The sequence below is a fragment of the Tamandua tetradactyla genome, chromosome 3, assembly GCF_023851605.1.
Source record: "Tamandua tetradactyla isolate mTamTet1 chromosome 3, mTamTet1.pri, whole genome shotgun sequence".
Lineage (NCBI taxonomy): Eukaryota > Metazoa > Chordata > Mammalia > Pilosa > Myrmecophagidae > Tamandua > Tamandua tetradactyla.
The window spans coordinates 126,941,026-127,199,875 of NC_135329.1; the positions used below are offsets into that span (position 1 = coordinate 126,941,026).

The 258,850-nt window shown below is 37.2% G+C and overlaps 1 long non-coding RNA gene, 1 other non-coding gene and 1 pseudogene across 5 annotated transcripts; 1 reads left to right on the plus strand and 2 right to left on the minus strand.

Moving 5' to 3' along the window:
• Positions 1–53,647: 53,647 nt before the first annotated feature.
• LOC143676341 (uncharacterized) lies at positions 53,648–190,491 on the minus strand. Of its 4 annotated transcripts, XR_013172019.1 has the most exons (6): positions 190,228–190,491; positions 188,598–188,963; positions 185,375–185,460; positions 171,516–171,598; positions 170,211–170,262; positions 154,275–154,546 (listed from the first exon to the last, which is right to left on the minus strand). It is a non-coding gene; the product is annotated as an uncharacterized LOC143676341 (long non-coding RNA). The 4 variants fall into 4 exon arrangements; XR_013172020.1 differs by lacking the exons at positions 154,275–154,546; positions 170,211–170,262; positions 171,516–171,598 and adding exons at positions 53,648–54,238; positions 138,925–138,975; XR_013172017.1 differs by lacking the exon at positions 171,516–171,598.
• LOC143676340 (DNA-directed RNA polymerases I, II, and III subunit RPABC1 pseudogene) lies at positions 115,407–116,042 on the plus strand (annotated as a pseudogene).
• Positions 190,492–213,408: 22,917 nt separating the features above from the next.
• LOC143678437 (U6 spliceosomal RNA) lies at positions 213,409–213,515 on the minus strand. The gene has a single exon (XR_013173247.1). It is a non-coding gene; the product is annotated as a U6 spliceosomal RNA (small nuclear RNA).
• Positions 213,516–258,850: the final 45,335 nt, after the last annotated feature.

Genomic DNA, 258,850 nt, shown 5'->3' on the forward strand with positions numbered 1-258,850 from the left:
ACACAAATGTTGAGTGTAGAGTTCAAAAAAATTGTATATACCTTAGGTAGCCCTTCTAGATCAAGATGTAGAAAATTTCCATCACCCCAGGAGGTTTTCTCATGTCCCTAAACTATCAATATCCACTAATCAGAGGTAATCAATATGCTGATTTCCATCACCAAAGATTAAATTGCCCACCTTTGAATTTCATTTAAGTAGAATAGCAAGTACCTTCCATTTGTGTCTGGCTTCTTGCACTTTAATATCTGTGAGATTCATCCATGCTGTTACGTGTTACCAGGTGCATCCTTTTTTTTTTTATTTGTTAATGGTAGGCTGGGACTACTATGGATTCATTCAAAAGTACTTTAACTTTTGTACTTCAAATCTCCTTAAAAACCTAGAGCTGACAGTTGGTAACAGTCTTTTTTAAGGGCTTGAATACCATTTTTGTGGAATGCATCGGGATAGTGTTGAGCTTGACAGTTGCCTTAATTCAATTGAAAAAGTTGGTCACAGTATACATTAGATGAGCATCTTGAGTCAAGCTTGAATATGCAGTCAACCCGAACAAAACGATCTCAGTCACAGAGGACCAGATTTCTTAATTAGTTCTCAGTGGTAAGAACATTTTATGTTTCCAAAAGTCAAGTACGAATTCTACAAGTGCCACAATTCAAGAAGACTTCATCAGAATGAATTAAACCTGGCCTCCCACTGTCATCTGCAGCTTCTGAAGCCATACTCATTTATTTCTCACTGTTAGTGTTCTTAGAAGCACAATATGCTATCACAAAAAAAAGTAATGGCTAACTTTTTAGTGTTATTATTGCATTAGGTAATACAGTACAGCCCCCTATGCTTGACCTTTGGCATTTATCAAAGTTGTCTCTCCTGATTTGTCTTTTTCTCTATCCTCCCTCTTCCTGCTTTTATCAAAAGTTGCATATTCAGTATATAATTCCATCTTGGTACATTTTATTCCATCAATCTTTTGCATATCAATTTTTAAAAAGCAGAAATAAAATGAGGATGAATTTTTTGCTTTTATTTGTTTGGTTCAGTTTCTTCTGGTGTAGGATAAATTATTTGTAGCTCAGAGAGTTTATTTATAAATGTTAGGAACAGAATGTGGTGATACAATTTGTTGACACATTAAAAAAATTACTATTGCCGTTAATAATGATTGCAAGCCTTTTTTCCCAAGGCTCAAACAAACACACATCTTCTGAAACTTCACTGGAGAGATAATAATTGCCTGGAGACCCAGACTTAGGGACCAAATCTTCCCATCCTCCATCATATCTGTGGGAACTTTCCTTCCCAGGTGTACTTCATCCCAATCTCATATTGGTGAATTGGAAAATATATCAATTGTTGTAGCTGGTTAACATTATAGCAGAAGGATCTCCTATGCTTGATAAATGAAGATGCACAATTAATCATAGGAAATTTAGTAAGTATTAAAAAATTCTTATTTTATATCTATCTGAAGATTTAAAATAGTTTAGTACCTAATTTTCAGATAATTGGAATTTAGTTTCCAGGTTTTAGTTTTATAATTTAATTGAATTGTACAGGTGGTTGCCATTTTTCTGCATTGAAAATATCCACTCCTCTGAAACTGATAGATCAAATGACCCAAATAGGTTGATTTCCTCCTTCTTCAGTATTAAAAACCAATTACTCCTGTAGAGGGTTTGGAACCCAGCATAAATATATATTTAGAGAGAAATGAGAATTTCTAATTATATTTTTGTTAGCATTGATGTGGAGATAAATTCAGACAACACGTTGGAACCTACTGGAAAATAGTTAATATTGTTATCTTGCGATCTATCGCAAAACATCTTTGAAAAAACAAAATCTCTTAAGATTGCTTAGACTACTCCCTTCAAGCCAGGTAGAAATGTGAATGAAAGAGCTGGGCAGCTCTTCCTAATTTAATGGGTAGCAGACCAAAATGATTATAGGCATCCATTAAAAATTATACTTAGTATCTGGAAAAGAAATTAGCATGTCAAAATAAAGCTGCATATTTCCCTTCTGGTTTAATCTCAGCTTTCTCTCCTTGCCATCTGTTTTGTAAATGTGACTATGTTTGATATCGTTCACTTCTAAGTCTTCACGACATGTCCGATTCCCTACTCTGTAACTGCAGCCCTTCCCAGCAAATCAGGCCTTCTGCCCCTGAGAAACAGGTAATCAAGCCAGAGGAAAACTGGTGGACTGATAGTCAAAGTTGAATAATTTGAACATCAAAAACTATAGTAATTGTAATAAAAAAAAAACCCCAAAACTATAGTAATTGTAATCAATTGATATAGAATGAATATATAAAAATCTATGTCTCTATAATAATGCTAACAAAAACCCCAAATAACAAAATCACCTTATTGTCACTAATGGAGATAACGTTAACATCCACTTTTTACCCTGAAACATGGTAATTTAAGGGAAAGATTCAAGCATGTATCTTACCTTTCCTGTAGAAACCACATTTCAAGGTAACCAGATCAAGTCCCAGTTGATGAGAGAATGTTCTTCATAAAGAATGCAAGCTAACAAGTTTAGAAAGAATGATATGCATCAGCACCAATAAAAGCAGGACATTAATAATTGTTAAAACCTAGAATATATTAGAGTATGGATATATGGTGTTCTCTCACCCTTCCATAGGCTGGAATTTTTTTCACGATTAAAAAAGAAAATTGCCTTCAGGCCAACAAGCAGAAAAAAGTACAAAAACAAGCTAATTTAGGTTAGAGACATACTTTAAAAATATATGCTCTCCATATTCAGAAACTACAATTGAAATTACCAGCACCATTAAGGAAAGTTTCCTCTGGGGAATGAGCAGGGATGAAGGCTTAGGCAAAAACATTTTTCCCTCAATTCAAAAAATCAAGGAAACACCTATTCCCAATTGCAATCACTTCAATAACTGTGTGTCAGCAAGGAAGGACAAATGCGCGTTTACAGGCATTTATCTATAGGTAGCAAACACAACATAACCCATAGTGATGAAAGGTTTCTCTTAATGATATTTTAAAGACTGGTATCCATTTTATAATACTAGGAGGCCAAAACCGAGCCCTGCGTTCTTCAACCTCTACTTAGCTATTTGTACTCATCTAAGCACATAGGTCCCTATTATTTCAGGGATGATGGATATAGCCAGAGGTCTAGGGCCTTGCAAAGCGTTTGGATGAAGGTGGCTGTAATTCAGCATTGTTTATCAACAGCCCAAATTTTCAACTTGTACAGCCTTTTCTTTATGAAAAGAGTGGTTGTTTCAGTTTGTAAGCTGCCGGAATGCAATACACCAGAAAAAGAACGCTTTAAAAAAGAGAATTCATTAAGTTGCAAGTTTACAGTTCTAAGGCTGTGAAAATGTCCAAATTAAGGCTTCCAGAGAAACATAACTTCACTCCAAAGAAAGAGCCAATGAAGTTCGGGGTTTCTCTCTCAGCTGGGTGGGCACATGGCGACCCTCTGCTAGCTTTCTCTCCTCATTTTATAAGACTTCCCCCGGGGTCGTTCTCCTTCTGTATCTCCAAAGGGTCTCTGGCTGTGTGGGCTCTGTTCTCTAGCTTTTTTCCAAAATGGTTCCCTCTTAAAGGGCTCCAGTAAGCAACCCCACCTTGAATGGGTGGAGACACATCTCCATGGAAACCATCTAATCAAAAGTTTCCACCCACAAGTGGGGGGGGGGGTCACATCTCCATGGAAACAAAAAAGATCCCATCCAGCAGTACTGAAGGAGGATTAAAGGACATGGCTTTTTTTAAGATACATAATAGCTTTTTTGGGGTAATAAAGTATCAGAAGAAAAGAGGGCAAATATATATATACACATGCACACACACACATTTTTTTTTTCTTAAAGACCTACTGCAAATGAAAAAGATAACAGTTTTTTAAAAATTACTCCTTAATTCTTACATAATCAGTATTGTTTAGTGAGTCCAAGATTTATGCATAATCCTAGATTAGGTACACTAATCAATGACAAAGTGTAGTCTTAAAATTTAATAATAATTTCAAATAATTTTGACCTTTTGTGCTAGCATTTTCTGAATATTTTAACCTCTACCTTCTAGAATGCAACATTATGACTGACTTGATTTTTTATTCCTCCCAAATCTTCTTTTTCCCCTGAATCATTTAATAAATAATCTGGGTCTTCTCTATTGATATGTGTTATTTTCTTGATCATATATCGCATACACATCAGTGACTGATGCCTTACTATTTATTTTCTTCCATTGATTGGTCTCTTATTGTAGTATTTTGATTATTTAAACTTTATAACGTTTTAATGTTTAGTAAAGAAAGTAATTGCTTTATCTTTGTTTATTCACCCAGATGAAAAGTAAAATCATTTTGATAATTTATCTAAAAAACATATTGGGATTTTAAGAGTTTGTTTCCATTAAATATGTTCATTGATTTGGGGACTGAAAAATACAGAAAATTTAAAATCCTGTTTAAATCAATTTACATATTTATCAGTAAGCATATCTCCATATACTTATCCTCATGTACTTATCTAAGTGCATATGTATATATTTTTGTATGTTTAGTTGAAAACATATGTAGACATATGTTTAGATATTTATATGTTTATATGACATTTATTTGTCGAGGCTAAAATCCAAGCTAAATGTCTTCCTCAGGGAAAGGGAATGAGGAAAATATTCATAAAATATCCATTTATTCCACACACATTTGACTATTTGCTTAGTTAAGAATTTGTTCCATAATTGAACCAAATGGTGATTATTAGTAAGTGAAATTTGCATTTGGATAACAGGCAAATTTGAATTTCACAAATGTTGTAGTTGCAGTAATACAGAGCTTTGGATTTGAAGAAAATTTGGTCTGAAACCATGCGTTGGACTATGTGACTTTAGCAGAATAAATAAACTTACTGTCAAGAAACATCTCTAAGCCCCAGGTTCCTCACCATAAAATGGGGTTAATTCTCATCTCTTAGAGTTATGCAGCTACATTAAATATGAGATGATATATGTAGAAAATGACCCCAGTGTGTTATTGTACCAAAAAATGTCAACTATTATTCCAATCTGGAGTATAAGCAACAACCAAAATTTCAATGTAAGTCATAGACCTTCTCCTAAAAAGTTTTAGTAAAATACAAACTGAATAAAACCGAATTTGTTTAACTTCTTTCTGACGTCAAATATTTACTAAAAATTGTCAGGTTCTCTCTTTTGTTTGTGCTCCATCTGTTGTCTTTGCCTAATTCCTCCTGCAGCCCCTTACCTCTTTGCTCAAATTCAAGCTCTTGTCTTCTCCTGGGCTTATATTTTCCTTTCAACCAATCAAATCTTGCCTATCTAGAAGACAAAAGCATTAAGCACCATAAAGTGGGTGAAGTGTGGGTGATGTCAGTCATACATTTATTGCTCCATTCTGACTTTTTTGCCCTCATTTCCTTTTTTTGTTTCATTTCACAAAATTCTGAAACCAAAATTCACTTGAAATTGTATCCTTAGTGTCTGCTGAATTTTTTAAGTTTTTTTTTTTATTGTGAGATATAGCATATATACAAAAAGGCAACAAATTTCCAAGTACATTTTAACAAGTAGATATAGAACAGATTTTAAAGTTTGGTATGGCTTACAGTTCCATGATTTTTTTGTTTTTTCTTCTAGCTGCTCTAAGACAGAAATATCAGTAACATGAAACAGCAGTCATACTCATTTGTTAAATCCTATCTTTTCTGTTATACTTCTCTTTGAATAACATATATACTAAAAGCAATAAATTTCAAAGTACATTGCAACAAATTAGTTGCAGAACAGATTTCAGAGTTTGGTATGGATTACGATTCTACAATTTTAAGTTTTTATTTCTAGCTGTTCGAAAGTACTGGAGACTAAAAGAAATATCAGTATAATGATTCAGCATGCATACTCAATTGTTAAATCCAACATTCTCTGATAACTCCACCATCACCTTTGATCTTTCTCCCACTCTTTAGGGGTGTTTGGGCTATGCCCATTCTTACTTTTTCACGCTAATCCAATTTCTTTTTAATACTGGGAAGTATTCCATGGTATGGATATACTGCAGTTTGTTTGACTATTTACCCACGGAAGGGCATTTGAGTAGTTCTCAGATTTTGGGTATTACACTAAGGCTGCTAGGAATGTTTGTGTACAAGTTACTGCATGATAATGTCTTCATTTCTCTGGAATAAATACCCCAGAATGTAATTGCTGGGTCATATGGAAGCCCACTTCTAGTTTTTTTTTTTTTTTTTAACATTTTTTTAATTGTATAGTATAACATATATACAAAGCAAAGAAATGAAGAAGCAATAGTATTCAAAGCACTCTTCAACAAGTGGTTACAGGATAGATCCCAGAGTTTGTCATGGGCTACCATACGATCCTCTCAGATTTTTCCTTCAAGTTGCTCCAGAATATAGGAAATTAGAGGGCTTAAAATTTTTTTTATCATCACAAACAACTTTTATTCCTTCTTTTTTTGTGAACAATAACATATATACAAAAAAGCTATAAATTTCTAAGCACAGCACCACAATTAGTTGTAGAACATATTTCAGACTTTGATATGGGTTACAATTTCACAATTTTAGGTTTTTACTTCTAGCTGCTCTAAAATATTGGAGACTAAAAGAGATATCAACTTAATGATTCAGCATTTGTATTAAATTATTAAGTCCTATCTTCTATGTATAATTCCACCATCACCTTTATCTTTTCATCCCTCTTTTTAGGAGTGTTTGTGCTATGGAAATTCTAAATTTTTGATATTGAAAGAGTTTGTCACCAATATGGGGTAGGGAGATGGAAGTATCTGATGTTCTGGAGAGGCTGGGCTAGGTTTCAGGACTTACCTGAACCAGGGATCCATCTGGAGGTTGTAGGTTTCTGGCAAATTACTCTAGTACCTGGAACTCTTGTGGAATCTTTTAAATTGCTCTAGGTGTTCTTAAGGATTGGCTGAAATGGTCCTGGTTGGGGGTTGGCAGGTTATGATAGGTAGTAAGGTCTACCTGAAGCTTGTGTAAGAGCAACCTCCAGAGTAGCCTCTCAACTCTATTTGAACTCTCTCTGCCATTGATAATTTATTAATTGCACTTTTCCCCCTTTTTGTCAGAATGTAATTGTTGATCCCATGGTGCCAGGTCTGGATTCACCCCTGGGAGTCATCTCCTATATCACCAGGGAGACTTTCACCCCAGGATGTCATGTCCCATGTAGGGGGGAGGGCAATGATTTCACTTGCAGAGTTGGGCTTATGGAGACTGAGGCCGTGTCTGAGCAACCACAGAGGTCCTCCAGAAGTAACTGTTAGGCATGTCTATAGGTAGTCTAAGTTTCTATGCTACCTACATAAGCTTCACAAGAGTAAGCCTCATGATTGAGGGCATGGCGCATTGATTTGGGTGTCCCTAAAGTTTGACACAGTATCAGCAGATTCCCTGATGGAAGGTTTAATAGTTCCGTATTCTTTCTCCCCTCCCTCAAGGGTCTTTGCCAATACTTTTTGATTATTTGTTTAATATAATCTAGGAGTTTTCAGGCATTACAATAATACAGGATTAAAGGACCTCTTTCTTATTCTATGCTTCCTGTGTTTCAATTGCTCAAATGAGCTAAACATGTAGGTTGAATTAGATTAAGCACAACAGAAAATTCAGTTCCATATCATATAAATCTTTCTTCCATTGATCTCAAAGAGTATGTGTGGTTCTAAAATATAGACACTGTCTTCCTTACCCCTATGTACTGAATTACTTTAACCCCAACCTGTTCGGCTTCATTCTTATTTCAAAATGTCAGGTTATAAGCATATAAAACAGCCTCTCAAAATCCAGAAATAATAATCACCACTACGGACTTAATGTGTCTGCTCTAAAAGCTTGCAATCTAGGCCCCTGTTTTCTTATATGCATTTTCAAAAGGTGACCATACCATTGTTGTTTTTTTGTTTCTGGCTTATTTTGTTTCACCAAATGTCCCACATGTTCATTCATGTTGTCGCATGTCTCACGACATTGTTCCTTTTTATAGCAGCACAGCCTTCGTTCATAAGTATACACTATCATTCGCGATTCTACTTCTCCATCAGTGCATCCTTCAGCCACCTGCATTCATCAGGCATCATGTAGAAGGCCCAAAGTCCTCAGTCCATCAACATTCTCGATTTTAGATAATTTCATTGTTCCCGAAAGACAGAAACCAATAAACACATCCTCACCAAATAGGAAATCTAAACCTCCTCTTAACTCTTGTCCCTCACTCCATTATTTACCTCTGCTGTTGTGTGTGTGTGTGTGTGTGTGTGTGTGTGTGTGTGGTCCGAGAATCAAACCCAGGTCTCCCGCATAAGAGGCAAGCGTTCTACCATTGAACCACCCGTGTGTCCTGATGGCTTATTTTTGAACATAGCTCATAGCATGCAATAGCAGTTTTTCCCCTGTATCCTGTTGGTTACAACTTGCATGGAAAATCTTTATCCATCCTTTCACTTTCAATCTATTTGTATCCTTGTGTCTAAGATGAGTCTCTTATAAGCAGCATATAGCTGGATTATGTTTCTTAATCTGTTCTGCCAATCTGTATCTTTTAATTGGTAAATTCAGTCCGTTAATATTCATAGTTATTACTGAAAAGGCATTTCTTGATTCCACCATCTTATCTTTTTTATTTTATTTGTCAGAGCTATATTTTCTTTTCCCTCTTTCTCTTTTCATTCTTTAAATTACCCTTAGTAGTACTCTTCAATTCTGTGCCCTCCTCTAGACCTACTTCTCCTGTCTTTTTTTTTCTGCCAGCAGAGCTCCTTTTAGTATTTCTTGTAGGTGGTCTCTTGTTGACAAATTCTTTCAGGATTTCTTTGTCTGGGAAAGCTTTAATCTCTCCTTCAATGTTGAAGGACAATTTGGCAGGGTACAGAATTCTTGGCTGGAAGGTTTTCTTTTCCAGGATCTTGAATATATCTTGCCTCCAGGGTGCTAGTCAAGTAGTCTGAACTCAGTCTTATTTGGTTTCCCTTGTATGTAGTAGATTGTTTTTCTCTTGCCACTTTCTGAATTTTCTGCTTCTCTTCAATGTTTGACAGACTGCTTAGTATGTGCATTGGGGAAGGCCTATTTGGATTTATTCCGTTTGGCGTTCTTTGGCTTCTTTGACTTGTATATTTATGTTCTCTTTGAGGGTTGGGAAGTTTTCCCCATTATATCCTCAACTACTCTTCCTAGCCCTTTACTCCTTTCTTCTCCTTCTGGGACACCAATGATTCCGTATTTGTATGCTTTGCTTTCTCTATCATTTCCCTGAGTTCCCACTGAATGTTCTTCATCTTTTTTGTCATTTGCTTTTTGAGTCTTCGAAGTCAATTATCTTGTCCCTCTATGTCACTTATTCTTTCTTCTGTTTCTTCAAATCTGGTGTTGTGTGCCTTTAGTATGCTTTTTATTTGCTCAACAGAGTCTTTAATCACTGTGATTTCTACTATTTTTCTATTTATTCTTTCAAATTCTTCTTTGTGCTCTTCTACTGTCTTCTTGATCTCCTTTATGTCATTTGCTATTCCACTTATTTTATTAAATAGAGGTGTAGGAACATCTTTGATGTCCAATGTCTGTGTCCCATTTGGTGTTTTAATTTGGTCATTAGTCAGGGATATATCTGTCTGCATGGTGATATGCTTAGTGATCTTCTGCTGTTTTTGTGGTATGTAAATATCTTGATTGATTTACTTTGGGAATTGATTTCTTTTCTGTAATCTGAGGCCTTGTGTTTGCAGGATGGTTGTACAACAGGGAGCAGGGCATGGGGTGGAACACTCAGTACGGTGATTTATTGCAGGGCAGGTACAGACGCAGGTTGGGGAGGTTATACTGATGCTTGTGAACATGGGTGCCCAGTGGCCAGGGAGGATGTAGCTGTGCAGGTGCACCATCTGGGGGGCATAACCCTGGTGTGCAATGGTCTAAGGCATGGGGCCCTTTATGTGCATGTGTAGACCTGTAGCAGCAGGTTGGCATTATGCCTTCAGGGATTGGGGGCAGATGTGACCCAGCTGCACAGGTCAGCACTTTCTCAGAGTTGGGAAGTGGCTGAGAGCCGTGTGCATGGGCGGTCCTAGGACTGCTGTAAAGTGTGGTTCCAGAGCTGAATGATGTGATTGGAGGCCCATGTGCATGTATGGGCCTGGGAGTGCCCTAAACAGATGCGCTGGGCTCAAGGATGGGGGGGTGAGGCTGTGAGACACTATGGGTGGGGGGCTGGGATAGCCTAGGCATGGAGATTAGTGCCAGCAACCTTTATGCTCTGGCAATAGCCTGCAGGGAACAGGGAGGGGGAGGTAGTGTTTGGGAGGGGTGCAGGAGAGGTGGGTTGGGCTGCACCTGGGGGCAGGGTGTGGGGCAGGTACGTGCACTGGGGACTGGTGGGGTGGGGGCGCCTGGAGCATGGGGAATGGGAGCCGGTGATGGGGTTCAGGTGTGTGGAGTATGGGGTGAGTCACCAGTCATGGGGCTGTGCTGGTGAGGGTAGTGTGCCCAGGGAAGGTGGCCTGGCTTACTTCCTAGTCCTGTGTTCCTGTCCATGCACTCCCATGGGCTCTACAGCTTGGTGCCAGGCTCCAGCCTTCTGCCTCTCAGTTCTTCAGAGTCTGCAACCAACCACTGAATTTTGTAAAGTCAACCTAATGCATATATGACAGTTATATATGAAATAGCCTACTGAAAAAAAATAATTTATTAATTAAAAAATGTTGAGACTACTATGTACCAGGCATGTGACCCGTGAAATAGCAGATTTATGAAACAAGGTTCCATTTATGTATCTATTCAGGAAATAATGCATATGCTCTTGTAAACACCATTTCTTTATTACAGTTACCATGATAATAATATATGGACTAGACTTGAGTTCTTGTCCATGAATATAATACTTACGTAATTCATACATCTAGAAGAATCAACATTCATTTTCCTTTCTGATTGATATTAGAGAACCCTGGTTCAGACAGTGATTTTAGTTTATGATATCTACATTAAAAGAATTCTCATTAGTGAATGTTTAAAGAAGAAATGATATGGATTCACCCTGATTAGTTTTCCTACCAATGAAAACAGTAGACTGCATTTTAACACATCACATGACCTCATTCAGGATTCCAGAGTCAAAATTTTAATTTGAATATTTATTCAATGTCATAAAATATATTGTACTTAATTATTTTGCATACTTAAAATGTATTCTTCAATTTTAAAAATATATAAATCAATGTTTTAATATATATTCTTCATTGTAGAATGAAAATAAAGAGTTAGTTTAATTTTTAAAGGTACATTTCTGAATTTTCAGTTCCTTAAATGAAATTCATCAAAACTGCACCATTTTCTACAAACTGGCAGATATGTTTAAGTGTCATAAAACTGAGACTTCTTACAATTCTTTTATTGAGCAATGGTCCTTAAGTGGTGACATCCCATTTTCAAAAGTATCTTCCCCCAAATACAGCAATTTTTGAAAGAGAAATGAGATTGTCTTTTTAAATAACATAACCCTGTGCAATTATTTTCTCTCTCTTTTTTTGACCCTTTTTATTTCCTGAGGGTTTTAAGACCTCCCATTTAAAGCCTATTATTCTGCAGGGGCTGCTTTTCCCCCTCCCCCCACCGTCACCTTGCTGTTGTCTCTGCCCTGTTATTGTCTGACTTTTCACTTCGCTTGGTACTGTGCTGTACTTAAGATATAAGCAGAGCATGTGTGAGTGTATGATGTACATACAATGGTGAGAGAGGACAAGAAATTTTAAATATATTAAATAGCAAATGTTTTTGCTTTTACACTGTCACAATCTAAAAGAATCTTCCTTACTCATTTTCAACTGTACAGATTGCCATGAAGATGACTTTTTAAATGATTAGATTATCTCAGAAGTGATTATTAATGAATGGTTATTTCATACCCACAAAGTGCATGGCCTTGGGTGAATAGTGTAGAAAGTTCATAGCAATGCAGAGAAAAGATGTTGCTTGGAGAGCATGTTCAATCTAATACCAATACATACGTTTAGTCAAGAAGGTAAGCTCTGGTTGAGAAGGCTCAATAGAGGAATTGTTTAACTTTTTTTTTTTTGGTGTGGGCAGGCACCAGGAATTGAACCCGGCTCTCTGGCATGGCAGGTGAGAACTCTGTCACTGAACCACCGTGGCCCACCCTCAATAGAGGAATTAACTCAATGTTTTAAAGTACTAGTCTTCAAATCATGGTATTCAAAAACTTTCCAAGATGCACTTGGATATAAATAATTTCAAGGGACTCCATTTTCAGTTCTTAATATTCTGTATGGTTTCTTTCCCAAAAGAAGTTACCAGTGGTCTGGGTTGCCCTGGCCCACCTCCCCATTCCCTTTTCCCATTCCCAAAAGAATGGTTCACCACTTATCCATTTGGAATTTTACAATGGTGCACTGCCATTCGTGCAAAATTCCTGAGAACAAACATTGGGCAATTGGATAATTCCTTTAAACGTGGCATCATAAGCAGCCCACATTCATTTCTTAAGAAATGGACTTCCAATAAAATTTTACCTCTTAGAATTAGTGTCTATCAAAATTTACAATGTTTTTTTCAGGTTTTGATCAACGGTTTACCAATAATAAATGTAATTGCACCTAAACTCAGAAGGAATATTTTAACTGCATGCGTTACATGCATGATAATTATATTGCTATTTAGCTCAAGCGTTATGGTCTCAAGAAATTTTTTAAAGTCTAAATCTATATACATATTGTTACAGAGAACTATGATAGGGTGATCGATAAAAGACTTTCAAGCATAAAATTGTATTACCCTAGGGTAACATTCTATAGGAGAAATGGAATGAAAATATTATTTGGAGAACAAAAAGGTACAATATAAATTTCCAGCTGTAAAGGAAAGTTTATTTTTTAATGGATGATCATGGGTCTCAAATTGTTATGATATTATATTTTAATAAAAACATTAAAAAGAGTTATAATATTTTACTTAAAATTATCAATATTGGGCTGGTCACAGTGGCTCAGTGTGCAGAGTTCTCACCTGCCATGCGGGAGACCCGGGTTCGATTCCTGGTGCCTGCACATGCAAAAAAAAAGTAAGCAGTATTTACAATACACTAGAAATGGCATCTTTTATATTTAATCATAAAAATATAAATACAAAATGATCAAGCACGTGAATAATTAAAATTTAAAAAATAAAGACCTAAATACTTGAAGACCTCTTTCTAAAGGATAGTTTGTGATTTCTTCTAATAGTAGCAAACATCTGGCTTTAATAACATACTGCAGTAACCACATGATAAATCGAAAGAATGTTCCTATCATGGAATTTCCCTGTGGGTCCACAGCTGACCTAAGCCTGTATTAAAGGACCTGAGAGAATAATCCATCAATGGGTTTGGGGATATGGGTTAGTTTTCTACTTTTAGTAATTTCAGCAGCATGTAATAAACTGCTCTCTTTCTAAATACAGGTTTATTTGACTGGCTTTTGCTAGTTATGGGTTGCTAGTTTCCTGTTGCCACTTTTAGTTTTCCTGTGACAGCCCAGCTTAATTTATCAATCACAACAACGTCACTTTTGGGGGTCAAATGGGAAGGTGCTGTGGACAAGGCTGAAAGCAGGGTGTTACTGGAGTCAGGTCATGAACTAGAAAATTTAACTTTCCAAATCTTTCTATTGAAAAAAAGTCATTATCAATCTTCTGCTCAAAACCCTGTGTCAATTTGTAGGAATAAATAAAAGATCAAATTATAGATGTTAGATGATAAGAAAATGAAAATACATGACATGTCTAAACAATACCAGGTGTACATGTATGTTTATAGTTATACATCTATTTCCCTCTTAGTTATCTTGGACAAAGGATGTACTTGATAATACTTCAAAAGAAGAACTAATATTTCATACTATTATGCAAAATGTTTTAAGATACACGGATAATTCTTGAGGATTAATAACACTCCTTAAAAAATTTATGGGGAAAAATTTGCCTCAACATGAGCCAAACAGAGGCAAAAGTCTGTGTTAATTTCCTACAAAATGGAATACTCAGAAGTACTCCCCAAAAGAGACGACTCTGGAGCGTGCAGCAATTTACTTTACTTTTTCTGAATCTAGAATTGCCAGCAAACGAAAACATGCACTTTGTGAAATATGGAGATGAAATTTTCAATTGTTATATGTATCAGAAGAAACAAAAGAGTTCTTATGATTAATCAAATATAATATATCGATGTGCAAATAAAACTGTTTAATAATGAACAGAGAGAAACAAGTGCTAGAGAAAGCATGAAGAAAGAGATGTGCCTATTCACTGTCGGTAGGGAAGCTGGGAGGCCCAGCCCCTCCGGAGGGCAGGGTGGTGGTTCCACAGGGGACTAGGGGTGGGGTTGCCTTATGATGCTGCAACCTCGTTGCTCGATATATACCTGGAGGAACCAAGTGGGGACACGACATTTGCACAGTGATGTTCATGATTCACAATGCATGGAGGTGGCCTAAGGGTACAACAACTGAGGGAAGGAAGGGGGAACTGTGGGGTATACATACAACAATCTACTGAGTGGATACAAGACGGAATGAAACTGTGAGACATGCAACTAGGTGTATGAACCTTAAGGACTGTATGTTGAATGAAATGCCAGGAACAAAAAGGCAGATATTATTATGTCTCACTTATATGGATTAACAATAATAGACAAACTCAGAAAACTGAAGTTGAGAGTATGGGTTATCAGATTGGTGCATATTGTAAAGGGTCCTAGGTTGTAAGTTCTTAAGCGGTCACAAATATTCAGGAATTGTAATTTTTATTTCTGAATTCTGAGCTACTGAGCTACTTGTGTATAACCTGGTCATTCCCAGAAATTTTGGGTATTTACATGACACCTGAGACTCAGAGCTAAAGCCCTGAAGCTATGAAAGTCAACAACACCCCTTACAGGAACTGTTTAAAAAGTTGCAAAAGTGATCAGACTTCAACTAGAGATATGAATGAAGCTGATCTGGATAGGACTTAGGTAAATCAGAATACAGGGTAAACAATGGTATCGTCCATATTTTAAGACTTTGACTTCTGTGTGAGACCAAAGGGAGAAATGTTTATTTGGTGCAAAATTTATATTTTGGGTCACACATTACCTGATTTAACTTGTATGGTCAGTTTAGGTGAACACATAAGTACATGGAATCTTGAATAGGGCATGAGATACTGTTGGTTTGTCCAGGTTAGTGTGATGCCCCAATATATCCCAGAGTAATTTGGGCAGTGAATAAAAAAGTACTCACAAAATCTCCTCGGGGGACTGGGGAGAAGGGAGGAAATATTCAACTTCCCCATTTGGGGAATTCCTGATGTTCTTGCAAGCAATGAGGATAACCAAATCAATAGGCTGAGCCCTTGATCTTGGGGTTTGCCCCTACGAAACTTATTCCTGCAAAGGAGAAGCTAAGCCTACTTATAATTATACCTAAGAGTCACTCCCAGAGAACCTCTCTTGTTGCTCAGATGTGGCCTCTCTTTCTAAAACAACTTGGCAGGTAAACTCACTGCCCTCCCCACTATGTGGGACATGACTCCCAGGGGTGTAAATCTCCCTGGCAAAATGGGATATTAACTCCTGGGATGAGCTGGGACTGAGCACCATGAGAAAGCCTTTTTGACCAAAAGGGGAAAGAGAAAATAAGACAAAATAAAATTTCAGTTTCTGAGAGACTTCAAACAGAGTTGAGAGGTTATACTGGAAGTTATTCTTATACATCATATACCTATCCCTTTTTAGTTTATGGTGTATTAGAGTGGCTGATGGGAAGTACCTGAAACTTGAGTTGTGTTCCATAGCCTTTAATCTTGAAGATGATTGTACAATGATATAGCTTTTATAATATGACTATATGTGAAAACCTTGTGTCTGATGCTCCTTTTATCCAGGTTATAGAGAGATGAGTAAAAACATAAGGATGACAAATAGATAATAGGGGTGATAAGGGGTAAAGTAAATTGGGTAGATTGAAATACTACTGTTCAATGAGAGGGTAAGGGGTATGGGATGCATGAGTTTTTTTTTCTTTCTTATTTCTTTTTCTGTAGTAAAGCAAATGCTCTAAAAATGATCATGATGACGAATACACAACTATGTGATGATATAGTGAGCCATTGATTGTACACCATGTATAGACTTTATGTGTGTGAAGATATTCAAACAAAAATGTTTAACAAACAAAAACCCTGCCTCTCCTCCCGCCACTGTGGATCACTGACTTTCATTTCCCAACCGGCCGCCATTGGGAAGAATCTTTTTCTGTCGATAAGTTTCCTAATAAAATTCTTGCCTCAGTCTAAATAGACCCGTATAGTATTATATATATACGTGGATCATGCTAAAATAGATCATGCTAGCTGCAAGGTGGAAAATGGACTAGAAGGGCCACAGAAGGAACAACAAAACCATCAGGAAGAGAGCTGCAGCACAGGCAGGGTAGACTGGGTGGTGACAAGGGAAAGCTAGAGGAGTGGAAATATTCACACACTATTTACAGGGAAATAAAATTGAAGAAATAGATGCTGAATACTAAAAGGGGTGTGAGGAGGAGAGACACATCTTGTTATTTTTGGATTCTGACTAGTATTTTATAAAGGAATACAAGAGCCTTAATTTTTTTTTTCTTTTTAGATAGCCTAGACATTAAATTGCTAGGCGCATTTTTTTTTGCCTGGGCAGGCACTGGGAATCGAACCTGAGTCTCCGGCATGGAAGCCTAGAACTCTGCCCGTTGAGCCACCGTGGCCCACCTTAGGTGCATTCTTGAGTAAAGATAAACTCAGGGGACTCTCTGAATTTTTGCAGACCATGTCACCTCCCCCTCAATTGGTGGTTTTACAGTAGATCTCTAAAAGACACTACATGTAACTGCCAAGTGAAAAAGAAAGCAAGTTGCTATGCTGTTTCTGTAGTATGATCCTATTTAAGTCCTAAAGCTCTATGTGTGTATACAAGCATGTATACAGTATGTAATTGCATAGAGAATTTCTTAAAGAAGACTCCAAATTGTCAACAGAGGCTACTAATGGGGATGAGAGAAGGATGGGTGTTATTGAAGAAGGACTAACTTTTTATCCTTTACACCTCTGTCTTATAATTTTTAACAATGAAAACACGATTATATAATTATTAACATATTAGAAGAGAGATAAATAGTGTTGTAAAATTGCCTAATTATTTTTGGTGGACAAAATATGATGTCTTGCATAGGTAGAGAGAAAAAGTGCCCAGGCAGGTTTTAGGAGCACTAAAGGGGCAGAAGTGTGCAAATGATCCTATCCTTCCTTGTCACCAGCAACCTGCTGTAGTGTATAAAGGACAGGATTCAGGCAGCAGCCATAGATTCTAAGTTTTTATTCTTTTGCTTAATATTGTGGGATCTTGGGCCTGGTGATTTGCATCTCAGGTCCTCAGTTTCCTTATCTGTTAACATTTGGAGATTAGGCGAATCGGGCATGGCAAGTATTAGCATGTGGCCCTATTCTCCAAACTGTCACCCTTGGTAGGTATTTCTCATCCATCATGGCCTCTTTCTAAAGAGTCTAGATCCACGGCCATTGAGGGTTGGCATTTGTTGTTGCAGGTTATGTGGCGAGGCATCACAGAGTATTTGAAAGGCCTTGGAGACAGACAGATCTGGGTTAAATCTCAGCACTACCACTTACTGAGCTGTGCAGCCTCAAGCAAATGAATTGACCTCCCTGTGCTTTAGTTCCTTCATTTGTAAAATGGTGATACTGAATACCTCCACCTCTATCTTTATTCCGGCCCCCAGTACCCGCAAGATTACTGTAAGGAAATGTAGGAGAAGCACCTAGCCCATAGTGGGCATACAAGAAATTTTAGCTATTACTATTTCCTCTAAGGCTTTTACATATCCAGTATTTTATGGTTTTAATATGAGAATAAATAGAATGTTTACACTAATTTGCATAGGATTCTATGTCTAGTTTTTTGTTTGTTTACCCTGTTAGCATGGCTTCCCCTCAGTTCCCAAAACAGAAGATGTGAACATTGTCTAAAATCCACTTGACCACCCTGGTTCGGTCAGCAAAGATAGACCAGAGTAAGCAAAGAATCAGGCTCACCGCCAATACATAAAGCCTGGGCACAGGCCTTGCCTCCTTGCCTGTGCCCCCAGCCTCAGGCGTGATTCTGGATTTTCGTGAACCGAATGAGTCACCGCGGAGTATATCACAGCATGTAGGTTTCAGCGGGGTGAATAGAGAAGCTGTTCAAGTGTCTGCACCTCGGCTCCCCACCCCCATGTTGGTAACCCTGCAAATACGACCGGGTGGTTTGTATGATGTAATTTGATTTGTTAGAGTGTGAGTGGTTTATAACCATCATTTGCGAGTAAATTACTTAGCCGTATTCTTCTTTATGACTGGCTGAAGAAACTTACTTGACGGTATAATATAATTTATTCCTGTGAATAAGTGAGTGACCTTCACATCTCAGTCCTTCTCCTGTGAGTTACGAGCCTTTTCTCACTTAGGGAAATGGCCTGTGCTTTACCACAGCCCACCATTTTCTACATTCTCTTCCACTAATTGTGTACATAAATAAGCAGCCTTCTAAGAGGCGGGTGAAAATTATATTAACATACTAAATATCGAAATAATTGTTGCTTGGTATGAAACAAAGCATCTTTCTTCTAAAGGTCTGCAAGCAACGTTCAATGTTATTTTTTTTGTTTCCTGCAGTGATAGTCTTCTTGGCTAGATTAAATCAAGCGGTATTCTCCCCATTTTATAGATGGGAAAACCAAGCCTCAAAAAAATTAAGTTGGCAGCCAGGTGCCCAGCGGTGAAAAGGCAGGTCATAAAACATGTAGTGGGAAAGGAAGTGGCTACAGAGCTGTGTGGAATACTTTGCCATATTGGATTTTAAGAGGGGGTTTGTGTCGTCCTGCTTTGCTTATGAACAATAAAAACTAATATTGCATTTTCAACAATGTTCCAGCTATTGTTCTAAGTACTCGACACAAATGAGCTCATTCAATCCGCGTGACAATCCTTTGAGATGGGTATCATTATGAAAATCCTCATTTTACTTATGAGGCCAGAGAAAGTAAAGGAACTTGCCCAGGGTGACACGGGACAGCACAAAGTGGGGGAGTCAGGACATGAGCTGTGTTTACTTGACTCTTCACTGAAGGGAGCTGAAGAGAGTTCAGAGTTCATCCAATGTAATATTTTTCAAGATGTGATCACTGTACCATTCTCTATCACTAGTCCTTGTTAAAAACCGTAAATGGCAAATCCATAGATTTTTTTTTCGGGGAATTGCCTTGATAATTTGCCATATTAGCAAGGTTCCAGGTGGCTCTTACACACACTAAATTTCCAGAACCTTTGAATTGTTTTTACACTGGTCTATGGGCAACACAAGTGCTTCTGTGATGGGACTGAGCAGCTGTAGGATGGGCTGGGACTGATGGTGGGTTATGGGGGAAGGCAGATCTCCACTGGGAGGGTCACCTCTGCTTCCATCTTCAATCCCTCTGCTTTCCTCCCTTTTCTCCTTGGAGCTTTCCAATAATATTAGAAATTGCAGATTAAAAAAAGAAAAAAAGAGTGTAAAACCCAGTTTACTGCAAGCCCCTGTTGTTACAGGTGTGTAGACTGGAGCTTAGAGATACGGGGATGATTTTCTCAGGGTAATCCAGTTTCATGGGAGTCTGGGGATTTGAATCCTTGTCTTCCTCAATTTGGGGACAAACACTATTAACACTAATTGCTAAATCTCCATAGAAAGCTCTTAAAAATCAAGGTGAGAAATGTGAATAGGTATGTTTACTAAGTTCCCCAGAAAGGCCTGGTGCAACCAGGATGTAAGAGGTCGAAGGCAGTTAGTGTGTGTATGAAAAGGAGTGGGGTAGGTACAGTTTGCTAGAAACCACAAAGGTCCTCTGGAGCCCCAAGGGGATATTCAACTGTTTAGTCTTCCAGGTTGCTGTGAAAAATATCACACAATGGGTTAATTTAACAACAGGAATTTTATTTGGCTTATGGTTTAGGGGGCTAGAAGTCTAATATCGAGAGGCGTCAGCCAGGCCATCCTTTCTCCCCGAAGTCTGGAGCCTTCTGACACCGCTTTGCCATGATCTTGGGTTCTCTGGCTTGCTCGTCTGCCTCCTGTCACCTGGAAAGCTGCCCTTCCTTGTGTCTACGCTTCTGATTTCCACTGTCCTCTAGCTTCTCTCTGGGGCTTTCTCTGACTTCCTGAATTAGAATTTGTTTTGTGTATAAAGGACTGCAGTAATGAAGTGAAGACCACACCTATGTAGGGTTTTAGAAGATCCTTTTCACAAATGAGTCCACGCCTTAACTGATAACACATTTTAAAAGGATACTTACTATTTACAAATGGGTTTATACCCACAGGAACTCAGATAAAGATTAACAACGTCTTTTGCTTGGGTACATAATTCAATCTACCACAACACCTTTCTGGCTTTTAAAGAAAAAAGAGGATTTGGGGAAAAGAAGGATAAAAAGTCAATAGGCAAAGAATATTGAAAATGTAAAGTTGAATTAAAATCAATGTGTGACAAAGAAAAATAAAGCATTATTTTAAAACATCAAATTAGAGGAACTTCTCGGAGGAAATTCAGACCAATAGAGGAAAGAAGCAAATCAAATATAATTGATGGGTAAGAATGATAGACAGTCACTCTCTAGGGAAGAAATCTCACTGTTACTAGAACACAGTCCTGCTATATCAGCTGTTAACTCTGACTTCATCGTCTGGGTGCCTTAGCAGGGGTAAATCTACCTGATGAGCTAGTTGGGAATTGCACTGCCTTTCTAGAATCTCTGCGTCCTGGAGAAAATCTGCTCAGATTCATTCAATCAATCGACCACACCTCACTTCACAGAAAAATACATAAGGGATCAGCAATGAGCATGGGGTTTGGATTTCTGTGGACACAATATTTGACATTTCTTGAAGTAGAAGGATTTTTTTGGCCATTTATTCTGCCATATGAGGATCACGGTTCTAAAGGGAATGATGTGTTACAGGGATAATTGACCATCTAGATATTGTTGAGAAGAGCATGTTTTTTTGTTTTTTTGTTTTTTTGGCTATAGCTTAAATTTCCAGACTAATAGGCTCTTGAGAAAGTATAAAGTATTTCTCAAAAAGAATAAAGTAAAAAAAAAAAAGATTTAAAATAAAATAGAACATTGTCCAGATGGAACCGCAAAACATGACACAAAAGGGAGTCACATACGTGAATGGCCTTTATAAAATTGTAAAATATCGTGCAGAGTCTTCCATACAAAGAAGAATAGTGCAAATGGCATCCAGCAATTCTTAAAGAGAAAAGGTGCTACATAGAATTCAAAATAGAATAGGGTATCGGTAGGCCAATGCTAGAAAACAAAATGAACTTAGACTTGTAACTCAAAGTGATAAAGATAATTTTGTCATTAAGACTTGGTTGAACAATGGCTGGAATACAGCAAAGGAATTTTCTAACCATGTTTGGAATCTATAAATCCAGAGAAGCATGACAAAGTGCCAGTGTGTGAAATTAAAGGAAAAGAAGTAGTATTCACATGATTTTTAAAAACCTATTGGAATTGTTTCAATTAGCAGAGGGAGAAGCTAAGCTTACTTATATTTATGCCTAAGAGTCACCCCCCGAGAACTAAAAAGGGGTTTTAGATTATGTTTGCAGCTAAAAGACTTAGAAAGTATAGTCTATAATTTAATCTTAAATTAACAAATGACAAAAATGAAGTAAAACTTCTCAACTCAGACTTTACTTTTATCTTCTGAGTTATGGCAAAGGACCTTTGATGAGAAAATGGAGAAAAGAGAGACTGAAGCATAAGGAAAGGGAAAAGATGGTAAAGGCATTGCAAGTATTTAAAATAAGCTGTGGCCTAGATCACTGGTGCTCCAGAATCACCTGAAGAGATTTTAAAAACACAGGCCCATTTGCAGAGCGTCTAATTTAATTGCTTTGAGGTTAGAACCCAATCAGGGGCTTTTAAGAAAACCTCCCCAGATTATTCCAATGTACAGTCATCTTTGAGAACCATTGCCCTGATTAAATTAATTTTCACCAGAACTCACAAAGAACTTACAGGTGTTACAGGTGGAGGTTAGAAGAGTCATCAGAGACTGGAGATGTGATTTTTTTAAATGCAGAAAATGTGGACACTGGAAACTAAAGAACAGCAAGCCTGATACTCTTCCTTAAAATATACTTGGGGAAAAAATGTTCTGTGCACTTATAAAAGCAAACAATGATTACTTAGAGTCAGCATGGCCTCACTAAGGGCAAATCATGAGAAACCCAGCAGGTGTGTGTGTGTGTGTGGGTGTGTGCGTGTGTGGGTATGTGTACGTGCATGCACGCACATGCTATTAAATGGGCAAACCATCAGAAAGCCAATGCCTTGATTTTAGCAAGCATTTGACAAAGTGCTTGAAAGTACTTTTGTGCAGTGGTTTTCCTCATGCTACTTGCAGAGGTTTAGGTGCCCATTGAGACACCTTTGGAGATTTCAAAATCTGTTGCTGCAGGGTAGAAGGCAAAGCAGGCAGGTCCCAGGCCCCTTGCCTCACCCTCAACTTCAACCAGAGCGACTCTGCTTCTATTTTTGTTTTATTTTGAAGGATTTTATTTGGAAAAAATGTATTGCTAAAATCAGTTTGAAACCTGCTATTTTAAATGACAAGATGCAGACCCTGAAGTCAGGTGTTATAATGTTCATTCGTAAGACAGATATGACCATAGAGGGGTGTCAAATTAAAAGGAAATCTTCATAACCCTATCCTTTCATTAAAAACTCTGGCAAACCATGTGATCAACAATTCCATCCTGACAAAAAGGGGGAAAAGAAGCATAACTAAAGAAGTATCAGTGGCAGAGAGAGTTCAAGTAGAGTCAAGAGGCTACTCTGGAGGTTGCTCTTTCCAAGCTTCAGGTAGACCTTGCTACCTGTCATAACCTGCCAACCCCTAACCAGGACCATTCCAGCCAATCCTAAAGAAAACCTAGGGCAATATATAAGATTCCACAAGGGTTCCATGCACTAGAGTGACTTTCCAGAAACCTACTCAGGTCCCTGCTCCAGATAAGTCCTGAACCTAGCCCTGCTTCTCCAGAACATCAGATAGTTTCATCTCCCTACCCCGTGTTAGTGACGAACCCTTCCAATATGAAAAAAGTTAGACTGGCCATAGCCCAAACACCCCCAAAGAGAGGGATGGAAAGATCAAAGGTGATGATGGAGTTGTACAGTGAAGATAGGATTTAGTAAATGAATATGAATGCTGAATCATTAAATTGATATCTCTTTTAGTCTCCAGTATCTTAGAGCAGCTAGAAGTAAAAACCTAAAGTTGTGGAGTTGTAACCCATGTTAAAATCTGAAATATGTTCTACCACTAATTGTGGTGCTGTGCTTTAAAATTTATTGCTTTTATGTATATATGTTATTGTTCAGAAGAAAAGAAGGAGAAAAGTCTATTGTGATGATAAAAAAATATTTAAGTCTTCTAGCCTTCTATATTCAGGAGCAGCTAGAAGGAAAAATCTGAGAGGATCATACAGTAGCCCATGACAAACTCTGGGATCTTTCCTGTAACTACTTGTTGAAGGGTGCTTTGGAAACTATTACTTTTTTATTTCTTTGCTTTGTATATATGTTATACTATGCAATTAAAAAGTTAAAAACAGAAACAAAAACTCTGGCAAACCAGTATATCCCAAAATAATTGGGGTAGAGAATAAAAAAGTATTTGCAAAGTCACCTGATGGGATTGGGGAGAAAGGAGGAAATTGTAAACTTCCCCACCTGGGGAGTTCCTGATATTCTCGTCAGTATTGGGGACAGACAATTTAATAGGCCGAGCCTTAATCTTGCAGTTCAACCGTTTGAAAATTATTCTTACAAAGGAAAAGCTAAGCCTACTTATAATTACATCTAAGAGTCACCCTCAGAGAACCTCTTTTGTTGCTCAGATGTAGTCTTGCTCTCTAAACCAACTCTGCAGGTAAACTCAATATCCTACCCCACTACATGGGACATGATTCCCAGGGGAGTAAACCTCCCTGGCAATGTAGTACATTACTTCCTGGGATGAGCTGGGACCTGGCATTATGGGATTGAAAAAGCCTTCTTGACCAAAAGGGGGAAGAGAGAAATGAGACAAAATAAACTTTCAGTGGTTGAGAGATTTCAAACAGTCAAGACGGTATCCTGGACATTATTCTTATGCATTATATAGATATCCCTTTTTGGTTTATGGTGTATTGGAGTGTCTAGTGGGAAGTATCTGAAACTGTTGACTGTATTCTAGTAGCCTTAATTCTTGAAGATGACTGTATAACTATGTAGCTTTTACAATGTGAATGTGTGATTATGAAAACGTTGTTGCTGATACTCCCTTTATCCAGGGTATGGAAAGATGAATTTAAAAAAATAAGGACAATAAATAAATAAATAAATAATGGGGCGGGGTAAGGGGTGAAAAAAATTGGATACATTACAATACCAGTGGTCGATGGAAGGGCAGGGTAAGGGGTATGGGATCTAAAGTTTTTTTCTTTTGTCTTTTCATTTATTTTTGTGGAGTGATGCAAATGTTCTAAAAATGATCATGGTGATAAATACACAACTATGTGATGATATTGTGAGCCACTGATTGTATACTTTGGACGGACTGTATGGTGTGTGTAAATATCTCAATAAAAATATTTAAAAAGTTAAAACAAATCATAAAATCTGCCATACAAAAGAAGAGGAGATAATCTTCAACCCCCACCTCATTACTGACATTAGCCATGGCTGGACTAGCTCTGACATTCTCATCACCTTTGCTGCACCAAAACTAAAAGGCAATGGTTGGACCTTTGAGGTTATCAGCTTTCCTTCCATTCTGAAGTTTTAAGACACCTATAATGATATAAGGGGGGGAAAGGGAAATCAAACCCAGCTCTGCCTCTTTAAAGTCTCTGAACTATAGTACTTCAAATTTGTTTGTTTAAAGAATAATAATACCTAAGGCAGCCATTCTTCTCTTCTTTGTTGACAGAACCATGATTCTGTTCAAATTTTGGGCAGAGAGCTCCTGATCTCAGGGGGTGTCAAATTCCCAGTTGTAGTGTGTTAGGCAGGATAATGCCCTCCCAAAGATGTCCACGCCCCGATCCCCAGAACTGTGAATACGTTCCCTTCCATGACAGAAGGCACTTTGCAGATATGATTAAGGTTATAAGGCCATAGATGGGGAGATGATCCTGGATTATCTGAGTGGACCCAGTCTAATCACATGAGCCCTTAAAAGCAGAGATCTTTTCCCAATGGGAACCAGAGGTATGTGATGGAATAAGGGGTTGGAGAAATTTAAAGCATGAAAGGGACTTAACCTGCCATTGCTGGCTTTCAGCTGGAGGAAGGGGGTCAAGAGCCAAGGAACGTGGATGGCTTCCAGAAGCTGGCAATAGCCTTCTGCTGACAGCTTGCAAGGCAAGGAGAACCTTCATCCTATAGCCCCAAGGAACTAAATTCTGCCAACAAACCTAAGTAAGCAAGAAAATGGATTCTCCCCAGAGTCTCCAGAAAAGAACATCTTGATTTAGCCTGAGTTGGACTTTAGCCCAAGAGAGACCTAAGTTTGACTTCTGATCTACAGAACTGTGAGATAATAAATTTGTTTTTATTTTAAAACGAACAAACAAAACTCTGGCAAAAACATTAAAGGCAGGTTTACAAAGTTGTGTTTGGAAAGGCAAGTTGTTTGGGTTAAATTGTGTCCCTCCAAAAAAAGAAATGGTGAATTCTTAACCCAATACCCGGAATGTGATCTTTTTTGGAAACAAGTTCTTTGCAGATATAATTATTTAAGATGAGGTCATTGTGGAATATGGTGGGCCCTCAATCCAATATAACTTGTGTCTTTATAGAGAAGGATACACAGAGATGGAGAAACATCAGAGAGAAGGCCATTTGAACACAGAAACAGAGATTGGAGTTATTCAGGTTCTTGTCAAGAAATGCCAGTGATTGCCAGTCACCAACAGTAGCTAGAAAAAGCAAGGAAGAATACTTTCCTAGAGCTACTGGAGAGAATGTGGCCTTTCCAATGCCTTCTTTTTTCTTTAAATGCAATTTTAGTTGAGATATATTCACATACCATATAATTATCCAAAGTGTACAAATCAGTGGTTCACTGTATCGTTATATACTTGTGCATTCATCACCACAATCAATTTTTGAACATTTTTATCATTCCCCAAAAAATAAGAATAAAAATAAAAAGACATCCCCCCCAAAACATCCCATACTCCCTACCCCTATCCCCGTATAATTTACTTATTTATTGTCTTTATTTTCTTACTCAGCTGTCTGTACACTGGATAAAGGGAGTGTTAGTCACAAGGTTTTCACAACCACATGGTCACATCATAAAAGCTATATAGTTAGACGATTGTCTTCAAGAATCAAGGCTACTGGATTACAGTTCAACAATTTCAGTTATCTCCTACTAGCTATTCTAATACACTAAAAGCAAAAGAGGGATATCCATATACTACATAAGAATAACCTCTAGAACGACCTCTCAACTCTATTTGAAATCTCTCAACCATAGAAACTTCATTTTGTTCCATTTCTCTGCCCCCTTTTGGCCAAGAAGTCTTTTTCAATCCCATGATGCCAGGGCCAGGCTCAACCCCAGGAGTCATGTCCCATGATGCCAGGGAGAGTTATACTCCTCGGAGTCATGTCCTACATATCAGGAAGGGCAGTGAGTTCACCTGAAGAGTTGGCTTAGAGAGAGACCTGCCCATGTCTTGACCTCTGACTTCTAACCTCTGAACTGTCGTGTTAGTCAGGGTTCTCTAGAGAAACAGAACCAACAGGAGAGATCTATAAATATGAGATTTATAAAGGCGTCTAATGCAACCATGGGAATGGAGCAGTCCAAAATCCATAGGGCAAACTGTGACGCTGATAGCTCTGATGAAAAATGAACTCTACAGGAGTGGCTCACTGGCTGAAGAAGCAATGAAAGAGTCTCTTTTCTCCTTTAAAAGCTTTCAACTGATTGTGGGAGATATGTCTTAGTTGATTGCAGATGTAAACAGCCACAGATGCCATCAACTGACTGATGATTTAACACACCAGACTTCTGGTTTATTAACCAGCCATGAAATATCCTTGCAGCAATGGTCAGGGCTGTGCTTGCCTGACCAGATGATGGGTATAATCACTTAGCCAAGCTAACACCAGAACCTAATCATCACAACTGTGAAAGAATACATTAGTGTTGTTTTAAGCCAACTGATTTGTAGTTATCTGTTATGGCTTTCCTAGGCAACTAACAATGGATAATCTAGATTTCCAAATCAAGAATAAAATAACCTCACCAGATGTGAATGATAGGCCTAAATGAAGAGAGTTTTTTTTAAGAAAAAATGTATAAGGTTCTGATGCCAAAGAAAAAAAGATTTACATAAACACAGGACTTCATAGCTATTTGTATGTAAAACTCCTGAAGCTTTAAATGATCATAACCTAAAATGAATCAGAAGAGAGAAGTGGTTGTTAAAAAGTGAACACAATATTTTTCCAGGTTGCAACAGACAGGATGATAATGTCCACAATAATATTAATCAACAACAGGCCATGACTGAGAATCCAACTCTTTCAAATTCCTTCTGCTAGTTCAGGGAGGCCCCTAGGGACACCTTGCATCTGCTTACAAAGTTGGTCTATCAGCTGTTATTTAGAAGCTACAAGAATTCACATTCCACAGGGTTGTTGTCCAGATTAAGGAGGTTAGAGGTGAGGTTGTATTGAAGCGTTTAGTAAACAGTAAAGCTCTGTACAAAATAATAATAATAATAAGGTATAGAATGGGCTCTCCATTGTACCATAGATATTGGGTGTCCTATCCAGATGTCTCTGACCCCACAGTACCAACCCCTTCTTCCCCTAGCCCCTGAGAATTACCCCTAGAGAAGAGAGACCCATCCAAGGTCATGTCTCCTTTTGGGGGGGCAGCTCACATCCAATGACTGATCTGTGAGGGAAGGTTAGGAGAAGAGTATAAATGTTTGAACTCTTCTCTCTGACTTGGAAAAATTTTAAGGGGTTGACCGAGCTCTAGATCTCCCCCATGGGGTTGGCTGAAGCCATTGTTGTGACTGCACTCTAGCCCAACTTCTCTCTCCTCCATCCCATCCTATTTGCTTCCTTTCGCCCTTGGTATCCTTCCCAAGAACATTCCCTAATATATTTTCCTGATGCTGGTCTTTGCTTCAAGTTTGCTTCCTGAGGGACACAGTAACGTTTCCAATCAGACAAAGGAAGTGCTAGCTTCTCAGAGGCGATTTCCCTTTTTTCCATCTTTAAGAATTTAGTGTATATAGAAGCAAGAGAATGCAATAATTCACATAAGCATTTATTTAAAAATGTATACTGTATACACTTCTTGACAAATAGAAGATTTGATCTCGAGGGCAAGTTTCTTACTGAATTGGGAAGAAAAGACACAGTGAAAAATCTCAAATGGCAGTAGAAGGCTGCCTTGTGTTAAAAGTTCCCCACGGTGAGTGTTGTAAATGCTCAGAGGAGGCAGGACTAGTGTGGCCTGGAAATTTTTTGCCACTTTTGAAACATAAAATTTTGGGATTTGGACATGCTCTCAGAACTTTTCTGTTTCTAGATTCCCATAAGAAGGTGAAGAAATAGAAAAACCAGCTGAATTTACCCCCAAATCACAAGGGTGAAGTAATAGCTGGGACTTGAAGTATAGCTAAAATTTGGATAACAGAGAGGTTACACCAAATTTTCATGGTCTTCGGAATAATTCCAGATCCTGGGCTGTCTGTACTCTGCAGTGGTCTGATCTTCATTTTGTCACAAGGTGTCATTTGTGAACAATTACTGACTCAGTGTACAACACTGTGCATGTAGATCCGCTGGGGTCTGTGCATGTTTGAATGAATCTGAGTATCCCAGGAATGTGGTCTGAGGACCCTGGCCCTGCATTTATCTACTATCACTGTCAAGGCTGAGGCTTCCTTGCACATGAACCTGCCACCTGTCCCTCAGTTTCCAGTTCCTTGAGTTCTGATAAAGACACTCAGAAGCAAGAGCTACAAATCACCTCTTCACATGATCATGATGTTATTTGAAATGTTTCAATATAGCTCTCCTATTCTGCAGTCCTCCCTTCCTTTGGTATGGTGTGATTTAAATATCTCCAATAGCTCTGTGATATGGTTTCCAACACTAGTATTTCAGGCTGACTTTTCATAAGAAGCTTAGAAAGTGATTCATAATTATAATGGCTGTTCCCTTTTGGCTGAGATTCTGAGATATCAGACAAAGGCCATGGAGGGGATCTGTATATCTCCATATTGACCAAGAGCCCTGGCCAATAATGAGAAATAATTGGTAAGGCAGCCATGATATTCAGCAGGGGTCTGAAAGACATTCAACCAAACTTCAGTGATACTAGGCTAGGAACATTTAGAACTTTTTATAAGAGCTGTTACTTTGCCAGCCATTGATATATACTAGCTTCAGGTGACCAAGGCTAACTCTTAGTGAGGCTAACTCTTAGTAACTTTGGTTTCTTAAGTTACTGGAATGTAATATACTAGAAATGGAACAGATCTTATAAAAATAATTTATTATGTAGTAAATTTATAGTTCTAAGATCATAGAAATGTCCAAACTAAGACATCCAGAGAAAGATACCTTAACTCCAAAGAAAGGCCAATGTCTGTCCCTTTGAAAGGCATGTGGCTGGTGTCTGCTGGTCCTTGTTTCTGGTTACTTTGCTTCCAACTTCTGGTTTTGTCTCTAAGCATCTGTGGGCCTTCGCTTAGCTCCTCTGGGACACAAGTCTGGGTTCTGTCTTGCTTAGCATCTCCTGGGAAGGCACATTGCCATGTGTGCTGGGCTCTGCCAGTGTCTAGGCATCTGCTCTCTCTGTTGGTGCTCCAAGCATCTCCAAACATCTATGTCTCTGTCGGCTCTGAAGGAACTGTTCTCCAAGTGTCTGCATCTGAGGTTTCTCCAAAATGTTTCCCCTACTAAAGGCCTCTAGTAAACTAATCAAGATCAACCTTGAATGGGCGGAGTCACATCTCCATCTAATCAAAAGGCCACACACACAACTGGGTATAGCACATCTTTATAGAAACAATCAAGGTCTCCCACCCTAAACAACAGGTCCAGTCTACAGATTGGATCAGGATTAAAATGTGGCTTTTCTGGAGTACATACTAGTTTCAAACAGGCACTGATGTTATGCAATTTCTTTAATTTAAAAAATCATGAGTAATCATTTATTAGTTTATTCATCACCTTATTTTGATGTCATAATTTAAAAAAGTAGAACAGCAATCCCACAAAGATTAGAAACTAGAGAAAAAAACTATCCATAGCCCTACTATTATAACAAATGTAAATTTTATATATTCCCTTCTAAACTTGTGACATATTCATTTGTACAACAATAGAGACATGCTATTATTTCTATTATTTAATCACTTAATATATTACATACATTTTCTTTAACTTTCTGAGTGACTTTGCCTTAATTAACTTAACTACTCATTCATAATAATATATTTATTCTATTTTCAAGTCGTTTATGTGTTTTTACTCTTTGCAGTTATAAAGCTGTAGTGAACATCCTCATTATACACCTCTACCACATACTGCATTATTTCTTCAGAAATAATTTCTAGAAGTAGAATTACTGCTTTAAAAAGTGTGAAAATTGTTCTGATTCTTGAAACACATGGACTCTGAAAGAGATGGACCGATTTACAATTCCATTGAATATTACTTTACTGGTGAAAACATCTCATTTTTGTTATTTGCAGTCCCCATTAATCACAGGGAGAACTGATCACTAATAAAAATTATTTTTTTATATTAGGTTCTGTCATCTGCTGAAATTACAAGTTAGGATATGGTGAATAATTTAACAGTGTGATTGATAGGCTGCAGGGAAGGGTTCTAGCGGCTCTGTGCAGTGCGGTCCTGGTGCCCTCTGACTAGAGGCAGCAGCTGCACCAACTTTGGAAGAGATGATACCAGCTCTGGTGAGGAATGACGGGCCTGTCATCCTACCGCCTGCCTTGGCTCGGAGTGTGGAGATGCTGAGGTGATGTCTGTGCTTCCTGAGAGTAACTTCTATTGCAGTAGCTATGGGAAGCCCAGCAGCTGGGAGAGGCTGGACCACTGTAGACGCAACTTATGAGCAGGGAGACCTTGCTATTCACCGGAAGCCAGCAGCTGACATGCTACACTCACAGATGGGCTGAGTGTGGGACCTTTTAATGAAGATGAGTTAAAACATTTCAGAAAGGCATGAACCAGAAACATGTGTCTATTACCATAAATAATGTGTCGCTTTTGTTTTATTATCACCAGGCCAGCTCTGCTTTGTGGATTAAGAGGGAAACATCTATAACAGTTTTCCATTGAACGTGACAATATTTTCTTTTTGCCTCAATTCAGATATTCTAATTACATTATATGGAAATCATTCCATCCTCAATAATACAACAAAATAAGGATTGTGTATTTTTCCAAGGGATTTTTCAGCACGTATTAAAATAATATAGTTTAATATATACACATATTTTCCTATGCTGAATTAGAATAATAAACATGTCAGTTTAAAAATATTTATCAAGGGGTGCGAGGGGGTTCAGTGGTAGAATGCTCACCTTTCATGCAGGCGACCTGGGTTCGATTCCTGGACCATGCACCTAAAAAAAAAAATATATATATATATATATATATATATATATATTTATCAAGAATTTATCAAGAAGACAGTAGTAAAGAATAAAGCATTTGTACTATCTGGTCACCAAAAATTACCATGTTGATGACTCCATCAATTAGGGGTTCACTTCCTTTTGTTTTATAGAGATGCTCTTGCCACATGACTCTTCACTTATTTTGTCCTGTGTTTTCTTTTCACATATTTAAATATGCATCATTCAAATAAAGTTCTCAATTCTCCATTTTGCTTATATAGAAGTCATGTTATTCTTAAAATTTGTTTTTTGTGGGTTTTGTTTTTATTCAAGTTGCTTGAGTTACTGCTTAGGAATACTCATCAGAGAATTCTTAATTTTCATAGCATGCTTATAAAGCCTGGCTGGTCCTTCTTGTTTCAATAACTGCCATTCTTATTAAAATTACTAAGTGGAGCCTAGTGACTAGAAGACTCAGATATCAAAGTGATTACAGAAAGGAAATTTCAGCATAAAATGGGTTCTGTTTTAACACATATATTTCTCTATTACTTTTTAAGTTGCGTACTTAAATTTCTAATGACCCATGGAGAGCAGAGTCTCTCCAAGAAGTTTGAAGCACCTCCAGACCTTCTTTGGCAGTTAGTATTAGAAACAATTTGAGATTGACTCCAAATACTTAGCTCTCGCTTGTATAGTACAGGCCTACCCAAAGTAAGGGTCACAAAGGGCCCCTTAACTCAAATGTTAAAATTTACCTTTTGAAACTCAGAATTTTCCCTTACAAGACATTGAAAACATCCATGTATCTCTTTACCTATACCACCTGGTATTAGAATCCCTAAGAGCAAATTCAGCTTAGTATTTTAATGTAGATCATGTATCATACTTGGAGCATGAATATTACTTCTTATGAATTAGTAATTAAAATTTTCTTCTAAAATGTATATTATTGTGACTTTTAATATTATTCTTTCTGAAAAGAGAAAAAATGTAAATCAGGAGAGGAGCAGTTACAATGCAACATTCAGCTGGTGGCTGGGAGAGGAATGAAGAGGGAAATGAAAAAAGTGTTCCAAGACTTCTATCCTCTAGATTTAATTAAAAGCTGCTCTTTTTGTTTGCCTTTTTGGCATGGCTGCAGATTAATATATTTTTTTCATTTTTCTATAAAATTAAAAATGTCCATTGTTGCTTTTTAGTGGATGGAGAAAATTTAAATCAGTCTCTGAAATAACCCTTCAAACCAATAATGTCGTGTTGAAAAAATTAAAAAAAAAAAAAAACCTAAAGCACCCAGAGATAAAAATTCCTAAAAGGCTTTTCATTTGACTTTTTCCACTTGTTGAGAATGATATTTCTAGTGACATATGATTGATGCTTTCAATCCAGCCATTTATTAGCAGTATAGGCTTGGATCAAGTGTCTTAGCACAACAGTTTTTTTATTAGCGCTTACAGTTAAAAATGCTGGTTTTCTCAATCTTGTTCTTTAGTCCATCTCTGTCTACCAAATAGGAACCCCATGGCACTTTTATTCAGTAAAACATTGCGTGTGTTTTTGCTGTTGTTGAACTCCTACTATTGGACACACATTGCCATAAGGATCAAGAAAATAATAATTCATAAAACAAAGGACCTGCCCTAGAGGAGCTCAAATCTAGTGGCAAAATTGCCAGGAAACGAAATAATATTTCCATGATGTTTCAGATTGGTGGAGTTATACTAACTGTAATGGTTTGAAGCTCATACACTCCAGAGAAGATTGTGTTCTTTTAGTCCATTCCTGTGGGTGTAGATATACTGGGGGTGGGACTTTTGATTAGGTTATTTCAATTACGGGGTGTCCCAGTGTGGCTCTTAATCCTTTTACTAGAGTCCTTTATGGAGGATAAAAGCTAGAGGTAAGGCACAGAAAAAAGTCCCAGACAAGCTGAGAGAAGTCAAACAGAAAACAGAGAAGCCGCTGAAGCCAAAAGCTGAAAGCAGCGAAAAATGGGAGAAAAGGAAGAGACCAGCAGACTTTGCCATGTGCCTGACCATGTGACAGACAAGTTGAGGAAGAGAGAAGGTATCTCCTGTTGATGCCTTGATTTGGACATTTTTCATGGCCTCAGAACTGTAAACTTGGAAGTGAGTAAATCCCCATTGTAAAAGCCAATCCATTTCTGGTATATTGCATTTCATCAGTTTTAGTAGACTAAAATGTTAACTAAAGGGATTTTGTTAATAAAAATATATTAGCAGAAACAGTAACAGTTTGAATCACATATCCAGAAGGACTTATAGAGAAAATCTAGTTCAAATCCTTGATTTTCAAATAAGGACATTAGAAGCTCAGACCTCACAGACAGCGCATAGCTGCACTGGTAGAGGATTTAAATGCTCATATCTTCTTCTTTTTTTTTTTTTTTAATAACAAGAGGTAGCTGAATACTTCAGCTATTTCTAGGCATTCTGAATTGTAAAGCAAACACCCTCATGTGTTCACCCATGGGTCTGATTTAAAGTCTTCCATCAAGGAACATGCATTCTCTTCTGTTTGGGTATAGGGCTGCCCTTTAAGAAAATTAGTCTTGTTTATCAAGATTATAACTGCCTGCAATGAAATTTTTAGTTTAGTTTGTTTTTACCTAAGCCAGAGTATCATCCTATAATCTTGTCTCTCTTTAAACAAGGCTCTAAATATTTCTGGATCTCATGTCATTTGAACTTTGGCAATAGTTTGAGCTCTCCAAATGAAAGGTGCTAATATAAACCTCCAAAATACACACATTTCTATGACTAGTAATTACATTCCCACACTTAGGAGGACGGATTTATTACTTTATGAAAAATAACCTTTTGAGTAGGGGGAAAACTAAGCAGACTATATATTGCAACAGGTTATATTTGAAAAGTATATTTATATACCCATATTTTGAAACTTGGAAATATCTTTATCATAAAAACCATTCTCAGAAATGGAAGTTGGGTCCCAGCTAGCTACCTTCAACATGTTTAACCCACGTGTAAGTAAATTTTGAACTCAGGAACCCCACAATTTGGTTAGTTAAAATTTTGATAGCAGGAATGTTTGTTTTGTGGAAGAAAGATGGATGCACTGTGGAAAATTAATTACTTCAGAAACTTCTAGAAAGAGAGTGGATTTAAAGCTCTGTTTTAAAATAAGGTTTTGTATTTAACTCTCCTATCACTTCCCCCACAAACTCCAACCCGACCCAAGTCAAACTAGCCAAAATAAAACCACACACAGTTCCCCGCGGAACCCCAGTACTTTCTGTTGCTCTTCACTTCCAGAAACATCTGTGTCCTCATTGAAGGCATATCCCTGCTTTCCTTCTAAATCAAAACACCCAGAATCTCAGTGCAGTTTCGGGTAGCTAGAGGCTAGGGGGAAAGCAACCTTCTCCAACTAAACCCTATTAAGATATAAAATATGCACAATTTTTTTATCCTATCAAAATAGTTGAATTTTAAAAACAGGATTGTGTGTCCTAAAGGAGGCTATAATGGCGAGCGTTTGTATATGTGTGTATCTTCAGTGATGTGACTGTGTGTAGTGGATATGGGTGATACGATTTTTAAGCAGAGAACTATCAGGTGGGCATATCAACTCACCATGAACAGGCCTTCCCTAAAAGTTTCTCACACATTAATTTTGCACACCAATTGTTAAAGGCTCTGAGTGAAGAATCCAGTGTAACTCTGGTTGGAGCAGCTCTTTAATACATTCCTGTTTTTCTCAGCCTTCTCTTCTTCTGATTTGAAATCCTCATATTTTCTAAGAAAATCAAACCTTTTCTGCAGTAGCTCCTAAGGCAGTGACAGGAAATTCTCAGAGAGGGGCAAGGAGAACAGGTGATGGCTGCTATTTCATTAACCGGGCCAACTTCAGTACAGGCAGAAGGATGAACATTTCAATGTGTAAATTGGAGTGTAGGGAGATGGGTTATTTTAGATAGCAACAAAACATCAAGTAGATCTTCCAGGATTGCTAGTGATAGTCAACAGCAGCTGAGCCACTCAAAGGTTCTCACTAGCTCTGTGGCCATTGCTTGGAAACGTCAGCAGTGTGAAGAAATGCTGCAGTGTGAAGAAATGATGGTAGGGGAGACATCCCATGTCCACGTGCTCTTTCTGTCCTTTATCACTTGTGTTGATTGTTGCCAGGTGCTTGTGGCCCTGAGTTAGGTGGCTGCTTGGGGGCCACTTAGAATTTGTCCTTCTCTTGAAGAAACTAGGCTTGGAAAATAGTTCTCTGATCATTTATGTGTGGGAGATGAGATTAAGTCACTGAAAAATCACGATTTTTTTGTAATCTTCTTGACTCATGTTCTAGTTAAAGGACAAGAACAACAAAAATAGTATAAAGGGTGAAGGAATTCTTGGTGTGGTCCTGACTCTTAAAATGAATATATATATATATATATAATGGATTCAGCAAATGATTCATTAAGCTGATAATAATTAGTCTTCCATATTTTGCCTTTTGCCACTGTCTTCATAAACGTTCTGTCACGAAGAAACAAGTAACAAAACACTCCACCTTTGCATTCTGAAACATAAGATTTCTACCTAATTTGAAATTTCTGCCAATAATTTCACCAGAAGGATGTGCCAAATAAGTGAATATTTTTAGTCCTATGAGCTAAACAGCAGATACGTATCTGTGGTTCAAGATAAACCAATCTGTCAGCTACATATTTTAATATAACGAATATAGTTTCCTCTTAATACATAGTATTAGACCTTTTTTGAAGCTCAGATGAATTTATCAGTAAAATCTGTTTCCCCCACCCCACCCCTCTGGTGGACAGTTAACTAGTTCGTTTAAAATGGTGTTAACCTTTGCAACTGGTAACTGGGTATTGTGTTGGAGAATGCCAGCTTCTGTAGACATGCTCTTGACAGCCAGTTTACAATAGCCTGCCGTTTTGACCCTGGTTTCTGGCTCTTATCACATGTATCGTGGTTCTTGTCAAAGGAATGCATTTTCAAAGGGAGCCATTCATAATTCCAAAATAATATTAATCCCTTGTCCTCATCGTTGTCATTCCCTCTCTGATGAGGAAAGATGATTCCTTAATTTGGTGCAATATCATTCTAAGATCCTAAATTATGTTGACATGCAAAATAGATATTGTATTCTATTGTCATTTGACACTTTTTTTTTAACATTTGTTTGACAAAATGGGTCATTGATTAAATACTATGATTCAGTTATCTTTTTAAAATAATAAAATAAAGTAGGCTCTCTCACAGCAAGTTTGTTTAATAAGAATCATTTAAATTGCAAAAGAGCTGCCCTCAAGCAGCTCCTGGCAGTTCACTCTATTTTAATGAGAGCACAAGACAATGTTAAGGAAAAGTAGGACACATTTTGGAAGGGTTTCAACGGAATCATAGAAATATCAAATGCAAAATAAAACATGGTGTCAATCAGATTGTCAATCAGTCTTTTTCTTCAAAACCATCTACAGTGTTTTAATTCATTTAAAAGTGCTCTTAAAGCTCTCTGTCATTGAGACATGACATCTTTGGTCTCAAGAAGCTTATAGTTTGGTGTTCTGTTTAACCACAGTATTTGTGTATGTGTGTGTTTTCAGCTCAACACGTATGATAGGAAAGTGAGAAATTTGTACCTTGAAGTTGATTTTATTATTTATTCGGGATTATTGACTGGTGGCTCGACCTGAGCTTTGTGAGGCATAGAATCACCTATAACACAGCTCTGCGCGTTTAAGTTTGGGGTCAGTGCTTCAGTGTGGACATTTCCTTTCACACTCAGTTTGTGTAAAGCACTTTTGAATGCAGCTGTTTGTATAGGACTCATCCCTGTTTGCAGCGCTACATCTCAGAGTTCACACCTGCTTACACCTGCCTAGCCCCAATGGGGGCAGGTGGCTGAGGTTAAGAATTCCAGCTATGCAGTCAGTTCACCTGGGCTCAAGCCCCAAATCTTTAGCAGTCCAGATGTATAGCGATAAGCAGATCACTTAACCTTCCTATGTTTCTGTTCCCTCATCTGCAAAATGGAAGTAATAGTTTGATACAGCCCCCTCCATCATACTGTAAGTTAAGTCTAAAAAATGAAATCAGTATAATGCAAGGGCCTGTGTTTGTGAGATTAATGGAATGAGAATGAGGGCTGGTGCAGGAAGAGTTCCTGGAGACTGGCAGGATGGGACCTGGTTTTCTTTGGGCTTATCATTCTAGGTCCCTGCACGTCTGTCCTCTCATTTGCTCATGTAGAGAAAACAGACAGAAGTGTGCACTGGTTCCCGTAGGATGTAGGAGGCTGTTTGCAGCCAGTTAACAGCATCTCAGAGAAGCAGAAACATGGTTTACCACCGGCCTCCAGGTTGTCTTTTGTGTCCTCAAGCATGGCTGCATGAAACAGACTGAATCAGGGGTAACCAAGAGTGGAGATTTTCTTTTTACGCATCATTGACTATTTCACTCTCTTCTCAATCTGTCTTTTCAGGAAGAAAGTATAGTTTCTGGTGCTTTAATTATTAGGTCTGTTAGAATAATCTAGCCTTTTTCAACGCGCAGCATTCTAAAACATTTCTTACTCGTTATATTAGATTCTTTATTATTTAAAGGGCTTTCCTCAAAGATCAAGTCTATTGTAGCCAGGTTCTATATTGAAATCATCCCAAAGTAAAACTAAATCCTCAAAATGCTGAGAGTAATAAAAAAAATGACAACAATACTAATAATGATCACAATAATATAAAAACTACAATTGGTGTAATGCCTATAATATGCCTGGAAATTAACATATTTATTATTTTATTTGATATCCCTACCTATCACCTTTATTATTATATTTTTGCAAATAAACTGAGTTTCAAAGAGTTGCACTCACATTTAAATTTGCACAAGTATGTTTGACCCCAAAGCTCATGTTCCTCCTATTACACTGTGCTTGATGATGGCCTAGTCACAAACTTTAATTTTTCTGCTTCTTCCTATGAGATTGATGTTAAGATATCCTAGCAACCATCTCTAAAGAAATTAATATTATTTATTTGTTTACCTGCTTTCAAGGCTTCTAGATTTGGACCAAGTAGTCTCATGCCCAGAGATACTGTTTTTCCTCATATGATTTTAGAAACACATTTGTAGACTACTGCAGATTTTATTGATTTGCTCTGGTGGGATGCAAGATTCTGATATGATGGCTGCAATGCCACAGAACAAACAGTTCGAGTCAAAATAAGGTAGCAGTTTGCCATGTTTGAACATGTTTTTGTCAAACCAGGAACTTTGCGGGGATCATGCCCGGTAAGAATATGTCCCATTTTTAGAATCATCAGAACTAATCCATGAGAAATCTTTCTTTCCTTTTTTAATGCAAATAAAACTCTTTCTTGGGAGACACTTTTTGCAAACATTCCTAATCAGGCTGGAGCTTTCCTTCCCCACTTGTTTCCTGCCTGTGCTGCTGAATCTCTGTGAAAAATAAGAGCAGATGAGAGGACACAATGACATCTGCCTTCCTGCTCGTGGTTAAATAAGTGATGCTTCTGTGGGATGCAGTTGTACTGATATTGGAAGGAAGGGGGATCCATTTTTCATTATTGAAAATAGCTTTTATTTCTTCATTGAAAGTGACAATTGTGCGTCATAGGAAAGTGGGAGCTTGCAATGAAGAAAGTGTCAGGGTAAATTTAGCTTTTTGTCTTTCTTCCAATCTCAGTTCGGATGTTGTTTTTCAGATGAGAACTGTTCAACCCTCAGGACCTGGGAGATCTTGAAGGGGGTGGGAAACGGCACAGGTGCACTGGGCAGTGAACAATCAGATACAATTCCATCAATGGCTGGTTTTGTCCAGCGTTGCAGGAGGGCCTCTTATCCCCTTCCTCCCCTGCCTCCTATTTCTTTCTTCCATCATGCTGGGTAATAAATAATAAGATCAAGGGACTGGACACCAAGATTCTGGCCTCAGTTCAACCTGATAAATTACTGCTCTAACTGTACTATTTCTTGCCATTTGCTGTTTTTTTTTAACACTTTTTTCTTTTTTAGCCATGATTATGCATAGAAAACAAAAATATAATCTATTCAGGGTTTAACAGAATACACACACAGCGACTTGAATTTTTGACATTTGGGCAGGAAATTTAGCGACAAATTCTTAGGACTTTGAAGCAAAGAACAAGCACTTAATCATCTGTAAGTTATTGAGTTGTGGAAAGTTTAGTGCAGGTAAATATCTTCTACATATATGTATTTCTATAATCTGAACTTCCTTTTAGTTTTCCTTAGTCTTTCTTAGGGAGGTGGTGTGCTGACTGCAGAAAGAGAGAATGATACGTGTCTGTGTAAGTAACACTGGGGTTGAAGATGTACATATGGTTGAATAATGGATTGCTGGCTAATCATTAGCAAATCCCAAGCTTTTACACAACTTGGTATCTCATAAAATTCACAGGCTTGTTGCAGACTTGGAAAAAATGGGAACACTATAGTTCACATCAATGGCAACCCTAGAGAAGGTTTACTATTAATTATTTTAGCAATTATTTTTGTGTATGTATTCTACAGAAATTATTGCAATGCTCAGTTTCTAAAGAAAAAGTAGATTGCTTTAATAAATACCAGAACCTCTTCTAGTGAACAGCAATCTTCCCTTTTAAAAAATGCATCTTGGGTGCATGGGTGGTTCAGTGGTACAATGCTCACCTTCCATGCAGGAGACCTAGGCTCCATTACTGGACCATGCACCAAAAAAAAAAACCAAAACCAAAAACTTTGTATCTAATTTAAATATGGCATGCTATAATTCATCTTTATAAGTTGGAAATGGATAAAAATGGATCATTTGAATAAAAATAATTATTTGTATCCTGAATAAAAATCTTTCAGAGATTTAATAATGATTTTCATTTGAAGAGTGTTTTCATTCAATGTGTATACCCAATGATCTGCTAAAGTAGATAAGATGTCTAATTTTTCCCTTACGAAGCCTACAGTCTGGGGAAGTTAAGTGATTACGGTGATAAAGTTAGTCCGAGTTAAAATACAAGTCCAGGACTCTAGCTACTTCCTTCCATTCTCAGCTCCACCCCCTCAAAATGAACAAAGGGAAATTTACCTTTGAATAATGACCTTACAATTAACTTTACTTGCAATATCTCATTCAAAATTAACTCATTGAGACAAATATTATTACCTCCATTTAACAGATAAAGGAAAACAAGCTCAGAAATTAATCTTCCAGGCTACACTGGCTAGGCAAGTGTTGCTAGGCAAGTGTCAAGGATTTTTCTGATTCCCAGTTTTGGAAAAGCTGGAATGGAGCTTTGCCAGCTTGTACAAAAGGAGATTGCTTTGCCCCTTTTTCTCTTGTGATCATACACTATACAGCCTGGGCAAAAAAGCAACAAGCTCCAAAGCTCACTGAACTTTAATAGAAATATCTTCCAGGGCTTTATAAAGGCAACTTTGAGTGATCTAATGAAAATGGTATTTGACGACATTTTTCTAGGGTACAATCATATCCCTGACACTCTTAGTTATTTTTAATAAAATCAGAGGGCTTAATATTAAAGTGCAGCTCAGTGCAAGCAAATCTATGAGGGCCTAAGCTAATGTGATCCAAAAAAGCTGGTGTTCTTCGATCTGAGTCAGTATTTGAGTACCCAAGAAGAAGAGTGTAGGATAGGATGTGCCTAAGACAATCTTATCTTAATTTCATGTGTCTTAGATAAGCTTAGATAAGAACTGGACTTTATGCTCTCTGACTATTGAGAACTGAATGGCACAAGTAAGATATGGTAAAGAAAGAGCCAGAACACAAAAATCATCATCCAATGAAAGCAGCTCTAGGCAGAGAGACTATCCAGTTTATATACTGTGGCCCGCAGCCATAGCTCCAGTGATAGGATCAGCTTTCCAAGTCACTCATCCTTGGCTCTTGTTTGGCTGTGTCTCTGGCACCTCTGCCATGCAGCTCCACTAGCTTCTTGGCCCTTGCTGCCCCTCCCAGCACTGCCTCTTGGATCACAGACTGAACCAAGAGCCAATTCCTATTTTTCCAGTATCTATTCCCCTGTGAACCTGGCTGACCTCAATCTTGCCAAGCTTTGTAAAAGGCCAGGCTGAGCAAAACTGAGGCCTGGTGGTGATCTGATATATCATCTTGGCCATGGATTGACACCGTATGCTGTAGAAATAAAAGAAATTGTTGAATTCCATTGTGCTGTCTGGAAAGATGAGAATGCCAGGATCTTTGAGTGGTGGTGGTGGAGGGGGGGCGGGATCTAGGCAGGGTGGGCATGGCTGACCCAGATCTCAAGTCTGCATTCACGATCTCCTAGCTCAGAAAGCTGTTAATGAAGCCAAGCAAGGCTATTGGCCTTTTGCCCCTTGGAATTCACAGTGACATAAATTCATAGAACTTTAGGGCATCTTAGGGATAATCCTAGCTAAAATTTACAGATAGCCTCATGAGTCAGATATGCCCTGCAGATGGGCATTGTAGCCTTTAAAAAACAAAATAGAACCAAGCTTGAATTTATGACTTGTATGAAAAATTCAGAAGGCTTCATATTCAAATCTGGATTTCCAGGCTCTTTTTAGAATTAAATGTGCCACATAGGGACTTACATATGCCACCAAGAGCTGGACCTGAGTGGCTTTGGCCTGTTTAGACCTCTACCTACTATCTCCCCAACCTGCAGTCTGTCTCCCAGGGCTGCCATAACAAAATACCACAGGCTGGGTGGTGTAAAACAATGGAAATACATTGTCTCACAGATCTGTAAGCTAGAAGTCTAAAATCAAGCTATAACAGGGCCATGCTCCATCAGAAACCCATTGGGTGGAATCCTTTCTTGCCTCTTCTAGCTTCTGGTGTTTGCTGGTAATCCTTAGTATTTCTTGGCCTGTAGAGGCATCTCTCCTGTCTTCACAGGCCTGCTCCCCTGTGTGTCTCTGTCTTCACATGGTGCTATTTTTTCTGACAGCAATAATGTTGAATTAGGGCCTCATTTTAATTTAACTAATTCCATCTGCAATGGTGCTTTTTCCAAAAAATCACATTCTAAGGGCATGGGGGTTAGGATTGCATCATATCTGTTTGGGTGACATGATTTAAATCATAGCAGGGTTCAAGTATCAGTTGCTGTTTATCATACTGCCTCTGATATCACTCAAGCCTTCTCTCACATCACCAGCCCAGCTCCTGAAACCACCGAATATGAGACACCTGAAGGAAACCGATGTGCACATTTTACCACTGAAGAATCTAGGGTTTATAGATGTTTTCCCAACCTCTTTAATCAGGATTAAACCCCAATGGCCCAGCTTGAAATTTAGAAATATTTCTTCCTTTCCCAACATATCTTACTCTTCACATTTTTATAGTATAAATAATGACTGCCATATATTAAGCATCTACTTATTACATGAAACACATACATTTATATGTCTGATTTTCTTCATAGATAATTGGTCACGTGTAAAAAGTTTCAAGAACCTTGATATGTGCATTGCTTTCCTTATAATACCATTCTTTAAAATCATATCTTTTTTTTCACAGACATTAAAAATACAGTCCAAGGGGATTCATAAAAGTCTATTATGTATTTTGACCTAATGTGTTTTGATGAGATAAAGTCTTATCTATCTATAAAGTCCATATGACATTAAAACAAATTGAACATTTCATTTAAAACATGTAATCTCACAAAAAACCCTGGAAATTAATGGCTTGACATCATTTACACTCCATACATAGTATGTTACATTTATGGATCACTTTGCCCGCATTGCTCAACTGTCTAATTGTCTATGCCTGACCTGAGCAGTAGCCCTTAATGTGTGTTAGCCAAAGATAATCTGGAGCATGATACAAGAGCCATAAAATTCAAAATATAGAGGCAGGGCGTGGGATCCATATTAGATTCCCAAGAGAGGCTTTGAAAGTGGGCACAGGAAGTTGACCGTATGAGCAGAGGGAGACTGAGTAGAGTTAGAATGACTCAAGTCCATTCCTCTTCTCTCTCTCTTTCACATACACACATACATACGTGAAATTAGAGTTAAAGTGCAGACTCTCTTAAATATATGAAGCAAGAGAAGTTCATCGTGGACCATACATCATTACCCATTTCTGTATTTTTCTTTCTCTGTTAGGTAAAGGCAGCTCCAAGCTCCATCTAAAATGGCCCCATGGGAAACAGAAAACATTTTAATCCCTCTTTCACTAATCATCAACTTTTATATTTTTCTGCTCTATTTTTTTTAAAGAATAATTTTAAATAGAAAAGTTAAGGAATAAAGGGTAAAGAAAATTATTATTGGGGGGAAAGCCTGCAAAATTATCTGAATTGTGTATTCTGTTGCCGGTAAATTCTGAATCCTGCTGCAGACTTCCCGGAGCATATTGGCTTTGGGTTTCTGGGGGAAGGTGCTCTGGATCTCTTTTAAAAAGTACACATGCTGCTCCATGTGGTGTGGCAGCTGCTAAGGTAATGATGCATTTTTAGTGAAAAAAATACCATAAATAAACATACCAAAAAAATCATACAAAACCCTTTCCAATTTAGCACAAAATTTGGCAGCAAATTAAGAATATATATAAAAAAAAACATAACTGATAAGATAATGCACTAGTCCAGCCATTTCCAAATCTGATTTCTACCTACATATTTATATAACACATATCATCATTATATTTACCTTTCCAATATGCCCAAGAATTTAATTCATGATTTCCAATGTTAATTTATTCCAAGGGTGTAGAGGACTCAGATTAAACGCCTTTGCCACTACATAATCGACTAATTATATGTTTAATTACTGTTTTTGTTTCATTAAATTCATTGAAGACTTCACTTTCTTTCTGAGTGGTAACTACCAGACATTATTGGAAAATAAAAATGTTTTTCTCTTTTCTTGGGATTATTAGCTATTTCTAAAGTATGTAGTAAAATGACTGTAGCGGTTCACATCTGTGGAGGAGTGTGAATCTCTGCACAATTCTTCTTTACTTAAAATAACGCAATAGAGGTTAATAATTCAGTTATAGAAGAGTTCAAAGTCAGATTAACTAAATATTAATGGAGAAAACAAGCATTAATTAGATGAATATAATCATTGAAAAGATCTCACAACTCACTGGGCCCACAATAATTATCATATAACACATACCAGTGTGTGGGAGAATTCAACAAAATCAACTTAGCAGGTGACATTATCAAAGTGAATGATCATGTCTCTTTAAAATAATTGAGTACACTCAATAACTGTATATCATTCAATTATTTTTAACAGAACTTCAGGAAGTAGGCAATTGGGTTGATTCAAAATTGTGTGATTTACACAAAATATAAGAAGGTCACTTAAAACTTTGACTAGAAATTATTTCCAAATCGTGTTTGTCATCTTTGTGAACCTGTTTGAGTAAGTATATTGGCAACTCACCAGCTTTGGGAATTATTAGGAATATTTGTTAAAAGGAAGGATGGAAGGATGGAAGGATGTTTAGTGGATGGATGGGTGGATAAATGGGACAATGGAGGAATGGATGGATGGATGGAAGGATGGATGAGTAGGTAAGAATGAGCAAGCAACATGGGTTGGAGAGTTAGGGTAAGAAAATTCTGACAAATTCTATTTGATTCCTTTCTTATTAATTTCTCTGCCTCCTATCTATCTATTTATCTATCTATCAATCTATCTATCTCTGCGTCTCTTTCTATCATCTATCCATTTATAGCTATCTTTGTATGTATCTATCTTTCTTCTTCTTCTTCATCAATATCATCATCCTCCTCCTCAACATCTATCTATCAATCCAACTTCTTTAATCTTCCCCGTCTCACCTTCCCACTAGCTATGAGGTATGCTAGATATGAACTCTGCCCGCAAATATACACACAATAATATTTCCTGTATGCGCAAGATCATGAATTATATACTGATACAACACCCAGTCGGCTGGATAACATGTATTAGGTACTCCAACATTTTCAGAGAAATCTAACAATGAATTTATCCAGAATTTTACAACAAAGAAATTTGGGAAAAGTTATATCAGCATACATGGAAGATCTTTGTTTAATGATTTACATAATGATTTAATATTGTGTTTACTTTGAATTAAACTTGCAGGTACAACATAATCTTTTTCAATGCATAGGGCTTCTGAAGAGCTTAATGTAATCTTAATTTGTGTTTGTATTTCTGGTGCATCTCAAAATATCCCATTCTAGACGACACTGACTACATAGTAAAATATTTCCATTTTTTTCTGATAACAAACCTCTCATCAGGTGGGATGGCTCCTTGGTCAGACTTTTTAAAAAAAATGTAGTAGGTATATGAGTTTACATGTGCATGCATGCACAGAGGACAAAATAGTTTTTGCAGAAAGTTCTAAAATAATTCTCTGTAATTTTGCAGGTTTGTCTGTCTCAAATGTGGCTGTGGTTATAATGAATTGGTTAAAGTGAAATAAAACCATCTCATGAATAATAATGAATAATATATAAAAAATTAATAAATTCTATCTTTAACTCTGGACTACCTGGGATGCCACAGAAACACAATTTTTATTCTGCCAATGTGATGCAGAAAACTCAAACCAAAAAACTTTTATCATAACATGTTTCAGTATAGATCTTTCTGCTTTACTTTTTCTGACTCCAGTGTGGAAGCCCCCCAGTGCCTAGGTCTTATACCTCTAAAGAATTCAATTAGTCTGAGGTGGAACCCTAACACTGGGGTTTGTTAAAATCTCCCCAGGTGATTTTTATGGGTGGCCAGGGTTGAAAACCACTGCCTTGGAATTTGAGCCTCACCCTTGAGGTCAATTGCTCTGTGAGCTGAATTCAATATTGAACACTGGCATGTATGATTCAAGCCTTAGGGTTCATCTTTCCCATATTTCTCCATCCCTCCCCATTCTCCAGTTATTTAATCTATTTGTTATGATTCAAACTTTAAACTGGAGATGATCATTAATCATAGATATAATCTAGTGACAGCAGGGTCATGTCCCACTAACTAAGTACACCTTGTTTGCTTCAAAATGCTAATCGCTTTTCTGCAACATTAATGAGGGACAACTGATATTGAGCCTAACACTCATGAATGGTCTAGTTGCTGTTTTATTGAAGTAAGGTACCTCATTAGGTTATGGCAAATACAACAATGTGTGATTACGAAAATCCGAGAATCATATATTTATAAATCTTTGGCATTAAGGAACAGGGAGATGTAATGATTTTCAAGATTTTCTGGAAAAAGGGATTACAATGATAGAAGCTTGTACCTGGTGACTTCCCTACAACATGAGATCTCTTTCTCAGAAGGGGTCTAATATTTTGTCTTCCTTTGCTTTCAGCAGTGAGGTTGACAAAAAAAGGAGATCTTTCTTTTTTTTTTTTCTCTGAGCCTCTGTTGCTTCTTCTGTCCATTCATTTATTCACCTAATATTACTTATTTAATTTAAAAGCAAAAGGCTTCAACTTCTCAAAGCAAATGACGAGCGTGTAATTTGTATTTAATGTCATCATGCTTAAAGATGGCTTTTCTGAATGACCATTAGAACAGTTTACAATTTATGAAAGTTAATTTTATTAGAGTATATTTAATGCAAAATTATGAATTTGTTTTGGCATAGGTTGTAGGACTTAAAGGAACCCAGAGTATCTTTTAATCCTTTTCCCCACTTGACCCTGTTGTCTCTATTGGTATCTATTCCCTTACAGAAATGATCTTTAACTATTTATAGAGATTTAGGATAACAATGATGAGTTCTTTAGTACATTCCAATTCCATGAACCATGATTGCCTGTAAGAAGACAGTACAAAATATGTTGATTTGGGTCCATCTCAGAGACCAATTGATAAATAATAAATGACAAAAAAAATCCATTTTAAAGTAGCTGAAAGAGTCAGGTCATAATTTACTGAAATATTTCCTATTCCTCAACTGAGATGAATTTGGATTATCTTCACTGCAGGAAGTAACTTTAAAATGGCATCCGTTCATTAGTTGGTATGCATGGCCACGTGTGTGGAATGAGTTAATTACATAGATTATGAACTTTTGAGTATAAGAAACTCCACCCTAGAAATCATTGTCTCCTCAAAGCCAAGTATGGAACCCAGTACCTGATCGTAGATTTAGTAGTTTATTAAATTATGTATAATGGAGTTATCGAAATCATGGACATTTGAAGGCCTTTTAGAATAGCACAATGTGATATTTGCTTTCATACCCTTTGCCTCAAGTGAGAGAAAATGCTCTACAGTTCTAATTAAACTCAAAATCTCCAAAAGGAAATATATTTTTAAAAATTAAGATTACAATCTTTGAATGTTTGAAGAATCTAGGAAGGAGATAAATATATACATTCAGTATGTTGAGTCATATAAGAAATGATGGTCTGGAATATGTAACAGTGTATATGGACTATGGAATTCTGAATTTTCCTCCATTTTTCTGAGTTGATCAATTATATAGGAAAATTTTTAACAGCAAGTGAAAGAGATGGAGTCAAATATACAAGGAGAAGGAGAAGGCTTTCTGAAGTGTACTGAATGACGACTGTGTCTAACTGAAAGGCCCTGTTTCAAATAAGACAAGACCATCTTTTGAGCTCCACAGGATGCCACTGTCAGCTGCAATTGAAAAACTGTTTGAAACCAGTGGCTCAATCTGGTGTTTTTAAACTCTGGTTTGAATGCAGCTATTTATTTCTGAGTGTGTTTCATCATATTCACCAAAGACTAGACCTTGCGGGGGCAGTTCTCACTATCTTTTTTGATAGATTTGAAAATGGCATGGATGTGTAATAGAAAAATCAGAGTTTGGGTTTTGACATCAATGACGTGGGTTTACATGTGTGCACACAATGCACCAGGAAAAAAAAAGCCTAACAAGAGAGACATCGTACTCAAGATGTTCAGATGGGAGAAAGTCCTCTGAGTTATGAAAAATTTGAGGCATATAAGAATGCTCTTTCATGTTTCAAAGCGACTTGGAGTCTGCCACCAATCATCTCTTATGTTGACATGGAGTTTTTAAAAAGAAGCTCATCATGAAACGGTCTGCTTTTAATTCTGTGGTAGATATGACAATAGCAAACACATAAGAACAAGCTGAGTGACAATTTTATGGAATTGTGGAGTTTGCCCTCTACACCTATAATCTTGCTTGATCATTGAGATATCCTTTCTTTAATGCACAGTTATGAGAAAAGATATTGCAAATGTTGTATTTATTTATGTTTCGTATCTAGCCCCTGATGTATTTTAATTTTGTCCTAATGAATTCTAGACTTTCTGAATCCACCAGAATGTAAATTATTTAGAAAGCATATAATAGGCAAGATTCCCACTGTAAATTATTTTGATATCTTTCTCTAATAAGGCAGTATATGGTTCCTGCTGCAGTTCATTAATTCATTCTTATACAGAGTCATGCCTGAACTAGGATATTTATATACTTAGAAGAATAAGGCACAGACCTTGTTCTTGATGAAGTGTTAGATAAATCTAATGTTTAGTTCTTTTATCTTTTATATATGTTTTAGTTTACTATTGCTGCCACAACAAATTACCACTAAGTTACTAGCTTAAAACATCATCCATTTATTATCTCACAGTTCTATAATTCAGAAATCTGGCTCAGCTGGTTCTCTGTTCCAGGTCACACAGTCTGAAATCAAAATGTTGATAAGGTCTGGACTCCTGCTGGGGCTATAAGATTTCTGGGCTTGTTCAGGTGGTTGGCAGAATTCTATTCCCCGCGGTTGTGAATATGGACTGAGGTTCCCATCTCCTAATTAGTTATTGGCCAGGGGCTGTTCTTGGCCTCTAGAGGCTGCTTGCATTCCTTTCTAGAGGATTGCTCCCTTCCTCCAAACTTGAAAGTCAGCAACTATGGGGTTGAGAACTTCTCAGGCTTTGAATCGCTCCGACTTCCCTTCAAGCTCATCTCTCTTGGCCTTTCTCTTTGCCACAGAGCACTAAGACTGCCTCTTCTGTCCTCTTCTCCTGCTTTTAAGGGCTCATGTGATTATATCGGGCCCACCCAGTTAATCCTACATAATCTCCCTATTTTAAGGTCAGCTGATCAATAACTTGAATTCCATCTGTGAAATACCTTCCCAGCCAGACCTAGATTAGCATTTGATTGAATGAATAACCAGGGAATGGGAATCTTGGAGGGATGTCTTTAGAATTCTGCCTACCATAATATGGTCACACAAAAACCCAAGAATTTATTTTCTATAAGCAAGCCCTTTATAGAAACTATTCCAGTACCTTATTCCATTACAATATAATGTTGTGAAATGTCTTTCATCTTGGCTTGAAAACTTCCATTGTTATCTCATCTCCCTACAAATAAAAGGCAAGGTCTTCATATTCACAATGGCAACAAACTGCTGCATGAGCTGACCCAACACTGCCTTCCACCTCTCCTCCTGTCTCTCCTTCCCCTGGACCTCCCAGACCAAGCCAGCCTCTGAGGTCTTCCAGGGTAGCAAGTAGCCCCCCACCTCCCAGCTTGCATTTCTATGAACTCTGCCTGGAGCCACTCCTCTGTAAAGTCTTCATGGCTTTCTCCCTACCCAACTTCAAGTTATTATTTAAATATTCCCTTCTCAGCGATGTCTTTCTTCACCACACTTTCACAATTTTAACCACTACTTACCCCATACACTTCCTATCCTTCTTCTCTGATTTCTTTTCACCTAGCAATTATCATAAATATCACATATTTGTTTATCATACAGCATTTTTTCCAAAACATAAATCAAAGCATGTTTCAAATACTACTCATCAATGCCATCACACTAAACTAAGTTTTCTTCATTTTTAGCATGACATTCAAGACCTTGCCAACCTGAGCCCAAATTAAGTTTTTAAACTCATATTCCATCTTTCTCCCTAAAGCAAAGAACAATGTATCATTCCTGAGCAGACAGTACCATTTTAAATCTCTGATTTTGCTCAGGCTTCCCCTTTTCCTGGGCTTTTTTTCACATACCTCCTGTCCTTCTCTGATCACCCTCCCTCTCTAGCACAATACAATGTCTAAGACCCAGATTCAATATCCTTTCCTTGGTGAACCATCCTTGACTTCCCCAAATAGGTTGAATTGCTTCCTTTCCCAAGGCATTAAATCACTTTATTTATAACTTTTCAAAACTTCCACAATATTATGGTAGTGTATATTGCCTACTTACTACCAAATCTTTGAATTCTTTGAGGAGAGTGACTGTCTCTTTTTCTTATTTTAGCACTTCATGTATGAAGTAGAATTCCTGGCATATAAAAATTTGACAAATATATGATGAAAGAAAAGGAATAGAGAGCAAATTTATAGAAACTGAACTAGAGTAAATACAGTAAAATATTGGAATGACCATAGAAGAGTGTAAACTAAGAAAGCTAGTCCTTGGTATTTCCTATGAAAGAATTTACCTTCCTGTTCTAAATATCCACATCCTGACACATTCCATGAAATTAAATGATCATGTACCATAGTATAAAAAAAAATCCTTTCATTTATTATTATCTTCATCAGCATCATCAATTTTTCAAGAGAGAGATCTCTGCTCTGAAACTATAGACACTTATTCAGGCAACAGATAATAACTTTGCATTCTTTAGAAAACTACATAAAAATTTTAAGCAAATAGAGTAGTTTTCTTATAGAATACGAGAACTGTCATACAAGCTAGAGTCAAATGGAATCATATTCAGCCATCAAATATTGCTTAGGAAAGGGCATTTAATATTAGTATATGGCAGATCTCAAATTAATGGTGAAGTAGTTAAAATGCATTTTGTTAGTCGTGTCCAGTGTATGTGAGTGCTGCAGGTCTACAGTGTGGTCAGTGTGGACTCTGTATTTGCACGAGTTCCCTTAAATGATTTGGACGCAGATGGCCTAAGGGCCACATTTGGGAGACACTGATCTAGCCCCAAATCCTCACTTTATAAATGAGATAACTGAATTAAACAGAAGCGATAGTTAATATGTGGAGCTCAGCTTCCCAAACTCGCATCTTACTACATTTCCAAGAGGCCTTCCTGCCACATTTTAACCTTTTCAGAAACCTCTTGCTATTGCTGCTCATTTTTCTTCATGGTCTTATTTTTGGGTTCAATTTGATCTCCTGCTAGTGAAATAAGGAAGAAGAAGGCTAGGAAATGAAGATCCTCATATTTACCTCTATTCTTTCTCATTTCTTCTTCTATTGCTTAGAGATGAATTCTTCTGGGTAGCCACCCCGAAGATCCACAATATTTACAGGCTAAACTGTGCAAGTGTTTAAGTTTATTTGCCTCTGTAGTCAGTCTGCATGCACATAAACTTTTCACATTACATAACATCCATATTTTCCCTCATGATTACAGAGAGTACCATCAACTCACTTTCATATCAGCACAGTGCAGATACACAATACAATGGGTTTACTTAACAACTGAATAGGTAAATTAAACAATGATAGAAGGGTAGATAAAGAGAGAAACAAAACTTGCACTTTCCTTCAGCCTTTGTCAGTTGATGACAGCTCAGCTGATAGTTCTTCTGACAATAAGGGGAGTCCTCATAAATGGGGATCCTTCTTTTCCTATCAGAATATCATAAGTGGTGATTTGACACAGCTTTGCTTGCTGGGGATAGTTAGGGTGTAAGAAGTTCTAACCCTGTCACCACTGCTTGCTTTAGGCATCATTCTCTCTTCTGTACGTTCATGATGAAGTAAGTCTCATCACCGTCTCTTGAGCTGAGTCCACTGAGCTCATTTTATTATAATGAGGGTAAGTCTTAAGAAGTCATTGTCCCTAAGGGGTAAGGGGCATGGTATGCTATGAGTTTTTCTTTTTAGTTCTTATTTCTTTTTCTGGAATGATGCAAATGTTCTAAAAAATGATCATGGTGATGAATACACAATTATGTGATGATATTGTGAGCCACTGGATGTACATCATGTATGGAATGCGTGTGTGGGAAGATATACCAATAAAACACTTTTTAAAAAAAGAAGTAAAAGGCATCTGCCACGGTCAGGTTCATGTGTCAGTAGTGATACCTGTTCGTCTGGTTGGGCAAGTGCTGGCCTGTCTTTTACTATGAGGAGATTTCATAAAATTAAATTACGATCTTGTCAGTTGCATCCACAGCTAATTCCATTTGTAATCAACCAAAGGGAGTGTCTTCTGCAATGAATGATGCTCAATCTAATCACTGGAAGTCTTTCAAAGAGGATTCAGAAGAGACAGGCTTTCTGCCTGCTTCAGCCAGCGAGCCTCTCCTATGGAGTTCGTCCAGACCCTCCACCAGAATCTTCAGTTTCACAGCCTGCCCTACAGATTTTGAAGTCTACATTCCCACAGTTACATGAGACACTGTCATAAATTTTATATTTACAAGTATTTCCTGTTGATTCTGTTTCTTTAGAGAACCCTAACTAATACAGCATCCAAACTGGACAGAAATGAAACTTTCTCTATTTGCAGATGACATGATCCTGTATAAAGAAAATGTTGAAAAATCTAAATGTTTTTCTTTGAATTTTGCTTTAAAAAACACAACAACTTCACAATAGAATACACATATGTCTTGCCAAGTTAATAGGTAGTGGTCCAGTTCTTTAAATAGCCACTAGCCACATAAAATTCTGTAGAACGGTTGGACCACATTTTATTCAATGCCCAACTGATGGACACTCAGATTGTTTTCATGTCTTTTGCCTCTACAAATAGTGAAGCAATAAATAACTATAAAAGTACTTTTATTTATTGGTGCTTTTATTTCCAAAGGATATTTTCCAAAGAGTAAAATTAAGCAATTGATACGTGCACTTTTCATTTTAATCCATATTGATGGATTTATTCCCAAAATGTCTGTGGCAATTCATAGTCTCACAAATACAACAAGAAAGTTGTATACTTTGGAAAAGCTCCCTAAGCGAATCTGATTTAGGTTATGAGCCCACATGGTCCCCAGGGCTCCCAAAGGAGTGTTGAGAGAGAACTGGCAGTGGATGAATGATGGGCTCCTTGGGGAAGTGAAGAAACGGTTCTTATCAGCCCGGCTGTCTGTCAGTGTGGGGCAAACCCTTCTTTCCCAGGGGAGCTTCCTCCGTGGCCCCTATATAAAATGTCATTGTCACTGTCAGATGGAGCAAGGGAGGATCTGAGCTTTGGAAGCTCCTAAGGACCCAGGAAGACTTCTGGGGGGTGAGTGCTTTCCCTGTTGTGGTGGAGCTGACTCTTGGTCAGTGTTCAGTCTTCTCAGACATGTCCGGCTGTGGCTGACAGGTTCTGAATGATGCTTTCAGGTTACATGGGTGTAAGTAAGTAGGGAGAGCATTTCAGAGGTCTGTGAAAGCTCTTCTTGGCTGGGGATGACAAAGAAAAAAAGAAGTCATTGTCCTGACCAACAAATTTCACTAAGTTTCTCTTTCTTATTCTCAAGTTAATAACTATGGCACTGATTTATTTTATACATATGATTTTGCTAATTAAAGTTGATTACTTCAAATCTATAGAAGAATATTTAAAAGAGATAAAAACAATCATTTGTCCATCTAGCTTTAAATAAAATCTTGACATTTTGCCGATATTTATTTCCAGCTTGCTTTTAATGAAATAAAACATTACAGATACAGCAGAAGCTCATAACCTACTCCAATCCCTTTCCTCTCTGTATCTTCCTAGAGATAACCAATTCCCCAAACTTGGTATTTATTATTTCCATTCGTGCTTTTATTCTATTATTACATATATACGTATCATAGATAATCACTTTGCATGTTTTCAAACTTAATTCTCAACATATAATTCTGCTTTTTAAAAATGAATTGTTCCAAGAATTTGTTTACATTGATGCATACAGCTTAAGTTATTCATTTTAAATACTATGTAAGATTTCATTGTATGTATTGCATTATATGTCTATTCTCTGCTTTAATTACTTCCATATTTTCAATATTACCATCTATATTGTAATGAATATTTTTGAACATGTCTCATTGTGTGCATGTGTCAGTTTCTCTCAGACGTATTTCAGCAGGTGCAGCTGCTCTGTTGAATGGTATGCATGGAGTCTAACTAGCTAGATCTTGCCAAAGAAAATGTTAATATTTTCCTACATTTTCTTCTAAATGTTTTATAGCACCCCTTGCTCCTTCCCTTCAATTCTGTGATATACTTGGAGTTTATTCTTTGGGTGTGGGCTGAGATAAGGATATATTTCTGTTTCTTTTTTCTTTTGAATAACCAGTTGTCCCATTATCCTTCTGTAAATGGATAATTTCCCTGCTGCTATTTAATACCACTTTTATCATATGTCAAATTTTCATAAATGTGTGTAAGTTTCTGAGCTATTTTCTTCCATTGACCTATTTTTCTTCCCATAAGCCATTAAATCACCGTACTAATTATTCCTGCTTTACAAAGGTCTTGAAATAATGCCGAGCAAGTTTTTCCTCTTGGTGTTCTTTAAAATTGTCTTAAATATCTTTGGCTATTTATCTTATGGATTTTGGTGTCAGCTTGTGAACTTGAATAAAAAATCCTTCTGGATTTTGAATATAATTACATTATATTCATTGGTTAATATGTGGTGAAATGATATATTTATGATATTGTCTTCATATCCATGAACATGGTCTATTTCTCCAGTTATTCAAAGTACAAAGCAATAAAGTTTTCTATATTTCATCATGAAGGCCTTACTCATTTTTTTGTTACATTTGTCCCTTGATACCTTAAAATTTTGTGCTACTAAAAGTTGTCTTTCTTCTTACATTTTTCAAATTATATAAAATTTTACTACTAAATGTGAAGTTCCTTTCTGTTTAAAGTTTGCCAAAATTCATTTTTATGAATGAAACATTAAGTTTAGTAGATAATTTTTGCATATCTACTGAGATGATCTGTGTTCTCCTTCCCTTTAATCAATCAACAAAGTGTGTTATATTCATAAATTTTATAAAGTTGAACCATTTTTAAAGTTCCTAATAGTAAATACACTTGCTTCTGATGCATCTATCTGATGTGTTTTCCTGCGTATGTTGTAAAATTTGCAGAAATTTTGTTTACAATGTTTTGCATCTTGGCTCATAAATGAGATTTGTCTATAATTTTCTTTCTTTTACTATGTTCATTGAATTTGGTACCAAGGCTATATTAGTCTGAGCTCAGTTTAGGAAATAGAAACAACTTTAGAAATTGTTAAATGGAAGGGATTTAAATACACAAATTAGTTCTTAAATTTTTTTTGTAGGGACTGGAGGGATGGAATTCAAAGGGCCAAAGATAGTCTATAAATTTCGAGAATATTTTAGAATATTACAATCCAGAGATTTATGATGTTGCTACTTCAGACATCATTTTCTCTTAACACAACAAAGCCGTTGTCTAGACATTTGAACGTGACATATGTCTGGTCTGTCTGGTAATACCAAGAGTCATGGAAGAGGGCCACCACCTCACATTTACCTTTCACATTTTGTATCATATTGATGGAACTGATTTAATCAAGATTTCTCACTGCAATGGAATCTGAAAAATGTAGGTTTCATTTTCCATGTGTCACAGGAAGGTACATGGGGCAATGAACCATACTTATTTCAGTCTATTCCTTTGGCTAATAAGAAGCCATATATACCTTTATAACTACATGAACTTCCAAAAAAAAAAAAAAAAAAAAAAAGCTTCAGCCACAGCAAGATTCTCAAACCTAAGAAAATGCAATTATCCCTCTTTTATAAATAAAATTGGTTTCCCTAGTCACCCAAAGGGAGTGCATCCATAAGTATGTGGATTCTTCTAGTTCAATTGCTTCGTATCTTGATATCCTGTGACCCAAAGACCAAATTATGAAGATAACTGTCACCTACCTACCTTAGATAAAATGGTATGGTAAAAGGAGAGTGGAAGGGAAACTTTAAATACATTACAAATATATTTATAAGAAAGAAATTATTGCCATCCTCATTCTGCACTAGTCACAAGGCCATAGTTAGCATTTTAAACTTTATTCTTCTACTTTCTTGTGTTTTCTTTGTCCTTGGTCAGCACCTCAGCTACAGTCCTTCACCTGATACTGTTATTTAGCTATTCACCTTGGAAGGGTGTAATGGACGTTTAGTGGTTTTACCAGTATTGGGGGACTGTGAACATCCATTAATTTTCCTACTGGCTATGCAAGTATTAGAAGACATCTTGGAGAACCCCTGAGTTTGTGACATATTGCTTCCTTCTCTATTATACAGCTACTACCAGATTTCTCTTTCATAATTAGAATCAGTCTTCCCATCTGTGTTGGTTTTAAAACACATCTGCAAATTCTTTGATATTCCTCCCTACAACTGATGGAATCTAATTCCTCACTCTTTGAATATGGGCCAGACTTAGTGACATACTTTTATGAGTAGAATGGAGTAGAAGTGCCATATTGATCAAAAAATGTGATACAGTTTCCATGTGAATCCCAACCCTCAGTCTTTGAGCCACACTAACTGATGCTGAATAGAGCAAAGACAGATATCCCAACTGAGGGCTTTCCAAATTGCAGATTTGTGAGCAAAATTAATGCTGTTGTTTTGCATTACTAAAGTTTGGGTTGGTTTGTTACTCAGCAACAGAGGTCATGTCTTGGTACTTGTAGTAGCTTGCTGCCATAACAAAAGCCTAAACTATGTGGCAGTGGTTTGGGAACTGCTTTGGGGCAGAATCTGGAAGGACCATGAGGATGATGTTAGTGAAAACTTAAAGTACCTTTAAGAGTCTGTTAATGGAAGACTGATGGCCCATGAGAAGTCTGTTGGTAAGGGCTTAAAAGAAAGTGTTCTAGTTTGCTATCTGCCCCAATGCGATATACCAGAAACAGAACAGCTTTTAAGACGGGGAATTTATTAAGTTGCAAGTTTACAGTTCTAAGGCCATGAAAATGTTCCAATTAAAGCAAGTCCATAAAAATGTCCAAATTAAGGCACCAACAAGAGGTTACCTTTGCTCAAGAAAGGCTGATGAAGTTCAGGGTTTCTCTCTCAACTGCCAAGGTACATGGTAAACATGGCGACATCTGCTAACTTTCTCTTCAGGCTTCTTGTTTCAAGAAGCTTCCCCAGGGTTGTTTCCTTCTTCATCTCCAAAGGTCTCTGGACCTTTGCATGGGCTCTCGTGGTTCTTATGGCTCTCTTGCTGTCTCTAAAATGTTTCCTTTTTTGAAGGATTCCAGTAAACTAATCAAGACCTGCCTGGAATCGGTGGAGTCACATCTCCCTCTAACCATAGGTTAATACTCACAATTGGGTGCATCACATCTGTGTGGAGATAATCTAATCAACTTTCCAGTCTATAGTGCTGAATAGGGATTAAAAGAAATAGCTGCCTCCACAAGATGGATCTGGATTAAAACATGACTTTTTGAGGGTACATAATCCTTTCAAATTGGCACAAAAAAGTAGGGAAGATATTGTTATAAGCTGGAAGACAGGAAGCTCTGCTAGGTGGGGATGGAAAGTTTAGCAAGACTGTTATCTTTAGTAAGACAGAGAACAGAAAATATTGTCAAATGAACTGGATGTTCTAGCTTTGAACATAGTGTTGAAGGTGTTGCCTGGCTTTATATATTTGCCCATAGTAAAATGTTAGACAAGAGATAAGTTGAAGAAAGAAATGTTAAGTATAAAAGATCTGGAATTTGCTGTGTTTGGAAAATAAGAAAACAACAACAAAATGCTTTTTCACTCCCAGTCTCTCCAGTTGGCAAACAATGCTAAACTTAAAACATAACTTTTTTGCAGCTATGAAATCCAGAGTGCTACCAGGAAATTATTGCCTAAAGATGAAGCCGAGGGCATGAGTGTAAAATCCTTTGTGAACACTTCAGAAAAATTTAAGTTTGATAGCATGCCTCACACATCCTTTCCATTAAAAAGAGTGGTTCTAAGAATCTTAAAGGTGCTATCTCATAGCAGCCTCATACCAAGCCCAATTTTGAGAAATTCTTATCTCAATAAGATTTATGAGTTTGACTTTTATCTAGTGGAGTGAATCCAAAAAGAGTCAAGGAAAGTCACAAAGATTTTAAGGAAAATTTTATGATAGAAACACCATCAGCTTGAATGAAAAGAGACAGAAACAATACAAAATGAAAAGAGCCCTTTCAACCACTGAACCACCTGGGCAGGTAGGGAAATCTACTTAGCTACAGACTGACAGTTTCTTATGGAAAATGGAAGGATGAACCAAGATTTCAGAAGACAGAGCCAAGAGCCATGGAGTATCATTCCCAGGTAGTGGAATTGAGTCCTAATAAAGGTTATGGAAATTTGTGCCCAGCTGGATTTCAGAATTGCCATGGACTAGAGACACCTGTATACTCTCATTTCCCTACTTTTTGAAATGGAAGGTTTATAGCAGCCATTCTTTTTATTGTATATTAGATGTGTGGAGGGAAGATAACTTGACTCCTCAGTTTATGGGCCTTCAAACCAAGATAACTGTCTTGAGGAGTTATACTTAAAGAACCACAAGCAAAGACCTTCATCAGTGCCTGTATCTAGATGATTTAGATGATGCAATCCTGGACCTTATGTCCGAACCTGATGTCATAATAGCTGAGAATTTGTGTTGTAAGTGGTGAACCTTGAAAAAGGGTAAATGTATTTTGCATATGGGAGGACATAAATAATTTGTCAACAGAAGGCAGAAATTGGTATTGCTTTATGTCAGGTTCTTTGATAATTCTTCCATCAAATGGAAGAATCTAACTCCCTTTCTCTTGAATTTGGGCCAGCCTTAGTAACTTGCATTTAAAAAAAGAATGTGGCAGAAGTGACCCTGTTTGACTTCCAAGGTGGGTTAGACACGATGATACAGTTTTCATGTGGTCTTCTCTCTAGGGATTCTTGATTCCCTGGGAACCCAGCAGCCACGCTGTAAGAAAGCCGGGCAGCACCGTGGGCACATATAGGTGCTCCAGTCCCAGAGCCGGCTGAACTACCAGACAACAGCCAGTAACAACCAGTAGACAAGTACCTGTTTGAGGAGCCAGATGATCACAGCTTCCAGCCTTTAAGGCACCCCATAGCTGCTCTGAGTGGAGCAGAGATATTCCCATGGAGTCAGCCTAAGTTGAATATTTGTAAGAAAATTAAATTAAATTAAATGTTATTATTTCTTGAAATCACTGATCTTGGAGTGCTTCATAATATGGTAATACATAGCTAGAGCACCAACAAATGCATTTCTGCTCTTTGCCAGTTGATTTCTTTCATGAGGAGCCTCAGTTCCTCATGAGCTCATTGAGCCTCAGTTCAATGTAACAGTTATTGTGCTCTCTTGTAGAAACATTCCTTCATTATACGATTTCTAAACTTACATGAACAAAAGTGTAGAGTTGGGAAATAAATTGTTTTGTAGTATCCCATTTGTTGTAATCATGATGAATGTTATTCCTACTTTTATTCTATGGTTGCTGGGATTATACATACAAGAAATGGCATCATTTATTTAATGGTACAGGGCATGAACTGCGTCTTGTAGAATTATGAGAATTCAGGTTGTAGAGTTAAGGTTGCCAGAGTTAGCAAAAAAAAAAAAATACTCAGTTAATTTTTAATTTTACGTAATCAAATAAATAAATAAAATGAAAACTTTTAAAAGTATAACTATGTCCCATGCAATACCTGCTACACTCTTGTATTAAAAATTCATTTTTTGAAATTAAAATTTAACTATGTTTCCTGTAGTTTATCTGAGAATCCTGTGTAGAATAAGTACCCAACTTCAAAAATGTTGTTCTAACATTTTGCAAGTGGATGGATGGAGGTGAGCTCAGAAGCATTGTGAGAAGTCGAAGCACACCCCTATTTGGGTATGTCTATTCCTGGGAAGGTAAATGGCTTCCTTTTAATGATGTATAGAGTCTAACATGATAAACCTGCCTCTATATTGGCTGCTCCCTTTAGGCTTCCATTAGGGGCTTAAGATGGAAACAAAAGCACAAGGAGGTTGGCAGCAGAGGTGACTCAGATTCAGGACATCAGCTCATGCTGCACTGCTTCTTCTCGTTCACATTAATCCTTTTGGGTGGTTTCCTATAAAATGTTCACTGAGAAAGAAAAAAAATAGCTTAGTTTGAAGATGGCACTGGCCAGATATGAACTACTGCAGCCTTGTAGTCCTATACAGAGTTGCCCTCAATGATAGAGAGGATAGGAAAGATTGTGAAGTCCAGACTAAAAAGTGGTATTTCTAGTTACTTTCTTTTTCTGGAGAAAGAAGTGGACTATCAGATGTACACTAAGTGGACAGTGACTAACAAATTGTCTAAAAGCTCAAGGACTTCAAAGGAACAAGACAGATGATAAGGAGAATTATGAACAAGGATGTGTGAGGAAGAGAATGCTGATATCTCTATGAGGGAGAAGAAGAAACTTGTTTTATGAATGTTAACCTCTTTCTTATGACCTCAGTTCTTGCTTAAGCAAGGGTGCATAAAGTAGCAATACTGTAGAGATAAGTGGTCATGCATCTTGTGTTAGTTAGAGTAGGGTAGGCAGTGGCCACAAACAGATCCCCAAATTTACAGTGTTCCAAATATGATAAAAGTTTGTCTCATTTATCACCAACAAGGTATATTTTTCTGGTAGGTAGGTGGCTCAGTCCCATAAAAGGCTTCCATGTTTACTGGAATGTATGCTAACTTTGTCTAGTGAATATGTAAAAGAATATGGTCAGGGCAGTCTATTTAAACAGCAACAGAATGCTGGAGTAACCAAGCAAACAGAGATAGAGAATCAACGATTGACTCAAGTCTTGCAGAATTGTTATTCAGTAAGAGTTACTCTTGGAAAATTATATCTGGCTTGTTTGGGAGCATTTAATCTTTTCAAATGTCCCACCAATGATTGTACTAGGTGCTGGTTTGAAAGGATGTATGTCCCCTAGAAAAGCCATGTTTTAATCAAAATCCCTTTTCATAAAGGCAGAATAATCCCTATTCAATACTGTATATTTGAATCTGTAATCAGATCATCTCCCCGGAGATGTGATTAAATCAAGAGTGGTTGTTAAACTGGATTAGGTGATGACATGTCTCCACCCATTTGGGTGGGTCTTGATAAGTTTCTAGAGTCCTGTGAAAGAGGAAACACTTTGGAGAATAGAGATTTGGAGAGAGCAGAGAATGCTGCAGCACCATGAAGCAGAGAGTCCACGAGCCAGCAACTTTTGGAGATGAAGAAGGAAAATACCTCCCAGGGAGCTTCATGAAACCGGAAGCCAAGAGTGAAAGCCAGCAGACGACTCCTTGTTCGCCATGTGCCCTTCCAGCTGAGAGAGAAGCCCTGACTATGTTTGCCGTGTGCCTTCTCACTTGAGAGAGAAACCCTGAACCTCATTGGCCTTCTTGAACCTAGGTCTTTTTCCCTGGATGCCTTAGATTGGACATTTCTATAGACTTGCTTAATTGGGACATTTTCTAGGCTTTAAAACTGTAAAAACTAGCAACTTATTAACTTCTCCTTTTTAAAAGCCATTCTGTTTCTGGAATATTGCATTCCAGCCACTAGCAAACTAGAGCACATTGTTTAAAAATGTATCTAGAACAGTTGAGAGGTTGGTAACCACTGGTGTCAGTGTAATCGGTTTACCTGAGCAGCTTACCTGCTAAACAGTGCCATCCCCTAGGAGCACAGCGACCATTTTATTTGTCTTTGATTCCCCATTCCTTGGATAATGCCTAATAAAACGAGGGCTCAATGAAATTAAGTGAATTAACCTTAAAGGAATTATCTATTCCTTTTGAAGAATGTAAATAGAGGCAGTGGCAAATCTTTAAATTGAGGAGGTTAGAACTAATATTGAAGAGAGGATTCTGAAGCCTTGACTTCTATATTCTCAATACCTGCCACAGAAGCAGTTCTGCATTTTTTCCTTAGTTCAGTCTGGTCAGGGCATAGGAGACTTTGTTTCCTGATGAATATTTAGTTCATAATAGGAAATCACTCTGTCTCTGGGTGGGGTATGTGAAGAGAATGATGGAAAACAGAAAAGAAGTAAGTCTATTTGGTGCAATCATCTTTTTATAAGCTGCAGAAAGAGTGTTTTAAACCACCCTATATCTGAAACTGCTAAAAAAAATAAAAAGAAAAAAAGAGCTTGCTATATGCATTAGGCAAATTCAATTTGCACATAAATTAGAAACTTGAGTAGCAACAAGACAAAGTGTGATGAAGGAAAGCTACTCTATCAGCAGGTTTACAATCTAGACAGTTCGGTATCTTGACTGATTTATAAATAATGAAACCTCAATCTGTTCTTAAATTATACTTTATGAATAGTTTAGAATTTTTAGAGCACACATCATAGGTCAGAAATAAAGTCCAATGAACTAAAGGAGAATGTACCAGCACAAAAGCAGTCTGACTTCATAAAAATTTCTTCTGTGTGCTGATTAAAATACTGCTAATTTTAGAGACTTTTTTTTTGTTTCAGGTTAGTGGTCTGTTATGAACTATGTATGGTACTTTTAGAAATCTTTTGTTTTGTGAATTTCATATGATGCAATCAATATTTTCTTGGCCTTTGTTTATTTGACAGAATTTCAGACATATGTGTCTTATCTTTTTGAAAAACCGTTTGCAATTTCTTCTTTGGCATTATTTGTGAAAAAGATCCTGTATACAGTGAGCTTAAAAAAATCCTCATCATTTATGAATGAAATAATAATTTTCTGAATAAGTGAAAAAGCACACAAAAAAGCCACAACCGCCAAAATATAATATCTAGAATTCTTATCGGGAGGGTAGGATGGGCATCAAACTATAGCAGGGCAAAGTGACTTGTCTATAGTCCCAAAAGAGTAGTGAATGGCAGGAATCACATTTTATTTCTCAGTGGAGTGTCTTCCATTGAGAAAAGTGTGACATTTTATACTGAAGAAAATATTAGAAGAGACTTGCAATAATTTATGCCAGGCAAGATAGAGAGAATCTCAGTTTGGCAAGGGGTGCAAGTTGCCTACCAAAATCTGTTTCCTCTTTTTCCTGGATGCACAGCCTGACCACATTTCCCAGACTGTGTTGCAGTCTGGCATGGACATGTGACTTCATTCTTGCTAATGGAATATGAGGGGTATTTCCAGGTAAGGTCCATAAAATCTCCCACGTGGGCTCCTTACTGTTCTTTCCCCTTCTGTCTGCCTAGTGCAAATGATAATAAGAACCTATGAGACAGGGGAGCTACAACGATGTCAAGATTATTGTAAGTGAATTATCATGGGTAGGACAGCTTGTCTATTTTGAACTGTTAAGGAATCAGAAATTAATTTATACTGTTTTTGCACACATAGCACAAAAATTTATAGCATACTTGTAGCGTATATACATATATATATTGCATATAGCACAGGACTATGCATATATATATATATATACACACACATATACCCAATAGAAATTTACTTCTATTTGTTTCATTAGTCTAGTGTAACATATCTGGTATATATATAAAGCATTTATCTGGTTATATATTATAAAATAAATAATTATAACAAAATAAATTATATCTTAATTTTCTGAGAGATAGGGAGTAAAAATAATCGAAGGGACTTACAGTCTGCCTTGTATCATGTGCTTGCTTAAAGGTGATCGTTGAGGGTTTCACTGGGGATTCCTTACTAAATGTTTAACAAAGACAAATTTTAACTTTGGTCAGAAAGATAATAAAGTTTAGGGCATTGGGAGATTTTTGAAATGTTCTGAGACACAGTGTGACTTAGTAGGGACGGTATCTAGAATTCTCAGTTCCTAGTCTCCTTTTTTGTTTATTGGGTTTTCAGGTATTGAAAGCTTTGGCTCTGGACTTCAGACTGTAGTATAAAGACCCATTCTAAAAGCAGCAAGGAAAACAGTTTCTCTTTTGTAGAAAACTCTTACACATCTCCATTTGTATGCAATGTTTTTGTTTTCGTGTATTTTTCGTTGCTGTCACTGATATGCTAATGATATGCTATTGCTATTTGGAATGCATTCAGCCACACACCACTGATTTCATTTTTGTGCAGAGAAGCAAAAACCTGAGACTTTAGCAATGATTACAATCTTCTGCTCAGTGAAAAAAGGCCAGAGGCATGGATTTAGACGCTTGTATATAAAAAAAAAGGATGGTGATAATCTTATTAACCTTGAGTTTTCCGTTTCCTTTGATTCTCTGCATTGCAAAGTGAGAATTCTAGCAGGTGGTGGCCAAATTTTAATTTTGTTGTTCATTTACTCCAAATCCAGTGCTCTTTTAAGAGGTGAAAGGTGGAAACAGATACTGTAGAACAAATCAGAAACTGAAATTTCAATTTTTAAAAAATTAGTATGCTATTAACCAAAGTGGGAATTATTGTTTCTCTCTCAATACTTGTTAAAGAATGCATGGCCATATGATGAAACATACGTGTGTGTGCATGTGCGTTTGTACCTATTTTTCATTATTGATCATTGAATTTTCTTAAAGAATCCTAAAAAAAATCCCATGATTTGGAAGAATAAGAAACTATAGATATCTATGTTGTTTCAGTAATAATTAGTCTTGAAGAAGCTAGTGGAAAATATTTTTATGTCAATTAAAGAAACATTAAATGTGAAACATTTATTGTGAAACATTTACATGCTCAAAATATACTGTCCTAGGCAGGACTTTACTCCCTGCTTTCAAAGTTTAGAAATTTTCCTTTGACAAGTCAGAAGCGAACATTCTATTGTCTACCTATTTTATAGCTATTGGGGAAAAATTACCATTTTCTTGGGCAATTTTTTACTTTTCTCCTAAGCTAAAGAACAAGTTTCCTTCTATAGGCAAGCTGCACAGACTGTTCTGGACTTAGAAATTTGCATTCAAATTCCTAGCTTCAACAGGTACAGCTCTGTGTTGGGCAAGTTCTATTCAGGCAAGTCACTTAACTTCACTTTGCCTCAGGTTCCTCATCTGAAAATTGGGATGATAAGTGAAACTAATATATATAAATCCTGTAGCAAGTGCTGGATATGTGTTAAAGTAATTAAAAAATGGCAGTGCTTGAAGGAAGGAGGGATATATATATATTTTTTTTGCATGGGAAGCACCGGGAATCAAGCCCAGGTCTCCGGCATGGCAGGCGAGAAATCTACCACGGAGCCACCATTGCACTGCCCAGGAAGGAGGGATATTATTTACAAATAACTTTAAAGCATTTTGCAAATAACTGAAAGAAATCAACTATTTTTTTAGTGCAAATTGCACAATTAGTGAGACCAGATTGCATTTTCAATATATATAATTTCAGTTCTACTCACAGACTTCCCTTGAATCTAGGGCTCTAGCTTACATTTTCCAGAGTTGGAAACTGATTTCAGAGGGTTTGAGAGGTTTACCCTAGATCGCTGAATGAGTAAATGGCAGGGATTGAGATTTTGATGCAAATTTTTAAGATTCTAAAACCCATGCTTTTCTCACAACACCTCATGGCCTTTCCTAAAATTACGTTGCTAAGCAATGGGAAAGGTTATCATGAGTGAAAACTACTCACATGTATAGTGTGCTGGTTTGAAAATATTATGTACCCCAGAAAAGCCATGTTTTAATCCTGATCCAATCTTGTGAGAGTTGCCCTTTCTTTGAATCTTAATTCAATACTGTAGGTTGGAAACTTTTGATCAGATTATCTCCACAGAAATATGGCTCCACCCACTCCAGGTGGGTTTTGATTGGTTTACTAGAGTCTTGAAAAGGGGAAACATTTTGGAGAAACAACAGAAATGACATAGAGGGCTGACACAGATGCCGACACTTGAAGAACAGAGACACAGATGTTTGGAGATGCTTGGAGCCCAGCAGACATTGCATGAGGTTAAGCAAGCCAGAGCCTAGAAAGAGCCAAGGGAAGCCAAGAGATGAAAGCCAGCCCTGGAGAAGCAAAGTGAGGAGCCCCACGGGAACAGAGGTTGAAGGTATCAGAGCCCAGGAGCATGGGACCAGCAAATATCAGCCACATGTCTTCTCAACTGACAGAGCTGTTCCTGATCCATTAGCTTTCCTTCAAATAAAGGTATTTTTTCCATGGAGGCCTTATTTTGGACATTTTTATAGGCTTAAAACTGTAGCTTTTAATTTATTAAATTCCCCTTTTTAAAAGCCATTCCAGTTCTGATATATTGCATTCTGGCAGCTTGCAAACTCTCTGGTACCAGAGAAGTGGGGTGCTGCAGTTTGCAAATACCAAACATGTTGGAACAGCTATTTAAATGGATAAGGGATAGATTCTGGAAGAATTGGGAGGAGTTTAGTAGGGAAGGTCTGTATTGCTTTGAAGAGACAGTTACTAGAAATGTGGACTCTAAAGATACCTCTGATGAAGCTTTAGACAGAAATGATGAATGTGTCATTCCAAACGGAAGGAAGGCATTCTTTGTGGCTGAAAGGCAAAATTTGAGAGTAATGAACTTGGATATTTAGCAAGAAGAAATTTCCAAACTAAATGTGGGAAATGCAGTCTGACTGTTCCTCGTAGTTTAAAATAAAATGCTAGAGGAAAGAAATAAGTTGGAAACTATATTCTGACATACAGAGAAAACAGAAATTGATGTTCTGGAAAATTCTGGCTTCCAGAAATTGAGACCCAGTGACTTACAAGTGTGAGGATTTATCCAAACAGGGAAGTAGTCAGCCATTACAGGACAAGCGAGGATTTGAGATGGTGTTATCCAAAAAGGATCTGTGGAAAATCCTATTGTCTGATGATAGGATCCCAGCATACCACATAGAAAACAAAGTGTGTGTGAGATCTGTATAAATGGGACCACTGCCAGTCTGAACTAAAAGGGAAAGAAAAGGGACAAATTGAAGGGAAAATGGTGTCAGAAGCAGAACCATGGAAGCTAAGGTCTGGGGCCAGGAAACTTTGGGCCAGGAGAATGGACCCACTCATACACGTGGAGAGGGTGAGTTTGCACTGAAGCAGAGGGTGGGCCCTTGGTTTTGTTGTTCAGGAAGAGTTGTGTCACCTCAGGCATTGGAGAGGGTGCCAGGCCTTGAGGGGAGCCTGGCTGCCACCCCATTGTTCTGGAGGGGTTGAGAATATGACCCCAGAGATGGCAGAGAGCCCAGGTGCTGCTCCAAAGCTTGGAGAGGATGGAGTCTAGAAAAAGGTGGTCTCTCCAACGTTCCCCAAGATTGCAACCACCCAGTGTTTGGAGAGAGCGAAGCCACTGTGTAGGCCCTTGGAAAGGGTGGGACTGCCACTTTTTAAAGGCCTGAGGATAAATGACTTTCAGACTTTGAAAACTAATGGAGTTTTCCCTGTAGGTTTTCAGAACTGTCTGGGTCCAGTGACCCCTGTGTTCCTTCCAATTTCTCCCTATGACTGTCGCTCTTTTGTATCTTGGCAGCAGTAACTTGTTCTACTTTACAGACTTTACAGGTCTGTGAAGAAATGTTTTGCCTTAGAAGAAACTTTTTGCTTTAGAGCAGACCAAGCCTATAACAGACTTTGATGAGATTTTATACTAGTTTTAGCTTTGTATTATTACTGAAATGGTTTAAGGTTTTTGTGATACTGTGATGGAGTAAATGTATTTTGTATATGGAAAAAACATGTCTTTTTTGGGGTTCAGAGGGTAGAGTGTACTGGTTTGAAAATATTCTGTACCTCAGAAAAGCCATGTTTTAATCCTGAGCCAATCTTGTCGGAGCAGTCCTTTCTTTTAATTCTGATTAAACACTGTAGGCTGGAAATTTTTGATTAGAGTATCTCCACAGAGATGTGACCCCACCCATTCCAGATGTGTTTCGATTAGTTTACTAGAGTCTTTAAAAGAGGAGACATTTTTTCTTTTCTTTTTTATACATATTTTTCTTTTTTGTGAGAAATAACACGTATACAAAAAAGCAATAAATTTCAAACATCGCAACAATTATTTGTAGAACAGATTTCAGAGTTCGGTATGGGTTACAATTCCACAATTTTAGATTTTTACTTCTAGCTGTTCGAAGACATTGGAGACTAAAAGAAATATCAATATGGCGATTTAGCAGTCATACTCATTTGTTAAACCCTACCTTCTCTGTATAACTCCACCATCACCATTTATCTTTTTTCTACTCTTTGGGGGCACTTGGGTTATTTGGGCTATGCTCATGCTAACTTTTTCATGTTGGAAGGGACTATCACTAACATGGGATAGGGGGATGGAACAAGTTGATATTCTGGAAAGGCTGGCCCCTCTGCATTTCAAGAGTTATCTGGTCCAGGGACCCATCTAGAGGTTGTAGGTTTCTTGAAAGTTACCCTAGTGCATGGAACCTTTGTAGAATCTTATTTAATGCTCAAAGGGGAGACATTTTTGAGAAATGACAGAGCTTACAGAGAGAGCAGACACACATGCCAACACTTGGAGACATAGATTTTTGGTGATACTTGGAGCCCAGCAGACATCATCATGAGATTTTAAGCAAGTCAGAACCTGGAGACGGCCAAGAGAAGCCAAGAAGTAAAAGTCAGTGGAGATGCAAAGTGAGCAGCCCCCAGTGAACCAGAGGCTGAAAAGCAACAGAACCCAGGAGCAAGGGACCAGCAAGGGATCAACATGACTTCCCAGCTGACAGAGGTGTTCTAGACCCATCGACCTTTCTTGAATTAAGGTATTTTTCCCTGGAAGCCATAGCTTGGACATTTTTATAGGTTTAGAACTTGTAAACTTCTAATTTATTAAATTCCCCTTTTTAAAAGCTGTTCCAGTTCTGGTGTGCCACATTCTGGCAGCTTACAAATGAACACAAATAGCTTTTGGAAAAATCTAAATATTAATGAACCACAAATTCAAGGTCAGTTTCTATTTTAAGGACCATTGCTGGGTATGCTCCCAGGCAAACAGAGTTGAGGAGCTAAGATTGCTGGAAAGGTGTGTGCACTTCCCAACCTGGACTACTGTGTTGAGTGCTCCTGAGCAAAGTTTTCTTTTGTTCTTTGACATGACATCTACTCTGGTATAGACAGCATGAGCCACTATTTACAACTGAGCCACTATTTACAACTTCTGTTTGCACTGAAGGACCTGGCTGCACAGTGACTGGGATACAAATGAACTACCTACATTTTATGTGTGTATTGGGGCCTAAGTCTTAGAGTGGAAAGATGGGCAGCAACAGATGGGGGACTACTGCTGGGAATTTGCCTTGTGCGGAATGGTATCTTTTGGGTGACACATGGCCTACTTTATCCACAAGATTAGGTAGTCTTATTTCCTTCTCATCCCTCCCCTTTCCCTACATTCAAATGATACCTTTCCTAAACACAAAGGCTCCCACCATTTATTACTGATAAAAATTTGTTTCCTCCTTCTATGGAAAAAGGGAATTTCAGCATTGAATAGAGAGGGTGAATTATGATTTAAGAGAAGATTTTTTGGTTGAGAAAAGCACAAGCACTCAATTAAGATACGGTGGTCATTGAATGGGGCATGGTGTTTTAGTTTCTTTACTACTAGAGAGTGTGCTAATATTAAAAGTTTTGCTGAATATTTAATAGGAGAGCAAGTTAGTACTTACTCTGCATATTCATTGAAATTCAGAAAAATAAAGGCAAGCGTCTCTAACAATTGTCTATAAGGGATGATTGGATACTTTCTAAAGGATATTTGGGAATCCTTAATCTGTGAAAGTGGCTCTTATGTTTCACAAGGCACCTCTCACTAGTTGTTTACTTCAAATTAGAGATTTCTTAAAGTTCTTTGTGAAATTGGACAGGTGTAGGTTGAAACAAATGGCATTTAGCAATTTGACTGTAGAACATATTTTCTAAGTCTTAAAAATGATGGCAAGTGTGTATTTATGATGTTTTAGAGCAGTGCTATCCAACTGAGCTTTTTAAGATGAAGGAAATATGCTCTATCTACGTGAGCCAATATGGTAGTCACTAGTCATTAGCCACGTGTTTAAAATGTCCTTAAAATGTGGCTAATGTGACAGAGCAACTGAATTTTTAATTTTATGTGCTTTTAATGAAGTTTATATTTAAATTTGTAGTTGGTGGCAACCAAATTGGACAGTGCAGCTTTAGAGAGACTGAGGTCATGTGTCTTTAAACTGGGAGATGTTTTACCTTGCAGCTAGCACCACTTACATTGTAGCTTTCCTTTTAGGCTGAGACTTCTTAATAATTCCAAAGTAGAAAAAGAAAGTGTTCTTTGTTTAAATATAGCCATTTAAGAAAATTGTTGCTACCAGTTCCTAGCTGATTTAAATACTTTAACCTATCATTCATTTCTTTTCAGGGATAAATTTGTTTTCAGATTTCTATCCAATGATGGGGAGTCATGCCTCAGAGGTCTGACAGGTTTCACATGAGAGCATGTTGACATATTTATTGGCTACCAATGGGTATAATAAAATCTGCAAAATGAACAAAGGACAAGGTAGTTCGTGCAGCATGTAGTCCCATTATTTTGCAATATAAAAATCCCTCATCTTACTGCAGATCAAAAAGCATTTCACAAATTCCCCAAACAAACATAAATAAGAGAAGAAACATAAAACTACATAACTCCATGAAATAATGTGCAGCAGCAGTAGGAAATGTAATGGTGCAGCATTAAGTCATTAGGTTGAACAGAATCGGTGCATGAAGAAGTCAAAAGTTACAAGAAACCAATTACCTGCCTCTATTTATAATTCTCATCCAACCCTTCAGTGAGAGAACTGTTTGTCCAAGAAGCAGCAAACTGCACATGTCCTAGATATGATGGAAACACCAAAAGCTGCATGGGAGAGTGTGCTAGTTGGTCCTCCTGCTTTGAGAAAATTCCTTTTCTCATAAGGGGTTTGGACCTTAATCACTGTTGACCATATGAGGTGAACCGAGTATAAAAAAAAAATCAAGGGAAATAAATTTCTTTGGAATTCAGCAATCCATAGACAGGTTTGGATTTAAATCCAGTGAAGAGCTAAACAACAGCAACAAAATACACATATCACATACACACACACACACACATTCTTAAAAAATGTGAAGTGAAAACTAGGCAGTGCTCAGAAAAGCAGTTTTTTAGACTTCTCTAAGTGATAATTGATGCTAACTTTATAATCAAAAGAATAATGGGAACAATTGTTTCTTATATTTTGCAAGAAGTTTATTTCTTGATTCCCCCAATTAGACTTTCCCTGAAATCTTTTTTGAAAGCACACGGACAAATCATAAGTAGAACTCAAGAGAGCATGATATTTGCAATATAAAAATGGAAAAAAAATCTGAGTAATTTAATCAGCTGTTTTTGCTTAAAAGATTTAGAAAATCACCCATATTGTTTTCATTCACATGAAATGAGCACACAGCATACCACACAAATAACAAAAGTTATGACCGAACAGCGTTAGAACTGTAGGCAGCTGTGTCTTAATGTGGGTATTTGTATTTGTATTTGTTTCCCTGCAGTTTTTATTTCATAGTTTTCCTTGACAAAAATCCTTTACTGGAGTGTAATTTTGTCTAACTTTTTATCAACAAAGAGAGTGCAGAAAATTAACTAGAGGCAATCTTCTTGTGATGTCCAAACTTGACCTCTTATTTCTGCTGTAAGATACAGGCAGTAAGACTAGAAAGTTCTCCCTCCAAAATTCTTAAGTAGGAACCTAAGGTTCTAATATGAAAACAAACAACTAACCATCTTAAGTTCTTCATTCCCAAAGTAAAAAAAAAAGGAAAATTATTTGATCACCAACTTTATTCCTATCCTACCATATTGGTTATTCTAATTTAAATCTAGAAAAGAGAATTTTTAAAATACTCTATAGAAGTTGCTCCACACTGAAGACGCACATTATTGTAATTGTTTTCAGGAAAAACTTAATCAGGATTCTCTTTTAAAAATTGTTTTTCATTATAGCATGGTGAAAATTACAGACTTTCTAAAAAACGTGTTATTGGTTTAACCATGCTACATTAAAAACATTATAAATTAATATGTAAAACAGTGCAGCAGATGAATATATATTTATACACATCTATTCATACAGAACTATGTTGATTTTCTTCTGAATTTAGATGGCAAACTTCATTTAAAGCCTTAAAGAAATTTCTAATAAAAACATTCGAGGATTTTATTCATATATATTTAATCCTCACTGAGTTTGTGCTATGAACAAGTTACCTGCTTCTAGTACCTCCTTCTAGGGAAGTCAGAAACAGAAAACAAACCAGCAAACACATTGTCTGAATAAGACAATTTCAGATTGTCAGTAAGTTTCATGTTAGAAAGAATGTAGGGGGTTTGGGATAGAGAGAGACAAGGGGAGTTTAAATAATCGGATTGGCTGGGCAGAGGTTGTCTTCCTGAAGAGAGAGCATTTGAGAGGAGATGAGAAGGAAGAGAAAGACGTGGCCATGCGAAGATTTGGGGACAGGTTACTCATCTCCAAAGGAGAATGAATACGAGAACGAAGCTCTAGGCACCAAAGACCTTGGCTCGTTCAACATAAACAAGGACATTGTAGCTGGAGTGGAGAAAGGAAGAAAGAATGGTAGGAGCTGAGACCAGAGTTGTGAGATCAGTTTATACAGGGCTTTGTAGAATGTGGTGAGGAATTTGTGTTTTAAGTGTAATCAGAAGCCACTGGAGTGTTTTATGCCTTCCAGTGAACTGAAATGTTATGGGTTTTATGATAAGATAATTTTGACCATGGAATGGAGAACGGATGCAGGAGAGAAAAGAAGGTGGTGTGGCAATCCAGGGGAGAGCTGATGGTGGTTTGGATGGGGCTAGGCTTCTACTTTGGGTCCATAGATCTTCCAAAGTGGCAGACTGTCCAAATAATATTTAGCAAAAAACAAGGAATAGAAAAAGCAAGGGGCACATGTGATTTATTGGACATAGCAGTTCTATATTAAATGAACTTCATGATTTTCCTTTGAATTAAACTTTTGGATACTCCAGTCTGAAGGTATTTTAGAAAAAATGATCAAATTTGTTTTTTATGGGAAGATAAAAACCAGAAACTGCGTTTAGAACAAATTTAGAGGACTACTGCACTACTCCGTGAATGAAAGAGTTATGTTTTATGCCTAGAATGACTGAAAAAAATTTTTATACAGGAAATTGATTTAATTGAAGCTATTGTTAGGCACAGCAAATATGTTTGGTTCATGCGACAGTTCCCAGGAATTTATAAATGGGTTCAGAATGTTGTTCAGGCACCAGAAAATAAACCTTCAAGCTATTTACTACCTCTATGATATATAAAGTTTGCAGTTTTGATTTTGTGTGATTATGTTCAGCAATGGTGACCTTTAGAGGCAACAATATTGAAGTGTAATGAGGAGATGTTTGATCACTGGTATACAATGAAGAGTTGGTGCTACTTCCCCATTTCTTCCTGGAATTCGTGAAATTCAACTGACAGGCTTTAACCTTTAGACTGCTGAAGTTATAAAATGTATAGGGATTTAGGCTGTTTATATAACACGTTGGATATATGAAATTCTTAGACACTGTAGCTTCTTTTATCATCTGGTAAAATGATTTTGTATGTTTAATATCAGTCACTGGTAACCATGACAGGCTGCGCTCGGGTATATGACAAAGTTGATGAAGTGTAGGTTAATGAAAGTAGGAGTGGGGACTGTGGAATCAAAGAAATGGAGAGTGGGCATTCTCCCCAGATCAGGACTTTTCAAAACAGATGGTTAAGCTTCTCTTCTTCTATTGCCTTCCTATCCAGACTGGCATAGAAACTGATGACAGATAATTCATGGATCCTGCTTGCTAAAAATTTGATTGGACTCAATAATGTTCTCCATAAAGGAAAGGTAAGGGGGAGGTGCTAAGCAGATCAGAGTGTGATTACCAGATAGAATCCCTTTTGAAGTGTAATCGGTGGTGGGGACAGTGAAGAGGAGGAAAGAAAACCTGCGAGAACAGAGACTCAGGGGCACATGACATCAATACTGTCTGAATTAATTCATAATAGCATAAACAGGGTTTCTAAAAGAAATTATTCCTACCTCTTGTTTGGAAAGCATTTTACTAAATCGCTAATTTCTTGGCTGATGCTACAAATACCAACAGACAGTGCGATCAGCCTTTCCTAAACAGCTTTAAGATTTTGGTTCTTCAGTTAGCAATTCATAGGGTACCGAACAAGTATGCCCCGTTTTTAAGTAAGTTTATGGTATAAGCACATTTGTTAGTGATAGGTACTTACTTTTAGGGGGAAAAGAAATTATCGTAGGTATTGGTTTAACAACACATATAAAAAAGAAACAAATTATTAGAAATTTAAACACAGGACCTATGTTATTCACAGGAATAAGAAATTTCTACTAGAATCTAGGAACTCTTTCCCTTTACACTAATTGCACAATTAATGTTTATAAATTAATCAATAATCTTAAAATAGTCAAAGAAGTGATATTTTGTTCTCCATATCTTAAATACGTAGGGTGTTTCCTATGGAAAATCAGTTCATTGTATGCTTAGAAGCACTAGAGTGAAACGATGCTTCAAAACCTCTTTCGGTTGAGTGGGGAAATGTTTCCAAAGGAGGTGAAATTTGAGGTGTGATTGGAAGAAGGATTGGTGAGATGTAGGACAAGGAGGGAGATTTAGATCAGTGCTTTTCATTCTTTTGTCATTTTTTAAAAAATATAGTTTTTTAGGGTTCCATATTAAAAAAAAACAAACAAACTACTAACCTCCCAAACTTAAGCTATACTTTCCAAGTGTTTTCTGTAGGATCTTATGACATCGAAGTTACCTTGTAACAGCCAAGAGTAATCTCTGATCAATACTTAGACTCTAAATGCTCCCTGAAAGCAGGTACTCTTGTCTTCTCCTACGAGAGTTGAGAATCAACTGACAAGAAAAAGCCTCAAAAATTCATCTTGCACAATCATCCTACGACTCCAGGCAGCAATGTCTTCCACTCATCAGAAAAATGGTTCTTTATCCTAAAAGGGTGGTTATATAATAGTTCTGCTTGGTTGTTCTTTCCCCCCTAGGATAATGCACATACACAAAAATCACGTGAGGTTTCCATTCTCTGTCTCCAATCACAGTTCTATGGGGTACGATTGTTTGGATTAGTGGTTTTCAGACTGAGCTGTGAGGACAGATCCATCAAATTCTCCAGAGGTGTTAACAGGTGTGGTGAGGGCCTAGGTTCCTCACAGCCTGCTTTAGCCAGAGAACTTCCATTTCACATCATTTCGTTTGACTGAAGATCTCTGGAGTTAAAATAAAAATTGGAAGTTGTTGACATATTAGAAATATCCACTTGGTTCAGTTTGGAGGCTGAGGAGTCCATGTAGAGGTATCTTGGCACAGACTATTCTCTATGGCTTGACTTTTTAGATTTGGGATGCTTTAAAATTTCAAATGTTACATAAAATATTAAAGCTTTTTTTAAGTTCAGAGGACTTAAAAAAAGCAGGGTTGGATCCAGGTTTTGGGGGGCTGGTTCATATACAATTTGGAAGGCCCTCTTAAGAAATATAATACAAAATTATGAATATAAAATTGCCAGAGCTATTCCTGGAGCCTTAGAAGGAGCTCATTTAGCTGAGGGGTTCTAAATCTTCATTTGCTTCACAGTAAAGCCTCTTGTGAATAAGACATGTGGAAAAAGGAATGTTAATATGAATCCAAGCCTTTTAAAATGCATTGCATTTATGACAGTTCTAGGAAAGCAGAACAACTGTGCAGAAGCAATCAGATTTAGCTTTTTTCTTAAATCTGAAGATTAGAGGAGGAAATTTTCTAAAGATGAAATGTAGTTTAAAATGACCACTAGTTTTAAGGTCATAGCTACTTCCCAAGGTATTGCATGAAAGATGTGGGGGAAATGTCAAAATCACATCATTATTCATCAGAACAAGAGCAGATGTAAGGGCTTCTGTGTGCTATGATGATGCCACCTGGTCTGTCTCAAGGTCTGATACTGTTAGACCTCATGGAAGTAAGGACAGGGCAAAAAAGCACTGCAGCATTCTGAAACCAACTCTGTGACATTCTGATGTGAGAAAATTTCCAAATTCAGTATCCTCGGAGTTTTTGATTACTGAGCCTTCTCTAAAATAGCTAGAAATTATTTTACTATTCAAACTTTTTTGTTATCTAAAGGAGCTATAAGTTAGAAGTGATAAGAGTGACATCACAACTCTTTTAGAGTTAGGGATGGTTTATTTTATTCATAATCAAAAGTAATCCTTTATTTTTTAAATTAATATTTTTTGAGTACTTTGTACCAAACTCTTTGCAAACATTATTACATTCAATCCTCATATTAGTCACTGAGCAAAGTACTTTTATTGTCCCCATTTTCAGGTGAGGAAACTGAGGGATTGAGGGATTAACTATTTTCCCAATGTCACTGGCTTGTGTGTGGCGGTACAGGGATTTGCACTCAGGCTTTCTGACTTCAGCAACTGTATTCTCAACCACTGTGCTATATTGCTAGCACGGCAATATTGCTAGATACTATCACCTTGATTTTCACAAAATAGCTAGCCTTCATATTAATTACATCTTGATCAATTGTGTAAGAATGACAATTTGTACACCAACTTCTCTTCCCCACTCCAGCTCACCTGAAGGCTGCTTTCAACTCCCGTCCAACCCTCCCTTCCAGGAGAGGGGGGGCAGGACCACGTGCCTTCTCCAAATCAATTTAGCTCTCTATATCCTTTCTTGTATGGAGCAGGAGGAAATATGGAGCCCTCAAGGATTCTCTTTCCATCTATTTTCCTTTATCTTTCACTCCTCACAGTTCAGATAGCTCCACTTCAGGCAACGTTTCTGATATATATTCACACTATATATTCACACTCTAACCCATTTTCTCCTCCTTGTGCTCTTTCGTGTCTGTTTCGCTCTTCTTTAGAAAAATATCTTATGTTCATTTTTCCTGTAAACCACAAAGCAAATGAAACAGAATAAAACCTGTGTCCTAGTTTGCCAGGGCTGCTATGACAAGTACCATGCAATGGGTTGGCTTAAACAGTAAGTATGTATTGTTGCATGGCTTTAGATACCAGAAGTCTTAAATTATGGCCATGTTTTCTCCTATATGTCTGTAGCTTTCTAATGATGGATTGCCACAATGCTTGGGGTTCCCCAGCTTGCACTCCTCCTCCCTGCATGGTGATATTTCTCTCTCTCCTTGTGCCTGCTCTGCCCATTGCCGCTGACTTCTTCCTTTTTCCTGTGGCTATTCTCTGGCTCTGTCCAATTTTTTTCTCTGTATTTGGGAAACATTTTCCTTAACTAAAAATGCTCTTCAACCATATGATTTTTAGTAGCTCTTTAGCCTTTAAACATCTGCTTAAAATGAGCATTTACAACATCCTGCTTTGAGCTCCAGGTTTATTTTCCCCAGTGCAATTTGGTGTGTGTGTGTGTGTGTGTGTGTGTGTGTGTGTGTGTGTGTGTTAGAAACCATACAAGAGGGTACCTCATACTACTTGGAGTGTGGCTTAAACTGCCAATACTTTATAATTGTTTGTGCGTTGGATGTTGATTAAATGAACGAGGACAATCCCAGAGAAAGAACATGGGAATATTAACCCTTATGATTAGTAAATGGTCACAACCACCCTTTTAATAATCAAAGTTCTTAGAAAAGTTACCTCCAGAACTGTCCCCTCATCTGCCCTGCTCTTCTCTCTGGCATAAATGCTTTGGTCACAATATTATGCTAATGCTTTCCCTCATAGTTTTCCCAGTTTAGGATATTTATAGAGTCAAAATGGCACAGGGTAAAGCCAGGATATAGGCAATGTCTCCTGACAAAGAATGGAAAATTTCCATATTGATTTGTTTAAGTATTTTCTTTCTTTTTTTATATCAATGTTGGCCTATTTTATACCAGTAGAGATAAACACTAGTTATACAATGACTGGGGACAAGAACTGAGACCTCATCCACTTTAAGCTTTGATGTAAGCTAATTTACAACTATATTGCTTAATGCCTGCTTTTAACAGCTAGTACATTAGAAAAAAAGGTTACCTGAGTGTACAAGGCTAAATTAAGTATTGTGATGTGGGCCTTAATATTGCTGATACTTTTTTGCTGGTGAGAGCTATTTTGTGTCACACAGCTGAGGTTTTGCATCTTAGTTTTGTATTATTTTAAGAAAGAAAAAAGTTATTTCCATTGTGACAGTTTGTCTGATTTTTACTGAAACACCTATTTCAACTGTAGTGATCTTAAATGAGACAAACTTCTGAGTATAGAAACTTTAAATTAGTGTCATACAATACTGTGCAGGCAACTTTATCATTTATATTTTTAAAACATTTAAAAACTTATAAACTACACAAATCAGTAACTTTTATTTTTAGGATTTACATACACTGCCATATTTGGTATATATTGTTTTCGCAAATTTGAAGTCACAAATTACTCAAAATATTAAGACATCTTTATTTTGTGTAGCAAAATACAATTGGTACATTTTTAATTAATTCAGCTCTGGTTGAACGATTTCACTCAAATTCCTAACATTTGTCTTCAAACTCAGATGCATTTAAGAAAACAGAAGTAAAATAGGATGCAAAACGAAATGAGATGGAAATCAAGATGAATCTATTTCAAACTGCCTTAATAGGGTACTTGATATTATAATTTCCTAGTGCCTTCCACTTGACATCAGTTTTTACTAGATTAGGAAACAAAAATTGAAGATACATTTATGTTTGTCATTGTGACTCATTTATTGCACTCATTCAATGAATACTTGCATATATCCATTAAGCACTGGATACGATATTAATTTCTGGGGATTTATAACTGAGAACTAAACAGTTCTTGTCATCACAGAACTTACAATCAAGAGATGGGGATAGATGTTACTGATACCACTAAAAGGGGGAAAGAAAAAGAATTTTAAACAGTTATCATCTGGTTTGGACTACCCATCCCATCCGGAGAGAAAACAATAGGCTTAGATGTTTTGGAAGAACATTTTTAATTTTATTATTATTTTCTTCCTACCTCAAGCAAATTCTCATGGATGATAAGAAAATGGACCAGTGGAACTCTGTCTCAAGTGTTCCAGTCTTTGATGTATGGATTTGTCTGTCTCTGGCTAAGCATTCTATTTGTTTACTGTTTGCTTTTGCATTTCATAACCTGTAGCATCAAATTTAGGAAATAAAAATGGCTTAGACATTATTTATTCCACCTCTTTTATTTTTATAAGTGTACGAGGTTTAGTTAGGAGGTATAATCTGCCTAGGTCATTTGGTTTTGATTAAGACTAGCGGCAGTCAGGGTTGAACCAGTTAAGTTGAAGTACAACCACGCATGCGACCATTGGACCTATTTGGTATTTCTGGGTTCACGGTTCTGATATTCCTGCTTGAGGCTGTAGGCAATTCTGACTTTCTCCTCTTTTGGATCATTATTGCTTCCTTGTCTACTTCTTGCTTGTCCTCCTTTTGCTGAAATATAGAGACTAGCTTTTTCTTGATTTGGTAGCCATCTGATATTAAAGCTTGTTCAAGCAGGCACCTCATCCCCTTAGCTTATTTGCATCCTGAAATCTTATTAGTTGAAAAAAAAAAAGATGCCAGAACTTTTTTTTTTTTAAGTCTAAATATACGCACTACATTCAGCACTATTCATAGTTAGCTAGTTAGGGAAAATAATCTTCAATCGATTGAAAAATGGGTAATCATTTTCCTAGGACATTAATTTGTAGAAAGTGAGATATTTTTCTTACATGTGTATGTATATATCTGTAAAAATGTACATACACATATATTTATATCAATGATATGTTTTTGGATTTTCTGTAGTGTTTGATTGTTATATTAAAAAGATAAATTTAATGATGACATAATAGTCATCTTATGCAAATTCTTCTAAATCATATTTAGATTTTTTTTTTAAGATGACATTGTATGAATAAGTTGCTGCCCCGCATCAGGAAAGTCAAAGTGAGGCCTAAAGGAAAGAGAATACTTATATTTTTTTCCATGGAAAAAATGTATTAATTATGGCTTCTGTCAGCCAATGACTGTATTGGCCTTTGCAGTTGACTTCTATTATCCTTTGAAAATCTCCATGTTTGATTAAGGAGAACAAAAAGCAATATGCTCCAGTTCAGCAGTGGATTAACTGCTCTGGTTGTTCTTTTTTATTTTATAAACAAATTCATCTTAATAATGCATTAAGTTATTCTAATTTTAGAGAATACTGCCAAACTTCACGCTATCATTTATATATTAGATGGCCCTTCTAGTATTAGACGGGTGAGAATTGCTTTTGGATCCTGGTATTACCGCTATAAAAATCGGGAAAAAAGCCAAAATCTTCAGTTTCTACTTTCCACTTTATCCCCACCCAAGATATTACCTTAAATTATTCTATATAAAAAAAGGTCTTTAAATGCAAAGAAGGAAATCATATCAGAGGTTTCAACTATCGATCTCTGCTTATGTGATTCTTAACAAAACTTTCATGTTAAGATTGGTGAAACATGACAAAATCACTGTCTGAAGTTACAAACAACATATTAATCAAGGCAGCCCACTGTGGATTAATAACCTCAATGACAGACACTTCTTGCAATCAAGGGTCCTGTGATGATCATCTAATCAAACAGTACTGATTCTTTCACCCCATCACTTTGGTTGAGTTTAACAGAGAAGAGGACTCATCCATAACCAGACGGATCCAGCAACACTTTGAAAATCAAAGGCGAGTGTACAACAAAGTGGTTCTAACTTGGAGTTGTGGCATCAAGAAGCAGAAAATAAAAAAAAATATTCAACACTAATTTTCATAGAGCTGAGCAGTCTCTTGGTCCCAGATTTCCTTGGGCTTAGAAAACAATAATGACAAGATGAAGGAGTCCAGCATATTGGAGCCTGAAACCTGACTTTCCCTCCATGCGAAGGTGTGGGTATTAATTTGGTTAATTTCTAATGATCATCCGTAATAACTTACAAAAGAGTTTGAATAATGAAACAATGTAAAAAGAGATTTGGTTCCAAAAATAAGCCTTTCTAAGACAGAAAATGTCTTAAAAACCTGCAGTATTTAGAGCCTTAATTAGTATACTGGGTCATTATGACATCTAGCTCGTTTCATTACCCTCCTAATGTATTATTAGTTGGCAGTTAAATACTGTCTGCTGGGACCTAAGAGTTTTTCCTCTTGTCTTTCTGGTCATACTTATTGCCCGGGCCGACAGCTTACCTGTAGTGAGGAAGAAATGGAACACCAATTAGAAAGCTTTCAGCCCAGCACCCATGGAAAAGCCAAAAGCTGATAAAGGTCAGCATGAAATTTGAATGACAGGGCTAAAGTCTTTTACTCATAATTTTGTGTTTGCAATAGAATTCAGAGCAATTCACAGCCTTAAAGGCCTTAAGTGAGAACAGCAATTAATTGTAATGAATAATCTGACAAATCTGGTTGACATATGGCTGCTAATGCCCTCCTTTCTAGTGGGAGCAGTGGAGGGATTAGATTAACTCAAATGAAATCTGGGACCGCCATGCCATCTGCATGTTCAGTAGGAAATGGTACACGTTAAATGGTGAGTGGGTAGATATCTGTCTTGTACTCATCTCTCTCTGAGCCCTTGGCAGATCTGGGAATAGCAGTTTTATTACTGCACCAGCTGCCTGTCAATAGAGTAATACGGGAAAGGCATAGCATACAACCTAGAAAGCTAATATACCAAGAAGCTGTTAAAAATTAACTAGATACAATTAACATGGGTTTCTAAATTTCTCTGTTTATACAATGCATATTTTTATTTTGAGTTTTGGTTCCTCCTGTTGAATATTCACCAATTAAACAATATTATTTCCATTTGTACTATTTATATGTGTCACTTGGAGAAACAAGATGCTGGGAGAGACTGAATTTCATGTACTCTTAGAAGTGAATAAGCTTAGTTTCACTTTTCCATCATATTGAGGGTCAGGTAGAGAAGGATTAAATGAAATCCAGATAATCCCTAAACTTCATTCAGAAAGTCTGTCCACCTCTTCCTTCCCTCAAATCCTTTTTATTTTTATTTTTATTTTTTCTTTAACTCCAAAGCTAATAAAGAGTGACTTGGAGTGAATTTCTCTTTCCCTTCTTTGGCTTCCGTGCTTCCTCTCATGAAGGAGGCAATAATCAGAGATGTGGCTGAAAGCAAAGAAGAGCTAATAATAACTGTGATTGATTTCTGCAAAGTCAAGTGTTACCGGTTTCTGTTGGGAGAAGTCCACATTGAACACTCCTGTCCTTCTACCACCTATTTTATTTCATTTTTTTGCATGGGCAGGCACCGGGAATCGAACCCAGGTCTCCGGCATGGTAGGCGAGAACTCTGCCTGCTGAGCCACTGTGGCCCACCCTTTCTACCACCTTCTAATGTGTTCCATCACAAAGCCAAATTCCTTCTTGATCTTTGCTGCCTGGCTGAGTGGTGTTGACTTTATGGTTTACATGAAAACCTTGTATTACATTCCAAGGCTAGACTGTTATTTGCAGACAACCTATGCAAACTTTCCATTTGGGGTGTGAGTTAAATCCCTCCCCAACTCGCTCACTTCCACTTAGGCCCCAGTTGCCACTGCCAGTTTATTAGTCACTGGAGAATAGAGATTTTGAAACCTCATTCCACGTTTCTCTTTATAGGCTTTTCACTTGATCAAGTTAAATCTATACAAACCTGGTGTGCTCAAAAAGAAAACAAAGGAAAAGTCTCTACCAAAGTCTCTTGTCACTCACTTTCTTAGTGGTGTCCATGGAATACAATATTTTCTTTTCTCTTGGAACTGCCCATCCATCCCTGTTTTAGAGGGAGTAAAACCACAGCCCAGGACTATTGGGTAGCTCACTTTTAATCTCCCAAAAGTCAGGTCTGTATGCAGTCATCTTGTCTACGTTGAGCAATGTGCTGTGCTTCTAATCAAGGATAAAACAAAGAAAGACTGCATGTTCCTGTAGGCAATTGTGGAGAGAAGCCAGAACTCCAAAAGAAGCGAATCCCCTCCTCTAAACATCAGCCTCGATGGCCCGTCTTTAATGTGTTCTCATCCTGTGGTTATGCATGGGAAGCAGTGGGCTCAAAAAATGGAGCAATCACTGCCCCCATTTTTTAGGAAGACTTAATTTTGACCCAATGCTGCAATGTATTAACTGTGTGGCCTCAGGAAAGGCCGGCAGTCACCTCCTCTGTTCAGCTATGAGATACTGGTTTAAGGACAGATATTTTTGCTTCCTCCTGAATGTGAACTGGGTAGCATGTAACTGTCTCCAACTAATATGGGGGATGCCATTTCTCCTTAACTATGGAACCTGATTGTCATCTCTGATTCATTTTGATGTTTCAGAAATCTTAAAAAAGTTTAAAATGCTGTCTCTAGTAATGATATGTACTAAAAATCAGCCCAAGAGCTTAATGACTTATTTGTCATAGTTAAAAACCTACACTTATAGGGTTGTAAATGAATCTCCTACCTTTAGACAGTCCTTTCATTTCCCTCTGAGCAAGACACTACCAAGCAAGGCAGAGACAAAGGATGCTACTTCACACTCTATGTAAGCCAGAAGGTTTTCAGCTTTTTTTTTTTGTAACACCATCCAATGTTTTAAATGTGTACTAAATGTGAGTTTTTAATACACTAATTGTACGATGCACCCCTAATTTTTTCTGCTCACAAGAGTAATACAGTAATTCAGTTTCCCTAACAGCTGAATTGCGCTATATGCTTATGCAAATATTAAGGTAGATAACAAAGTACCACACTTAAAAAAGTAAGACATAGAATACCATATGAAATTTTCACTCTGGGCACATTCTGAGATTTTTTAAAAAGCAGTTGTTACTAACTGCTAATTATGTAGGTTATGATTGAAAGTTCAACTCTTCCCCTTACTTTAAAATGAACTATTTAGGGTAAGCCTAAAATCTTGATAATTTTCTTCTCATCGAGGAAATTTTGGTATAGAATTTGAAATGTACAGACACACTTCATGAGTAATGTTCAGGGATGCCATTTAAAATATTTAATAACTGATTTGGCCTGGGCGTAGAGGGATTGAAACAGACACCATCAGGAAGCAACTGGTATGGGTGGAGATACTTATTGACTGAATATTAATGATGCATTATGTAAAAATAACAATTGTTCAAACTAGTGGTTACATCTGTGGTTTCTTTCAGTTTCTAGATTTTGAGACCTTTGATCTTTGTGGTTCTCAAAATGTGGTGCCGAACCAGCAACTTTAGCATCACCTGCAAACTTATCAGAAATGCAAATTTTCAGGACTGCCCCAGACTCACTGATTCAGAAACTGGCCAGTGCAGCCAGCAATCTGTATTTAACAGTCCTCCCAGGTAATTCTGATTCATGCCGAAGTTTGAGAACCACTGCTTTGGATGATAATTCTTCCATTCCCTGCTTCAATATACAAAAGTTCTTACTGACAGAGCATTCTCTTAGATTAGAAAGAGAAGAAAGAAAGAAAGGGAGACCAGCAAACAAAAGAATAAGGGAAGGGAAAGCATGAGAGGATAAGGAAAGAAAAGTTGACCATCAAAGAATTGTTACAATGTTAACAATTGCCTCAACCCTCTATTTGCTAGCTGGGAAGCCATACTTTACCCATCCTTACTTTAAAATTCACCTGTCCAGAAGGCAAGCAATGGGTTTTTAAGGTCCTTCTCAGGCAGATTCGCGCGCGCGTCTGTGTGCGCGTGTGTGTGTGTGTGTGTGTGTGTGTGTGTATTAATCTTTGCTTAATTCCCCTGTTCGGGATTCCGTTTATTTTCTTGGTTTCTCTCCTGAGCAACTGTTGAGATCAGCTGATTGCCACTTTCTGTGTTAGGCCTTCTCCCCTTCCCGCATGTTCAGGAGCTGCTCAGCTTGAGCAAGAATGGACTTCATCATTCCTCCTGGATTTAGAGTCTCCACTAACCCCTTATTCTTTCTGCCCATCCAGGAGATATTTCTTCTACCACTTTTGGAAAGGAGTTTCCCAAACAGTCTGCCCTTGTTTTCAGAAGGAACCTCTGTGATTTGCCATTTAATTGCTCATCTGACTCCCAGAGACCACTTAACAACAAATAAAAAGGAATTACTATAACTGAAAGCTGTGATTATGTCTCCCCTTAGTCCTCCACAGCCAAAACCTGGCCCTGAACAGGCACTCAATAATTCCTTGTTAAATTGAATTGAATTATTTAGTCTAAATAATCTTTCCTCACAGGCCATTTTCTTCACATCTCTCCTTCCCTAAACTTACCATTTATATTTTTTATTTGAAGGGAGGTTGTGCCACGATTCTTATACGATAGCAATCTATCTCTCTATTATGCTGCATTTAGAAAAATCTGCTAAATTGATGACTCATCATCAAACTCTTATTAGCTGCGCCTCCTTGAAATTATTTAATACCTCTCTGTCCCATACAGTTCGATTTTCACTAGTTTTGGGCTGTGGAAGTTTTCCCAAGAAACTTTCTTGTATTGGATTTGGACACTTTCTCAAGGTGTTAAAGTTATGCCCCTCTCCATTTGGTGCCATCTGCCAATTTCATGAGCCCACCCACTCTTCTTTTTAATAAAGATATTAAAGTAGTTGGCTCATATGATTTACTCCATTGAGCCATATTGATGATTCATTGACAACCATTGCCCGGGCACAGCCTTCCATGTATGTCAGTACTGGCCTCAAAGCTGTAGAATCAGGATCATACTTTCAAGTTAATTTTGTGTACAATGTGACCAAGCTTACTAATTTATGCAACTACTTCATAGTATCAAGTGTGTCTGACAAAATCAATGGAGACAGTACAGTTCGCTATCTTCTACTGTTCGGTATGCTGTTGTATTGCTCTCTTCTGGGGGTTAATCTTGGCCTTTCCATTTGTAGCTGCACATTGATAGAAATTTAGACCTTTCCCTATTTCTGTGCATATTAAGATACAGAATTCCTTTCTCAATTTCAGTGACTCTCAAGCCATGAGTTTTCAAAGATAGGACCTTATGTTAAATTTCTTTCTGCTTTTTTTTTTTTTTTTTTGCATGGGCAGGCACCAGGAATCGAACCCAGGTCTCCGGTATGGCAGGTGAGAACTCTGCTTGCTGAGCCACTGTGACCCGCCCTCTGTCTGTTTTTTAATAGTTCTGATACAGGCTAATAGAGCATACCTATTTAATGCATGTAGCTATTTTAATAGCCTAGTTTCTCTCTTACCTCTCAATTTCCTGTCTTGCTTTTCTGAACATTGTATTTATAAAGATGAGGTGAAAGAAGCTTTATAGTCTTTTTTTTTCTCTCTCTCTCTTTTTTTTTTTTTTGGTGCTGTCTATTATCAACCTCTTCTACCCATTTAATAAAGGAGTCACATTTTCTTTCAACTCTCCATTCACTTTTTGAAACCTCCAACTTCACTTGACCCTTTAATAAAGTCCTAGCAAAAGTATATAGAAGTTTGAAAGGCAAGCAGTTCCTGAAGCATCCTAATACATTTCTATTTTGCAGCACAATGAATACTGACAGTATAATAGAGACTTAAAAACAAAGGTAAAGCAAACTATGAATGCTGTAAGAATTTTTAATTTCACTAAACTCAGCAGGTATAAGGAAGCGTTTTCTTACACATTAGGCCTATCAAGTCATTATAAAATTGAAGAACTAAAGAATGCTACTTAAAAAATCTAATTTTAAAGATAAAATACCATTTCAGAAATCTGTTCCTTATAAATAGCTACATATTTAAGTAATATGCTTTAGACTAGTAAGGTTTCTAAAAAAATTCTGACTGCATACTTATGAAGTTATTATTTTTTTTCTTGAATGGCTATAGTAAATTTACTAGATTAAAGAATTACATCCTTTTATTTTAATAACTGTCACCTGGGTTAAGAATTATGCTTAGTTTAAAAAATGCAAACAATACTACTACTTCTAAATTAATTTTGTTAATGAAGCAACTACATAAATTTAGCACATTTTTTTTTATTAATTGCTCACACTGAAAAGGGCTAAATTCAGAATAGCTCTCTGTTTCAAAGACCTAATTGCCAAGGACCTAGCCTTAATATTAACTAGGATAATTATTATGCAAAGCATACCCACCCAGAATGTTTGCATAGCTATCACAAGCGCTTTCATAAATGATGCTTTAATTAGTCTTAATTAGAATTTGTTTAAGTCAGCAGGGAATGCAGGGCCTGTGAAATGATGTATGTAATAAGCATCAGGCTCACTTTTTACTTGGGGAATAGAGCTGACAAAATCACATCACGTTAAATTGATTCAGTCAGAATTAAAATTCTTATGGTATTAATTAAATGGGGGATCTCATTAGCAGGCTGCAGGGTGACGGAACAACTCTTTGCCGACCAGATGTGAGGGAAGCAGCACTGAAGGAGAATACCATTAGACCCAAAAGTCATCTTAGATACAGATTTGATGCCATTCAGCCTGGCCTAAAGTTATCCAATGATATATAATATTAAGATACCAGAAATTCAGAAAAAAAATATTTTGTAGGTCAAATGACTTCTTCAAGCCTTTACACCTCAGTGTTAAAAATTCTTTAGTATATGTAAACATATTTTTATTTGACAAACCAACTCAATAAACTTGGGAAGCACCAAATAATTAAAATAGATAAATACGGAGCATATGATTCAAAAGTATTTTTTTCCTTTATGTTCATGAAATTCTTTGGGAAATTATATCTAAGGTTTTTTTTTCTTTCATTTTTTAGTTATCTAATTTCTTCTCATTGATTCAATGATAGCCATTAAAACAAAACTTCTCTTTAGTCAAGTATATAATAGGGCATCTTTTAATGCATTCACAAAGCCCCTGGTGATTTTTTTCCTTTCTGCTGTATGACGATGAAAGCAAGCACACTTTCTTTATTATTTAGAAAACGGCTCTGAGTTTGCAAGTCTGGTCATGGATGGATGATATTTTCTGCCAATCAGCATATGTTTTGTGAATGCAAGGGGGCACATGCTGCGACTATGTACATGTTTGGTCAATATTAACAATTTAAGGCTTTGGCTGTATTCCTTCCAACACTTAAAAAATGAATATTTTTCTTATAAATGGTAAATGAGTAGAAAAATACTGAGGCCAAACTTCCTATTAAAACACATAGCACTATGTTATTGAGCAAGAGCTCATGCCCAAAGCACACAGAAGTCAATGCCATGATTTTGGGATTTCAAGAAAAGAAGCTTGCTTTCATGCAAGTTGATTGGGGTGGCAGCAAGACTCCTGGCTCAAATCTGCACCCACCTTCCACCTCAGCCTAAAGAGGTCAGGGTTTTTATGGGAAGTCACTTGGTTAATATAAGTTAACAACTACGATATCGAGTAAAGGATTAGAAATAAGCTTAAAGTAACCATTCCAATAACAACTAAAACCACTGTAGTTTGCAGTGGCAGTTAGCTGATATTTAACTATAGAGGAAGTAAATTTCATAAAAAAAATGAGTTTTTTTTAAAAACATGTAACTAGTTCTTTAAAAAAAATCAAAAACTAAAGTGAATAGCTGGTGAAATTTAAAATTTGCTGCCACACAATTTGTCATGCATGCATAAATAAATAAATAATAAACATCCTATATCTGCTGTAGGTTACCATCTGTTTGGGAAAATGGTTTTGCTTTCCTTTCCTTTTGAAAATGGATAGTTGATTTCTTCCATATTTGAAATGGTGGGAAAGATCATTATTTATAAATACCTAGGAGAAGTATGGGTACGTGGGTAAATTATTTCTCAGGAAGAAATCCATCCTCATCTCAACATTGGTTTCCTCTCCCCAGTAATTTTATATTCATGAAAGTAATTTCAGATTGTGTCATTTCCTCTTTCATTTAGACTTTTATCCCAACAACGAGCTATCAGGATTTAAAGCAACAATAGGAGTTGGTAAAAAACAGTTTAATACTGTCTCACTCTACTTTGAAATGTTTTGATTGACTGACTATTCCACTGCTTAAGACAGTTGCCGGGAGTTAAGTAAGAGATAACAAGAGTGACCAGCCATTCAAATCCTGAGAACATTTTAAAAAATCAAAACACACTATACTGGTGCCTTTTTAGGAGAGTGTAACACATGAAAATACACTTCCGCAGCCATCCTCCTTTTTTTTTTTTCTTTTTCTTTTCTTCAATTTATTTATTTACTTATTTGCATGGGCAGGCACCGGGAATCGAACCCAGGTCTCTGGCATGGCAGGCAAGAACTCTGCCTGCTGAGACACCAGGGCCCATCCCATCCCCCATTTTTAAAACCTCATTCTTGAATTGGTTTAAGGAGAACAAAAATTGATTGGACATTGGGCCATTTCCTTAAGAATACAATGAAAGAAATGCAAGCTCGTTCTGAGTTGATCCTTTTAGCAAAGATGTTGTTACATAAAATACACATTACTGAGTGAAGTTCTTTAACGTTTTCAAACACAAAGTCAAGTGGCTTGTTCTTCAAACGTATTATGTAGCATATGCTAGATAAACCAACAACTGTACTGGTGATAGGGCATTTTGCATATCAGTAACTCAGTAAACACACATAATAAATCTGATGCACAAATGATCAGCCTTGAAATCAATTCTGTGTTGGATCATAAGAATTTATATGAGGTCCTCTTTGTATTCTTCTATGGATTTATTTTGGACTCTTTTTTTCTTAAAGATAGTCAGCAATAATCCTAGTTTGGAGCTGCCATCAGTCATGAGTTAGAAAAAAGCAAACCAAAACAAAAGAGCGCAAATTCTATTTAGGAAACTGGTGTGGCTATTTTTGCCCTTGGGGGGGAACAAAAACATATTTATTTTATAACTATGCCTGGAGCCAATTCCTGTGTTCCTTGCCTTCAGCAACAGACAAACCTCTGCTGAGGCTTTTTACAGCCTAAAGGAATATAGTAAAAAGGTTACATAAACTCTCAGAAAAATAAATTAATAACCCCAAGCCTTCTAAATGTACCTAAGAGAGACAGGGTATGTGGAATGCAATGGTTTTGATTTAGGTAAGGCTTGCTGTCCAATATTCAATTCCATTTGTAAAATTAATAGCTCCTCCAATAGAATGGATCTAAACTTAGAAACCTCTCCTTATTACCTCATGACAATATCCTGAAGGGCAAGGGATTTAGATTCTGAAAGGCATACATTTGCATACCAGTTCTTCCACTTACTAACTCAGAGATATTTGGGAGATCACTAAAATGCTATCTTATGTGAAGAATGAATGTACTATTCCCTGAACTATACTCCAAGAGGGCAGGGACTAAATACGTCTAGCCTTGCCAGGGCCCAAAACCGAATGTTGCTCAATAAATATTTGTTGAATGAACAAGAGAATAAATCACCTTACCTAACTTTTGTAATCATCAAATAAAAATAGTTTTAAATTTAGCAGCTATCAGATCATTTCTAAGAGCAGTTTGTAATGAGAGTAGAGAAACCCAAAGTATTCAAACAGTAACAAAGAATATTTGCAGGAAGTGAACCAAAAATGGGTCTCAGAATGGATCCAGAGGTCTGGAGAGAAGCGTTGCTTGCTGTGTAATTTTGCTTAACTTGCCTCGAGACAGCATCTGTGTTTACAGCTACTGTAACAGCTACTGTTACAATAGGAAGAAACAAATGACAATTTGGGATATTGAGAAATATGTCTTGTTCATGGGGTATCTATTGGGAGAATTTAATTCATTCAAACATTTTCTTCAATCTGTCTTTGATATAAATTTAATATTTTAAGATGACATGGCTAAATTCCCTTTCCACATTAAGTTAAATTGCAAGATCAAATAAAGACCAGACAAAATGATTTTTAGAAAGCAGGGAGGGAAAGAAAAACCATGCATGTATGATTTTTGAAATTATGGCATTTAAGGATGGGAAGAGGCATTTTGGCTCAGTGGATTCATGCTAAACCAGAGATAAGGAAATCATCGGGGTGACTCTAGATAAGTCCCTTATCAAGAAGCCACCACTTCCACTCTTGTTAAATAGTTAGACCACATGTTATCCCTGAACACCCAGGGATATTATAGCAGTAATATAGAGATACTTGCAATGGCAGATGACTTATTATGTTAAGGGCCAAATAAGAAGGCCAAGAACATAAGTGATCTATGTAAGAGCCTAACCATGTTTCATTACTGTTTACCAGAAGAGGTACTTTTTAATCACTTGATACCCCAGACTCCACCAGCTGTTATGTTCTGTGCCAGTAACATCTCATTCGAATGTCTTAGGTGCTTTGCATTCTTTCATTCCCTTCAAACTGCCCCTTTAACATGCAATTCTTTCATAGAGTGTTATGCACATAGCATCTTTGTATGACCTGGAAATTGCATGCACAATAGTGGTTGTAATAAAGAGTCTGATTCTATTTTTGATGTTTGTTGATAACTTTCAAACTCCACCACTTCCTCTTCGTCTTCTGTCCCACATCTGGGCAAATTGATAAGAAAGCCCGGGGGTTTCCTGCTTCAGCCCTGGGTGCAAGTACAAATCTCTCAAGCCAGGCTACCCATGTGCATGGGAACCTCCAGCCCACCCAGTCACCACTATAAAATCCAAGTCGGTCTCCTTTCCCTGCTCTTATGCCATTTTTTACCAGACTTGGGAGTCAGCTCTGTTTACCCCAGATATTCCCATCCCGTGAATAATAAGCCTTTTTTACACCTCCTTGGTGTGCATGTGGCTTCATCAACTTGGACATCCAAACCAAGAATTGGTGCAGGGCGTGTCCATCCCACCTCTGCGGGTAACACAATACCAATTAAATATGTGACCTTGCAGCAGACAGAGGCTCACACTAAAAAGGGAGGATAAGGATCTGTTTGTTTGTTTGTTTTAACACAATGTGCTTTTCGCCTGTGATTTCTTTTAGACCCTGGATGCCCTGTGGACCAACAGCTCTGTAATAGACCCAAAAGAACTGGATATTGATATGATTAAGAATATCAACAGCAGGGACAGAGGTTAGGTTGAAAACTTGAAGGGCTATCAAGTCCCATTTCTTCAGGGCACAAGTTGATCTCCAGCTGGGATCAGAAATTTTCCCCAGTGGTGTAGCACTGCCTAATTAGCTGCATTAGGGAAGACTTCAGCCTTTCTCTGTGCGCTGGGCGCAGTTGGAGACAGGAAACTCACCTACTTCACTAGTAAGGCTGTAACACTTAATTAATTAATGGTTGCAGCATATTTATGATCTTGGGATAAAAGGGCTATCGAGAGTGAAAGTATTACAATATTCTTCTTATTGCTATTGGGAAACATGAGCCAGTTTGGCAAATTAGTGAATCCAAATCGAAATACATTTTTTCCAAAGAATGATGGATTATGAATACCTTCAGAGTTTCCTTTCTTTCAATTAATTCTAAAAACTTGGACCAGCTTTAACAGTTGAGGTGGAGAGGAAAATGGAGTAAGATTCTTAATCCGGTAATGAAAATTCCACTGTCCATATGGTTGAGGGCTGAAAGTGTGCCTGAAGGAATTGGGAGACAGGACTAGCTGATGAACTCAGAAAAACCTCTTTTGGGAGTTCCCACGAAGTAGATGTAATGGATAGGAGCAAAGAGCCCAAAGGAACGACTGAAAAAACAAAGACAAACAGAGGTAGAGCCAATCCAAACTCTGGATTTTATAACAAAGGCAGAAAGAGGAGTTAAATCAGTAGGAAACATTGACGAGAGAAATGGTAACTGAGAAGTGAGGCTTTAAGGGATGATTTTGATTACTGAATCATTTTATAGACATTCCTTTTTGCTTTCTTGTATGTTGGAGTAGAGAGAGGGAAACTCCTGAAATCTCTGAATTGTAATCCAGCCACCTTGATCTCTGGTAATGGTTGTACAGCCCTTATCTTCTGCCCTGGTGATTGTAAACCTTGTGACTAACTGTCATTTGTACCCAGTTATCCAGTTTTTCAATTTTAGAGTATTGTAATTGCAAAAAGACAGCCCCTAATGTTTATAATGAAGGGTCTTGGGTCAGCCCAGAACTAACCCACCCCAAATCTAAAGTTATCTCTATGACTGAGATGGGATCTAACCAAAGTGAGCCCACTGGACGTGTGCTGTGGCTTAGACGTTAACCTACAAGTCACCGATACCTCATTCCACCATTTTCTTTCATACATTCTGTGACTAAGCATGTAATCAGTCTGTGCATGCCAGTAATCACATCACCTTTAACTACATCATCTGAGGCCACTGTGCTCATTATCCTAAACACTGCCCATCTTTTCTTTAATAAAACTACCTGAATTATCATAGTTCAGGGAGACAGATTTTGGGCTGGTAGGCCATCTGCTCTCCTACTACATGCCTAATAATAAACTCTTTCTCTCTTTGAAACCCCAGTGTCTCAGGAATTGGTTGTTGAGCACATTGGGCAAAGGAATCCAGGGCCTTTGTCGGGTAGTAAAATCAGGAAGTGTTCTGGCATATGGAGGTATTAGTAAGATGACAATGGTAATAAATTTACATAGAATGATGTGTTAGCTTTGAATTTAAGGAGAAAAAACAGTATTAAATTTTTTTTTCTCCTCTTGTGTCCTCATCAAAATGTCTCTGTTACGAGAGCCAAACCCCAAATCTTAACTACTCTATGATTGCTCCATAAATGCAGAAAAAGAATGTTTTCAACTATTTTCTATTCACTCTCCTCTTCCTTCTCACTGGGAGTATAGTATGGAAAACATATTTTATACTGGGCTATTTCACTGGATTTTAAACTCTCTCATACTAGAAAAAACCTTGGCAGGCAAAAGGGCCCTGGAAGTGTTGATCGTCAATATAGAGCACAATTGATAAAGACTCAGCAGAAGAAGGCTGTAGAGAAAATGATAGGTACGGAAAGGGAAGCCATTTTCTAAAGTGCCAAAGCAATTACCACTTGCACTTTGACCTTCTCAATTTTAGTAAGTAGTGGTAAGCAAGGAAATGCCTGAACAAAAGCTTTGCTGTAAGAAGACTTAGGGTGGATAGGGAGTTCAGCTGGAGGATAACCAATGACCAAGATGCTTTGGGGATATCAGGGAACAGGATATTCTGTCATAGATGGTTTTATAATGCTCATTGTCACTTAGCAGTTCAGGGAGCAGTTAAAGCCTATGCAAGACAATGGGATTAATTCAAAGAGAGAGAGACAAAGAGAGAGCGAGACAGAGAGAGAGAGAGAGGTTTCTTGCTCTTTTTTGCATTTCTGAGCCTCTCATTTCATCGGAAAATGAAAAAGGTGATGTAATAATCTTGGCTCATCCAGTACTTTATGTACACAGGAAGAGTCCCAAGCATAGGGATCCTATTATCAAGCAGATTATTGACTCCTAAAAGCACTGTCCATTTCTGCCCCATAGATTTGATTTAGAACACTCTCATATTTATGTTTGCACTTGTCTTAGACTTCGTGTTTGTCTACATATTGTTCATTTTGAGAAAAGTATAAAACATTTGTATATGTAACATATTATGTATTTATGAGTATATCATGGATATGCATACACATATGTCTCTCTGGCCCAGTTAAAATTCAGGAAATGGTTCCCACATCTTGAACAAAGTATGTATGTTGGAGGTCATTTTTGAAGTTTAGCATTGAGCAGACTTTGTACAGTGAGAATTTTCTATGTTGGGAAAAGAGAGCAAGAAACTGCAGCAAAATAAGCAACCAATCTACAATTACATGGGGAATCCCATAAATTCCTTTCAAACTGATTAGCTAACCTGACCTTCTTATTTTTCATACTCACTGTTTGGAAATACTTGGCATCAACTACTACTTTATCAGTACTCAATATGACTGTCAAAACATGTAAAGGAAAGACAAAAATCCAAGGGTATAAGACAAGAAGGTTAGACGTAGCACAGGCTATGGCCTATATTTAATTCACATTCTTGTTTGTGCTTCAAACCATTAAACACCCCCCAAAATTGGGTTTACATCACCAGCATCTGAGAACTCAATGGTCCCGTCCTTCATGGGGTTATATAGGTACTACTACAAGGACAAAATCATGTACTCCCAGAGAGTTGCTCAAATGTGCTCATGAATTGCCCATTTGTATTTTCCTGCTTCAGCTTCCTCAGTGATGTCTGCAACACTTAAAAATATTCTCACCTCTTCAGTGGCTGCCAGAGCCATCCATGTGATTACTCCACCTTTGGATGGTACGATTACTCCTTCTGCCTGGAGTGCAGGAGCTGCAGAGCAATTTGCAGAACAGTTGGGGAGAAGACACACTTCTAATTTGTGTCACTCAGTGTCATATCAGCCCCAGATGCTGCATTACTTGGATTCCAAGTATCACAAAACCAGTTTCAAAAAGATCTCCTTAAACTTCTGGTTTGAATTGCCTTCTATGGAGAGGTAAAGGGGTGGGGGTAATTATGGGACCATATGGGAATGAACTCAATGCCATTGCCTTTTCATTTCATCTTTTTTACATGTCCTAGCTGCTCTTACCTTTTTGATTCAAAATCAAATGACATAAAAACACATTGCCTAAAAAAGGTGAGGTGATGTCTCAACTTCTATTTTCCCTCTTCTGTGCTTTACATCACCTGTCTTTGTGCTATCATGATATGTTAAAGGAATTCAAAATTGTGAAAACTTTCTATAGCCTTAGGGTAGTCAGGCCTGGAAAGGAGTGACAGATAGCCTTTGACCTTTGCTGAAAAAGGGGACAGCCTAGTGGCTTTCCAGGTAAGAGTGAATGCTGGGATGTCACCCATATCCCTGCTTCAGTACCCAGGAACTCATGTCTTTGGCTGCGAGGAGTGTTGGTTGTTAGCATTCACAAATTTGTCCTTTTTCAGGAACTGCCCAGGGACTGGTGTCACCCAAGGTTAGTAAGCCCTTCAAAGGGGAAACCATACTCAATGTCTGGTCAGTGTGTAGGTACAAAGATGTGTCTACTTAAATCAATGTGAGACAACTCTTCAGGGCCATCTGAGCTCCAGAGGCCCCCGTGGGATTGACCTAGGTCTCGGTTGCAAGTACATTATGGTTCAACACCTCTTGTGGCCCAAACCTGCTTCCATGTCTTCCTTACAGGTGATCACGAGAATATTTTCCATCACATTTTCTCCCTGCAAATCTCAGCCTCACAATCTGTTTCAAAGAAATCCACCCACAAGAAGTAAGGAATAAAATAAGGTTTTTCAGGGACAATAACTATATCAGGTTGGCTTGAGTAGAAATTTAGTTGGGATGGTGGTTTGGGACATTAAGTTTGGATAACAGGCTTGTAGATAGATTGGGGAGGCCCTGAAATATCAGGCTATAGTGTTAGATTTTATCTACAGACCAAGATGAGCAAGTATTTGGCACATGAACTACCAGTAACTTCTCCATCTGCACCTGGGGTAGATAGATATTAGCAGTCAATAACTCCTCCCTTTCCCACAGAATCTCAGCCTGGTCTTAGAATTCTTCTCCAAATTGAGAATCAGCGTTATCTAAGAATTTCAAGGTCTACAACCATCCCAGACACATATTTTTAGGAACAACTCAATAGCATTCTAATTTTAAATAAGGACTCCTTAAACATTAAGAGTCAAGACATATTTGTTAATCAAGACTATTTATTCAATAATCATTCAATGTACCAATGATTAGGTTATCCTGAGGTAGAAACTACAAGCACATGGAACTGACTACTGAATATATCAACTGTTAGAGATAGAGATTGCTTTTTCAGGACCACCTCTTTTGAGAACGGATCAACATAGGCTGCCTTTTTGCCAGGCTACTAGTTTCTATAACCTCATTCGGTAGCATCATCATACATATAAGATAAAGTTCTTTTTTAATGTACCAAATGATGGTAAATGGTTAGATATAAAATAGCACATTCTCAGTTTTGACTCTTTTCCAATTTCACTGCGACGTTAAATCTGACACTTTAGCATCACAGATGTGAGTGAGGTCTTATTAAACCTGTCTTCTGCTTGATCAGTGAGGGCTTGTGCTTTGACTCACAGCATCACGTGTTACTTGAACAGAGTGACCCCCATCAGGGCTATTGAGGATCGTCCCAAGTGATGTTGCATTCCATGTCATTATTAGTTGTAGTTCCTCTTCTCCCTCTCAAAAGGGTTATAGTCAATCTATCCTTAGATAACTTTGCATTAATGTTTCTGATACAAATTGGGTTTCAACCACAGAAATGGTACAAAAGTATTTACAATTGCATTCAAATTTCCAGGTCCTACGAAGGATTATGTGCTTCATGAATTTTCATCTCTTACTGACATGGAACTGTAGCTGGAGGAGAAGGAGTAAGCCATGAAAGGATCAGCAGCGTCAGTTTCCTCAGAATACTTTTCATGATTTCATCCCTGTTGCTTCATATTGGGGATGTGACCCAAAATGCAAAAGACTACTGGGTAGACCATCAAGAAAAGTCATTACTAAAAAGAAAGCATGGAAAGAACAATACTCTTCCTTAACAGAGAAGGGTCAAAAGTTGTGGATGCATGGGCGGGCCGCGGTGGCTCAGCGGGCAAAGTGCTTGCCTGCTATGCCGGAGGACTTCGGTTCGATTCCCGGCCCCAGCCCATGTAACAAAAACGGAGAAACAGAATACAATAAAACAAGAAAATGTTTAAAAGATGTTTCCCTTTCTTCCTTCCTTCCTTCCTTCTCTCTGTCTTTCCTTTAAAAAAAAAAAAAAAAAAAAAAAAAAGTTGTGGATGCAGATATATGCATATGAGAGAGAGAGAGGGAATAAAAGCAGATAGGAGGTAAACTGTTTTCCCAGACAATGCTGAGCAATTTTTTATCTTCGAGTCATCATTTCATTTAGAACTTTATTTTCAGTTTTTAAAAATATTGTTAGGAACATCCATGACTTCCTAGAATATCAAATAACCCATTATTTTAAATGTAAGCATTTTCAATAACTTGGTTATTTTAACCACAACCAAGAAACTAAAAGTGAGCTTAGACATAGTGCAGAGAGATATTACAATTTGTTAACTAATCCACTTCATTTGCCTTTTTAATGGGCACCATTTTGATAACTATGATGATCTGATTTAAGTCTTGAAAAAGGAGAACAAGCAATAAAGAAGGGAATATTACTATTGGCAGATAACAGTTGCAGCAACAAAGTTGTCAGTAGGCGACTCAAAATGCATCGCGTTTTGGGGCCCTTTTAGTGTAGAGTCAAAGGACTCAACATGCTAGGCCTGGGGGCAGCTTTGCATGACGGCAGCCAGCAGTAAGTGCTAGCCATAATAATACTGATGAAGAGGCAAAGAAAGGCTCAGTTATATCACACTGACTCTGTTTAAAAAGGCAAGGGTTTTAAGATGTTTCAGGTAAATGTAAAAATATTAACAAAGTAAATAAAGCAATTTGGTACCCCCAAACACGAATACTTACTATCTAGAGAACTCACTGTTGGGTATTGAATTATGGACCTCAGAAAGGCATGCTCTTAATCTATATCCATTCCTGTGGATATAGATTAAGACCTTTTGATGAGGTTATTGTAGTTATGGTGTGGCTAACTAAATCAGGATGGGTGTTAATCCTATTACGGAAGCCTTATAGAGAAGGCCACAAGAGAGAGAAGGGGACAGTCAGAAGCTGGAAGTCAACAGAACCCTGAAGAAAAAGGAGAGGACATCAACATGTGACAGAAGAGCCAAAGATCCAAGGATCAGCAGTAGCCAGCCCCAGAACAAAGCATCGCCTTGCTGTCACCTTGATTTTGGACTTCTAGTCTCAAAACCGAGAGCCAATAAATTTTCATTGTTTAAGCCAACCCACCGTATGATATTTGTTTCAGCAGCTAGGAAACAAAGACACTCATTAAAACAGAAAGATATAATCTACAAGAATCCTAGATAGCTGAGGCAATATTGTCCAGAAATGGATACTAAAATCAAAGAAAAATACATGCATTTTCCATAATAATAGAATGATATTAAAATTAGCAAGATACCCGCGTGCACAGAGGCACAGACGCATCCCACAAACATAGCAGCCACTAGCCAGAGAAGAGAATCTATGCCTTTTAAATTTGATTTTAGGAGTGCTTACAAGAGCTCAACATTTGTAGACCTTTTGATGAGGTTATTGTAGTTATGGTGTGGAGTTAGAGTACTACACTCAAAAAAAAAAATCTTCTTCTCCAAAATATTCATAAGTAAAGGGCTCATCTTTTTCTAAAGTTATGAAAGCTAGCTGTGGTTAACGTATAGACTCTATTACATTGTACTTTTGAATGAAAAACAATGTGCTGTGACTCTCCTAAAGAAACTAAGTCTGCTAGCTTGCATTTAAGCTTTTTCCTTGAGAAAAATGATAATACTATGTTGTTTTTTTTAAAAAAAACTGTAAAGGTCAAAATGCTTTATAAAGTAATATTTTATGAAAATAGAAAATAACGATAATAATGGTATTTATATAATTGTACACTTTAAGGGAGATATAGGGACAATCGTAAAATAAATGAGCAGGAAGAATCTTTTTTCTCCCTAAATATGCAAAATATCACAGGGAATGCTTGGGACTCTGTACAGTTTTCTTCATGCAAATGTTTATTTGGCTTGTGAGCCTTGTAACTTCTTCTACTTGTCTTTGCTTATTCCCTATTACCACTTTTCATTTGTTACTCCCTTATATTTCTTCCCAGAACAGTAATATGACGAAGAACTACTTTTTGTCTTTGAAAACACTGGCAGCAATAAAAAAGATGGGGATAAACTCTAGGCAATTCATACAGCAGATATTTTAAGACCGCAGAAATTAAGTACTTTTTTTGTATAAGAATAGATTTTGTAGAGTCCAAACCTCCTAAAACATTCGCCATTTCTGCTGCCTAATGCATTTATTCATGGCCTCTATACATTCTCTTCTATAACCTCTTCCTTCATGTCTCCATTTTAATATTATTGCTTATGTGAAAATTGCTAGATAAATTATTCAATTTTTTTCTATTATCCAGTATATCTGCAATAAAACTGATAACCTATCTCTGTAAATACATTTATAATAATTTAAGTTAGTCTTCTCTGCTTATTGTCTGCCTGCCTGCTTTTCTTTATCTAGCTCTTTTCACCCCATTCTCAAGTTCTTTGCTAGGATGGACTTGAAACACTTTGTTTCTGTTTGCTGTATAATGAAGACAAGCTGTTAAATAGATGCAAATGCTAATTCTGTAGTTACTTTTCATTTCATATGAAATTTCACTAGTATTGTTAAGAATGGAACGTTAATTACTCCTAATCAAAAGTCCACAGAACTTAATCATTGACTACAAATAATTTATGTTAAAGGATGATACTATGGATTACCCATAAATGAACTCAGCAGGCAAGTTCAGCCTTAGGCCAAAACCCAGGTGGATATTCATGACCTCTGGTCGCTAATAAATGAATAGATATAATCCATGTGGTTGGACAATTTTTCTCCCAGCATTTATTCATTCATGCAACAAATATTTTTGAACACCTGTGGGCTAGGCTCTGGAGATTAAACAGTGATATAATAATCCCTGCCCTCAAACAGTTTACAATTGACTAAGGGAAATGGACAAATAAAAACAGAAAGAATGAGTGGTCTGCACAGGTGGTTTAGGTAGATAACATAAGGGGCAGTTAACTCAATCTTAGCAAGGTTTGTGGACCAAGGATGCTAAGGAGAAACTCTAAAGTCAAGATTTACGCATACCTTCCTTTATCTCTTCTCCTCACTCTTCAGCAGAGCTTACATGTCTTTTTGTTGTTGTTGTTGTTTGTTATTTTGGAAAAGTCAAGGCAGAGGCTCACCTGGCAGCTGGCAAGAGCTACTTGTTAGCATCTCTTCCAACTCCGTATTCAGTGACGTCATGATAGTTAGTAGCTTGAAATGGACTATGATGAGAGTATTTACACCATGAGAAGTGGCAAATGCTATAAAGCAGGGCTTCAAAAAGTTTTCCTTAGACAGCTGATCGTTAAACATTTCCCAGCACACCACTTGGCCAAGGAATATAGTATTCCTTGATTCTACTGGAGGAAATTTTAGTGGAGGATAATGAGACAGGGTAGTTTTTCCAATATCTGTAAGGCACTGTTACTAATAAGTAGAAATTAGAACTATAAAAAAGACAGTTCACCTGCCCTTTTAGTATTGACAACATAATAGGGAAAATAAGACAAGTCATAAATCACAGTATCTCAAGACCAAGTCAGCTTAACAAGTGCAAGGGAAGAGAGCAAGGCTAGAAAGATTGCTCTTAATATATATTTCCATGGTTGGCCTATGTATTGTTGAATCATGAAAATAGATTTCTAGATTGGCAGCTTCCACAAAATGGGTTAGGCTGATTCTATCTGATTCTATCATTCCAAACACTTTGAAAAACTTCTAGACGCCATTGATAATTCTTCATCTTGACTAAAAGCACAAAAGTGAAGATTTATCCATAGAATTTTGGACGTTAGTCCGATTTCTCTATAACTGACCCTGAATATTTGTTATGGTATCTTCATCTTCTATTATTATGTACTGATACAATGGATAGGATTTCTCTTACAACTTTTCTTAGATTTAACTAATCAATAAAGAGGAAAATCACAGATTTGAAAACAGATTGAAGTTGGGCGTCATAAGACATGATTTATAGGAAGATAAGGTTGAAATGTTTTTGGAAAGACAAAAACACTTACAAAAGATATGTCTCATTGGTCATGAAATTATTCACTGCCTGTCAGTTTCTATGAACTCTTTATTTAAAACCAATGTCGAAAAGGTGACCCTTCAACACAGAGCTCTTTCTCCACTTACAGTCTACTTCTGGTGTTCCAGGAGCCCCACTGGAAGACCTTGCTAATAGGCACCAATGTTGACAGAAGCGGGAATCATTTCTGAAATATAATGCAGGCATTTATGGGGATTAAAGGTCCTGGAAAATGAAAGCCACCTATACAGGGTCTAAATCCATAAGAACCATAAATTACCCATGTAAAGAGCCAAACTACGGATTCATTCACGTAGTGATGCTTGATTAGAAAAGGGAAGAAGACAAAGTGAGCAGAGTTTTTTTCATAGGATTATAACATTTTCTGTGACTGTTGTACTAAACCGAAGTTGGCCCTAGAAATACACATGGATGCCTGGCATAGATACAGGTATGAAGAGCAGAGGAACCTTGTTCTAATCTCAGCTCAACCACTAATTTGCCAAGATGTCGTGCAAATCACCTGTCCATTCTGCACCAGGTTTTCCTGTTTTTGAAGGTATTAGGTTAGAAACACTGTTTTCGAACTGTGCTCTAAGGAGCCCCGAGCGAAAGTCCGGGGCTGGGCAGAGGTCGGAGAGGCGAAGCAGAGATACGACCGACCTGGCAGCCGGGGAGGTAAGGTTTATTAGCAGAGGGACAGAACGGAGAGTTGATTCAAGAAATCAACTCCCGCCCGCCTTGATTTGGGTAGGAATTTTAAAGGGAGTTGGGGGTAGAGTTAGGCAGGTTTCTCTTAGGTGGGTCCTTGGGAGTTTGGTGGCTTTTCATTGGCGAAAACACTGCTTTAGTTCTGCAAGGTTGTAACTGCCGGAGGGTGGATATTGAGCAAGGGAGCTTATCACAAAAATGCAACTGTGAAGGTTGAGTAAGGGAGTTCATCACAAGGAAGCGGGTGCTGGAGGTTGAGAAATGTTAGTTTGAAAAGTTCCCAGAGGAGTGCCGAAAAGTCGGTCCTTGCTTGTTCCTCTGGCTCAGCTCTCACCCCGAGCAATCCATCAAAAGGTAGCAGGGGTAGAACGGAAAAGATGGCAATACCAGCATTCAGGGATCCAGGCTACCGCCTCCTGCAAGCTCACACTTCATTTCATCAGAGCAATACCACTTTGATCAATTTAAAGATTGCATATTTACCAGTTTTACACCTTGCTATAAGTGAAGTTGTTTGAAAAAAGGATCACTGGTTAAAAGTTGAAGACCACTAAACTGGTTCAGCCTTAAACATTGGAGACCCCCCCTTTTTTTTTTTACTGTTTCCGCATCACAAATTTACTAGTTTACTGAGTGATACCTCATGTACTATTCAAAATTAACTCATGTGGATTACAACATGAAACTCTGAGGAAATACAAAGAATAAGAGCTGAATGTTCAGTAGAGTTGGGGTCCTTTAAAGGCTTTGAATGTTACAAATTAATAAAGGAAATAGAGGATCTCCCATTGTTTAAGGCATCAACTTCAATTCCTTTTCTTGTCTGAAGCAGTTAATCAAGGAATTTTATACTAGAAAGGACCTCAAAGAGCCTGTCATTTTATAGGAGAGCCAGCAGAGTGTTAGTCAGAGTTGCTCACAGAAAGAATCAATTCCATGGCCAGGATTCTTTCCTCTGAATCCTGAGGTTTTGTCAAAGAACAAATAAACAATTTACCTGAGTCAACCATCTGGAAATTCTGTATCTCTTCTCTCTCCTTCTTTCCTCTCTCCCTCCCCCCCCCACCTCTTTCTTTTTCTTTCTCTAAATAATTTGGAATCTCAATCAAGGAACCCAGTGCTCTATTAGCAATTAGAAAATAGTTACATTAGAGAATCTGGCACATGCCTCATGAAATTCACTGATTAGATGGGGAGCTGATGACTTGACGATATAGTTCCAGGTGCTATGGGAAAAATATTCAAAGGTGGTGTTGAAGAGAGAGTTGAGGCATTAAAATCAGAGAAGCAATTACAGATGGTCATGGAGGAAGTGACACTAGAGTGGGCTTTTTTTTTCTTTAAAAATGCCAAAAGCCACTGCATAGTGATAATATAGCACCAAGAAATATGAAACATTTTGGGGAGAAATGGAATAATAGTGGTAGAGTGTAACACATCTCTGTCTGGAAGATCAAGTACATAAAAAATGTAGGGTATATTGAGTTTAGCAGCCTCTAGTTGCTTATTCTTCTTGTGTGTCATAGAAATAGAGCCCCTTGATTGTCAGAAGCGATAATGTGTCCAGACTTTTAAATAAACTAAACTTTTAGCATTCTTTGAAAATGAGGGAGGGTCAAAGAGAGGAAAATATAAGTTGCTGGGTTGGGCTTCCAGGAAAGTTCTGCAAAGGTAGCTTACTCACAGGCAAGGCTAGTGCCCTTTTCTCTTATCCCTTTTCCTTTTCCTTTTTTTAAAAATTTATTTATTAATTAAAAAATTAAGAAACAAAATAAAACATCAACATACATAATCAGTAATTCACAATATCATCACTTAGTTGCATATTCATCATTTCTTAGAACATTTGCATTAATTCAGAAAAAGAAATAAAAAGACAACAGAAAAAGAAATAAAACGAACACAGGAAAGAAAAGGAAAAAAAAAAAAGATTATACCTACCATACCCCTTACCCCTCTCTTTCATCGATCACTAGCATTTCAAACTAAATTTATTTTAGCATTTGTTCCCCCTATTATTTATTTTTATTCCATATGTTCTACTCCTTTGTTGACAAGGTAGATAAAAGGAGCATCAGACACAAGGTTTTCACAATCACACAGTCACATTGTGACAGCTGTATCGTTATTCAATCATCCTCAAGAAACATGGCTACTGGAACACAGCTCTACATTTTCAGGCATTTCCCTCCAGCCTCTCCATTACATCTTGAATAACAAGAGGATATCTACTTGATACATAAGAATAATCTCTCGACTCTGTTTGGAATCTCTCAGCCATTGACACTTTGTCTCATTTCCCTCTTCCCCCTTTTGGTCAAGAAGGTTTTCTCAATCCCTTGATGCTCAGTTCATTCTAGGGTTTTTCTCAATCCCTTGATGCTGAGTCTCAGCTCATTCCAAGATCTCTGTCCCACGTTGCCAGGAAGGTCCACACCACTTCCTGGGAGTCATGTCCCACATAGAGAGGGGTAGGGTGGTGAGACTGCTTGTTGTGTGGGCTGGAGAGAGAGGCCACATCTGAGCAACAAAAGAGGCTCTCTTGGGGGTGACTCTTAGGCCTAAATTTTAAGTAGACTTGACCTATCCTTTGTGGGGTTAAGTTTCATATGAACAAACCCCAAGACTGGGAGCTCAGCTTATAGCTTTGGTTGTCTGCAGTGCTTGTGAGAATATCAAGAATTCAACTTGGGGAAGTTGAGTTTCTCCCCGTTCTCACCATTCCCCAAAGGGGGCTTTGCAAATACTTTTTCACTCACTGATCAAATCACTCTGGGATTCCTCAGGGACTAGATTCATCACGTTCATCTCACTAGAGTGGGCTTTGAGAAATAAATAGGAATTGTAGGGACTGTATGTGTGTGGGGAGGAAGAGTATTCCAGGCGGAGGAAAAAAGGCACAAATATCTAAAACAGGAAGTATTTTGGATCTGCAAGAATTTCTGTAAGACTGTATGGAAGGATGGGTATCAGAAAGAGGTATTGAGAGACGAGAACCATAGGAAGAAAAAAGATTGTTTAGGACAAAGTTTAGAAGAATGAATTTTACCCTAAATGTGTTATGAAGCCACTGTCAGCTATTAATAATCAAGGGCTTGTCATCATCTGGCCTGCATCATAGAAAATAACTCTGGCAGGATGGTGGGGAGGGGCTGGCAGGGGCCAATCCAGGGATGGTAGACCATAAGGATGTGCTTCCAGTAATATAGGAGAAAGGGATGAGGGTGATAATGGGTGGTAGGGAGAATTGACATTAGCTGATAAATCTATGACAAATCAATTAGCAATTAACCCTGAAGAGTCTAAGAAACTTTGTCTGAAGTGTCTAAGAAAATATACAGTAGGATGTCCTGGTCTTTCCAGGGATCTGCCTACAACTGACAAAGGTCAAAATGCTACTGTAATTCCACAGTGTGGTACACTGAATTATGTACTCCAGAAAAAAAAAAAAAAAAACCATGTTCATGATCTTATTCCACTCTGGTGGGTGTGAACCCATTATAAATAGGACCTTATGAAGATATTTTTAATTAACGTAGGTCCCAATGGAATGAAGTTGGGCCATAATCCTATTACTAGAAGCTTTATGAAGAGAACCATGTGGAGGGCAGGGGTCTGGAAATCAATGGAACCTGGAAGAGAAAGCAGACTCCCCAGGGTGCATTGCCATGTGACAGAAAAGCCAAGGACCTAAGGATCACTACTAACTAGCCCCAGAACACTCCATCTTTAGGGCGAAAGAATCACTTTGCTGATGTCTTGATTTTGGACTTCTCCTATCCTCAAAACCAAGGACGAATAAATCCCTGCTATTTGAGCCAACCCACTGTATGGTATTTGTATTAGCAACTGGGAAACTAAGACACTCATCTAGCAAATGTATCACATTACATTGGTTTTTCAACTCTCATAGGTTGGCCATTCAGCAAATGTTTCCAGGAGAATTAAATGTAGTTATTGTGTTTGGTTTGTTTGGTTTTTGGACAGGTAAATAGATAGATTGTCATCCTTTGACCTTGAGTTTCCTATCTTTGGAAATTGGGTACATTTTTCATTCTTTTTGGAGCCCAAAAGTTATTATATAAATTCAAGGAAATACACTAGTTTCTGCAAAACTCCCTAGAAAAAGATAAAAATCAGTTCAGGCAAATGATTCAGGTCCATCAGATCAATTGATTTTAACAAATGTATTCTTTGTTTAAAATCAGCTCCACATTCTGCAGTGAAATGTATCATGAAACATGGGTGTAGGGGAGTCTATACAGACATGGGAATCTGTGTTATAAATGCTAGAAACAGAAAAAGTTTATTTTGTTAAAATTTATGGTTATAGCTATTGTAGACAGAAATAGATTGCCAAACAAACATATTGTTCTAGTTTGCTAGCTGCTGAATGCAATATACCAGAAACAGAACAGTTTTTTTTTTTGTTTTTTGTTTTTTTGCGTGGGCAGGCACCAGGAATCAATCCTGGGTCTCTGGCCAAAACAGCTTTTAACAGGAGAGAATTTATTAAGTTGCAAGTTTACAGTTCTAAGGCCATGAAAATGTCCCAATTAAAGCAAGTATATAAACATATACAAATTAAGGCGTTTTCCTTCATCTCCAAAGGTCTCTGGCAGCGTGGGCTCTTGTGGATCTGTGGCTCTCTCACTCTCGCCAAAATGTTTCCTATTTTAAAGGGTTTGAGTAGAGTAATCAAGATCCACCTGGAATGGGTGGAGTCACAACGCAATGGAAGCCATCCAATCAAAAGTTACCACCCACAATTGGGTGGGTCACATTTCCATGGGAGCAAACAAAAAGCTCCCAGCCAGCTATAGGGAATGAGGATTACAGGCCGTGGCTTTTCTGGGGTCCGCCACAGATTCAAACTTGCACACATGTCTTTCCTTTTTATTCTATTTTATTTTAATTTACTGAGAAGACTCTGAATTACTGGTCCAGCGATTCTCAAAGTGTGGTGTCAAGATCAGCAGCATCAGCCTCAGCCGTTAACTCATCAAAAATGTAAATTCTCAGCTTCCACCCCAGATTCACTGAAAGAGAAACTGCGGGGTGGGATAAGGTGGGGCGAAAATCTGGGTTTTAATAAGCCGCTAGGAGGTTCGGATGCACACGAAAATTTGAGAACTGCTGTGCTGGGCTATTACAGTGGTTAAGAGCATGGACTCTGAAATCAGAATGCCAAATTCTGGCTCTGCCACTAAATAGATGAGAGCTCTTACAAGTTACTGAACTTCCTGAGCTTCAGTTTCCTCATTTGCAAAATTGGGATAATCTATTTCCTCCCTCATAATTAGAGACTCAACCAGATAATGCATTCATCCATTCATTGATGAATTCAACACTCAGTCGTTGGGCACCTGCCTCATTCCATGCACTATTTCAGGCACTGGAGGTGAATAAATGGTGAACAAAAGAGACAAGGTACTTGCTCTTGTTGAGCCTACTTGTTCTAGCACATTATGAGTTGTGGGTACCCAAGCTGTCTGATGTAGAGGAAGCACTGAATAAATGTTAGTTGTAATGATTATCAGTTAATTTGTTCTCTGAATCAGAATTCAAAAGCAATGCCATTTTCGATTTTTCTCAGTTCAGCTTTTAGAAACATCGTTACAGGCTAGTTTAGATCTGGCTGGAACACCATTTCCAAAAACAACAACAAAAACCTGGCTCTTAAAACAGAAAAAAGCTAGAGAACATAATTTATGAAAATGAAACTGCCACAAGGCTCTAAGACCAACAATTCACCCTAATGAAAATGGAGATCAACTCAAGGGCTGCCATTTGGGCAATTCAAAAATAGTATCAGGGAAATAAGTAAGTAAATAAATAAATAAAATAGTATCAGGTTTGTAAAGGACCCACAAGACCCAAAAGTTTCTATCCTATTGCGTTCCAAGCACATTTAAGTAAAATGGACTGTTCCATTATTAAATGATGCTTGAAAGCTCTCTGTGTTTCATAAAGGGGAGCAATCCACTGGGTGTCCAGAAAAAGCTGCTACAACTTTCTTAACAGCCTCTCTCATCTGACTGTGGAGTCCTAGTCATTTAAATAAAAAAGGGCAGAGAAAACGCTCAGAGGCAGTTTGATCTAACTCAACCTTTTCAAATGACTACACTAATTTTAAACATATGAATTTAACTGTATGTTTGCCCCTCTATAAACAGGGCGAACAAACAGTATATCATTTTTACACTTGAACTGTATTATGATTTTAATGCAGCCTCAGGTGAGGTGAGGTCAGAAGATACAATTAAATGGATCTGGTACCAGCTGGAGATTAGGCTCTCTTTAACCATGCTTGGGTGATTTATCCATCAACAACTCATGTACTGCTCCATAAAAATTGATATCTGTTTAAAAATAGGTATTAAAATACAGTGTACTTTTAAAATTAGAGACTAAAATATTGTGTAGTTGCCAGCAGGTAGTTTATTTAATATTCATGTGCAATATGAAACAGAAAGATTCCTGTTCGTGGAATAAAAATCTATTAGAATAAATATGCTCTTGTTGCTGATGTGTACAGAGCATCCGAGCTTGGTCAAGCCCTTGGAAACAAATGCACAAACAAACTTTTAAATCATTTACAAAGCCCCAGCTTGTGGAATGGGGATATATAATTACCTCACTTGTTAAATAACTCTATCCTGTTTCTCAAGGATTTATTTCAATGCTGTTCTTTTGTGGAAGGCTGTTTAAAAACAAAAACAAGAAAAAAGGAAACAGAAATGCCAGGCAAACAGTTTTATTAAGGGCAATACAAAAATCTTCAGGCTTGGGATATATTTCACCATGGACTCTGATTTCAATCTTGAGGTTGAATCTGGGTCCTAATAGACATAAATTCAAATATTTGGATTTTCAGTGTCTCACACCAGCTTGGAGCTCTAAGTAAAGGGCAATCATTTGTCTACTGATATGCATATCAAAAAATTAAACAAATGAGCATTTAAAAGTAATGTTTGATTAACCATTCACTGAAAGAAAAGTAATTCTGCCTGTCTAATCCAGTAATTTATATAGTTTAGTGATTTGCTTGTCAATAATGAACAAATTGCCCTAATATATTACTGTAATGCTTCATTTTCATTAAGACATCTGCCAACTTTTCAAAAATCCTTTTCCATTTGGGACTTGACTTATAATTGTAGAGTCCCTTGGGGGAGTTTCAATATTATTCTAATCAATTTTATCCACAATATACAATATGGATGATTACATCGCAATGTAATTTCCAAAGTTACCTTCTCACATTAGTCATTTACAAAGAGAGGAGACGCTGCCGATGTCTCCAGAATATATTTTAGAATAGAAACTCACTGCAGCAATGCAGCAAAGAATATTTTTCATTTGAATGCATCACAACATGAATATGTATATGTACAGATATGCTTATATAATTTACAACCACACTTCAAAGCTTTATGGTCTATAACATTTATATGTTATTTTTATGCAATAAGATGATAATGGATTTTACAACTACAGGATTGAAAGTTGGAAAGTCCTCCAAGATGATCTTTCTGTGTGTGGACTACCATGTTAATGCCAAAGGCTTCTTTCTTTTTTATTTTGAAGAGAAGTGGATAGTAGTTCCGGAGAAAACTTGAAAATAAGTGATCCTCGTCTCACTCCAAACTGAAAAGAAGCTCCAGAAACTTCATTTAACTAGACACGCTCTGGTTTTTCAGTTCAGTTTTTCTTCTGATGTGTGTGTCATCGCTGTCAGAAAGGAATCACCTTTTCCCACATTTCTAGTTTCCGCAGGAGTGATTTATCCTAAGCACTCTCTGGATCTCTTTGCACCTCTTAACTCACCTTCCATCCCTGGGGAGACTGACTAGCTTGTACTTGTGGGAAGTGTAACCCCACAAGTTTGGCTCAGATCAACCCTTCTCCCTTTCAAAACTGAGGAACAATATGTTCTTCCCCATTTTGTAAATGAGTCTTAGCTAGAAACTTTCCTCTGCTGGAGAAGGCCTGTTCCAGTCTGGTAGTAACCTGCTTAATTCTGTGGTTCCTTATTAGCAAGCCCGTTGTCTTAATAGTCACTACATATTCCAATCTGGCCTCCATCCCTAACAAATGCAGAACGTTGGCTTCCATCTTCTTTACTCTTTGATTTGTAAACTTATCCTGGGTGGAGTGGGGAGAGTGATGTTAGTTATTGAGAGACTCCTCCAAGGCCCCCCAAATCATCAACACCAATGCCATTGCCATGGTCATCTAACCTATCTTTAAGGAGTTTAAAGCCTACTCTTTACATACCAATCATGTACTTTTAATTTGGCAGTGAATGTTCAGGAGCGTTGAAAGGAAGTACAAACTTTAAACATATAGAAAGAAAAGGAAATCAAAATAACAAATAATAAACCTGATTACAGGCAAATCAGTGGCAACATTGAAAAAGTTTAGTGCCTCAGATTTTCTACTTTTTTACCAAGATTTTCTGCTTTCATTTCTTTTTTTAAAGTACTAGCAGAAAGTAGTAAAAATGAACATCAATTCTCAGGAGTCTATATCCTAGGCTCTTTGCTATTTTTAATATATTTATAATTGATTTAACTGGCTCCATTTTCATTTTAAAGTTATTTTTCACTTTTTATTTTACTATGAGGTTGCATAAATTAAAATGGACAAAACTGGTTCCTTCCCAATCAAAACAGGTACTACTCATCATTAAATTTAATAAAATTGCCATTAACAAATATTTATTAAGTGCTTACCATGTAGAAGATAATTTTCTAGAACATATGTGCTTTGGTTTCCTAGGTTCCATGAAATGGGTTGGCTTAAGCAATGGGAGTTTATTAGCTTACAGTTTGAAGCTGAGAAAATGTCCTTATCAAGGCATTATCACAGCAATGCTTTTTTTCTGAAGTTTGGCTGCCAGCAATCCTGGGCTCCTCTGTCACATGGCAAGACACATGGCAGCATCTGCCAGTCTTTCCCTTCTCTTCCAGCTTACATTGATTTCAACTTCTTGCTTTTGTGGCTTTCTCTCTCTCTGTATTTGTTCCATTTGTAAAAGAATCCAGGAATAAGATTAAGACCCATCCTGAATGAGGAGGGTCATACCTTAACTGAAGAGCATCATCAAAAGGTCCTACTTAAGATGGATTCACACCCACAGGAATGGACTAAATTTAAGTATGTTTTTTTTTTTCTGGGGTACATACAACTTCAAATCACCACACTTCAACCTCTGGATCCCATAAAGATATGGTCTTTCCACATACAAAATGTATTCATTCCATTACAATATCCCAAAAGCTTTGTGTAATTTCAGAAATAATGCTTAGTACAAAGTCTAATCAGAATCACTTATGGATATGGTCTACCCTGGGACACAATTGGTCTACCCTGGGGCACAAGTCCCTTCCATCTTTGGATCCGTGAAACTTAGAGAACAAGTTATCTGCTTTCAATATACAAAGGAGGGACAGGCAGAGGATGAATGTTCCCATTCCAGAAAGGACAAATTGGAATGAAAACAAGGGTCATGTATCCCAAGCAAATCCAAAATCCAGCAAGGCAAATTTCATTAGATTTCAAGGTCTAAGAGTCAGCTATGGAATGAGATTTTATCCTCTGGGCTTATGAAGTAGCAGCCCCACCCCTTCTAAGTGCTTGCACAGTGGCTGTTCTTTCCCTAACTCTGGGCTGAAGGTTCCACCATCTTCAGGCATTCAAGCATTGGGATGGCAGCAAGGCTGTAGGCTCTATGCTTGTCAAGAATCAGGGTGATGGCTAGACTCCCTAGAATCCCCCAGGCATCAGGGAAAAACGGAGGTAGTAGCACTCTTCCTGAACAATATGGTAGAATGCCTGCCCTCTCTAACTTCCAACGAACACTCAATCTTTCATCACATATGGGTGAAGCCCACATTCTTATCCTGAGAAGATGTCTTCAGTCCAGACCTCAGCTTCTATGATGGTGCCCTTAAAATTATTTTCCTTCAATCTTTCCCTTGTAATCCAGGCTGTAGTGATTCTATTCATATAGATCTCTCTCTCACACATACACACACAAAACTTGTCATTTTTGCATGTGCTACATAAGACTCCAAATCATTAGACAGCAGGATTTTCCACACTGTGGATAACTGCATCTCTAATCTTGACTTGCACTGAAATGTCTATCTGCTTCTATGTTCAGTTAAATCCTCACATGGAGCAATATTCTCTGGTGACTCACTTTTTGGAAGCTCAGAACTTTCCAAACCATCAATTTCTGGTTTCTCTGTCCCAGGAGTTCAGTTCTCAGCTTATCCCTTTCACATCTTACTATTTGATGCATGGAAAAACCAGGTTGCACTTTCCATAGTTAGATGGAAATCTTCTCACGTAAATATCCAAGCTCATCATTTTCAAATTCCACCTTCCATCTGACATCAGAAATCAATTTTGCCAAGTTCTCTGCCACTTGATCACCTTTATTTCAGTTTCTAATAGCATAATCGTCATTTTCTTCTAAGGTCTTATCAGAGGTATCTTTAGCATTTTTGCGTTCTACAAACCATCTCTTGGAAGCAATCTAGGTTCTTTAAATAAAGCTCCCCACAATTCTTCCAGCCTCTACCCAATATTCAATTCGAAAGCCATTTCCACATTTTTGGTGTTTGCAATGACAGCACCCTGCTCTCCTGGTACCAAATTCTATTTTTGTTTCAACCACCACATACAATATGTGAAGAAAATTTTAACACTACCTAGGGATGTATAAGAAGGCTTAAACAATTAGAAAATGTTTTGCTGGTTTGAAAAGGTTTATGTACCCTAGAAAAGCCATGTTTAATCTTAATCAACCTTGTGGGAGCAATGGTTTCTTCTAATCCCTATTCAGTGCTATAGGATGGAGACTTGTTTAGGTTATCTCCATGGAGATGTGATGGAGATCAATTGTGGGTATTAAACTTGATTAGATGGAGACATGTCTCCTCCACCTATTCTAAGTGGGTCTTGATTAGTTTACTGGTATCCTATAATAGAAGAAGTATTTTGGAGAAAACTTCAGAATGCTGTAGAACCATGAAGCAGAGAATTCATCAGCCAGCAACTTTTGGAGATGAAGAAGGAAAATGCCACCTAGGGAAACAAGAAGCCAGAAGAGAAAGCTAGCAGACTTCATCATGTACTCTTCCAGCTGAGAGAGAAACCCTGAATGTCATCGGCCTTCTTGAACCCAGGTATCTTTCCCTGGGTGCCTTAGATTGGACATTTCTATAGACTCATTTTAATTGGGACATTTTCTTAGCCTTAGAACTGTAAAATAGCAACTTATAAATTTCCCCTTTTAGAAGCCATTCTATCTCTAGTATATTGCATTCCAGCAGCTAGCAAATTGAGCAGACGTATATTGTGTTTAGCTGAGAAGGTTCAATATGTTAAAGCTTTCAATTCTACTTAAATTAAGTTAGTCCTTATCAAAATCACCCTGATCAAAATATTTGCAAGATTTTTTAAAAGTTAAACTTGAAAAATTGGTTGATTTAAATTAGTCTATAATTTAATATAAAATAACATTTTATTTTATATGAAGTTTAAAAATATTATTATAAAATTAAGGATACTCAGAATGAGAGGGAAAGGTATTCCAAACTGAGACGATAGGCAGGCCAAGTCTTGGGCAATAATTTATATAGGTTGCTGAGGGGATGACAAGTAGACTTATTTGATTAGAACCCAAAGATCAGATAGGACAGAGGAGGAAGATTAGGTTATAAAGAGAGAGTGGAACCAGCCTGGGAAGGGGTTTTGTTCTAAGCTAAATATGGGACTTTCTTCTAAAGGAAAATAATTTAATGGCTTTGAGCCAAGGAATTACATTTGAAAACAGCTATTTTAGATCAGTCTAGCAATGTGTACATGTTGGATTGGAAGGGGAAGAGACTCTAGGCAGGGATCATAGTTAGAAGGCTATTGAAATAATTTATGCAAGAAACATTAAGGGTCTAGAATAAAATCACAAATGGAAGGACTTTAAAATCATGTAATGCAGTGGTTTTCAAGCCTTTTTTTTTTTTTAACTGTGAGCCATAGTAAGCAATATATCTTACATACACAACATTTTAAGTTTAAAAAAACAATATTTATGACAGTGTGTCTGAGGGACAGTGGGAGGCAATGCAGCCATGGAGAATGGGGATGAGACATACAGGTTCTGAAAGACCCACAAAACCATCAAATAGCTTTTCCAGAATGATGGCTATTTGGAAAATAGTGACCCAGGATGAACTGGCCCAGACACTGGAGAAGTTTAAAGTCCAGCTTGGGGACAAGCCAAATGAAGGGCAGCCATGGTACATGGAACTCACTGTGCAGGTGGCCCACAACAATGACTCCATTGACCAGAAGTTTGTCTTCTTCTCCTAGTAGAAGAAGGACAGGATCAAGACCATCAAGGTGCACTGCCATTGGATGGAGGAGGAGAGGACCACCTGGGCCCTCATCATGGTGCACGAGGGGATGATGCCCTCTGCCAAGCAGTATCTGGTTGACATACCCCACAAGTACATCCTGGAGCAGTTCCTGCAGCAGGAGCTTCTCATCAATGTCATGGAGCACAAGCTGATCCTGAAGCACACCATCATTACCAAGGAGGAAGTGATAGAGCTGCTGGCATCCTATAAACTCTGCAAGAACCAGCTGTCCAAGATCCAGGTGGGAGATCTGTGGTGTGCTACTTTGTGATATAGCTAGTGCAGGTGATAAAGATTATCTGGCCCAACAAGATGACAGGCAAGTACATCACCTACCAGATTGTTTAGTAGCAGGTGGCTTGACAGTGAGCACAGTCCGGGAAAAGAAGCAGGCTCCATGCTTCATGCAAACTCAGTTAAGATACAGGGCACCCTGTACTTCCCATTTGCCTCAGACTGATCTTGACAGGAAGGCTAAACTCTGAAGGAGACCATTAACCAAAGCACAGCTAATTTGCAATGACAATGAAAGGTGCTTTTTGCTTTGGTTTGATTTAATTAGCTCCTGGCATTCAAGAAAATCTCCATCATTAGTAGGTGGACACAAACTTGAGGAACAGACACCTCAGGGACTAAATACTAGAGTTAACACTTTAAAATATTAAAATGTATAGAGTACAATAAAAGATTACAAGAGGGGGAATAAAGGAGATGATAGCCCATCCAAAGAAACAATCAAGACGACCAGACTTTGAACATGCCAGGCATAGACTTAAAAAAAAAAGATCCTCAACATGCTCAAAGATAAAAATATGGAGAAAGAACTAAAGGATATGAGGAAAAGAGTGAATGAAGAATATGAGTCAGTTGGTCAGCTGAACTAGTGACCAGTAAGAAGTAGCAACTAGTCTAGCATTTGCATTTCAGAGGATGGGAGATAAATCCAACAAAAATACAGGGTCTTCTACCTCAGTGAAATTTCTAGGTGTCCAGTGGTGTGGGGCATGTTGAGATATCCCTTCTAAGGTGAAGGATAAGCTGTTGCATCTGACCCCTCCTACAACCAAAAAAGAGGCACAATGCATGGTTGGCCTCTTCAGATTTTGGAGACAAAATACTCCCCATTTGAATGTGCTACTCTGGCCCATTTACCGAGTGACCAGAAAACCTGCTAGTTTTGAGTGGGGACCAGAACAAGAGAAGGCTCTGTTACAGGTCCAGGCTGCTGTGTAAGCTGCTCTGCCACTTGGGCCATATACCCCAGTAGATCCAATGGTGCTGGAAGTGTCAGTGGCAAATAGGAATGCTGTCTGGAGCCTTTGGCAGGCGCCTATAGGAAGATCACAATGCACACCCTTAGGATTTTGGAGCAAAGCCTTACCATACATTGCAGATAACTACTCTCCTTTTGAGAAACAACTTTTAAACTGCTACTGGGCCTTAGTAGAGACTGAACGCTTAACCTTGGGCCACCAAGTTACCATGAGACTTGAGTTGCCTACCATGAGCTGGGTGTTGTCTGATCCACCAAGCCATAAAGTTGGGTGAGCACAGCAACACACCATAATAAAATGGAAATGGTATATACGAGATAGGGCCAGAGCAGGTACTGAAGACACATGAGGAAGTAGCCCATATGACTATGTCCCACACTCTAGCCTCATTACCTTTTCTTTACCAGACTAGAACTAGGGCCTCTTGGGGAGTCCCTTATAGTCAGTTGACTGAGGAAGAGAAAACTCAGGCCTGGTTTACAGATGGTTCTGCATTATATGCAGGAACCAGCTGGAAGTGGATAACTGCAGCATTACAACCTCATTCTGGGATGTCTTTAAAGACAGTGGTGAGGGGAAATCCTCCCGGTGGGCAGAACTTCAAGCAGTACACCTGGTTGTTCATTTTGTGTGGAAGGAAAACTGGCCAGAGGTGCATTTGTATACTGACTCCTGGGCTGTTGCTAATGGTTTGGCTGGATGATCAGGGACTCAGAAGGAGCATGATTGGAAAATTGGTGACAAAGAGATTGTAGAAGAGGTGTGTGGATAGACTATTCTGAGTGGACAAAGAATTAGAAAATATTTGTTTCCCATGTGAATGTGCACCTGAGGGTGACTTCAGCAGAGGAAAGTTTTAATAATCAAGTGGATAACATGACCTGTCCTGTGGTGCAAGTCATCCTCTTTCCTCAACCACTCTTGCCATTGCCCAATGGGCTTATGAACAAAGTGGTCATGGTGATAGGGATGGAGGTTATGCATGGGTTCAGCAACATGGACTTCTACTCACCAAGGCCTACCTGGCTATGGTCACTGCTGAATGCTCAATATGCCAGCAGCAGAGAACATCCACACTCAGTCCTGGATTTGGCATCATTCTCTGAGGTGATCAGCCTGCTACCTGATGGCAGGTTGATTACAGTGGACCACTTCAATCATGGAAAGGGCAGCGATTTGTTCTAATTGGAATAGACACATATTCCAGGTATGGGTTTCTGCTTCTGCAAAAACTGCCATACATGGACTTACAGAATGCCTTATCCACCATCTTGGTACTCCATGCAGCATTGCTTCTCATCAAGGAACCCACTTCATAGCAAGTCGAAGTGTGGGAATGGGCACTTGCTCATGGAATTCTGTGGTCTTACAATGTTCTCCATTATCCAGAAGCAGCTGAGTTGACAGAATGGTGTGATGGCCTTTTGAAGACCCAATTATAGTGCCAACCAGGTGGTAATTCTTTGCAGGGCTGGGAAAATGTTCTCCAGGAGGGTGTGTGTACTCTGAATCAGCATCCACTCTATGGTGCTGTTTCTCTTGTAGCCAGGATTCATGGGTTCAGGAATCAAGGGGTGGAAATGGGAGGACACCACTCATCATCACCCCTAGTGATCCACTAGGATAATTTTTGCTTCCTGTCCCTGAAACCTTAAGCTCTGCTGATCTACAGGTCTTAGTTCCAAAAGGAGGAGTATTTGCTCCAGGATACACAACAGTGATTCCATTGAACTGGAAATTAAGACCACCATCTGGCCACTTTGGGCTTCTCATGCCACTGAATCAACAGGAACATAAGGGAATTATTGTTCTGTCTGTGGTGACTGATCCTGACTATCAAGGGGAAATAAGACTGCAACTACAAAATGGAGGAAAAGAAGAGTTTTCCTGGAATACAGGAAATCCCCTAGGGCATCTCTTAGTGCTACCATGCCCTGTGATTAAAGTCAATAGAAAACTGCAACAACCCAATCCAGGCAGGGCTACCAATAGCCCAGAGAATTCAGGAATGAAGGTCTGGATCACCTTATCTTGCAAAGAACCATGCCAGCTGAAGTTCTTGCTGAGGGTAAAGGGAATATGGAATGGGTAGAAGAAGAAGGTTGTGATAAATATGAACTATGACCATGTGATTGGTTATAGAAATGAAGACTGTGATTGTATAAATATTTCCTCCCTGTTTTGTTATGAGTATGTTTGTGATGGTACATAAGCAAATATCTTATTTTTCTGTTATCATATGACATAAATTGTATTGTTCATGTTATAGTATTTAAGTCATAGGATATGAAATTCAAGTGTGAATAGGACTTGCACCCTATTCTAGAGAGATGTGCATTTTCAGTTGTACACAAGACAGTTGAGTATTGTTAGGTGAAACATATGTTTGTTATTGTGTTCTGCATGGAAATTAAGTGTTTCAAGATGATGTGTATAACTGCCAAATTGACAACAGGTGGTGATGGTTAGGTTTGAGTGTCAACTTGGCCAAACGACTGTGCCCAGTTGTCTGATGAGATAAGTGCTGGCCTGACCTTTGCTGCAAGGAAATTTCCTGGCCGGTTGATTAACTTGTCAATCGATTGCATCTGTGACTGATTACATCCGAAGCTTCCCACAATGAGATTATTCAATCATTTGAAGTTGTTTTTTTTTTTTTTTTTTAAGGAAGAAGAGTGACTGTCTCACTGCTTCTTCAATGAGTGAGCCTCTCCTGTGGAGTTCATCCAGACCCTTCAATGGAGTCACCACCCTCAGAGATTGCCCTCCAGATTTTGGGCTCTTCCATTTCCATGGTCTTGTGAGATACCTTTATATATCTCATGTTTACAGATCTCTCCTATCAGTCTGTTTCCCCAGAGAACCCTGACTAATACAGTGAGAATCTCTTTGAAGTTCTTGTAGGAACCAAATAAAATATGGAGTTGATGAACACAGGAACTAAAATGAAATATTTCCTAGATGGTTTCAACAGCAGATTGGAGCTGGTAGAAGAAAGAATCAGTGAACTCAAAGATGAGAGCATTGAAATTAGTCAAGCTGAGGAGCAGAAAGAAAAAAGAATAAAAAACAATCAACAGCACTTAAGAGAAATATAGGACTCCATCAAGTGTAACAATATATGAATTGTTGAGACCCAGAAGAAGAAAGAGAGAAAGGGGTAGAAGGAATATTCAAAGAAAAATTTCCAAACTTAATGAAAGATATGAATGTGCACATTCAAAAAGCCAAACAAACCCAAGACAGGATAAACTCACAGAGAACCATACCCAGACACACAGTAGTCAGATTGTTAATGCAAACGGCAAAGAGAATTCTCAAAGTTGCAAGAGAAAAGTAATGAATTAAGTACAAGGAATCCCAAAAAGATTTAAGTGTTGAATTCTCATCAGAAATCACAGTGCAAGAAGGGATTTGGACTAAATATTTAAAATGCAGAAAGGAAATAATTGCTAACCAATAATTTTACATCTGGCAAGGCTTTGTTTAAAAAATGAGAAAGAGGTTAAGACATACCCAGGTAAAGAAAAGCTAAGGGAGTTCATCACCACTAGACCCACCTTACAAGAAATTCTAAAGGGAGTTCTTCAGAGTGAAAGGAAAGAATATGAGACAGAAGTTCAGAGAAGTACAAAAAATACAGATCTTCAGTGAAGGTAACCAAATGAGTAATTATAAGTGCCAGTACTGTTGTATTGTATTATTTGGTATGTAACCCCATTTCTTCTTACAGGTGCTACATAAAATGCAAATGCATAAAAAGTCATTATCAATCTATGGTTTTGGGCATACAGTGGTCAAAGACATACTTTGTAACAAGTACCCAAAATAGGTGAGCAGACTGAGGAGTACAGGAAAAGTGTTTGTATGCTATTGAAAGCAAGTTGATATTAAATCAAATATGATTGCCATAGAAAAAATCAATATTTATCCTTACTATTTAAGATGACATTTGACATTTTTAACTTCACCTATTTAACTTGTAGAAAATGCTGGTAAGGAACACATTATAGTTGGTGCAAGGCTTTCTAACAGGTCGTGACCTAGTGTTTATAAAACACAGACCTGGTACATCCCCTTCACATTTCTGAAGACAAACTAAGATACAAAGAAACCATAAGATTTGTTCAGGGTCTCACTGCTAGTCCTAGGAGGCCAGCCCTGTGAAGTTCTAATATACTATACCACTGTTATGATGGAAATGCAGTAGAAATTAATTACTGGTAACAGACAAGAGAGTGATTTTTGAGGAAGAATGAACAGGACAAAGTAACTGACCCTGAATAATCAGTCATTTGAGGCTTTGTTCCTGGATAATCTGCTAAATATATTTGCTATAGATTACAGGCATTTAAAAAAGGAACTATCTTGCAAGAATCCTAATGAGTTCATACTGAGGTTAAGAGGGCAGAGATATAGTAAAATTCCCCAAAATAGACAGTAAGAGCTGAAAGAGTAAGTATACAAATGAAAAAACATGTAAAGCCACAGTGGTCAAAACAGCATGGCACTGACACAAAGATAGAAGTACTGACCAATGAGAGTGCAGAAATAGATCACTAAATCTATGGTCAACTGATCTTCAACAAGGCCCCTAAATCCCTGAATTGGGACAAAATAGTCTTTTCAATAAATGGGAATGGGAAAACTGGATATCAATAGCTAGAAGAGTGAAAGAGGACCCTTCCCTTACACCCTCAAGTGGATCAAATTAACTCAAAGTGGATCAAGCACCTAAATATAGAACTAGTATCATAAAGCTCCTAGAAGAAAATATAGGGAAGCATCTTCAAGACCTAGGATGTAGCTTCCTAAACTTTACACCCAAAGCACAAGCAACAAAAGAAAAAAATAAATAAGTGGGACTGCCTCAAAATCAAATGCTTTTGTGCCTCAAAAGACTTTGTCAAAAAGAAGAGGCAGCCAACTCAACAGGAGAAAATATTTGGAAATCACATATCAGAGAAAGGTTTGGTATCCCATATACATAAAGCAATCATACAACTTAATAACAAAAAAACAAATGACCCAATTATAAAATGGGCTATAGATATGACTCAGCATTTTTATGAAGAGTAAATACAGATGGCTCAAAAACTCATGAAGAGATGCTCATTTTCAATGGCTATAAGGGCAGATCAAGACTACAATGAGATACGACTTCATACCTATAAGAATGGCTGCTAATAAATGAACAGGAAACCACAAATGTTGGAGAGGATGTGGAGAAACTGGGACACTTATGCACTGCTGGCAGGAATGTATAATGAATAGTACGTCAGCTTGGCGGTTCCTTAGGAAACTAAATACTGAGTTGCCCTATGACCCAGCAATAGCACTACTCATATATACCCAGAAGAGCTGAAAGCAGTGACACAAACATGTATTTGCACACCGATGTTCACAGCAGCATTATTCACAATTGCCAAAAGATGGAAACAATCAAAGTGCCCATCAACAGACAAATGTATTAACAATATATAGTATATCCATATGATGGAATATTTTGCAGCAGTAAGACAAAATGACATCCTGAAATGCGTGACAAGATGGGTGAGCCTTGAGGACATAGTGCTGAGTGAAATAAGCCAGTCACAAAGGAGAGATACTACATGATTCCACTTTTTTTATTAATTAAAGAAAAAAAAGAAATTAACACAACATTTAGAAATCATTCCATTCTACATATGCAATCAGTAATTCTTTTTTTTTATTAATTAACGGAAAAAAAGAAATTAACCCAACATTTAGAAATCATACCATTCTACATATGCAATCAGTAATTCTTAACATCATCACATAGATGCATGATCATCGTTTCTTAGTATATTTGCATCGGTTTAGAAGAACTAGCAACACAACCGAAAAAGATATAGAATGTTAACATAGAGAAAAAAATAAAAGTAATAGTAGTAAAAACAAAACAAAACAAAACAAAAACCTATAGCTCAGATGCAGCTTCATTCAGTGTTTTAACATGATTACTTTACAATTAGGTATTATTGTGCTGTTCATTTTTGAGTTTTTGTAACTAGTCCTGTTGCACAGTCTGTATCCCTTCAGCTCCAATTACCCATTATCTTACCCTGTTTCTAACTCCTGATGGTCTCTGTTACCAATGACATATTCCAAGTTTATTCTCGAATGTCTATTCACATCATTGGGACCATACAGTATTTGTCTTTTAGTTTTTGGCTACACTCACACACCATAATGTTCTCTAGGTCCATCCATGTTATTACATGCTTCATAAGTTTATCCTGTCTTAAAGCTGCATAATATTCCACTGTATGTATATACCACAGTTTGTTTAGCCACTCGTCTGTTATGGACATTTGGTTGTTTCCATCTCTTTGCAATTGTAAATAACGCTGCTATAAACATTGGTGTGCAAATGTCCGTTTGTGTCTTTGCCTTTAATTCCTTTGAGTAGATTCCCAGCAATGGTATTGCTGGGTCGTATGGCAATTCTATATTCAGCTTTTTGAGGAACCTCCAAACTGCCTTCCACAGTGGTTGCACCATTTGACATTCCCACCAACGGTGGATAAGTGTGCCTCTTTCTCCGCATCCTCTCCAGCACTTGTCATTTTCTGTTTTCTTGATAATGGCCATTCTGGTGGGTGTGAGATGATATCTCATTGTGGTTTTGATTTGCATTTCTCTAATGGCCAGGGACATTGAGCGTCTCTTCATGTGCTTTTTGGCCATTTGTATTTCCTCTTCTGAGAGGTGTCTGTTCAAGTCTTTTTCCCATTTTGTAATTGGGTTGGCTGTCTTTTTGTTGTTGAGTTGAACAATCTCTTTATAAATTCTGGATACTAGACCTTTATCTGATATGTTGTTTCCAAATATTGCCTCCCATTGTGTAGGCTGTCTTTCTACTTTCTTGATGAAGTTCTTTGATGCACAAAAGTGTTTAATTTTGAGGAGCTCCCATTTATTTATTTCTTTCTTCAGTGCTCTTGCTTTAGGTTTAAGGTCCATAAAACCGCCTCCAATTGTAAGATTCATAAGATATCTCCCTACATTTTCCTCTAACTGTTTTATGGTCTTAGACCTAATGTTTAGATCTTTGATCCATTTTGAGTTAACTTTTGTATAGGGTGTGAGATATGGGTCCTCTTTCATTCTTTTGCATATGGATATCCAATTCTCTAGGCACCATTTATTGAAGAGACTGTTCTGTCCCAGGTGAGTTGGCTTGACTGCCTTATCAAAGATCAAATGTCCATAGATGAGAGGGTCTATATCTGAGCACTCTATTTGATTCCATTGGTCGATATATCTATCTTTATGCCAATACCATGCTGTTTTGACCACTGGGGCTTCATAATATGCCTTAAAGTCAGGCAGTGTGAGACCTCCAGCTTTGTTTTTTTCCTCAAGATACTTTTAGCATTCGGGGCACCCTGCCCTTCCAGATAAATTTGCTTATTGGTTTTTCTATTTCTGAAAAATAAGTTGTTGGGATTTTGATTGGTATTGCATTGAATCTGTAAATCAATTCAGGTAGGACTGACATCTTAACTATATTTAGTCTTCCAGTCCATGAACACGGTATGCCCTTCCATCTATTTAGGTCTTCTGTGATTTCTTTTAACAGTTTTTTGTAGTTTTCTTTGTATAGGTTTTTTGTCTCTTTAGTTAAATTTATTCCTAGATATTTTATTCTTTTAGTTGCAATTGTAAATGGGATTCGTTTCTTGATTTCCCCCTCAGCTTGTTCATTGCTAGTGTATAGAAATGCTACAGATTTTTGAATGTTGATCTTGTAACCTGCTACTTTGCTGTACTCATTTATTAGCTCTAGTAGTTTTGTTGTGGATTTTTCCGGGTTTTCGACGTATAGTATCATATCGTCTGCAAACAGTGGTAGTTTTACTTCTTCCTTTCCAATTTTGATGCCTTGTATTTCTTTTTCTTGTCTAATTGCTCTGGCTAGAACCTCCAACACGATGTTGAATAATAGTGGTGATAATGGACATCCTTGTCTTGTTCCTGATCTTACGGGGAAAGTTTTCAATTTTTCCCCATTGAGGATGATATTAGCTGTGGGTTTTTCATATATTCCCTCTATCATTTTAAGGAAGTTCCCTAGTATTCCTATCTTTTGAAATGTTTTCAACAGGAAAGGATGTTGAATCTTGTCAAATGCCTTCTCTGCATCAATTGAGATGATCATGTGATTTTTCTGCTTTGATTTGTTGATATGGTGTATTACATTAATTGATTTTCTTATGTTGAAGCATCCTTGCATACCTGGGATGAATCCTACTTGGTCATGATGTATAATTCTTTTAATGTGTTGTTGGATTCGATTTGCTAGAATTTTGTTGAGGATTTTTTGCATCTATATTCATTAGAGAGATTGGTTTGTAGTTTTCTTTTTTTGTAATATCTTTGCCTGGTTTTGGTATGAGGGTGATGTTGGCTTCATAGAATGAATTAGGTAGCTTTCCCTCCACTTCGATTTTTTGAAGAGTTTGAGGAGAGTTGGTACTAATTCTTTCTGGAATGTTTGATAGAATTCACATGTGAAGCCGTCTGGTCCTGGACTTTTCTTTTTAGGAAGCTTTTGAATGACTGATTCAATTTCTTTACTTGTGATTGGTTTGTTGAGGTCATCTATGTCTTCTTGAGTCAAAGTTGGTTGTTCATGTCTTTCCAGGAACCCATCCATTTCATCTAAGTTGTTGTATTTATTAGCATAAAGTTGTTCATAGTATCCTGTTATTACCTACTTTATTTCTGTGAGGTCAGTGGTTATGTCTCCTCTTCCATTTCTGATCTTATTTATTTGCATCCTCTCTCTTCTTCTTTTTGTCAATCTTGCTAAGGGCCCATCAATCGCATTGATTTTCTCATAGAACCAACTTCTGGTCTTATTGATTTTCTCTATTGTTTTCATGTTTTCAATTTCATTTATTTCTGCTCTAATCTTTGTTATTTCTTTCCTTTTGCTTCCTTTGGGGTTAGTCTGCTGTTCTTTCTCCAGTTCTTCCAAGTGTACAGTTAATTCCTGAATTTTTGCCTTTTCTTCTTTTCTGATATAGGCATTTAGGGCAATAAATTTCCCTCTTAGCACTGCCTTTGCTGCGTCCCATAGGTTTTGATATGTTGTGTTTTTGTTTTCATTCGCCTCGAGATATTTACTAATTTCTCTTGCAATTTCTTCCTTGACCCACTCGTTGTTTAAGAGTGTGTTGTTGAGCCTCCACGTATTTTTGAATTTTCTGGCACTCCGCCTATTATTGATTTCCAACTTCATTCCTTTATGATCCGAGAACGTGTTGTGTATGATTTAAATCTTTTTAAATTTGTTAAGACTTGCTTTGTGACCCAGCATATGGTCTATCTTTGAGAATGATCCATGAGCACTTGAGAAAAAGGTGTATCCTGCTGTTGTGGGATGTAATGTCCTATAAATGTCTGTTAAGTCTAGCTCATTTATAGTAATATTCAGATTCTCTATTTCTTTATTGATCCTCTGTCTAGATGTTCTGTCCATTGATGAGAGTGGTGAATTGAAGTCACCAACTATTATGGTATATGTGTCTATTTCCCTTTTCAGTGTTTGCAGTGTATTCCTCACGTATTTTGGGGCATTCTGGTTTGGTGCATAAATATTTATGATTGTTATGTCTTCTTATTTAATTGTTCCTTTTATTAGTATATAGTGTCCTTCTTTGTCTCTTTTAACTGTTTTACATTTGAAGTCTAATTTGTTGGATGTTAGTATAGCTACTCCTGCTCTTTTCTGGCTGTTATTTGTATGAAATATCTTTTCCAAACCTTTCACTTTCAACCTATGTTTATCTTTGGGTCTAAGATGTGTGTCCTGTAGACAGCATATAGAAGGATCCTGTTTTTTAATCCATTCTGCCAGTCTATGTCTTTTGATTGGGGAATTCAGTCCATTAACATTTAGTGTTATTACTGTTTAGATAATATTTTCCTCTAACATTTTGCCTTTTGTATTATATATATCATATCTGATTTTCCTTCTTTCTACACTCTTCTCCATACCTCTCTCTTCTGTCTTTTCGTATCTGACTCTAGTGCTCCCTTTAGTATTTCTTGCAGAGCTGGTCTCTTGGTCACAAATTCTCTTAGTGACTTTTTGTCTATAAATGTTTTAATTTCTCCCTCATTTTTGAAGGACAATTTTGCTGGATATAGGAGTCTTGGTTGGCAGTTTTTCTCTTTTAGTAATTTAAATATATTCTCCCACTCTCTTCTAGCTTCCATGGTTTCTGCTGAGAAATCTACACATAGTCTTATTGGGTTTCCCTTGTATGTGATGGATTGCTTTTTTCTTGCTGCTTTCAAGATCCTCTCTTTCTCTTTGGCCTCTGACATTCTAACTAGTAAGTGTCTTGGAGAACGCCTATTTGGGTCTGATCTCTTTGGGGTGTGCTGCACTTCTTGGATCTGTAATTTTAGGTCTTTCATAAGAGTTGGGAAATTTTCAGTGATAATTTCTTCCATTAGTTTTTCTCCTCCTTTTCCCTTCTCTTCTCCTTCCGGGACACCCACAACATGTATATTTGTGTGCTTCATACTGTCATTCAGTTCCCTGATCCCCTGTTCAAATTTTTCCATTCTTTTCCCTATAGTTTGTGTTTCTTTTTGGAATTCAGATGTTCCATCCTCCAATTCACTAATTCTAGCTTCTGTCTCTTTAAATCTACCATTGTAGGTATCCATTGTTTTTTCCATCTTTTCTACTTTGTCCTTCACTCCCATAAGTTCTGTGATTTGTTTTTTCAGTTTTTCTATTTCTTCTTTTTTTTCAGCCCATGTCTTCTTCATGTCCTCCCTCAATTTATTGATTTGGTTTTTGAAGAGGTTTTCCATTTCTGTTTGTATATTCAGCATTAGTTGTCTCAGCTCCTGTATCTCATTTGAACTATTGGTTTGTTCCTTTGACTGGGCCATATCTTCAATTTTCCGAGCGTGATCCGTTATCTTCTGCTGGCATCTGGGCATTTAATCAGATTTCCCTGGGTGTGGGACCCAGTAGGTTGAAAGATTTTCTGTGAAATCTCTGGGCTGTTTTTCTTATCCTGCCCAGTAGGTGATGCTCGTGGCACTCGTCTGTCTGCGGGTCCCACCAGTAAAAGATGCTGTGGCTCCTTTAACTTTGGAAAACTCTCGCTGTAGGGGAGGGTTGCCAGCTGAAGCAGCTTGGGGGAGTGCCAATCTGAATCTCTCAGCCGGCCCGGGAATCCGTGTGTGGGGAGGGTCACCAGCCTCCGCGGCTTGGGGATGCGCCTGTCCAAATTTCCCAGCCGGCCCTGGGCGCCAAGCATGGTGGGGGGGGGTGCCAACCTCTGCAGCTTGGGGGAGCGCCTGTCCAAATTTCCCAGCCAGCCTGGGGTGCCAAGCATGGCAGGGAGGGCACCGGCCGCTGCGGCTTGGGGGAGTGCCTATCCACCGTTCCCAGCCAGACTGGGAAGCCATGTGTTTGGATAGGACCCCGGTCGCCGGTCTCCACGGCTTGGGGGATCTCTGATCCAATTCTCCCAGCTGGTTCAGAGGGCCGCGCGTGGTGGGGGTGTTCCAGCCGCCACGGCTTGAGGGGATCGCCTGTCCAATTCTCCCAGCCGGCCCGGGAAGGAGGGAGGGAGGGACTCCAGTCGCCTGCTGCCCTGGCCCAGGGAAGTGCGTACCCCTCAGTAATCTCACCGCAGCGGGTTCTCCCAGCCAGTCAGCCTTTCTAGAATGGGGTACGCTGTCTTTTTGGTCTCTGTCGTGGCTCTGGGAGCTGTTCTGTACCGTTTCTACTTCCCTAGTAGCTATTCTGGAGGAGGAACTAAGACTCGCGCGTCTTACTAAGCTGCCATCTTCTCCGGAAGTCCTGATTCCACTTTTATGATCATGGTGAAGGTAAAATCAAGGCTTATAATACAGAATATAGGGGACCTAGAGATGGCAGCTAGAGATGGGTGAACAGTTAGCGAATGAGTTTGAACTTAATTGTAAGGGAATAGATAGAAGTAAAGGTGGCTTGCTCATGGGTCTATAAGTAATATTACCCTATTGAAGGTGAACATGATTGAAAGGGTTGTATAGACCCATGTGTCCCATTGATTAACACTACAAATGCAAAAAAGTTTTTTCATGAACTACTGCAAAGGCATGAATCTTGTACAAAGAGTGTATAATTTCAGGGTACAGGGGTGTAACTGCTATTGCATGCTATGGGCTACGTTCAACAGGAAAACATCAACAGTACCACAGCAATACCAGGAGCAAGTAATGGGGGATAAGTATAGGGATAAGTAATATCAGACAAGAGTTAAGGGGAAGTTTGGACTTTCTATTTGGTGAGTGTGTGTTTATTGGTTATCTTTCTCTTGGGAACAAAGAAATTATCTAAAATTCAGAGTGTTGATGGACTGTTGACTTGGGATGTTATACACGAGGCCAAAAAGATAGAAGTGGCTGAAAAATGCACTGACTGAGAAGTAGACCTGCATATGTATACATATGATCTAATATTGTGCTGTTACCAAAAGGAACTAAGTTGTGAGGCATGCAATGTTGTGAATGAATTTGTGAGACATTTGGTGAGGCAAAATAAGCCAGAAACAAAAAAACAGATTTTGTATGGTCTATTTAGAAAGTACTTATAAGAAAACTGGGGCCTAGATTGTAAGCTCTTATAGCAGTCACATTTAGTCTGGAGTGTTAACTGTATTTCTGGATTTTGAGAGGTTGTTATACATATGTTAAACCTGGTATTTAGAGATAAGAATGAAACTGATCAGGTCAGGATTAAGGTAATTCATAATACAGGGCTAAGGAAGACATTGTCTGTATTTTAGAATTCCATCTGCTCTTTGAGACCAAAGGAAGAAAGGTTTATTTCATCTAGAACCTAAATTTTCTGTAGCACTTAATACAACTCAACCTGCCTGGATAGATCTATTAAACAATTCAAACACAGGGATCCCAGAACAAGAATGAAGGCTTTTAATCCTGTATAACTTAATATAATGCCTAGATACAACCCAGAGTATATTAATTAAATAATCAAAAGCCTTGGCAAAGTCCCTTGAGGGATGGGAGAAAAAATATGGAACTATTAAACTTTACCACTGAGGAAACCCCTGATACTGTGTCAAATATTAGGGACACCTAAATCAATAGGCCAAGCCCTTGATCTTGAGGCTTGCTCTTGTGAAGCTTATGTATATAGTGGAAAAGCTTAGCCTACCTGTAGGTATGCCTAAGAGTCACTTCTGGAGGAACTCTTTTGTTGCTCAGATGTGGCCCCTCTCTCTCAAAGCCCAACTCTGCAAATGAAATAATTGCTCTCCCCCCTTACATGGGACATGATATCTAGGGGTGAAAGTCTCCATGGTGGCATGGGAGATGACTCCCAGTCTGTGGCACCCTGGGATACACAATGACATCCTGACCAAAAGGTGGAAAAGAAGCATAACAAACAAAGTATCAGTGGCTGAGAGAGTTCAAATAGTGTCAAGAGACTACTCTGGAGGTCACTCTTAATGCAAGCTTCAGTTAGATATTGTTACCTATCATAGTTTACTGTGCCACTCTGAATCTTTTGTGTACCCCAGAAAAGCCTTGCCCTTTAATTCTCATTCACTATTTCTGGGTAGGATCTTTTTGATTGTTTCCATGGAGATGTGAACCCAATTGTGGGTGGTAAATTTTGATTAGATGGTTGCCATGGAGCTAAGTCTACATGCATTCAAGGTGGGGTTGCTTACTGGAGCCCTTTAAGAGAGAACCATTTTGGAAAAATCCTTAGAGCCACCAGAACCGACAAAGTCAACAGAATAGATAGAGCCCTGGTGAAGCCATTGAAGAATCCTGGAGAGACAGCTAGCAGATGTGATTGTGTGCCTTTCCAGCTGAAAGAGAAATCCTGAACATCATCAGCTTTCTTGAACCAAGGTATGTTTCCCTGGATGCCTTTGTTTAGACATTTTTATAGCCTTGCCTTAATTTGGACATTTTCATGGTCTTAGAATTGTAAACTTGCAACTTGATAAATTCTCGTTTTTAAAAGTCATTCCATTTCTGGTATATCACATTCCGGCAAGTTTTATGGACTAGTCCACTTGCCAAACCCCAACCAAAACCATTCCTGCCAATCCTAAAGAACACCTAGGGTGTTATATAAGATTCTACAAAGGTTCCACACACTAGGGTAACTTTTCAGAAACTCACAACCTCCGCATAGGTCCCTAGACCAGATAAGTCCTGAAATGCAGGGCCAGCTTCTCCAGAATATCAACTAGTTCCATCCTCTTATCCTGTATTATCGACAGCCCCTTCCAACATGAAAAATTTAGAATGGGCATAGCCCAAATACCCCTAGAGAGGAGGAGAAGGATCAAAGGTGATGGTGGAGTTATACAGAGAAGGTAGGGTGACTGCTGTATCATATTGATATTTTTTTAGTCTCCTGTTTCTGGGAGCAGCTAGTTGTAAAAACCTAAAAATGTGGAATTGTAACCTATACCAAACTCTGAAATCTGTTCTACAGCTAATTGTGATATGCTTTGAAATTTATTGCTTTTTTGTATATATGTTATTTTTCACAAGAAAGAAAAAAAAGTAGATTGTGATGATAAATGCACAGCTATATGATGAAAAAAATTAAAAATTACCCCCCACCAAAAAAACCCCCATCTATTTGGAAATGATTCAAGGTCTTCCACCTAATAAATGTGTATTGAATACCTTTCCTATTCATGTCCCTATTATAGGTGCTGGGGATTCAAAGATAAGGTAAACCAAGTCCCTGTGCATGAGATGCTCTTACTAAAATTTTGGCAAGAGTAATGTACTTGCTTGGAAGAAAACCTGTCTTGTTGCTAAAACTTTAGTAATATTCATTTTCAAAACCTTTACAGTTTTTCATCTACTACAGTTTGATCTAATACTTTACACTGGACTTTATATCAACTCGCATTTTTTTTCTCCAGTAATAATGCACTTGTATGTACATGTGTGCTTGTATGTGTATATTTGCAGTTTCTTTCCTTCTCACATAAACCAGTTTTCTCCAAGGTGGTGAGTTGCCTCTTACCGGAGTACCTCTGAAAAGAAACAGCTCTGTCAGAGGATTGAGCAGCTGGGAGGATAGCACCTCTGTTATTTTCGTACTGATACATTTTAGTACAAATGGCTAAAATGCAATCTGAAAATAGTCACACATGGCAGACAAACTCCACAAACCTGGCTAGCATTTAGACTGTTATATTTATGGGCTGAGTTCTTTCTAGGGGCTTCCCTGCCTTTAATGCTAACGATGGTGACTTTCACTGACCATTTGAAGGGGGAAAAAGGGTGCCAAATCCAAGGCCCAGGCCTTGCAGACATTGATAAAAATTTACAGCAGAACCTGAAGAGAGGCCAGAATCCTTAATACCAGATCCATTCAGGCTGTTTTCCTTCTTATCCTTAGACTTTTATCCTTAGGGAAAGTAAAACAGAGAGAAACGGGCCATCATGGAATCAGAAATTATTTCATTAGCAGTGGTTATATGTAATTTGTGTTCTGGGTTTTATTCTATGTTCAGAGATTTTTGTTATCTTGAACTTTTTAAGCCTATGTGACCTTGGAAACTATAAAGTAATTTACTGATTCTGTTATCAACTTTCCTTATCAATCTTCCAGTCCCTTGGAGAAATTTTCTAGCCATTGGTATTTTCAACTAGGAGATGCTTATTTGTGCTTCTTCTCAGATCATTCCATGGGTCACTCTTGCTAACGATCATCTTGGCGTCATATTAAGGTTGCATTAAGTGTCTTTAACTAATGACTTAAGTATACCCTTGGCTACCCAGCATACTTAAAAAGGGCATCCCAAATAATCTGTAAGCATGAGACGGAGGGTAAAAAAGGAAGAAGGAGAGAGGTAGGAGGGAAAGGAAAAGTAACAGTTCAGGAAAACAGGATATTTTGAAGGTACTATTTTGATAAGATTGTATCATAAACATTTTGCATGTGTTGGTAATGAGCAGCAAATATTTAAATCCTCCACCATACCTGAGAGTTACTTCATCTTGGAAAAATTGAAACACACTCAAGAATGAGATTAGAGATGGATTAGATGGTTCTAATGAGGTTCAGCTATATCGCGAAGAGATCTGCTGTAAAAATACTTCATTTAAATTTTTGGTGTTTTTCTATTAAAGAAGTTTTAGGTTTACAGAAAAATCATGCATAAAATATAGAGCTCCCATTTAACATGTATTAATAACACTTTGCATTGGTGTAGTATTTGTTATAATTCATAAAATAACATTTTAATAATTGTACTATTAACTATAATCCATTGTTTATAATAATGTTCACTGTGCTATATAGCCTTATGTGAGTTTTTTTCTGGGGGGGTGCATAATCTTGGAATTGAACCTGGGTCTCCTGCATGAAAGGCGAGCATTCTACCACCAAACCAGCACTTAGTATAGGCCTATGTTTTTTTAAAAAATTGTGTTCTATAACATACATGCAACCTAAACTTTCTCTTTTTAACCCCATTCAAATATATAATTCAGTGCTGTTAATTACATTCATAATGTTTTGCTGCTATCACTACTATATATTACCAAAAACTTCATGATCAACAGAAATAAAAACTTTACAATTTAAGCATTAACTCCCCATTCCTTACCCCCACTCATTCCCTATTTACTGGTAGTCTAGATTCTGACACTATGAATTTATTTATTCTAATTATTTCATATCAGTGAGAGCACATAGTATTTGTCCATTTGTGTCAGGCTTATTTCACTCAGCATAATGTTCTTCAAGGTTCTTCCATATGGTTGAATGTGTTAGAATTTCATTCAAAACATGGCTGAATAACATTCCATTGTCCAACGTTTATAGTGGTGTCATTCAAAATTGCCAAAAGATGGAAGTAACCCAAATGCCCATCAAACAATGAATGGATAGATCACATATGCATAGTTTTGTTTTTTGGGGGGTTCATGGTCAGGGAATTGAACCCATGTCTCCCCATGCAAGGTGAGTGTTCTACCACTGAATGACCTGTGCACCCCACATCTAGATTTTTAATACAAGTTTTACTGAGTTTTTAAATGCTGCATCAAAATGCTGTACATCAAAAAGACTAAATCTAAATCTGTTTCAGAATACATTTTGAGACAAAATGGTCAACTTCAAGAAACTTGCAATGTAATGTGCTATGGTTCTCAGATGGGGCAATTTTTCTCCCCAGGGGATATTTGGCAATATCTGGAGACATTTTTGATGGTTGCTATTGGGGCGGAAGATGGTTGCTACTGGCATCTAGTGGGTGAGATCAGAGATGTTATTAGACATACTACAATGCACAGGAGAACCACTGTACTCTCACAACAAGGAATATCTGGTACAAAATGTCAATAAGTGAGCAATCCTGAGCTAAAGTCATAAAGGCTAGAGGGCTAAGAAAGTGGCTGATGTTTCTGAGAAAGTATAAGTATAAAAACAGAAGAAAGAGCAGCACAGATAGATTTATAAATCTTTATCTTAAAGACTTCTTTTGTGCTCCTTTTAGATGTCTGTATACAATAAACAATTCATCTTATCTCAGCAAGTCCCCTATTAAATTCCCATCTATCACCTGGTCCTGATCCTGCCCTAGTGAGCCTACATCTGGGAATTTATCTTGTGGAAATAATCTAAAGGAAAGACACATCATATGCATGTTCTTTGCAAGATTATTTATAACCTTAATTCTAACCCTACTGCAAGGTAAATTGATTTGGAGGTCATAATGAAGCACTCAAGAGAAAATGTAGCATCTGCAAACAGAACTGAAATTCAGAAGAGATGTCTAAGCAGGTGATATAAATTTGGAGTATTAATGTTGACCTCAGATTCCACATATTTCTTTCTCTGAAAGAAATTTAATCTTCAATTTCTTACCTCTCTGGCTGGCAGGAAATTCAACCTCAGTTATTGTTGAGGGTTCGCAATCCCCCTTCACACTTCAATTTGGTTATAAAAGAACACTGAGCTTACTTGGTGCTGGAAAAGTGGGGTGTATCTTCAGTGTTGCTTCTTTTGTTTTGTGATATTGTTCTTTGAGCCCCAGTGCACACAACACAGATGCACTCCAAGAGGACCTCCCAGCTGTCACCCTTCTGTCCATGCTGGTCTGAGCAGGTGGTGCTGCCTGGAACCAAAGACTGGGCTGAGCCATCCCTGCCTGCTTTGGGGTGCTCCTAATTGCTTCTGGCTCACTACTGCCCTGTCTGCTTTGCTTTTTCAAAAACATCTCTCCATTGTGAACCTGAAATACCAAATCTCCTTTATTCCTCATTTTTCTCAAGTCCAAAAAAGACACTTAGAAGCTGAGTAAAACTCATTGCTGGAGTGGAAGTAAAGAAAGGAGAAATTCGGAATCATTAGTTTTTCTCTTAAAAGCTCTTTTGTATTAATAGGGAACACATTTTAATTAAAGGTTTGGGAGAATAGTTGAGAACCATAAGGAAGAATAGTTAGAGCATACAGGGCAATGGGTCAGGGTACTGTTTTAGTTTCCTGGGTGCTAACGCAACTGCCATGCAATGAGTTGACTTAGACAATGGGAATGTATTGGCTCACAGTTCTGAGGCTAGGATAAGTCCAAAATCAAGGTGTCATCAAGGCAATGCTTTCTCCAAGAAGACTGCAGCATTCAGGCGCTGGCTGCAGGCCATCCCTGGTCCTTAACTTTTCTGTCACATGTCAAAGCATATGGTGGCCTCTCCTGGCTTTTTTCTTCTCTTCCAGATTCCACTGACTTTCAGCTTCTAGCTGCTTCCTGTAACTTTCTCCCTCTCTGCGACTTTCCGTGTAAGGACTGCATTTGTAGGATTAGGGTCCATCCTGATTCAGCTGTGCCACACTTTAACTCAAGTAACTTCATCAAAAGGTCCTTTTTACGATAATTCACACCTGCAGGAATGGATTAAATTTAAGTATGTTTTCTAGGGTACATAGCCCCAAGACACCACAGCCTGCATTCTGGACCCTCAAAAAGCATGTTCTTCCTACTTGCAAAATACATTAATTTTATCACAATATCCCAAAAGTTATGTTAGTAACAATGCTAAGCACAAAGTCCAATCAAAATTGGTTATGGGTGTGGTCTAGGGTACAATTCCCTACTGTGAAAGTATCAAACCTGGAAAACACTTTATCTGCTTCCAATATACAATGGAGAGTAAAGCATAGGATAAACATTCCCATTCCAGAATGGAGAAATTGGATGGAAAACAAGGGTCATGGGTCCCAAACAAATCCCAAACCCAGCAGGGCAAATTTCATTAGATTTCAAGGCCTTCAAGTCATCCAAGTATTGATATTTTGTTCTCCAGGCCTGATGGAGTGGCAGCTTCTCCCCTTCCAAGTGCTTGTGCAGTGGCCATGCTCTCCCCAACATTGGCATTGAGATCTTCAAACATGGAGGTTGCAGCCAGTCTGCCCACGAATGCCAGGACATAGGCTCCACCCTCTCCAGGCATCAGGAAGGTGACCAAACTCTTACAAATGCTGGAACATAGACCCTGCCCTCTCTAAGCATAGGGGTAGGGGTCAGGCTCTCTGCGAACACTGGGACATGGAATTTACCATTTCTGAGTATTGGGATGGAATCACCCCCCTGAACAATGGGGCACAAGGCCCACCCCCTCCAAGTGCTAGCGTAGATGGCCTGCCCCCTCCAAATGCAGGGGTGAACCCGCCCTTTCCACTTGTATCAGGGGGACTGCTCTCTTGTCCTAAAGAGATCTCTTTGGTCTAGACCTTGGCTTCCATCGTTCCTTTCTTGAAGTTATTCTTCCATCCATCTATCCCTTTTCTGTCCTCTTCAGTCCAGGCTGGCAATGGTTTTAATCATACAAGTTTGGCAAAAATATTGTCAACTTTCCATGCAGTTCACAGGGGTCTAAATCATTCAACAATGAAACTTTCCACAGATCCTTCCTTCATCACTGCATTTCCAGCCCTGAATTGCACTGAAATGACTGACATGAGCACATGTTCAGTTAAACCCTCACATGGAGAACTGTCCTCTGGGGACTCATTCCTGAAAGTTCAAGGAAGTCCCTGTTAGAGTCACTTCTGGTCCTAGGCTTGGAGAACACTATTTGGATAGGTCCAAAATATTCCAAACCATTCCTTTGTGCTTCAGAGTTCAGTCCTCAGCTTATACTTATCCTCTTTTATTTAACAGTAAGCTGCAAGGAGAAATCCTTCCTCACAGCTTGGAAATCATCTCAGCTAAATATCCAAGTTCTTCACTTACAAGTTCCACTTTCTATCCAACATCAGAATATAATTTTTCCAAGTGCTCTGGTACTTTATAATAAAGACTGCCTTACCTCCAGTTTCCCATAACACATTCATCATTTCCTTCTAAGGTTCATTTTAAGTTCCTTTAACATCCATACTTCTACCAACAGTCTCTTCAAGGCAATCTAGACTTTTATTATCAAGCACCTCACCAGTCTTCTAGACTCTACACATTATCCAATTCCAAAGCCATTTCTACAATTTTTGTAATTTGCTATAGCAGCACCTTATTTCACTGGTACCAAAACTGTTTTTGTCTCCTTTTTGCTGAAGCAAATGCCCCATAATGGCTTACAGTATTAGGACTCAGATAAATCCAGGATCAAGTGGTCATCAAGGCAGTGCTTTCTCCCAGAGGACCATTTTGGGGCTGGTTGCTGGTCATTTTTTAATCCTTGGTTTTTCTGTCATGTGGCAATTCACATGGTGGTCTCTTCTGACTTTTTACTTCTCTGTTCTAACTTCCAGCATCTGGCTGTTCCCTGTGGCTTTCTTACTCTGTGACCTTCCCCAGAAGTCTTGCAGTAATAGGATTAAGACCCATCCTGATTCAGCTGGGCCACACCTTAATTTATGTACCTTTTCAAAAGTTCCCATTTATGAAGTTCATACCCACAGGAATGGATTAAATTTAAGGACATGTTTTGCTGAGGTACATAGTTTCAAGTTGCCACAGATACTTCATGTCTATTATATCTTAATTGAAGAGAAACCAATGAAGAGATAGAAAATTATAAAAGGAAAGATGGGATATTTCAGGAAGGATGAGGTATTGGTTATAATTAGGTCTTTCTAGAAATTCCAGAAAGGTGGAGCATGACAAAGTTTGATAAACTATTTGTGTTTGATCATGAAGAGCTCACCCAAGACTGAACTCTGCAAGAGGGCAATATCTGGAGCATAATAAAAGTTAGGTGAGTATACATAGGATTAATAAGATGTATAAAAATGAGGGCAGTCAGATCAGTTTGTCTTAGAATCTGGCAATAGAAAGGAGTTAAGATGCAGAATCTGTCTATAAGAGACAATACAGTATAAGAGCAAGATTGTCAGATAATGAGATCTATACATAAATTTATAAACAAAATAGGAAGAGTCACTGGATGAGGAGAGTTTGAAGACATGGCAGAGATGGGATAATTGAAGAAGGGAGACACTGAACAGAAATAAGTAAGATTTAGTGCACAGGTGGAGTGGATAATCTTTGAAAGGAGGAGGGTCAAGTCTTGGAAATGAAAGAGGAGAGGTATCTATAGATATTATGAAATGAAGCAGTTGGGATGGGAGGAAGATTCTCCTCTAAACATCTCTAACACTCTAGAAATGAATAAACAGATATTGTTAGAGAAGGCTAGCTGGCTTGGAGAACTGATTCTGAGGCTGATGATTTGCAGAGATATTTTTCCCCAGTGAAAGTTTCATATAGTTCATTAAAATAAAATAACAATGAAGTAAGCCTAGCTCTGTGTTAGATTTTTGTTTATATGCAAATTCCAGGACACGCTAACAAAAATGCATTAAAAAAATAAATTATGATCACATTCAGAAGTACAACTCATGTATCAAGTTGGACTGACATAATTATTTTCATTTCTAATAAGGGCCTTTATTTACTTACAGTGTTGCTCCCCAGGCATTCTATTTTTCTTTCAAACATGTAAGACCATTGCTATAAAAACAAAGGAAATCACATTGAATCAAAAGTCATTGAAGGTTGTATACTGTGTGACTACATCTCAATAAAATTGTATAAAAAGTGATTCCACCCAAAAACAATGAAAAAAAAAAGTCATTGAAGGTATTAGTTGGAAACTCAACAGGGCTACATAGAATCTTAATCTCAAAAAAGCTGTAAAATTTGACTCCATCATAATAACCACAAGAGGCAGATCAATATGACTGAGTTAAGGTCTATTCTATAAATCATAACATGGTGAGTGAATTAGGAACAAGGTAAGCTGTAGCCAAAATGGTGAACAGTTAGACACAAATACTCCTCTCTGGTATTAGGTTGCAATAAAGTTCAGCTTGGGGCTACAGTATTGGATAATTAGATACTGCATAGAGTGGGTGGGTAATGATACCTCCAATGACATGTCTCACCCAGGCATGGGATCTTGGGTTTTGAGCACAGTTCTTACTCCTTGAGTAAAATAACAACAAAATTGGAAAATATAAAATACAAACATAAACTGAAATCTTAGATCTGACTATTAAATGTAAAGTGTGCTAAGTGGCATTATGCATATCTGTTATAAGGACTGTCCCCATTTTTGGTGATTTTTTAATTGCATAAGATGTGGGATTCTCAACAAACATTTATTAAGTATCAATTACATACAAAGTACTACTTAAGAACTGTAGTAATTCAAAGATGAGAGAAACTGGTCTCTCACTTCCAAATGCTTGGATTCTTGTGTGTGGGATCGTGTATATATTTTGAAAAATTGTGTCTAATGGGGTATATTTGTTTTAATGTGCTGTCAGATTCAGTTTGCTAGTATTTTGTTGAATATTTTTGCTTCGATGTTCATAAGGTATATTTATTTGTAATTTTCTATTCCTATAGTATCTTTATCTAAGATGATTCTGGCCTTACAGAATGAGTTAGGATGTGTTATCATCAATTTTTTGGAAGAGTGTGAGCAGGATTGGTGCTAATTCTTGGAAGGGTTGGCAAAATCCACAAGTGAAGCCGTCTCAGCCTGAGCTCTTCTTTATTGTGAGGTTTTTGATTACTGATTCAATCTTTTGTTATTGGTCTGTTGAGATCTATTTCTTCTTGAGTCAGAGTAGGAATTTGGTCATCTGATCTAGGTTATCTAATTTTTTGACATACAGTTGTTCATAATATCCTCTTATAATCCTTTTTTGGGGGGTATGGGCACATGGTATGGGAATAGAACCCATTTTATAATCCTTTTTATTTCTGTGGAGTCAATAGTCATGTCTCCACTTCATTTCTGAGTTTAGTTGTATCCTCTCTTTTGTTTCTTGTGCATCTAGTTAAAGTTTTGTCAAGTTTATTGATCTTTTCAAAGAACCAACTTTTAGATATGTTGATTCTCTCTATTGTTGTTCTAATTTGCTAGCTGCCTGAATGCAACACACCAGACATGGATTGGCTTTCAATAAAAGGCGATTTATTTATTTAATGTATAGTTCTTCAGAGGAAAGGCAGCTAACTTTCAACTGAAGTTCTTTCTTATGTGGAAAGGTACAGGGCAATCTCTGCTGGACTTCTCTCCAGGCCTCTGGGTTCTAACAACTTTCCTGGGGTGATTCCTTTCCACATTTCCAAATCCCAGTGCTGAGCTGTGAGTGCTGAGATGAGGTATGCTGAGCTGCTGCTTGGGCTGTGCTATGTTAAGCTCTCTCATTTAAGCACCAGCCAATTAAATCAAACATCATCCATTGCAGCAGGCATGCCTCTTAGCTGACTGCCGGTGTAATCAGCAACAGATGATGTTCACATGCCATTGGCTTATGTCCACAGCAATAGAACTAGATACCTTCACCTAGCCAAGTTGACACCTGAATCTAACTACACAATTGTTTTTGTAATTATCTATTTCATTTATTTTTGTTCTAATCTTTGTTTTTTTTCCTTCTGCTAGCTTTGGATTTAATTTGTTCTTTTTCTAGATCCTCTATTTGTGAGGTTAGGTCTCTGATTTGAGATCTTTAGCTTTTTTAATGTAAGCATTTAGAGCTACACATTTTCCTCTCGGCACTGCCCTTTCTGCATACCATAAACTTTGGTATGTTGTGTTTTTGTTGCATTTGTTTCAGGATATTTATTCTTTGACCTATTTGTTGCTTAAGAGTGTGTTAATTGATTTCCACATATTTGTATATTTTCCAGCTATCCCTCTGTTGTTGATTTCTAGATCAACAACAGAGGGATTTCTGTATGCATACATACATTGCATGATTTTAATATTTCTGAAGCAAACAAACCAACGCACAAAATACCCTTTCACTGTCTTTGCAAATTGGCTCTGCTTTGGCTGGTGCTCTCTTTCAGAGTTTAGTCCTATTATCCAGAAGATTGGCCTGAAGTTAATGTGAAGTGCAGAGTTCTTTCTAGAGCCTTTTTGGAGCCTGTATCTTACACTGGTTCTTCAAGGACAAGCCAGAGATGAATTTCCTGATTCAATCTTTCATGCTTTTATCAGATACATTGGAACTAACATACAAGCATACAAGTATGCACATGGGGTTAATGTTTCCTCTTTAAGCATGCAAGCATGCACATAGGGTTACTCTGTTTCCTCTTTAAGAGGACCAAGGACCCACAATGAAATGCAGGTGGGCTTAACACTGTGCAGAGGAGAGGCTGGGGGACAGGCTCCATGAGCTTCTCCTACATTTTTTTTTAAACTCTATTTTCTTGATTTGGCAGTTGCCCAATTACTGCACCCCTTTATCTGTTTTCTGACATTTTTAGGAAGATTGTTCTGCCAGTTCTTGCTAGTTGTTCAAAGATTCTGTGGGGAAACGGCACCCTGGAGCATCTTTCACTGCCATCTTGCTATGTAGTAGACATATAAAACAGAGTTTTCCATGGATACTAGCCATTTTTCATTTCCTTGTAGAGAAGAATCATTTATGCTTTGAGGTGGAGAAGCAATAGATCCGATTATAGGATGCAAAGTAGGTAAATTTGACTGAAACACATTGCTTTAAGGGGGGAAATATGGAAATTCAGTAATAAGCGAAATCTCAAGAGATAGAGAGTCTAGAGTCAGATCATGGAAGACTCTCAATACTGTACTAAAGAATTTGCACTCAGTTGGGTGCACGACAGGATAAAAAAACTTTTGTAGAGGAAAATGTGTTGAAGAAAACAAGGGTATGGGAAGATTAGTCTGCAAATGGGGACAATTCGAACTGGAAAGAGTAGTCTTTGGGGGAAGTAGGTCAGAATAATTTATTGCTAGAAAGCACATGCTCTGGTTTGTTCACAGCCCAGGTACACAATAAATAGTTGTTGAATTAATGAATGGACACATGACTCTCTTATCAGGGCAATCTATAGTTACCAATTTTAAGTTTTAAACAGACTCCTTAATTAGGAATTTTACGATTTATTTTGCAATGTTTTCTATTTAGAATGCCTTGGGAAATTTCAAGTCTGTTTATGATTGCTGATGTCAGTGAGAAGAAAAACAGCTAATGTACAATTCATCATTTAGACCTTAGCCTACCCCATGGGTGGGACTAAAGAACCTTAGTTTATAGGTGGTATGCATGCTGATAAGGGAAAGAATGGCAGGTCCCAAAGATCAGTTGTGGTTTTCTGTTATCATCAGGCTCAAAAAAATAGTGTATATCAAGATAATTCAGTATACTGGGTTGCTATGGAAATAGTAGGGAAAATGGTAGGATTTTGTTTTGGGTAGAGAAAGTAACCTTTTTGAGGGTGTTTCATTTTCATGTGCTTAAAGTTTGTTCCCTCAGTAACCTCACAGCTTCTTTCTAGATGGAGTCATTGTATCTTCCTTGCTCTGTACAAAATATATAGTCCGAACTAAGTGTGTGGAACACTCAATAAATATGTTGTTTCTCATTGATGTATGAAGTACTAAAGCACTCCATGTATAAAATTCAAAATCGTTGCCATCACATTGCTTTTTATAGGTGAAAGGACAATAGTTATTTCATTATTTTGCATATTTGTGCAAATAAAATTCAGCTTCAGAACATAATAAAAAGAGCTAATATTTGTTGAGTTTTACCTTGTGCCTGGCCCTGGTCTAAGTTGCTTATATAGATAAGACTAACACATTTATTCCTCACATCAGCAATTTAGTTGTGCTATTATATCACAGAGGAAGGAACTCGGGTAAAGAAAGGTTAAGTAAATTGTTTTAAGACAACTACTAAAAATGGTGAGGAGGGATTTGAGCACAGGTAGGCTTATTCTAGTGCCCATACTCTAAACCAGTGGTGGGCAAATTTTCTATAAAAGGCCAGATAGTAAATAGTTGAGGCTTTGCATGCCATATGGTCTCTGTCACAACTATTTATTTCTCCATTTTAACGCAAAGTGGCCGTAGGCAGTATGTAAATGACTAAGCATGGCTGTTTTTGAATAAAACTTTATTTATATGGGCACCAGAATTTAAATTTCATATTTTTGTGTCATATTTTAGTATTCTTCTTTTAAATCTTTTATTTTCCTTACAATTTAAAATTGTAAATTCTTTTCTTTACAGTTTAAAATTGTAAAATTCATTTTTAGTTTGTGGGCTGTGTTGGTTTGAAAGGATGTATGGACCCTGGAAAAGCTATGTTTTAATCAAAATCCCATTTTGTAATGGCAGAATAATCCCTATTCAATACTGTATGTTTGAATCTGTAATTAGATCATCTCCCTGGAGATGCATCCCAATCAAGAGTGGTTGTTAAGCTGGATTAGGGGAGATGTGTCTCCACCCATTTGGGTGGGTCTTGATTAATTTCTGAAGTCCTATGAAAGAGGAAACATTTTGGAGAATGTGAGATTTGGAGAGAGCAGAGAATGCTGCAGCACCATGAAGCAGAGAGTCCACCAGCCAGCGACCTTTGGAGATGAAGAAGGAAAACACCTCCTAGGGACCTTCATGAAACAGGAAGCCAGGAGAGAAAGCTAGCAGATAATGCCATATTCGCCATGTGCCCTTCCAACGGAAAGAGAAGCCCTGACTGTGTTTGCCATGTGCCTTCTCACTTTAGAGAGAAACCCTGAACTTCATCGGCCTTCTTGAACCAAGGTATCTTTCCCTGAATGGATGCCTTAGATTGGACATTTCTATAGACTTATTGTAATTGAGACATTTTCTCAGCCTTAGAACTGTAAACTAGCAGCTTATTAAATATCCCATTTAAAAGCCATTCTGTTTCTGGTATATCGCATTCCAGCAGCTAGCAACCTAGGATATGGGCCAAACAGAAAAGTGGAGGCGAGCAGAGCTTTGGCCCATGGTCTGTAGTTTGCCAACCCAGCCCTTCTGAACCTAGGTGCTCACTATACAGCCACTGAGATGGGATATAAAACCTAAGGATCTACTTAGATTTCACTATTCATGAAAGGCATTGGGTTCTTTTATTTTTTCTTCTGAATTAGAAAAGAACATGAAGCACTGCTAAAGAAACAATTTTGGACAGACTTAAAAATATTTTATTGAAATCAATAGCAACTACCTCCCAAAACATGTTCCTGAGGTTGCCTGTAAGGCATTCTATGCCTCTTACCTATTTCCTATGATAAGACTGTTTCTCAGGTAAATGGCCCCTTCCCAGGGTTTAGGAAAACAGAAATCTTAGAAGAGAGGTGCCAACTTTTTTGAATTTTTAAAAACATTTTTGTTGTGAAATATAACACACATACAAAAAAGCTATAAATTTTGAAGTACAGTGTAACAAATAGTCATAGAACCGATTTCAGAGCTTGGTATGGATTACAGTTCTACAATTCCAGGTTTTTCCTTCTAGCTATTCCAAGACACTGAAGACTGAAAGAAATATCAATATGATTCAGCAACCATGCTCATTTGTTAAATCCTATCCTCTCTGTTATAACTCCTCCTTATCCCTTGATCTTTCTTCCAACCTTTAGGAGTATTTGGGCTATTTCCATTCAAATGTTTCCATGTTTGAAAGGGGTGTTGATAATATGGGGTGGGGGATGGAACTAATTTATGTACTTGGAGAGGTTGACTGCTCTGGGTTTCAGGACTTAGTTGGCCTAGGAAACTGTCTGCAGGTTATAGGATTTTGGAAAGTTATCTTAGTATGTGAAACTTTTGTAGAATCTCAGATAAAGCCCTAGGTATTCTTTAGGGTTGAGAAATGGTTTTGATTGGGGTTTGGCAAACCCTGGTAATTAGCAATATCTAACTGAAGCGAGGATAAGAGTAACTTCCAAAACAGCCTCTCAACTCTATTTAAACTCTATTAGTCACTGATACTTTATTTTGTTACATTTCTTTTCCCTCTTTTGGTCAGTGTAGTAGTTAGATTCTGTTGTCAACTTGGCCAGGTGAAGGTACCTAGTTATATTGCTGTGAACGTGAGCCAATGGCATGTGAACCTCATCTGTTGCTGATTACACCTGCAGTCAGATAAAAGGCGTGCCTGCTGCAATGAATGATGTTTGATTTAATTGGATGGTGCTTAAATGAGAGAGTTCAACATAGCACAGCCCAAGCAGCAGCTCAGCATACCTCATATCAGCACTCGCAGCTAGCCTAGTCATTTGGAGATATGGAAAGGAATCACCCCAGGGAAAGTTGTTGGAACCCAGAGGCCTGGAGAGAAGTCCAGCAGAGATAGCCCTGCTATCTCTCCCACATAATAAAGAACCTCAGTTGAAAGTTAGCTGCCTTTCCTCTGAAGAACTATACGTCGACAAAATAAAATCCCTTTTATTGAAAGCCAATCCATCTCTGGTGAGTTGCATTCCAACAGCTAGCAAACTACAACAGATCGGAGAGTGGGGTGCTGCCACAGTTTGCAAATGCCAGATATGTTGGAATGGTTTTTTGGAAGGCTAAGAGGAAGATTTTGGAGGAACTGTGAAGAGAATGATGGAGAAGTTATGGAGTGCTTGAAGAAACTGTTGGTGTAAATGAAACCACTGCCAATCTGGACAAAGGGGGACACAAAGGGATAAATTGGAGTTTGCAGAGTGAGAACCATGGAAGCTCAGGTCTGAAGTCAAGAAATCTCGGCCAGGAGAGTGGACCCATCCATATACATGGAGAGGGTGAGTTTGCGCTGAGGGCAGAGGATGAGTCTCACCTCATTGCAGTGGAAGAGTTGTGCCACCTCAGGCCTTAGAGAAGGTACAGCATGATCCTTGGGGACTGGGGAGAGCCTGGCTGCCACCACATGGAGGGGTTGAGTGTGTGCCCCAGAAATGGCAGAGCCTAGGTATGGCCCTGATACCTGGAGAGAGTGGGGCCAAGAAAAATGTGGTCTCCTCAGTGTTTCCCAAGGTTTATTTGGAAAGAGGCAGGCCACTGCATGGGCCCTTGGAAAGGGTGGGACTGCCACTTTCTAAAGCTGACAGATAAATGACTTTCAGACTTTGAAATCTGGTGGAGTTTGCCCTGCAGGATTTCAGAACTGTTGGGGTCTTGCAACCCTTGTGTTCCTTCCATTTTCTCCCTATGGAAATGAAAAGCTGTATCCTGTGAATGTCCTCCTTTTCATATTGGCACCAGATAACTTGTTTTGAGAGTCACAGGTGCATGGCCAGAAGGGAATTTTTTTTTTTTTAATATTGTTTAAGGTGATGCATGTAGTTGCCAAGTTGGCAAGGGGTGAGCATGTGGTAGTTAGATTCAGTTGTCAACTTGGCCAGGTTCTGTTGCTGTGGACATAAGCCATGTGAACCTCATCTGTTGCTGATTACACCTGCAGTCAGCTAAGAGGCATGTCTGCTGCCATGAATGATGTTTGATTTAATTGGCTGGTGCTTAAATGAGAGAGTTCAACATAGCACAGCCCAACCAGCAGCTCAGCATACCTCATCTCAGCACTCACAGCTCAGCCCAGGCCTTTGGAGATGCAGAAAGGAATCACCCTGGGGAAAGTTGTTAGAACTCAGAGGCCTGGAGAGAAGGCCAGCAGAGATCACCCTGTGCCTTTCCATGTAAGAAAGAACCTTGGTTGAAAGTTAGCTGCCTTTCCTCTGAAGAACTATATGTCAACTAAATAAATCCCCTTTTATTGAAAGCCAATCCATCTCTCGTGTGTTGCATTCCAGCAGCTAGCAAACTAGGTCAGGAATGCATTGTTGATCCTACAGTGCCAGAGCCAGGCTCATCCCTGGGATTCATATCCCACATTGCCAGGGAGACTTCCACCCCTGGATGTCATGTCCCATGTAGTGGGGAGGGGAACGATTTTATTTGCAGAGTTGGGTTTAGAGAGAGAGAGACTGAGGCCACATCTGAGCAACAAAAGAGGTCCTCCAGAAGAAACTCTTAGGCATAACTATAGCTAGACTTAGTGTCTCAACTACAGAAAAAGCCTTCATAAGAGCAAGCCTCAAAATTAAGGGTGTGGCTTATTGATTCGGGAGTCCCTAATGTTTGAGCCAATATTAGGAGTTTCCCCAGTGGTAAAGCTTACTAGTTCCATATTTTTTCTCCCATCCCTTAAAGGAAATTGCCAATACTTTTAAATTATCTTCTCAGCATATTCTGGGATGGATCTGGGTGTTACATTAAACTATACAGAATTACAAGCCCTCATTCCCATTCTGGAATCCCAGTGTCTGGGTTATTTAAATGATCTATCCAGACCGGTTGGATTAGATTATGAGCTACAGAAAATCTAGGCTCTGCACAACCTAAACCACTCTTCTTTTGGTCTCCTTGGGTAGGTGAAGTTCTAAAACACAATGTCCTCCTTACCCCTGTATCTGATTTACCTTAGTCCCAACACAGTTGGTTTTGTTCTCTCTACTGAAGCCTGATCACTTTTTCAGTTTCTTTAACAATTGTTATATGTGGCTCCAACTCTGAGTCTTAGGTGTCACACAGGTAGCCAAATGCGCTGGTTTGAAAGGATGCATGTCCCCTAGAAAAGCCATGTTTTAATCAAAATCCCATTTCGTAATGGCAGAATAATCCCTATTCAATACTGTATGTTTGAATCTGTAATTAGATCATCTCCCTGGAGATGTAACCCAATCAAGACTGGCTGTTAAACTGGATTAGGGGAGGCGTGTCTCCACCCATTTGGGTGGGTCTTGATTGGTTTACTGGAGTCCTATAAAAGAGGAAACATTTTGAAGAATGAAAGAGATTCAGAGAGAGCAGAGCAGAGCGACATAGCCATGAGAGGTACAGTCTGCCAGCCAGCGACCTTTGGAGATGAAGAAGGAAAATGCCTCCCGGGGAGCTTCATGAAACAGGAAGCCAGGAGAAGAAGCTAGCAGATGATGCTGTGTTTGCCACGCGCCCTTCCTGATGAGAGAGAAACCCTGAACTTCATCAGCCTTCTTGAACCAAAGTATCTTTCCCTGGATGCCTTCGATTGGACATTTCTATAGACTTGTTTTAATTGGGGCATTTTCTCAGCCTTAGAACTGTAAACTAGCAACGTATTAAATTTCCCTTTTTAAAACCCATTCTGTTTCTGGTATATTGCATTCTGGCAGCTAGCAAACTAGAACAGCAAAGTTCTAGGTAGATAGCAGATTATACATATATAGCACAGTCTCTCAAAATCTAGAAATAACATTTACAGCTTCAGACTAAATGTGACTGCTATCAGATCTTACAATCTAGGCCCTGAATTTCTTATAATTATTTTCTAAAAGAGACCATACAATATTTGTTTGTTTGTTTCCAGCTTATTTTGTACCACATAACATTCCCAAGGTTCATTCATCTCCTTGCATGCCTCACAACTTCATTCCTTTCTGTAGCTGCACAATATTCCATTATATATATATACCACAGTTCACCCTTCTACTTCTTAGTCAATGTATCCTTCAGCCACCTCCATCCATTGGGCATCATGGATAATGTCCACAGTCAACAATCCATGTCTCACATTATCCTCACTTAATCGTACAATTAGAAACACTCAATTTTAGACAATTTTCATTGCTCCCAAGAGAAAAAGAACTGATAAACACACCCTCACCAAATAGAAAATGCAAACCTCCCCTTAACTCTTGTTCTTTCCCCCTAATTATTTACCCCTGGTATTGCTGTGGGAGGGGTACCAACATTTTAGGCAAATGATCTAGACCAGGGGTTGGCAAACAATGTCCTGTGGGCCAAATCAGGCCTGATCCCAGTTTTTGTACAGTCTTCAGGTGCTACACCCATAGACTAGCATGAAAGCTGCAGAGGCCAGTGGCAGGACGTGTAACTTTTCTGCCCTAGTTACACCTGGCTGCTGCCCAGTGCACTGGCTACCACATACACAAATGGGTATTCTGCTGCTGGTAACTGTTGGGGACCAAATGGTACAATCTCAGCCCAGGAGTTAGTCAATCAGTCAGTCTCTTCTCCAGCCAGCTCTGGATCTAGGTGTCTCTGGAGCAGAGAGTGAAGCTGAATGAGGTAGTCACGCCCCCCCACGTACTGGTCAGGCCCCACCCCATCTTCACCTTGAGAATGTCTTCATTATAGCAGCTGTCACAAAGCAGCTGTGTCCACCCCAGGCAAAAAGGGCACAGCTGGGCAGGAGTTTTCTTTCTGTATTCTATTTTACATTATACTACATTATATTTAATTACAGCTTTGATTTTGCCTCTTGGCCCACAAAACCTAAAATGTATACTAATGGCCATTAAAAAAAATTTCCAACCCCTGATCTAGATCAAGGTAGAGACTACAGAAACTAAGAGGAATCAAAATGCGAAGTTGTTTTCAATGAAAAGAGGTAAGATTTGGCAGCAGGTTAGCCAATTCAGAATTTCACTTGATGGAAAGAAAACTGAAGCTTAAGTAAAATATGTGTTTAGAAAGTAGTGAGACTAATAATTTTTCTTAGTAATCATGTGTGAGAATACATGGTTGTCTTTCAAAAGACAATCATGCAATAATTTGAATAAGAGATCTCCTAAAAAGATCATTTATTTCCACATCAGAGCTTTCATAAGAAGCTTTCCATGAAATTTAACAATATTGTCATTTCTCCAAAACATTTTGGCACTATTCTTTCGGAATTGCCATCTGAATTTGCAAGTTGCAAGAGATAATCTCAGAGAAGGAATTTTATGTAAAATTTTAGAATAGGAAGGAAATTTGAGATCATCCTCTATGTTTTATAGGCACACACCTCCTTTTACCAAAAAGATAAGTTCATAGTTGGTTGCCCTTTGTATTAGTAATATTTACCTAAGTTTTGACTCTTTTCTAAATTATTCATGATCCAAGGATAAAAGACATGTTTCCATAAATGGTAGTAAATAATAATTAAATAATAAATCACTTGCTCTGAAAGCTATTTTATAAAGAGAAAATTGTGAAAGTTCTGAGTGAAAAAAAATTATTTCTAGGACTCTAGGACTTTTCAATAGATTGCTTTGCTAGAGAAATTCTAGTGAATTTTATGAAAAAAAGTCATGTTACTTTATGATCAAGCAAAGGACGTAGCGTTCTTTAATATGAAAAATAACTTTTGAAGTTTAATAACTTTCAATCACAAAATCATAAAAATCTATGTCTTAATTCACATTTTCTTGAATGTTCCACATCGCCCTATAAAATACAGATTTAAAATAAACTCATCACTATAAATGCTTTGTCTGAATTATAAGCCAAACTGATCTTTTAGACAAAGGAGGGAATGCCGTTATGGTCACGCTATTATTTTAGCAATAATTCTTCTCACAAAAAGATAAGGATATTATTTTTATTCTACTACTAGGATGGTAGCTAGGTCTTTTTTTTTTTTTTTAATTTCAGAGATGTGCCACAGAGAGCAACCAAATATAACAACTCCCTTTCACAACCATGTGGAAGCAACTTGCTTCCTGCCATTTCTCTTTCTTGTGATATTCTGAAGTGAAAATGAAATACAGATACTATCAAACTGTGGCTATGACAGATGAAAAAAAAAAGATACTTATGTTTTACTGAAGTGCATTTGTTTTCCTCCTCCATTCTGCAGGAAGCATCACAAACCCACAGAGTCTCTGAGAGATGGATTTTACTGAGAGGCGGAATGCTAACTTTGCTCAAAGATGTGTAAATGCCACGTGTCCAGATGGTCCTTTTGCCTATTCATAGGGAGCGGCTCAGAAACACACATGTATCTTTCTGTGGTCAGTCATGACAGATTTGTTCTAAATAAGCCACACTGTTTTGCAAGATGGCAGGGAACTGTCAGGCTGTATTTTAAGCACAAATGTTTCTGCCAGACAGACACAGCACATACCATGTGCTTCGGGAACACACACACACGGCGTTGAGCTGAGGACAGAATATGGACCTCCGTGTTGTCATTTTGCAGCTCAGATCTCAGCTCATGCTGCAGTTCCTACATGGACCTTCAATCTACATGAGGATTTCATGGCAATCATCACATATGCAGATAGACATAGATAACTAGATAGACAGACAGACAGACAGATACTACCTTTTTATCCTTGACAATGTAGGTCCCTTTGCCAAGCCTGCTTCTGCATATTTTCTCTCAAGAGTCTGTTGTTTTGGGGAGATCTAGACTCTTATCTAACTTATTTTTTACTATAGTCCTTTGTTTTTCTTCCAATTAGAGTCATTTTTCTGTCAGGAAAATTTTAATAACAGTAAAATCTAATAAGCAATTATATATACATGATGTTTTGTATGTTATCAGATAGACTACATCATCTTTGGACATTTACAATCTAAGGTAGATATCCTAAGAAAAAACCTTAAATTAATGGAGATTCATTTGAAAAATGTAGAACATTAATGTTTCACAAAAACAGCCTTGCAGAGGTTAACTGCAACTTTGGGTAGAGAACAATACTTGTCTAAATGAGTTGGTGACCAAATTGGGAAAATTCTTGGGAGTCCTGGTTGTGGGACTGGTGAGTCCCATCAGATTTGTCCTGACAGGCATCCTGAAGTCGTTTAGCAAGCTGAACACATCTTATGGGAAGAGATGACTAGATATGAGGGACGAATAGAAGTCACGGTTTGGATTGGGCAGAGGATAAAAGCATGTTGCTCAATGTAGCTATTTGAATAAAATACCATTACTCAATTAATTAATTATTTACATCTCATTTCTTTCCAAACAGAAATAGCAGGACCTGGCAAAAATACATATTTTGAACTTGGTAAGCAATAAGTGAGGAAGAGAAATTAGAATAGAAGAGAAGAAATCAAAATCGGACATGAAGTTTAGTTGCACTCAAAATATCTGCTGTAAGACCTTTCCCAGAGCAGCTTGCAAATTTGGTTTTGTGCTTCTTAAAAGACAAGTAAAATAAGCTCAGCTGCAAGTTTCAGTGACTCCAAGATAAAAGAAACTGATTTCTTTGTTTAATTTCAGCTATTTCTGATATAACATCCCAAAAGAAATTTCTCCCCTAGCTCTCATAAGGAGGAAATAGGATGCAAAAACAAGTTCTGTTAGATTTGTCTAGAGGAGTGGATCAACATACAAGTTTCATACAATTCCCATAAATATTATTTGTACAACAGAGTTTTGATTATTTTTTAAAAAGTCTGCGGTACAGATATTCTACTTAGAGTATGGACATATTTAAATGCATTAGGGCAGCAGACAACATTAGGGGTAGGGTTTAACCCTTCTATGAATTTAGGTGATAATAACCAAAACACTTTACACATACTTGAATAAAATACCATCTACTGCCATGACCAAGTTCTCCACTAGCAAATAACATCACATAGACAAATAGCCACTTGGGACTTCAGTATTGAAAACAACTTTAACATGTTTTGACTGTTTCAAAGAAAATATGCTACATGACCAATGAAACCATTTTTATTATGTCAATGCAATCAGCACTGTGGAATAGAAAAACCAGGAATCGAAATTTGGCAATGTTTGGGTATACAGGACGGAATTAAAATATGACATCTTAATAAATTATTTTAAAACCAATCAGGAAATCCAACAGTATATTTGCAGCCTGTAATGCTAATATCAAACCAGGCCTAAGGCATTTCCTGGGGGATTAATGACCAGAGGGAATTAATGGCCCTTGGCTTCACCTCAGGCCATCCACTTTCCCATCCAGTCATTAATCTTAAGAAATGTCCGGGGCCTCAATCATTACAGCTTAATTGAGATGTCATGAAAAGGGTTAAAGAAGTTTTGACTATTTTACTACATGAATACAAGCAGCAAAATGCATTTAGAATCCCTGTTTAAAAGACATGTAATTGCCTCAGATTCTTTATATTATCATAACTCTTCAAAATTGATTGGTTTTAGGTTTATGGAAAAATATGCAAATTTGCAGAGGATATGACACACTTTTCTCATTGTGGGAATAAAAGTAGTTCACAGAGAATTCATTTGATTGAGTTTGATTACTGAAAAAAATCTAATTATTTTATATACACATACAGACTTTTCTGAAGATTCGTATTGTAGGAAAGAAGTATTTGGCATGTGTGATTGTTTTGTCAGTTCACACATCCTGTGAACAATGTCTGTTTGGGGGTCCATCATTTCTAGGAAGCACTGCTATCAGGAACTACTTTTTTCAAAGTGAACCAAATGAAATAAAGGACACCTCTTTTTTACTTAGGATAAATATACAATTAGCCTTTGTGAAGTGGGGGAATAGACCAGAGACTTCTGCCTCAGCAATTTAGAAACCTAGTTCCTAAACAAAGTCTCTAATCAACTTACAAGAATGTTCCATTTATATAAGAATTTGCTGATACCAGACAAAAAGAAGACAGCTGGAGAGTGGACCCATGGTGAGAGTCGCCAATCAGAATAAAAGAAAAATTAGAAAGACTCCTAATACAGAACCAAAAGATAAGCCAACTATACCTCCTGATGTAGAAAAAGAACAAATGCACTAGAAATGAATCTCAAATAAACCCAATTGTACTCCTGGTAACTCCGATCTTGGCTGCCTGCCAATCAGGGAGGCCTATTTTTAACTCCAATCATTAGTGACCATGTTGTACATAGTTTGCTCACCAGTTTGCAAACTTTTTCATATCTTCTCATTTTGATTCTCTTCTCAGGATTCTGGAAAATATACCCATTTTGCCAGGACAAGGTATGAGTGAACAAAGGATTGACAGGGGATTTCAGTATTGCTCTCAACTAATCTGTTTCTGGGATTGTTCCTCAATCAGTTGCTCATTCACTTTTAGAGTAGCTGCATTTCCACCATCTGGAAATGCTTCAGAACTTTAAATATGAATGTTCTTTTTCATGTAACCTTAAACTGCTAATTTAAGCTGAAAACTAAGGACAATGAGATGTTATATATCCTATGTTCTGAAGAAAGCTGACTACAGTGGCTTAGGCCTCCCTTGGGTTTTATTATTAAGAAGGCAATGGACTAATTTTGTTATCTCCATCCAACATTCAGCACCTCAACTTCATCTCAGCCTATTAAAAATAACTGAAAGACTCAACAGAGGAAGAGGCAAGGAGTGGTGTAGGTCATCAGCTAAGAAAAGAGGAGAGTCCAGGAGAATCAACATCCTGAAGCTAATTGCAAGGCTGGTCTCTATATTCCCTGGTCAGAAATCTGCTTGGTTGGTGGACTTGTTGATCTACCTTGAGCCTACCTGCAAAGGAGAAAAGAGAACCCATGAGAAATGGCAGGGCAGGGAGAATAGTTGACTGAGATGTAAGAATGCAGCAGTTTTCTTTTGTGTTAAGGGGGCTTGGAGGGAGATAGGCCAGGCCATCAAGCCCAGGCCACCAAGGAGGTTCACAAAGGTTGTGGACTGTTGGTGGCACATATACCACCCACCTGCCTGTAGCCAAGCTGACCAAATAGGAGGGGAAAGCTTTGAATTTGATAGGATATTGGCATTTTAGGCTGGTCTAGACCACACTTTCCATAAATATAAATCACAAAAACGCGTAAGATCTTCCTTGAATCCCTAACCACTGTAGAAGAGAAATTGGGCAATTTCATGCTCTTATCCTTGAGTTGAGAAAGTTCAATAGATAGGTTACTCACGTAATAGATCAAGGTATGCCTTAGGACTTTGTGTCCTGAGGCTTGTCACTCTATGAGGAACTCATTGGGTCATTAGTCCTTGTATTAATAGAACAGTTAGATTCTGATATCAGGCATATACAGTTTATTTAAAGAGTCAGTCTGGTATCCTTACTTTAGAAGATTCACCAGTAATGTTTAATCCTTGGCACAATTATTATTATGCAAAAGATCCAGGAGCATAATTAATTTAGCCTTAACAAATAAAATTAATGGGGTAGTCTTATTTTTTAGTTGCTCAGGTCAAGACATTAGAGTTATTTTTGACATTATTTTCTTCTCTCATTCCCCATGTCCAATAGTTCAATAAATCTTGTAATTCTATAAACCAACTACCTTTTTCTTTACTCCCTTTTCTTTCATCCTGGTCCAAACTATTGGTATTTCTCCCCTGGATTACTGCTTTCACTCTTGAACATCTACAATTTACTTCCATCCAGCAACCAAAGAAACCCCGAAAAACTAAATTTGATGATGTCTCTTCTCTTGTCAGAGCCCTCCAATGCCCTAACACTCAGAGTGAAAAGACGAGGTGCTTGTAATAGCCTTCAGGGTTTTACAAGGTTTGTGCACTCCTCTCCTCTCTCTCTGACATGATCTTCTACTCTCTGTCCTTACCCAAATTCTTTTTATTTCGAGAACAATAACACCTAGTATATGAAGTCACTTATTCTAAGTACTTTCCCCATGTCTTATAGCTGGTAAGTGGAGGAGGACAGCTTTTATCTCAAGAAGACTGAATTAAGAGAGCCTCCACCTACTGAATCCGTATACCATATGTTGCCGAGAATATATTGATCAAGATTTGTGTCTAAATAGACAGTGTTTGCCAGGGTTTAAAACAGGTCTTTAGAGTAGGACAGAGTAATTCAAATCCTGGTTCCTTCTCCTCTTAGAGTGTGTGACCTTGGCAAATTATTTAATTGCCTGGGCTTCAATTTCCATATCTGAGGAAAGAGGATAATAACTTCCTTATAGGATTATTGCAAGAGTTAAACAATGGTTTTATATATATCCGTATATCATATCTAGCACCGTGCCAGTCAAAGAGTACATGCACAAAACATTGTAAATTATTGTTATACTTATGTATTCCCAAAGAAAATTAATTTTTAAATTTTCAAGCCTTTGCAATGCTTCAGATATAGACATTTGAGAATCAATATTAAAATAGCCCATGCTTGCAGACAATTGAATATGTCTACCACATTGTCAAACTGAAGGTCAGGAGAGAGTGGCTATTTTATTTGTCATTCTTCAAAGGATGTCCAGGACTAAAGCCTCCTCATTTTACTTATTTCTGAAATTTCTTTTAAAATAATCATTTACATTCAAGCTTATATGCTGAAATTTTTATCTTGATGCAAATGAAAGGTGACAAATTATAATCTGGAATAGCAAAGTTTATAATGGAAACAGTAATTGAACCTTAACTAGGACATTACAAACATAAAGCTGTTTTTTTTTAAGAGGAAAAAGTAGTTTGTGTGGCTTCACAGGAGGCCAAAATGGATGTGTGTCTGAAAGACACAATGATAACTAAACATTTGAAATGTTAAATGGGAACTAGCTTTTCCATTATAAAGCATAATTTTCAAATGATTAAACGATGATTTTTAGGCAAAGCCTCTTTGATTTCATGTAACTTAAATACTGGCATTTTCTTCCAGCCATATTTACTGTCCTAGCTAGTCAAAAATCTAGTTTCTGATTCTTAGGTCCTTTATCTACCTTCAAATGTTTCTAAGCCTTGATTTGAACTCATGTACTCAGTAAGCACTTGTGAATTAATTGATTGGCCATTTATTATTGATATAGCATTGCTCATAGATATTAGTGTCGGTGTATAAATGTCTAATTATACACTCTATAACACTGTTCTAAGCATATTACATTTATCAACATATAGTAACTCATTTAATCTGCATGAAAACTCTGATGGGGAGACAGTTGTGAAGATGAAGAAATTCATTATAGGGAAAGTGGGTGACATGGGTATGTCACATAACTAATGTGGGGCTAAATTCAGACAATCTGGGGTCAGAGACCATGTGTCTAGCCATTTACATCATGATAGCGAAAGCAGCCCAGATATATTGTTTTGGCCAAATATTAGAATTGCTATTTATCTTGGCAAACATATCACCTAACCATCTATTAATATTGCTAATGCCTGGTGTTGTTAAACATATGAATCATCGTGTTCCTTTCAGTTCTTTACTGTGTTCCAACACAGGCACCTCTGCCCCCACCCCAGCTCCACTCCCCAACACTTTCCCCAAGCCTCTATGGCAGGCAAACTGCCTTTTCATTTTATCACAGGACTTGATGAAACTTTTCTATTATAATCTTTTGATTCAGTCACTGTTTTTTTTATTTTTTTGAAAACATTGCATCTAGAATTATAACTTTATTCGGTTATCAAATTGTATTTACTAAACGTCAATATTGTTGATAACAATACTTCCTGAAAGACTTGAGAGCCCATTTGCTTAAAAGGTAGCAATAGTATGTAGTATTTCTACAGCATTATTCTTGGAGAGCTCTGTAACCCAGGTCACTGATCCTCAAAATATCCCTGCTTGGTATGACCTTCAGTAGTGGTCATATCAAGTAGTAGCTTCTGTAAAATAGAGATAATGAGTCATAGAGAGTAAAAGTCCCTTTCTTACAGTTAGTTTTGTACTTAAACTATTCACTGCATTATGAAGCTATTAGAAAATATATCATCATGAGGGACAGAAAATGTCCGTTGATATTTTAGAAAGTTAAATTATTGTCAACTTTGTAAAACATCTGCAAAAGTGACTACCTTTGGGCAAAAAAATTCAGATGCCCAGAGATGGTGCCAAGTGTAGATCGTGAGAAGACCACAGCGTCTGCTGTGACTTGGAGAGGGACCTCAGTGTCAGAAGTGTTTTGACTTACATCCTCCATTTATTTAGGGATAACAATGTCTGATTGTTTGGCTTGAGGCTTGTTGATAAAGGTAAAGGTAACTTTACAGTGCCACACAATTAAATGTCATCCTCACTGATGTATACTCTTCTGCATCTTTTTCATGGTTTCTATTACATTTATCCTTGATAAGTGCTAATGTATTAGATTAATAAAACTTCCTTAGAAATGACCCCAGTTAACACAGCATATCAGATGACAAAATAGCTCGTCGAAAAGTGAAAAATCCTACCCCCAAAAAACTGTTATTTTTAGATGACCACAAACAACTGGTTATGTCGGTTATTTGATAACATTCTTCCAAAAATTAAATGAAAATATAAATACAGTGAAATATTTGCCCAGTTCAACTTGGGTTTAGACTATTTCAATTAAGAACATACACAGTTTATATCCTAGTTTTAATGAGTTCTCTAGTTCTATCTATTTATTTGGTTTACGGTGTAAAGATGAACAGTTGGGTTCAGTTTGGTGGGTGCATCAGTATTTGCAGCTCTAGTTTTTGCCTTTATTTTCCACCCTGTTCACTGGAATTGATTAGACTACACTTGTTAGCATTTGTCTTAATTTCTCCTTTTTTTTTTCATTTCTTGTATTTTAGGATATAATTTTTGGCTTATTTTTTTCAGCCTACACATGAAAAGTTTTAAGAGAGGCTAAAAGATTTTTTAAGGCATTACTGTGGAAAGTCAATGCTCTTTTTTTTTTTTTCTCCCTTTCTATTTTACTCAGTTGCAGATCAGCTGAAGAAGCAGATGTTTGGTGTCAGTGGTTTTTAAAAAAGCAATTCTCACTTAAAAGAGTAAAAGAGTGTTTTATTTTAAAAGATAAAATGGAACAAGATATTTAACCCTTGCTAACATTTCTCAACTATGAATTCTTTTTATTTATAAAAATCTTATCAAAATCTACTGCTTTGAATATTTTTTCCTTCTTATTTAACCAAGGAATAATTTAGTTGGAAAGGACATAAAACTGCTTAATTGTGACAGAGAGGCTAACTGGCCTTGTTTTAGCCCTCTGTTTCTGTTGTCCAAAGCAAGTCCTCCTGATTTCTTTCTTTAAATCTGTAATCCTATGATTTCATTAAAATTATTTAAGTGCACAAGCACATTCTGATTTATTTTGGTTTATTATTATTATTTATAAAAGTAAATGAAAAACCACATAGATAAATAGCATACTTCAAACAGAATATATGCCTAAATCTTAGCTCATTATTTAATATCAAAATTTGAAATTCTTTTAAAATTAGGGACAGCAATCTCAACCAAACTATTTGATAGATCCTTTAAAAATGAAATAATCAGAAAAAAGAGAAATAGATATACATTTTAAAAGGCACAGTAACTCTTTTGTTTCTTCTTTCTCAAGACTGTATATTGACAGTATCACCATGGCATATGCAGGAATCCTTGTGATGGCAAAATCATGGACTTAATGATCTCTCCCATCCACGTAGCAAAACCTAGTGGCTTGAAATGTACTAGTCTAACTTAAACACCATACACCATCTATACATGAATTCAGATTCTTCCTATAGATACCCTCAAACTCCCAAATCTGCAGCAGAACATGGTAATTTTCAATAGAAAAAAAATCACACTGGTCAATGTGCTTGAGTTGATACCTCTGTCTTGGAAAACAGTCTCAAAGCAAGACAAAAATTGTAAACCATATTTCTTTTTAGATGTTTAAATGCAAGTGCGGGAGATAAAACATTTCTATGGAAAGGCATTAGTGTTGGATGTAATCATCTCTAATCCTTTTTACATGAACACTGGCATAGGTATGCTAATTACACAGCTGATTTGAATATTTGGGACTATCAAGATGCTTTCTCCCTCTTTGTGTAATGAGAAGCCTATCACAATCTTGTCTTCCTAACTTTGAGGGAAATTCAAGGAGTGTTGAAATCCCTTTCCTCTTATAAATTATTTTATTTCAAAATACAGCTATCATCAGAATGACAACGTCAGTCAGCTAATATATCAATAAGGATTTCTACTAAATTAGCTACATCAAAAATTAACAAAGTCTCCTTCACTCAAATACAAATGAGATTTTACAATTATCTATATCACTTCTGGTGGTGAGTCCACAGAAGTTAGCCTCTGCAGAAAATTGCTTTTTTTCTCAATCAACGTACAGCTTCTTTGTGTATACATAAGAAGGAGATATTGTTGCGACAAATGTCAAAATTATTTGTGGTCTAAGACTGGCAGTCTGTGTTACACTTCCAACAACAATTTAACACTAAAATTTCAACTTAATAAATGAAATTATCAATAGTTTATGGATGATATAATGATAATATTTCCTTTTTTATTTAAGTAAAAAGAAAACCTACAGAAGAGATACAATTTGGGCTGCTGATGTTAACAAACATTTATCAGTCTTACAAAATATCTGGCACTAGAATTTTCTAAAGAAGGAATAATGAAAGAAATCCTATCTATTTATTGAGTGTTTATCTGGGTAATGTGCTGCTCTAAGGATTTGCAGAAATTAAACTGAAAACACAGAGTTTTTAGAGGACTATTGTTGCCCAAGAGTTTAGAGAGACTTCCTGTCCAGAGGAAATCTCCGCACCCAACTTTAATTTCTTTTCTTATATGTAATTTTTTTTCTGAGTATAAAAGTAACATGCATAAGTGTTACAGGAACGTGACGTATGCAACTTACTCTCAAATGTTAAGATAACAGATAGCTGTTGCTGCTGCTGATATAGGTAGGTAAACAGATAGATAGATGATTAGATAGATAGATAGATAGATACAGATAGATAGGAAGAATTGTATAATAAATGTCCCCAAATGCTAAAAGTTGGTCAGCTGGGTATCTTAGTGAGGGGTGTGATTGCTAGGTTCTGGTGTCAACTTGGTCGGGTGATAGTGCCCAGTTGTCTGGTCGGGCAGTCACTGGTCTAGCCATTATTACAAGGAAATTTCATGGCTGGTTGATAAACCAGAAGGCTGGTTTATTAAATCGCCAGTCAGTTGATTGCATCTGTGGCTGACCACATATATGATCAACTAAGGAACAAGATAATCCAATCAGCTGGATTTGACCTAATTGGTTGAAGACTTTTAAGGGGCAAGAGAATTTTCACTGTTCTTAATCCAGTGAGACTCCCCTGAGGAGTTCAGTGAGACTCTTCATTAGAGTTGCCAACCTCGCAGCCTGCCCTATGTGTTTTAGACTCTTTTGTTCCCACAGTTGTGTGAGATACTTTTATAAATCATATATTTACAAGTATCTTCTGTTGGTTCCATTTCTCTAGAGAACCTTGGCTAATACACCTGGTATATTGGAGCTGTATGTATTGTTTTTGTATTATTTTTGAAACTTTTATGTACATTTGATGTTATTTCAGTATCAAAAGTTAAAAAAAGTAAATAAAAAATATTCTTATTAGCAAATTTGTAAAATTCAAGGAAGTCCAAAGAGGATATATTTACTCATAATATCACCCCTCCAATTTAAATACTTTTCTCAGTCTGGGAGATGCATTATCCTCTTCCTTCATCCTTTTACTTTCCCTCTTCTCCTTCCTTCCTTCTACCTTTCCTGCTTTTCTTCTTCCTTCCTTTATCTGCATATTTTGCTGTACTTTTTTATTTACACAAATAGTACACTGAAACATTTTCTAGCATATATTTTTAACATATTTTTAAATGTTGCATAAAGTCCACCAAGTAACCATTTTACTGCATTCTGGGTTCAAGAACCACCTTTTCAGTAGCCTTTGCAATATGTGATCCTGTGGTAATTTAACCGTGATAGAAACTATTCTGGAGGAAGAAATGTAAGAGAATTAGGTTGTCAGAGGCTGCTTGTTAGACCGTGGGAATTAGACTTTCTCAGCTGAGGTGGTGTTTCACTTTGCTAAAGCTACCAGAAAGCAATATACCAAAAATGGATTGGCTTTTATAAAGTGGATTTATTAAGTTACAAGTTACAATTCTAAGGCTGTGAAAATGTCCACATTGAGGCACCAAGAAGAGGGTACCTTCTCTCAAGAAAGGCTGATCAGGTCCAGGATTTCTCTGTCACTTGGGAAGGCACACGGTGATGCCTGCTGTCCTTTTCTTCTGGCTTTTGGGTTCAAACAGCAATGTCAGCTCCTTCTGCATCTCAGACATCTACATCTTGGTTTCATCTCTCTGCCCTCTATGTCAGCTCTGAGGTTGCTCTAATTTTTTCTGCCTTTTAATTTCTACCTACAGGGCACCAGTAAAAGGATTAGAAGCCACCTTGAATGGGCAGGGTCACATCTCTATCTAATCAATAGGTCTTCCCCCCTCAAGATTGCATTAAGTTTAGAAGAAAATGGCTTCTCTGGGGTACATAATAATCTCAAACCACAGGTGGATACCATAGTTATCTCCCAGAGATGAATAAAATGACTTTGGGATTTGTATCTCCTTTTTTGGAAAGGGTTTGAGGATGTCATTGAGTATACAAAGGATATTATTGAGTGGAAAAATAAAGTGGTTTCTGTCATTATAATGGTAGTCAAGTTAGTGCAGAGGAGTGTATATAGATGCTGAGGAGCCAAAGTCTGGACCTTCATGTTTATTGCACTGTCACTCTCGGCTTCAAACCCACCCTTCTGTACTCGGCTGTTTTTTTGACACTGCGGCTGGTACTCTTGAAACCATATTTATAATTTGCCAGATGGTCCCCCTTCGGCTCTGCCAATAAGAGGCACTAGAGAAAATCTAAAAGGCTGGATGAGGAAAAAGGGACTTGTTCCTTCATGTTTTTTCCAACTTTTCCAGGCACAACTGATTCCAGCAGTAGTAATTGATTGCAGTTTGCAGTTTTACCACATTATTATAGCCAACCTCAGTTCATCCCTCTCAGAAAACCCAGCACCAATCTGTCCATGCTTCATCCGAAGAGGACTGAGTCCCAGCTCTGTACAATTTTTCCTGTAAGCTCTTGAGCACCCAGTAAGTACTAGTTAAGTGGTGCTTCCTCCTCAGAGATCTGAGTCCAAGTTTCACGGGCCCTCTTCCAAGCCCCTGCATTAGTTTAACTGCAGGAAATGTCCCCCTTTGCCATTTTAATTATTTAATACCAGTTAACAATTTTTTGTTTAAATTACTTCTTTTACATTATTTGGTGTAGTTTCTGTCTCCTCAAAGGACACTGACCCACAGAGTGGCAGTTGAAAATGAAGGAATGTATGCTACCACTCACATTATCTTCATTGAAGAAGAGATGGGGATTAAGAATGCAGTGCTAGAGAACAAGGAAAGACTTGCCTGTGAGGATAATCTGAGAAACTGTTGCATAACCCAGAAAAACCAAGTTCTTTAATCCTCGTTCAATATTGTTGGGTGGGATATATATATATATATATTTTTATTAATTAAAAAAAGAATTAACAAAACAATTACAAATCATTCCAATCTACATGTACAATCAGTAATTCTTAATAACATCACATAGTTGCATATTCATCATTTCTTAGTACATTTGCATTGATTTAGAAAAAGAAATAAAAAGACAACAGAATAAGAATTAAAACAATAATAGAAAAGAAAAAAAAAACAAAAACAAAAACAAAAAAACTATACCTCACATGCAGCTTCATTCAGTGTTTTAACATAATTGCATTACAATTGGGTAGTATTGTGCTGTCCATTTCTGAGTTTTTATATCCAGTCCCGTTGTACAGTCTGTATCCCTTCAGCTCCAATTATCCCTTCTCTCTTTTTTTTTTTAATTAACGGAAAAAAAGAAATTAACCCAACATTTAGAGATCATACCATTCTACATATGCAATCATTAATTCTTAACATCATCACATAGATGCATGATCATCATTTCTTAGTACATATGCATTGGTTTAGAAGAACTAGCAACATAACCGAAAAAGATATAGAATGTTAATATAGAGAAAAAAATAAAAGTAATAATAGTAAAATCAAAACAAAACAAAACAAAACAAAACAAAAACCTATAGCTCAGATGCAGCTTCATTCAGTGTTTTAACATGATTACTTTACAATTAGGTATTATTGTGCTGTCCATTTTTGAGTTTTTGTATCTAGTCCTGTTACACCGTCTGTATCCCTTCAACTCCAATTGCCCATTACCTTACCCTGTTTCTACCTCCTGCTGGACTCTGTTATCAAGGACATATTCCAAATTTATTCTCGAATGTCTGTTCACATCAGTGGGACCATACAGTATTTGTCCTTTAGTTTTTGGCTAGACTCACTCAGCATAATGTTCTCTAGGTCCATCCATGTTATTACATGCTTCATAAGTTTATCCTGTCTTAAAGCTGCATAGTATTCCATCGTATGTATATACCACAGTTTGTTTAGCCACTCTTCTGTTGATGGAGATTTCGGCTGTTTCCATCTCTTTGCAATTGTAAATAACGCTGCTATAAACATTGGTGTGCAAATGCCCGTTTGTGTCTTTGCCCTTAAGTCCTTTGAGTATATTCCCAGCAATGGTATTGCTGGGTCGTATGGCAATTCTATATTCAGCTTTTTGAGGAACCGCTAAACTGCCTTCCACAGTGGTTGCACCATTTGACATTCCCATTTGTTGGGTGGGATATTTTGTTTAAGTTCTTTCCATGGAGATTTGTGACTCACTCAAATGTGAGGGGGACCTTTTGACTAGGTGGTTTCCATGGAGATGTGACTCCACCCATTCAAGGTGGGAGCTTATTGGAGTACTGTAAGAGGAAGCCATTTTAGAAAAAAGCATCAGAGTTGACTGAGCCAACAGAGCCAACACAAGACCCAGGCATTTGGAGATGCAGAAAGAAAAAGCCCCCAGGGAATTAATTCTGAAACAAGAAGCCAGGAGAAAGCTTGCAGACTTTGCTGTGTACCTTCCTAGCTGAATATCATCTGCCCTTTCTTGAGTCAAAGTATCTTTCCCTGGATGCCTTAGCTTGGACATTTTTATAGCCTTAGAACTGTAAACTTGCAACAGAATAAATTCCCTTTTTAAAAGCCATTCCATTTCTGGTATATTGCATTTTGGCAGCTCTAACAAACTAATAAAGAGAGACAAGAACTGAACGTAATAGCAACAGTTGAGAAAGAGAAATGCAAGTATGCATCAATGGAACCATGAAGCAAAATGTTTGAGAGGGGTAAAAATAAAATTATTTTCTGGAACTCTGGAGTTTTGATGACTTACATTTCAGTGAAGGTGGAGTCCTTCAGATTGGAGGTTAAGCTTTAGAAACTCTTACTGGTGTATAGCCCTATGTTGAGAACATCAGATGGTCCATTAAAATGAAGACTGTGGCAGTAAGAAAAGCAATATTCATGTGAGGTCAGTCCACTTGTGGGGGCTTGGTGGTTGGGACTAAGGTTGTTCAGTATGTTCTTTAGTTGTAAGTTCATTGCAGATTTTATTTGTGTTTCAATTGTATGGCAGTAAAATGAACTGAGATTCTCATCCCATACAAATGTGTAGTATGTTTTCACTGAAAAATAGTATCTATTTGATGTCATACATCTCCAAATAATAAGGAGAACAAAATAAGGCTATGGTTTTAATTAATAAAACCAAATAGAATTTCAAAGTTAGTGATTTAGACTTTTCTGTAATACAGTGAAGCACACTTTGGCAGAATTGAATAACACTTCACCCCTGTATGGCAACATTCCCAGCTGCAGACTGGGAATAATCATTTCACATTTTTGACAAATCATAGCTAAGCCCCACCAATGAAAGTATGTATTAAAGTGCAAAGTAGACTAATTGCCATTATCAGAACTGCTAATGATGTACTTTGCTGTATAATAAAGAAGTAATATAAACAAGAATATAATTTTAATTGACATTGCAAGCAGTGTGATTAAAATTATAATAATTTTCACATAACCTATAATTTTTATGGATGATGTTCCTTTGGAAATGGTTTCATTTTGGAGACTCATATTTCCTTGCTTTGATTGAAGACCCGACCTCTGCAATCAAATCCTTAAGCAGTTTAGCATTTTTAATTCTATAACTTTTAAAATACATTTTTCTAATCAACTAATATGTGCCCAAATTTTCATATATGTTATTTCCATGAACTGTCACAACAATAGGGCAAGAGAATAATTGTTCGTTATGTTTTTTATTTTCCTAAAGATAGACATTGGACTTAACCTGATTGTTACTCAAAAGTTCATGCTCTTTCTACTGTATGCACTGCTTCCCTCTGATATCACAGCGTCCATTTTTGTCTTGGAGAATACAGGTAAAGATGGGAAAATGTGAAAATGATACAGTACAGATGAGGTTACTCAGGCCCCAGAGAATCCATTACTTTACAAGGTGTCTGAGATTGTCTCAGAACTGAATCTAGATCCTAGGTTTGCTCATTCCCAGTTTGGTTCTTGTATCATAATGTCGAACAGCTGGATCTGAACTTACTTCAATGTGTTCATGATTTCTAATGCCAATGTCACCTAGATACAGTTTCTGAACCCTTTGATGCTGTCTTATTGTACCCCAGACACACTGACATGGTGGCTAAAAAACATAGCGTTTTAACTTGGGATTCTAGACACACTCGAACTGATAAAGATGAGGAAACCTCAAATTCTGGGGATGAGGAGGAGTGTCTGATGGTAAGCGCCACTGGATTGTGCAAATAATCATTTCTAGGTTTCATTTAGTTTGTGACTCCCTATATCAGGATGGGAGAGAATTGAATTCTTCTGAATTAAATAATGGGAAGGATATTTTAAAAATTGTTTGTTGCTACCAGAGTGGTTGTGGTGATGGTTCTAAGAGAGGAAAAGAGAAGTAGGTAGTGAATAGCTGAGTAACAGAGCAGAGTAGCCAAAGATTTTTAAAACCCAGAATTTCTTCTTTTCAATCTTAGTTGTTTGCATTTCTATAATGTAAAGTCCCTCTATATATTTTGTAAAGTTTGCTACACTCACAAGGGCCTTGTATAGAAAGGTTTTTCTGTATGGAAATTAAGGAGAAGAGATATATATTTTTAAGTAATTGTGAAGCATAAATAAAGAGCAGCCATATCTGAGCATTTGAATAAGAGATGGTCAGCAGAATTTAAGGATACCTGGAATTCGAAGAAATCTTTAGGAATGCACTATGTTTACATAGGACATGGAATGGAAATTCTGTTAGTATTATTTAGATATTAAAGAAAAAGTATAGATCCAGCTGAATCAGGGTTAAAAGCTATGAGGGTTAGATATTCAACAAATAATTTTGAATAGTAATAAATACTATTTATTTATAATAAGTAATATTTAATGAGCATATATTAAGATCTAGACACTGTTAAAAGCACTTTGTATGTATTAGCTCATTTAACTCACAAAATGGTCTTGTAAAATAAGTCCTGTTATTGTCTTAATTTTACAGAGGAGGATATTGGAAAAGCGAGATTAAGCAGCTGTATTAGTTAGGGTTCTCTAGAGAAACAGAATCAATAGGTAACACTCACAAATATAAAATTTATAAAAGTGTCTCACGTGACTGTGGGAACACAGAGTCCAAAATCCACAGAGTAGGCTGTGAAGCCTACGACTCCAAAGGAGGGTCTGGACGAACGCCACAGGAGAGGCTCACCAGCCGAAACAGGAAGAGCCTGTCTATTCTGAATCCTCCTTAAAAGGCTTTTGGTGATTAGATTAAGCATCATTCATTGCAGAAAACACGCGCCTTTGGCTGATTACAAATGGAATCAGCTGTGGATGCAGCTGACATGATCATGATTTAATTCTATGAAATGTCTTCATCGCGACAGACAGGCCAGCACTTGCCCAACCACCACTTGGCCAAGTTGACACATGAACCTGACCATGACAGCAGCTTAATCAAGTTTGTCTGATTTAAATAGCTTGCAGTTTATAAGTGGTAGACCTGGGATTTGAACCTAAGCAGTATGGCTCTAATTTAAGAGGATTCAGAGAAATGTAAGAGCAGATTCTAGAAATGCATGCAATTTTTAATTGTGATACTTTTTTCATCTTCATAATATATTCTTAAAGTTAACAACTGAAAAAGAAAATTATTATAGCTATATACCATATATTTTCTAAACTTATGCATGTATTTTTAGAAAGTGTTCTAGTTTGCTAGCTGCCGGAATGCAATATACCAGAAACGGAATGGCTTTTAACAAGGGGAATTTAATAAGTTGCTAGTTTACAGTTCTAAGGCTGAGAAAATGTCCCAATTAAAACAAGTCTAAAGAAATGTCCAATCAAAGGCATCCAGGGAAAGATACCTTGGTTCAAGAAGGCCGATGAAGTTCAGGGTTTCTCTCTCAAGTGAGAAGGCACATGGTGAACACAGTCAGGGCTTCTCTCTCAGCTGGAAGGGCACATGGCGAACACGGCGTCATCTGCTAGCTTTCTCTCTTGGCTTCTGGTTTCATGAAGCTCCCCGGGAGGCATTTTCCTTTTTCATCTCCAAAGGTCGCTGGCTGATGGAACTCTCTGCTTCATGGTGCTGCAGCATTCTCTGCTCTCTCTGAATCTCTCTCTCCAAAATGTTTCCTCTTTTATAGGACTTCAGAAACTAATCAAGACCTACTCAAATGGGTGGAGACATGTCATCACCTAATCCAGTTTAACAACCACTCTGGACTAAATCACATCACCCAGGGAGATGATCTCATTACAGTTTCAAACATACAGTATTGAATAGAGATTATTCTACCTTTATGAAATGGGAATTTGATTAAAATATGGCTTTTCTTAGGGGGCATACTTCCTTTCAAACCAGCACATAAAGTATTGACAAAATCTACTGGATTAGTCACAACTGTACAATGTGTCTTTGTTCTAGTTTATGCAAGCTGCTGGAATACAATATATCAGAAACAGAATGGCTTTTAAAAGGGGAAATTTAATAAATTACGAGTTTACAATTCTAAGGCTGTGAAAATGTCCAATTAAGGCAAGTCTATAACAATGTTCAAATTAAGGCACCAACAAGAAGGTACCTTCATTCAAGAAAGGCCAATGAAGTTCAAGGTTAATCCCTCAACTAGAAAGGCACATGGCAAACATGGCAACGTCTGCTAGGTTTCTCTTTAGGCTTCTTGTTTCGTGAAGCTCCCCCAGGGGTGTTCTCCTTCTTCATCTCCAAAGGTCTCTGGCTGCTTGGGCTCTTGTGGTTCTTGTGGCTCTCTCATGGCTCCAAAATGCTTTCTTCTTTTAAAGGATTACAGTAAACTAATGAAGTAAACTAATGAAGACCCACCTGGAATGAGTGGAGTCATATCTCCTTCTAACTTTAAGGTTAATACACACAATTGGGCGGTTCACATCTCCATGAAGATATCTAATCAAAAGATTCCAACCTACACTTTTGAATAGGAGTGAAAAGAAATGGGTGCCTCCACAAGGATGGATTAGGGTTAAGGCACAGTTTTTCTAGGGCACATAATCCTTTCAAGCCAGCACAGTCCCCAAAAGGTATGTTAAAATCCTAACCCACAGTACCTCAGAAAATGATCTTATATGGAAATAGGGCTATTACAGATAAAATTACACAAGTTACAATGAGCTTATTCTGGGGAAGTGTGGGCCCTTAATTCAATATATATAATATTTTATAAGAGGAAATTTGAAACATAGGTGAGACTATTATGTGCCAATTGAAAAAGAGTAGCAAACAATAGAACCTAACTCCGATTTACTTCAGATTATGTATTAGCAGACAAAGAATTAAGGAAAGTATGCAGGAACAATTAAATAGTTCTTGTGATCTTAATAATTATACAAATGAATCTCAAACAACAAACAAAAAAACAATACTATTCTGTAATTGACAAGTTTAATATCTGTGATAAATTTTTTTTGGATAGGTTTAAAGGCAGAGGGGATGGAAGGAGAAATAGTCAGTGAACTTGAAAGGCAATCAATAGAAATGATATAATCTGTAATACAGAGAGAAAAATATTGAAGAAAAATGGGCAAAGTCTCAGAAATTTGTGAGACCATATAAAATTGTATAACATAAATGTAATAAGATTCTAAGAAAAGAACAAAGTGAAAATTGGCAGAAAAAAAACTTGAAAAGTTAATGACTGAAAAATTTCCCAAATTTGTTAAAAAAATTAAATTCATAAATACAGATTCTAGAAGCTTAGTAAAATTTAAGCAGGAAAGTTGTCAAGAAAATAATGCATGCCAAATCCTAGTCAAACATCTGAAAACAAGTGTTACAGAAAAATATCTTAAAAGTAGCCAAAAGAAAATGGCATTATTACATATGGAGACAAGAAAATAATCATTACTTACTTCTCATCATAAAAAATGGCCATTGTTACAATGGAATGGTATTTTTAAAGTGCTGAAAGAAAAAACAAATTCAATTTAGAAATCATACTGTAAAAATGAAGGTGAAATTTGCAACTTATTTTGAAATATATAAATAAGGTGGAATGGATAGAATTATGGATAGATAGATTTGTGATACAGCAAGTATGGTAGAATGTTAATTATGTAATGTAGTTGATGGTCATAGGAGTATTCTTTGTAAAATTCTTTCAACATTTACCCTTGAAATTTTCCATAATTAAATTTTGAAAAAATAAAAATATTTTAGACAATTTGTCACCATAATGTCTCCACTATTACATATTCTAAAGGTTATTCTTCATGCTGAAGGGAAATTATATAGATGGAAAATCAAACTGGTAGTCAAGAGAGAGTATCACTAGAAATTTCTATTGAGTGGGTAAATATAAATGACACTACTTTTTCATTATATTTTTAGATGGCAACTGTGTTTAAAGCAGGAAAAGCATTTTAAAGTGTGGTTTACAAAATATGCAGAGTTAAAAGACATGACAACAATTACACAAAAAATGGGTAACAGCTAAATGCAATTATTTTGTTGTAAAGTTAATGTACTTTGTGAAATGGAAGTGGGATAGTGTGAAGCATGCAATATGAAGTATGAAATGTAAAATATCTCATAGGGAGTGAGACTACTGAAGGGTCAATGTGGGGAGTGATTTAATGCTACTTCTAAATATATTTTTTATCAGAATGTGTATCATTAACCTAGAAGCAACCACAAAAATTAATAAAAAGCGATAAAGCTAAGAAGTTAATATTGGAAATAAAATGGCATAATAAAAATATTCAAATAACCCTCCCCCCAAATGAAGGAAACTACAGAGGAACAACAACAACAAAAATCAAAACAAGAGCCAAGTGAAAATCAAATAACAAATACTAGACTTAAATCTAAATAAATATCAAATAGATTAAATGTGTAAGGACTAACACTCAAATTAAGACACAGAATTTGTCAGAATGCATTAAAAAATCAAGACCCAATTTATAGCATAGCTATAAGAGGTACACTATAAATATAAATGGTAAATAAGTAGAAAGTAAAAGAATGGAAAATGATACAGCATGTAAAGATTAAGGATAAGAAAGCTAGCTTGACTGTACTATATCAGAAAAGTAGACTTTGAAAGGAAGACTATTACAAGGAAAAGGAGAGATATTTTTAAAGGATGAAAGGGGCAATCCATCAGGAAAACAGTTCAATTTTAATTATGTATGAACTTAAAAATAAGGCTTTCATACCTATGAAACAAAAACATGATGACACTGTCATGAGTAATACCCAATCTCATTGACATGGTTGTAGATTTTAGCACTCCTCACTCCTTCAATTACAGAACAAGCAGACAAAAAAAAAAAAAAAAAAGAAATCAGGAAGGATATAACAGATCCAAACAACGAATTTTAATTAATAGACATTTACAGAACACTAACATGATGCAAAATAATCACAGAATACATGTCCTTTTGATGTGCACATGGAATGGTCAACAAGATAAGTCATATTCTGTACCATAAAATATTTCAATACATTTGACAAGATTGAGGATATCAGAATATGTACTAAAGCTGCAATGGGATTGAACTAAAAATCGGTTAACAGAAAAATATCTAGAAAATTTCAAAGTATTTGGAAATTAACTATCACATTTCTAAATAATATATGTACAAAAAGAAACTCAAACATGAAATAATATATTTTCAAATGAATAATAATGAACCTACTATATAAAAATTTATGGGACATATATAAAGCAGTGCTTAGAGGCAAATTTATAGTTCTAAATACCTATAAAGTAATAGAATAAAGGTCTTTAATCAATGATTCAGGTTTCCAACTTAAGAAGAAAAGTGATATCAGTGAAAATAGCAGAGTAAGGACTTCTACAACTTTCTTCTATAAAACCAATGAGAAAATTGGCAAAAATGATCAGAATCAATGGCTTTTCTATTTTGAAAATTAAACAAAGACTTAAAACAATCAGGGACCATTTATTTTTTTTTAAAAAAAAGTCTAACTGATGGTAAGAACAGCAAGTTTTGTAGTGTCTCAACTGGACTTATTCCTATCTCCTCCTTCCCAGCCCTGTAACTTCTTGAAATCCATCATCCCACTATGATGGTAAAATCCAGTAGCTTTTAAAAGGCTACCAGAGGGCTAGAACAGGGTTGCAGCTCTTTCAAAACCCCCTTCCTAGTTAACTGTCATTATTTGATCTGTCTGGTGATTCCTTGGAAGATTTCACTCTTAAGGATGTCTTAATTTGTTCTAACTCAGAGCTCACTTAGTATAAAAATCCCTTTCCTCAGAGTTGTTTGTTAAAGCAATTGTTTAATATTATGGCTATCTGAGGTAGATGATAACAGCTGGGGAAAACAATAGGCTAAATGAGAAGTTTAAAAGGAAAAGCTGTGGAATGACAAATGCATAGGTGCTTTGATAAACTCTGGCATATTCTGGACTCTAGAAGGCCACGTGCAAGTATAGGGCTATGTCCTACCCAGGACTCTGTGCATTCTTAGAAAAGACCTGAAAAATCTCTAAGTCATCAACTTGGGTTGACCTTGAATGTCTGCATGAACAGGAAGGAAGAAAAGGCTAATGCAGAACTATAAACTGCTTAGCTGAATTTTATAGGTGTACCCAGAATGTACAAAGAGCCCCATGGAAAAGGCTGAGAGACTTATTTGAGACTGGGTTCCAGACCTTCACGGAAATCCCTGTCCACATGCTAAATACATTAAGCTAACCGATCTCAGGCTTCAGTGGCCACACATGACAAGGAATAGAGACTTTATAGAATTAGTTTAGATAACCCACTAACAATAAAGACACACACTAACAACAATGACAAGAATAGCAACAAATGCTGGGGAATCACAGAAACTGATATTCAGACTTGCCAAATTATATTATTCAGCACATCCAATATTGAACAAAGATTATGAAACATGCAAAGAAACAAGAGAGGATGGATAATAATCAGGAAAAAAAAATCAATCAATACAAACTATCCTTAAAGAAGTCCAGACATCATACTTATTGGACAAAGACTTTAACTCAGCTATTTTAAATATGTTAAAATTATAGGAATCTTGTATAAAGAACAAAAGAAAGCATGAAAATGATGTCTCAGTAAATAGATACTATCAATAAAGAGACAAAAATTATAAAAACGAGCACCAGGCAGATAGTCTGCAGTTGAAAAGTACAATAGCTAAAATGAAAAACTCACTAAAGGGTCAAAACAGCAGGTTTACACAAGCAGAAGAAAAAAATCAATGAATGTTAGATCAGACAGTTGAGATTATATAGTCTGAGCAACAGAAATAAAAAAGAACGTGGAAAAGTGAAGAAACTTCAGATACCTGTGGATCCCAGAAAGAGAGAGGGACAGAAGAGTATTTGAAGAAATAATGGCCAGAATGTTTCCAATCTTGATGAAAATATTAATCTACATATCTAAGAAGTGCAATGAACTCCAAGAAGGTTAAATTCAAAGTGATCCTCAACTAGACATATCCTAATTAAACTGTTGAAGACTAGGAAAAAAAAAAAAGATACTCTTGAAAGTAGCAAGAAAAGACATGACCCTGTGCATACCAGGGATACTCACTAAGATTAACAGTTGATTTCTCATCAGAAACCATGGAGGTCAAAAGACAGTGGGATGACATATTCAAAGTGCTAAAAGAATATTGTTTTAACAGGAAGACATCAACAGTACCACAGCAATACCAGGGATAAATATGGGGGTTGGGGGGAGGATGGGAAGGACAAGAGTTAAGAAGAAGTTTGAATTTTCTGTTTGGTGAGTGCGTGTTTATCAGTTATTTTTCTCTTGGGAACAATGAAAATTGTCTAAAATTGAGAGTGTGATGATTACACCACTATGTGAGGATAATGTGAGACATGGGCTGTTGACTTTGGACATTATACATGATGTCTAATGGATGGAGGTGGCTGAAGGATACACTCACTGAGAAGTAGAATGGTGAACTGTGCCCTGATACTGTCTTAAACATTAGAGACTCCAAATCAATAGGCCAACCCTTTAATCTTGATGCTTGCTCTTGTGAAGCTTATTTATGTAGCAGCGAAGCTAAACCTACCTAGAGTAATGCCTAAGATTTACTTCTTTTGTTGCTCAGATGTGTCCTCTCTCTAAGCCCAACTCTTCAAGTAAAATCATTACCCTCCACCCTAAGTGGGACATGACACCCAGGGGTGAATGTCTCCCTGGCAATGTGGGATATGACTCCTAGGGAAGAGCATGGCCCTTGCACCATGGGATTGACAATGCCTTTCTGACCAAAAGGGGAAAAGAATTATAACAAAATAATGTATCAGTGGCTGATAGAGTTCAAACAGACTTAGGCTATTCTGCAGGCTACTCTTATGCAAGCTACAGCTAGATACTGCTATTTACCTTGCTTTGCTGAACCCCAATAAAAACCATTCCTGCCAACCCTAAAGAACAATGAGGGCTTTTTCTGAGATTCTACAAAAGTTCCATGCATTATGATTACTTTCTAGAAACCTACACCCTCCATTAGGTTTAGGCCAGATAAGTCCTGAAATCCAGAAGGATAAGTCTCTCCAGAACATCAACTAGTTCCATCTCCCATCCCAACAGCCTTTTCCAACATGAAAAAATTAGAATGGACATAACCCAAATGTCCCTAAAGCTTTGGAGAAAAATCAAAGGAGAAGGTGGACTTGTAACAGAGTAGATAAGATTTAACAAATGAGTCTGACTGCTGAATCATTATATTGAGATTTCTTTCAGTCTTCAATGTCTTGGAGCAGCCAGAAGGAAAAACCTAAAATACAGACCTGTACCCTATACCAAACTCTGAAATCTGTTCTATAACTAATTGATGCGGTGTACTTTGAAATGTATTGCTTTTTTGTACATGTTATTTTTCATAATAAAAATTTTTTTAAAAGAATATTGTTAACCAAGCATTCTATATACAGCAAAACTATCCTTCAAAAATGAAGGAGAAATTAAGACATATATAAATAGATAAACCACCCAGGGAACTTGCCACCATAAAATCTAACTTACAAGAGATAAAAGGATTCCTTCAGGTGAAATAACAAGACACTAAATAGTAACTTGAATCAACATAGGAAAATAAAAAACATCAATAAGTGAACTATATAGGCAAATACAGAAGTATAAATGCATTTTTTTGTTCATAAAACTTTTTTATTCTATCTGATTTGTAAGACAATTGAATAAAACAATAATTATAAATATGCATTGTGGGCACACAAATTACAAAGATTTAATATTCATGATAACACCACAAAGAAGGAGAGAGAGTACAGCACTATATTTAAGCAAAGATTTTGAATACTTTAAAATTAAGTCAGTATTAATCCAAGCTTGGTTGGATAAACTAATATGCTTAACTGTAATCCTGGGACAACCACTAAGAACATAATTGTATAGATATAGATAGAAACAACAAGGGGATTAAAATGGTTCACTTGAAAATATCTATTTAATACAAAAGAAGGCAGTAATGGAAGAATAGAGAAACAAAAAAAATATGATGTATAGAAAGCAAATAGCAAAATGACAGATATAAATCCTAAATTTTAAGCAACTGCATTATATGTAAATGGATAAAACACTGAAATCAAAAGTTAGAGTTTCTTAGAACGAATTAAGAGAAAAAATAATCTGATTACATATATATATAGTAGATAGAGTGTCTAAAGTAAGAAGATAGAAAAGATATACCATGGAGATGGTAACCAAAATAGACAGGATCAATCCATAATAAAAATATAGTAATCCATAAAGAAGATATAGTAATTCTAAACACATATGCATCTACAAATAGGGCCCTAAAATGCATGAAATAAAAACTGACAATTGAAGGGGAAAATAGAGAATTCAACCATAACATTTGGAGAGTTCAATTCCCCATTTTTAATAATGAATATAACAACTAGGCAGAAGATCAACAAGGAAAGAGATATCTGAGCAACACTATAAAGCAACTAGACTTAACATATCTATAGAAAACCCCACTCAACAACAGCAGAATTTACATTCTTTTCAAGTGTACATGGAATATTCTCTAGGATAGTGAACTAGTTTGAAACTATAATATACCCCAGAGAAGCCATGTTCTTCTAATTCAATTTTGTTGGGGCAGACCTATTGTTGGGCGGGACCTTTTGATGAAGTTGTTTCCATGGAGATGTGACCCTGCCCATTCAAGGTGTGTCATAGCCCAATTACAGGAGTCCTTTAACAAGGAGATATTTTGGAGAAAAGCACAGATGCTAAGAAAGCCTACACAGAGAGCAGAGAAATGAAACCAAGTGATGGATGCTTGAGGGATTCACAGGAGTTAAGAGAACCATTTTGAATCCAACCCAGGAGAGAAGAGCCAGCAGACATTGCCATATGCCTTCCCATGTGACAGAGGAAGCTGGACAAAATTGGTCTGTCTTCAGTGAATGTATCCTCTTGTTGGTGCCTTAATTTGGAAATTTTCAAGGCCTTAGACTTGTAACTTGTAACCTAATGAATCCCCTTTGTAAAAGCCAATCCATTTGTGCTATATTGCATTCTGGCAGCTTTAGCAAACAGAAACAGATAGACCATATGGTAAGCCATAAAACAATCTCAATAAATTTAAATGGATTTAAATAATACAAAGTATATTCTCCAACCACAACGGTATAAAATTAGACATAAACAAAAGGAAATTTGGACAATTTTCAAATATGTAGAAATTAACCAACACACTCCTTAATAAACCATGGGTCAAAGAAGAAATAAAAAGAAAAAACAGTACACACTTTAAGAGGAAGGATAGGAAAATACAACATACTAAACTTATGAGGTACAGCTAATGCAGTACTTAGGGAGAAATTTATAGTTGCAAATGTCTATATTAAATAAGCAGAAAGATCTCAAATTAATAACGTAAACTTCTACCTTAGAAAAGAAGAACAAACTAAAATCAAGCAGAACAATGGAAATAATAAAGATTAGAATAAAAATATGGAAATAGAATAGAAAAATTATAGAGAAAAATCAGTGAAACCAGAAGCTGATCTTTGAAAAGATCACCAAAACTGACAAAGGTTTATCTAATTGATCAAGAATAAAAGAGAGAAGAGTCAAATCACTAGAATCAGAAATGAAAGAGAGGGCATTGCCCATAACTTTTCAAAAATAAAAAGGGTCATAAAAAAAGTCTAGAATAATTGAATGCCAATAAATTAGTTAATGTAGATGAAGTGAAAAACTCCCAGAAAGACACTGTTTCGGTTTGCTAAAGGCTATCAAAATGCAATATAGCAGGAATGTGTTGGCTTTTATAAAGGGAAATTATTAAGTTACATGTTTACAATTCTAAGGCCATAAAAATGTCCAAATTAAAGCATACAGGGAAAGATACCTTGGCTCAAGAAAGGCTGTTGGATCCAGAACATTGCTGTCAGCTGGGAACCATATAGCTGGCATCTTCTGGTCCTTGGACTTCTGGTTTCAAATAGCTTCCCCAGAGGCATTTTCTTTTTTCATCTCCAAATTTCTCTGTGTCAGCTCTGAAGCTTCCACCAAAATGTTTCCTCTTTTAAAGGACTCCTGTAAACTAGTCAAGACCCATCCTGAATGGGCAGAGTCACATTTCCATCTAATCAAAAGGTCATACCCATAATTGGGTGTGTCACATTTCCATGGAAACGGTCCAATCAAAGCTTCCATCCCACAATATTAAATCAGGATTAAAAGAAAAATGGATGCCCCCACAAGATTAGATCAGGAAAAAGAACATGGCTTTTCTGGGGTACACAACAGCTTCAAATTGGCACAGACCTACCAAAACTTCCTCCCTGAAGCAAATAAAAAAATCTGAATATACCTATAAGAAGAGGTTGAATTACTAATCAAAATATTTCTTACAAAGAAGAGCCCAAGGCCAGATGGCTTCAGTGGTGAATTCTACCAAAACCTAAGGAAGAATTAAGGCCAGCCCTTTTCAAACTCTTCTAAAAATAAAATAAAACAGAAGAGGAGGGAGGGAGCACTTTACAACATATTCTCTGAAACCAGAGTGTTACCTGATGCTAAAACCAGACAATGACATAACAAGTAAAAAAACCTACAAACCAATATCTCTTCATGAATATAGATGCAAAATCCTCAACAACATACAAGCAAATTAAGCAAGCAACCAATAAAATGGATTATACAGGATGACTATGTGGGATTTAGTCTAAGAATGCAAGGTTGGCTTAACATGCAAAAATCCATCAGTGTAGTATACCATATTAATAGAATAAAGGACAAAAACATTATCTTCCAAATGAATGCAGAAAAAGAATTTGGGACAATCCGACACCCTTTCTTGATAAAACACTAAAAAAAAAACTAGGAATAAAAGAAACTACTTCAACTTGATAAAAGGCATCTATGATATGGAGGTTTCAAGGCATTGAATTACCAGTTTGTTGCTAATGCCATAGGGTTTGTTATTCCTTTGAAGAGAAGCTTGGCTTAAAAAGAAAAGTTTTCCTTAATAAGTAGCTGTTCACCCTTTGATATGTACATCTGGATCTGTCCTCTTATCTGCAGCATGCTAATGCTGCTTCCTGCAGATAATGATAAAAGAACAACTCAAAATAACAAAAAAAAAAAAGAGGACCAAAATGTGCCAGATGCCTAAAAAAATAAGGATGACAATGCAAATAAAAGCAACTGGTTTTTCTATTACAGAGAATAAAATCAATCAACAATTAAAGTGTTCATTTTAGTAGTCAATTAAAGTGAGAATTTTTTAAGAGATTAGGAAGAAAAACAAAAAAGCAAACACCAGCTGAAAATTATCACTACATTCTGTTAGAAATTAAAAGGGGAATAAACCTAAGTATACTATAAATCACTCTGAGGTTTAATTTTGCTTCTGTGCTGCTACATTGTTTATTCTTTTTTCCCTTCTTTTTATTCATTTGCTGCCACCAATATTTCACTGTTATCTGAAGACCAAACGGAAAGATTCAGATTCATATATCCTTTTATAATTATAAAAAGTGTCAAAAATAACATAACAATCTAACATGTACCCACCAACCGAGTTTATCTGCTTTTCCATTTTTCCTTCATATACTTTTTTTAAGAATAAATTTCCTTCATTCTAAGAATAAGAAAAAAAAGGCATCTATGACAAATCCACAGGTAACATTATACTTAAAGGTGAAATGCTAAAAGCTTTCCTTCTAACATAAGAACCAAGAGAAAGATGTTCATTGTTACCGCTCTATTCAATGTTGTACTGATGTTTCTAGCCAGGGCAATTAGTCAAGGAAAAGATATAGAATGCATCCAGTTTGGAAAGGAAGAAATGAAATTACCCTATTTGAGATGACTTGATCTTGAAAACAGAAAATCCTATGGAATACACAAAAACGTTACATAATAATAAATCAATATGCCAAAATCAAGTGTATTTCTTTACATTGGCAACGAACAGTCTAAAAATAAACTTAGGAAAACAATTCCACTAACAATAACATAAACTCATTTAGTAATAAATTCATCAAATAAGTAAGATTTGTACACTGAAAACTACAAAACATCATTGAAATAAGTTTAAGACCTAAATAAATACCAAGACATCCTCTGTTCATGGACTGGAAGACTTAGAAGGCAATTTCCCCCTAACTGATCTCCAGAGTCAATACAGCCCATATCTAAATCCCACCTGATTTCTTTGCAAAAACTGACAAGGGAATCCTAAAATTCACATGGAAATGTAGGTAACCCAGATAAGATAAAACAATTTTGAGAAAGAAAAACAAACTTAGAGAACTCACACTTCCCAATTTCAAAATTTACCAGGAAGCTATAACAAGCAAGAGCATATAGTACTGGCATAAATAAGATATGTAGATCAATAGAATGATCTGAGAGTCCAGAAGTAAAATCATACATTTCTGCTCAATTTATTTTGGATAAGAGTTAAAACAATTTAATAGGTAACAAACAGTCTTTTAGCCAATGGTGCTGGGGCAACTGTGTACTCATATACAAAAGAAGAAGATGGATCCCTATTTCATATCATATTCAAAACTTAATTGAAAATTTTTCAAAAATTTAAATGTAAGAGCTAAAATTATAAACCGATTAGAAGAAATTTCCTAAATTCTCTAGGAAATTGTTAAAAAGTGAATTCTTCCTTACACATTTTATGAAGCCAGTGTTATCCCGATACCAAAACTTGATATAAGAAAAGATGATTAATGATGAATACCTCTCACTGATATAGACACAATAATCCTCAACAAAATAAATCCAATCCACCAATTCAGTAAATTCAATACCCTAAAATATCAATGGAAAAAATACACCATGAGCAAGTGAGCTTTATCCCAGAAATTCAAAATTGGATTAATAGTTCATAATCAATCAAATGACAAAAACAGTATAATCATGATTATATCTCAGTTGAGATTAGTATTTCAATGATACTCATTGAGAGCATCATGTTAAAAATATCTCTAGGGAAACTGGAAATAAAAAGCAAGTTTCTCAACCTAGTAAAGGTCATCTATGAAGCAAACTACAAATAACATCATAATTAATATTGAAATGCTGAATGCTTTTCCCCTAAGATCAGTAACAAGATAAGTATATCAGCATTTATCCTTTCTATTCAATATTTACCTGAGGTCCAGAGCAATAAGAAAAAAAAATGAAGGTATAAATCTTGTAAAGGAAAGAACTCAAGTCTCTATTTGCAGATGAAATGATCCTAAATAATCTAGAAGAATACTTGAATTAATCAATGAATTTATCAAGATCACAGGATATATGGTTGTTCTAGTTTGCTAGCTGAGTGAATGCAGCATACCAGGAATGGAATGGCTTTTTAAAGGGGAATTTAATAAGTTGCTAGTTCACAGTTCTAAGGCCGAGAAAATGCCCCAATTAAATAAAGTCTATAGAAATGTCCAATGAAAGGCATCCAGAGAAAGATAACTTGGGGATCAAGAAGACCGATGAAGTGAAGGGTTTCTCTCTCAAGTGAGAAGGCACATGGTGAACATAGTCAGGGCTTCTCTCTCAGCTGGAAGGGCACATGGCGAACACAGCGTCATCTGTTAGCTTTCTCTCCTGGCTTCCTGTTTCTTGAAGCTGCCTGGGAGGCGTTTTCCTTCATCTCCAAAGGTCTCTGACTGGTGGACTCTGCTTCATGATGCTGTGGTGTTGTGTGCTCTCTCCGAATCTCCAGCTTTCTCCAAAATGTTTCCTCTTTTATAGGATTCCAGTAAACTAATCAAGACCCACCCGAATGGGTGGAAACACATCTCCACCTAATCCAGTTTAAAACCACTCTTCATCGAGTCACATCTCCAGGAGATGATCTAATTACAGATTCAAAATACAATACTAAATAGGGATTAGAAGAAATGGCTGGATTTATAAAATGGGATTAGGATTAAAACATGGCTTTTGTAGGGCACATATATCCTTTCAAACTGGCACAATGGTCAATAGACAAAAATCAATTGTATCTCTATGCACTTATAACAAACATTTGAAAATTAAAAACCAAAGGTATTTGAAATAATGTCAAAGACATAAAATGCTCAGGTATAAATTTAGCTAAAAATGTGCAAAATCTCTACATTATTAACTAGACTAGAAAACAAGCTGAAAAAAACAAAGTTAATAAAGATACTTTTTATGTTTACAGATTGAAAGACTCAGTATTGTTAAGATGCCCATATTTCCCTTAATGGTCTATAAATTTAACAAAATCTCAGTCATAATTTCAGCAAGTTTTTTTTTAATAGATTTTAAGAAGCTCTTTGTAAATTTTATTTGGAAGTGCACAACCTAGAATAATATTGAAAAAATTTGAGGACTACTTATACTACCTAACTGCAAGACAATGTCCAAGATCAATGTAATATAAAACAGAAAAACAGTAGAGCAATTTACCAAAATAGTGGCAATCATGCCAATGTGTTACTGATTTAAAGAGAGATATAAAGATAGGAAAGAATAGAGTCTAAAAATTCATCCATAAATATATGGCCAATTCATTTTTAACTGAAGAGCCAGTATAACTCAATTTAGCGCTTTCAACAAATGGTATGGGAACAACTGTATGGAAAAAATAAAGTTTGGCTTCTACCTCAGACCAAACCAAAATAATAATTTACAAAGAATCATAGATCTAAACCTAAAATCTAAAACTATGATGCTTCTGGAAGAAAATATAGAACATAATCATCATGATCTTCAGGTAGGCAAAAATTTCTTCAAAAGAGTACAAAAATCTTAAACCATAAAAAAAAATCTATTGAAAATTGGACTCAATTGAGTTAAGACCTTTTGATCTTAAGATACCATCAAGAAGTTAAGATACCATCAAGAAGACGAAAAGGCAAGACTGGAAGAAAATTTTGTAAGACATATATCTTAAAACAATTTTATATTCAGAATATAGCAAAGAACATACATGACTTTTTAATATCTCTTCCCCTTTCCTAAAATGGATAAAGGATTGGAATGCATATTTCATTTAAGAAGATATTCAAATAGCCAATAAGCAAAATGAAACAATGCTTAACATCATTAGTCATCAGAGAAATTCAGATTAAAGCCACAATGAGATCTCATTCCATATTTAACAGAATGGCTGAAATTGAAAAGTTTGACAATAGCCAGTGGTGGCCAGGCTAAGGAGCAACTGGAGTTCTCAAACACTGCTGGTGGGAATATAAAATGGTACAAATGCTTAAAATAAAAACACTTCGGCAGTTTCTTATAAAATTAAGCATTCACTTACCACGTGACTTAACAATTTCACTCCTAGATATTAACCCAGAAGAAATGAAAATATATAAGTGCAAAAGTCTTCTACACAAATATCCATAGGGGTTTTATGGCTATTTCATTCATAATGGCCAAAACCAGGGAAAAACCCCAAATCACCATCAACTGTGAATGGATAAATATATTATATATTCATATCATGGAATATTATTCACTAATGAAAGTGAATAATATACTGATAAGTGTAATGATACATGAAAAGATTTAAAAAATACATGAGTAATAAATCCAGACACAAAAAATGTATACTTACAATTCTATTTATATAATGTTCTAGAACAGACAAAGCTAATCTATATTTGCAGAAATCGACTAGTGGTCCCCTGGGGTAGTTGGATGTGGTGCATTGACTACAAAGAGGTCTGACACTCTCTGGGTTGATGTAAATGTTTTATATTGTGATAAGAACATGAGTTATTTGAGCTGTGGAAAGTATACATTTGACAAAGCTCATTGAATTGTACACTTAAAATCGGTATATTTAGTTGTGTTTACATTATTTCTCAATAAAGTTGATAAAAATTCAAGCTATGAAAACCAAGTCCATCGTTTATTATACTTGACACACCTGAGACTTCCTCTGCCACCAAAGTAAGCAAGATTGGTCCTGAATTCCATTCAGAGAATGATGTCTCTTTGGTCATGTCTCTATCTACCACTGCTGCAAATAGGCATTAGTGCCCTCATTCACCAAACATTTCATGGATTGATTACTTTGTAGGGGATCTTAGTCTGGGTACTGGATTTAGTTCTCAGGGGCTCAAATTCTAGTTGGGGAGACATATGTAAACAGACTTGGCAAAAGTTAAAACAACAGTATGGACGAGGTGCTGGCGGAACCTAGGGGAGCAAAGCAACTGTTGCTTGGATGAATGGGAGCTTTCCAGGTAAAGTAGGGATGAAAGGGATTAGGGCCTTGCTAAAGAGGGAGCAGGGTGTATGCAAGATACATGGCCATAGAAAGCAATGATGTGTTGCGGAGATGGAAAAGTTCACCGTGACTCAGGCATGGGACATATAGGAAGTTGTGGGAAATGAGGAAGAAGGGAGATGAAGCCAGTTATGAAGGACCTTGTAGACTACTCTTAGGCCAATCAAATACACAAATATACCTCACATTTTTACTGTGTAAAAGGCACTGTTGTGAAATACACTTCCATTACTTGCTTGATTACTATGTGTCTCAGATTTCTTGACTTCATTTCCACATCCTAGAAACATTATGTGAAATCATCCCAGGAGAACTGTTTTATTTTTAGTTATAAAGATAAAATTAATATAAAGTGGCAAGTTATTTTTGAAGTATTTGGAAAGCTATGAATACATAAACTCAAAGTATTTACAGTATTTCTCATTTCTTTATTTCATTAAAATATATAGTACTAGTATAAAAATGGAAAACCACATGGAACAGGACAAGGATCTACAGAGATTATCATCACTATACTATTTTGTACTTTTTACGTGTGACTTCTTGTCAAGGATCTTTAATGCCTTTGCAAATGAATAAATATATTTTCCTCCAATTTTTCATATATACAATGGAGATCTTGAAGTAAGTGAAGGAAGTCGAAGCTAGATAGGATGGCTTTGGAATACTTCAGAAGAGACCACACAAACTAAACTGAATTTACTTGAGCCTGTTCTAACCTTTGGATCATATTTGTCCCAGAGGAGACAAAGAAACTTATCTACGAGGGCACACTGAAAATACTGACTACATTCTCTGATAACTGTTGTGTTAAGTATTGTTTTTCTTATGTGCAATATACATAGCCCGAGAATTCAAGTAAAACCAGAGGCTGTGCATTTCAACACTTCAGTTTTTTTTTTTAATATTCCTAATGCTAAAAGACTCTAATATTATTTAATTAACTACTGCATTCAGTGTTAAATCCAGAATTGTTGCTTACTCTCTTTTCATGCCTTTCTATTTCAAATTAAAACTCACAATAAACGACTGGGTGATTTAAAATACTATTTAAATAAAGGCTTTTCAGAAGGCCTTTTAAGGAACTGAGGTGAGTATCTGAGGAAGGGTTCTCCACCCAAAGCCAAAGACGTCTATTTAAGTGCTGGGGTCTCTAGGCCATGTATATTGGCTGATTTACTGTCACCGATAATCCAGTGCTCGGCCAGAAGCCATTTCAGTTTAAGGGCATGTGGTTTGGCAGGCAGCATTGCTTGCAATAATGTAATAAAACAGAAAGAAATCCATACCTGGTTGTGAAAGAAGAGAGTCTATCTATTTTGCCAGAGGCAGGTGAAATGGGTCTGTGTGATTCAGTGGTGGGTCAGAGCAGAGCCTGTAAAAAATAATCCTCCATTACTTGTATTTCTGAAAATGACCAGCATGCTTCAGAGTTCCTAAATTCTGTGCACTCTTGGAGCAGGTGAGGAAAGCTTACTAATTTTATTTGTTTTCTCAGGCCATTGGCTTATGAAGGCTCTATTTATTACCAGTTGTGATTGTTCTTCTGGTCCAAATCTCTTTGGTTGCAATGAACAGAAATCCAGCTAAGCTCATTCAAATCTCATCAAGTCAAAGTAGAGCCAGGTGTCAGATATGATGGCACTAAGATAGAGAGGCTACTTTCTCTGTCTCTAGGGGCTGCCTGCCTTGCTCTTGGCTGCTGCTCCCAACAAGTCTGCTTCCTTTTTCTCTTTCAGTGCGTTGTCTTCCAGTTTGCACTCAAAACACTGCACCTTTCCCTCTCCCCTTTTCTATACTGCAGCCTTTATACTACAGGCCTTACTGCTAAGTTCTCAATGTCCTATTTCCAAACTCCCAGGAAAAGGATCTGATTGGATCAGCTCATCCATATTTTGGTCAGTCTTTCTGCCAGGTGATATGATAAGTCTCTTAGCAGGCTATGAGCAGGCAGGCCTTAACTATGGTGTAAAAGTAGGGACCTCATCATATGGTCTTTTCATTCAGCAATGGCTAATGACAGCACAAACAGTAGTAAGAATGCCCATTAGAACAGTGGCTTCTAATTATTACTGAGGTGAAGATGCCTTCTTTCATTAAAAATGTTGAGGACCTACTATTTGCCATGCATAGCACTAAATTCTGGAGATGTAACTATCAACAAGACAGATAAAACCTCTGCTCTTTACTGGTCTGCCCTCACTATGCGTCACCCTCTAACTTGCCTTAGGCCCCTTCAAGCAAGTTTATTCGAAGTGACCTTTATTTAGTCCTAATAATACCACCTCTGAATCTTCTTGATGTTCTGTATTTTCAAGACCCTTGTTTATAATAACGCACAAAGCCCTCCCATTTCCACTGTTCAAAAAGCTGTCTAAACCCTACTTCTTCCACAGTCTTCTCTCTTCATCTTATATAAAATGTACTCCAATTTCCCACCACTTCCTCACTTTATCTTTTAAGCATTTATCACCTGAATATGCCCTTCTTTTCATGTTTATCCCCTATTCCTCAGTGCAGAGCAAGGCCTTGAGTTATTAGAGGGCTCTTTTGTTAAAAGAGTTGAGGACACGCTTTCACATAGAAACGCACATTTGGCTTATTTTAATTTTCGTAACTTAGACTTGAAGAAATTGGCTTTGTCGTTTACAAATCTGCTCTTAATTCTCAAACTGTGGAAAGGCATTCGGTGTCACACAAAGAACTGGCTAAATAAACTTGATTCTCCGGTGAGTCACGAAGCTGGTAAAAATCCAGGTACACTATTGTTTTTTTCTATAGGTACTTTAGCAAACCAAGTGAATAGCCCACTAGAGAAAAGTTGTCACTTTCACTGATTCATCAACACTTTCCCCAGCAATCACAGTACCTGTGCCATCTGTGTTTAGCATTTTACAAAAGGAAAAAAAAAAAAAGCTCTTTGCGACTGCCATACAAATCAGGGGCACTAACAAGGTCACCCAGAAGGGAATTTCAGGACTCTAAGAAGATGTCCTACTGCATGGCAGTAGGCAATAACAGCATTCGACACAAGTTCTCCAGCATCCCAGGTTGCTCTGCCCCAGCCTAGAGCCGCTTCGAGTCCTCTGGGAAATGTGTATTATGCCTGGGTTAATTTGCTGATTAATCTCTAGCCAGTGGTTTGTGCTTTCCCCAGATGGCCAATTAAAATTTACAACTGGCAGAGCAGTGTCCTGTTGGCAGGCTGCTGAGGGGCTAAAGCTAGAGGCAGTGACAGAAGGCCTGGGCCGAGTTTTTGCCTTGTTTTCCTTCCCCTCCCCTTTTCTTTATTTCTCTCTTGCTTTTTTTTTTAAGCTGCTGGATTTATTCAGAGGGAAGTGTAAGCCGGGCTTATGCAGTAAGTGTGAGATGTGTGGTGTAGTTTACAACTCTGCTGCTATTTACTCTCCAACACTCTCAGGGCCGCTCCAGTATTCCAGGCATCAGCGGTTTTACCAACAGCAAATATAGCTGACAAAATCAGCCAGGGGGCACAACGGATTTAACAGCTTCTGAAATGTAATAGCCTTTTTTTTTTTCTCCCTTATTTGCAGTCCCCTTGGATTGATGGTCTAATATCATTCACTTCCTCACAAATATATAAAACATTTACAGTTGTTTGTGTAAATCAAAGGCAAAGTGCTGTGTGTGAAGCTGATAATAAGTAATGCTGTGATATATATAAAAGATAACATACTTTTACAGCCACAGCCCCCCAAATTAACTGTTAGATTTTACTTATCATTCTGTACAAATTGCATTGTATACACATCTGAATAAAACATAAAGCAAGGAATTTAATTAAAGAAATGCAATTTGATATAACTCTTTATTTTACAGTAAAATATTTACCATGTGCTTCAAATATGCATGAGTCATCTGGATTGGAAATTCTGAAGGAAATTGTTAATCAAGGCCCATTGATTCTTAAATAAGCCAAACATGGTGATGATGTATGGTATTATGATAGTTTGTTATTTTCACTAACTGTTGACATCAGTTGCCAAAAAAATAAAATAGAATTAAAATATTCCTTGAGGAGGGGGGTTTTGTTTTTAAAGATGAGTATTTTAAAGATGCATTATGATGGTAAAAATAATTTAAGGAGCACAAGTGTAAGTTTCACTTATATCAAATAAATAGGAAGGGATGAGGAATTGTGTAAAATTACCTTAATGGATAAGCCATAGGATTCTGGATTCTGCACTGATGAAGAGCTTGTGCTGCAGGACTGACAAACCGAACACTGGGGAGTCTCCAAGAGGGGGGCTCAGGTTTATGGGAGTCACTCAATAAGTCATTTTCACTATGCTACAGGCCACAGCAAATACAAAAGTGGTAAATTTAGGTTTGAAAGTGACTGGAAACGTGGCGGGGCCCTCGCGGGCAGTCACTGCGTCTGGCTCAGCTTTGCCCTCAGCACCGAGAACACCATTAGGCATGCAGTAAGCACTCAAGAAAGGTTTGAATCTGACACTAATTTCCCTGACAAATAGGAAAAACTCAATTTACCCCCTGCAAGTCTTTGCATGTCAACTTCTATTCAAATGAAGGATTTCAGAGTACTTTTCAGAAAGGATTTCTCATGTATTTTGGCCTTGAATTGTTCTCATCCAGGAGATCGTAGGATTCTTCATGGCAGGCACCTCGTATTGTTCATCTTTTTTTATCCCCCACAGTGCTAGCAGAGCACGGTGAATCTGCTTGATAAATGTATTCTGAATCGAATTTAAAGTGCTTCTTGAATTTCAGCTGTACTCTAAAGATACAACTCGATTTCGCTGGCAAAGCTTCCATACTGAGTACAGACCTCCGTTATGCAGGATTTCAGTTCAGCTTATAAGGTGGATGTAGGCAGAAAGGACTGTAAAATGGGATCTGTACAGACAAGGCAGAATTGCAAGAAGTAATATTTTTAGGTTTTATATTTAATCTTTTGTCTAAGCACATAGTCTACAAAGTTTCATCAGGGTAGATATTTTACCTGTAAATGTTAATTCACTCAAAGTATTACTATAAAATGCATGTTCTGGCCTAAGGTATTTGGCAATACTTGAATCATATTTCTTCTCAGTTGCCTAGGAAGTTTGGGTCTAACTCGTAGCTTACTCCCTGATTTTGTGGAGGAAGAAAAACCAGATGCGAGGCTGAATAGTGCCCCAACCAGGAAATACTAACCTGTGCAACATCATGTCTCATTGAAGGGTCTGCAAGTCAACTCTTACACATATTTAGTAAGCATGTACGCTTTGGGAGTATGTCAGATATTATTGAGCATTAGGTATCATTCCAGACAACAAGAAGCTTGCAATCATGGGGATGATAGCCATGAACTGAAATAATAATGAAACAAGGCACAATATGACAGATGCCAAATACATAGTACAAAGTACCATATGGGGCACTTACTAGAAAGTGATTGATTCTATCTGAAAGAAATGGGAAAGGCTTCTTGGGGAGATGAACGTTGACAAGAAGTACAAGGAGATGGATAAAAGAGGGACTTTCTAGGGTGAAGGAATTGTATGAGCAAAGTTATAGAGGTGGAAAATATTTAGTTCAGGGAATAGGGATGGATCAAAATGATGGTAAGGATGTTTAAAGGATGTCTGTGGATGTGGGCACAAAATGAAGCTGGAAAGTTAAAATTGGCCTTTGGTAAATTTGAGGTGAGTTTTTGTTCAATGCAGAATCTTCCAATTTGTGGGCAGGGAAGGAATTTTTGTCATATCCATGCTTTATGGTGAACGAGAAGTAGGAAAGGAAATTGGGATTATTACAATAACGTAAGCAAGAGGTATTCAGGACCTGAACTAGCTGTGGAGGTAGAAATGAAGGGATATCCTGAAGAAAAGGATAAATGGCAGAGCTATTTCTAATGCAGAATTGACAAGATAAGATGGTGGTCAGTATGTCGAGAATGAGGGAGAGGGTAAAGTCAAAGATAGTCTCAAGTTTCTAGCCTGGGAGACAGAACAGTGGCAAGTTCTTACTGGGAAAAGAGAATTCAATCACAAGATCGTGTCTCTAAAGAAAGAGAACTCATTGAATTTCAAATTTACTGTATCTAATTTACTCTATCAGATTATTGGGAATAGAGGTCTTCTCCTGGATGTGAGTTAAAGACTAGAAGGATGTTCACCTGAGGGATGTAGTCATTGAAGCCATGGATATTGCCACAAATCATCTCAAAGTCCACTGCCATGATCACATTGAATGTTAAAATACTGCATTACTTCTGTATGGGGTGGTGAGTGTAATGTTCTGAGCTCCTCAGTGTGCCCTTCTGCCCTAGCTGTCCTGGTTTCATTGTAGAGATCTTGGGATGCCCCCTGCAAAGCGTCAATTAAGGAGTTTACACCTGGTCCAGCACAAGTTGTCCAGAACTGTGATGCGGCGCCATAGCGCAACCTGTTCCAATTGGTTGGTTCCCTTGCCATTCCATTCCATTGTTAAGTAATTTCATTTTTACCCTTGCCCTTGGAAGGACTGTACAGCAAGAAAAGCAGCAGGCTAAGGAGGGTGCCAGGTGAGATGTTAGGTAGGAAGGACGGCTCACAAGGGACATTAAACTTCCATTTTGTACCAATCATTTCTAAATCTAGTTGCAGTGGTGGGGCATATCATGAGGCTAATTTAAAAGACAGTATATAATAAGGTCCTAAATGTATGGTGGTACAGACAATTAAATAATAAGATGGTATATACCAAGATGCTCAATATAAACTTTTAGCTCCATTTTCTCATATTTTAAAGGGCACATAATTTGGCAATGTGCATTTATGTGGGACAAAGTGGTCATAGATTAGAATGTAGTGGCATGATACACATAGTTACAAAGTTTCATTCTACATAATCCTACAGAACTGAACCTATGCAGTGTTCTGAACCGAAGGAAATTGAATTTCACTGGAATTACTACATCCATTGCTACACATAACACTTGCTCACTAATATGTCCGCGTTTCTTTTTTAGATTGTACCTCCCTTTGGGGACACTTAAAGAGACATAATCTAGAAAAATACAAAGCAGGGAGAGCACATTGAATCCAGACCTGAAACGATAGCTTTTGACAACGGGATCATGAATGAAATAAGCTTCACATATTCTTGTGATTGTTTTTGTGCAAACAGCAAATTTTCAGATCTCAGGTATTTCTCTGATTTTTCTTTTTGTCAGGTAGAGTGGAAAGTAACATCATTCTATGGCAAGATGGTTCGAGTTTTCCAGTTGAAAGGTCATGTAGCAAAATCAGTGTGGTAGCTGTAATCTTATCATGGCTTTCTCAGCATGAGAGAAATTTAAGTATTCATGATATTGTAATTACACATAGCAAGCCCATGTTTTCAATAGTGACCTTGAAAGAGAGTTAGAAAAGTATGTTTCCCCTTTATCTTAAGAAAAATAGCTATTCTAATGATTAACTATGCAATTTACATTATATAATTTTAACAAGTATTTTAATATGTTCTCACAATTAATTGGGCCCAAAATGTCATAGTTTCATGATCTGCTTTCAGAGAGAAATTTTGAAGACTCATTTCTGAGTTATTGAACATTTAATTACACAAACCTTTAAGTAAATAATCACACTGCAAATATTAGATCTATGTCCCAATAAGAGATAAGTCAGTGTACCATTAGATATTCCAGGGTACGCCACAGCTTATTCTCACTACTTTCATTCTATTAATTTGTGAGAGGGTGACTCTCACAGCCACTTTTTTTCCTAAATAAATGGTTATTTAATTGAAGGTCAAATCAACCTTGGCCTGTTTTACAGTAACCTACAGCACCTTCTAGTAGAGAAGATACAATCCCTCTCAATACAATTTAGATTTCTCTATAGAGTTTGCACAGTCCTACTGCAACATTTGATGTAAAAGAATGTGGTTCCTGATATTCTTACATGGAAATATTTTCATTTTACCTTAAAAAAACAACTCAAAATGAAACATAACAAGCCCTTAATCACTAGATGAGTCAAACACAAGTTAAAATAAGACTTTCTATTGTGTTTCATTCACTTAATCTAAAATGTTTGGGGAAAGATGTAAACATGCAGATAACACATTTGTTATTAGTACTAGCAATCATTATTCAAAAATTTAATTTACAAGAAACAAATACAACCTTGGGGAAGAAATGGCTGTTCATCAGTATAGTCACATCATCTGCCTAAAACACTGAGCTTTGGGTGATTGCACGGAAACAAGTAAATTCGGGTTGGCTTTGTGTAAGATGAAATCCTCCAGTGGTGTTTCCTGTCTGAACCAAATTGATATTTATAATGACAGAAGAAAAAAAAGTCACAGCCAATGACTATTTGCACACACACACACAACAAAGGAAGGAAGGAAGGAGGGAAGGAATAAAGGAGGAACAAAATGAAAAAAGGCTCTGCTTTCAATGTATTTCTAAGTTATAACATAGAGGCAGTTTTTTTTTTCAAGAGGATGAGCAGAACATAGAAAATACAAGACCGTAATGTCTGTTTAAAAGTTCAGACATATTAATTACTGCTTAAATTTCAGTACCGGTTTACAGAATCTGTGATATTTTCCAAGATGGAGCATGTTGAAAGAAAATCCTTTTAAGTAAAAAATACTGTCTGCATTATTTATTAATTTGCATTTTATTTTGTACTACTATGTAGTTTTTTGTTTCTTTTTTTAAAATGCAATTTCATTGAGATATATTCAGATACCATGTAAAACATCCAAAGTATACAATCAATGGCTCACAGTATCATTACATAGTTGTGTGTTTAATACCACAATCAATTTTAGAACATTTTCATTACTTAAATAAAAATATAAATAACACCCTAAACGTCCCATGCCCCTTTATCCCTCAATTATATATATATATGTCTTTATTACTCATCTACCCATACACCAGGCAAAGGGAGTGTCAGTCAGTCACATGGTCACATGACAAAAGCTATACCATTGTACAATCATTAGCAAAGATGAAGGCTACTGGACCAGAACTCAACAATGTCAGATATTTCCCTCTAACTATTCCAGTATACCAGAAACTAAAAAGAAACATCCATATATTGAGTCAGTAGTCATAATCATTTGTCAAATCCTAATTTCTCCATTACACCTCCTCCCTCTCATCCGATCAGTCTCTCAATCTTCAGGGATATCTGGGCAATGACTATTTTAACTGTTTGTGCTGGAAAGGGTGTTGATCTTGCAGAGTAGGGGAATGAAATTGGTTGATGTTCTTGAAGAGACTATTCCTCCAGGATTCAGGGCTCATCTGGCACAGGAACAATCTGGATGCCTTAAGTTTCTGAAAAAATAAACTTACTAAGAAAGACCTTTATAGAGTCTTAGATAGAGCCCAGGATATTATTTAGAGTTTTCAGGAATACTGTTGGTTGGGGATTGACATATTGTGACAAATTGCAAATATACTTCCATGTAGTTTTCTTCATTTATTCATTAAAATTTTGATTGATTGTTGACACAAAGCAAACAGCATAAATAAAGCACACACTCCTCTGTTATATAGTTTACATTCTAGTGGGAGGAGACAGACAATAAACAAATATATAGTCAGTATTATGGTGTTTAGCACTGTGGGGAAACATAAGACTGGACACTGGATTTGGAAGCACACTAGAAGGGGAAGCATTTCAGTTTTCAATAGAAATATCAGGAAAGGTCTCATTAGGAACGTGAAATATGAGCAAATACCTAAGGCAGCAAGGGAGCAGGCCTTATGGGGAGAAAAAGAATTCCAGCCTGAGGAGCTGGGGTGCCTGACATGTTCAAGGAAAGAAAGGAAGCCCATATGGACTTGCAGACAGTGAGCAAAGGGAACAGTGACAGAAAATGGGGTCCGAGTGGTCAGAGGTTTGGGGAGGATTGGGTAAGGCCTCACAGGCCAGTGTTAAGGTTTTTATTTTTTTATTTGAATTTAGTCTGGGAAGCCTCTGGACATTGTGGACAGAGAAGTAACAAGGAGAAAAGAGCAGAGGCAGGGTGATCCATTATGGAGCTGTTTAAAAAACCCAGATAAGAGGTGATGGTGGTTTGATACTAGTTGTAAATAGAGTAAGAAGTGGTTCTATAATGATACACTTTAAAGGCAGAGCTGACAGCATGTGCTGTCATGCATCTGCAGGGTATAAGAGAAAGAAAGGAGACAAGGATGATTTTAAGGTTTGGGTAACTGAAGTATGAATAACTCGAAGAATGCAGTTAACATTTTTTACAAGGGAGAGACTGAGAAAAGAAGCAGAACTGGAGGGAGAGATGAACTGGAATTTGAATTTGAACATATTTAATATGTCTCTAGATGTTCAGCAGATGGTTTGATCTATGAACCTAGAAGTTAGAAGAGAGGCATGGGCTGGAGACACCAATTTGAAAGTAGTGAGAATACAGTGTCAATTAAAATCAAGAGACTGGAAGAACTCATGCATGAAGTGAATGTAGGTGGAAAAGAGATCTGAAAACTGCACTTTAGGGCGCTCCAGAGCAGAGAGCCTGGGTGGAGGTGAGGAAGAATCAGCAGAGGAAACTGAGAAGTAGTGACCAGCGATGTGGGAAGAAAACCAGGAGAATAAGGTACCCTGGAAGTGAAGTGAGACAAGGGTTTTCAGGATGAAAGAGTAACAGCTGTGTCAAATACTGCAGATAGGTCAAGTAAGAACTGAAAATTACCCACTGGACTTTACACTGATGGATGCTCCTTGGAATCTTGGGTTACAAAGAAAGAATCAGTTTTATCTGGGTCTGACATTTCTGAACAAAGGCAATACCAAGTTTGCTCAACAAACTTTCCTTTCCATCTAGGACATAAGGGTCAGGATCTATGAACCTAGAAGTTAGAAGAGAGAGGCATGGGCTGGAGAGGCATCAGCAGACTGGCTGCTGATAAACCTGGGGAAAGTTTTTCAGCTCCACATAAAGAGTAAAAGGGAGTCCTCCGAATAAGACCTCGACATAAAGACAATCTGAAGGTTCACAATTTTCTGCAGGCAATTTGAAGTGAAGTCTTCAATTTTTAATGGTTGTTATTCTGTATAATGTAATTCTCTGCATTGCTGCTTTCATCTAAAATACAATGTGAGGGAACAAAATGCTAAAAGAGAAACTGCCCTGTATTTGGAGGTACCATAGATTCACACCATGATTGGAAATTTTCCATCACAAGGCAGCCTGAGGCACACTTTCAACTCTACCTCTGGAGCCAGGTTGTAAGAGGTTTGAGGTTTGAGCGGTGGGATACATATCTCAAGAGCCTCTATTGACAGAGCCTACTCCAGTAAGTCTCAAGGGTACTTGCATGGTAAAACAAATTCTAGGACAGGGTAATGATGTTGATGAGGCTTTAAATTGTTAATCTTTGTAATGATTTACTTAAAAGCACTAAGTAGTCTACATGGTAAATAGAAGCAAAGTTTAGTGACAAGAAGCAAAAATCAATTGTTTGGTAAGAATTGCAGATTCTTCTCAGAGAAAGCAAAGCCATGCTTGCAGTAGTTTCAAAAACTGATCAACAGTGAAAGAATATGCATTACATAAAACACTGTTTAAATTGTATTAAAATAAAGCAACATTTACTTCATAAATATTTTTATTGGGGGTTCTACTATGTAATAGGCACATTATTAGCACAGAGAAAACATGCTTTCAGAACATTTATAATCAGAGTTTCCATTAAACTAATTTTCATCTCATAAGTCTCTAGAGATGAGGAATGAAATCTATCTGAGCCAGGTTTTGTGGCCAGTGAGAAAGCACTACATTGACAACGCTGTCTAGTCACTGTGATGAACTGGAATATAAGGCTTATGCCTAGAGGTGAAATGGGCTTTCATCTCTTCTCTGTCCCACACAAGAAGCACTAGACCACCCTGCTAGCAATGAGAGAGAGAGCAGCCAGTGTGCCTGCAAAATAGGCCTTGTTAACTTGCCCTCTTGGCTGCACATGTGAAAGAAGTGAGAGAGTGAGCGATCAAGGTGGAAGAAAAGAGAGGGTCCTGCAAAGATGCTGAACTTTGAGGCCTATCAATACACAAGTAGCAAGTGACCCGTATGTCCTGGGCTCTGAATAATTAGATTAAGAATTCTTCCTCCTTGGAGGGCATAGTCTGAAGGGGTGAGGGTATGGACTAGAGCCCTCTCACCTAAAACTTGTTTTCTTACATATATAATAAATTACTGTAAAGTTCTCAGATATCTCCAATCAAATATCCTATGAATCCATGGCTGTGTTAATTAAAAGAGAATTTTTAGAGTAATATACAAGCTGAAGAGGCTTTCCTGAATTTTGTAAGGATTGGCCTGTAGTTGCTCCTCAAGGTATGGTGGGTGGACCAGTAAGTAGCTTCAGTATCATGTGGGAACTTGCTAGAAATGTAGAAGCTCAAGATTTATCTTCAGGTGAATTGAATCAGAATCTGCATTTTAACAAGATCCCCAGATACATATTCAAGGCCAAAAAGACTAATGTTTGAGCAGCAAGGTCCTAGAGGTGAGACCACAAGGTACCTTGAATTTCAGCAATAGGTTAAATCCAAGGCAGGTGTAAATGGGCATCGGTTCTTCTTGCCATCTGTTAAGGGTTCTATTTACTGCAGACAATTGTGATGTAAGCAACTGATATAAAATCTGTGTAATGAAATCCTAGATCTGTCATTTCCCATTTGGCAAAAAACCCCAAATAAACACAACAATAGCAAAAATGCCTTCTTGGCGCTCATATTCCACATTTATATTGACATTTTATTTATACTTACAGCATTTGGGTACATAACTTTGGTGCCTTTAGTGTGCTATGCTAATACTGTCAAAAAGTTTGCCTGTCTACTTCAAGTCTCTTCCCAGCACTATCTTCAAAAAGATTTTCTGAAGCTATCAGGAACCTAAAAACCATTAAAGCACATTAAAAATCAATTGCTTTGAGTTTGAATAAGTATGCATTTTGGGCTTCTGCTAAAAACTGTAAAAGAAAAAAAATTTGAAAAGCTTTTGAACATTTCTGTGAACAAACTAATAGTCAAAATCTCTTATTCCTTGATAGAAAATATAACTTTATTTTAGTTAGTGAAATTAAAATTGATATCAGATTTATTTATTTATTTATTTCCATACATTTTCAAGACTGCTTTTAATCACAGAGAAGTATGAAAATGATAAAAGCATTTAAGGTATTATGAGTGTTATTAAATATATAAAATATTTTATTCTGTTAATACAAAGAAGCAAAAGTTCAAGGATATACCTAGAAGGACACAGAATATGCTATGCAATCAAGGTAAATTGATATATAATAGGTATGATGCTTTTAGTTGCAACTACAGAAAACTAAATTTAGTGTAATTTAACAATTAAGAAAAGATTATCATCTCAAGTGACTTAAAAGTCTAGGGGTGGTCTGCTGCTTCCAACCTCTCCTCCCCACCACATATCTCATGTTTTTGCAACTGAGAACTCTGCACCTTTCTCCTTCCCATCCCCGTCAGGCATTCTCACAAGTCCCTATCTTGAAGCATTTGTGCTTCACCTGGAATACTCCTCTCCTTCTCCTTAAACCATACGCCATGTCTCTGATTCCACCAGGCCAGAGTCTTCTTTCTTCTTTGGTACCACCATTATTGCACATTCATAAATTTATTCCTAATTACACTTTATTTTATGTGAACTCAGCACTCACTGGAAAGATGCTTTATTCAGTTTTCTGTGGTCTGGACCTAAGGCAGAATAGTCTTTCCGTGAATGCAAAAAGCATTGAATTTCAAGGTACCTAATGATCAATGAGAATCCGGAATTGAAGAAAGTATTTTAAACATCAAGGATTATAAATTCAAATGACTTGTTTGGCACAAACCACAGTAAACATACATGCATTTTTATCTTAGAAGAAAACATATTCAAATTTTACATTAAATGTTTATTTAAAAATCTCATATATTTGGAAGCTCGTTTGTTGATGTGACTGTTACAGGAGGAATTATTTCTATGATTAGTACGTGATTTAATTTGTTGAACTTCTAGTTCCTTATTAGTCAAGCAAAGAATTATATTCTAAAAGTTATAAATGGAAGATGCATGTTTAGTTTTCATAAGGAATTTCCAGATGGTTTAGGAGATACTCTGTATTTGGATTGAGTATAATTTATAATCTCACTTTTGAATTCTCAGTTGTCTATCTGTGGTCTTGTTTAATAATACAAGGCACATGTAGAAAGAAGCATGATGAGGATGCTAGGATTCTAAAAATAACAGCAATCCAATTTATCCTCTGGACCTCAGTGTCTCAATGTATAAAAGCATTGAAAAAAAGCCAATAAATTGTGTCCTTTGATATTTTGAACATGCCCACCGAAACTTAAAACTTTGGGTGGGCTTTAACCCTTCCAAAATTGTCATCTTGTATGATTAAACATGTATTTTAATGATACTAGCAGCATTCAATACAATTACAGATCATTTTTAGAATTTTCTTTAGAGAGCAAAACATGAGATTTGAATATACTTGATACACAATCTTTATTTTTTATGTAGTTTTGATTTTTGGAACTACTGAAAAGTTATCTTTATTCATATTTAACAAATAAACTGTTTACTATGGTGTAGAGATAAAACCAAGGTGAGAATATAAATCAGTGAGTTTTTTTATCACATATTTTTAAAAATGTCTCATGAGGAATATCCAGCATGGAGATTCAAGAATTTGAGTATAATTTAGGTAAGAAGAATTTAGCCTTCAAAATTTCAACTGTTAAGGGCAAGAAAAACATATATTATTTCTGGTTTATTTAAAAAAAAAAGGTCAGCCCCATGCCCTGAGACTGAGTAGTATGAATTGTGATTAAGAGTAAAGGCTTTGCAGTCAGACATGAGTTTAAGTCCGGGATGTGTAATAAAAAATAATAATAATCATAGGGTTGGTGTGTGGAGTAAAAAATGCACAATCATCACATATGCAATACATAGAACACAGTCAGCCTTTAATGCATGCTTTTTTATGAATTATTTTTACCTAATTATTATCACATAGATAATATAATGCCATGTTGCTCCAGTGCGTTATAGAGAGTAATTTATTAATTTATCCTTAAAGACTTATAAGTGGTTTATTGAAACCGTACAGACTGAGAAGTTAAAAATTGAAGCTGTGCATAATTCAGTGGTATGATCGTATTCCCATAGAATAAGAACATTGCACACTGATAAAACTTACTATTTGTTAATAGGGACATGCTTTGAGGAAGATCAAAACCTCAGCTAATATGATCTTAATTTTAATTGAATATTGCCTCACAAGTCTCCAAAAACTTTCGTGTCTGTTATTTCCTGTGATTCTCATAAGAACATTGTACAGTAGTCAGAATAGGTTTAAAATCTATCTTTAAAAATAGGACAGACTGATACTCAGAGCATGAGGGATGTGTGCCATGGGCACACAGCAGGAATGGGGGGCAGCTGGGTTGTCTTTGACCCTTGTCTACTAGCATCTCCTTTACCAAGAAAAAAAGCTCAATAAGTGCATCTTAATTTTCTGACTTTAATACATGTATTTATTGTGTTTTATTAAAATAAGGAATTCTAAAATTGCAGGTTACCAAAATTACTGAAAATCTCTAAACTATTTTAGAGTATGAATGTGCTTCCAAATGACTTCCCTGGTTTAGTGTCTTGAGTTGGCTGTAATCCAATGTTGAAATGTGATCCTTCTGATGAGAGGCTGGGATAATCAGGCAGTGAAGGCAAGCAATAGCACAATCTACTTATGGTACTATGTGGTGCTTAGAGATAAGAGTCACTACAACTCCCAAAGTATTAAAATCTTTGACTTCTGTAAGTGCGAAGGGAGCCTGCATAAAATATTTCTCACAGATTAACTTGATTTCTAGGTGAGAAATGAAAATTCAGATGTAATAAAATTATGGGAAGTGTTGATGTTTGCTCTTAATCCGAATCAATAATTTAGTCCTCAATTAAGTTTAGGAATCAACATTTTATTTTTAATATAAAAATCAATCATTTGTGACTAACACAACCTTTGCATGAATATTTTTATCTCCTGAAATAGTATTAAGTAAGGTATCTTTATCATCTTTATAAGATGTGAATTCTAAGTGAATGACAAACTGATGCTAACAACACAAGACTTCACCAGTTTGCTCAAGACATGCAAAAAGAAAACTGGTTATAGAGTAGAACTGGGCTAAATGATTACATGAGGCTCTGCAAGAGTACCAAAATGTTCTGAGGTCTGTAGTCATAGCAGTTGAAGAAACAGACTTAAGTAAACTATTTATAGAATATAGCTAAAGAAAGAAGTAAACCTTGGACACAAAGCAGATATGATATGGCTAAGAATGGGTGACTGCAGTAAAGACCACCAAAGTTAGGATGAAAATAAGAAGTGTGGTAAAAGGATTAAGCATTGAGGCTCTGGAATTTGGCTGTTGAGGTTTGAATCCTGGCTCTAACACTTACATCTTGAGCTTGTTAATCTTTCTGAACTGCGTCTTCATCCAAAAATGGGGCAGTAATTGTACTCTCTTATGGGTGTTTGTGAAGCTTTAAAAAGATACTGCACATAAAGTGTTTTGCACATTCCTGGTACAGAGCAAATGCTCAATGAAAATTGCTATTATTGAAAACAATCACAGAGATTTGCAAAGATATAGCACTTCAGGAATAGAATGAAATGATGGATTGCAATTATTATCTATAACCCAATAGGTACACTTATGCTATGTCCCTCCTTTTAAGTTAAAAAAACAAACCCAAGAATTTAGTGTACTGAATGAGCAGAATCACCTTTCAGACAATCTTGCCAAGTCATCCAAACCTTAATAATGCAATTTTAATTTACATGGCATTTTCCTATAGTACTTAAAATGGGAAATTTAATTCAGAAAGCTGGAGTTCAAATTTTATTCACGCACTGATGATTTTTAAAATTTGCTATTCAATTAAATTCAACATGTATTTATTGAAGGTCTGTAAGTGAAAGTAATTTTATTCATCAGACATTATTAAATCCTTGCTACTTTAAATTAAAACCATGCAAAATTCTCTATGAAAATATTATTCATCAGAAAAGCATATATACAGTATCCATCAAATGCTAAGCATCATCCTACACACTTTCATTCCTCTAGAACAGACATGAAAAGTCGAGTTTAGCTATTTCAGGAAATAACAATGGTCCAGAAAATAAAGAACACATCTCCGCTACTACCCCCGTCCCGGCACAAAGATGGGATTACAAACGCTCTGCTGAAAATCAATAAAAAGAAAAAGTGGCCCTAATCACGCCCACATGGGGAGCAGCCAGACCACAGCCTTCCCTGGAGTCAACTGCTCATGCTCAGTAAAAGCAAGCCACGGGATTGATTTCTTGCAGCCAAATGAAAAGCAAACTCTTTCGCTGTCATCCAGGCTTTTCATTGTAATGCACTGCCTCTTGCTCTGATTTTGAGAAAGAGGAAATGAGAGCTGGAACATTTTCTTTTGTTAAATATAGATATAAATTAGAAAACAAAGGGAAATGAAAAGTAGGTCATTCAAGAATTTTTCTTTTTCAAAATAAAAACCCTGAAATTTATTTTTCTTTGATACTCTGCCAACCAGCCATTTGCCTTTCTCAGAAGAGAGCTCTTCAGAAAACAATAATCAACTGCAATAGTTCTCTCAGTTAACCTCGAAGTTAACATAACTATGCCCACGGCCCATTTAACTTTAATGGCTTGCCTGTCCAGGAAATGTAGATAGGGCTTCGACATAATCATCTGATGCCAGTACTGTGGGCCAATTCTTTATCAATTGTTTGGAAATCAATCAATTCTAAACTCTCAGCTCCCCAAATGAAAAGACAAAATGTTAGACAAGATGACTGTACTCCTGAATTGCAGAACCGTAAGGGGGAAATCTGATTAGGTCATCTACCGAGACATGCAGAAAGATAACGAAGTTGGGACTTAACATCTTGCTAAGAATGGGAAGGTGCTTTTCAGCATCAAACAAAGCAAAACTAAAGCTACCCGCGACTGGAAGCTTGCTTCGTAGCTTCCCACCAAAGTCCCAATTTTCCAGGCAATATGCACGAAAAACCACTGTACTATGTGTGATGTGAAAATATTACCTGCCTAGATTCCGAGTGGACATTATAAGCCAGTTTCTTTTTGTTTAAAATATAATAGAGAAGCTATACTTCCAACAATAAAAAAGGAATTATACTTTGGTGAGGGAATAGAAAAGGTTTCAGCACTTTCACAGGCCAACCAAATGTCTTCCTCTGCCATGTAAATGCAGTAAAAGGATCTCTGCATTAAATTACAGGATTTATAGTCGACAGAAAAACGAAACCACGTAAAGATCATTTTTGCATTAAAATTTGGTTTTCTCTACTAGTATATATTTTAAAAATCTAGGTGCCTTTTACTAATGAAGTACATCAAAGCATATTATGTTCTGCATTTTGTGGGAACTAGACAATTTATAAACGCTATTCACATTTAATTAGTAGTCATTTCTTCCCCATAAGCATATTTACTCGGATCTCTTGTTCCTACGGCAACCTAGTGAGTCCTACAGCTACAAGAACAGCCTAGACCAACTTAAAAAAAGGATGGAAATTAATGAGCAAGCCCAATATTAAGACTATAATGCAAAAGACCAAGCATTAAAATCGGTGAGAGGAGGATTACAAAGAAGCCTCAAATAATCTCTTATTTCAAGGAGCCTATTTATAACAGCACAGATTTTATTTATTCAAGAGTGCCTATAGTATACAGAGAGTACAAGAGATGACTCATTTAGTGCTAAATTCTGCTTAATTGGCTATCCCCTCAGGTACGGTTTTACACATATATATATACATAGATGTATATAATTATAATCCGCTGCATACACTTATCAAGGCACTATATAAACAATATTACAAGCAGTTGTGCTTACGGATGTTTCCCTTTAATCCTGCACTTGTTTAAAAATAGGCAGTCTTTAAAATTAATTTTAATATAAACTAATGTCAATAAACATGTTATGAAAAACAGTTCTTAAATTTAAATGTTTATGTTATCTTAAGGTAATTCTCTTATCCAGTTTCAATACTCAACTCTCATTAATGGGTTGACTTGAAATTAAGTAACAAAAGTATTTTAAGGGTACAAGAACAAAAACAAACAAAAAATGTTATATATTCCCCTAAATTCTGCTTATAGGTGAGACATTTCTCAATTTAAAGATTTGAGTGGGAGAGGTAGATATAAGGATCTGCGGCCTAAATTCTTTACAAAAATTATATAATTTAGAAATTCCTAGAAGAGAAAAATTAGAAATAACTAAGAGTTGAACTTTAGAGAAAAAATAAGAGATAACTTAAAAAAAATCTTGGCATCAAACTATTTTTGCTTTGCGTGTTGCAGATGGGTGGGAAAAAATTGTCACACGTTATTTGTCAAAACCTCTTTATATTTCAAAACAACGTGTGGGGCAGACAGTGAATATCAAGACAGGCAAATTAGAAATTATATAATCCTCGTTATCAGATCTTGCTTAGCAAAAATGACAGGCTCTCTTCAGAGCTGGGCAGTTCGTTCTTGCTACAAAGAGGCAATAGCATCGTTATCAAGCCTCTAAATTATCCCGCTTAGTGGCAAAAAGTAAAAATGATTCCTTCTGACCTTTCTACAATGCTTCATTAACTGTAACTTGCAAGCAACAAGTAAAAATGAGAAGCTTCTCTGCCGCCCCCTCTAACATAACTGATTAAAAGAAGTGGCTGCTCAGCATCTGTTCAGGAGATTCTGGGTACTCAGCTGCTAAACGAGAGTAAATTCAGCATGTGGCTAGAAGCGCCTGCTACACAGTCTCTAATGCTCATTTCAGCTCAAGAAGGGCATTTCGGATATGTTTCTTTTGAAGCCTAGAGGGATGGTTGCAGGTATGAAGCAGTTTGTATACCTTCTACTGAATTATTAGTCAATAGTGAAATTATTTTATCTGCTTCTATTATTTTACAAAAGGAAACAGTATTTCACAAGGATTAATCTGTGCAAATATTAACTGCCAACCACTTGTGTTGTCGCAGATCCGGCTCTATAATGCATTATCAAAGCCTTTTTAACGAATGCGTAAAGGCTTCTTCTACCTGTAATTTTCCTTTGTGAAAATGTGCCTTTACCAGCAACTATTGTCTATGCAGTGAATTAATTATACTCAACAATTAAATCATAAGACATTTCTCTCCCGAATAATCTATGAATTTGAGTTCAGCATTTTTATAGGGACTTTTTGTGCCTATATGGAGAGTATTCGAATACCAAAGGACACAGCAACTTTAAATGCCATTTCTGGGGTTTTATGAAAAAGCAATATAGGAGAGTAAATATTCAACAACTAAGAACCCCCACTTAAAATAAATAAATAAATGCAAACAGAAAAGCTAAACCAGGGAGTAAAGGTAAGGGGTAAACACGGTAGACGTAGTATTTGTTCCTGAAAATGCTCACCAGCATGTTTTTAGGCAGGAATATTCTGCTATCTTAAAAGAAATGTACCATAATCAGCCATCAGTGATTCCTCTTCGCTCAGCTTCCCAGGTAGAATTAAAATGCAGTCCCAGAGCCATCAAGACATGAAAACTGAACCCTCTCACTGCAGATAATCAGCATTGAAGAGCAGCTAACTTCTTAAATAACCACAATTAAATTTCACACACTCTCCTCTTCTCCCTTCCTGGTTTTCAAATCCAGAGTTATTTATCAGAGCAGAAAAACTGGAGGCTGCATCTCTAGAAGGCAGCCAGGCACTCCTAACACTAATTAGTGTTAGCCACCTCTGAAAAGAACCCCTGAATCCTGCAGCTCAAAAATCGCCCTGCTCCTGCACCCTCCCCTCTCCATACACACCAGCACCTGGCCGGTATCAGCAGCCTGAGAGATAACAACCTTCCTGCCCTGACCCCCAGCAGACAGCACTAAAGTGGAATTTGCCAAACTTTCCAGAAAATCAAGTGAAAAAACACAGGGGTGATGCAAGTGATTTGCTTTTGTCTGTGTTTAAACCTCTAGCATACACCACCACAAAATGCAGTCTGGAAGCTGCTGAGTCCGGAAGCCTCAGTGCTCAAACAGAAGGCTCAGAAAAGAATGGAGATTTGCAGATCTGATAATGAGCCAGTTAATGACATAAATGATACCTCAAGAACCTCACTAAACCATCCAGGTCCTACAATTTAATCTGTAATAAATACTCCTGCATCATTGCGAGATGGCTGCTCATAATGGCAAATGAAATATGCTGGTATGATAGGTACAATAAATCTGGTTTTTCCTATGGTTCCCTCAGGCTAGAACAATATGTAACCACAGCGCGCAGTGTCAGGATGAGCAGATCTCAAAGCCATCATAAAATCTAAATGGGGACTAATTAGGAGGCCCTTCCCTTCCAGAGTTACTATTTCTATTGACATTTTCCATGCATGAGCCCCTCCATAACATCATAAGTCACCAAGATAAGAACTCCCTAGATTATAGGGAAAAAGCTTTAATGGAGAAGTTGAACTCAAAGGCGATGCATAAATTTTCCTTTTGATACGATGGGAAGTCTGTGTTCAGTACTTTCTTTACAAACTTTCGAGCCATGAACAGGGTACTTTTTAATCCCTCTGCATACTTTCCTAATGCCTGGCTGGTACCCATCTCTCTGTGGCTAGAGTGTGAGTGTTAGGTGGTGCCCAGGAGGACATTGAAAGAAGAGTGGGCTGCTTGTAAAACTGATGGCTGTGGGTCAGCAGGGCATCAGGGGGTGCACGTGGCCAAGTTGGCTTCTGATTCAGAGCCTTTTGACTTGAAGGCTGGGACTTTACTAAAGGTCACTGAAGATTACGCTTTCCCAAGGCTCTTCCAACCAGGAATTGAGCAGGTCTCCCTAAACCTGCCCTTTCTATGCAAGGAAGTGAATTAATTCCTTAGATGAGCCAGGATGCCACAGGTCTTTGGTAAAAGGTGAGATGGGTCTAGAGGTAGTGGTGGTGGGGGTGTCACCTTTGTGAATGGAGTGATGGGTGGGGGGCGGTGAGAAGGAGATCTTTAGGCTCTTCAAAAGTGGTAAGGTGGTGGAAAGAAATCAGGGCATTAGTGTCAGATGGACCTTCTCTTTGCTGCCTACCAATGAAATTAATTAATTTACTTTTTTTGAGAAGTAGCACCTTCCTTTACAAATGGGAATAAAAACACCTGCTCCTTTAGGGACGTTATCAGGGTTAAAACATGAATGAAGGCGTTTTTGGGTTTTTTTTTCTTGCATGGCAGGCATGGGAAACCGAACCTGGGTCTCCGGCATTGCAGGCAAGAATTCTACCACTGAGCCACCATTGCACAGCCCTGAAGGCATTTTTTAAATGGTGATTAATATTATTAAGAAAGTTATTACTTAGCTACAAAAAGTATAATTAATATTAAGAAAATACCATGCAAAGAGGAAAGGTAATCTAATATGCTCTTTTTCCTCATTTGTGTGTGTGTGTGTTATGGAAGGAAAACCAAATATTGTTGGGGTGAGTGTCTGATGAACTGTTAGTCCTATACTAAAAAGCCATGTTGCTATTCCCAGTTTAATTACTTGCAAGAGTTATCTGACTCTTGTATTTATTAAAATGTTTTTGGTTCTGGATGAAAAGCTAAGCAGTGACTGCAGAGCAGAGGCAAAGCCATGGAACTGTCTGTCAACATGGCAGCTCTTCGGAGTTCTATATTCTACTAACAACCCGATAACAGTCCGGGTTTGGGGCTCCTAACAATCCTCAGACATTATCTAATCCAGACAGAGAGTCAGCAACACTCCGTGATAAGGTGGTGGAAAGAAATTAGGACATTAGTGTCAGATGGACCTTTTCTTTGCTGCCTACACCATGCATGAAAAGCAGGTAACATACAACTCTCCATTTGGGGAAGTGAAGTTAGCTATATTATCTAATGCTTTAGCCGCTAGTGAAATAAACACATTCTTCTATAGATCATGCAATATTCTATGTGATAGATTAAAGACTCTCTAGTAGCATTTGGTGAATGACTTTAGCTACAAATGCTTCATGAATGAGTTTAAAATTAAACTGATAGTATCTCAGAACAGAAATGCTACAGTTTTATGCGTACATTTATTAACTTTAAAGGTATAAATAAGCTTCTTCTTTGGATAATTTCTTATCTTCCATTGGGACTGAGTTTTATCTTATTTTAATTGTTTGCTGTCAATAGGGCTTGTATAAACTTTTCTAAAATCACTTTATATGTTTATCTCAGCTATCAAAATATTGAAAATTGTGAAAATATAAAACATTGTTTTACATTTTTAAGGAAAAGAGCATTACTACCTGCAAGCATTTTAGGGACATCAAGAGAATGGGGATAAAATGTATTTTTGAGTTCATATAGAATTCAAACTTTATAGTTCTTTATGGAGTTAAAACCATACATTGAATTTGAAATATATAAGAAATACAAATTAAATTAGATTGTATTAGAGCCTGGCACATACATGTTGCATGATTTTAACAAGTTACTCCCTTTTTTGCTTCCTACCACAACAGTGTTATTAAAATAATTATGATGAATGCAGTCTATACACTGAATCCATCACAGAAGTAACCACTGATATTATTGGAATAGTTGTATCACTACAATCTTAGTTTGAGGAATAAGAGGAAACACTGTTTCACGCTAGTAGTTTTCAAATACTAGCAATGTGTCCTAAGCCCTGGTCAGGCTGTAGATGTTCAGCACCAGCTGAGGGATAAGAAATGTTCTTTCATAAATTGAGACCTAGATAGGAAAAGGGAAGCTGAAGGTCTTTGTGAACTGAGATGTCCTAGGCTTACAGCCCCAAGTTTAGAATTGAAAATTAACTCCCTGAATTCCATACTGCTGTTTTCATGGGGCTTCCAATATACAGATTAGTTTGGCTCTTACTGACCCAGGGTCAATCCTGAGGTTTCAAGTGCTTAGTAGCTACAGTTCACTTATTCAATTAATTGCATCAAGCAGAATGCTGGGCAATTCAGCAGTGAGTACAACAGACCTTGCCTTCATAGGGTTTATATTTTATTGTAGGGAGAAAGACAATAAATAAATATAGAAGTAAATACATAGTATGTCAGGTGGTGATAAGTGCTATGAAGACAAATGAGACAGTGTTAGAGGGACAGAAAGCGGGGGAGCAGACGAGGGGCACTGATATTTTATATGGGACATTCAAGCCTCACTAGGAAGATGACATGAGCAAATATCTAAGAAAATGAGGGAACCAGCCCCATGAATTTCTGGAAGCAGAACTTTCCAAACAGAGGATACAGCAAGAGCAAACATCTTGAAGTGGAGCCATGCATGGTGGTGTCTTTAAAGAAATGCCAGGAAGTTGATGTAGCTGGAGCAGAGGAAAGCAGGAGGAAAGGAAGTAAAGATGGTGTAAGGGGCCAACTGGTCTCCCTGGTGGGCCTTTGTAAGGAGTATGGCTTTTACTTTGAGTGAGGAGTGACAGAATCTGATTTTCATTATTAGTATATCACTTGGACATTTGTATTGAAATTAACCTGGGGGTAGGGAAAAGGTGGGCAGCCTGGATGAAGCAGGGAGAATAGTTAGATGGCTACTTTATAATCTGGGTGAGAGGTACTGGGTCCTGGGACTAGGCTGATAGGACTTGGGGAAGTGCTCAGATTTTGGATATATTTTGAAGGTAAAATGTATAGAATTTGTGAAAGGTTTGTATATACATGTGAGTAAAAGGCAGGAATGAGAAAAGGAAGGACTGAATACCTTTTCACAATTTTATTTTATAATAAACATTGATCATCATCTCATGCTAATATAGGAAGTCAAAACAATTATTTTGTTATAGTACATGGTCTTTTAAAGTATACACATATTCATTCACTCAACAGATGTCGATAGGGTACCTACTGTGTGCCCTGCAAATGCTAGATGTTAGAGAGACAATGCTGAATAAAGCAGGAAAGGACCCTTATTCTCTGAGATCATCTTTTAGGGGGGAAAGATGAGCAGACAACAAAAAAGGAACTAATCAATAAAGAAGATGTGGTATTTGTTGTGAAATAACTAGGAATGTTGACTTGCTTGAGAGAAACATCCACAGTCATGAATAATCTTTAGGCTCACTTAGCTGCTCAAAAATTTCTTCCCACACCAGTGTGAACATGCTTTGTACTGAATATGTGGCATTAAACTCTAATGAAGTCAGTATTCCAAACCTATATCAAAGAATTACAAACTAATTTGAAGTATTTACTGATATGCAAAGAAAATACCCCAACTCTAAAGAGAGGTAGAAAAAAAATATCATGCTTGAACTGTACCAATTTAGAAAGTCCTATTAAGATTCTTCATTTTAAGCTAGGAAAAATAATTCACTACTAAATATAAAGATGGCAACTCTCAATGAAAGTTGGCTTTGTACCAAAGGTCTGTTTAGCGAAGTTGGATAATTCAGATGCTGAAATCAATTTTGGGGGTTTGGATTATTTGCTTAGGCTAAACTCATTTGATAATTCCTTCACAACTTCTTTGGATGACCTTATTTAACCTCACACTTTTAATTGTAATTCATATACTGAGAACATCCAGATATCTATTTCTAGCTCTGAGGATCCACTGACCTTCCAGCTCATGTACCTAAGTGTTGGCTGAATATATACGCCAGGATGACACATAGATACTTCAAAATCTGCATGTCATCACATTGCCAATTCTACATGTATTTAAGCTAGCTTGGCTAGTTTTCACTTCTGGATTTTCTCTCATGTAATTATCATCAAACCATCCCACTTACCATCAAACCAGAAACATAGGAGACATACTAAACTCCTTCATCTTCCACATCCTTTAAACACAAACAATAATAACCCCCTTGTGGTGTTCCAGGCCCAGATCCCCTCATAAACAGAAATTAAGCCCCAGGCATGTAAAGATCCCTGGGACAAAGATCAAGAAAGAAAACAAATTCCCTGGGGGGAAAAATATAATCACAGATATAAAACAGGACTGATGATATCTTAGTCTTAAACATCAATCTTAATGAATCATCAGGTCTTAAGCCACTTGAATGATTATACCTGAGGCCCAATGTCCTCATTCTACTTGGAGGGTCTTTGTTCTAAAATCATTTACATATTACTTCTTGTACTCCCTGCCCCTTTGTGGAGCGCTGACCCTCCAGATGGCCACCACCAGAGAATCTCTCCTGTTCATAAGTCCTAATAAATCTATGTCTACTTCTGGGCCTGGTGTGTTTTTCGGTCTTGTGACAGCACCAGCTTGTGCTTTGCACAAACTTGTCTGGGCCTGGACACCCTTAATAGTAATACCTTTTAGTCAGCATGTACTGGATTAGGCTGTAATAATAAATGACACCAAAATCTCAGTGGCTTAATACAATAAAAGTTCATTTCTCATTCTCCAAAGGTCTTTTGCACTAGCCTTCTTTAGGAAGATTCAGCATTCCACCCTCCTTTTATCTTATGAAATCTCCATCAGTACTTATGATTCCACAGACACCATTGCAGGGGACAGAACAATGGCATGTCACACACAGGTTCATTCATGTTTTGTCCCAGAAGTGACATGTGTCCTTTCTATCCATAGCCTATTATCCAGACCTAATGACTTGGCACCAGTGGCCCCATAGCACAGTACTTGAGAACTGCAATTTTACATGTGCCCCAAAGGGGAGATAAACATGTCTTAAATCTATCTACCCTGCTTCCAGTGTCTCAGTGTCTCCCCTTATGTATAGGACATAATTCATTATCTAGAGCTCTCTGGATCCTGCTCTTCTATACTCCCCGTCTTCTAGTAGCTTGATCATACAGGAGAGAATTTGCCTGTCAGGCTTTCTCCCTTATGCATCTAGATAGCATGCAAGGATCGTCAGGATAGAATGCTGGCCTCATCTTCTCCAGAAGCTGTCATTGGTTCTCGGATTGGGCCGTGTATAGTCTTCAGTGCTCCCTGTGCTCTTAGAACATTTATTTATAATGACATTTCTCACATCATCACATCAAAACATTTTTATGTAGCTGCCAAATTCTAAACACTGAATTGTAACATCCGCAAAGGCAGATAACATGTGTAATTCACCTTTGTATCCCTGGCACTTGCTACAGTACCTGACATATGGTAGGCATTTAATAAATATTAGGTGAATTAAGTCATCATTTAGATCCTACTAAAGTTTAGATCCTACTACCTTATTTGAAATCTGAATATACATAATATTTGGAGATGTTAAAAACAATCACATGCACAAGAAAATCTTGCAGTTTGTTATAGGAAAGGGACTAGCTTTCACAGTAATTTTTTAGTTTCCAAGTTGCTGAAACAAATGCCATATAATGAGTTGGATTAAACAATGAGAAATTATTGGCTCATGAGTTTGAGGTAAAGAGGAGTTCAAAATCAAGGCATCAATAAGACAATGATTTCTCCCTGAAGATTGTGGAATTCTGAGGCTGGATTGGCTGGCGTCAGTGATTCTTGAGTCCTTGGCTTTTCTGTCACATGGCGATGTCCTTTCCTTTCTCTTCTGGGTTCCACTGACTTTCAGCTTCTGTTTTTCCACATCGATTTCTCTTTATAAAGACTGAAGTAAGAGGAGAAGGTCCAACCTCATTCAGTTGGGCCACACCTTAACTACAAATAATGTCTTCAAACAGACCTATTCCTGTGAGTATGAAAATAGATTCATACTCACAGGAATGAATTAAGGATAAGAACACTGTCTTTTTCTAGGGCAAAGAATTAAAACTACCACACCGGTAACTGATGCTAATTAACTTGTTTTTCTGCTGTAGTCTCTAGATGGAAATCCAGTTTTGTAGAGGGAGGTACAGTGCTAGAATCCCAATTCAGTATGCTTCCCTTTGAAAATAAATGGGCTGTTTACTGCCTTTACATAGTGGTAGGTTTAGAAAAGACTTTCTGAGCTCTCTGCTGCAGACAAATTACTAAACGCAAGGAATTCTTCATGAGTTACTACATCATCCTTCAGTCCGGATATAGAAATCTAGAAGCAATTTGTGAAAAGTCAAGAGCAACCACAACAGAACTTATGCAAGATAGATATATCCAAAGATACATCCAAAGATACATGCTCACAGAAAACCCAGAGAAAATTAAGAATCAGCCAAATAGGAACTCCTGGGCCCCTTAGATTATAGTAATCTTCTTTGCAGTCATAAGTAAAATAGTCAATGTATTCGTGCATAAGATCTATTCTAGTATTTGTAAGACATAGATTTATTTACTGGGCAATTATATTTAAGATAAATAGAGACATTTAAATACATTTAAAATTTATAAAACAAATATGGGTGGATGAATTCATTTACAGGGGCCCACTTTCCTTATTTTTATGATGAAGTGGTTGGAATAAATGATACATATGAATTAATAATATCTTAGGACTTTATGAATAAAGGTGCAGATATATGAGTGTAAAATGAAATGGATTGGCAAAGCTGACAATTTGGAAAAATTGGTTAAGGATAACTAAAATTCCAAAACATATTCATAAAGAAATAGAAGTTCTGGATTCAAAATAATTATAGCATTGGCTAATTTTTATCGAATTCTTATTATGTATTTGTTATCACTATAAGCATTTCACATGCCTTATTTGATGAATCTATGCAACAACACTGCTAGGTTAGTACTAGTAGTATCCCCATTTTAGAGATGAGGAAACTGAGTCTCAGAGAAGTAAAATAATTTCTCCAAGGTCGTAAAGCTAACAAGTACAGATGCATAATTTGGAAGTAGGCAGTTTGCCACCAGAGCCCAATCTATTAACCAACATAATATTCTGTCTTCTACTAAAGCTGAACATCTTTTCCTTCGACTTTTCTCTCAAGTCATTTTAGTCTATTGAATCACAAACATTTAAAAACTTATTCAATTTTGTGATGTAATACCTTTTTGATGTACTGAACTTAAAAAAAAAAAACACTGGCCATGTCAAAAATGGGTAGGCATTTTTAATGCCCAACCCTAAATCACTTTGCTTTAGGGTCTTCTTTGTGGGCATGATGTTTTTGTTCTTCATTTGGGTCAAATTTACATTATCTCAGTTTGCAAGTTAATTTTTTTTCCCCAGATGACCTATAGTATCAAGTCCTAATGACAGCCATCAGGCCCTTGGAATGTTGCCTTCTGATGATTAACCTTTGGGATGCCTAAGGTCATTCTGATAGAAGGTCTAATATTTTAAAATGCAAATCTGGACATCTGGAATGTCCAAGTGGATGATCATCACTTTTTTTCTTTTAAATATGAAACACTTCACGAATTTGCTTGTCATCCTTGTGCAGGGGCCATGCTAATCTTCTGTGTGTCTTTCCAATTTTAGTATATGTGCCACCTAGGCAAGCACGATAATCATCACTTTTCAAAACTAATGATTCACATGGAATTTTTTCTTTTAAAAAGCACTACATTTCTCCTTTCCTCTGGTCCAAATCACTTGTTTGGTATCAAGTGCCATTCGAATATACATATTAGACTTCCAGCAAAGCTGGCATCAGAACAGACTTTCAAAGTCTGAAATTTATAAGAATCAGATAAGTGACCACTGTGAAAAATTGAGGTTGATGTATTGGCTAAGAAAGTCTAGGTTATGCTACTATAGCAAAAACCTCCATATTTTCAGTTGCTTAACACAACAGTAGTTTATTTTCAGTAACACTAAATGTTTAAACAGCTTTGGGTATATAACTGGTGGTGGAGGTGAGGGTTCTGTTCAAGAACTGAGGTAGATGGGTAAATCATCTCAGCACATACTTCAACATAAACCATGGAAAGGAAAAGAATGTGCTGAATGGTGCACTGATTCTTAAAGCTTCTACCTGGCAAAAATACAAATCACTTTCTATTCATTTCATTTGTCAAAGCAAGTCATAAGGACAAACCTAAATTCCAAAGAATCAAGTTAAAGAAAGCAAAATCCTACCATGGTTCTAGAAAGAAAGAAGCTGGAAATACTTCATGAACAGTTGTCAGGACTGCCACGGTATAGAAGGCATACCTGAAAGATCTAACAAACTTCAAAAAAATTCTAGCAGCTAGAGCATAAAGTGAAGAAAGAGATTTGCGCATAATACAAAACTTCCCTTCAAGACAAGTGCATTATTATAGAACCAATTCATCTGCCTTAATTTCAAGGAATAAGAACTGAAATTGTGAGAATGTCATGGACTTTGAAAGGCAAACTCACCAGGGACGAGACCAGACTAGGAGCTCAGGCAAAGGTTTTATTTCAGGGAGAAACAGAGCTGCCCAGGCAACATTTCAAAAGAGAAATGGTTGCCCCTAGGTGGCAGGGGATAGGGTTTTTATGGCTTAAGGTTGAGGACTCAGGGCAAGGGTTAGGTGAATCTCTACTGTCTAGCTTTCAGGATTAGGTTGGGGGCAAGAATTAGGTAAGATTCTATTATCCAGTTTTCAGAATTAGGGGGTTAGGTTAGGAGTTGGTAGTGCCTCACTCTAAAGTTAAAATTTAAGCACTGCCTGAAGCATGCAGGGTTGTAATTGCCTTCTGCCAGAGGATGGAGGTTGAGTAAGGAGGATTATAATAAGAGAGCAGTTGCTAGAGAGTGAAAAGGTGAGGGGTAGGTTAGGAGAGCTGTTTGAAATATTTGCCAGGCCACCATGGGGGGAAAGGTGTCCTGTTCTCCACGCCTAACGGAATTAAAGATGGGAGGCAGTCGATTTTAGCTGGAAAATGACTAACAAGCCAAAGACATACAGATGGGCTGAAAGAGGAAATAAAGTATAGGCTTCTTTTCCTCTTTCCCCAACTCTGACTTCTTAATTGCATTGTAGTATTTCTCCAAAATGGGAGAAATCTTCCTAATTTGGAGGGGCAAACTTAAGCCAGGGATGGATGGCCACCATTATAGTTACCCAATTTTTAAAACTGTGGCCCAACAGCATCAAAGTTGCACAGAGGTAAATAATTGCACCTTCATAAAAACTTTGAGATTTTGTTAACCTGTTCTCTCAAAAATATGGCTCACCCCAAAGAGAAGAATTATACTTAGAACTGGAGGGAAAACTACCTGGTAAGGACAAAGTGCTTTTCAAATTTAGCATAGAGAAAATAAGAGGGAGATGAGGTGTAGAATAGAAGTCAGACTAATCTGAAAATGAGGTAGATACTTTTGCATCTAGCCATATGCCTGTTATTAGTCTTCTCAGTGTAGACAACTAGAAAATTTACAAAATAATCAGTTTTAGATGTTTCAGGACTGTAGACTGTGAAGGGAGGGAAATAATTCTGGTGAAAGCCATAATTGCCCCACTTTGTGTCTGGAGGGGTTTTCTAGCCTACAGTGTCAGGAAGGAGGGCTCAAACAGAGCACAGCAGCCTCATAGAGTTTCAAGAGTCAGAGGCCAGTGTTCAGCTATGGAAGCAGCTGAAATAGTGGGGCAGGGTACCAGAGAGGAAAAAAAAGTTATTCAGAGAAAAAACAAAGAAATCTGTTTAGGTTTTTTTTTTTTTTTTTTTTTTTTTGCGGGGAGGGGGCGCATTCTTTGGCATAATGCTATGCTAATCATACTCAGGGCAAGGTTCTACAAGATGATCCAAAAAACAACTACCAGGAAAAGAGCAATTACCAGGAAAAGAACAGCTAGAACTAAGCTGAAAGACGTTCAAGTTCCAAAAAAGCCAGAGTGCAAAGACATCCTCGAATACCTGGGGCATTCTGAGGCATGCACTATAAAATTCATTCCTTCATACTGGGGTTATATAGACACAGAGAAAAGAGTATGCTAGACCAACCTTAACAAATCTCAAAAACAATAGTAATTGAAAATTATTAGACTTAAGACGTACAAAAATGTGATCCATAGACACATACAAGATTCATAGAGAAGATGAATGTAACAGTCAAGATCTTAAAAGATCCAGTATCAATATGATCAAAGGTTTGAAGAAAAATGTGAAAATAATGAGGGTAAAAATAGGGAATCCCAACAGAAAATGGAAATTATTAAAACTAACTGAATAGAAATTCCGGAGATAAAAAACGTGTCTGATGTGAGAATTTCTATTGTACTACATTCAATTTGATCTTATCTTCTGGCTATTTAATTTGTTGGTTAATCCCAATGGATACATTTATTTTTATTCAGATATCACATTTCTCCTGCTAGAACTTACATTTGATTATCTTTTTATAACTTCCTCTTTGATCCTTATATCCATGTTTTCTTTAAGTCCTTTTGCATGTTTTAAAGTCTTTATGTGCTATTTCCACTAAATTTCTAATTTTTTGTCTCTGTTTTTTAAATTTTCCCCTCCTGTTTATAGGTTATTTGTTTTGGCTTCCTTCCCATTTTATTTTGTTGTTTTTGCATGGGCATGTACCTGGAATTAAACCTGGGTCTCCTGCATAGCAGGAGAGAATTTTGCCACTGACTCACTGTTCTGGTTTGCTAGCTGCTGGAATGTAATATACCAGGAATGGAATGGCTTTTTAAAAGGAAAATTTAGGAGCATGGCTGGGGCCAAGATGGTGGCTTAGCGAGGTGTGGGATTTAGTTCGTCCTCCAGAGTGGCTAATAAATAGCCAGGAATGGCACAGAACAACTGCTGGGGGCATGTCAGTAACTGGACACACAGCATACATCAGTCTGGACCAGCTGGACTGGCTGTGAGCCCACCCACAACCATGAGTGTTCCAAGTCACGGCGGCTGGCACCCTCTCCCACAGGCTGCTTCCCAGAGGGGAAAGGAAAGGGACTTTACCAACAGCAGGGGCTGAGTGCAACCAAACTCTATTTGTGGAATTAATTAACAAATTCTGACCACTAAAATAGGCCCCCATGAACCTCAAGTAAAAGTGGAGGTCGCTGTTTTTTTTTACATGGGCAGGCACTGGGAATCGAACCTGGGTCTCCAGCATGGCAGGTGAAAACTCTGCCTGCTGAGCCACTGCAAGGTCACTGGCTTTTGTCCTGACACAGAGGGGGCAGGGCTGACAGAAAAATAAAACAACAACAACAACAACAACAAAACCCCCCCAGGTTTTTTGAATTTGAAAAGATCTGGGCCCTGAAGAAAAGGAGGGGGCACATAGGACCTGGAGATACACACAGCAATGTACCAACTTAAGCTCTTGATTGGCAAATCCAAGGAATGGGAGTCCTGCTCTGAAAAGGATTTTTCTCTTTCATTTTGTTGGCTGTGTTTCTATAGCTTGACTGCTCTTTGGATATAGCTGCAAGGCTTCTCAGGTTCCACTGCCCTAGGTATACCTTGTTTAAGCTTCTTTGAGTGTTTATCTGGAGCCTGTGCCTTCAGCATCAGAGAGGTGGGGCCTAGCTCAGATGGAATCCCTCCCCGAAGGAGTTCAGACTCCAGGATCTGGAAAACTGAAGTGATTAAAATCAGACTACAACCTCTCCTCTGTCTCCACCATGCCCCCAGCAGTAAGAGTCTGCTGAAGTTAAAGGTACCACATCAACTTATGCTGGTGCAACCTACAGGTAGACAAGCACCACATATTTGTCATGATAGGAAAAACGGAGAGCCCAGAGGCTTCATAGGAAAGCCTTTCAGTCTGCTGGGTCTCACACTCAGGGAAAACTGATGCAGGTGACTCTTTTCTCCTGAGAGGAGGCCAGTTTGATCTGGGAAAATCTGTCTATAATAACTAAGTAGGCCCTCCTAAGGGGGCGAGGGAAGGCACCATACAGGCGGGGTAAAAAAACAAGAAAACAAGAACTGAAAAAATTCTGATCTGTTAAACAAAACCTAAGCTAGAGGTCCAGAATAAGCTGAACTGAATGTCAAAGAACAGATAGACAACAAAGTCATCCAGCAAGAAAATCCTAGGTAAAAAAAAGTGAAAACAATCTCCAGAATAAACTAATTAAAGTAATTAAATGCCTACATGCCAACAAAAAATAATGAATCTTGCTAAGAAAATTGAAGATATGGCCCAGTCAAAGGAACAAACCAACAATTCAAATGAGATACAGGAGTTGAAACAATTAATTCAGAATGTTCAAACAGACATGGAAAACCTCATCAAAAATCAAATCAGTGAATTGAGAGAGGATATAAAGAAAGCAAGGAATGAACAAAAAGAAGAAATCAAAAGTCTGAAAAAACAAATCACAGAATTTATGGGAATGAAAGGCACAGTAGAAGAGATGAAAAAGACAACGGAAACCTACAATGTCAGATTTCAAGAGGCAGAAGATAGGATTAGTGAACTGGAGGGTGGAACATTTGAAATCTGACAAGCAAAAGAAAATACAGGGAAAAGAATGGAAAAATATGAGCAGGGAATTGAATGACAACATGAAGTGCATGCATGTATGTGTTGTGGGTGTCCTAGAAGGAGAAGAGAAGGGAAAGGAGGAGAAAAACTAACGGAGGAAATTATGACTGAAAATTTCCCAACCCTTATGAAAGACTTAAAATTACAGATCCAAGAAGTGTAGCATACTCCAAACACAGTATATCCAAATAGACATACTCCAAGACACTTAATAATCAGAATGTCAGATGTCAAAGAGAAAGAGAGAATCTTGAAAGCAGCAAGAGGAAAGCAATCCATCACATACAAGGGAAGCCCAATAAGACTCTGTGTAGATTTCTCAGCAGAAACCATGGAGGTGAGAAGACAATAGGATGATGTATTTAAATTACCAAAAGAGAAAAACTGCCAACAAAGAATTCCATATCCAGCAAAATGAGGGAGAAATTAAAACATTTTCAGACAAAAAAATCACTAAGAGAATTTGTGACCAAGAGACTGGCTATGCAAGAAATGCTAAAGGGAGCACTAGAGACAGATAGGAAAAGACTGGAGAGAGAGATGTGGAGAAGAGTGTAGAAATGAAGACCATCAGTAAAGGTAAAAAGAAGAAAAATTAGATGTGACATACAAAATCCAAAAGGCAAAATGGTAGAAAAAGTACTGCCCATACAGTAATAACACTAAATTTTAATGGATTAAACTCCCCAATCAAAAGATGTAGACTGGCAGAATGGGTTAAAAAAACAGGACCCATCTATATGCTGTCTACAGGAGATGCATCTTAGACCCAAGGATAAACATAGGTTGAAAGTGAAAGGTTGGGAAAAGCTATTTCATGCAAACAACAATCAGAAAAGAGCAGGAGTAGCTATCCTAATATCCAACAAATTAGACTTCAAATGTAAAACAATTAAAAGAGACAAAGAAGGACACTATGTATTAATAAAAGGAACAATTCAACAAAAAGATATAACAATCATAAATATTTATGCACCAAGCCAGAGTGCTCCAAAATACATGAGGCAAACACTGAAAAGAGAAATAGGCACATCTACCATAATAGTTGGAGACTTCAATTCCCCACTCTCATCAATGGACAGAACATCTAGACAGAGAATCAATAAACAAAAAGAGAATTTGAATAATATAATAAATGAGATAGACTTAACAGACATTTATAGAAAATTACATCCCACAACAGCAGGATATACCTTTTTCTCCAGTGCTTATGGATCATTCTCAAGGATAGACCATATGCTGGGTCACAAAGCAAGTCTCAATAAATTTAAAAAGATTGAAATCATACAAAACACTTTCTCAGATCATAAAGAAATGAAGTTGGAAATCAATAATAGGCAGAGTGCCAGAAAATTCACAAATATATGGAAGCTCAACAACACACTCTTAAACAACCACTGGGTCAAGGAAGAAATTACAAGAGAAGTCAGTAAATAGCTCAAGGCAAATGAAAATGAAAACACAACACATCAAAATTTATGGGATGCAGCAAAGGCAGTGCTGAGGGAAGTTTATTGTGCTAAATGACTATATCGAAAAAGAAGGAGCAAAAATCAAGGAATTAACTGTTCACTTGGAAGAACTAGAGAAAGAACAGCAAATTAACCCCAAAGCAAGCAAAAGGAAATAAATAATGAAGATTAGAACAGATATAAATGAATATGAGAACATGAAAACAATTGAGAAAATCAACAAAACCAGAAGTGGGTTCTATGAGAAAATCAGTAAGACTGATGGACCCTTAGCTAGGTTGACAAAAAGAAGAGAGAGGATGCAAATAAATAAAATCAGAAATGGAAGAGGAGACATAACCACTGACCCCATAAAAATAAAGGAAGTAATGAGAGGATAATATGAAAAACTTTATGCTAGTAAACTGGACGATGAAGATGAAATGGACAACTTCCTAGAAAGGCATGAACCACTAACATTGACTCGAGAAGAAATAGATGACCTCAACAAACCAATCACAAGTAAAGAAATTGAATCAGTAATTAAGAATCTTCGCAAAAAGGAAAGTCCAGGTCAGGTGACTTCACATGTGAATTCTAACAAAGATTCAAGAAAGAATTAGTACCAATCTTATTCAGACTCTTCAAACAAATTGAAGAGGAGGAAAAGCTACCTAACTCATTCTAAGAAGGCAATATCACCCTCATGCCAAAGCCAGACAAGGATATTACAAAAAAAGAAAACTGCAGACTAATCACTCTTATGAATATAGATGCAAAAATTCTCAACAGAATTCTTGCAAATAAAATCCAACAGAATATTGAAAGAATTATACACTATGTCCAAGTAGGATTCATCCCAGGTATGCAAGCATGGTTCAACATAAGAAAATCAATTAATGTAATACACCATATCAACTAATCAAAGCAGAAAAACCACATGATCATCTCAATTGCAGAGAAGGCATGTGACAAAATTTTACATGTTTTCCTTTTGAAAACACTTCAAAGGATAGGAATATCAGGGAACTGCCTCAACATAATAAAGGGAATATATGAAAAACCTATAGCTAACATCATCCTCAATGCAGAAAAACTGAAAACTTTCCCCCTTAGATCAGGAACAAGACAAGGATGTCTACTATCACCGTTGTTATTCAACATTGTGTTGGAAGTTCTAGCCAGAGCAATTAGACAAGAAAAAGAAATACAAAGCATCAAATTTGGAAAAGAAGAAGTAAAACTCTCACTGTTGGCAGATGATATGATACTATATGTCAAAAACCTTGAAAAATCTCAGCAAAACTACTAGAGCTAATAAATGAGTACAGCAAAGTGGCAGTTTACAAGATCAACACTCAAAAATCTGTAGTGTTTCTGTACACTGGTAACGAACAATCTGAGGGGGAATCATGAAAAAAATTCCATTTACAATTACAACCAAAAGAATAAAATATTTAGGAATAAATTTAACTAAAGAGACAAAAGACCTATACAGAGAAAACTATAAGAAATTGTTAAAAGAAATCACAGAAGACCTAAATAAATGGAAGGGGGTACTGTGTTCATGGATTGGAAGACTAAATATAGTTAAGATGTCAATTCTAACTAAATTGATTTGCAGATTCAATGCAATATTAATTAAAATCCCCAGAACTTACTTTTCAGGAATAGAAAAACCAATAACCAAATTTTCTGGAAGGGCAGGGTGCCCCAAATAACTAAAAAAATCCTGAGAAAGAAAAATGAAGTTGGAGGTCTTACGCTACCTGACTTTAAGGCATATTATGAAGTTTACAATGGTCAAAACAGCATGGTACTGGCATAAAGATAAATAAACTAACCAATGGAATTGAATAGACTGTTCAGAAAACCCTCTCATCTATGGACAATTGATCTTTGATAAGGCAGTCAAGCCAACTCACCTGGGACAGAACGGTCTCTTCAATAAATGGTGCCTAGAGAACTGAATATCCACATGCAAAAGAATGAAAGAGAATCCATATCTTACACCCTATAAAAAAATTAACTCAAATAGATCAAAGCCTAAACATTAGATCTAAGACCATAGAACTGTTAGAAGGAAATGTAGGGAAATATCTTATAAATCTTATGATAGGAGTTGGTTTCCTAGACCTTACACCCAAAGTATGAGCAACGAAGAAAGAAATAAATAAGTGGGAACTCCTGAAAATTAAACACTTTCGTGCATCAAAGAACTTCATCAAGAAAGTAAAAAGACAGCCTACATAATGAGAGAGAATATTTGGAAATGATATATCAGATAAAGGTCTAGTATCCAGAATATATGAAGAGAATGTTCAACTCAACAACGAAAAGACAGGCAACCCAATTACAAAATGGGCAAAAGACTTGAACAGACACTTCTCAGAAGAGGAAGTACAAATGGCCAAAAGGCACATGAAAAGATGCTCAACTTCCCTGACTATTAGGGAAATGCAAATCAAAATCACAATGAAATATCATCTCACACCCACCAGAAGGGTCATTATCAATAAAACAGAAAACAACAAGTGCTGGAAAGGATGTGGAGAACACTTATCCACTGTTGGTGGGAATGTCAAATGGTACAAATGTTGTGGAAGGCAGTTTGGCAGTTCCTCAGGAAGCTAAGTATAGAATTGCCATATGTCCAGGCAATACCATTGTTAGGTATCTATTCAGAGGACATGAGGGCAAAGATGCAAACAGACATTTGCACACCAATTTATAGCAGCATTATTTACAATTGCCAAGAGATGGAAACAGCCGAAACGCCCATCAACAGATGAGTGGCTAAACAAGCTGTGGTATTTACATACAATGGAATATTATGCAGCTGTAAGACAGAATAAAATTATGAAGTATGTAACAACATGGATGGATCTTAAGGACATTATGCTGAGTGAAATTAGCCAGAAACAAAAGGACAAATACTGTATGGTCTCACTGATATGAACTAACATTAATGAATGAACTTGGATAATTTCCGTTAAGAACAGAGACCATCAGGAGATAGAAATAGGGTAGATAGTGGGTAATTGGAACTGAAGGGATACAGACTGTGCAGTGGGACTGATTGTCAAAATTCAGAAATGGATAGCACAATACTACCTAACTGTAATACAATAATTTTAGAATACTGAATGAAGCTGAATGTGAGAATGATAGAGGGAGGAGGCCTGGGGGCACAAATGAAATCAAAAGGAAAGATATACGTAAAAACTGAGATGGTATAATCTAGGAATGCCTTGAGTGTATAATGATAGTGACTAAATGTACAAATTTAAAAATGTTTTGCATGAGGAAGAACAAAGGAATATCGATAATGCAGAGTGTTGAAAATAGATGGTAATTGATATTTTAAGACTTAAACTTACGTGTCAGACTAAAGCAAAAAATGGTTATTTGGTACAAAATTTATATTTTGACTAGTGCATTTCCTAATATACCTTATGTAGACAGCTTAATTGAACACCATAAGTACATGGAACCTTGAGTAGGACATGAAATTGTGTAGGTTTGTCCAGAGTGATGCCTTGATAAATCCCAGAAAGATTTGAACAGTGAATAAAAAAGTATTTGCAAATTCCCCTTGGGAGAATGGTGAGAAAGAGGGAAAAATTCAACTTCTTCAAGTGGAGAATTCTTGATATTCTCACAAGCAGTGGGGACAACCAAAGCAATAGGCTGAGTCCCCAGTCTTGGGGTTTGTTCATATGAAACTTAACCCTGAAAAGGACAGGCTAAGCCTACTTAAAATTAAGCCTAAGAGATACCCTAAAGAGAACCTCTTCTGTTGCCCAGATATGGCCTCTCTTTCTCAGCCAACATGACAAGCAAACTCACTGCCCTCCACATCTCTATGTGGGACATAATTCCCAGGGGTATGAACCTTCCTGGCAACACGGGACAGAAATCCTAGAAAGAGCTGGGACTCAGCATCAAGGGATTGAGAAAATCTTCTTGACTGAAAGGGGGAAGAGAGAAATGAGACAAAATAAAGTGTCAATGGCTGAGAGATTCCAAACAGAGTTGAGAGGTTATCCTGGAAGTTATTCTTTGCATTAAATAGATATCACTTTTTTAGTTAAGTTGTAACAGAGAGACTGAAGGGAACTGCCTGAAAATGTAGAGCTGTGTCCCAGTAGCCATGTTTCTTGAAGATGATTTTATAATGATATAGCTTTTGCAATGTGACTCTGTAATTGATTTTGAAAACCTTGTGTCTGATGCTTGTTTAATCTACTTATGGACAGATGAGTAAAACAAATGGATTAAAAATAAATAAATAATAGGAGGAACAAATGTTAAAATAAATTTAGTGGATTGAAATGCTGGTGATCAATGAAAGAGAGGGGTAGGGGGTGTGGTACGTGTTGTGGGGCACACCGAAAGAGAGACCACATAATTCAAAACTGCAAGCCAATTTGGAGTATTTATCAGCCGGCGGTGACTGCCTCAGAAACTTCCAAGAAGGAAGATTCAGAGAGCAGCCCCCAGAGGTTTTCAAGGTGTGCTTATAAAGGATAAAATCATGTGGTTTTGCAGTTGCTAGCAAGCAAGCATATCATAGGAGCAGAAAATTGCCATTAGCTGTTGCCAAAACACATCCCGTTCTCTCAGTTTCCTAACATTGGTTATTGTTTAACTCTTGGGGACATTCCGCCCCAATGTTGTGGGGACTTTCCCTGCTTGGGCCTGATTGATTGCTTCTGGCCCTTCACAATATGTATGATTTTTTTCTGTTTTCCTTTTATTTCTTTTTCTGAATTGATGCAAATGTTCTAAGAAATGATCACGATGATGAATGCACAACTTTGTGATGAAAAAAAAGAATGTCCACATTGTATGTTGATTGGTTTTATTTAAAAAAAAAGGGAGAATTTAATAATTCTTTATAATTGCTAGTTCACAGTTCTAAGGCCAAGAAAATATCCCAATTAAAACAAGTCTATAGAAATGTCTAATCAAAGGCATCCAGAGAAAGATACCTTGGTTCAAGAAGGCTGATGAAGTTCAGGGTTTCTCTCTCAAGTGAGAAGGCACATGGCAAACATAGCCAGGGCTTCTCTCTCAGCTGGAAAGCCACATGGCAAACATGGTGTCATCTGCTAGCTTTCTCTCCTGACTTCCGGTTTCATGAAGCTTCCAGGAAGGTGTTTTCTTCTTCATCTCCAAAGGTTGCTGGCTCATGGACTCTCTGCTTTGGGGTGCTGCAGCATTTTCTGCTCTCTCTCAATCTCTTCCATTCTCCAAAATGTTTCCTCTTTTATAGTACTCCAGTAAACTAATCAAGACCCATCCAAATGGGTGGAGACATAATCCAGTTTAACAACCACTCTTGATTAAATCACATCTCCAGGGAGATGATGTAATCACAGTTTCAAACATACAATACTGAATAGGGATTAGAAGAAATAGTGCCTTTACAAAATGGAGTTAGGATTAAAACATGGCTTTCTCATGTACATACACCCTTTCAAACCAGCATATTCCACCCCTAGACCCTAAAAAAGACATGATTTTCCCATATACAAAATACATTCATTTCATCACAATATCAGAAATCTTTAAACCTTTTCAGTAGCAATACAAATGAAATACAAAGTTAGAAACAGTACAAACTCTTATCAAAGTTAGTTACAGGTATGGTCTGTTCTAAGGCAAAATTATCCTCTGACTCTGGACCTGTGAATTCAGAACAAGTTATGTGCTGCCAACACACAAAGGAGAGACAGTCATAGGATACATATGCCCATTTCTATAGTGAGGAAGAAGCACAGGGGTCACCAGGCCCATATAGTTTCGAAAACTCGCAGGGCAAAGTCCATTAGATGTGAAAGTCTGAGAATCATTTAGCTTAGGGGCTTTAGAAAGTGACAGTCTCACCCTTTCCAAGGGTCTAAGCAGTGGCCTGCCTCTCTCCAAATGCAACCCTGGGGGACACTGGGGAGACCACCTTTTTCTAGGCTCCACCCTCTCCAAGCATAGGGACTTCACCTGGGCTCTCTGCCATCTCCAGAGCACATGCTCAACCCCTCCATGTGGTGGCAGCCAGGCTCTCCCAAACCCCAAGGAATGTGCCCCACCCTCTCCAAAACCTGAGGTGGCATGACTCTTTCACTGCCACGAGGCAGAAGTCCCACCCTCTGCCTTTGGGGCAAACTCACCTTCTCCACAGGCTTGGTTGGGTCCACTCTCCTGGCCTGAGGCTTCTTGACTTCAGACCTGGCTTTGCCTCTGAAGTTATTTTACCTTCACAGTGTCCCTTCTCTTAACCCCACAGTACAGACTGGCAGCAGCTCTGTTTATACAGGTCCCACAGCACTCTCATTGGGCTTTCTATGCAGTAGCCTTGGATCATGCCCATCAGACATAAGGAGTTTCCACAAATCCTTCCTGGATAACTCGATGTCCAATCCTGGCTTTCTCTGAAATGACTGACTGGTTTTACATTTGGCCAAATCTTCATGTGGGACACTGTTTTCTGGGGTCTCCCTTCCTGGAAGCCCAGAATTTTCCAGAACATCAATTTCTGGTTTCTTTGTACATGAGTTCAGTTCTCAGGTTATCTCTCTCCTGTTGCATTTCACTATAAGCTGTGAGGAGAAACCAGGCTGCACTTTCCACATTTAATTTGGAGATCTCTTCTGCTAAATATCCAAGTTCATGGCTTTTAAAATCTGCCTTCCAGCCAAAGCTACTAGTCAATTTTGCCAGATTATTTGCTATTTTAAAATAAAGTTCATCTTCCTTCCAGTTTGCAATAATATGTGCCTCATTTCTGTCTAAGGCTTTCTGAAATATCTTTAGAGTCCACATTTCTACCAACAGTCTCTTCAAAGCATTTTAGGCCTTCTCTGTCAAGCTTATCACAACTCCTTCAGAGTCTTCCCCTTATCCATTTAAAAAGCTGTTTCAATATGTTTGGTATTTGCAAGCCACAGCAGCAGCACCCCACTCTCAGTACCAAAATCTGTTCTGGTTTGCTAGCTGCCAGAATGCAATATACCAGGAATGGAATGACTTTTTAAAAGGGGAATTTAATAAGTTGCTAGTTTTACAGTTCTAAGGCTGAGAAAATGTCCCAATTAAAACAAGTCTATAGACATGTCCAATCAATGGCATCCAGAGAGATACCTTCTTTCAAGAAGGTTGATGAAGTTCAGGGTTTCTCTCTCAGCTGGAAGGGCACATGGAGAACACGGTGTCATCTGCTAGCTTTCTCTCCTGGCTTCTGGTTTCATGAAGGCCCCTGGGAGGCATTTTCCTTCTTCATCTCCACAGGTCACTGGCTGGTGGACTCTCTGTTTCTCATGGTTATGTCATTCTCTGCTCTCTCAGAAATTTCTCATTTTCTCCAAAATGCTTCCTCTTTTACAGGATTCCAGTAAACTAATCAAGGCCTACTTGAATGGGTGGAGACACGCCTCCACCTAATCCAGTTTAACAACCACTTTTATTGAGTTGCATCTCCAGGGAGATGATTGAATTACAGTTTCAAACATGCAGTACCGAATAGGGATTAGAAGAAATGGCTGCCTTTACAAACTGGGATTAGGATTAAAACATGGCTTTTCTAGGGTACATACATCCTTTCAAAGCAGCATGGAGCCCAAGAATGGGCAGTCACTGACTTGTGGATGATCAGCCCATCTTTGATCAGCTTCTGAATCTGCTGATGGGAATTGGCATTGGTGATTTCATTGGTCTCGTTGGGGTCTAACCAAAACTTCTTGCCACAGCAGAGGATGCTGGAGGCAAGCCAATTCTGAGGGCTGACCATACCCATGGCTGCAACTAAGTCTTGTTTTTTAGTTTTATTTTTATTCTTTATTGGAGTAATGTAAATGTTCAAAAATTGATAATGATGATGAATGCACAGCTCTATGATGGTACTGTGAATCACTGATTATACACTTTGGATGATTATATGGTATGTGAATCTATAATATATTTCAATTAAAAAAAAGGAAGAAGCAATAGGACCTGAGTAAGGATTTCTGGAGCTCTTTCTATAAATAGCTCCATCAAATCCAGTTCTTGTTCTGTGTAAAGGTCAATGTACAAAACTCTACTGTACTTTAATATACTTAAAATTAATAATTGAAAATGGTAATAAAAAATACTCATCACAGCAGCATGAAAAAATGATATATTTTAGAATAAATTTAACAAATATATTTAAGGCACAGGCATTGAAAATTACAAAACAATCCTGAGAATAATCAAAGAAGACAAGTAAATACAGTGAAATATCACGATTAAGGATTAGAAAATAATATTATTAGTATATAAATTTTCTCCAAATTTATCTGTAAATTCAATGCACTCTCAATCAAAATCTGGAAAGATATTTGATAGAAATTGACACACTGATGTAAGTAGTTTATAGAAATTCAAAGGACCTAGAATAGACAGACAATCTTGAAAAGAACTAAGTTGTATGACTTAAACTGGCTAATTTCAGAACTTATCACAGCCAAGCTATATATTCAAGACAGTGTAGTAGGGGTAGAAAGAAAAGAATATGGGTTGGAAGAATATATGATCCAAAGACACTTCTAGAAGTAGTTAATTTTGACCAGGGAATCTGAACAATTCAGTAGAGAAAGAAAATCTTTTCAATAGACAATGCTGGAAAGACTGATCACTTATGTGGGAAAAAATGAGCCTCCACTAATATCTCATACCATACAGAAAAATAATTTCAAGATAAATCATACACCTAAATATAAGAAGAAAATATAGGAGAAAATCTTCAGACCACATGGTAACAAAGATTTTAAAGAACAGGATCTCATAAAACTGATAAAATGTATTGATATAAAAAATTAATAAAATGAATGTAATCAGGGCGGGCCACGGTGGCTCGGCAGGTAAGAGTGCTTGCCTGCCATGCCCGAGGACCTGGGTTTGATTCCCGGTGCCTGCCCATGTGAAAAAAAAATGAATGTAATCAAAGATAAAAGTGTTCATTAAAAGACAACATTAGGAAAAGAATAAGCAAGTCATGAAGTGGGGGCAAATATTTACCATACCTGTATCTGAACAAAGATTTGTGTCCAGAACTTATAAATGGGTACAACAACTCAATAACATAATGACTTGGATAGGAAATTTACCAAGTAAGATGTAGGAACAGCCACTAGACACACTGAAGTGTTCAACATTATTAGCTAGAGGAAAGTAAAATCACAAACTATTGCCACTACAGGTCCACTAGAATAACAACACTTAAAAAATAGATTGATAATACCAATGACCAATAATGTCCCAGGAATTCCAGTCCCTGGTATATACCCAAGAAAAATGAAAACATTCACAAAAAGACTTGTTCAAAAATGTTCATAATCACTTTATTCATAACTGCCCAAAGCTGGAAACAGCAACCAAGTGTCCCTTAATAGGAGAATGAATAAACAAATTGTGTTATATTCATATGGTGTAAAACTTCACAGCAATAAAATGCATACAACAGCCTAAATTTTAAAAAAAAAGGACAAAGTCCCAAAAATCTAAGAACAGCAGTTTTTGTACTATATGATTTCGTTTATATAAAATTCTGGAACAAGCAAAATGGATCTGTGGTAAAAGAAATCAGAATAGTGGTTGCCTCTAAGGGAATGGTGTAAAGATTGATAAAAAAGGGGTCAAAAAATTCTCTCTTGGGGATGAAGATATTATATATCAGGATATGAGTTACGTGGATATAGGCAATTGTCAAAACACACTAAAATGTGCACCTTAGGATCTGTACATGGCACATGAAAATAATACATATATATGCTATGTGTGTGTGTGGGTATAGTATAGAAAAAAATCCTGTATTTTAACAAAAAATAAACATTCCAAAGTAAAAAATTAAACTTCAGAAGTACAGACTTTCCACAATCCCCCCAAATTACTGATAATTATCAGTAGGTTTACTTAGGTTTACTTCCTTGGGAGGAATTGAACACTGACCATATTAAGAAAATAGAAGATGAGATCCAATATGAATTTCTCTTATTTTTTATTTGGAAATAATTTCAAACTTACAGGACAGAAAAATAATACAAGCCCTATACAGAGAACTCCAACATACTCCTATCCTCCCAAATACCTACATCTACCACTCACCAATTTTAACTTTTTGTTAAATTTTCTGTATCTATCTATCTATCTATCTATCTATCTATCTATCTATCTATCTATCTATCTATCTATCTATCTATCATCTATCTATCTATCTATCTATCTATCTATCTATCTATCTATCTATCTATCTATCTATCTATCTATCTATCTATCTATCTACCTACCTATCTACCTACCCACCCACCTATCCATCCATCGATCTATTTTCTAAGCGTAGTTTGTATCTATCATGCTCCTTCAATACTCAATACTAACGTGCATCTCTTACTTAAGTAACCTTCTTAAGTGCAGTTTTATCAAGTTCACACATTTAACACTGATATAAAGCTTAAGGCCTATCTATGTTTCCTTTTCTCTCACATGTCAAAATAATGTCCCTTTTAGCCTTTCCTCCTGCCTTGCTAGATCCCACACAGTATCATGTATTGCATTTGTCATTTTAATTGTAATTGCTCTTTCTTTTCTAATTGTGGGAACATATATACAATATAAACTTTTCCCATCTCAACCCCTTCCAAGCATACCATTCAGTAGGATTAATTACACTCAAAATATTGCCACACCCTCACCACCTTCCATTAATAAAATTTTACCAACTTTCCATCCAGAAATCTAACACCCATTATGCATTAACTCCCCATTTACCCTGCCCCCCATCCTGTACTCTAATTTCTGTCTCTATGGGCTTTTATATTCTCTGATATTTTCTTTGTGGTTACTTGGGCTTAAATATAACATCCTACATCTATAATTACCTCATTTTACTCTGGAATCAACTCAATTTAACTTCAATAGAATACACAAACTATAGTACCATTTCCCCCCCACCTCCCATCTTTATATAGTTCTTGTTGCCAATTATGTATTTATATGAGTCCCAAACCACTGGTTTATCATTATATTTTATGCATTTGCCTTTTTGATCCTGTAGGAAATAAAAAGTGGAGTTACAAGCCAAAAACACAATAATATCGACATTTATAATTACGCATTATCATTACTTTGACCAGAGATCTTAATTTCTTCATATAGTTTCAATCTGTTGTCTATTTCTTTTTCTCTTCAACCTGCAGAATTTTCTTTAGCATCTCTTCTAAGGCCAGTCTAGTGATGATGAACTCCCTCAGCTTCTATTTATCTGGGAATGTTTTAATCTCTCCCTCATTTTTGAAGAACAGTTTTGCCAGTTATCGCAATTTTTACTGGCAGCACTTTCAGTATGTCATCCCATGGACATGCCTCCATGGTTTCTGATGAGAAGTTGGTACATAATCTTTTTAAAAATATTTTTAGTTATGAAATATAACATACATACAAAAAAGCAATGCATTTCAAAATATATTGTAACAAGTAGTTATAGGACAGAGTTCAGAGTTTAGTATGGGTTACAGCTCTACACTTTTAGGTTTTTCCTTCTAGCTGCTCCAAGACACTGGAGACTAAAAGAAATAGTGATATAATGATTCTGCAGTCATACTCATTTGTTAAATCCCATCTTGTCGGTTATAACTCCTCCTTCTCCTTTGATCTTTCTTTAGGGGTATATGGAATCTGCCCATTCTAACTGTTTCATGTTGGAAATGGCTGCTAATAATATGGTATTGGGGGATGGAGCTAGCTGATGTTCTGGAAAGGCTGGCCCCTCTGGGTTTCAGGATTTATCTGGCATAAGAACCCATTTCAAGGTTGTAGGTTTCAGGAAAATAAGCACAGTGCATGGAACCTTTGTAGAATCTCAGAAAGAGCCCTAGGTGTTCTTTAGGCTTGGCAGGGATGCTTTTGGTTGGGGTTTGAAAAACCATGGTAAATAGCAATATCTAGTTGAAGCCTGCCTAAGAGTAGCCTCCAGAATAGCCTCTTGACTCTATTTGAACTCTCTTAGGCACTTATACCTTATTCTGTTACAATTATTTCTCCCCATTTGGTCAGGCAGACATTGTCAATTCTACAGTGCCAGAGCCAGGCTCATCCCTGGGATTCATATCCCACATTGCAGGGAGATGTTTGCCCCTGGATGTTATGTCCCACATACGAGGGAGGGTAATGATTTTATTTGAAGAGTTGGGCTTCGAGAGAGAGAGATGACATGTCTGAGTAATAAAAGAGGTCCTCTGGAAGAAACTCTGAGGCATAACTATAAGTAGGCTTAGCATTTCTGTTACATAAATAAGCTTCCCAAGAGCAAGCCTCAAGTTCAAGGCCTTGACCTTTGACTTGGGAGCCTAATATTTGAATCAGTATCAGGGGTTTCCCCAGTGGTAAAGATTAATAGTTCCATATTTTTTTTCCTCCCATCCCTCAAGGAACTTTGCCATTACTTTTTAATTATCTGCTCAACACACTCAGGGATGTATCCAGGCATTACATTAAGCTATACAGAATTACAAGCCCTCATTCCCATTCTGGGTTCCATGAAGTTGGGTTGTTTAAATGATCTATCCAGACAGGTGAGTTAGATTATGTGCTGTAGAAAATTTAGGTTTTGAACAAAATAAAGCTTTCTTCCTTCAGTCTCATTAGGTAGGTGAAGTTCTAAAATACAGACAATGTCCTCCTTATCTCTGTATTCTGATTTACTTTAGTTCTGACCCAGTTGGCTTCATTCTCATCTCTAATTAAAGATTGATCTCTTTTTCCATTTTTTAACAGGTGTTGTATGTGGCAATGTTGACTTTCAGACCTGCATAATTCCTACTCTGAGTCTTAGCTTTCACACAGGTATCCAAAGATCCAAGGAAATACCAGGTTTACATATATAGCACAGCCTCTTGAAATCTAGAAAGAATATTATAGCTCCTGACTAAATGTGACTGCTATAACAGCTTACAATCTAGGCCCCAATTTTCTTATAATTATTTTCTAAAAGACAGCATACAATATTTGCTCTTTTGCTTCTGGCTTATTTTGCATCACATAATGTTCCCCCAGCTTCATTCACCTTATTGTATATGTCATGTCAACAACAGACTCCATTCTTTTCTGTAGGTGCACAGCATTTGATCATATGCATACACCACAGTTTGCCATTTTATTTCTCAGTTAGTGTATTGTTCAACCACTTCCATCCATTGGGCATCATGTATAACATCCAAAGTCAACAGCCCATGAATCGCATTATCTTCACTTAGTTTTATAATCTTAGTTTTAGAAAATTTTCATTGCTTCCAAGATAAAAGTAATCTATAAACGCACCCTCACCAAACCTCCCCTTAACTCTTGTCCTTCCCTGTCAATTATTTACCCCAGTATTGTTGTGGCACCATTGATGCCTTCCTGTCAAACACAGATCATAGCATGCAATAGTAGTTCTCTCCCTATACCCTGATATTATTTACTTTTTGTACAAGATCCATACCTTTGAAGTAGTTTATGTAAGAACTTATTTATATTTGCAGTATTAATTGGTATGATATATGGATCTATACAACCCCTTTCAATCATGTTCACCTTCAATATGGCTGTATTATTTATAGACCCAGTAATATCCAGTAATGAACTGCTTTCACTTCTAACCATTCTCTTACATTTAAGTTCAATCTCATTAGCTAACCATTCAGCCATCTTTAGCTTCTGTATATCTCTATGTCTCCTATATTCTTTATTATAAGCCTCTGAGTTTACCTTTGCCTAGGTCGTAAAAGTGAATTCACACAGTATCTATCCTTTTGTATCTGGCCTATTTCACTCAACATTATGTCCTGAAGGTTCATCCATGTTGTCATATGCTTCAGAACATCATTTCATCTCCCTGATGCAAAATATTCCATCATTTGTATATACCACATTTTGCTTATCCACCCATGGGTTGATGGGCACTTGGGTTGCTTCCATCTTCTGACAATTGTGAATAATGCTGCCATGAACATCGGTGTGCAAATATCTGTTTGTGTCACTGCTTTCACTCTTCTGAGTATATACTGAGTAGTTGTATTGCTGGGTCATAGGGCAACTTGATATTAGTTTTCTGAGATGCTGCCAGACTGTCTTCCAGAGCAGCTTCACCATTATACATTCCCTCCAGCAGTGCATAAGTGCTCAATTTCTCCACATCCTCTCCAACATTCGTAGTTTCCTGTTTGTTTAATAGCAGCCATTCTTACAGATACGAGGTGGTATAGTCTTGATCTGCACTTCCCTTATAGCTAATGAAAATCTCTTCATGTACTTTTTAGTCATCTGCATTTGCTCTTTGGAAAAGTGTCTATTCATATCTTTAGCCCATTTTATAATTGTGTTGTTTGTTCTTTTGTTGATGAGTTGTATGATTTCTGTATGTTTACAGGACATCAAATATTTATCCAATATGTGATTTTGAAATATTTTCTCCCATTGAGTTGCCTGCCTCTTCATCTTTTTGATAAAGTCTTTTGAGGCACAATAGCATTTGATTTTGAGGAGTTCCCATTTATCTATTTTTTTCTTTCTATGCCTGTGCTTTGGGTGTAAAGTTTAGGAAGCTACCTCCTATTACTAGGTCTTGAAGATGTTTCCCTATATTTTCTTCTAGGAGTTTTATGGTATTGGCTCTATTATTTAGGTCTTTGATCCACTTTGAGTTAATTTTTTGTATAGGGTATAAGGTAAGGGTCTACTTTCATTCTTTTGCTTATTGATATCCAGTTCTCCCATGCCCATTTATTGAAAAGACTTTTTATCCTAGTTCAGTGGATTTGGGGGCCTGGCCGAAGATCAGCTGACCATAAATTTGGTGGTCTATTTCCACACTCTTGAATAAATTCCATTGGTCAATCCTTCTATCTTTATTCCAGTATCATGCTGTTTTGATCACTGTGACTTTATAATAAGCTTTAAAATCAGGAACTGTTAATCCTCCCACTTCATTCATTTTTTAAAGGATATTTTTAGCTATTTGAGGTCTCTTTCCTTTCAAAGGAATTTGAAAACTTGCTTTTCTAAGTCTTCAGAATAGGTTGTTGGAAATTTGATTGGTATTGCATTTGCTCTGTAGATCAAATTGGGTAGAATTGACATCATATCTACATTTAACCTTCCTATCCATGAGCAGGGACTGTTTTTCCACCTACTTAGATCTTCTTTGATTTCTTTCAGCAATATTATGGAGTTTTCTGTGTACATGTCCATTACATATCTGGTAAAGTTGACTTGATTCTTATAGTTTTGATTTGAATGAAATTTTTTCCTTGATTTTCTCCTCAGTTAGGTCATTGTTTGTGTATAGATACATTACTGATTTTTACTCATTAATCATATCCCACCACTTTGCTGAATTTGTTAATTAGCTCAAGTAGATTTGTCATAGATTTCTCAGGATTTTCCAAGTACAGTATCATGTCATCTGCAAATAATGAAAGTTTCACTTCCTCTTTTCCAAATTGGATGATTTTTATTTCTTTTTCCTGCCTGACTGTTCTAGTCTGAACTTCTAGTACAATGTTGAATAACAGTGGTGAAAGAGGGCATCCTTGTCTTGTTCCCAATCTTAGGGGTAAGGCTTTCAGTCTTTCACAATTGAGTATGATCGCTGGCTAGGGGTTTTTCATACATGCCCTTTATTATATTGAGGAAGTCTCCTTCAATAATTACCTTTTGATGTGTTTTTTTTTTTTATCAGAAAAGGATGCTGAATTTCTTCAAATGCTTTTCAGCATCAATTGAGATGATCATGTGATTTTTCTCTTTTAATTTGTTAATGTGCTGTATTACATTGATCAATTTTCTTGTGTTGAACTACCCTCACCTTCCTGGTATAAACCCCACTTGGTCGTGGCATATAATTCTTTTAATGTATCATTGGATTAGATTTGCTAGTATTTTGTTTAGCATTTTAAAAATCTCTATTCATTAGGGAGATTGGCCTGTAGTTTTCCTTTCATATAACATTGTATTAGTTCGTTTAGATTACTAGAGAGTCATATACCAGAAATGGAATGGCTTTTAATATGGGAATTCAATAAGTTACAAGTTTATAGTTCTAAGGCCCCAAAAGTGTTCAAATTAAGGCACCAATTAGAGGTTACCTTCACTCAAGAAACACTGATGTCAACCAGAATACCTCTGTCAGCTGGGAAGTCATGTGATTGGCATCTTCTGGTCCCTTGCTCCTGGGCTTCATTGCTTTCAGCCTCTGTCCTGTGACTTCCTCTCTAAGCATCTGTGGGCCTTCACTTAGCACCTTTGGAACACAACTCTGGGTTCTTGAGTGCTCAGCATCCCATGGAAAGGCACATGGTGATGTCTGCTGGGCTAGGCATCTATTCTCTCTGTCGGCACTCCAAGCATCTGCAAATATCTGTGCCTCTGTCAGCTCTGTAACAATTGTTTTCCATGTGTCTACATCTGAGGTTTCTTCAACATATTCCCCCCTTTAAAGGACTCCAGTAAGCTAATTAAGACCCACTATGAATGGGAGGAGTCACATCTCCATCTAACAAAAAGGTCACACCCACAATTGGGCACACCATATATTCATGGAGATAATCTAATCAAAGGCCTCACCACAATTGGGAGCCTTGAATCTCTACGGAGATAATCCATCAAAGGATTTCCATGCTACAATGTTGAATCAGGATTAAAGGACATGGCTTTTCTGGGGTATAAACACTTTCAAACTAGCATAAGCATTTTCATATGGTTTTGGTGTTAGATGGATATTAGCTTCATAAAATGAGTTGGGTAGTGTTTCTCTTTCCACCATTTTTTGGAAGAGTTTGAGCAAGACTGGTCTTTGTTATTTTTGGAATGTTTGATAAAATTCCCCTGTAAGCCATTAGCTCTGGGCATTTCTTTGTAGGAAGACTTTTGATGACTGATTGAGTCTCTTTACTTGCGACTGGTTTGTTGCGACCTTCTATTACTTCTCAAGTCAGTGTAGCTTATTCATGTGTTTTTAGGAATTTGTACATTTCATCTAAGTTGTCTAGTTTGTTGACATATGGTTGTTCATAGTATACTCTTATGATTGTTTCTTTATCTCTTTAGGGTCCATGTTAATGAACCTCCCCATCATTTCTGATTTTATTTGCATCTTTTCTCTTTTTTTCTCTGTCAGCCTAGTTAAGGGTCTATCAATTTTATCATTTTTCTCAAAGAACCAACTTTTGGCTTTATTGATTCTTTCTATTATTCTTTTGTTCTCCAATTCTTTTAATTCTAATTTAATCTTTGTGATGTCTCCTCTTCTATGTGCTTTGTGATTAGTTAGCTGTTCTTTCCCTAGTTCCTTCAGGTGAGTAGTTAAGTCCTTGATATTTGCTGTTTCTTCTTTTTTAACATAGGTATTTAGGATAATAGATTTCCCTTTCGGCACCACCTTTGCCACATCCCATTCCTTATTTGTTGTATTTTCATTTTAATTCATCTGCAGGTATTTACTGATTTCTCTAGCAATTTCTTCTTTGACCTACTGGTTGTTTAAGAGGGCATTATTTAATCTCCATATATTTGTGAAAGTTTAGGTTCTTTCCAGCTTCATCCCATTGTGATCAGAGAAAGTGCTTTGAATAATTTCAATCTCTTTAAATTTATAAGGATTTGTTTTGTGCCTCAGCATATGATCCATCCTGAAAAACATTCCATGAACACTTGAGAAGAATGTATATCCTGGTGTTTTGGAGTGTAACAATCTATGAATAACTGTTAGGTCTAATTCATTTATTGAATTGTTTAAGTTCTCTATTTCCTCACTGATCCTCTGTCTGGTTGTTCTACCTATAGAGGAGAGTGGTGTATTGAAGTCTCCCACTATTGTTGAAATGTCTATCACTCCCTTTAGTTTTGCCAATGTTTGCCTCAAGTACTTTGGAGCTCCATGATTAAGAGCATAAACATTTATGATTATTTCTTCTTGGTGAATTGTCCTTTTTATTAATATGCAGTGTTCTTCTTTGTCTCTTATGATGTCTTTACATTTAAAGTCTATTTTGTCTGATATTAATATAGCTAATACTGCTTTTAGTTACAACTTGGAGGGAACATTTTTTTCCCCCATTCTTTCACTTTCAATCTATTTGTATCCTTGAGTCTAAGATGAGTCTCTTCTAAGCAGCATATAGATGGATCATATTTCTTAATCTATTCTGCCAATCTGTATCTTTTAATTCATGAGTTCAGTCCATTAACATTTAAAGTTGTTACTGTAACTGCAGGTCTTGAATCTACCACTTTATCCTTGGGTTTTTATTTGTCAGAATTATATATCCTTTTCCCTCTTTCTCTTCTTATCCTTTAAGTTACCTTTACTGGTATTTTTCAATTCTGTGTCCTCCTCCAGACCTCTCTCTCCTTTTTCTTTTTTTTTTTTTCAGCCAACAGAACTACCTTTAGTATTTCTCAGGGCTGGTCTCTTGACAAATTTTCTCAGCCTTTGTTTGTCTTGAAGATTTTAATCTCTCCATCAATTTTTTTTTGGGGGGGGTGGTTGTATGAGACCTCTCCCTCAATTTTGAAGGACAGTTTGGCTGGAAGTTTTTCTCTTTAGGGCTTTTAAATCTATCATACCTCTACCTTCTCATCTCCATGGTGCCTGCTGAGTACTCTGAACTCAGTCTTATGTGGTTTCCCTTATATGTGGTGAGTTGCTTTTCCCTTGCTGGTTTCAGGATTTTCTGTTTTCTTCAACATTTGGCAGACTGATTAGTATGTGTCTTGGAGTAGGCCTATTTGGATTTGTTCTATTTGGGGTTCTTTGGGCTTCTTTGATTTGCATATTTATGTCTTTTATAAGGTTGGGAAGTTTTCCCCCATTAGATCCTCAGTTAATCTTTCTAGCCCTTTACTGTTCTCTTTCCCTTCTGGGACACCAGTGATTCTTAAATTCATGTGCTTTGCTTTGTCCATCATTTCCCAAAGATTCAATTAAATTTTTTCTACATTTTTGCCATTTATTCTTTTGTGCTCAAATTCAATTGTCCTGTCCTCTAGTTCACTTGTTCTTTCTTCTGCCTCTTCAAATCTGCTGTGTGTGTCTCTAGTATATTTTTTATTTGGTCTACAGTATCTTTCATATCTGTGATATCTGCTATGTTTCTACTTATTCTTTCAGATTTCTCTTTATGCTGTTCTAGCATCTTTTTTATATCCTTTATGTCATTAGCCAGCCCACTGAATTTGTTTAGTAGATTTGCATGAACAACTTTGATTATTGTTCCAAAGTCTGTGTCTCCTCCAGTGTTTTAATTTGATCATTAAACTGGGATATATCCATCTGCATCTCCATGTGCTTTGTGATTTTCTGTTGACTTCGAGGCATGTAATTATTTTAATAGGGTTACTTTAGAAGTTGATTTCCCTCAGTTGTCTATGGTTTTATATTTAGAGGAGGGGTGTGGGTCAGGGTGCAGGATGTGGGGCAGGTCAGTATAGTGGCAAAGCATGGTGTAGGGCAATGGGGTGCAGGTGTTATTCTGGTGCCCAAGGATGTGAGTTGTGGGGCATGAGGTCAATGGGGTCAGTGCAGGGGGCATGGGGCATGGTGTGGTAAGGGCAGGCCTTGAATGCTAGGGCAGAGCATGGAGCTTGGGAGGTGCAAGGTGCAGGATTTGGGGGAGGTAGGGTCAGGGGGTAGGGCACAAGCTGCAGGGTCAAGACATGGGTGAGTAGGAAGCAGGGTGGGCTAGGGCATAGGTGCACATGTACATGGATTGTAGAGGTGGTGGATTGTGGTTGCACATGTGAGTGGAGTGCAGGGGCATGGGGTATGAATGTGTATGTGCCTGGGGACAGAGGGCAGGGTGTAGGTGCAGGGAGGGCAGGGTGTGTGTGTGTGTGTTTGTGCAGGGGCAGCAGGGTTATGTGTGTGGGGGATGTGGGGGGGCAGAGTACAGTAGTCATTGGGCAGGGCACAGGTGCTTGGGGCATGGGTGTGTGGTGCATGGGGCTGCAGGATGTGGGGGTTGAGTTGGATGTTGTGATTGGGGTGTGAATGTTGGCACAAGGCACGTGGATGTTGGGCAGTCAAGGGGTGTGGCTTGGATTGCTTCCTCATCCCCACCTCCATGTCTGTTCAATCCTGAAGGCTCAGGGCTTTCATTTCCAAAGGGGCACAGTAGGCTCCGTACACTAGTTGGATGGTCTCTATAAGCAGGGAAGCTCATTTACTGGCTTCTGCATTCCCCAAGGATCTCCTGACTGTGGACCTGAGGGGGCTGATATCCCAAGTTAGTTACGGTGTAGGCACGTTCCTGGGCCTGACCTCTTGCCCAGATGCTGTTCCAATGGAGCCCACTTACTCAGTTCTTCAGCTTTTTTTGTTTTTTTTATTACTACTTCCTGTACAGTGTAGAAGACCCTCTCAGGTTATTCACACCCTGGAACCACTGTCCTGGTTGTTTTTTTGTCACTCCTCTAGCTCTTCCTTGGAGCAGGGGTGAACTCAACTTATCCAATTCTGCCATCTTCCCAGAAGTCCTGGTACTTAATCTTATTGGCACCCCCTTTTATGTGACATGTTACTTATCTCTTAAGGCTTTCAGAATTTTCCCTTTATATTTGGCATTTGACAGTGTGATTATAATATGTTGTGATGTGGTTCTTTACAGGTTTATCCTATTTGGAGTTTGTTGAGCATTTTGGATGTGTATATTTATACTTTCATTACATTTGGGAAGTTTTTAGCCATATATCCTTGAAAATTCTCTCTTTCTTCCTTTGGGACTCTTACAATGTTTTTATTATCATGCTTGATGGTGTCCTAAAGGTTCTTCAAATTCTGTTCACTTTTCTTCATTTTTTTTTCTGTTCCCCAGACTGAGTGATTTCCATTTATTTATTTATTTATTTATTTTGCATGGGCAGGCACCAGGAATCAAACCTGGGTCTCTGGCATGGCAGGTAAGGTTCTGCCACTGAGCCATAACTGCACTGCCCTCCATTCTCTTATTTATAAGCTCATTGATTCATTTTCTGTGCACTCTAATTTGCTGTTGGCCCTTTTAGTTACCATGGTGTGCTGGTTTGAATCTGTGGTGGGCCCCAGAAAAGCCATGTCCTTTAATCCTCATTCAGTATCACTGGGTGGGAGCATTTTGATTGTTCCTATGGAGAGGTAAGCCACCCAATTGTGGGTGGTAAGTTTTGATTAGATGATTTCCATTGAGGTATATCTCCATCCATTGAAGGTGGAGTTGCTTACTGGAATCCTTTAAAAGAAGAAACATTTTGGAGAGAGTCGCTTTTTGGTAGTGCCATGAGAAAGCCAGCAGATGCCACCCTGTTTGCCGTGCCATGTGCCCTTCCAGCTGAGAGAGAGATGTTGAACATCATCGTCCTTCTTGAACCAAGGTATCTGTCTCTGGATGCCTTAAATTGAACATTTCTATAGACTTGTTTTAATTAGGACATTTTTTAGGCCTTAGAACTGTAAACTAAGCAACTTATTAAATTCCCCTTTTCAAAAGCCATTCTGTTTCTGGTATATTGCATTCTGGCAGCTAGCAAACTAGAACACGTGGTCTTATCTCTTTAGAGAATTTCCATCTCTTTATGATAATCTGTGTTCATCTATAGTTTTTCTGATTTCCTTTAGTTCTTTCTCCATGTTTTCCTTTAACTCTTTCAGCATATTTAGGAACATTTTTAAAATGTCTGTCAGAATGTCCCAGATCTGGTCGTCCTTGTTGATGATTTTTAATTCTTCAGTCTTCTGTTTTGCTTGAGCCATCACTTCCTGTTTCTTTGTATGTTTTGTAATCCACTGTTGAAACCTAGATAACTTGATATTTAAAATGTGTGATTGCTGAAATTTAGATTCTGAGATATCTGTTTCTTAAGCTTGTATCCAATTAAGCTATGGCTGAGTTTTCCTTGAATGAAAAAAGAAGTAAAAAGAAAAAAAGTTATCCAGTTTTTTGCATATTGACTTGCACCAATGCTCTCCTTCAGCATGTATCCAAACAAAGCAGTGCTGAGAATCACTCAAGGCAAAGTGGAGGGGTCTTTCTAATTCCTTCTGCACAGGTGTCATGTATGGGGCATGCATTTTGGCCCTAGAAATTCCCCCATTTTCGTAGTTACAAATTGTGTTAGTTAGATTTAGTTGTCAACTTGGCCAGGGGAGCATACCTAGTCTTGTTGCTGCGGACATAAGCCAATGGTACATGAACCTCATCTGTTGCTAATTACATCTGCAGTTGGCTAGGAGACGTGTCTGCTGCAATGAGTGACGTTTGACTTAATTGGCTGGTGCTTAAATGAGAGAGCGCAATGTAGCACAGCCTAGCAGCTCGGCATTCCTCATCTCAGCACTCGCAGCTCAGCCCAGGCCTTTGGAGATGGAGAAAGAAGTCACCCCGGAGAAAATTGTTGGAACCCAGGGGCCTGGAGAGAAGGCCAGCAGAGACCATCCTGTGCCTTCCACATAAGAAAGAACCTCAGTGGAAAGTTAGCTGCCTTTCCTCTGAAGAACCAACAAAATAAATCCCCTTTTATTAAAAGCCAATCTGTCTCTGGTGTGTTGCATTCCGGCAGCTAGCAAACTAATACACAAATATTCTCTGTTCTCTAGGAACTAGCTTTCTCACAGTTCTGGGCATTGTACTTTATGTTCTACAGGCTGCAATCCCTTGACCCAGGCAGCATGACTTAACAGCTCTCCCACAGCATTCTGTAGGATAGCCCTTTGAGCTGCCTTCTATGCATAGGGCAAGTTCTTGGATGATAAGTCTCTCAGGTCACCACTAGACAAATTGAACTAGACATAGATGCTCCCAGCATGTGTATGAGGGCCTCACTGTTCCCTTTGATCTGGATCCAGGGACCCACACTGGGAACACAGGCCAGCTCTACATCAACCTGGTGAAGGGTAGGGAAGGGGCCAGACAGGGTGCCACATGATCCTGTTGTTTTAAGAAGCTTTTCCCTTGAATCAATGTTCACCCTGTTACTGTAGTCCTTTACCTGCCTTCTGGCACCCCGAGAAAGATGATTCCGCCAGTTCTTGCTGGTTGTTCAAAGCTCTGGTGTGGAGATGTTCATCCACAGAACACAGAAGCATCTCACTCACTATGTTGATTAGGGGTCCAAAATGAATATTTACTTGTTGTTTCTGACCTAATAAAAAATAAACTGAACACAGAGATACCAAAGTAAATATGCATAAAAAAACACTAAGCAAACATTCTGTGAGAATATAGGAGAAAAATATGAAACAGAAAGAAATAAGAAAAAAATCAAAAGCATAATTAAGATGCCAGAAATAAATACAAACATATTAGTTATGATATCAATTTTAAATTGACTGAATTTTTAAGATAAAAGAAAAGACTACTGGACTGGATATAAACATATATTACAAACTGACAAAAAAAGTTATAAAGAAATTTACATGGAAATGGCTAGAAAAATATGCACCACAAAAAATTAAACAAATAAGTAAGCTAGTATAGTTATATTTGTATCAAAATAATTAAAATTTAAAATAGAAACCACTACCACAGATAAATAGCATCACTCTACAAGGATAGACACGTCAATTCATTTGGAAGAGGCACCTTAACTGCATCTAATAACAGGCTTAAAATATATTCAGCAAATAACTAAGAAACTAAAAGAAAAAATGATATCATACAAGATTTTAATCTCTATTATTGATAGATTAAGCAGTTAAAAAATGAGTGCTGATGAAGAGAATTTAGATAAAAGAGAGAATAAACTCAGTATATATATAGAACACTACAATTCAACAACTGGAGGATATACATGCTCTATAAGCTCACATTGAACATTAGTGGCAACTGACTGTTTAAAGTACCACAAAGCAAATCTCGTTCAATTTAATTATGCTGCTATCATTCAAACTTCATGACAACAGGGCAAATAAGTTAAAAATAATAACCCCAAAATTAATATATTAAAAACATTATTTGAAAATTTAAAAATTCTTCCTAAATAATTTATGGGTCAAAAAAGAAAGAGTAATGGAAATTAGAAAATAATTAAAACTGAATGATAAAAGTAAACCTTTATATCAACAGTTTTCTTGGGCAGTTAGAGGGTATTAGGTGGAGATATATTGCTTTAAATACATTTATAAGGACAAAAGAAAGACTAGAGATCAATGACTTAATTATTCAACTTTAGGAATTATTAAAAGAAAACTTAAAGAAAGGATGTAAAAGGAAGAAATAATAAATATAATAATATAAATGGAACAGATAAAAAATGGTGCAATGGAGAGGAGCAATATGGCCAAAACTGAATTCTTTGAAAGAACTATGAAATTGATAAATATTGTTTAATATTGATCAAAAAAAGAAAGAGGACACTTCAAAAATACTAAGGAAAATGTTTGATGAACTTGAAGGTGAGGCAGACATTTAAAGTACCAAGCAAATATTATGTGAACTTTATACAAATATGTTTTAAAATTTGGATGAAATGGACAAATTCTCAAATGCTATAACTGAACAAAAACCACCACAATAATTCATATAACCTCAAGTAATTGGAATCATCACATTTTCCAAAAGAAAAAAATCAGACTGTTTATAAGTGAGGTTCAATATATATTGAAAACCCAGATCATTTCCATCTAACAAAAATATCTTGCAGAGAATGAAAAAAGAAGAAACATTCTGAAATTTATTTAATGAGGCTAATGTAACTGACACAAACCAGGCAAGAAAATAAGAGAAAGAAAATTTATTGATCAATATAACTTATGAATGTTGATTAAATTATGTTAACAAAAATTAAGAAAACCAATTCAACAATCCATGAAAAAAGAAAACATACCATGACCAAATAGTTTTATTCAGGAATTCTTGACTTGTTTCATCTTAGAAAAATCTATAAATGCAATTAACCATGTAATACTAATAACTAAAGGAGAAAAAAAATGATTATCTCAGGTGCAGAAACATTATGTAATTAAAATTCAATACTGATTCATATTAAAAAATCCTTATGACCCTAAGAATATATGGGAAAATTACTGTGTTTATAAAAAACTTACACAATTAGTAATAAAACTTTAATATTAGCAAGAAAAAAAAAGAATGCCTCATACCATAACTTTCTTTCAGTATTTACTGGAGGGTTTACCCAGTGCAGTAACAGAAAATGTTACTAGAATCATAAAATAACAAACTGTTTTTATATGTAGATGATATGATAATTGAAACAGAAAATTAAAAAAGTATGTAGAGATAATTAATTAGGATTACTAAGTTTAGCAAATTTGATGAGTACAACACAAAAAACCAGTTTTTTTCTATATACCAGCAATAAATCACTAGTAAATTTAACTTTATTAAAATACATTTATTATAGACACAAACAGTAAAGTATCTAGGAACAAATTAAAAGAAAAGTCATTATAGGACCATAATAAGAATTTATTGACCATCATGAGAGTAGGCCAATAAATGGAGATATAAACCACATTGAATGATTCAACATCATAAATACATATTAATTCTCCATAAGTTGATCTATGGAATCTGATTTGGAATGCAGTGAATTTCTAGTAAAAATATCAACAGGACTGTCTGTATGTGTATAGAGTTTGTGTGTGTATAGTTTGGCAAGTTGCTTTTAAAGTATGCATACTAAAAGCAAAAGGCCACAAAGAACAAAGATATTTTGAAAGAAGAAAAATACATTGGGAAAAAAGTTGCTAAGGTAAATAGGATAATGTGGCATTGGTGTTTGGATATCAATGGAAAGTACAGAAGTCCAGAATAAGACCCACATATAAATGGAGTCTTGATATGTGACAAAGCTGACATGGAAGATGAATGGTACTATAAAAATTGTTAATCCATGTTTTTAAAGATTTAACTGGCTCCCTACCTCATGCCATACATTAATTAATGCTAGAAAAATTAAAAATTTAACTTTAAGACCAAAGTCTAAAACTTCATAAAGGAAACTATAGTTAAATATCTTTATATTATAATAATGAGTTGGGGAAGGATTTCTTAAGATTCAAAAAGCACAATGCATAAATGAAAAAAAAATTCTACTATATTAAAAACTTAAGTTAATCAAAGAGAGAAGGTTAAAAGATAAGCCATTTGAAGAAGATATTTGCAACACATGCCTCTGATAAAAGATTAATATCTAGAATATATATATGTTATATATATATGTATTTAAAATGAATCTTCTATAAATACAAAGAAAAAGATCAAAAAGCCAAGAAAGAAAGATGTGAACAAGAATTTTATAGAAAAGAAAATAATTTCTATTGAATATATAAAAGCACTCTCAATCTCACTTATCAGGTATTTTAGTTCCTTGGCTGCTTAAGACAAATATCATGAAATGGGTCAGGTTAAATAATGGAAATGTATTTACTAATGGTTTTCAAGCTGGGAATTATGTCCAAATCGAGGTATCATCTAGGCAATGCTTTCTTCCCAAAGACTGACACCTGTGTCACAGGGCAAGGCACATGACAAGATTTGCTGGTCTCTTCCTTTCTGTTTCAGACTTTATTTCGGCTTCTTGCTTCCAAGGTGTGTGCTCTCTCTCTCTCTCTTTCTCTTTATCCCATTTATAAAGGACTTCAGTAATAGGATTAAAATCCATCCTGATTGAATTGGGACACACCTTAACTGAAGTAGCATCATCAAAAGATTTTACTTACAGGGCTGGTTTTTATTTAAGAACATGTTTTTCTGGAGTATATATAGCTTCAAAGTATCACATAATGTAGTCAAATGTAAGTTAAAACCACATGGACTATCACTTGGTACACAATGAATTTGCAAAATTAAGAAGACAGACAATACAAGACATTGGAGAGGAAGTAGAACAACAGAGTCTAGACACTGCTGGTGTCAATATAAATTGTTGCAATCATTTTGGAAAATATTGGCATCGGCTATTAAGGTAAAAAATGACTCAGAAATTCTATTCCTAATGATATAACAGAAAATCTGTACAAAAATTTTCAAAACAGCTTTGTTTAAAATGCTAACAAAAATTGGGAAATAGTAGACTTGTCCATTGACAAAAAATATAATAATAACAATGAATTATGCCACTGAAACACTAAATAGAATTGAAAATTAATGAACTATGCATATACATCAACAAAGATAAAATTCATGTGAATACTATAACTGGGAAAAAGCAAATTGCAGAAAAATACATGTACTATGATAGCATTTATATAAAGTTCACAAAACTGTAAAACTGAACAGTATAGGCAGCTTTTTCTCATAACCAATCATTTGAACTCCATTTCTTTCATTTGCAGTGAAAAGAGCCCTTACTTGTATAGTAGGAGGTTGAAGGAAGAGAAGGAGATAAAGGGAGATATTTGGTAAGTTCTCACAAGCTTGGGATGGTGTTCTGGGCAGTAGATGCTCAAAGGCAGTAGATGCTCAAAAGCAGTAGATGCTCAAAGGCAGTAGATGCAAATTTCTAAGTGTTCAGAGGCTGGCAAAAGAGTTTCCCTGACTAGGTCAGAGAAGGGAATAGGAGGCATAAGAAAGGGAATATGCTGAATGTGATGGTGTATTTCTCTGAAGCTTGACTGCCCTATTTCATAATTTCCTACTGTAAAGACACATTCCACCTTCTATGTAGGTATTGTGAAGGCAGAGGGTGGGGGGAGCAGCAGGAATAGAGAATGGCAACTCAGAGTTTTATGAGGGTCTGGCTTTTGATTTTTGTTGTTCTGTTTGTAAAAGCCAACCTGTCAGTACATTAAATAATGCTTCCAGTATATTTGGCAGTGACAAGGTCTTTTATCAAGTCCTGTTCCAGCATGAGAGCAGCACTATTGTCACAGAGTTTGGAGAGAGTCCAGAGGCAATCAACGAAAATAGTGAAATGGCTGAAAAACAGGAACTCTGAGGAAAAGTTAAAGGAGTTGGGCCTTTTATTCTAGAAAAGGCGAAACCCAAGGGTGATATAACTTCAGGAATATGAATGGTTATTGTAAGGATGATAGAGACTAGCTGTTCTTCCTGATCACTGAGGATCAAACTGTGGGAGATGAGCTAAAACTGCAGCCAGAGGAATTTATGCTAGCTAGCCTGAAGAATTTAAGAAACTTATACCTATTTCAAGTTTTTAAAATAACTTAGTCTGCTCTGGAGAACTTTCTGAAAAGGAGGGTTTAATCTGGTGATCTCCTCACAATCTGGGGGCCATGCCAGAGGGACTCTTTAGATACCTCCACCATTATTGCTTATTTATTTTTATTTCCATGCTTTATTTTAGAAGTGTTGATCTATGTAAAGATATATCAACAAAAATATATATTTTAAAAAGCGTTGACCCCTAATACTCCCATGTGGTAATTTGGGGCTTATGTTATACTGAATTTATTTAGCCCAACTGAAAGAAGACTTTGCATCTTATATAGTTCTGTTTGCCTCCCTATGTGTAGAATGTCTTTTTTTTTTTAAATCTTTATCTATATCATCTATATCTATATCTATAATCTCTCTATAATTACTTTAAAATTTTTCTTCTTATCATTAATTTTAAACAATTTATTATGATGTTCTTTGGTGTAGTTTTCTTTGTGTTTATCCTTAAATCTGCGCATTAACAGTTTTTATCACATTTGATTTTTTTTTATTTTTATTTTTTACATGGGCAGGCACCAGGAATCAAATCCAGGCCTCTGGCATGGCAGGCAAGAGCTCTGCCTGCTGAGCCACCATGATCCATCCTAAGTTTGAAACATTTTGCTTGGTATTCTGCTATATTTTCTGTCTTTTCTTTATTCTCCTCTCTTTTTTGGCTCCAATTATAAATAAATTAGACAACTTGATATTTCACCACATAAGATTGAAGAACCACATTTTTTTCAGTCTTTTTTTTCTCTCTTCTTTGATTTGAATGTATTTTATTGCTGTGTCTTCAAGTTCACTGATTTTTTTGTCTTAAGTGTTTAATATGTTATTATAACTAACCAGTAATGAATCATTATATAGATATTTCATTTTAGTCTCTAGTGTATTAGAATAGCCAGAAAGAAATATCTGAACTGTAATCCAGTAGCTTTGATCCTTGATAATGATTATATAACTACATAGCTTTTATCATGTGAGCATGTGGTTATAAACTTTGTGACTGATACTCCCTTAATCCAGTGTATGGTTAGATGAGTAATAAAGTAAAGATATGCATGGGAAAAAAACCTCTCCAATGACTTTTTCATTTCAGATGTTGTGTTTTTCTGTTCTAGATATTCATTTGTTCTTTTAAAAATATTTTACATTTTTATTCATTACGTTTTCCTTTAAATCATTGAGCATATTTATGATAGCTTTTTTAAATCTTACCTACTAATTCCATCATCTCTTCTATTTCTAAGTGTGTTTTCTTAACTGCTTTTCTTATGATTAAAATCTCACTACTTGGGGTGGGCCGCGGTGGCTCAGCGGGCAAAGTGCTTGCCTGCCATGCCGGAGGACCTCGGTTCGATTCCCGGCCCCAGCCCATGTAAAAAACAAACAAACAAACAAAATACAATAAAAAACAAGAAAATGTTTAAAGATGTTTCCCTTTCTTCCTCCCTTCCTTCCTTCTCTCTGTCTTTCCTTCCCTTCCTCCCTCTCTCTAAAAAAAAAAAAAAAAAAAAAAAAAAAAATCTCACTACTTCTTTATATATCTAGTAATAGCTGATTGGATGCAGACATTATGAATGTTATATTGTTGTGGATTTTGGATTTTAATTTTCCTTTATAAAGTATATTTTGTCATACAGTTACATTACATGTAGATTTTCTCAAAATCTAAGTTTTAAAGTTTTGTTAGAGCAGATCTAAAATAGGCTTTACTCTAGTGTTACGTTAGTATGCTTCTAAGATGTGATCCCTCTGAGATCTCTATGAATGCCTCAGGCAATCAACAAGATTTCGCAACCATGACTAGTAAAACCTGTATGTCTGTTAGTCCTGGTTAGCTTTGGGAATTGTTCAGTCTTTATCTTCTGACAGTTGCTCTTTGCCAGACCTCATAGAGTTTCACCTATGGAGAGTGCATGTGCAGGTTAGATTCAATCTTGGACCTGGCCAAAGACAATAGGGGACTCAGTAGGATTTCTGCAAGTCTTTCTTGTATAGCCGCCACCTCTCTAGTACTCCATCTTGAAAATTCCAGCTGTCTTGTTCTCTTTGAGTGCCTACATCTGTCCCTTCAACTCCTCTCAAGATCTTGGTCTTCAAGAAGATGATAGACGTCACCTCATTTGTTTCTCAGGGATCACATTATTTTGCTACCTGATGTTCAATATTTAAAATCTGTTATTTAATATATTTAGTGTCATTTTCTAGTTGTCTAGCTGTTCGTAGTAGAAAGCAAGTCTCACACCATTTACTATTTCATAGGTGGGAAGCAAAAATCCTGATCCTGGGTATGAAAAAATCGTTTTTATATATCAATGTTGTCTCATGAACAGAAAAGAAAGAAATCCAAAATAAATAAATTAACTAAAAACTCAACAAGAAATAGAAAATCTGAATAAATTGTGTCAGCAGCAACAATCTTTCCATCATGGTACATCCATGCTTGAATATGCAGGCAAGGCATTGGGGCAGGGGGTAGGGTGGGGACCATCTCTCTGGAGTGAGTTCTGTGCATCTCTCCCATTAAGTGCTTTAAAAGGAGATTTACATGTGCACTCTTAGTACCAAGGAAGATGAACTATTTCTATTTAGGGAAGGATTAGATAAAGCTTTACTGAGGAAAGAAAGATGTTGGGGCAGACTTTTGAAGGATAAAAAAATTGAAGAGGGTGATGTCATCAACATGACAATGTAAACAGCTACTGAAAATCTCTCCCCAGAGATTCAGCAAGAACAAAAAGGACAATCCTGAATTGTTACAATTCTGGAGGAAGTTATAGATTGAAGAAGGACCTTACAAATGCCTAATTGAATAAAGAGAAAAATATAAGGTAGGAATTTTCTGTCCCAGTCTGGCCAGTCCTCTCTTCACGCCTTACTCAGTCTCACACAATGTGGGAAGGGCACAGAAACAGCAGATGGTATCCCTCCTACCAGGGACATAGAATATAAATTCTCCCACAGAATTTAAGGACAGAGACTATGTCTCAAGCCTTGGATCTGAAAGCCCTTCCCCTACCCATGAGCCATGAGGGAAACAGTAGCAGGCAGCCTGATCCTTGTCTGTGGGGTGGCTGAAAACTGGGACAGCTGGGGAGTGCTCTGCCACAAATAAAGCAGGGGACACAAATACATTGAACCAGAATTTGATCTGCAAAGTGAGGGCACAGGAAACCCCACAGTTTCAGCCTTGAGCAGTTAGACAAAGGCTGGGCTCTGGGGCAAACAGCTTCCGAGGATGATTTAGTTACTGAACAGTGCCATCTGCTGGACAGACTGGAAAGTGAGTGAATTGAAGGGCTTTTCAGAGACTCTCTAGACTATATCCCAGTCCCATAGGAGCTGGTCTACACCCCTGCATGAGAACCAATACCTATTTCAGTTGATAAATATGGATGACCCAACTGTTAAAGCAGTGCCCTAAAGCAAATTCTGGTCTTGTGGGCCGCATAACACAGAGCACCACTGGGAACCAGCAGACTTGTTTAACCAGAAACACAGACCTTGCTATGGTGCCCAGTGCCTACCCTCTGTCCCTGAAGAAGGCTGCTGCGGACATCTCATTTTGGGGGAGACTGGGGAGTAGAGGCAATCTGACAACTAGCTGATGAGAGAGATGAAAAGATAGATAACAAAGCCAACCAACAAGAAAACCCTAAGCAAAAGAGAAAACAACCTCCAGAATAAACTGAGCAAGAGAATCAGATGCCTGGACACTAGCAAAAAATCATAACTCATACAAGGAAGCATGACAATGTGACCCAATCAAAGAAACAAACTAACACTGCAACTGTGATATAGAAGTTGAACAACAAATTAAAGACATTCAAACAAATCTAAATCAAATCACAGAGTTGAAGGAAAATGTGGCAAAAGAGATGAAGGATATAAAGAAGACACAGGGTGTCCATACAAACTAACTTCAAAATCTTGAAAAAGAAAAAAACAAATGGCAGAATTTATGGGAATGAAGGGCACTATAAAAGAGTTGAAAAGCACAATGAAGACATGCAATGACAGATTTGAAGAGGCAGAAGAAAGGATTAGTAAACTAGAAAACAGGACATTTGAAATCCTACACACAAAACAACAGGTAGGAAAAAGTATGGTAAAATTTGAGCAGGGTCTCAGGGAACTCAATGGCAATATGAAGCATGTGAATATATGTATTATGGGTATCCTACGAGGGGAAGAGAAGGGAAAAGAGACAGAAAGGATAATGGAGGAAATAATCACTGAAAAATGTCTTCTCCCTTATGAAAGACACAAAATTACATGTCCAAGAAGTATAGTGTACCCCAAACAGAATAGATCCAAATACACCTACCTTAAGACACTTAATTATCAGATTGTAAAATATCAAAGACAGAGAATTCTGAAAGCAGCAGGAGAAAAGCGATCATCACAAACAAGGGAAGCTGCCAACCCTGGGATGCTGGGCACTGGTACAGAAGTACGCTTTTCTTCCCTCTCTCTCTTCCTTAAAAATGGGTAGTACTCCCAGTATTCCAGCTGACTACAAAACTGGAATAATCTTCCCACTACAGAGCTAAAAAGGAAAAAGCTTATTTTCCATTGCAATATTGCCTAACTGCAATATCGCCTGGAGGACAGCCAATGTTGACCCACAAATCGGACAGTCAGCTATAAGCCTATCTTGCAATTACACCTCTTCTGTAAGGAGGAGAGAAAGTGACAAAAGTCCTTATGTACAGCTTTAATGGCCTTATAACATATGACCATGAAGGACTGTTGCAAATTATATTGTGCCCAGGAGAACTATCAGGAACTTCTTCCTCATGACTCTTTGTGGAAGGAGGCAAATATTTAAAATAATCCTTTTTAAAATAGCTACCCCCAATTCTCATTTAGTCTCTATTAAGATCATTGCAGCTGAAAGTAAAGCTTCTCTTCTAAGTTACGCTCTTTTTTTAGCCTGCAGGAAGCAGGAAACTTAGAGGACAAAGGTATTCCTGAGAACATTGTCCTAGACTTCTCTCAGTGTCCCAACTTGGGAACATAAGTCTAAACAGCTCCCATGGAGGAACATCTCAGGGATGCCCAGAAAATTTACTCCCCATGTTTCCAAGTATTTGGGCTGGCCAAGAGAAAAATGCCTAAGTCTGGTGTGCACTGGAACACCACGCAGCAAACTGGTGCTTATAAATCTCTTTTTTTCCTTTTCCAGAGAAAAGGGGAATGCCAACAGTTAATATAATCTAAAAGATGGGGCAGCATAACTCTCCAATGGGACTTTCTATAAAATACCATCTTCCAGGGCCACAGTGGCTAGGTAGGCAGAGTTCTTGCCTGCCATGCCAGAGACCCGGGTTCGATTCCCAGTGCCTGCCCATGCAATAAATAAATAAATAAATAAATAAATAAAATAAAATACCATCCGCTAGTCTTTAAAAGACAGGCAAAATGGTCAAAGTTCCCTATACCTAAATATTTATAGCTCTCTATCAAGACAAGGGCCTGAGAGGGACCTGTAGCTTATATTATCCTCATGTCACAATTTCCATTAAAGGAAAACACCTATTTTAAAAAGGCATGAAAAAAATGTGCCAACAAACCAGTTAATTGTAAAAAGCTAAGGGAGATCACTCATGAGAAAGGGGAAAAACTGGTTCTGTTCCAGGTGAGGCTAGTGGAAGCCTTAAAAAGTTATTAATGAAAGACCTTGATCTCAGAAGGTCAAATTTTGTTTGGGACCCTTGCATTAGCCAGTCTGCCCCTGACATTTGGAAAAAGCTGCAAAACTCTCCATGGGCCTACAAACTCCCATAATGACTTATTGAAAACTGCCTTTTCTGTCTTTAACAATTGAGACACAGATGATAATGAGGAAACAAGGCAAAAAGAGGAAACAAACATCAGAGAACAGGCTCAGCTTATTGCAGTCACTTAACAGTGCCCTGTCCTCTTGAGGTCAGTCAAATCATGGCATGGGCCTTACTTCAACTGTGAGTCAGAAGGCCACTGACAAAGAGGATTCCAGAAATCTCAAGACAACACTAGACCTGATGACCCATCAGGGCCTTGCCTGAGGTGCCACAAACCTGGGCCCAGGCCAGGGACTGCACTGTCAACTGAAGGAGGTCAGGACAGACCTTTGAACCCTGCTTGTGATAACTGAAGAAGACTGAGGGTATGTGAGGCCTTGTATGGCTCTGTTGACATCTGACCAACTCAGAAAAGTCTCAGGTGGCACTCAACCTGATAGGTAAAATTGTTAATTTATTAGTTAACACTGGAGCCCCTCTATCCTGAACTGCCACTCTGGGCCTAACTCCATTCAGACTTGCTTAGTTATGGGTTTAGCTAAAGCCTCCACTACCCATCTTGTTTGTAAGCTTGGAGACATTCTAGTGTTCCATCAATTTCTTACTGTTCCTAAATACCCCACCCTCTTCTAGGGAAGAATCTTCTTCACTCCCTGGGGGCTGCTTTGGGACTAGTAAACCCAGCTAGTGCTACACCCTTGTTTTCCCCAAAGCCTCTACAAGATTGGAGACCTCTTGGCATTCCAAAGAAACTCCTTATGCAAATAAACCCATCCTTATGGAATAAGGGTATCCCAGGGCAAACCCACCAAATAGCCCCTGTCTGTATTCAAGGTTTCAGTCCTAAATCTTAAAAATGTTTTTTTGTATCCCTTTTCGCCCTGATTCTCAATATATATTTGCTTTTGAATGGCAGAAAATTAAAAATAAAATTTCCAACCAGCTCACTTAAACAGTACTTCCCCAAGGGTTTTGAAATAATCCTTATGCCTTTAAGAATGTCTTAGCAGCAGACCTTACTGACTTCCAACTGCCTTAAAGCTCAGTCTTGCAAGGTATTAACTTTGTGTACTAGCATATTCCTAACATGAAAGTAAATTTCATTTGTTGTAGTCATTGCCAACTAAATAGATATGAAAGTTGCAGAAACTTTTTAAAAAGTAAATTTTATAGTCATTACTGACAACAAGCCCTAGGTGGACATGGAAAGTTGCAGAAGGTTTGAGAAAGTACATTTTGTAGTCAATTGCTAACCACAAGCCCTAGATGGATGTGGAAAGTTGTAGAAAGTTTAAGAAAGTAAGTTTTGTTTATAGACACTGCTAACTACAAAAAATTATAGAGTTTATAAAAATGAATTCTGTCTTAGTCAATGCCGCTCTCTGTTAAACTCCTCTTAATAAAAGTTTATAAAAAGTTTTTCTTAGCTATCTAAGCTCTCTATCTAGAAAAAAGATTTTATATCATACCAGAATAATATCCTTGGTAATATTTGTGTTAACCTTATCATTCTTTATTTCAGAAAACAAGTCTTCTCACTCTCAAAGTATAATTATTTTTAAAAAATGTGTTCTCTCATCTTGTAAAAAAAGAAGCACTAAAATAGTTTAACATATTAAATAATAAAATAATTTAAAAAGTTTCTTATCTTCTGTTAAGCTAAATGTTATTCATATATTTAAAATTCCTAAAGACTTGACAATGTTATCACTGTCTGTGTTATATCCTAATACTAATGTTTAACAACATTAATAAAACACTAATGTTTAACAACAGCATGGTGTTGTCATAGTTTTATTTTTGTCTATTAGTTTTACTTAGCCATAGTTTTAACTTTTCTTTAAAAAGTTACAAATCATAAACACCAAATTTACTTGTTAGCTACACTACTTTACTCTAAAGTTTCTTGGAAAGTACCCATGGTCACCTATAAGTAAGAATTTTATCTTCAACAGAAAGGATTTTAAAAGAAAAACAAGGCAAATATATAAATTATGTTCTACTTATTAATTAACATAACCCTAATGAATGTGTAAAAGTAAAACAGGACAAACATTCTGTTGTACTTTGTCAAATATTTTTATTTCTAAAAGTAGATTCATTAACCAAAAAAAAGAAAAGAAAAGTATGCGATATTCAGCTAAAGTGAAGTTAAACTCCTGCCTCTGGGGACTTTAACTCAAAAAGCAGAACTAATTGCCCTCATCTGAGCTCTAAAACTAAGGAAAGGAAAAAAAATCTCTATGATAATACCAAATATACTTTTCTATTCCTGCATGCTCATGCAGCAGTGTGAAAAAAAGTGAACATTTTTTCACAAACAGTAAAACCCCAATTAAGCATTGTCAAGAGATACTCAATCCCTTAAATGTCTTGCTCTTATCAACAAAAACTAGTGGTAATACATTGCCCTGCCTATCAAAAAAAATACTAGCGTATCTTGAGGGAATAACTGGAATAACATGACAGCCAAAGCTGTAGCCTTATCAATCAAGCCTCATTCCTGCATCTTTTAACTTGGCACCTTCTTATTTCCCATTGAGCATCAACAAGCTGCTCAGCTAAGATTCACTCTTAGAGCTAAAAGATAGCATTTCCTTCCCTCTTCCCCAGTCTTACTTAGCTAATGCCTCTATCCTCATCTCACTATTAATGGGTCCTTGCATTTTTAAGTTTCTCAACAAGTTTATTTCTTCCAGACTAGAAGCTTTCCACACCAAACTAATGCTGATGTGAAGATTTACAGCCACTTCAACCACCCCTCAAGACTCCTCCTGTCTCAACTTAAATGAGATAACTGGAAAGTTCTATGTACCATCAGACAAGGCCTACATCCTCTGACAAGCAAGAAACAGCTATGGAAGACAGAACCCTCAGCAACCCTTAATATTAAGGGGTGAGAAATCTCTGAGGGGGAATTTGAGGCAGGCTAGAACAGGGAGAGAGGGGAAAGAAAAAAACATGAAGGAGCCCTTGAGCAAGGGTAGTTAATCAAGGTCAGGAGGGCCTCTGTCCTGGAAAGATACCCTGCCTGGTACTACCCACTTACAGGAAACACCCAGCAGCAGCCAACCCTCCGAGAGTCAAATGACCCCCACCTGAGTGAGTCATCTATGGTGAAAGGTGAAGTCAACTGACCCACCGAAACAGACTATCTAGCACCAGGCACTAACCTCCCTGGAGAGAAGGGATGGGAAGAAAATGCCCTAAACAAAGAAGTGGAGAGGAGAAAGTAGAGCCAAACTATAAAAGCAAATGGCCCCACATTGCCTATTGCCTCTTGCTTCCATCTTTCTTTTCTTGCAAGAGTACCCCAGTGTGTCTACTCACATATGTATTCAATAAAGTTTATATCTGTTTACTTTAAAAAAAAGACATAGATTGGCAGAGCTGATTAAAAACAGGATGCATCTATTTGCTTTTTACAAGAGACTCACTTAAAATTTGAAGACAAAAAAGGTTGAAAGTGAAAGGTTGGAAAAAGATATTTCATACAAATAACCAGAAAAGATCAGGGGTAGCTATACTAATATCAGACAAATTAGACTTCAAATGTAAAACAATTAAAAGAGGCAAAGAAGGACACTATGTACTAATAACAGGGATAATTCATTAAGACATAACACTCATAAATATCTATGCACCAATCCAGAGTGCCCAAAAATACATGAGGCAAACACTGACAGCACTGAAGGGAGAAGTAGACACTTCTATAATAATAGTTGGAGACTTCAAAACAGCACTCTCATCAATGGGTAGAACATCTAGACAGAGGATCAATAAGGCAACAGATATTTAGAATAATATGATAAATGAACTAGACATAACAGACATTTACAGAACATTGCATCCAACAACAGCAGGATATACATTTTTCTCAAGTGCTTATGGATCATTATCCAGGACAGACCACATGTTGGGTCACAAAGCAGGTCTCAAGAAGTTAAAAAAATTATACAAGGAACTTTCCCAAATCATAATGGAATGAAGTCAGAAATCATTTTAACTTGGAATTTTCCAGGCAGAAGTGTGGAAAATTCACAAATATACATAGGGTAAACAACACACTCTCGAACAACCAGTGTGTCAAGGAAGAAATTACTAGTGAAATCAATAAATATCTCAAGGTGAATAAAAATGAGAAGACAACATATAAAACATATGGGATGCAGCAAAGGGAAATTTGTTGCTCTAAATGCCTATATTTAAAAAGAAAAGCAAAAATTGAGGAATTAACTACTCACTTGGAGGAAGTAGAAGAAAAACAGTAAAGTAACCCCAAGCAAACAGAAGGAAATATCAAAGATTAGAGGAGAAAGCACAAACAACCAACATTGACTCAAAAAGAGACAGAGGATCTCAACAAACCAATCACAAGAAAGTTACATGAGTCATAAAAAAACTCCCCAAAAGAAATGTCCAGGACCAGATGGCTTCACATGTGAATTCTACCCCAAGCACTGAAGAAAGAATTGGTACAAATCCCACTCAAACACTTCAAAAAAAATTGAGATAGAGGATAATCTGCCTAACTCATTCTATGAAGCTAACATTACCTAATACCAAAGCCATGCAAAGATACTACAAGAAAAGAAAATCACAGACCAATCTCTTTAATGAATATAGTTGCAAAAATCCTCAACAAAATAATTGCAAACTGAATCAAGCAGCACATCAAAAGATTTATACACTATGACTAAGTAGTTTTTATCCCAGGTATGCAAGGCTGATTCAACATGAGAAAACAATTAAAGTAATGCATATCAATAAATTAAAGAGGAAAAACCACACAATCATGTTGATTGATGCAGAAAACACATTTGACAAAATTCAGCATCCTTTCTTGATGACAACACTTCAAAGGATATGAACAGAATGAGACTTCCTTGACATGATAAAGGAAATATATGAAAACCCACACTAACATCATACTCAGTAGGGAAAGACTGAAAGCTTTCCCTCTAAGATGAGGAACAAGAAAAGGATGCCCACTATCATCATTGCTATTCAACACTGTGCTGGAAGT